Below are 288,358 nucleotides of genomic sequence, written 5' to 3' on the forward strand. Positions count from 1 at the left end.
TTATTATTATTAATTGGGTTAAAAAAGAAAATAAGTAAATAAAATAAATAAAAGGTTTGGGCCAAAATAAATAATAAAACAATAAAATAAAAAAGGTTTGGGCTTAAATTAAAAAAACTATGCTTTGACTAAACATCAAGACTGTTCCATGGACTATTCTAAAATTGAATTTAATTAAATACGATTGTTTAAGCACACTCGGGATTAAATACTGAACCCAACCAATAGTGGCGGTGAATGGTTGTTTATCATCGAGTTTAGTTTTGGGGAGATATTTTTAGGTGTCTACTTAAACACATTCAATCAAAGTTTTTTGAATCTAATGAAAGTAAAAAACATTCAAACAAAGCTTTTTTATCGAATGAAAGTCAAATGTATTCAACAAAGCTAATTAAATCAAATAAAAGTCAAACACATTCCAACAAAGATTTTTAAATCAAATGAAAGTGGCCACATTTTTTTAACGGTTTCTTACAATCAAATCAAAAGAAAGTAAAAAGTGATGTAGAGAGAGAAAGTCTCAAGATCTAGAGAGAGAAAGTTGAAAATCCGATTGAAACCCACAAATTTGAGCTTCAATTTTCAGCCCAATTTCAATGGCAAAAAGGAAGAAGGGTAAGGGAAGCAAGAGTTCAAGCTCAAAATCGAAGAAAAAGCAAAAAGCAAAGCAGAATTCTGGACCCAAAACAAGGAATTGTACGAAAAGGAAAGAACAGAGCATTGCCACTGAGGACGTTTCGGTTGAAATCGGTTGAAAGCTGGCTTGATGAAGTCATGGAGAACACCATGCAGGTGAAGAAGATGACGGAGGAGGAACATGGTGAGCATCAGCAAGAGTTTAACAATTGGCTCCAGGTAATCCAATCCTCTGAATCTGCCATTAATGATGAGCTTCGAACTGATGAATGATGTGATAGTGTATTGAATAAGGACAATCCTACTCCTATTTTGATGCTTAAACACTCTAATTGTACTATGAATGCGTTTTTCCCATTTTTTGAGAACCTTGAGGTGTGTTCCCCTATTTTTTGTTCTCCGAATTCTGTTGATATTGCTCGATTGAATTGGAGGGAAAGCCTGTATGGTGGGACTAGGGATGAGGGGGTAGACCTATCTAATGGAGGTAAGAACTTGGATACGGGTTCCTGTGATAAGGGTAATGGTGACAAGGTCCAAATTACTTTCGAGGATGTTCAACCTAAGATTGACTTTTGGAACTCGGCGATTGTTTGCCATATAATTGGTACTAAACCACCCTTGTATATTGTGAATGGTTTTGCTAGAAGGATATGGGGAAGATATGGGATTGATAAGGTCTCTCTAATGGCAAATGGGGTGTTCCTGGTTTGATTTCGGACTACTAAGGCAAGGGATAGAGTATTGGGGGCAGGACCTGTTTAGTTTGACAATAAACCAGTGATAGTGAAACAATGGGTGGCTGGAATGGACCTTGATGCTGAGCCTGTGGATTTGGTGCCTATTTGGGTTAGACTGCCTGGTCTGAAATTGAAATACTGGGGGCAAAAGACACTAATGAAAATGGCTTCTAAGATAGGGAATCCTATCAAGACTGATAAGGCAACAGCCACTAAGGAAAGATTGGAGTATGCTAGAATAATGATAGAGGTGAAGTTTAATGTTGATCTACCAGATTGCATTGAGTTTATGGATGAATATGGCAATACAGTAAAACAAGCTCTAAACTATGAGTGGATGCCTATGATCTGTAAGGTGTGTGGTGGGATTGGGCATATTGATGCTCAATGTCCTAACCATAAGGTGAAGGAGAGGAATAAGATGAAAATACAGCCTGAGAGAGTCCAGAACAAGGATAGGAAGAAGAAAATCTAGAAACCAGATCAGAAGCCTGTTTTTCAAAATTTCAATAGTGGGACTGATAATTTGAAGTGTTCTCAGCAGGAAGATGATGGTAATCAGCAACTTCAAAGTTTGAAACCTGGTGTTTTTCTAATCAGTAGTAGTGGAAATAGATTCAGTGTATTGGAGGAGGGGGAACGCTCTCATTCTCTCCATGGATAAACTTGGTTTCTGGAATGTTAAAGGTCTAAATAAGGCTAGTAAGCTCTGTGATGTCTTATGGTTCATTAGACATCATGGTGTTGGTCATTTTAGACTTCTTGAAACTAAGGTGATGGCTGAGAAGTTTGGTGTGGTGTTTAATAGATTGGGAAGTGATTGGTAAGTGTGTGCTAACTACTCTCATCATAAGGGTGGTAGAATTTGGGTTATTTGGCTGCCTCAGGTGTTTGATGTGTCTATTGTCAGATGTGAAGAACAGTTAATCCATTTACAGGTTTTTCATAAGGGAACAGGTAATAATTTTTTTTGCACAATGGTTTATGGGTTGAATGAGGCTGCTGCTAGGCATAAGCTTTGGGAGAAATTAACTGAGATTGGTGCTTGTATGAACAGTCCTTGGCTTCTTTGTGGAGATTTTAACAACATCTTGAGTCTTACTAATAGAATTGGCAGTCCTGTTTCTTTGACTGAAGTGGAACCATTTAGAGCTTGCCTAAGACAGAACAACCTCTCTGATTAGGCGGCTGGGGAATGTTTTATACTTGGTGTAATAAGCAAGCTGGCTGTGATAGAGTGTGTACTAAAATAGACAGAATCATTGTGAATTGTGTGTGGATGGATAAATTTCAAGACATGCAAGCTACTTTCTTCCATGAAGGATTAATGGATCATTGCCCTTGTGTTATTAACATGTTTGATTCTAGAACTCAAGTTAAGAAACCTTTTAGGTTTGTTAATATTTGGGTGGATTCTCTTGAGTTTCTTGTAGCTGTTAAGGAGGCCTAGGAGATTAATGTTCATGGTACATTAATGTTTCAGTGTGTTAGGAAGTTAAAAAAGATGAAAAAAGTGTTGAAAAACTTGAAAATGGTGAATTACTCTTGTATTGAAACTGAGGATGCTGTAGCTGAGAAGACTTTGAAGGAAATCCAAGTGAAACTCCAAGCTGAGCCTAATAATGAGAGTCTGATTGAATTGGAAAGGGAAGCTAGAGTGAGATATGCTAAAACTCACCTGGATAGAAACAATTTTTTGAAGAAAAAAGCTAAGGTTCATTGGATTAAAGATGGTGATATGAACTCTACTTTCTTCCATAATGTTATTAGGAAGAGAAGACTTCATAATAATATCTATTCCATTGTGAATAATGTGGGGGAGGTGACTGCTGATCCTAGGGAGGTGTGTGAGGCTTTCTTGGAGTATTACCAAGGGCTCCTTGGAACTGAAGCTTCAATGCAGGGCAACATTCATTCTGCAGTTATAGCCGAGGGTAACAATTTGTCTGATGAGCAATGTTTGAATATTTGTAGAGCTTTTTTTGAGAATGATGTTAAGTCTGCTTTATGGAGTATTGATGATGATAAGGCTCATGGTCCTGATGGTTTTTCCAGCAAGATTTTCAAAGCTGCTTGGCATATTATTGGTAATGATGTTACCAAGGCTGTCTTGGATTTTTTTCAATGCTGGTAAGTTGCTTAAACAGGTTAATTCCACTACTTTGACTTTGATCCCAAAGATTGAACATGCAAATAAGGTCACTCAATTCAGGCCTATACCTTTTTGTAATGTGGTGTGTAAGATCATTTCTAAAATGATCTGTTTTAGATTGAAGGAGGTGTTGCCTGTTTTAATTGATGATTGTCAAGGAGCATTTGTTTCTGGAAGATCTATTCTGGATAATATCCTTATTTGTCAAGATATGCTGAAGGCTTATAATAATAAAAGGAAGCCCCCTAGGTGTACCATTAAAGTGGATCTTAGGAAGGCTTATGATTATGTAAGCTGGAAGTTTATCCAGGGAATGATGTATGCTTTGAAGTTTTCCACTCAATTCATCTCTTGGGTTATGCAATGTGTTACTACTCCTACTTTCTCTTTACTGCTTAATGGTGGTTCTTATGGTTTTTTTAAAGGGAAAAAGGGAATAAAGCAAGGAGATCCTATGTCTCCCCTCTTATTTTTTATTGTGATGGAGTATCTGTCCAGATTGTTGAAGAAAGTTGGGAAGAAGAGGAGATTTAAGTATCATCAAAGGTGTAAGGAGCTTGCTTTAAATCACTTAATTTTTGCAGATGATTTGATGATGTTTTCTTATGGGAATAATGATTCTGTCAAACTCCTGATTAAGGCTCTTAAAACCTTTGAAGCTAGATCTGGTTTGCAGGCTAATCTTGAGAAAACTACAATTTACTTTGGTAATGTTTAGCAACCTGTCCAAGATAGCATTCTGTGCCATTCTGGATTTGTGAAGGGTGAAATGCCTTTTAGGTACTTGGGGATTCCTTTAAATGCTAAGTATTTGAGGATGGTGGATTATGATAGTTTGATTGACAAGATGCTGGTCAGATTACACTGCGGAGTAGTAGGAATCTTTCATATGCAGCTAGGATCACCCTTATTAATGCAGTATTAATGAGTCTGCATACTTATTGGGCTCAATGTGTTTTACTTCCCAAATCAATCATTGATAGGATTAACCAGCTTTGCAGAGCTTTCTTATGGAATGGTAATGTTGTTCTATCTACAACCCCACCAATTGCCTGGGATTGGTGTTGCAGACCTAAGAAGGTAGGTGGTCTTGGAATTAGAGATTGCAAGAAGTGGAACAAAGCTGCTCTGGGTGTTTATGTTTGGAAAATAGCCAAGAAAACTGACTCTTTATGGGTTAAATGGGTTCATTCAGTTTACATTAAAGGTGAAAATTGGTGGGATTATGTTCCAAAGAAAGATGCTGGGTGGGCATGGAAATTATTATGCAAAGTTAAAAATGATTTGAGGCATAGTTTTACTTCTAAGGGTTGGCTGAATAACAAGTACAAAATCAGAGATGGGTATAACTGGTTACAAGGTGATTTGGATAAGGTTCAATGGTATAAATGGGTTTGGAATTCTTTCAATATCCCAAAACATACCTTTATTGTATGGCTTGCTATTTTGGAAAGACTTAAAACTAGAGATAAGCTATCTCAATATGGGGTGAGTAACAGCAGCGACTGTTGCTTTGTGGTGATGCTGTGGAAACTTGCAGTCACTTGTTCTTCTCCTAAAACTTTAGCAGGAAGGTGTTGAAGGCTGTTTCTTAATGGATTGGTTTTGATAAAGATCAGGTAGACATTCTTCATAGCTGGAAATTATGGAAAGCTGAAGGTAGGAACCATGTTCAGAAGAATTTTATCCTGGCTAGTTTGATTGTTGTTGTTTACAGTATTTGGCTTGCTAGGAATCATGCTCTCTAGCACATTGCTGTGCTCAGACCTGAATTCGTTGCTAAGGTCATTAGAAGCGAGGTGGTGACTAGGTGTCAGCAGCTAATCAATCATACATGGACAATTGTTGACTGTAAATGGCTTCATCAGCTTAGAAATAGTGTCTAGTTGCTTTTTATTAGTCTTTTTTTTTCTGTATGCTGGACTGTATTGGAAGGGGTTTCATTGTGTTTTGTGTGCAGGTCTTGGTTCCCCTGTGCCCTTCCTAGAAGGTACCAGGGGTCTTTGATCCTGGTTTTTTGTTTCCTGTGTATTCTGGCGCCCTCTTAGAAGGTGAACATGATACCCTTGAATCTGCTTGGGATGGTGTGCCTTGCTTATAAGGCTTTTGTAGGTTGGTGTTTCCTAGTTTCACAGGCTGTAATTTCTTGTACATTTGTACATTTTCTATTTATAATACTTTTCTTAATTTCCAAAAAAAATAAAATCAAATGAAAGTGAAAGGCATTTAACAAAGCTAATTGAATAATATGGAGGTCCAACACATTCAAACAAAGCTTTTTGAATCAAATGAGAGTCAAACACATTCAAATAAAACTTTTTGAATCGAATGATAGTAAAATGCATTTAACAAAACTAATTGAATCAAATGAAAGTCAAACACATTCAAACAAATCATTTTGAATAAAATGAAAGTCAAACACATTATTCAAACTAATCTTTTTTAATCAAATGAAAGTCAAACACATTCAAACAAAGCTTTTTGAATAAAAAGAAAGTCGAACACTTCAAACAAAGCTTTTTGAATCAAATGAAAGTCAAACACATTTATGTTTAGGGTAATTTTACCCCACCACGTAGTCCAATCAGAGGATGACACGTGTCAGCCTCAAGATGGCCCAAAGTGGACCAATCCCTGCTTGACACGTGTCATTCTAGAAATTAGAGAGAAAATGGCGGCCTTCAGGCCCAAATCCCAAGAAAGCCGCAATGCGGCGCAGCCCACCAATGATTAGGGAACAATGACCTAATCAGGGGCACAAATCCTGAGGACCCTATAAATAGGGAGATTTCCCTCTTTAGGAGGACACATTTTTACCATTTTTTACATTGTCCCTGTGATAGAGACATCTGAGCTTGGAATCCAAGCAGATACCCACCTAAATTTCCGCACCTTTTTCTCTCCCTTCAAGTTACTAACTTGTTCGTCAGAGGCAGAGCACCAACCAACCGGTGTCTCCGTTTGTTTTGCAGGTACAACTCAAGCCGAATTAGTCTTCGTGTTGTAACTCTCCCGAGGGACAAAAACACCCAAAACATTTGGCGCCGTCTGTGGGGAGAGTACCTCGAAGATGGTTCAAGAGTCTGTACCACCCCCTAACCGCCTGGGCGATGACCCAGAAGTCTTTACAGACCATGAGGACAAAGTTATTAAAATCGGGATTCTACTTTGAATCGAAAGGGGCTATCAGAATCGAATCGTAAAATCGAATCGTAGAATCGTAAGATTCTACCGACATGAATAATCAAGTCGTCAAATATAATAAATTTTATTTAATATATTGAAATTATGAGTTTGAAACCTAATTATTGATAGATAGTAGTTATTTAACCATTATGTAATAAATACTTGACAATATATATTTATAAAAACGTATATAAATATGTTTTTTACTTGTAAGGATTTCGCTAGTTGGAAAAATATGTAAAATCGAATAGAATCGTAAATCAAATCGTATGATATACATGAATCATAAAATCGTAAGATTTTAAGATTTAAATCGGGATTTTAATAACAATGCATGAGGATGAAGATCTTCAGGTCGAAACCTTTACAGCCGATGACGGCTCTCTCAGAACCAAGCGCATCCGACCTAGAGACACTCTGGAGCGGGGTGCCTCCCAGGCGGGTACAAGCCGACCCTCTGGGCAGCCGGAAGGGGAAACCCAAGCGGCCGCTGGATCAGCCCCTGTCACCCGAGACGAACTCATGAGATTCATGAAAAGTTTCAAGGGTGAAATTTAAGAGCTGATCACCCAAAGCCGAGTTGGACTAAGTAAAGGTCAGTCGGCCAAGAAGACTCCTCTGGAGAAGGGGAAGTCAGTCAAAGACTGGCAACCCACTCCTCATCCAAAGGAGAAGGCAACCGGGACCATTGATTGGTAAAAAATTCTTCTTCCTAAGAGGAACAACAACACCCGCCGAACTCAGCAGCCGGTGGGAAGTAATAAGTCAACTCCTGATGCCCGGGAAATAATCAACCAGAAGAGGAATCAGCAGCTGTTTGAGTCGGCTTCAACGTTGAACTTTCCAGACAGCTTCAACAACACTTCTGCAGGGAATACTCTCTCTCTGCATGAGAGCCAAACAGGCGGTAATACCGTCCATTCTGGCCCTCAGATGATTGGAGCTATACCGTATGTGCCTACTCAGGCTTACGGATAGTATCCTCCTCACTTCATGCAGCCGACTCTCTTCGGAGGTCAGGCGGCATATCAAAATGTCCAGCCACTGGACTGGCAGCTCCGTCTGCTACGCCTGGGTGAGCAACCTTTTGCGTTCACCCGGGAGATAACCAAGGCGGCACAACCAGCTAAGGTTAAGAATGTGTTTGAGGGTACCTACGATGGTACTACCAACCAGGAAGACCACCTTATGGCATACACCAACCTCATGTACTTATAGGGGTTGGAAGATGCCACTTGGTGTCGTTGCTTCCCGGCTACATTGGAGGGCATTGCCCAACAATGGTTTGGAAACTTGCTAGCCGGGTTCATTGATAATTTCAGGAAGCTCGCCTTCCTATTTGCTTCCAACTTCTCAATGAACATCCCTGCTAAGAAAACAAGCCTTGGTCTGAGCACTGTTAGGCAGGGAGAGAGAGAAGGGCTGCGCTCATATGTCAGGCGGTTCAATCTGATCATAATCCAGATTCAAGGACTATCTGACGAGGTAGCTTTTACGGACTTTTTCAAGGGTCTGAGAGACGGTTCGACCTTTAAGTTCGACCTAGTCAGAAAAGGGGCTTTCACCTTACAAGCGGCCTTGAGGGAGGCGGAAAGCTACATCCAAGCTACCGACCTCTGCTCGCCTGGTAGCCAGTCGGACTCCATGAAGTCCGATAAGCAGAAAGACAGTTGGCCAGCTCAGTCGGCCAAAAATAAAGAAGAGAGCAACAAAAGAAAAGAAATCTGGGCGGTTAATGACTCTGACCAGCCGTCCCAGAAGAAAAAGAAAGAGTTTAAACCGTACGTCCCCAAGTACGAGTTTAATAAAGACTGCAACTCTATCCTCATGGAGGTAAAGGACTAGCTGTCCATCGAAAAGCTGAATCCAATGAAGAGTTCTGTTCAGTCACAGAACAAAAACAAATTCTGTCAATTCCATGAGGAGGTTGGCCATGACACCAATGACTGCTTTAGTCTTCAACGGACGTTGGATGGTCTGGCTGACAAAGGGCTGTTGAAGTCCTACATTTCTAAGTCCCAAGATGGGGCAAAAAAGAAAAACAAGGGTCAGTCCTCCAAGACTACCCCCAGCCTGCTAGTAGTTTGGATACTGACAAGGAGCCGGTCTACAATATAGCAGGCGGGTTCTCATGTGGTGACCCTACCATCCGAGGCACCAAGAGCCATCTTCGAAAGATGGACAAAGATAATGATGAGAAGGCGTCTGCAAGCTCCTCCTTCCTAGACGTCTTGATCATTGATAAGGATAGGGGCAGCGTCCGCCGTCTGCATGATGACCCGGTTGTCATTGAATGGTAAGGTGGCCAACCAATTGGTTGGACGAATCCTTATTGACACCGGCAGCTCCTTAGACATCATCAGCCTCAGGTGCCTGCAAAAGCTGATATACAATGTCAGCAGCATGCATCCGGTCACCCACCCCTTGGTTGGTTTTAGGGGTGGGATGGTCTACCAAGCCGGTAGAATTGACTTACCCATTCGGTTGGGAGAGAAAGGCCAGGGACGACATATTGTCGTCAGATTCTTGGTCGTTGAGGAGTTGACCGCCTACAACATTATCCTTGGCCGTCCAACCCTCAATGTAGCCAAGGCAGTAATCATCCCGTCTCTCATGCTCATCAAGTATGAGAGGAATGACGGCTCTGTTGGTTCCCTGAATGGGGATCAGAAGACGGCCCGAGAGTGCTATCTCTCAGCCATCAGAGATATTGTGGCCCCAGGCGGCCAAGAACCAATAGACCTTGACAATGTCAAGGATGCCGACCCAGCACCTGCCTCACCAGCAGCCGGGAAGAAAAGAAAGGCACCTTTGCTGCTGGAGGTGAAGAAAGAGAAAAAACAACAATCACTGACCGGTGAACGGTCAGATGAGCTCCGTCCCCAACCGGCTGGTGAAAACATTGATCTCGTTCTGGATGACAGCCGCCAGAACGTACTGTAAAGGTTAGAACAGTTGCTCATGCTACCTTGGGTGCAAGCTTGCACCTTCTGCTGAAGGAATTTAAAGACATTTTTGGCTTTGAAGTGGAAGAGATGCCAGGCGTTAGCCCGGATCTTGCTGTCCACAAACTCGCCGTGGACCCCAAAAAGAAGCCTATCCGGCAAAAGAAAATAAACCACGGTGTGGAAAGAAGTCAGGCGGCAACTGCCGAAGTCAAAAAGCTGCTAGACACCAGGTTCATTCGGCCTTGTAACTTCCCCAACTGGGTGGCCAATGTGGTCCTTCTTAAGAAATCGAATGGGACCTGGCGCATGTGTGTTGATTACACAGACCTCAACAAGGCTTGTCCAAAAGACAGTTACCCACTTCTAAAGATCGACAGTCTGGTCGACTCTACAGCCGGCCACGCCTTGATGAGCTTTATGGATGTCTACTCTGGCTTCCATCAGATACCCCTGTGGAAAAACGATCAAGAGAAGACGGCCATCGTCACTGATCAGGGGTTATTCTGTTATACTGTGATGCCGTTTGGCTTGAAAAATGCGCCTGCCACTTTCCAACGGATGATTAAAACGGTCTTCATTAATCAAATTGGGAGAAATGTGGAGGCGTACATTGATGACATGATAGTCAAATCCAAGCTACAGACGGATCACCTTGCTGATCTCCGAGAAACATTCACCACCCTTAGGCGGCATAAGGTTATGTTAAATCCAAAGAAATGCGTCTTTGGTGTTGAGTCTGGGAAGTTTCTCGGATTCCTGATTGATCAAAGGGGGATAGAGGCTAACCCCAAAAAGATACAGGCGGTGACTGACATGAAGTCACCCCGTTCTGTCAAGGAAGTTTAGAGACTCACCGGTTGTCTGGCCGCCCTGGGGAGGTTCCTCAGCCAGTCAGGCGACAAATGCCTTTACTTCTTCCAAGCAATCAGGAAGAAGACAGAATTTGAATGGGGGGATGATGATGAGGCAACATTCCAGAAGTTGAGAGAGCATTTGCATTCTCTACCTAGGTTGGTCAGTCCCTTGCCTAGGGAGACGTTGTACATGTATTTAGCCGTCTCAGATCATGCTCTCAGTGCCGTTCTCCTTGCAAAGCGAGACGGCGTGCAGCTCCCGGTTTACTTCATTAGCCATGTCCTCAAAAATGCTAAGCTCCGGTACCCCATGTTGGAAAAATTTGGCCTTGCTTTGTATATGGCGTTCAAAATGCTGAAGCCTTACTTTTTAGCACATTCGGTGGTAATCTACACTGACCAACCACTTAAGTGGCCAATGTCTACCTTGGAGTCATCCGGAAGAATGTTGAAATGGGCTATTAAAATGCAAAGTCTTGAAATCACTTACGAACCAAGAAAGGCAGTGAAGGGTCAGGCGTTCGCCGACTTCATTGTTGAAATGACCCGTCCGGTGGCTCCGGATAATCTTGATCAGCTTTGGAAAGTGTAAGTAGACGGGAGCTCTACAAAAAAACGGCTGTGGTGCAGGTGTAATCTACGAGTCTCCTGAAGGGGACAGATTTGAGTATGCACTACGCTTCAAGTTTCAGGCCTCAAACAATGAGGCGGAATATGAATCCCTGTTAGCTGGCATCCGTATGTGTAAGGCGGCAGGGGCCATGAAAATTGACGCCTACTCTGATTCACAATTGGTCATTAGCCAGTATGAGGGGAGCTACGAGGCAACTCATCCGGCTGTGGTCAAATATCTTCAGGCAGTCAAAGAAGAGGCTGGGGCACTTGAGGAATTCCGTCTGAATCAAGTGCCTAGGTCGGAAAACAACCAGGCGGGATGCATTGTCAAAATTAGCATCTTCCGCCTGCCACAATACGCCTCGGTCAGTATTTTGGGAAGTTCTTGAAAAAAGAAGCATCTATGAAGATCCCATTGGAATTCTGGACCGAAGCTCTACCTACATGGATGACATCCGGGCTTATCTTTCAGACGACACGCTTCCTGATTCGCCATAGGAGGCAGCTGTCCTGAAGAAGCGAGCTGCAAGCTTCGAGTTGAGAAACGGAGAACTCTTCAAGGCGGGGTTTCTTAAGCCCCTGTTGAAGTGTGTCACCCCAGAAAAGGGGAAGGAAGTTCTCAAAGACTTGCACTCGGGATTCTGTGCCTCCCACATAGGCGACAGTTCCCTAGCCGTCAGAGCTAGACGACATTACTTTTGGCCCACTCTTGAGGCAGACGCCAAGGAGTTGGTGAAGAAATGTGACAAGTGCCAAAAATTTGGCAAACTTATTCACCGTCCGGCTACTGATTTGACGACCATCCATAGCCCAATCCCGTTTGCAAAATGGGGCATGGACATTTTAGGTCCTTACACGCCTGCTCCAGGCGGAAAGCGCTACATCTTGGTGGCTATGGATTATTTCACCAAGTGGGTGGAGGCTGAGGCGGTTAAGAACATTAAGACCTCAGACGTAATTTCCTTCATTTGGAAGAACATTATCACCCGGTATAGGGTACCTATGTTTATGGTGTTTGATAATGGTCCTCAGTTTGGGACGCCTCAGCTAAAAACCTGGTTGGGAGATCAGGGGATCTCAAGCTGTTTTGCTTCCGTCGGCCGGCCCCAAGCAAACGGCCAAGTTGAAGCCTTCAACAAACTCATCTCAGACAGCATTAAGAAGAAAATAGAAAGAGCCGGTGGCTTGTGGGCTGAAGAGTTAATCCATGTCCTATGGGCCATCCGGACAACAGCAAAGGGGGCAACTGGTGAAACCCCATTTCTTATGATTTACGGTGCTGAAGCAATCTTGCCCATCGAACATTACGAGCCGACTCTCAGAGTCATGCTATATGATGAAGAGGAAAACTAGGAAGCAATGCGCTTGACATTGGATTCACTCCCAGAAAGCAAGGGCAATGCCGCCTTGCGTCATGAGATTTACCGTCTAAGAATGACTAGAGCCTACAACAAAAAAGTACATAAGCTGTTATATATTTGGAGTAACACTCGAAATACACAAGGGATAAACCAAGGGATAGATAAGGCTAAAGAACCAAAGGTTTCTTAGATAAAGTCACACCACTAAGAAACGTTTGGGTTCCTAAGATCACAAGCCAACTAGTAGCCTAAACTAGCTAACTAAGCAAAGGAAACGAAATTCCAAATCCAAGAATTTCAGGTTTTGTTTCTAATCCAAGAAACGAATGTAAGACAAGTTTTTTTTTTATGTTTGAATCATCTCCTTTTCTCATTCACATTTGCTTGCTATTTATAGTAAACAAGCATCCTTAAGTACAAGCTAAACTAAGTGAAATTTCAGCTCACTTGTTACACGCCTAAGCTAAGCATCAAAAACAGATTTTGTGTCTAGATACATCAATAAAAGAAGCTATGTTTTGTGTCTAGAGACATCAATAAAAGAAGCTATGTTTTGTGTCTAGATACATCAATAAAAGAAGCTATGTTTTTCCCAAGCTTAACGGCTGCCTTCTTGTTGTATCTTGTACTTCATGTGAATGTGACACTACATTTTCGAACTTTAACAAGCTAAAGAAAATGACACTAATTTGCAAACTTAAAATAAGACTAAAGTTTACAATTTATTCAAAGCATAAAATGAACTAGATTAAACTAGTCAATAAGAACAACAAGAAACTCAAAGGATTGAGGATCTTGCTGCACATGGATAGAACGCATAGCACCAATGCATGATGCTACGTCTTGAACTAAAGAAATGTCCATAACCAAGTTGTTAGGCTTGGCTACAACATTCCCCCCTTCTTGAAAAGAGTTTGCCCTCAAACTCGGCAACTCTTCAAACTCATCATAGTAAGGTGATAAATCAGCCACATTAAAGGTGCTAGAAACACCATAGTCTCCGGGCAACTCAACTTTGTAAGCATTATCATTCACCTTTTCAACAATAGCAAATGGACCATCACTACGAGGACTAACCTTGGACCGTCTTTTGGAAGGAAATCTTTCCTTTCGAAGATGAATCCAAACTAAGTCACCGGGCTGAAACTGGACCTCCTTTCTTTTCTTGTCATAGTATGCCTTTGTCTTTGCATTAGCTTGTTCAATTTTGGAACGAACTTGCTCATGCATAGACTTGATTTCTTTTGCACGTACCTCGGCATCATTGCTGAACTTGCTTGGTGAGGGAATGGGAGTGAGATCAATAGGAGTGCACGGATTGAATCCATACACCACTTCAAAAGGACTCAAACCTGTTGTCTTGCTAGGTACACGATTGTAAGCAAACTCCGCATGAGGAAGCATCTCTTCCCATTGCTTGGGGCGTTTAGTAGCCAAAGACCGCAACAAGGATCCCAAAGTTCTATTAGTCACTTCGGTTTGACCATCTGTTTGAGGATGACTTGAAGTGCTAAAGTTCAATTTCGTGCCCATCTTTCTCCATAATGTAAGCCAAAAATGACTTAGAAATTTTTTATCACGATCACTCACCATGGATTTAGGTACACCATGCAAACGAATAATCTCATTGAAGAACAAGTTAGCAACATGAGTAGCGTCATAAGTTGTATGACAAGAAATAAAATGAGCCATTTTAGAAAAACGGTCCACAACAACCATAATGGAATCTTTCTTTCGTTGGGTCATAGGAAGTCCCACAACGAAATCAAGACTAACGTCTTCCCATGGAGCTTGCGGAATAGGTAAGGGCAAAAGATAGCCTTGTGGAAGACTATGACTCTTGGCCTTTTGACATATCACACATCTCTTCACAATGAACTCCACATCACGAACCAATTAAGGCCAATGAAAGTACTCTTGGACAAGAAGAGTAGTCTTCTCTATGCCAAAGTGTCCCGCCATTCCTCCTTCATGAAACTCTTTGATAAGAGATTCTCTTAGACTTGATCTTGGTACGCACAACCTGTTTCCTTTGAACAAATAGCCATCTAAAATGTAATAATCTTTGTAAGCATGATTAGAACATTTTAGAAATAAATCACCAAAGTCATGATCATTTTTGTAACTTGCTTTCACATCTTCAACACTAATCACTCTTGCCTTGAAAGAATTCAAGAGTGTGTATCTCCTTTAAAGTGCATCAGCTCCTTTGTTCATGGCGCCTCTCCTATGCTTGATCACAAAATGAAAAGCTTGCAAATACTCCACCCATTTGGCATGGCGTGGTTGGAGTTTTTGTTGGCTTTGAAGATATTTGAGAGCTTCATGATCTGAATGAAGGATGAACTCCTTGGAAATGAGGTAATGTCTCCAATGGTCCAAAGCACGAACAAGAGCAAAGAACTCCTTATCATAGGTGTTATACTTCCGTTGTGCTTCATTGAGTTTTTCACTAAAGTAGGTAAGGGGACGCCCAACTTGTGACAAAACAGCACCAATACAAACTCCACTAGCATCACATTCAACTTCAAAAACTTCATCAAAGTTAGGTAAAGAAAGAATAGGTGCACTAGTAAGTTGATGTTTTACCTCATCAAAGGCCTTTTGAGCCTTATCATTCCAAACTAACTTCTGATTTTTAGTTAGCTCGGTGATAGGTGCCATGAGAGTACTAAAATTTCGCACAAATCTCCTATAGAAAGATGCAAGTCCATGAAAACTACGAACTTGTTGAATTGTTTGTGGCGTGGGCCACTCACGAATTGCAGCAACTTTCTTTTCATCAACCTCTATGCCTTGAGATGAAACTTTGAAACCAAGAAAAATAACTTGGGAAGTGAAAAAAATGACACTTCTCTAAGTTACCATATAGTTGCTCACGAGCAAGGGCTTCAAAAACCTGTCGCAAATGCATAGCATGCTCTTCTTCTTCCCTACTATACACCAAAATATCATCAAAATAGACTATAACAAATTTACCCATGAAAGGTTGCATAACCTGATTCATAAGGCGCATAAATGTAGATGGTGCATTAGACAAACCAAATGGCATCACAAGCCACTCATAGAGGCCCTCCTTTGTCTTGAAAGCGGTCTTCCATTCATCTCCTTTGAAAATTCGAATTTGATGATAGCCACTTCTCAAATCAATTTTAGAGAACACTTTAGAACCATGCAAATCATCAAGTAAATCATTCAACCTTGGAATAGGAAACCGGTACTTGATAGTGATTTTATTGATTGACCTACTATCAACACACATTCTCCATTCTCCATTTTTCTTAGGTACAATCAAAGTAGGACAAGCACATGGACTAAGAGACATACGAATAAGACCCTTTGATAACAATTCCTCCACTTGTCTTCTAATTTCTTCGTGGTTCTATAGACTGGTTTGTTTAGGAGCATGGATCCGGGTACAAGATCAATCTTGTGTTGGATGTCACGCTTTGGGGGTAATCCGTGAGGGATATCTTTGGGGAAAACATGGGAATAGGTTTTGAGAAGAGAGGTGAGGAGTGGGTGGTTTTCTTCTTTGGACGGTTGAGAGGGGGTATCAAGTTGGCTCAAAATGAAGTGTTTGTGAACCCTATATTCATGGAATTCAGATTTTATGAGAGTGGTGAGGGAAGTGGGTGGCGTGGATATGGGGTGATCATTTTTGAGGATTAAAGGGGTAAGGACAATTTTCTTTCCATCCTTAGAAAAGGAGTAGGTGTTTTTGTAACCATCATGCATCACACGTGTTTTGGGTGTTTTTGTCCATTGGGAGAGTTACAACACGAAGACTGATCCGCAGCGAGCTGTACCTGCAAAACAAACGGAGACACCGGTTGGGTGGTGCTCCGCCTCCGACGCACAAGTCAGTAACTTGAAACGGAATAGAGGGAACGGAAATTTAGGTGGGTATCTGCTCGGATTCCAAGCTCAGGTCTTTCTCTGATGTAAGAGAATAAGGGTGTAATTAATGATTCCACCAAAAAAGGGTCCCCCCAAAGTGGGGAAATATCTCCCTATTTATAGGGTCGTTGGAAAATGTGCCCCTACCTAGGTCATTTGACTTAAAGTTTAGTGGGCTGCGCCGTTTTACGGCGCTCCTAAGAGTTTGGGCCTTTGAGAAACATATCTGAGGATGCCAAGTGTCAAGAGGATGTTGGGCCACATGGACCATCCTGAGCTTGACACGTGGCGACCTCTCACTGGTCCACGTGTCTAGGGTAAAAATACCCTAAACATTTGCCCCTCACAGGTCGCACGCGCATGTCACGTGGGGCCTGTGACACGTGTCCACCTTTCATAGGTGAACAGTAACGGGTAAAATTTTGAATTTCAAATCAAAATTTCCCCCCACTTTTACTTTCTATAAATAGAAAGTTACCCCCCTCCTTTTCACTCTTAACGTTCATATTGACTTTTTAGAGAGAGAAAAAGAGAGATTTCTAGAGAGAGAATTTTCTCTGCTCCCGCCTGCATAACAGCAAGTTTCAAGTTTCCGAGTGCTTGAAGTTCATCACCCGGCTCACCGGCTGTAGCGGTTTTCAGATTTTCCAGAGTTAAAGCAAGGTAACCGCCTGTACCATTTTAGCTTTTCTCCCCTTCAATTTACATACCATTTTTTCCGCCTGTATGCCCGGCTTTCTTTAGACAATAGAAAATATAAATGAGTTCCCAATCCAACCACTCGGCACTTCCTAGGACACTCAGCCGATCCCCCGGAACGGCTGAATCTAGAACAGGGGGTGCCTCTTCTGGACTGTCGGAACCAATATGCTCATCTCCAAATTCCTCCCTCTCTGTGTCTGTGCAGGACACAATGGCCAGAACGAAACAAACGGCCAGGCGATCTAAGAGCTGGCGCACCATGAGAGTGCCTGCCGATGAGGTTTTCCCGGAAGGGGATCCGAGGAATTTGGAGGAGAGCGGATCTGACGAGGAGGCTCCCTCTACCTCCGGGAGCTCGGGAGTAAGAGAGGTGGACGGCGAAAGAGCCGCCTCTTCAAATGAAGCCGGCGACGCTGAAGCCGGCCAGGGATCAAGAGCGGAATCCTCCGGCTCTGACCAAGGAGATTTTGCGGCTGACTATCAGCAGCCGCCCAAAGTTGCTGACCATCCCAACCCCAAAAGAATCCGGATGCTGCCGAGTAACATTGCCCTTCTTAATAGCGGGTTCCGGGCTTTTAAAGAGAAACATCCATTTGGAAAGGGTTGGGAAGTTATTGTCCCTCCGGCTGATGCTGTGATGGCCTGGGAGGATGACATTGACCATGCAGACGACTACTTCATCTGCTATGAGGCGGTGATAGAAGCCGGCCTCCGGTTCCCCCTCCACCCCGGGATTAGGAAAATCCTCAAGGGGTATGATCTGGGGGTTTGGCAGCTCACCCCTAATTCGTGGGTGAACATATTAAGTTACATTGCCGCCTGCGAGTTCTAAAACTTGAACCCCAGCTTCTCTGCCTTCGCTCATATGCACTACTTGAGCAAGGCTCCAGGCGGCCATGGGGCATGGTATACGCTGACTACCCTGCCCCAATATCTAATGACTTTGGACAAAGTGTCCAAGTGGTCCGGGTGGAAGGACAAGTTCTATTTGATTTCCTCTCCAACCCTAAGACACAACCGGACTCTACGTCGGTTCAACACTGAGCCAGCTCTTCTTGGACGTAAATGCCCTCTCCCGGAACTTTCTACTAAAGCCCGGGAGCAAATCATGGAGCCGGGATTTTTTGAGACAACAACCGAGCCCATGGGGGATGGGACTCACATCATAGTTCCCAAGAACTGGATCCCCCATCCGGACTTCTTCAAAGATGAGTGCTTCTTGTCCGCCTGCGGACTGAGTACGATGTTTTCCAGGGGTAGAATACTTCTCATCCGGAATGATTGTCATTATATATATATATATTTTTTATTGCAAACTTGCCTCAATTCTTTCTAACTTGACCTTCTTGCTTTTGCAGACGAAGCCCTGAGGATGGTTGATCAGAATAAGACCCCTGCTAAGTCCGCGGCGCTACTGCGCAAGGAGGCGGCCCTTGTCAAAAAGGCAGCCGTCGATGCTACGAAGAAAGGCGGGGTAAGACCGCCTGACTTTATGTTTGCATTTTTTTTTTTTTTTTTATATATATACCGGTTGGGTATACTTATATTTTGCTTCTTTCTCAGGAGTCCGCCAAGAAAATACCTCGATCATTCTCCAAGCTTCTCAAAAGGCAGGGAGATGATCTGGAGAAGATTCCGGCTGCCAAAGCCGCAAGGAAGGATCCCCCCCAGAAACAAAGTTCTGCCCAATCTGGTCGCCCAACGACTGGGGGCAAATCCCCTGCTGTTCTGAAGAAACTGAGTGAAAGCTCAGAGCAGCAGAAAGCGCCGGAGGCCTCTACGGCTTCGAAGGGTGGCGAGACACCTAAGGTTGCAGGCGGTGCGGCAACCACTGGGGGGGAGGACAAGCAGGAGACCCATCCGAAAGTTCAAGGTAAGGAACGAACTGAATACCTTGGCCACTTGGTTTTATGAGAGTCAAGACCAAGGTTGATCCTTCAAAGGGGTCAGTCAGCAGCCGGCAACGGATGAATGCCGACTACGCTGCTTCTATCTCACAAAGCACTACTTTTGATGCAGATCTGACTTCTGACCAGCCGGATCTTGCAGGCTTCGCGAAGCGGATGGTGAGGACCCTCACCCGGTCTGAGAAGGCCTCCATACCTGATCTGCAGGTCGTGGACTTTGACCGGATAATGGGCTCTCTTGCTGAGGTACAAAATTCATTATACCTTGATGTCGTTAATCTTTATTCTGACTAACTCATAAACCGGCTGTTATTGATTCAGGCCATGGTGAGAGTGGACAGTCTCCGGGGCCCCTTCAGGCGGAAACAGGAAGAGGTAAATGACGCCAAACAGAGGGCCCTAAAAAACCTCAACTTTGCTGAACATTCTGATTATATGTGTAATTTAAAGATTAAAGCAGTAGAGTTGAAACAGGAGGAGCTGATCCGGAGTTTAACGGCTGCAAACGATGAAGCTAACAGCCGGGCTAATGACCTTGACAAACAGCTGAAGGATGCCAAGTCTGATCTCAAGGCATTAGAGGATGCTGACAAAGAGAATGCCCAACTCCGGACTGACAATGACCGCCTGAAGCTCGAACTCATGACCCTGCGCAGCAAGCAGGCGGATGAGCTGGCCAAGGATTAAACCCGGCTGACCGAGGAGAATGAGCGGGACAACTTGGCCCGGCTGAAGATCACCTGGGGCCTCCTCTACCCAGAAATAGACTTTGAGGTCTATAAGCTGAGGTATGATTATGCCACTGAGGTATATGATGCCCAGCAACTGGGTGATGCTCCTCCGCCTCGCTTCCAAGACTGGGCTGCTGAGCAGGGATATGAAGTCTCGGATAATGAGGAGCCAGCGGATGATTATCAAGAGGGCCAAGCCGGCCAAACTCAGCCGGAGAAGACTCCGCCTCAGCCTTAGGCGAGCCTCCCACCTTTCTGCGGCAGTATGCCAATCAATGTTATTTACCGGCTTGCATGCCGTGTTTTGTTGTATCTTTTTACCAACCATGGGGTTGGGTTAACATTTTTACCTTCTTTCTTCACCGGATGCGTCCGGTTAACAATTGTTCTGGCCTTTGTTCCATTTTATATGAATGAAGTATTCCGACTCAGTCGGATTTTATATACGTCTCGAGTTTTTTCAATTTGGATTTTTATTCCTCTATTTCCAAATCTATAGTATTTTGCCAAACTTAAAAAAGCATGCGGCAATTTGCAACAATTTGCAATCCGGGTGCTCTTGCCCCTGGGCGGCTGTGTGGTTGGTTTTATGTCAGGCTGATTGATTGGCTTGAAAACACTTGATACTAGGAAAAGTATGGAGTGTTTTTAGGCCAATCAATCACAATGGTGATTGCCCTAAACCAAGTGCACAGCCGGCCATAAAAGCGGGTGCTTTGAGCTTCTTACCCAGACGGTTATATTCCGTCTGAGGTTAACGCGTAGCCATTAAACAATCCTTTGCCCCTATAGGGGAAGTGAGTGCAACTTTGGAATAAGTAACCCAAGAATCTCTATCAATGACCGACTGATGCCTATGGACATTCGGTATCTGGAAACTTATTCGTTCTTCCTAGGTTATTTTGGTCAGACGGCTATGAGTTGGCCAATTTGGTCGTTCAATTTTTGTCGTCTGCATGGGTAGAACCGACGAATAGTCCGTTCTCTGCGACGATTGCACCCGGAGGGGTGTCGCCGGACGCCTTTGTCCATGTTGGGACAGGCGATTTTATAAAATGAGCAACCATCCGGCCATTTTGGCCTCTGGCCTTGTTTGAGACCGCTTGTATAGCCACTAAACGTTTTTGCGCTTAGTTTTTAGTCAGAGTATTGAATTTACACTAAGTATTGAACTTAGTTTTTTTTTTTTTTTTTTTTTTTTTTTTTTTTTTTTTTTACACAAACGAGTCTGTCTGGGTATTACCCAGACGGACTGAAAATATTTGATCATACTAAGTATCAAACTTAGTTAGATGAATAGAGAATCCGTCTGAGTATTACCCAGGCGGATAGTCTGGCAGTTGAATAAACAAGGTAATAAACTTAAATAAACAAGAGATCCGAGTATTACCCAGGCGGATAAACAAATGTAACCTTCACTAAGTGTTTAACTCAGTTAGGTGAATGGGGAATCCGCCTGGATAATCAAACGATAACTCAATTTTGCAAACAAAGTCTGAATCTTCATTAAATGACTCACTGTTTACAAAAAGTTTACATTCTCAGAAGTAGTACTTTTTTAGATTGTCTACATTCCAAGTTCTAGGCAGGCGCCTTCCATCTGGAGTTTCCAGGCGGTAGGTGCCGTCCCTTACTTCTTCATATATCCGGTAGGGGCCTTCCCAATTTGGGGTTAGCTTTCCCAACTCATTGGCCCTACCGGTTGCCTCCATTTTTTGTAACACTAAGTCGTCAACCTTCAAGGGACGCTTGTGTACTTTTTTGTTGTAGGCTCTCGTCATTCTCAGACGGTAAATCTCATGACGCAAGGCGGCATTGCCCCTGCGTTCTGGGAGTGAGTCCAATGCCAGGCGCATTGCTTCCCAGTTTGCCTCTTCATCATACAGCATGACTCTGAGAGTCGGCTCGTAATGTTCGATGGGCAAGACGGCTTCAGCACCGTAAACCATGAGAAATGGGTTTTCGCCGGTTGCCCCTTTCGCTGTTGTCCGGATGGCCCATAAGACATGGATTAATTCTTCTGCCCATAAACCTCCGGCTCTTTCTATTTTCTTTTTAATGCCATCTGAGATGAGTTTGTTGAAAGCTTCAACTTGGCCGTTTGCTTGGGGCCGGCCAACAGATGCAAAATAGCTTGAGACCCCCTGATCTCCCAACCAAGTTTTTAGCTGAGGCGTCTCAAACTGAGGACCATTATCAAAAACCATAGACATGGGTACCCCGTACCGGGTGATAATGTTCTTCCAGATGAAGGAAATTACGTCTGAGGTCTTGATATTTTTAACCGCCTCAGCCTCAACCCACTTGGTGAAATAATCCACAACCACTAAGATATAGCGCTTTCCGCGTGGAGCGGGCGTGTAAGGACCTAGAATGTCCATGCCCCATTTTGCAAACGGGATTGGGCTGTGGATGGCCGTCAGATCAGTAGCCGGACGGTGAATGAGTTTGCCAAATTTTTGGCATTTGTCACATTTCTTCACCAACTCCTTGGCGTCCGCCTCAAGAGTGGGCCAAAAGTAATGTCGTCTGGCTCTGACGGCTAGGGACCTGCCGCCTATGTGAGAGGCGCAGAATCCCGAGTGCAAGTCTTCGAGAACTTCTTTCCCCTTTTCTAGGGTGACACACTTCAATAAAGGCTTCAGAAAGCCCGCCTTGAAGAGTTCTCCATTTTTCAGCTCGAATCTTGCAGCTCGCTTTTTCAGGACGGCTGCTTCCTGTGGCGAATCAGGAAGTATGCCGTCTGAGAGATAGGCCCGGATGCCATCCATCCAGGTAGAGCTTCGGTCCAGAATTCCGACGGGATCCTCATAGATGCTTCTTTTCTCAAGAACTTCCCAGAAGACTGACCGAGGCGTATCATGGCAGGCGGAAGATGCCAGTTTTGACAATGCATCCGCCTGGTTGTTTTCCGACCTAGGCACCTGATTCAGCCGGAATTCCTCAAGCGCCTTGGTCTCTTCTTTGACTGCCTGAAGATATTTAACCATAGCCGGATGAGTAGCCTCGTAGCTTCCCTCATACTGGCTAACAACCAATTGAGAATCAGAGTAGGCGTCAATTTTCATGGCCCCTGCTGCCTTACACATGCGAATGCCGGCTAGCAGGGCTTCATATTCCGCCTCATTGTTAGAGGCCTGAAATTTGAAGCGTAGTGCATACTCAAATTTGTCTCCTTCAGGAGACTCATAAATTACACCTGCACCACAGCCGCTCTTTGTAGAGCTCCCGTCTACGTACACTTTCCAAACCTGATCAAGATTATCCGGAGCTTCCGGACGAGTCATTTCCACAATGAAGTCGGCAAACGCCTGACCTTTCACTGCCTTTCTTGGTTCGTAAGTGATTTCAAGGCTCTGCATTTCAATAGCCCATTTCAACATTCTCCCGGATGAGTCCAAGGTAGACATTGGCCGCTTGAGTGGCTGGTCCGTGTAAATCACCACCGGATGTGCCAAAAAGTAAGGCTTCAATTTTTTGAATGCCATATACAAAGCGAGGCCAAAATTTTCAACCATGGGGTACCGGAGTTCAGCATTTTTAAGAACATGGCTAATGAAGTAAACCGGGAGCTGCACGCCGTCTCGCTCAGCAAGGAGAACGGCGCTGAGGGCATGGTCTGAGACGGCTAAGTACATGTACAACATCTCCCTAGGCAAAGGACTGACCAACCTAGGCAGAGAATGTAAATGCTCTTTCAACCTCTGGAACGCCGCCTCAGCATCATCCCCCCATTCAAATCTGGTCTTCTTCCTGATTGCTTGGAAGAAGTAGAGGCATTTGTCACCTGACCGGCTGAGGAACCTCCCCAGGGCGGCCAGACAACCGGTGAGTCTCTGAACTTCCTTAACCGAGCGGGGTGACTTCATGTCAATCACCGCCTGTATCTTCTCGGGGTTAGCCTCTATCCCCCTTTGATCAATCAGGAATCCGAGAAACTTCCCAGACTCAACACCAAAGACGCATTTCTTAGGATTTAACATAACCTTATGCCGCTTGAGGGTGGTGAATGTTTCTTAGAGATCAGCAAGGTGATCCGTCTGTAGCTTGGATTTGACTATCATGTCATCAATGTACGCCTCCACATTCCTCCCAATCTGATTAATGAAGACCGTATTAATCATCCGTTGGAAAGTGGCAGGCGCATTTTTCAAGCCAAACGACATCACAGTATAACAAAATAGCCCCTGATCAGTGACGAAGGCCGTTTTCTCTTGATCTTTCTTCCACAGGGGTATCTGATGGAAGCCGGAGTAGGCATCCATAAAGCTCATCAAGGCGTGACCGGCTGTAGAGTCGACCAGACTGTCGATCTTTGGAAGTGGATAACTGTCCTTTGGACACGCCTTGTTGAGGTCTGTGTAATCAACACACATGCGCCAAGTCCCATTCGGTTTTTTAACAAGGACCACATTGGCCACCCAGTCGGGAAAATTACAAGGCCGAATGAACCTGGCGTCTAGCAGCTTTTTGACTTCGGCAGCTGCCGCCTGACTTCTTTCCTCGCCGTGATTTCTTTTCTTTTGCCGGATGGGCTTCTTTTTGGGGTCAACGGCGAGTTTGTGGACAGCAAGATCCGGGCTGACGCCTGACATCTCTTCCACTTCAAAGGCAAAAATGTCTTTGAATTCTTTCAGCAGAAGGTGCAAGCTTGCACCCAAGGTAGCATGAGCAACCGTCCCAACCTTAACAGTGCGTTCTGGATGGTTGTCGTCCAGTACGAGGTCAATACTTTCGCCAGCCGGTTGGGGACGGAGCTCATCTGACCGTTCACCGGTCAGTGATTGCTATTTTTTCTCTTTTTTCACCTCCACCAGCAGAGGAGCCTTTCTTTTCTTTCCGGCTGCTGATGGGGCAGGAGCTTGGTTGGCATCCTTGACGTTGTCAAGGTCTATTGGTTCCTGACCGCCTGGGGCCACGGTATCTCGGACGGCTGAAAGATAGCATTCTCGGGCCGTCTTCTGATCCCCATTCAAGGAACCAACAGAGCCGTGATCCCTTTCATACTTGATGAGCATGAGGGAAGGGATGATTACCGCCTTAGCTACGTTGAGGGTTGGCCTGCCAAGAATGATGTTATAGGCGGTCAACTCCTCAACGACCAAGAATCTGACGACAATATGTCGTCCCTGGCCTTTTTTCCCCCAGCCGGATGGGTAAATCAATTCTTCCGGCTGGGTAGACCATCCCACCCCCAAAACCAACCAAGGGGTGGGTGACCGGATGCATGCTGCTGATATTGTATTTCAGCTTTTGCAAGCACAGGAGGCTGATGATGTCTGATGAGCTGCCGGTGTCTATAAGGATCCGTCCAACCAGCTGATTGGCAACCTTACATTCAATGACCACCGGGTCATCATGCGGGCGGCGAACGCTGCCCCTATCCTTCTCAGTGATCAAGACGTCTGGGAAGGAGGAGCTGGCTTCCGCTTGCTCATCATCATCTTTGTCCATCTTTCGAAGATGGCTCCTGGTACCCCGGATGGTAGGGCCACCACATGAGAATCCGCCTGCTATAGTGTAGACCGGCTCCTTATCGGTATCCGAGCTACTAGCAGGCTGGGGGGTAGTCTTGGAGGACTGACCCTTGTTTTTCTTTTTTGCCCCGGCTGGGGACTTGGAAATGTAGGACTTCAACAGCCCTTTGTCACCTAGACGGTCCAACGCACGCTGGAGACTGAAGCAGTCGTTGGTGTCATGGCCGACCTCCTCATGGAACTGACAGAATTTATTCTTGTTCCGTGACTGGACAGAACTCTTCATATGATTCGGCTTCTCAATGGACAGCCGGTCCTTTACCTCCATGAAGATGGAGTTGCAGTCTTTATTAAACTCGTACTTTGGGACGTACGGTTTAAATTCTTTCTTTTTCTTCTGGGACGGCTGGTCAGAGTCAGTAACCGCCCAGATTTCTTTTCTTTTCTTGCTCTCTTCTTTATTTTTAGCCGGCTGAGCAGACCGGCTGTCTTTCTGTTTGTCAGACTTCTTGGAGTCTGACTGGCTACCAGGTGAGCAGAGGTCGGTAGCTTGAATGTAGCTTTCCGCCTCCCTCAGGGCCGCTTGTAGGGTGAAAGCCCCTTTTCTGACTAGGTCGAACTTAAAGGTCGACCCGTCTCTCAGACCTTTAAAAAAGTCTGTAAAAGCTACCTCATCAGACAGTCCCTGAATCTGAATTCTGATCAGGTTGAACCGCCTGACATATGAGCGCAGCCCTTCTCTCTCTCCCTGCTTAACAGTGCTCAAATCAAGGCTTGTTTTCTTAGCAGGGATGTTCATTGAGAAGTTTGAAGCAAACAAGAAGGCAAGCTTCCTGAAGCTATCTACAGACCCGGCTGGCAGGTTGCCAAACCATTGTTGGGCAATGCCCTTCAATGTAGCCGGGAAGCATCGACACCAAGTGGCATCATCCAACCCCTGCAGATACATGAGATTGGTGTAAGCCATGAGGTGGTCTTCCGGATTGGTGGTACCATCATAAGTACCAACCAACACATTCTTAACCTTGGCCGGCTGAGCCGCCTCGGTTATCTCCCGAGTGAACGCAGAAGGTTGTTCACCCAGGCGCAGCAAGCGAAGCTGCCAGTCCAATGGCTGGACGTTTGGATATGCCGCCTGACCCCCAAAGAAGGCCGGCTGCATGAAGTGAGGAGGATATTGCCCGTAAGCCTGAGAAGGCACATACGGTTCATTTCCAATCATATGAGGGCCAGAATGGACGACATTACCGCCTGTCTGACTCTCATGCAAGGAGGGTGCACTCCCTGCAGAAATATTGTTGAAGCTGTCTGGAAAGTTTGACGTTGAAGCCGACTCAGACAACGATTGATTTCTCTTCCGGTTGATGATTTCCCGGGCATCGAGAGTTGATTTTTTACTTCTCACCGGCTGATGGGGCCGGCGAGGGTTATTGGTGTTCCCCCTAGGAAGGAGAATTTTCGACCAATCAATGGTCCCGGCTGCCTTCTCCTTTGGGTGAGGAGTGGGCTGCCGGTTTCTGACTGACTTCCCCTTTTCTGGAGGAGTCTTCTTCGCTGACTGACCTTTACTTGGGCCAGCCTGGCTTTTGGTGATCAGCTTTGTAATTTCACCCTTGAAACTCGTCATGAACCTCATGAGTTCGTCTCGGGTGACAGGGGCCGATCCAGTTGCCGTTTGGGTTGCCCCTTCCGGCTGCCCAGTAGGTCTGCTTGGACCCGCCTGGGAGGCGCCCCGTTCCAGAGTCTCTCTGGGCCGGATGCGCTTGACTCTGAGGGAGCCGTCCTCAGCTGTAGAGGTTTCGACCTGAGGATCCTCCTCCTCCTCATGGTCTGTAAAGACTTCTGGGTCTTCGCCTAGACGGTTAGGGGGTGGTACAGACTCTTGAACCATCTTCGAGGTACTCTCCCCACAGACGGCGCCAAATGTTTTGGGTGTTTTTGTTCCTTGGGAGAGTTACAACACGAAGACTGATCCGCAGCGAGCTGTACCTGCAAAATAAACGGAGACACCGGTTGGGTGGTGCTCCGCCTCCGACGCACAAGTCAGTAACTTGAAACGGAATAGAGGGAACGGAAATTTAGGTGGGTATCTGCTCGGATTCCAAGCTCAGGTCTTTCTCTGATGTAAGAGAATAAGGGTGTAATTAATGATTCCACCAAAAAAGGGTCCCCCCAAAGTGGGGAAATATCTCCCTATTTATAGGGTCGTTGGAAAATGTGCCCCTACCTAGGTCATTTGACCTAGAGTTTAGTGGGCTGCGCCGTTTTACGGTGCTCCTAAGAGTTTGGGCCTTTGAAACCCGCCATTTCAGAAACATATCTGAGGATGCCAAGTGTCAAGAGGATGTTGGGCCACATGGACCATCCTGAGCTTGACACGTGGCGACCTCTCACTGGTCCACGTGTCTAGGGTAAAAATACCCTAAACAACACGCCTATCAAATAACCAAGGTCTACCAAGTAAAACATGACATGCATCCATAGGCACAACATCACACCATAATTCTTCCTCATAAGTTTTACCAATGCTAAATGATAACAAGACTTGTTGTGTGACATGAATCCCTTTACTATGACTTAACCATTGAATTTTATATGGTTTAGGATGAGGGATAGTTTTCATTTTCAACTTGTCTACCATAACTTGCGAAGCTACATTGGTACAACTACCTCCATCAATAATCAAAGTGCATACCTTTCCACCAATGGTGCAACGAGTGTGAAAGATTGCCTCACGTTGCAAGCTCCCTTCTTGGTCTAACATATTGCTAAGCGTACGTCGAACCACCAAGCATTCTCCTTCATCCGGACCTAGGCACGCATACTCATCATTCCCTTCAAGATTGCTGTCCTCTTCAACCTCTAATTCGTTCTCCTCTTCATACTCTACCAAAGTAACAATTTTTTTATTTGGACAATCACTAGCCATATGTCCAAGGCCTTGAGACCTAAAGCATCTTCTTGGGGCTGGTTTTGGGTTGGAATTTTAGGTGTTTTGTGAAGGTGGTTTAGAAGTAGGCTGATTGGATGTGGGTTTGAAAGGTGGGAAATTGGATGTTTGCTTTCTTTGGGGAAATGAGGTTTGAGATGCAAAACGTGATGATTCACTTTTGCCTCTTGCTTTTTGTTGCTGCTCAATCTTATGTGCTAAGATAATGAGCTCTTCAAGGGTGGTGTAAGGGTGTAGCTCGGCCACATTGGCTATTTTTGGGTCAAGTCCGCCTAGGAACCGAACCAAAGTTTGAGGTTCATCTTCCTCTACTCCACACTTCATAACAAATCCTTCAAACTCCCTAGCATATTCCTCTACTGATTTCGTACCTTGCTTAAGGTTATGGAATTTTGAAAAGTTTTCTTGCACATAGTATGTGGGAAGAAACTTTTGTTTCAACAATTTCTTCATCTTAACCCATGATCTCACTTTTTCTTTGTCTTGCCTTTCCCTCTTGGCGCACACACTAGCCCACCAAGTTGAGGCATATTTCCGTAGCTTCAAGGCCACAATTTTCACCTTTTTCTCTTCCGGTGTTTGCTTATAGTCAAACACTCTCTCCACCGTTCTTAACCATTCTACAAACTCATCAGCATCGAGTTTGCCATCATATTCAGGAATGTCTGCTTTTATGTCATTATTAGGCCGTGACTTTTCTTTTTCATGAGAAGGTCTATCATTGTGATTGAAATTAGATTCACTCAATTCTTCATCACTATGATTGGGTGAGCCCTCTTTTTGATGGCGCAACTTAATAGAAAGATCTTTTAACTGATCTTGCAAATATTGCATTCGTTGCTCCATATCTATTTTCTCTTGTGCAACCTTATTGACATATTCTTGCCAATTAGGGGGTGGGATGTCGGACATGGTTTGTGTTTGGGGTATGTGTTTGGGTATGTGTTTGGGGTATGTGTTTGGGTATTTAGTTTGCTAGATCCCCCTCCTTCTAGCGCCAAATGTTGTATATTTGGAGTAACACTCGAAATACACAAGGGATAAACCAAGGGATAGATAAGGCTAAAGAACCAAAGGTTTCTTAGATAAAGTCACACCACTAAGAAACGTTTGGGTTCCTAAGATCACAAGCCAACTAGTAGCCTAAACTAGCTAACTAAGCAAAGGAAACGAAATTCCAAATCCAAGAATTTCAGGTTTTGTTTCTAATCCAAGAAACGAATGTAAGACAAGTTTTTTTTATATGTTTGAATCATCTCCTTTTCTCATTCACATTTGCTTGCTATTTATAGTAAACAAGCATCCTTAAGTACAAGCTAAACTAAGTGAAATTTCAGCTCACTTGTTACACGCCTAAGCTAAGCATCAAAAACAGATTTTGTGTCTAGATACATCAATAAAAGAAGCTATGTTTTGTGTCTAGATACATCAATAAAAGAAGCTATGTTTTGTGTCTAGATACATCAATAAAAGAAGCTATGTTTTTCCCAAGCTTAACGGCTGCCTTCTTGTTGTATCTTGTACTTCATGTGAATGTGACACTACATTTTCGAACTTTAACAAGCTAAAGAAAATGACACTAATTTGCAAACTTAAAATAAGACTAAAGTTTACAATTTATTCAAAGCATAAAATGAACTAGATTGAACTAGTCAATAAGAACAACAAGAAACTCAAAGGATTGAGGATCTTGCTGCACATGGATAGAACGCATAGCACCAATGCATGATGCTACGTCTTGAACTAAAGAAACGTCCATAACCAAGTTGTTAGGCTTGGCTACAACATAAGCGTTCCTTGAAATTTGACGACTTAGTGTTACGAAAAATGGAGGCAACCAGTAGGGCCAATGAGCTGGGAAAGCTAACTCCAAATTGGAAGGCCCTACCGGATCTATGAAGAAGTAAGGGACGGTACCTATCGCCTGGAAACTCCAGACAGCAGGCGCCTGCCAAGAACTTGGAATGTAGACAATTAGAAAAAATACTACTTCTGAGAATGTAAGTTTTTTGTAAACAGTGAGTCAATTAATGAAAATTCAGACTTTGTTTGCAAATTTATTTTGTTTTTACGCCTGGGTAATACTCAGACGGATTCTACATTTAACTAATTAAGTTTAACACTTAGTAAATGTTATAACTACTCAACTGTTTGGGTTATACTCAGATGGATTCTTTATTTTACTAAGTTTGACTTATTAATTGTCAGTTCGCCTGGGTAATGACCCAGACAAACTTTTTGTTTAACTAACTAATTTCGATACTTAGGATGATTAAAAACTAAGCACAAAAACGCTTAGTGGCTATACAACCGGTCTTAAACAAGACCAAAGGCTAAAAAGGCCGGATGGTTGCTCATTTTATAAAATCGCCTGTCCCAACATGGACAAAGGCGTCCGACGACACCCCTCCGGGTGCAATCGTCGCAGAGAACAAACTATTTGTTGGTTCTACATACCTATACAGACGGCAAAAATTGAACGACCGAATTGGTCAACTCATAGCCATCTAACCAGAATGATCTGTGAAGAACGATCAAGTTACCGAATACCAGATGCCCTGGGGCATCAGTCGGTCACCGACTGAAGTTCTCACTTAGGATATTTATCCTAAACTTACACTTTCTATCCAAATAGGGGCAAAAGAATTGTGCAATGGCTATGAAATCTCTACCAAGACGGATAATTTCCGTCTGGTTAGTGACTGGAGCGCCTGTTGGTGTACGGTTGTGCACTTGGTTTGGGGCAATCACTACTGTGATTGATTGACTTGCAAACGTATCATGCTCTTTACAGCATCAGACATTTCCAAGTCAATCAACCAACTCCATTTGAAACCAATCACACAGCCGTCCAGGGGCAAGGACAACTAGGCTTTTGATAAGCTAGGCAAAAAATCGCCGCATGCTTTTGATAAGTTAGGCAAAAATGCAAAATCGAAATTCAAACGCAAACGCAAAATAATCAAAACCGACTCAGTCGGTGCATTCATTAAAAGTCCACTTAACCAAACGGCTGTAGTGGATCGAATGATAACCGGACCGCGTCTGGGAGAAAAGAAGTTGTTAATTAACCCGACTCCTTAGCCGGTAAATACAAATATACTCGGCACGCAGGCCGGAAAAACAAGTTTTGGCATACTGCCGTAGAATTAAAGAAAAGATAAAAAGAAGAGATTGGCATACTGCCGCTGAAAGATCACTTTTGGCCTTCAGACGGTGCCTCCTGGTCCTTCTCCTCATCATCTAAGGGTATCTCTTGTGGTACACCAGGACCAGGTAGCTTAGGCGCGGGAGGCTCATTGCTGGAGTTGACCTAGGCATCAAAAGACTCAGGCTCTAGCTCACCTCTATCTCTCAAGTACACCACGTACTCGGCGTAACTATGAGCCAGTGCCCAGATGTTGTAGTCCGTGTCTAGGTACAAGGCAGCCCAAGCGATCTTCATGCGGGCGTCATTGTCAGCATCACTCTTAGAAACTAGGCGGTTTTGCTCCGCCTCCAGGGTTGCTGCAAAGTTTATCTAAGCCTGAGCAGCCTCCTTTTCCAGCCTCTCAACCTTGGTCTTCAGGTTGGTGTTCTCTTCAGAAACACCTTGAAGTGTGCCAAGGTCTGCCTGGGCCTTCTTGAGCGCCTCGTCAGCTTTCTTGGTGCTCTCATCCTCCTTCTTCTAGGCCTCTTCTGCCTTCTTCTGGGCCGCCTCAGCATCACTAGCCCGCTGGTTGGCCGTCTTCAAATCCGCCTCCAGCTGTTGGATTCTAGACGCTTGTGTCATTATGATTGCTTTAGTTTCAAGATCATTTACGATAGTTGAGTGTAAAGCAATATTATCAGCATCTGTGGCAGACTTCTTGGCCCGTTTTACCTCTTCCCGTTTGCGGGAATAAGGACGCTTGAGCCCATCTACCCGCAGCATAGCCTGCAAAAAAGCAAGTGATATTAGTGTTGCAGGCGGGATAAGGCACTTGAAAAAATAAAATTGCCAAGTCTCTTACCTTAGCCAGAAGGGATAGAATGCGTTCCAGATTAAACGTCTCTATCCCCGGGATGTTGTCTTTATCCCTCTTGCGGACGACGTCAAGCAAAGCCTTGGCATGCTTCTGGACGTCTGGCCAGCGGGGAGATTGATCTGCATTATAATCAATATGTGATGAGTGTGAAACTAAGGCAGCACCTATCTGTTCCAGACCGTCTGAGGATGACGTCTGTTGGGAGTGGAATTTCACTCGCAAAGTCCACCCCGCCTACCCTCTCAATTTGCCCCGCTATCCGCATTTGTTGATTCCCGGCTGAGGCGCCAGGAGTTGAAGCGGAGGTGGATTTTTTTGGTTTTGTTGAGAATGGAGGGGGTCTCCTCCCTAGCCCGTTTGAGATTTTATCAAACGTCTTTCCAACCTCTCCCCCCTGCAAAAATAACCAAGTTAAAGTTAGCATCCGGGGAAAATAATCTTTAAGACCAATCTAAGAAAGGGTAAGGCGTTTTTTACCTTGGCCTTGATCGCGACCGCAGCTTTTTCCTCAAGCTCCTTGCAGATGACTGTAGAGGACCGCTAGGGAGTCTTCTTCGTCTGCAACATGTCTAAAGCTTCTTCTTCAAAAAAGAAAGAAATTGATTAGTATCATAAATCAATTCTGATACAAAAGCAATACATGCGGATATAAACTCAGGCGCATACTTTTGGTAAACATGTGCCCTAGCCCGCAGGCGGCTAGGAAACACTCATCCCTGAACCAGGCGCTTTTGGGGATCCAGTTCTTGGGAACTTTTATTGTTTCTCCGGTTGACAAGGTCGCATCTGTGAGGCCGAAAAAGTCTGCCTCAATTATCTTGTCAAAATCCTCCTTAGGGATCTGGGGAAGAGCGCACTTCCGGCCCATCAGGTCGGGCTTCTTATTTTACTGGCAAAATTCATAAGTCTCCCGCCTGCCGGGAGCTGACATCAGGTAGAACCTGTGCTTCCAGGCATCAAATTTGGAGACCTTGTCCAAGTTTATCATGTATTGGGGATGCGTGGTTAGAGTGTACCACGCCCTCCAGCCGCCTGGGCTTCGGCTAAGATAGTGCATGTTGTAGCCAAGCCTAACAACTTGGTTATGGACGTTTCTTTAGTTCAAGACATAGCATCATGCATTGGTGCTATGCGTTCTATCCAGGTGCAGCAAGATATTCAATCCTTTGAGTTTCTTGTTGTTCTTATTAACTAGTTCAATCTAGTTCATTTTATGCTTTGAATAAATTGTAAACTTTAGTCTTATTTTAAGTTTGCAAATTAGTTTTATTTTCTTTAAGTTTTCTTTAGCTTGTTAAAGTTCGAAAATGTAGTGTCACATTCACATGAAGTACAAGTACAAGATACAACAAGAAGGCAGCCATTTAACTTGGGTGTTACAATCAGCTTCAATGAGGAGTTGCAAACTATCAATCCAAGTGGGCGTCATTTCAGCATTTGAGCATCAAAAGGCGTCCAAATACACTCTTGTCTACATACATCCAAGCTTGATCCAAGGCTTGAATCAAGGAGGAGTTACACTTCTTTTTGCTGTTGAATTGGGCGTGAATTAAGGGGCTGTTTTGCTTCTTACTTGCTGCTTGGTTGAGGCTTAATTGAGGAGGTTGTGACCACCACTTTTAATGTATCTAGACACAAAATCTGTTTTTAATGTATCTAGACACAAAATCTGTTTTTAATGTATCTAGACACAAAATCTGTTTTTAATGTATCTAGACACAAAATCTGTTTTTGATGTATCTAGACACAAAACATAGCTTCTTTTATTGATGTATCTAGACACAAAACATAGCTTCTTTTATTGATGTATCTAGACACAAAACATAGCTTCTTTTATTGATGTATCTAGACACAAAATCTGTTTTTGATGCTTAGCTTAGGCGTGTAACAAGTGAGCTGAAATTTCACTTAGTTTAGCTTGTACTTAAGGATGCTTGTTTACTATAAATGGCAAGCAAATGTGAATGAGAAAGGAGATTATTCAAACATTAAAAAAACTTGTCTTACATTCGTTTCTTGGATTAGAAACAAAATCTGAAATTCTTGGATTTGGAATTTCGTTTCCTTTGCTTAGTTAGCTAGTTTAGGCTACTAGTTGGCTTGTGATCTTAGGAATCCATTTCGTTTGTTAGTGGTGTGACTGTAGCTAAGAAGCTATTTGGTTCATTAGTCTTACTTATCTTGGTTCATCCCTTGTATATTTCGGGTTGATACTCCAAATATACAACAGTGCATGCTAGCAAAAGCCTCCCAGCCGGGGTTGAGCCCCTGAAATTCGCAGGCAGCAACGTACCCCAAAATATTTGTCCAAGAGTTGGAAGTAAGTTGCCAGACTCCGAGGCCGTAGCCTCTCAATATTGCCTTCACCACCTGGTGAAGGGAAAGCGAAGGCCAGCCTTGAACGTCGCCTCATAACAGCCAAAGTAGTTGTTGGCGTTCTCTTGGTCATCCTCCCAGGTGATGGTGCCACTCTCAGGTGGCACCCTGATTCTATACCCATCTCCTAACGGGTGCATTTGTGTGAAGTTCTTTAAGTTCTCCTCCATTTGGAGCCGGTCTTTGGTGGAGACGTGGATGTTGAAGGGGTCGTCCTTCTCGTTCTACTTCTTCCTCTCCTCCTCCTCGCTATCCTCAAGCGGGGGCAAGTCATCGCTGCTCTTAGAGGTGGAGGCGGAGCTGTCTCTCTCCGTCTCCTCCTCATTCTGGGCGAAAGGAGTTGAGACGGCCTCATCGCCGCTTTGGTCGCATTCTTCCAAAAAGGAATCTGCGGGAGTTGAAGGGGCGCGCGGAGGGGATCTCTCCAGAGCCGTCTGGTCTTTCTGACCAGACGTTTCTCCCTCAGGCGTTTGGCCGCCTGAGCCCTCGCTTCTGTAGTTTGGATCGGTGCCGTCTGCATAGTCCGAGCCATTGTGTCATGCACAGACACATAAATGGTCGGAATCCAAGGCAAAGGGTGGTCCCAACACCCCGAGACGACACTCCCAGTCCTAGACTCAGCCGTCCCTGGTTACCGGCTGGACTCTAACCTAGGTTGTGCCTTGTGTGTTGGTGATGAATCCATTTGATGCAAGAAATATGTACAGGCGTTGAAACAAGAAAAAGAGCTGAGAGAGGCGGAGACGGTACCTTTGGATGTGATATCTGAAGATAGGCGGGTCCGGCTGGGTTGATGGAAAATGAGCTTTCTTTCTTGCGACTGACTCAAACGGATGACTTCTGCTCTCTCAAAGTTCTTTCTGTAGAAAATTTTTGTAAACGTACGAAATTATGAGGGTAAACGGCTATATATATAGGGTAAATACGGGGGCATTCTTGTAATTTACTCGAAAGGTGAACGGTTACTCTTTAATGGTAAAATTACCACCAATCAGAGCGTGACAAGTGTCATAGATGCCACGTGGCGTGCTACGTCACATTTGTGAGGGGCAAATGTTTAGGGTAATTTTACCCCGCCACGTGGTCCAATCAGAGGATGACACGTGTCAGCCTCAGGATGGCCCAAAGTGGACCAATCCCTGCTTCACACGTGTCATTCCAGAAATTAGGGGGAAAATGGCGGCCTTCAGGCCTAAATCCCAAGAAAGCCGCAATGCGGCGCAGCCCACCAATGATTAGGGAACAATGATCTAATCAGGGGCACAAATCCCGAGGACCCTATAAATAGGGAGATTTCCCTCTTTAGGAGGACACGTTTTTACCATTTTTTACATTGTCTCTGTGATAGAGACATCTGAGCTTGGAATCCGAGCAGATACCCACCTAAATTTCCGCACCTTTTTCTCTCCCTTCAAGTTACTAACTTGTTCGTCGGAGGCGGAGCACCAACCAACCGATGTCTCCGTTTGTTTTGCAGGTACAGCTCAAGCCGGATCAGTCTTCGTGTTGTAACTCTCCCGATGGACAAAAACACCCAAAACACATTCAAACAAATCTTTTTAAATAAAATGAAAGTAAAAAACATTCAAACAAAGCTTTTTGAATCAAATGAAAGTAAAAAATATTCAAACAAATCCTTTTGAATCGAATGAAAGTCAAATGTATTCAACGAAGTTAAGTGAATCAAATGAAAGTCAAACACATTTACACAAGCTTTTTGAATAAAATGAAAGTCAAACACATTCAACCAAAGATTTTTAAATCGATTGAAAGTCAGATGCATTCAACAAAGCTAATTAAATCAAATTAAATGAAAGTCAAACACATTCAAACAAAGCTTTTTGAATCAAATGAAAGTCAAACACATTCAAACAAAGGTTTTTGAAACGAATGAAAGTCAAATGCATTTAACGAAGCTAATAGAATCAAATGAAAGTAAAACACATTAAAACAAATCTTTGAAAGTCAAACACATTAAAACAAAATTTTGAATCAAATAAAAGTCAAACACAGTCAAACAAAGCTTTTAGAATCAAATGAAAGTCAAATATATTTAACGAAGCTAATTAAATCAAATGAACACCAAACACATTCAAACAAAGCTTTTTGAATCAAATGAAAGTCAAACACATTCAAACAAAGCTTTTTGAATCGAATGAAAGTCAAATACATTCAACGAATCTAATTGAATAAAATGAAAGTCAAACACATTCAAATAAAGCTTATTGAATTAAATGAAAGTCAAATACCTGTTTTGGGTGTTTTTGTCCCTCGGGAGAGTTACGTCACAAAGATTGGTCCGGCTGAGTTGTACCTGCAAAACAACGGAGACTCCGGGTGGTTGGAGCTCCGCTTCCGAAGATCAAGTTAGTAACTTGAAAGAGAATAAAGAGTGCGGAAATTTAAGTGGGGATATGCTTGGATTCTAAGCTCATGTGCTTCTCTGATGAGAGAGAATGTAGGTGTAATAAATGATTGTATGTGTCCCAAAAATGGGGAAATATCTCCTTATTTATAGGGTCATTAGTAGGAGTGCCCCTATCTAGGTCACTTGACCTAGATTTTAGTGGGCTGCGCCGTTTTACGGCGCTTCTAGGGATTTGAGCCCTTGAAGGCTGCCATTTCAGAATTCTTCTGAAGGAGCCACGTGTCAGATGGCTATGGGACCACTTGGGTCAGCCTAGTCTGGACACGTGGCCTTCTCCTATAGGGACACCTGTCTAGGGTAATTTTTACCCAAAACATTTGCCCCTCATAGAGGTCACGTGGATGTCACGTGGGGCCTATGACACGTGTCCACCTATCAAAGGTGAACAGTGACAAAGGATAGTAAAATTTAAATTTCAAACGGGATTGCCCTCGTTTTCACCTTCTATAAATAGAAGTTTACCTCCCCCTTTTTCTCTTACTTCATTTTCATTTGACTTTCTAGAGAGAGAAAGAGAGATATTTAGAGAGAGATTCTCTGCTTCCGTTTGCGCCAAAGTTTTTTGGATTTCCGCGTTCTAACGTTGCAGCACCCAGTTCACCGTCTGTAGCTGTTTTCAGATTTTTCAGAGCTAAAGTAAGGTAACCGCTTGTACCATCTTTAGATTTTCTTTTTTTTTTTCAACTTGTATACATTCTTTCTCCGCCTGTATACATAGTTTAGAAATAAAAATGAGTTCTCAATCCACACACTCGGCACTGCCTAGGACACTCAGCCGGTCCCTTGGAACGGCTGAGTCTAGAACAGGGGGTGCCTTTTCTGGAGTGTTAGAATCGATGTGCTCATCTCCGAATTCCTCCCTCTCTGTGTTTGTGCAAGACACAATGGCCAGAGTCAAACAGACGGTGAAAAAGTCTTGGAGCCAGCGCACTATGGCAGTGCCAGCCGATGAGATTGTCCCGGATGGGGAACATGAGGAATTGGAGAAGGGTGATTCTGATGAAGAGGCTCTCTTTACTTCCGGGAGCTCAGGAGTACGGGAGGAAGGCAGAGAGGAAGACGCTTCCTCTAATGGATCCAGCGATGATAAGGCCGGTAAAAAGTCGAGGGCCGAAACTTCTTGCTCTGACCAAGATAACTTTGCGGCTGACTATCAGCAGCTGCCGAAAGTAGCTGACAACCCCAACCCTAAAAGGATTAGAATGCTTCCGGGTGACATTGCCCTATTAAAGAGTAGTTTCAGGGCTTTCAAAGAGAAGCACCCCTTTAGAAAGGGGTGGGATATTATCATCCCGCCTGCTGACGCAGTAATGGCATGGGACGATGACATTTTTAATGCAGACCACTACTTTGTCTATTACGAGGCGGTTATAGAAGCCGGCCTCCGGTTCCCCTCCACACTGAGATTAGGAAAATCCTAAAGGGGTATGATCTGGGAGTTTGGCAGCTCACCCACAACTCGTGGGTGAACATTTTGAGTTACATCGCCGCCTGCGAGCTCCAGAACATAGCTACTAGCTTCTCCGCCTTCGCTCATATGCGTAACTTGAGCAAGGCACCAGGCGGTCATGGGGCATGGTACAATTTTTCCACCTTGCCTCAATTATACGATGTGTTTGGACAAGGTGTTTAAGTGGTCCGGGTGGAAAGATAAGTTTTATTTGATTTTTTTCTCTAACTCTGAGACACAACCAGACTCTACGCCGGTACAACAAGGAGCCGGTTCTTCTAGGCATAAAATGCCCTCTCCCGGAGCTATCTGCTAGGGCCCGGAAGCAAATAATGGAGCCAGGTTTCTTTGAAACCACTACTGAGCCCATGGGGGATGGAACTCATATTATAGTTCCAAAAAACTGGATCCCCCACCCGGTCTACTTCAATGACGAATGCTTCTTGTCCGCCTGTGGGTTAAGTCCTATGTTTCCCAAGGGTAGATCAACTTGCATCCGGAATGTTTGTGATTTTATTTTTACATTACAAACTTTCCATAATTTCTTCTAATTTTAATCTTATTCATGTAGCTGACGCCTTGAAGATGGTTGACCTGGCCAAAACCCCGGCTAAGTCAGCAGCGCTACTGCGCAAGGAGGCTACTATTGCAAGGAAAGCAGCCGTTGATGTGAAAGAGTCCAAGAAGGGCGGGGTAAGACCGCCTAACTTAGTATTAATATATATATATATATACATATATTTATACACAAAGGCATTTTGCCGGTTGGTTATACTTAACTTTTTTTCAATTTGCAGGGCTCTGCAAAACTTGTGCCACGATCCTTCTCCAAGCTTTTCAAAAGGCAAGGAGAGGATCTAGATAAGGCTCCCGCTGCGAAGGCCGCTAGAAAGGACCCTCCCCGGTCAAACTCTTCTGCCAAAATCGATCGTCCCACGACCAGTGGCAAATCCCCTGCTGCAATGAAGATTTTGAGTGAAGGCTCAGAGCGTTCGCAGCAAAAAGCGCCGGATGCCTCCACAACATTGAAGGGTGGCCCGCCACCTAATGTTGCAGCCGGTGCGGCAACAACCGGGGAGGAAGAGACACCTACGCCCCATCCTGATACGAAAGGTAAAAGAAAGATTGAAATACCTTGGCCACTTGACTTCATGAGAGTCAAGACTAAGATAGACCCCTCCCGGGGTTCAGTTAGCAGCTGACAACGGATGAATGCCAACAATGTTGCCTCCTTCTCACAAAGTAATTCTACTTTTGGTGCAGATCTTACATTCGACGAGCCGGATCTTGCTGGTTTCGCAAAATGGATTGTGAGGACCCTTACCCGGTTAGAGAAGAATTCAATACCTGATCTTCAGGTAGTGGACTTCAACCGGATAATGGGCCAGATGGCTGAGGTAAAGAATCCCCACCTTAACCCTAATATCTTTTCTTTATTTTAACTAAGTATGCCATAATCCGGCTGCTCTTTTCTCAGGTAATGCTGAGAGTGGACGGACTCCGAGGCCCCTTCAGGCGGAAACAGGAAGAGGTAAATGATGCCAAACGGAGGGCCCTTGAAAAACTCAACTCTGCTGAATATGCTTATTATATGTGTGATTTAGAGATTAAAGCAGTAGAGTTGAAACAGGAGGAGCTGGTCCGGAGCTTGACGACTGCAAATGATGAAGCCACTAGCCGGGCTAATGACCTTGAGCAAAAACTGAAGGATGCCAAATATGAGCTTAAGGCATTAGAGGATGCCGACAAGGAAAATGCCTAACTCCGGGCAGACGTCTCCCGTCTAGGGGTCGAAATCGTCAAACTACGGAACAAGCACTTGGACGAGATCGCCAAGGAGCAAAAACGATTGATGGAGGAGAACGAGCGGGACAACGAAGCCCGCCTGAAGATAGCCTGGGAGCTGCTCTATCCAGATGTAGACTTCGAGGTCTAGAAGCTTAGGTATGATTACAACACAGCGGTGTATGATGCCCAAGTGCTGGGTGAGGCTCCTTCGCCTCGCTTCCAAGACTGGGCTGCCAAGCAAGGGTATGAAGTGTCGGACAATGAGGAGCCGGCGGAGGTAGAGCGAAATGAAGGTAATCAGCCTGAGGTAGGTGATGACCAATCTGAAGCCCTCCCAACCGGCCAAGACCAGTCGGAGCAGCAGCTTCCACCTCAACCTTAGGCGAGCCTCCCCAAATTATGCGGTAGTATGCCAACTAATTTTCTTTGCTGGCTTGTATGCCGTGTAATGTTGTATTTTTACTAACTGTAGAGTTGGTTAACAATCATTTTCTTTTGCTTCTTCTCCGGATGTTATTCCAGCTAACAATTATTCTGGCCTTTTTGCCATTTTATAATATGAAGTATTCTAACTTACTCGGTTATTTATATATATATTTGTGTTTGAACTTTTCAATTTGAAATTTGCGTATATTTGCAATTCGGCAATTTGCAATCCGGATGCTCTTGCCCCTGGAGGGCTGTGTGGTTGGTTTCATTTCAAATTGATTGATTGGCTTGAAAACACTTGTTACTTGGAGAAGTATGAGGTGTTTTAAGGCCAATCAATCACAATGGTGATTGCCCTAAACCAAGTGCACAGTCGGCCATCTAAACGGGAGCTTCGAGTCTCTTGTCCAGACGATAATATTCCGTCTAAAATTATTTCATAGCCATTACACAAAATCTTTTGCCCCAATTGAGAGAGAGAGTGCAACTTTGGAATAAATAATCTAGTCAGTCGGCTTTAAGTTGACCAATTTGGTCGTTCAATTTTTGCCGTCTGCATAGGTACGTAGAACTGACGAAGAGTCTATCTCTACAACGATTGCACCCGGAGGGGTGTCGCTGGACACCAATGTCCATGTTGGGACAGGCGGTTTTATAAAATAAGCAACCTTTCGGCCATTTGGCCTTTGGTCTTGTTTGAGACCGGTTGTATAACCACTAAGCGTTTTTGTACTTAGTTTTTTCAAGCTGGCCATTGGCCACACAATATCATATTTACATTAAATGCCAATTTAGTTGGTTAAGCAATTAGTCCGTCTGGGTATTACTCAGGCGGAATGGTAATTATCACATTAAATTATACTAAGTATCAAACTTAGTTGATTAAACTAGAAATTTGTCTGAGTATTACCTAGGCGGATAAATAATTATATCATTGAATCTGCACTAAGTGTCAAATTTAGACATTAAAACAAAAGTTCCGTCTAAGAATAACCCAGGCGGATAAGTAATTATAAAGATAGCAAAACAATTTTGCAAACAAAGCCTGATTTCTCATTGATTGACTCACTGTTTTCAAAAAATTTACATTTCTCAGAAGTAGTACTTTTTTAATTTATCTACATTCCAAGTACTAGGTAGATGCCGACCGTCTGGAGTTTCCATACGGTAAGTTCCATCCCTGACTTCTTCATAAATCCGGTAGGGGCCTTCCCAATTCGGAGTTAGCTTTCCAGCTTCATTGGCCCTACCGGTTGCCTCAATTTTACGTAACACAAAGTCGTCAACTTTCAAAGAACGCTTGCGTACTTTCTTGTTGTAGGCTCTTGTCATTCTCAGACGGTATATCTCATGGCGCAGGGCAGCATTGCCCCTACGTTCTAGGAGGGAGTCCAATGCTAGCCGCACGGCCTCCCAATTTGCCTCTTCATCATAAAACATGACTTTGAGATTCGGCTCGTAATGTTCAATGGGCAAGACGGCTTCAACACCGTATACCATAAGAAATGGGGTTTCACCGGTTGCCCCTTTGGTAGTAGTCCGAATGTCCCATATGACATGAATTAGCTCTTCTGCCCATAAGCCACTGACTCTTTTAATTTTCTTTTTTATGCCGTCTGAGATGAGCTTGTTGAAGGCTTCAACTTGGCCGTTTGCTTGGGGTCGGCCGACTGATGCAAAACAATGTGAGATACCCTGATCTCCTAACCAAGTCTTAAGATGAGGTATTTCAAACTAAGGGCCATTATCAAACACCATAAACATAGGTACCCCGAACCGGGTGATGATGTTCTTCCAAATGAAAGAGATGACATCCTTTGTCTTGATGTTCTTGACTGGCTCAGCTTCTACCCATTTGGTAAAATAATCTACAGCCATCAAAATGTAGCGCTTTCCGCCTGGAGCAGGCGTGTAAGGACCCAAGATATCCATGCCCCATTTAGCAAACGGGACTGGGCTGTGGATTGCCGTCAGATCAGTAGTCAGGCGGTGAATAAGCTTGCCAAACCTCTTGCATTTGTCACATCTCTTCACCAATTCTTTAGCGTCTGCTTCAAGATTAGGTCAAAATTAATGCCGCCTGGCTCTAACGGCTAGGGACCTGCCGCCTATATGAGAGGCACAGTATCCAGCATGCAATTCTTCAAGAACTTCTTTCCCCTTCTCTGGGGTAACACACTTCAATAGAGGTTTAAGGAAATCCGCCTTGAAAAGCTCTCCATTTCTCAACTCGAAGTTTGTTGCTCGCTTCTTAGTGATGGCTGCTTCTTGTGGTGCATCAGGAAGTATGTCGTCTGCTAAATATGCCCGGATGCCATCCATCTAGGAAGAGCTTTGGTCTAGGATTTCAATGGGCTCTTCAAGAACATTCCAAAGACTGACCGAGGCGTATCACAACAGGCGGATGAAGCCTGTTTTGGGTGTTTTTGTCCCTCGGGAGACTTACGTCACAAAGATTGGTCTGGGCGAGTTGTACCTGCAAAACAACGGAGACTCGGGGTGGTTGGAGCTCCGCCTCAGAAGATCAAGTTAGTAACTTGAAAGAGAACAGAGTACGAAAATTTAGGTGGGGATCTGCTTGGATTCCAAGCTCAGGTGTTTCTCTGATGAGAGAGAATGTAGGTGTAATAAATGATTAAACGTGTCCCCAAAATGGGGAAATATCTCCCTATTTATAGGGTCATTGGTAGGAGTGCCCCTATCTAAGTCACCTGACCTAGATTTTAGAAGGTTGTGCCGTTTTACGGCGCTTCTACGGATTTGAGCCCTTGAAGGCCGCCATTTCAGAATTCTTCTGAAGGAGCCACGTGCCGGATGGTTATGGGACCACTTGGGTCAGCTTGGTCTTCACACGTGGCCTTCTCCTATAGGGACACCTGTCTAGGGTAATTTTTTTCCTAAACATTTGCCCCTCACATGGGTCACGTGGATGTCGCGTGGGTCCTGTGACACGTGTCCAACTATAAAAGGTGAACAGTTACAATGGATAGTAAAATTTAAATTTCAAACAGGAATGCCCCCGTTTTCACCTTCTATAAATAGAAGTTTTCCTCCTCTTTTTCTCTCACTTCATTTTCTTTTGACTTTATAGAGAGAGAAAGAGAGATTTTTATAGAGAGATTTTTAGAGAGAGATTCTCTGCTTCCGTCTGCGTCAAATTTTTTCGAATTTCCGCGTGCTAACATTGCAACACCTGGTTCACTTTCTGTAGCTGTTTTCAGATTTTTTTTCAGAGCTAAAGTAAGGTAACCGCCTGCACCATCTTTAGCTTTTCTCTTTTTCAACTTGTACACATTCTTTCTCCGCCTTTATACAAAGTTTAGGAATAAAAATGAGATCTCAACTCACACACTCGGCACAGCCTAGGACACTCAGTCGGTCCCCCGGAACGGCTGAGTCTAGAACAGGGGGTGCCTTTTCTGGACTGTTAGAATCGTTGTGCTCATCTCCGAATTCCTCTCTCTGTGTCTGTGCAGGACACAATGGCCAGAATGAAATAGACGGCCAGAAGGTCTAGGAGCCGGCGCACTATGGCAGTGCCAGCCGATGAGATTATTCAGGATAGGGAACATGAGGATTTGGAGGAGAGCGGTTCTTATGAAGAGGCTCCCTCTACTTTTGGGAGCTCAGGCGTACGAGAGGAAGGCGGTAAGGAAGCCGCCTCCTCAAATGGATTTGGCAATGATGAGGCCGGTGTAAGGTCAAGGGCCGAAACTTCTGGCTCTAACCAGGATAACTTTGTGGCTGACTATCAGCAGCTTCCTAAAGTTGCTGACAACCCCAGCTCTAAAAGGATTAGAATGCTGCCGGGTGACATTTCCCTTTTAAAGAGCGGTTTTAGGGCTTTCAAAGAGAAGCACCCCTTTGGAAAGGGGTGGGATACTATCGTCCTGCCTGCTAACGGAGTAATGGCATGGGACGATGACATTGATAATGCAGACCACTACTTTGTCTGCTACGAGGCAGTCATAGAAGTCGGCCTTCGATTCTCACTCCATACGGTGATTAGGAAAATCCTGAAGGGGTATGATCTGGGAGTTTAGCAGCTCACCCCCAACTCGTTGGTGAACATTTTGAGTTAAATCGCCGCCTGCAAGCTCTAGAACATAGCTCCAAGCTTCTCTGCCTTCGCTCATATGCATTACTTGAGCAAGACACCAGGCGGTCATGGGGCATGGTATACTCTTTCCACCTTGCCCCAGTATTTGATGAGTTTAGACAAGGTGTCCAAATGGTCCGGGTGGAAAGATAAGTTTTATTTGTTTTCTTCTCCAACTTTGAGACACAACCGGACACAGTGCCGGTACAACACGGAACCGACTCTTCTGGGCAGGAAATGCCCTCTCCCGGAGCTATCTACTAAGGCTCGGGAGAAAATAATGGAGCCTAGTTTTTTTGAAACCACTACTAAGTCCATGGGGGATGGGACTCATATTATAGTTCCTAAAAATTGGATCCCCTACCCGGACTACTTCAAGGACGAATACTTCTTGTCCCCCTATGCGTTAAGTCCCATGTTTCCCAAGGGTAGATCCACTTGCATCCGGAATGTTTGTGATTTTATTTTTACCTTACAAACTTTCCTTAATTTCTTCTAACATTTATTTTATTCATGCAGCCGACTCCTTGAAGATGGTTGATCCAGCAAAAACTCCGGCTAAGTTAGCGGTGCTACTGCGCAAGGAGGCTGCTATTGCCAAGAAAGCAGCCGTTGAAGCTAAAGAGTCCAAGAAAAGCGGGGTAAAACCGCTTGACTTAGATTTTTTTTTTTTTTTTTTTTTTTTTTTTTTTTTTTTTTTTTTTTAACGATATGTTGATTAGATTATTTTATTGATTCCAAATATGGATTGTCGCACATTCTTCTTGAACGACAATTTTTCCAAAATTGGATTGTCATCTCCAACTGACAATATTTCCAAATATGGATTGTCGCGCATCTTCTTTAACGACAATTTTTACAAGATTGGATTGTCATCTCTCGCAAAGTTTCGAAGCGTGGATTGTCGTGCTCCTTCTCTGTTTGGCAATTTTTTCCAAATTCATATTGTCATACATTCATGGATCTTTGCCAAGTTTTCTAAGATTGGATTTTCATACACCCAGTTCCCTATGGCAAATTTTCCCAAAGGATTGTTGTAGGTCTCTATTCATCATAAATTTTGGCAAAGGTTCCTCAACGTGGATTATCATTCATTTCAGTAAGTGGCAATTTTCCCAAAGTGGATTGTCGGCCGACACTTTTTTGCAAATGTTCCAAGACGCGAATTGTTAATTGTGGCAATATTTTCCTAAAAGGATTGTCGCATAGCGTTGGCAAATTTCCAAGGTGGATTGCTTTCAAGAGATATATTCCAAGATGTGGATTGTGAATCGTAGCAAAGTTCTTATGACAGATTGTTACGAAACATTGGCAACTTTTCCTAAAAATGGATTTTGGCGAATTTCCCGAAATATGAGTTGTCGCTTCATCGTGGCAACATTTCCAAGGATGGATTGTTACGAAGCATTGACAACTCTCCCTAAATCGGATTGTCATACATCATACAAGAGTTGTGTTGGCAACTATTCCCAAAGAAAAGAGGATTGTCATCACAGCAAAAGCACCGACATACTAGTTCACAAGCAGCAAAGCGCCGACGTACTAGCATAGCAGTATTAAGGATCAACAAACAGTGATCTTTTTGAAGACTATCACAGCAGAAATTGGAGGCAGTTACAAGCATAGTAGTCTTCAGGCGGTATTCTCTAGCTTGCAGAATATCGTCAAAACAACAAGATGGCGTTCCATTGATTGTGGAAGGTTGTCACAATAGCAATACAACAGCAAATCGGTTACTTCCGGAGAGACGTGTGCTTGACGGTGCAAGATACGCGTTTCTTAACTCTTTTACCTGTTTTAACTAACACTAGTTTGCAGGTCTCAGCTTTACAAGAATTATTTAGGATCACAGAACGTTCTAATTCATTCGCCGTCCCTATCGCTACTTCGACTTTTGTTTTCGAAACATGCGTTTCTCCAAACTCAGTCAAAGTGGGGGCTTCTGTAAACACCCAAATGTGTCTCCCCAAAACCAAACACAGTGATGAGTACTTTTCACGTCGAATCATAATCGAATGAAGTGAAAGTGTGGAAAGTTTAGTGTTGCGGATAGTTTTAATTTCTTTTCTCTTCTCTCTGTCTTTGAAAACCTATTTTAAGAAAACAGCCAATACATTTTGGTTGGTCCATGATATGGGTTCAATAAAATTTTAGTTGGATAGGGTTTGAAAAGAGCTTTCCAACGATATATTATAAGCCCAATTCCGATGAATATTGAGGAAGTTATGGCCAAATTACTGAACTGGGCCCGGTTTGAGCTTTATATGCGGCACAATGATCTAGAGGAGGGCCTAGTATGGATTTATCATTCCAAATACAATTAGGAATGGTTTTAGTCTTCTAGATTCTTCTAGAAGGTTATTTTCATTCCTAATTCAATTAGTATTGATGAATTGACTTTTGTTGACTTTTTAGAGTTTTAATCGGAACAAAAGAATGTTTTTGAGGAAAATACAATTTATCCTCCTGTACGGCAATTTCTATCTGATTTTAGAAAACGCGTCAATAATTAATTTTGCGCCAAACGCCAACATTAGCGCCTGACGCTAAGCTTGGCGCCTGGCGCTAGCGTTAGCGCCTTGCACTAATGTCAGCGTCTGGCGCTAAACTCGTTTTACACGTCAGAACTCTGTTTTGATTTTTTATCTTTTTGGCTGATTTTCTCTGTAAATGGTCTCCTAAAAACTTCGTTTTCATTCACCAAATCTCATCAAGAATTTCTTGATTCTCTCTCTCTTTCTAGCCTAGCCTTATACAAACACAATTCCTCATACATTAGCACTAGACACACTTAGCCAAGTTCGAAGTTGCCTTCGCCCTGGACGTGAAAGGTTTTAATTTCTGAGGTTTTGGTCCCAAATCTTTATTTCAATTATTTAATTTAATTATTTGTTTATTATTTTCCTTAAAGTTACTAACGTGTGTAATTTGTTATTAGAAAGAGATACGAGGCATCCAAGTAAGTGCTTTAATACGATCATGATTAGATTATTTTATTGATTCCTAGTATCATGATAGGATGTTTTTCTTAATTTGATGTTTAGAATGACAACAATAAAATCCTAGTATCATGTTTAGGGTAAAGAATATAATGTCAATTATGATTTCTATGATGCCTTTTATTGTCTTTCCTAATAGTATCATGTTAGCACTATATATATTTGATTTTTGATGTTTAGCGACATGCTAGGATTTGTTATTCATCTGGTTAGTATTATGCCTAGCATCTTGCTATTATTATGCTTTAACATGATTATGACTAATTTTATTATTTTTGATTTTGATTATTATTATGATTTTGATTATTATGATTATTATTATGTTGCTTGATTTTTATTGTTATTGCTTGATCACACCTTTTTATGCATGCTTAAAGGGAATTGGTACTTGTAATCACGCTTAATAACCTTGGACCGCCTTTTGGAAGGAAATCTTTCCTTTCGAAGATGAATCCAAACTAAGTCACCGGGCTAAAAACGGACCTCCTTTATTTTCTTGTCATAATAGCCCTTTGTCTTTGCATTAGCTTGTTCAACTTTAGAATGAACTTGCTCATGCATAGACTTGATTTCTTTTGCACGCACCTCGGCATCATTGCTGAACTTGTTTGGTGATGGGATGGGAGTGAGATCAATAGGAGTGCACGGATTGAATCCATACACCACTTTAAAAGGACTCAAACCTGCTGTCTTGCTTGGCACACGGTTGTAAGCAAACTCCGCATGAGGAAGCATCTCTTTCCATTGCTTGGGACGTTTAGTAGCCAAAGACTGCAACAAGGATCCCAAAGTTCTATTAGTCACTTCGGTTTGACCATCTGTTTGAGGATGACTTGAAGTGCTAAAGTTCAATTTTGTGCCCATCTTCCTCCATAATGTAAGCCAAAAATGACTTAGAAAGTTTGGATCACGATCGCTCACCATGGATAGAGCCGGGTTTCTTTGAAACCACAACTGAGCCCATGGGGGATGGGACTCATATTATATTTCCCAAAAACTGGATCCCCCATCCAGACTATTTCAAGGACGAATGCTTCTTGTCCGCTTGTGGGCTAAGTCCCATGTTTCCCAAGGGTAGATCCACTTACATCCGGAGTGTTTGTTATTTTATTCTTCTATTACAAACATTCCATAATTTCTTCTAACTTAAATTCTTTTCATGCAGCCGACGCCTTGAAGATGGTCGATCCGGCAAAGACTCTGGCTAAGTCGGCGGCGCTGCTGCGCAAGGAGGCTGCTATTGCCAAGAAAGCAGCCGTTGACGCAAAAGAGTCTAAGAAAGGCGAGGTAAGACCGCCTGACTTTGTATTAATATATTTTTATTTTACTAAGGCAGTTTGTCGATTGGGTATACTTAACCTTTTTCATTTTGCAGGACTCTGTAAAGCGTGTGCCACGATCCTTCTCCAATCTTTTCAAAAGGCAAGGAAAGCATCTAGAAAAAGCTCTGGCTGTGAAGGCCGCTAGAAAGGACCCTCCCCGGTCAAACACTTCTGCCAAATCCGATCGTCCCACGACCGGTGGCAAATCCCCTGCTGCGATGAAGATTCTGAGCGAAGACTCAAAGCGTTCGCAACAAAAAGCGTCGGATGCCTCCACGGCATCGAAGGGTGGCATGCCACCTAATGTTGCAGCCGGTGCAGCAACAACCGGGGAGGAAGAGACGCCTACGCCCCATACGGATACCCATGGTAAGGGAAAGATTGAAATACCTTGGCCTCTTGACTTCATGAGAGTCAAGACTAAGGTAGACCCCTCCGGGGATTCAGTCATCAGCCGACAACGGATGAATGCCAACTATGTTGCCTCTTACTCACAGAGTACTACTTTTGGTGGAGATCTGACATCCGACGAACCGGATCTTGCTGGTTTCGCAAAACGGATGGTGAGGACCCTTACCCGGTCAGAGAAGAATTCAATACCTGATCTATAGGTAGTGGACTTCGACCAGATAATGGGCCAACTGGCTGAGGTAAAGAATTCCACTACCTTGATATCTTTTCTTTATTTTAACTAAGTATATGATAATCCGACTGTTTTTTCCTCAGGTAATGCTGAGAGTGGACGGACTCTGGGCCCATTCATGCGGACTCTGGGCCCATTCATGCGGAAAAATGACACCAAACGGAGGGCCCTTGAAAACCTCAACTCTGCTGAATATGCTAATTATATGTGTTATTTAAAGATTAAAGCAGTAGAGTTGAAACAGGAGGAGCTGATCCGGAGCTTGACCGTTGCAAATGATGAAGCCACCAGCCGGGTTGATGACCTTGAGCAAAAGCTGAAGGATGCCAAATCTGAGCTCAAGGCATTAGAAGATGCCGATAAGGAAAATGCCCAACTCCGGGCAGACGTCTCCCGTCTGGGGGGTCGAGATTGTCAATCTGCGGAACAAGTAGTCGAATGAGATAGCACAGGAGCAAAAACGGCTGATGGAGGAAAATGAGCGGTATGATGCAGCCCGCCTGAAAATCACTTGGAGCCTCCTCTACCCAGATATAGACTTTGAAGTCTATAAACTCAGGTATGATTATGCCACTAAGGTGTATGATGCCCAAGTGTTGGGTGAGGCTCCTCTGCCTCGCTTCCGAGATTGGGCTGCCGAGCAGGGATATGAAGTCTCGGATACTGAGGAGCCGGCAACGGATGAAGAAAATGAAGGCCCAACTAGCCAAGATTAGCCGGAGCAGCAGCATCCACCTCAGACCTAGGCGAGCCTCTTCAAATTCTGCGGCAGTATGCCAATTACTTTCTTTGCCAGCTTGTATGCTGTGTAATATTGTATCTTTACCAACTGTGGAGTTGGGTTAACAATTTGTGTTTTTGCTTCATTACTGGATATGACTCTGGTTAACACTTATTCTGGCTTTAATGCCATTTTGAATATTAATGAAGTCGGTTGTTTATACATGTTTGTGTTTGAATTTTTCAATTTGAATTTTGTGTATATTTGAAATTCTTTAATATTTTGCCTAACTTAAAAAAGCATGCGGCAACTTGCAATCCGGGTGCTCTTGCCCTTGGACGGTTGTGTGGTTGGTTTCAATTCTAATTGATTGATTGGCTTGAAAACACTTGATACTTAGAGAAGTATGAAGTGTTTTTAGGCCAATCAATCACAATGGTGATTGCCCCAAACCAAGTGCACAGCCGGCCATCAGAACGGGTGCTTTGAGTCTCTTACCCAGACGATAATATTCCGTCTAGGATTATTACATACCCATTACACAAAATCTTTTGCCCTAATTGGGAAAGAGAGTGCAACTTTGGAGCAAATAATCTAAGTGAGAACTTTTGCCGGCAGCCGACGGATGCCTCAGGGCATCTAGTATTCGGTAACTTAACTGTTTCCCGTATATTATTCTGGTCAGACGGCTATGAGTTGACTAAGTTGGTCGTTCAATTTTTGCCGTCTGCATAGGTATGTAGAACCGACAAATAGTCTGTTCTCTGCGACGATTGCACCCGGAGGGGTGTCTCCGGAAGCCATTGTCCATGTTAGGACAGGCGGTTTTATAAAATAAGCAACCATCCGGTCATTTAGCCTTTGGTCTTGTTTAAGACCAGTTGTATAGCCACTAAGCGTTTTTGTACTTAGGTTTTTTTTTTTTTTTTTTTTTTTTTTTTTTTTTTTTTTTTTTTTTTTTTTTTTTTTTTTTTTTTTTTTTTAAGTTGGCCATTGGCCAATTGATATCATATTTATATTAAATGTCAATTTAGTTGGTTAAAAAATTGGAAAAATACATTTTAATAATCCCAACTATGGACAATTTACCTACAATAATCCCAACTAACGTTTATTCTACAATAATCCCAACTATTAGGTCAGTTTTCCTCCAGCAGTCCCAAACCGGTCAACTAAAGTCAACAACCTATTATTGTAGGTTGTTTGACACGTGTCAGCGTGTGAGTGGTTCCAAAAAAAAAAGTAAATAAAAAAAAAAGAAAAAAAAGAAAACCAAAAAAAAAAATCTGCCAGCCAACCCTAACCACCACCTCCACCTCCTGCCGCCCAACCACCACCTCCAGGCTCCAGCCCTAACCATCACCTCCACCTCCTGCCACCCAACTCTAAAACACCACCTTCCCCAGCCACCCAAGCCGAAATTGACTACCACGACCCAGCCGCACCCCCAAAACACCACCTAAATCGCACCAGCAGCAATCACGACCAGCCGCACCTCGAAACACCACCTAAATCGCCCCAAATCGCAGCCCAAAATCGCAGCCCCAAATAGCCCCAAAATCGCAGCCCCAAATCGCCTTAAAACGCAACCCCAAATCGCCTTAAATCGCAGCCCCAAATCGCTCCGTAACCCTTGCCCGTGAATTGATTGGAGCTTGAATCCGCGACACCTCGCCGGAAACCAATCCTCACGACACCGTTTCAAAGGCGGTGGTCGGATGTTGGCTACGGAGCTGGGGTTCGAGATGGTTGATCTCCCGGTGGTCGGATTTGGGAGTGAAGTGGTGGTTGTCGTGGCTGAAGGAAGGAGGGGGTGGTTGTCGTGGCTGATGGGCTGATTTTTCTTTTTTTTTTTTCCTTTTTTTTTATTTTTTAAAATTAAGCCAATCATGTGCTGACATGTGGCATTTAAAAAACCAAAAAAAAAAGTTTACCATTTCAGCAGGTAACCAGTTTTTGGGACTGTTGGAGGAAAACTGACCCAATAGTTGGGATTATTGTAGAATAAATGTTAGTTGGGATTATTTTAGGTAAATCGCCCATAGTTGGGATTATTAAAGTGTATTTTTCCTAAAAAATTTGTCCGTCTGGGTATTACCCAAGCGGAAGGGTAAATATAACATTAAATTTCACTAAGTATCTAACTTAGTTGATTAAACTGGTAATCCGTCTGAGTATTACCTAGGCGGATAGATAGTTATATAATTGAATCTACACTAAGTGTCAAACTTAGACAGTTAAACATGAGTTCCGTCTGAGGATAACCCAGGCGGATAAGTAATTATAAAAATAGCAAAACAATTTTGCAAACAAAGTCTGATTTTTTCATTAATTGACTCACTGTTACAAAAAATTTACATTTCTCAGAAGTAGTACTTTTTTAAGTTATCTACATTCCAAGTTCTAGGTAGACGTCGGCCGTCTGGAGTTTCCAGACGGTAGGTGCCATCCCTGACTTCTTCATAAATCCGGTAAGGGCCTTCCCAATTATGAGTTAGCTTTCCAGCTTCATTGGCCCAACCAGTTGCCTCCATTTTTCGTAACACAAAGTCGTCAACTTTCAAAGGAAGCTTGCGCACTTTCTTGTTGTAAGCTCTGGTAATTCTCAGATGGTATATCTCATGGCGTAGGGCAGCATTGCCCCTGCGTTCTGGGAGGGAGTCCAGTGCTAGCCGCATGGCCTCCTAGTTTGCCTCTTCATCATAAAGCATGAGTCTTAGAGTCAGCTCGTAATGTTTAATGAGAAAGACGGCTTCAGTACCGTATACCATAAGAAATAAGGTTTCACTGGTTACCCCTTTGGAAGTAATCCGGATGGCCCATAGGACATGAATTAGCTCTTCTACCCATAAGCCATCGGCTCTTTCAACTTTCTTATTTATGTCGTCTGAGATGAGTTTGTTGCAGGCTTCAACTTGGCCGTTTGCTTGAGGTTGGCCGACTGATGCAAAACAATGTGAGATACCCTGATCTCCCAACCAAGTCTTAAGATGAGGTGTTTCAAACTGAGGGCCATTATCAAACACCGTAGACATAGGTACCCTGAATCGGGTGATGATGTTCTTCCAAATGAAAGAGATGACATCATTTGTCTTGATGTTCTTGACCGGCTCAGCTTCTACCTGTTTAGTGAAATAATCCACAGCCACCAAAATGTAGCGCTTTCCGCCTAGAGCAGGCGTATAAGGACCCAAGATATCCATGCCCATTTAGCAAACGGGACTGGGCTGTGGATTGCCGTCAGATCAGTATCCAGGCGGTGAATAAGCTTGCCATACCTCTGGCATTTGTCACATCTCTTCACCTACTCTTTAGCGTCTGCTTTAAGAGTAGGCCAAAAGCAATGCCACCTGACTCTGATGACTAAGGACCTGCCGCCTATATGAGAGGCACAGTACCCAGCATGTAATTCTTCAAGAACTTCTTTCCCCTTTTCTGAGGTAACAGACTTCAATGGAGGTTTAAGGAAACCCGCCTTGAAGAGCTCTCTGTTTCTCAATTCGAAGTTTTCTGGTCGCTTTTTATGATGGCTGCTTCCAGTGGTGAATCAGGAAGTATGCCGTCTGCTAAATATGCCCGGATGCCATCCATCCAGGTAGAGCTTCGGTCCAGGATTCCAATGGGCTCTTCATATATACTTCTCTTTTTAAGAACTTCCCAAAAGACTGACCGAGGCGTATCACAGCAGGCGGATGAAGCTAATTTGGACAACGCATCCGCCTGGTTGTTATCCGACATGGGCACTTAACTCAGACTAAATTCCTCAAGTGCCCTGGCCTCTTCGTTGACTACTTGAAGGTATTTGATCATAGCCAGATGAGTTGCCTCATATTTTCCCTCATACTGGCTAACGACCAACTATGAATCAGAGTAGGCGTCAATTTTAGTTGCCTCTGCTGCCTTACACATGCGAATTCCGGCTAGCAGGGCTTCATATTTCGCCTCGTTATTTAAGGCTTCAAACTTAAACCGCAGTGCATATTCAAAGCTATCCTCCTCAGGGGACTCATATATAATTCTTTCACCGCAGCCTTTCTTTGTCGAGCTCCCGTCTACATACACTTTCCAAACCTGATCCATGTTATCCGGTTGAACCGGTCGCGTCAATTTTACAATGAAGTCGGCAAACGCCTGACCTTTCACTGCCTTTCTAGGTTCAAAAGTGATTTCAAGATTTTGCATTTCAATAGCCCATTTCAGCATTTTGCCGGATGATTCCAAGGTAGACATTGGCCGCTTAAGGGGTTGATTGGTGTAAATTACCACCGGATGGGCTAATGAAATAGACTGGGAGCTGAATGTCGTCTCTCTCAGCAAGGAGAACAGCATTGAGGGCATGATCTGAGACGGCTAGGTACATGTATAACGACTCTTTGGGCAGAGGACTAACAAGCCTTGGCAAAGAGTGCAGGTGTTCTTTCAGCTTTTGAAAGGTCGCCTCAGCATCATCCCCCCATTCAAATCTGGTGTTCTTCCTGATTTCTTGGAAGAAGTTAAGGCATTTGTCACTTGATCGGCTGAGGAACCTCTCCAAGGCCGCCAGGTAACCGGTTAGTCTTTGTGCTTCCTTGACAGTGCGGGGTGAATGCATGTCAATTACCGCCTGTATCTTCTCGGTGTTAGCCTCTATCCCCCTTTGATCAATCAGGAAACCGAGAAACTTCCCATACTCAACACCAAAGACGCTTTTCTTAGGATTTAACATAACCTTATGCCGCATGAGTGTGGTGAAGGTTTCTCGGAGATCAGCAAGGTGATCCGCATGCTGTTTGGATTTGACTATCATGTCATCAATGTACGCCTCCACATTCCTCCCAATTAGATTAATGAAGACCGTATTAATCATCCGTTGGAATGTAGCCAGCGCATTTTTCAAGCCAAACGACATCACAGTGTAACAGAATAATCCCTGATCAGTGACGAAGGCCGTCTTCTCTTGATCTTTCTTCCACAGGGGTATTTGATGGAAGCCGGAGTAGGCATCCATGAAACTCATCAAGGCATGCCCGGCTGTCGAGTCGACCAGACTGTCGATCTTTGGAAGTGGGTAACTGTCCTTAGGACATGCATTGTTGAGAAATCAACACACATACGCAAGGTACCATTCGGCTTCTTTATAAGCACAACATTCGCCACCCAGTCGGGAAAATTACATTGCCGAATGAACTTAGCGTCCAACAGGTTTTTTACTTCGGCAGCTATCGCCTGACTTCTTTCCTTGCCGTGATTTCTTTTCTTTTGCCAGATGGGCTTCTTTATAGGATACACGGCGAGTTTGTGGACAACAAGATCCAAGCTAACGCCTGGCATCTCCTCCACTTTAAAGGCAAAAATGTCTTTGAATTCTTTCAGCAGGAGGTGCAGATCTGCACCCAATTTAGCATGAGCAGCCGTCCCAACCTTAACTGTACGCTCTAGACGGTTGTCGTTCAGAGGTATATAAATATGGTCTCCAGCCGGTTGGGGATGGAGCTCCGCTGACCGCTCCCCGATCAGTGATTACTATTTTTTCTCTTTCTTCACCTCCACCAGCAGCGGTGCCTTTCTTTTCTTCCCGGCTACTGATGGGGCTGGGGATGGGTCGGCATCCTTGACATTGTCAAGGTCCATTGGTTCCTGCCATTGACTGTCTGGGCCACAGTATCCTTGACGACTGAGAGGTAGCACTCCCGGGCCGTCTTCTGATCCCCATTCTAGGAACCAACAGAGCCGTCATCCCTCTCATACTTGATAAGCATGAGGGAAGGGATGATAATAGCCTTGGCTTCGTTGAGGGTGGGCCGGCCCAGAATAATGTTATAGGCAGTCAGCTCCTCAACGACCAATAATTTGACGACCAGATGTCGTCCTTTTCCTTTCTTACCCATCCAGATTAGTAAATCAACCCTTCCAACTGGGTATACCATTCCACCCCCAAAGCCAACCAAGGGGTGGGTAACCGGATGCATGCTGCTAACGTTGTATTTTAGCTTTTGCATGCACCGGAGACTGATGATGTCCAATGAGCTACCGGTGTCAATAAGGATTCGTCCAACCAGTTGGTTGGCAACCTTACATTCAATGACGATCGGGTCGTCATGCGGACGACGAACGCTGCCCTTGTCCTTCTCAATGATCAGAACATCTAGGAAGGAAGAGCTAGCGGACGCCTGCTCATCATCATCTTTGTCCATCTTTCGAAGATGGCTCTTGGTGCCCCGAATGGTGGGGCCACCGCATTAGAACCCGCCTGCTATGGTGTAGACCGGCTCCTTATCAGTGTCCGAACTACTAGCAGGGTGGGGTGTCTTAGACGACTGCCCTAGGTTCTTCTTTTTACTCCCTTTTGACTTGGAGAAATAGGACTTTAACATCCCTTTGTCAGCCAAACGGTCCAACGCCCGTTGAAGGCTGAAATAGTCGTTGGTGTCATGGCCAACTTTCTCATGGTATTGGCAGAATTTATTTTTGTTCCTTGATTGAATGGAACTTTTCATTGGATTTGGCTTCTCTTGGGACAGTCGGTCCATGATCTCCATGAGGATGGAGTTGCAGTCCTTATTAAACTCGTACGTAGGAACGTACGGCTTAAATTCTTTCTTCTTCTTCTGAGACGACTGGTCAGAATCACTAACCGCCCATATTTCTTTTCTTTTCTTGCTCCCTTCTTTCTTCTTGGCCGGCTTAGCAGGTCGGCTGTCTTTCTGTTTGTCAGACTTCTTAGAGTCCGACTAGTTAACAGGCAAGCAGAGGTCGGTTGCTTGAATATAGCATTCCGCCTCCCTCAGGGCCGCCTATAAAGTGAAAGCCCCTTTTCTGACTAGGTCGAACTTAAAGGTCGACCCATCTCTCAGACCCTTGAAAACGTCTGTAAAAGCTACCACGTCAGACAGTCCTTAGATCTGAATTCTGATCAGATTGAACCGCCTGACATAGGAGCGCAATCCTTCTCTCCCCCCTGCTTAATGGTGCTCAAGTCAAGACTTGTTTTCTTCACAGGGATGTTCATCGAGAAGTTAGAAGCAAACAGGAAGGCAAGCTTCCTGAAACTATCAATGGACCCGGCTGGCAGGTTGCCAAACCATTTTTGGGCAATGCCCTTCAATGTAGCCAAGAAGCATCAACACCAAGTGGCATCATCCAACCCTTGTAAGTACATGAGATTGGTGTAAGCCATGAGGTGATCTTTTGGGTTGGTGTTACCGTCATATGTACCTACCAAAACGGTTTTAACCTTGGCCGGCTGTGACGCCTCGGTTATCTCCTGGGTGAACGCAGAAGGTTGTTCACCTAGGCGGAGCAGACGAAGCTGCCAGTCCAAAGGTTGGACATTGTTGTATGCAGCCTGTCCTCCAAAGAGAGCTGGCTGCATAAAATAAGGAGGATACTGACCGTAGACCTAAGAAGATACATACGGTACAGTCCCAATCATCTGAGGGCCAGAGTTAACGGTATTACCGCATGTCTTGCTCTCATGCAAGGAAAGTGCATTCCCTGCAGAGGTGTTCTTTAAGTTGTCTGGAAAGTTTGACGTGGAAGCCAACTTAGACAACTGTTGATTTCTCCTGCGGGTCATTATCTCCCTGGTCTCCAGCCGGTTGGGGATGGAGCTCCGCTGACCGCTCCCCGGTCAGTGATTACTATTTTTTCTCTTTCTTCACCTCCACCAGCAGCGGTGCCTTTCTTTTCTTCCCGGCTACTGATGAGGCTGGGGATGGGTCGGCATCCTTGACATTGTCAAGGTCCATTGGTTCCTGCCATTGACTGTCTGGGCCACAGTATCCTTGACGACTGAGAGGTAGCACTCCCGGGCCGTCTTCTGATCCCCATTCTAGGAACCAACAGAGCCGTCATCCCTCTCATACTTGATAAGCATGAGGGAAGGGATGATAATAGCCTTGGCTTCGTTGAGGGTGGGCCGGCCCAGAATAATGTTATAGGCAGTCAGCTCCTCAACGACCAATAATTTGACGACCAGATGTCGTCCTTTTCCTTTCTTACCCATCCAGATTAGTAAATCAACTCTTCCAACTGGGTATACCATTCCACCCCCAAAGCCAACCAAGGGGTGGGTAACCGGATGCATGTTGCTAACGTTGTATTTTAGCTTTTGCATGCACCGGAGACTGATGATATCCAATGAGCTACCGGTGTCAATAAGGATTCGTCCAACCAGTTGGTTGGCAACCTTACATTCAATGACGATCGGGTCGTCATGCGGACGACGAACGCTGCCCTTGTCCTTCTCAATGATCAGAACATCTAGGAAGGAAGAGCTAGCGGACGCCTGCTCATCATCATCTTTGTCCATCTTTCGAAGATGGCTCTTGGTGCCCCGAATGGTGGGGCCACCGCATTAGAACCCGCCTGCTATGGTGTAGACCGGCTCCTTATCAGTGTCCGAACTACTAGCAGGGTGGGGTGTCTTAGACGACTGCCCTAGGTTCTTCTTTTTACTCCCTTTTGACTTGGAGAAATAGGACTTTAACATCCCTTTGTCAGCCAAACGGTCCAACGCCCGTTGAAGGCTGAAATAGTCGTTGGTGTCATGGCCAACTTCCTCATGGTATTGGCAGAATTTATTTTTGTTCCTTGATTGAATGGAACTTTTCATTGGATTTGGCTTCTCTTGGGACAGTCGGTCCATGATCTCCATGAGGATGGAGTTGCAGTCCTTATTAAACTCGTACGTAGGAATGTACGGCTTAAATTCTTTCTTCTTCTTCTTCTGAGACGACTGGTCAGAATCACTAACCGCCCATATTTCTTTTCTTTTCTTGCTCCCTTCTTTCTTCTTGGCCGGCTTAGCAGGTTGGCTGTCTTTCTTTTTGTCAGACTTCTTAGAGTCCGACTAGTTAACAGGCAAGCAGAGGTCGGTTGCTTGAATATAGCATTCCGCCTCCCTCAGGGCCGCCTATAAAGTGAAAGCCCCTTTTCTGACTAGGTCGAACTTAAAGGTCGACCCATCTCTCAGACCCTTGAAAACGTCTGTAAAAGCTACCACGTCAGACAGTCCTTAGATCTGAATTCTGATCAGATTGAACCGCCTGACATAGGAGCGCAATCCTTCTCTCCCCCCTGCTTAATGGTGCTCAAGTCAAGACTTGTTTTCTTCACAGGGATTTTCATCGAGAAGTTAGAAGCAAACAGGAAGGCAAGCTTCCTGAAACTATCAATGGACCCGGCTGGCAGGTTGCCAAACCATTTTTGGGCAATGCCCTTCAATGTAGCCAAGAAGCATCAACACCAAGTGGCATCATCCAACCCTTGTAAGTACATGAGATTGGTGTAAGCCATGAGGTGATCTTTCGGGTTGGTGGTACCGTCATATGTACCTACCAACACGGTTTTAACCTTGGCCGGCTGTGACGCCTCGGTTATCTCCTGGGTGAACGCAGAAGGTTGTTCACCTAGGCGGAGCAGACGAAGCTGCCAGTCCAAAGGTTGGACATTGTTGTATGCCGCCTGTCCTCCAAAGAGAGTTGGCTGCATAAAATAAGGAGGATACTGACCGTAGACCTAAGAAGATACATACGGTACAGTCCCAATCATCTGAGGGCCAGAGTTGACGGTATTACCACATGTTTTGCTCTCATGCAAGGAAAGTGCATTCCCTGCAGAGGTGTTCTTTAAGTTGTCTGGAAAGTTTGACGTGGAAGCCAACTTAGACAACTGTTGATTTCTCCTGCGGGTCATTATCTCCCGGGCGTCAATAGTTAATTTTTTGCTTCCCATCGGCTGTTGAGTCCGGCGGGGATTGTTGGCATTCCTCTTAGGCAGAAGAATTTTAAACTAGTCAATGGTCCCGGCTGCCTTCTCCTTTGGATGAGGAGTTGGTTGCCGATCTCTGACTAACTTCCCCTTCTCCAGAGGAGTCTTTTTTGCCGCCTGATTTCTACTTGGGCCATCCCGACTCTTAGAGATCAGATCTTTAATTTTACCCTTGAAACTTGTCATGAACTTCATGAGTTCATCTCAGGTGACGGGTGTTGATCAACTTGCCGTATGGGTTTCCCCTTTCGGCAGCCCAGGGGATCGATTTGTACCCGCCTGGCTGGCACCCTGCTCCAAAGTGTCTCTGGGTCGGATGCGCTTGGTTATCAGAGAGCCATCATCAGCTATATAGGTTTCAACCTGAGGATCTTCATTCTCCTAGTCTGTAAAACCTTCCGGGTCGTCGCCTAGACGCTTAGGGGGTGCTACTGACTCTTGAACCATCTTTGAGGTATTCTCCCCACAGACAGCGCCAAATGTTTTGGGTGTTTTTGTCCTCGGGAGAGTTACGTCACAAAGATTGGTCCGGCTGAGCTGTACCTACAAAACAACGAAAACTCCAGGTGGTTGGAGCTCCGCCTCCGAAGATCAAGTTAGTAACTAGAAAAGGAATAAAGAGTTCGGAAATTTAGGTGGGGATTTGCTTGGATTCCAAGCTCAGGTGTTGCTCTGATGAGAGAGAATGTAGGTGTAATAAATGATTGAACGTGTCCCCAAAATGGGGAAATATCTCCCTATTTATAAGGTCATTGGAGAATGTGCCCCTATCTAGGTCACTTGACCTAGATTTTAATGGGCTGCGCTGTTTTACGGTGCTCCTAAGGATTTGGCCCCTTGAAGGCCGCCATTTCAGAGGCTTTATCTAAGGGGGCCACGTGTTAGGAGGATATTGAGCCACTTGGGCCATCCTGAGCTCACCACGTGGCCTCCTTTCATTAGTCCACGTGTCTAGGGTATTTTTACCCTAAACAAATTGCATTTGACTTTCATTTGATTTAAATAGATTTGTTTGAATGTTTTTTACTTCCATTTGATTCAATTAGCTTTGTTGAATGCATTTTGAGTTCATTTGATTAAAAAAGCTTTGTTTAAATGTATTTGAATTTCATTTCATTCAAAAAGTTTTGTTTGAATGTGTTTGATTTTCATTTGATTTAATTAGCTTTGTTGAATGCATTTGAATTTCACTTGATTTAAAAAGCTTTGTTTTAATGTGTTTGACTTTCATTTGATTTAAAAAGCTTTGTTTTAATGTGTTTGACTTTCATTTGATTTAATTGGCTTCGTTGAATACATTTGACTTTCATTTTATTCAAAAAGGTTTGTTTGAATATGTTTGACTTTCATTTGATTCAAAAAGCTTTTGTTTGAATAAGTTTGACTTCCATTATTCAATTAGCTTTGTTAAATGCCTTTGTCTTTCATTTAATATAAACAGCTTCGTTTAAACCTGTTTAACTTTCCTTTGATTCAAAAATCTTTATTTTAATGTGTTTAACTTTCATTTGATGCAATTAGCTTCGTTTAATGCATTTGACTTTCATTTGATTTAAATAGATTTGTTTGAATGTATTTGACTCGCATTAGATTAAATTAGCGTTGTTGAATGCATTTGACTTTCATTTGATTCAAAAGGCTTTGTTTGAATGTGTTTGTATTCCATTTGAATCAATTAACTTTGTTAAATGCATTTGATTTTCGTTTGATAAAAAAAATTTTGTTTGAATGTGTTTGACTTTCATTTGATTCAAAAAGCTTTGTTTTAATGTTTTTTACTTTCATTTGATTTAATTAGCTTGGTTGAAGGCATTTAACTATCATTTAATTTAAAAAAAATTGTTTGAATGTTTTTTACTTCCATTTCATTCAATTAGCTTTGTTTAATGCATTTAACTTTCATTTGATTTAAAAAGCATTGTTTAAATGTATTTGAATTTCATTAGATTCAAAAAGCTTTGTTTGAATGTGTTTGACTTTCATTTGATTTGATTAGATTTGTTGAACGCATTTGAAATTCACTTGATTAAAAAAGCTTTGTTTGAATGTGTTTAACTTCATTTGATTTAAAAAGCTTTGCTTTAATGTATTTGACTTTCGTTTAATTCAATTAGCTTCGTTGAATGCATTTAACTTTCATTTTATTCAAATAAACTTGTTTAAATGTGTTTGACTTCCATATGATTTAATTATCTTTGTTAAATGCATTTAAATTTTAGTTGATATAAAAAGCTTTGTTTGAAAGTGTTTGACTTTCATTTAATACAAAAAGCTTTGTTCAAATATGTTTGACTTTAATTTGATTAAATTAGTTGCGTTGAATGCATTTCCATTTCATTTGATTTTAAAGCCTTTGTTTATATGGGTTTGACTTTCAATTGATTTAAAAATCTAGGTTTAAATGTGTTTGACTTTCATTTGATTCAATTAGCTTCGTTAAATTCATTTGACTTTCATTTTATTTAAAAAGCTATGTTTAATGTGTTAAACTTTTATTTGATTCAATTAGCTTTGTTGAATGCATTTGGCTTTGATTTGATTCAAATAGATTTGTTTGAATGTGTTTGACTTCAATTTGATTCAATTATCTTTGTTGAATGCATTTGACTTTCATTTGATTCAGAAAGCTTTATTTGAATGTGTTTGACTTTCATTTGATTTAAAAAGCTTTGTTTGAATGTGTTTGATTTTAATTTAATTTAATTAGCTTCATTGAATGCATTTGACTTTTATTTAATTCAAATAGATTTGTTTGAATGTGTTTGAGTTCCATTTGAGTCAATTAGCTTTGTTGAATGCATTTGACTTTCATTTTATTTTAAAAGCTTTTTTAATTATATTTGAATTTCATTTGATTTAAATGGATTTGTTTGAATGTGTTTGACTTCCATTTGTTTCAATTAGTTTTGTTGTATGCATTTGACTTTCATTTGATTCAAAAGTTTTATTTGAATGTGTTTAACTTTAATTAGATTCAAAAAGCTTTGTTTGAATGTGTTTGATTTACATTTGATTTAATTAGCTTTGTTGAATGCATTTGACAATTAGTTGATTTAAAAAGCTTTGTTTGAATGTCTTTAACATTCATTTGATTCAAAAAGCTTTGTTTGAATGTTTTTGTGTAGACACCCAAATGTGTCTCCCCAAAACCTAAACTAGTGATGAATACTTTTCACGTCATTTGATTATCGAATGAAGTGAAAGTATGAAAAGTCTAGTGATGTGGATGTTTTATTAAAATATCTCTCTTCCTGTTTTTGAAAATATTTCTTTTGACACTCTATTTATGAAAATAGCCAGTCAATTTTGGTTTGGTTCATGATAAGGGTCCAATAATAGTGTAGTTGGAATGGGCTCGAAAAGATCTTTCCAACAATATATTATAAGCCCTATTCCCATGAATAATGAGGAAGTTATGGAGGTTGGCCCAAAATGAATTATGTGTCCTAATGATCTAGAGGAGGGCCTATTAATTATTATTCCTAAATTGTTAGGATTGATTTTAATCTTCTAGAATTTGTAGATGGTTCTTTTAAATTCTAATGGGATTAGGATTGATAATTATATTTTAAAGAGTTGTATTTTGAATAAAATATGTGATTTGTCACAAACCTGATTTTAATCTGATCAACGCGGAATTAGATGCTTATTGTATGAAGAAGAGGATTATACGTGGAAAGCGCGTTTTAATTCCGGCTTAGAGCGAGATGACAAGGATGTCGCCTGGCGCTAACAGATGTCACCTTGCGCTAAGCCTGTCATCTGGCGCTAACTCGTGTCGTTGGCGAAAGGAGGTATTTTATTCCACATAGGACTTGATTTGATTCTGGACTATTTTTTCTATAAATAGGGGTTGTATCTACCCATTTTCATTCATTCACAATCATTATTCACCACCATCATCTCTTTCTTTCTATCTCTAAAAACTAGAAACTTCTCTCTCTCTATTCTTTTTCTAAACCTTCCCTCTCATAAAATTCCACATATGTTAGTTCTACACACACCTAGCCAAGTTCGAAGTTGCCTTTGCCCTGGACGTGAAAGGTTGATAATTTCTAAGGGTTTGGTCCCAAATCTATATTTCAATTTTTTAATTTAATTGTTTATTATTTTCCTTGAAGTTACTAATGCATGTATTTTGTTATTAGAAAGAGATACGAGGCATCGAAGTATGTAATTTAATTACTTTAATAATTTTTTTGATATAGAAATCATGCTTAGATTATTTTGTTAATTCCTAGTATCATGTTAGGATGTTTTATTGCTTCCCAGTATCATGTTTAGGGTTAACTAATATTTCTGATAGTATGTTTTATCATATAAGGGATGAAGATTTAATCTTTATTGTACATTCATCCCCGAACGTCTAGTCATGGTTCCAGACCTATTAGAGTTAACAATCTCATGGATCGTTAAGGGATGTAACCTTCACCCTGTGAACGGTTTACAAGTTCCTAAAACTTGTTGGCGAATCTTTTACTCTAGCTTCCTTCCCTTTGGACGCCACCATGCTTAAGTGTATGATCACATTGGGGCTAAAGTGTGGGATGCTTGAAATATTCCCTACAGTTTTCGGCTACACCACTTGGGAGGATTTCTATTTTGGTTCCTAAAATTTATTTTGGCAATAATTTAGATTGAGTGGATGAGACTCAAAAAGTTCCAAGTATTTCATGTGCGTAATTTTGATTAACATTATTGGCATATGCATAAAAAGGTATGCGTTGGAAAGAACATCCGTAATGCGTAAAAAACATAGGATTTTTGCACGTAGGAAATTAGGGAAATATCTTTCACAACTAAAGTCGAAATAACACTGCAAAAAACTGGAAAATTAAAGAACAGAAAGCTACCGAGGCATGTAGGAATTAGGACTGAGAAAACAGCAATGGCTCTGTCGCTTGGCGATAATGATTGTCGTTTGGCGACATGCCATCGTCTGGCGACAGACACTATTTTTTCGCGCTGAATTCTTCCAATACCGAGCCAGAAATCCACCTTCTTATTTTAATTAATTTTCTAGTATTGTTTGCTCGGTTTTACTTCCTGATTGAGTTTTTTCCTTTTTTCTGAAACCCATATGTGTTCTACATATGGCCATAACCCTTTGGTAATTCACACTCCATCTACCCAATCGAACGCTCCTGACAACGAAGAGTACATCCCAGTTTGTTGAATTCACCAAACCATGGAAGCGAGTTTAACTCGCAGGGTCTCATCCACTCGCGCCAACCCTTCCAAAGGTAAGGCTTCCGCACGGTGCATCTGGACTCATAACCATGGACCCTGTTTTGAGGTTTTTTGTACGTACCCGAATGGAGGGTGTGTACGTCCCTCGGGAGACAGTTCTGCAATGCAACACTCGAACGGCCCGATCACCAGCAAAACAACGGACCCTGGGGGGGCTAGAGGTCCGCCTCCAACGATCAAGTCAGTGACCAAAATAATGTATTTAAGAGAGAGAAAGTAGAGACAAGTGAGAGTAAATGTGGGGGGCATTGCCCTTGGAGAGAGAATTGGATCCCTTGAAACTGATGTAATGATCAGTATTTATAGAGCATTGGGATATGTGCCTCTTAGGTTATTTAACCTAAATAGATTGGTTTCCCACCGTTTTACGGTTTCTAGGGTTGTGGGCTTAGAGCCCATTTTCACCCTTCTATCATTGAGTGACACGTGTCATGCTCTAATTGGCTCATTGAGCGCTAAGCTTGCGGACACGTGTCGAGGTGGCATTGGTCCACATATATAGGTGGTATTTTTACCCCCAAACATTAGCCCCTCGGAAGGGGTAATTTCTCTTTCAAGAGGAATTACACCTTTTGAAATCAAGGCTTGATTTTCCGCTTGTTCAAAAGCTCTATGGGCGGCATATGTCTAGTTTAATAAAAGAGGGATTTGATTAACGTGGAAAATCTGATACCTTAAATCGTATGTTATTTTCTAAGTTAATCAATCATAATAATGATTGCCGCCTGAACTAGACAAATGACGATTTTTAATTCTTTTAGCCCCACTATGGTGGTCATATGACCTTTGGGAGACTTAGAATATTTTTGAGACGTTTGACATCCCATAAGGCAGGAGGCAAATGGCCGCCTGACTCTTCATAGGGAAGGAGACAAATGGCCGCCTAGGGGCAGGAGGCAAATGGCCGCCTGACTCTTCATGGGGCAGGAAGCAAATGGCCGCCTGGGGGCAGGAGGCAAATGGCCGCCTGACTCTTCATGGGGCAGGAGGCAAATGGCCGCCTGGGGGCAGGAGGCAAATGGCCGCCTGACTCTTCACAGGGTAGGAGGCAACTGGCCGCCTGGGGGCAGAAGGCAAATGGCCGCCTAAATCTTCATGGGGCAGGAAGCAAATGGCCGCCTGGGGGCAGGAAGCAAATGGCCGCCTGGGGGCAGGAGGCAAATGGCCTCCTGACTCTTCACAGGGCAGGAGGCAAATGGCCGCCTGGGGGCAGGAGGAAAATGGCCGCCTGACTCTTCATGGGGCAGGAAGCAAATGGCCGTCTGGGGTGTTTGTAATCCAATTATACTCTCAATGTCCTTCTACCCCATTGGGAGGACTTGTATAATTTTTGAAGGTAATCTAGGTTAGAACTTTGGTCGATCACCAACTGATGTCTTTTGGACATCCGGTTCCCGAAGACTTGGTCGTTCTTTAGATTACCCAGGTCAGGCGACTATGAGTTGACCAATGAGGTCGTTCAATTTTTACCGCCTACATGCGTACGTAAAGCAAACGATAGAGTGCTTTCTACGACGATTGCACCCAGAGGGGTGTCGCCAAACGTCATTGTCCATGTTGGGACAGACGATTTTATGTAAAAAGCAACCATCCGGCCATTGGCCTCTGGTCTAGGTTGAGACCGGCTGTATAGCCACTAAGCGGTTTTGTGCCTAGTTTAGTTATCTGGCCATTGGTCGCATGTTACTCGGACGTTGAATTCGCTACTAAGTTTCAAACTTAGTTTATTATCCGGCCATTGGCCTCACGTCACTTGGACGTTAGTTTAACTATTAAGTTTCAAACTTAGTTTATTATCCGGCCATTGGCCTCACGTCACTTGGACGTTGAGTTCGCTACTAAGTTTTAAACTTAGTTTATTATCCGGCCATTGGCCTCACGTCACTTGGACATTGAATTTGCTACTAAGTTTCAAACTTAGTTTATTGAATTAATAAATCAATAATAATAATAATAATTATAATATCTTGAAAGAGAAATTACCCCTTCCGAGGGGCTAATGTTTGGGGGTAAAAATACCCCCTATATATGTGGACCAATGCCACCTCGACACGTGTCCGCAAGCTCAGCGCTCAATGAGCCAATTAGAGCATGACACGTGTCACTCAATGATAGAAGGGTGAAAATGGGCTCTAAGCCCACAACCCTAGAAACCGTAAAACGGTGGGAAGCCAATCTATTTAGGTTAAATAACCTAAGAGGCACATATCCCAATGCTCTATAAATACTGATCATTACATCAGTTTCAGGGGATCCAATTCTCTCTCCAAGGGCAATGCCCCCCACATTTACTCTCCCTTGTCTCTACTTTCTCTCTCTAAAATACATTATTTCGGTCACTGACTTGATCGTTGAAGGCGGACCTCCGGCCCCCCCAGGGTCCGTTGTTTTGCAGGTGATTGGGCCGTTCGAGTGTTGCATTGCAGAACTGTCTCCCGAGGGACGTACACACCCTCCATTCGGGTACGTACAAAAAACCCCAAAACATTTGGCGCCGTCTGTGGGGAGACACATCTGTAATGGCACAACGGTTGTGGATCACCGACTCAAGAGAGGAGCCTCCTTTGAAAGGCAGCAGGCGTCATGAGGCCGGATGTTAAGTCCAGCAGGCGTCATGAGGCTGAATGTCGAGAGTTAGGCGGCCAAAAAGGCCTGTCAGACTAAGTCATGCATATTTGAAGGTTAAAGGGCAATGCCGTTTAATCTTAATTTTATTAGGGGAGAGACGGATAAATTTGCCAACTCCAATATTTTAATTCGACTCATTTAATGAGCCGGCCGCATGCTCAGGCCACCCAGCTGGATCATACAGCCGGCCCTCATGCTATTTATGATTGATAGTTTGATACTATCAGCATCATGGCCGCATGCTATTCATGATTGATAGTTTGATACTATCAACATCATATATATTAACAAATATATATATGTACATGAATATTAACAATTGTTTTATTATATACATAATATTATACAATTGATTTCAATAGTAAACTATTTTAATTAGTGGGATACATGCATGCGGCAAGTATATTCATGCATTTCCACACTCCCAAGTTTTTTACAGCTAGCAAGTTTGATTTATTAGATTTCATAAGCTATACTTGAGTCATTATGCATTAAAATAGCATAGGCGGCAACGTTCTATTATACACTTTCATGAGCAGCTTGTATATTCATCACATTGAAAGTAAGCTCCATGGTCATACATCATTCAAAGCCGCCTATGAATGTCATGTGGCAAGTTGGCAACTGGGAGACAAACAGCCTCTAGGACCAGCTGTTGAGCTACCTAGACGGCCTAACTTATTTCTTGTGTTAGCATAAACAAGCGGTTCTATAGTAGACTCAAACGGTATTGACTACCGGCACCTAGACCGATCGATCAGGCGGCACCATCAAGCGGCTTGGCAAATTTTTTGCCAAACAAATCAGTTGGTTACTATCATCAATAATGTCAGCCAGTTACTACCATCAATGGTGGCAGCCGGTCAGCATAATCAATAAGGTCATCAGACAATTGCGGGGCTACTTTGCGCTCCTACCAAGCACAACCGTAAGGGCTTTGTTCTTCAATTAAGCTGGCTACATGGCTGCTATATTCTCCAATTAAGCGGCTGCCATGGTTAGCCTTTTCTTGTGTTAGCATACACAAGCTGTTCTTGTGTTAGCATGCGCAGACGGACTTTGTGTCGGCTGAGCATCATCTTTTACATTAGTGTACTCAGGCGGCATGGGGTAGCTTTGCTTCAATAGTGCCAGCCGGTAAGAGCCATGAACGGTGCCTCAATTAAACGGCTGCCATGGCTGCAATGCTACTATATTCATCATTATTATGATGTTTTTTATAAAATAAAAAAAAATATTATTCTGAGCTTAGTCAAACGGCAACTATACCAAACAAAGTCAGACTCAGTGACACGATTGTCAAACGGCTGCTTTGTTCTGCATTAAAACCGGTTATGACATTGGCTTATTAAGCCCGGATGATGATCTGCTTCTTGCCTCTACCAAGCCCAGCTGAGGGGCATCTTTGTTCCTCAATCAAAGCCGGCTGTATGGACAGCTTTCCTCGTCAATAAAGCCGGATGTAGGGGCTGTCTATGTTCATACTTTTACTCAAAAATTTGAGGGTGAGCAAAGGTAGTGAGTCGGCTCTCAATACCGGTTGTATCATCATTGAAGAACCTCAATTGCTTGAAGTTTCCTTGAGACGGCAAAGCTGCATTTGAGGGCGCAAAACGACAATAATGACGTCTATATTTTGTGCAATATAGTGAGTGAGGTGGCAACCATATGTAAGGATAAGAAGCGGCAAGCACCAGCTCTACATTCTAGCGGCTCTAACTTGGTTAAATTACCATGGAACCTCAGCCTTCTTACCTTGTGTAAGATGAGCTAGCGGCTGCTGGGCATTATCATGCCGTCTATGTACCTCGGAACCAACTTGATTATTAGAGCTTAGTTGCTTGGCCTTCCATGGCCGTCTGTCAATATGAAGTTTCAAAAATGTGGGCTTACATACACCCAAACGGTTGAATATCAAGCTCCCCTCACTCGGGAAATGATGATGTTGAAAGCAACAATGAAGACGAATCTTGTTCCGGCTACCATCATTTTGTAAAATGCACAGCCATAGTCAGCTCCACACAGTTGCAATGCAGGGGGCATGGAGCATCATTGCTCGGAATATAAGCCGGCTGCGGGGCTGCTTAGTTCATACTTAAGCCCGCCTGCAGGGGTACCTTATGCCTCAATTAAACCCGACTGTGGGGGTTGCTTTCAACAACCTCAAATCCGGCTGTGTGTGAGCAGCTTGTCCCACCAATTTACCCCGGTTGTAGTGACAGCTTTGCTCGTCACAAAAGCCTACTGTAGGTGCAGCTCTCCTCGCCAATTTATCCCACTTGCCAAGGCTCAATTGGTCGTCAAATATGCCCGGCTGTGGGATGCTTGGTTCTTTTCAAATGCTCGTCACAAAAGCCGGCTAAAAGGGCATCCTTGCTCGTCAATTAAGTGCGGCTGTATCACACCTTAGCTAGCTTTTGTGCGTGAAGCTAGTTTGACTACCATGCAAAATTGCAAATCATTATTATGATTTAAAAAAATAAAAAAATAAAAAAAAAAGCATGCAGCACTAACATTTTTTATGTACATACATTTTGGTGGAAAAAGAAAGCATGCGGCACTACTACTTAAGTATATATTACACATGTGAGTAGAATATTACTTTAGTATATATATACAAGGGTCAGAAGGTATTGAAGCCCAGCTCTATACAAGCGACTCTAATGTCGAGTCGAATAAGTTAGCATATGGCAAGCAGAAAGTACTCAATGTTGTCAAAGCTAACAAGATAGATCGATTTTGAGCTTGGTCAAGCGGCAACCAAGCCGACAGTGGGGCTGCTGCCTGCCACAATTAAGTGCGGTTCCTCAATTAAGCGGCAACCAAGCTAAACAAAGTCAGACATCATTGAAGCCGACTGTCGTTAAATGGCATTAATGTCCGGCTGCAGTGGCATTATTGCTCATCAATTAAGCTGTTCTGCTTTGTTCATTAACCAAGGCCGGATGTATTGGCTGCTAGGGGCTGTTAAAGTCTGCCCAACTGTACTGGCTGCTTGGATCAAGCGGCTGACACTACTTATTACGCGAGGTATATAAGCGGCTGTGCAATTAGATTGTAATCAACCTAGCCCGGCTATGGCATTAGCTCGTTGAGCTTGACCAATCAATTATGTCCGGCTGCGTGGCAGCTTTCTTCATCATAAAAAGTGAAAGAGCCGGCTGACATTACATATTACTCTTATTTATACGGTTGTGGTTATTAATGTGCAAGCTTGGTCAAGTGACTGTTGCTATACATATGACGACATACCGTCTAAGTAGTGAGCAAGCAATCTCTAATTGTTCTAGCAGCGAACTTCAACTCCATATCTCATTGGTTGAGCTCACTCAGTCGGTAATCATGGAGCCGCTCAATGAGCCAATTAGAGCATGAGACGTGTCACTCAATGATAGAAGGGTGAAAATAGGCTCTAAGCCCACAACCCTAGAAACCGTAAAACGGTGGGAAGCCAATCTATTTAGGTTAAATAACCTAAGAGGCACATATCCCAATGCTCTATAAATACTGATCATTACATCAGTTTCAGGGGATCCAATTCTCTCTCCAAGGGCAATGCCCCCCACATTTACTCTCCCTTGTCTATACTTTCTCTCTCTAAAATACATTATTTCGGTCACTGACTTGATCGTTGGAGGCGGACCTCCGGCCCCCCTGGGGTTTGTTGTTTTGCAGGTGATCGGGCTGTTCAAGTGTTGCATTGCAGATCTGTCTCCCGAGGGACGTACACACCCTCCATTTGGGTACGTACAAAAAACCCCAAAACAGACCCTTTTTGACAAACCCCTATCCTTAACTTTAGAGTACTAGAGCCATGGTTAGGTTACAAACTCATTGCATCATATTGTGACTATTTGACTACTTGTGCATTATTTATTTGTGCATAACCTATATGTGATTCCACTAGTTGTTTGTTTGACTTGTTAATGAGTCTAAATAAACTAATTAATGACTTAAGGACTTTGCTAAATAAATAAGTTAATTAATTAATATAAATGATTAAAGTCTAAATAAATTGATCAATCTTGATTTAGTACGACTTTAGGTTTGTCCCTTTAGAGTATAATACTGGAAACAGTCCCAAACCAATGTTCTTGCAATGGCGCAGAGGTTTGGATAGTAGCACCACGCGCTAGTGATTAGCGCCAGGCAACAATTTTGTCGTCCGGCGCTGGTCTTTAGCGTTTTGCGACAATCCTGTTGCTCGGTGACAATCCATGTTTTTGCTCGAGTCCTCCGAGTCTAATTTATTAGTTTGCTTAATCGGTCTAATCAGTTTATTAATGACAGTAATCATGCTCAATCCTTAATTGAGTCTAGGCACATAGTCCCATGGTCTCACACAAGAGTCAAAGCATGTCACTCGCACTCACTATTAAGGCACACACCCAATATGTATGTCACACTTTGACTATGTCTAGAGAGTCTTGTATGCACGTGTTTTCCATCATTTTTTTATGGAGGTAAGTCAGATATTAATCCTCTAATTAAACCGTACTTGTTTGAACCTTGTTTGAACCCATACTTTACCCTCAAAAATACAACTTTTTTTGGCTTTTTTGTTTTTTTAAAAACCAATAAAGTCAAAGTCAATTTGAGTCAATTCATTACAACAAATAAATGGTTTAATTTACAGCACTTGGTCAAGAAAGGTAAGGCAATTAATCAAAGACAACACCTTTGTTCAAGTACTAATTTTTGACAAACCAATTAGTCGGAAAAGAAAACCTAAGAAAATAATGGCGTCTCAAGAAGAAGCTAACGACCTTAGGAAGGACATGGCCAACTTAACTGAATTGATGAAGACCAACTCTTCAAATCAATGACCCTGTGAAACAACAACAAATGGAGCTCATGCAAAAAAGCTTGAGCAAACTCTCCAATGACTATAGATTCCAGGGCATTAGCTCACAAGGGGTCCTAGTGAACAAGGAGCTTCTTCCGCAGAAGTTCAATGCCAATGACATCCCTAGGTTTAAGGCAACAGTCAATCCTTATTTCCACCTAAGGGCTTTCAAGACCATAATGAATATCAAGGGGATTGATAGGAAAGTCTTTTATTCATTGTTTTCTCTATCTCTTGAAACCATTTGTCAACAATGATTCTTTTCCCTTGACAAAGAGAAAACCTCTACTTGGGATGCTATTGTAAACGCTTTATTGATAGACATATATGTAATATTCAAGTTGAAACTAATTATAAGGAACTTGAGGTGCTTAAGAAAAAAGAGAATGAAGGTTTTAAATCTTTCTTTAATAAGTGGAAGGAAACCTCTGCTAAGATGATTGAAGTGCCTACTGAAAAAGAATATGTGAGATTATTCATAAAGAATCTCCACGAAAAGTGTTCAAGTACCAAAGCATCTTGAATACTTTCAAGGCTATTTATGACATTGGAATCAATACTGAAGATGACCTTGCAAAGCAAAAAGCTGCTAAAACTAACTTCAACAGTGGCTGGAAAGGAAAGAAGAACGACAATCCTTATTCTTCCAAAACCACCCATTCAAATAATTTTAGCACCTTTTATCTGAATGAAGTCCTCGCCATGAATAATTAAGACAAAAGAAACCATTTAGGAGAAACATTATTCCCATTGGTATGAGTTATGACCCCGCATTTGACCGTCTTCATGCAAAAGGTCTTATAACTCCTATTGGACCGTTTTGGGACCCAGCAATTGAAAGGAGAACGACTAATTGGAACCCCAATGCACGCTGCAAATACCATCAAGGTAGGGGCCATCTTAGTGAGAATTGTTGGAAACTAAAGGAAGCTATCTGTTTTGGGTGATTTTGTCCCTCGGGAGAGTTACAACTCGAAGACTGGTTAAGGAGCGCTTGTACCTACAAAACAACGGAGACTTCGGGTGGTTAGAGCTCCGCCTCTGACGATCAAGTTAGAACGTGTTGGAGTAAGTAAAAAGTGCGAAAAAAGATAAAGGTGAGATCTTCTCGGATTCCGAGATCAGGATATTTCTCTGATGTAAGAGAATGTCATTGATATCGTAATAAAATCAATCTGTCCCAAAAATGGGGCATATCTCCATATTTATAGGGTCATTTTGGGTAAGTGTGCCCTTACGTAGGTTAGTTGACCTAGATTTGCTGGGCTGCCCGCACTTTTGGTGATTTTTCGGGAATTGGGCCTTTAAAAGCCGTCATTCCTTTTGATGATTGTGTATTCCACGTGTTATTTCGTAAGTGCCCCAATTTAGGCCAATATAGGGTGGACACGTGTCCTATTCTCATTAGACCACGTGGCGGGGTAATTTTACCCAAAACATTTGCCCCTCACAAATGCCACATGGCGGGCCATATGGAATCTGTGACACTTGTTACTCATCTATTGGTGGTATAGTAATTACTTTTCACTTTTTGGGGATTTTACTAGGATGCCCCTGGAATTACCCCTCTATAAATAGAAACTTTTTCCCTCTCTTTTTCGCTCATTTACGAAAAAATCGAAGATATTCTAATAGAATCTTAACTTTCTTTGAAAAAACACTTCCGCCTACCACTTGCTATTTTTCGTCTGACCCGTCGGCTTGATCAACTTCCAGCAGTACCTCTTTTAGGTAACTGCCTGCTCAATCCCTCTCTTTTTAGTTTCCTTTCATTTTGCGCGTGTTTGTTTCTTTAAAAATGGTATCACAAACACATGGCACGGCCTAGGATAGCTGTCAGCCTGTCACCTAGGACGGTTAAATCTAGAACTTGGGGTGTCGCCTGTCCTGAACTGCTCTCGCCAACGAATCCATCTGTGTTTGTGCAGAATAGTATGGCTAGAACAAAAAGGATAGCCCGGCCGCCTAGTGATGAAGAAGACGAGAGTCCTATCAGGGTACCCAGGTGCGAGGTTTCTTACTACCCATCCGACGTCCCAATGACGCTGAATGACTCGATTCTGGGTGGACAAGAAAATGATTCCAGCGAAGAGGCATTCAGCTCTGAAGAGGGCTCATCTTAGTCGGATGCTAACATAGGCGACCTCAGAAGTGAGGAGGAGCCACTTATGAATGCTGAGAAAGCATCTGAGGTAGGGGTCGCCTCTGTAGAGCGAGGCTAGGAAGAAACTTCTTCCTCCCTTCAAGAAAAATTCACACTTGGGGGATTCCGGGACACCTATATCATGGGGGCCGGTTATGAAATAAATGTTCCTGCTCTTGACGACGCAGTCGTTTAGCCGCTTGACAAGAGCTATGGAGATTCATGCTTTTGGTGTTATGTGGCCACAGTACATGCGGGCCTTAGATTTCTGTTGGATCCGTCAATTGAAAGGATCCTGGATGGGTACCGCCTGAGGGTATGGCAGCAAGCACCCAATTCTTGGGTTAATATTTAACGATTTGTAGCCTCTTGTAGGTTGCAGGACGTTGAGCCTAGCTTTGAGGCCTTCGCCCATATGCATTACCTAAGTAAAGCTCCCCAATTAGCCGACCCTAGGCGGTTCACCTTGTCATGCAACAAGGTTTACATGATGACTTTGGATAAGAAAATTAATGGAAGGATTACAAGGGTTACATCATGAAACAAGTTTTACAATTCCTGTTTGTTTGCTCTTTTTTTGCAGAAGAAGCCATGTCTCAGTTAGACCCGAGCAAGAAACCAGGAGGCGACGCCTCAGCTTACCGCTAGATGGTTGAGCATAAGAACCAGATGTTCAAGAAAGAGCAGCTTGAACATGTAAGTTTCTCTACATCTGTCTTCTTGCCATTGGCCTTTTTCAAACTTCTCCTTTTAAAGTTATGTCTTTTTCATGAAGGGTTAGTGAAGTCGCCTGTGCTGTCATCACTTGGGTTAAAGCCTCCAAAGCAGCTAGCTTTGGATGAGGGCCAGACTCCAGTCATGAGGAGGAAGACGGTTGCTCACAAGCCGTTGGCCAACTAGTCTGAATCCCACCCCTATATAGGCGGCAAATCGTCGGTTGTCATGGCTGCTTTAAAGTAGGTAGAGGAGTCCAAGTCGACCAGGGACAAACCTCCAACTGGGGCCGCTGACTCTCCAGGCGGCCATTCAAGCAGGCGGAGGGATAAAATGCTAAGGATTTGGTCGTCAGCCCAGGTACCTCCGCCTTTGATCCCTTGCCTTACCCTTGTAGGGTTAAGACTTATGGTCATTTCCCAACCAACTCTGCAACCAGCCGGTCTTTTGGCCGGATCTATGCCAGCCTCTCACCAAATATTTATTGTGTAGATGCTCCCTAGGAGCCGGATGTTAAGCGGATCTCCAAGGACATGATCGCCGCCGTCTCTGCTGATCAGCGCAACTCTATTAAAGGAGTCGGCTCCCTGAATTTTGATGCTATCCTTGCAAATTTGGCAGAGGTATTTTTTAAGTTATTTTCTAACTCTTGCCTTTGCCGACTGCATACTAACCTTCCTTTCCTTTTTGCCTAATGCAGGCCGTGCTGCGAGTTAATGGTTTTAAAAAGCTATTCAGTAACAAGCAAAAAGAGGTAAGAGCTGCCAACTTAAGGGGCGCTTCCAATCTTGGCAAAGCCTTGTTTGATGTATATAAGACTGAGTTGTTGACTCAAGATATCCTATACTCACAGGTGAATACGAACTTACAAGTGAAGAAAGATTTGGAGGCGGCCCAGAAGAAGGTGACTGAGTTGAGAGCCGAGTTGAAGGCGGCTAAAGAGAAGGTTGAAGAGCTTCAAGATGTTGGCAAAGAGACGGATAGTCTTAAGCACCAAAATGGGAAACTTCAACACAAGCTAGCCAACCAAGAAAAACAGCTCGCCTCCAAATGGACCGCTCGGTTAGAAAAGGAGAAAAGGCTGCTCGTTCAGGAAAACCAAGGCCGACTGCGTTACTTGCATGAAGATGGCGTGAAAGGCTCTCTTTTCCAACGACAATACTCCATTTTGGAGTATCGTTTTGAGCAAGCTACAGAGAAGCTGGATGCTTAGGCAAACCAGGAAGCTGATGGCGGCGAGGCGAACCAGCATGAAGGCTAGAACGAGGACAAGGCCAACGAAGGTGATGGAGATCATCCGCCCAATGAAGAAGTGGCAGATGAAAACGAAGTCGAGTCCTCTCTTGAAGCTAATTAAGTTTTAAATTTCTCTATAGCCGAATGGCCATTTCAAATACAATTTTGGCCTGTGTGCCGAGTAACTCTTGTTTCTTTACCAAATGTTGAGTTGGGTTTATCAACAATTTCTTCTTTTTTACTTTCACCGGCTGTTTAGCCGGTTAACAGTTTAACTTTTGAATTTGGCTGACCAAGGGGTCAGTTTTTAATGATGAATTATTCGGCCAATGGGTCGGTTTTTAATGCTAAAGCTTGGTATCTAACACTTGTATTTTATTTTTTGAAATTTGAATTTTGTGTTTGGATGGTATACCGGATGGCTTTTCCCCTGGGCGACTGTGCGCTTGGATTTACAAGTTGATTGATTAACTTAAAAATGGGTGATATCAGATGGGGGTATTACTGATTTTTAGGCCAATTAATCACTAAAGTGATTTCCCCAAGCCAAGCGCGCGGTCGACCACTCGTGCATCCGGCTCTTATTACAGGCGGTCATTAGACCTTTTTGCCATGGTCGAATGGTTGTTCATGCAACAATTATTACAAATTGGATGAATTGTAAGGTAAAGTTAGCATCGGTCCGCCTAAAATTCTTCTTTTACAGGCGTCCTATATTTTCTAAGTGGCCTTTTGCGCCTACCCAATTTCAAATGGGTCCGGATGAGTGATCATGCTACAGATATTAAAAGTTGCATGAACTAGGAAGTAAAGTTTGTAAGTCCACCTGCTAACTTTCTATCACAATAGCAGGCGGTTCTATAGGCCTTATGTGCTCACCCCATTTCGAGTGGGTTTCTGAGACTAAGTTATCCTACTTAGGCTAATTTTCAAACTAGTCGTCTATGTAGATGGCCATAATCCAATTATATTTGATGTCCGCTTGCCCCTGCTGGGAGGAATTGTATAATTACGCGAGGTAATCTAAGTAAGAATTTCAGTCGGCGGCCGATTGATGTGTCTAACATCCGGCCTCCGCAGTCTTAGTCATTCTTTAGATTGCCACGGTCAGGCGGCTATGAGTTGATTAATTAGGTCGTTCAATTTTTGTCGTCTGTATGCGGTTGTAGAGTAGACGATGGAGTGACCTCTACGACGATAACACCTAGAGGGGCATCGCCGGACGCCATATTTCACATTATAGCAGGTGAATTTATAAAATGGGTAACCATCCGGCCATTGGCCTCATGTGTCTTTTTGAAAGACGGTTGTATTAGCTAATACACCTTTTTGTGTTTAGCTTATTATCCGGCCATTAGCCTCATATTACTTGGATGTTAGTGGTTAACCTCCAGTTTCAATTTTCAAGTTATTTAAAGAAGGGGTACCGCCGGTAATTCAGACAGGTGGCACATGTGATAAGTCGCATGTATGTAAGAGAATAGATAAAATAATTTGGAAACAAAAATGAGCTTTTCATCGATAGGCTTTCCATTTAAAAATATTTACAACATTTAGAAGTAGTAATTTTTGAGATTGTCTACATTCCAAGTTCTTAGCAGCTGCCTACCGTCTGGAGTCTCTAGGCGGTATGTGCCATCTCTTACTTCCTCATAAATCTGGTAGGGGCCTTCCCAATTAGGAGTCAACTTTCCAAGCTCATTTTCCCTACCAATTGCCTCCATTTTGCGTAACAAAAATTCCCCAACTTTCAAAGGGTGCTTGTGTACTTTCTTGTTGTAGGCACAAGTCATTCTCAGTCGGTAAATCTCATGACGCAAGGCGGTATTGCCCCTGCGTTTTGGTAGTGAGTCCAATGCTAGTCGCATGGCCTCCCAGTTGGCCTCTTCATCGTATAGCATGACTCGTAGAGTCGGCTCATAATGGTCGATGGGAAAAACGGCTTCAGCACCGTAAACTAAGAGAATTGGGGTTTCGCCAATTGCCCCCTTTGCAATTGTTCAAATGGCCCATAGGACATGAATTAATTCCTCAGCCTATAAACCTCCAGCTATTTCAATTTTCTTTTTAATGCCGTTTGAGATGAGTTTGTTGAAGGCTTCAACTTGGTCATTTGCTCAGGGTCGGCCGGTTGCAATTCATATGTAGGTTCATATCCAAATTAACAACAATATGTGAACCAATATTTAAGAAGATAAAGAAGAATGTGCTAGTAATATCGGACGACGAGTGCCAAAAAGCCTTTGGAAAGATGATGTGAATTATTGATCCGAAAATCAACAAAACACAAGGGATATGTTTAAGTCTAATTCTATACAGGAAATCCACCAAGAATTAAACAAAAACTAAGATTAATAAATTAAGAATCCACCTAATTAATCAATCCAAACGAATGTTTTAACTAAAACAAGCAAAACAGCAATTGATCGCAATCAACCAAAACTCAAGTATGCAACTTAAGAAATAATCTGAATATTAATCTCTATGTATGTTTATTCGTGTGTTTACAGCCCTATTTATAAGACTTAGTTTACCTAGGAAGATTAGGACAAGTCCCTAATTCAATCCTAATTAAACTAGAATTCTAACTTGCTTGAAGAGCAAGCACCTTGGAGCACAAGCATACACCAAACTCCTTGGAGAACAAGCACACGCCTAAACTGATTTATTTTGCTAACTAACTGATTTTTAAAGCAACTAAATAAATAAATAAAAATTAAAGAACTAAATAAAGATTAAAGATCCTAATGCTTGAACCAAGAAAAACCCTTTCAAGTGAAAGGTAAAAACTTGTAAGCAAAATCTAAGTAAAGAAAATTCAAGAAAGTTCAAGAAAGTGAACTAGACTCCAAGAAAAACCACTAAGTAAACCGTGGCTTTGCTTTGATATCCAAGAAAGTGTCCATGCAATGCTTGGCTTGAATCAATGTTTAGGGACAAGCTATCTTGATCCATGATAAGCAAATCTTCGAAGTTCTCCATGCTTAGACTTGCATCATCCTCCTCTTCTTCGAAAGAATTTGTCCTCAAATCTTGAAGTTCCTCATCAGGAATATACTTAGCCAAATCGCCAACATTGAATGTAGCACTAACTCCATATTCTCCCGGAAGTTCTAACTTATAAGCATTGTCATTGATCTTCTCAATAATCTTGAAAGGACCTTCACTTCTAGGCATCAACTTATTCTTGCGTTTTCCTGGAAATCTTTCCTTTCTCAAATGTAACCATACCAAGTCTCCAACATTGTAACCTTGTTGCTTTCTATGCTTGTTTGCTCTAGCTTTGTACATGTCATTTACTTTCTCTATTCTTGTTCGAACTTGAGCATGTAATTTCAGCATACTCTTCAACTTAGACTCGGCATCTTTGTGAATTAACTCACCCTTAGGCAATGGAACAAGATCAATTGGAAGTTTCGGATTGACTCCATAGACTACCTCAAAAGGACTATGTTTGGTAGCATATGTAGGTGATCTATTATAAGCAAACTCCGCATGAGCTAACTTGATGTCCCAATCCTTTTGTGTCTTACTCACTAACCCACGCAAAAGCGCACCAAGAGTACGATTAGTAACCTCGGTTTGTCCATCAGTTTGTGGATGGTAAGATGTACTAAAGAGCAATTTAGTTCCCACAAGCTTCCATAAAGACTTTCAAAAGAAACTCATGAACTTTGTATCTCTATCACTCACAATAGTTTTCGGAATTCCATGCAATCTAACAATCTCTTTGAAGTATAATTCCGCCACTTTCATAGCATCATCCACTTTGTGACAAGGAACAAAATGAGCCATCTTAGAGAACCTATCCACAACAACCATAATAGAGTCTTTCCCCCGTTGTGTTCTCGGCAATCCCACAATAAAATCCATAGAAATATCTTCCCAAGGTGAATCTGGAACAGGTAAAGGAGTATACAAGCCTTGATGAAAAGTAGCCTTCGCTTTTTGACAAGTTGCACACCTAGAAATAACTAGTTGCACATCCGTGAGCATCTTAGGCCAATAGAAGTGTTCTTGTAACATACTCAAGGTCTTTGTAATGCCAAAGTGACCAGCAATTCCTCCCCCATGAGCTTCTCTAACAACTAGCTCTCTAATAGAACACTTAGGAAGACAAAGTCGATTTCCTTTGAAAAGAAAACCATCTTGCAGCAAATAAGAACCCACGGCTCCTTTAGAACACTCTTCAATCAATGTAGCAAAATCGTCATCACCTTTGTAGTATTCTTTGAGCAATTCAAAACCAAGTAGCTTGCTATTTAGAATTCCAATCAAAGTGTATCTTCTAGATAATGCATCAGCCACAACATTCGATTTCCCTTCTTTGTACCTTGAAGAAAAATTAAATGATTGTAAAAATTCAACCCACGTAGCATGTCTAGGATTGAGCTTTTGTTGTCCATGTATGTACTTCAATGCTTCATGATCAGAATGCAACACAAAGTGATTAGGTCGGAGATAATGACTCCAATGATCTAAAGCTCTAACAATGGCATAGAACTCTTTATCATAAGTAGAATAGTTCAATCGAGCTCCTCCCAATTTCTCACTGAAATATGCAATAGGCCTCTTCTTTTGGAGTAAAACTGCTCCAATTCCAACTCCACTAGCATCGGTTTCAACTTCAAAAGGACTTGAGAAATCTGGTAACGCAAGTATAGGTGCTTCACATAGCTTCTTTTTAACCAACTCAAACGCACTTTGAGCTTCTTTAGTCCATTTGAATTTACCCTTGTCCTTCTTTAAACATTCGGTCATAGGCGCCACAATACTTGAGAAATTCTTGACAAATCTTCTATAGAACGAAGCTAGACCATGAAAAGACCTTACTTCACTCGTATTAGAAGGAATAGGCCAAGTTTTAATAGCCTCTACTTTCGAATGATCAACTGAAACTCCATCTTTTGATACAACATAACCAAGAAAAGTAACACTAGGCACTAAGAAGTAACATTTTTCAAGCTTAGCATAGAGTTTCTTCTCTCTTAACACTTCAAACACACTTGTTAGATGATTTAAATGATCATGCAAATTTATAGAGTATATCAGAATATCATCTAAATAAACAACAACAAACTTGCCAAGGAAAGGTTTAAGTACCTCATGCATCAACCTCATGAAAGTGCTAGGTGCATTAGTGAGTCCAAACGGCATCACCAACCATTCATACAACCCTAACTTAGTCTTGAATGCTGTTTTCCACTCATCTCCTTCTCTCATTCGAATTTGATGATAACCACTCATAAGATCAATCTTAGAAAACAACTTTGAACCATGTAGTTCATCAAGTAGATCATCTAATCTTGGAATAGGAAATCGGTATTTGATAGTGATGTTATTCACACTCCTACTATCAATACACATGCGCCAACTCCCATCTTTCTTTGGGACAAGTAAAGTAGGCACAGCACAAGGGCTCATACTTTCCCTCACATATCCTCTAGTCATAAGCTCTTCAATTTGCCTTTGCATCTCCTTTGTTTCTTCCGGATTACTTCTATAGGCTGCCTTATTAGGTAATTGTGCTCCCGGAATCAAGTCAATTTGATGCTCTATCCCACGAATAGGAGGTAGTCCCGGAGGTAATTCCTTAGGAAAGACATCCTTGAATTCTTCTAAAACTGATTCCAATTCATACGGCCTCTTTGCTTGTTTATCTTGATCAATTCGAATCTCATTAGAAACAAGTATATATACCACATTGTTGCTGCAAATTTCTTTTTCTAATTCCCTCTCACTAATCAAATAAGAACTCTTCGAATTAGAGGTAACATTAGAAGACTTGTTGCTTATCAAAGGTTTTAAAGCAACCGGTCTCTCTTTTTCTCCTTTTCTCACAACATACACATTAGTCCTTCCATCAAACTTCACAAATCTATCATATTGCCAAGGACGGCCTAATAGTATATGACAAGCATCCATAGGACAAACATCACACAAAACTTTATCATGAAATTTACCAATTAAAAAGGAGATTAAGGCTTGTTTAGTTACCTTAACATCACTCGAATTATTAAGCCAATGAAGCTTATAAGGGCTTGGATGTTCAGTAGTTGGCCACTTCAATTTGTCTACCAAAGTAGTAGATACCACATTAGTGCAACTCCCCGTGTCTATGATCATATCACACAACCTATCTTCTACCTTGCACCTTGTAAGAAAGATTTTCTCCCTTTGATTGTTTTCCATAGGTACGGTTTTAGAGTGTAGTGCCCTTCTTAGAACCAAACTTTGACCATGAGTCTCGGGATCAATTTCGTCAATATGCCCTTCCTCTTCTTCAAAGTTTTCCTCTTCGTTCTTTTCTTCATAGTCACTACCTTGCTCACACTTAGCTTGTTCTTGTTCCCATTCTTGAGCAGTCATTACTCTTTTTGATGGACAATTAGTTGCAGTGTGACCAACACTACCACACTTGAAGCACTTCCTATCTTCAACAAGCTTTTTAGGAGCTTCAAACTTTGATTTAGTCTCCTTGTAGTTTGAACTAGAACCACTTTTCTCCAAGCTGTTCTTCTCAAAAGGCTTAGTGAAACCTTTTACAAAGGGCTTAGTGTACGTCCCTTTCTTCCCCTTTATCTGTTTTTCAACTTTCAAAGCTACCTTGCAAACATCCTCAAAGGACCAATATTGTTGCAATTCAACTTTTTCAGCAATACTATCATTCAACCCCGAAATAAACCTAGCAATCTTATGCTCAACAATCTCTTCTAAGCCACATAACATGCATAACTTTTCAAATTCACCAATATAATTCTCAACAGTCATAGAATTTTGTTTAAAAAGTTGCATCTTAAGATAAACATCTTGAATATAATCACTAGGTACGAACCTTTTTTTCATGTGCTTCTTGAGTTGTTCCCAAGTTGAGATTCTTGCACGCCCCTCCTTATGCCTTTTCTTCTTTAGATTATCATACCAAAGACTAGCATAACCGGTCAGTTTTAATTCAGCCAATTTGCATCTTTTCCTTTCATCATACTCCTTGTAATCAAAGAGTGTCTCGGCCCTTCTAATCCACTCAAAGTATTTTTCAGGTTCATTCATACTCCCATTGAATTCGGGAAGATCTAATCTAAGGTTCCTATCATCATCCTTTGGTCGGTCTCTTCTCCTAGGCCTTGGTGATTCATCACTTGAGGAATAATTATTTTGTGGCCTCCTTGGGTTCCTCCTTGGTTGTTCTTCCTCACTTGAACCAGAATTAGGGTTAGAATTCCCTTTCTTTGAAGAATCTCCAGCAAGAGTATCAAGCCTTTTTAATATCTCATCCATCCTTGCTGCCAACTCGTCAATTCGCCTATCTCTTCTAAGATTTTGAGCCTGTTCTAAGGTTAATCCCCTTGGAACCTGTGGAACCTCCTCGTCACTCATGATTCCTACACAAATCAAGTCAGTTCATGCAAAAATCTTGATTAAAAGATCGAATCTTGAAGGAAAACTAGGCAACACAAAAACCGGACTCTCATCCGCAAATCAGTGCACAAACACCAAATGTTTGAGGCTGTGTAGAACGCGTTACTTAACTAAAAGTTATGAAATTTTATATGGTGATAGCTGGACGTTTTTAAAGTTCAATGCAAAAAGAATCACGCAAAAATTCCTAGCCAATTGTTCCCAGTTTAATTTTTTCCGAAGTTGCGTAACCTGGCTCTGATACCAAAGATGATGTGAATTATTGATCCGAAAATCAACAAAACACAAGGGATATGTTTAAGTCTAATTCTATACAGGAAATCCACCAAGAATTAAACAAAAACTAAGATTAATCAATTAAGAATCCACCTAATTAATCAATCCAAACGAATGTTTTAACTAAAACAAGCAAAACAGCAATTGATCGCAATCAACCAAAACTCAAGTATGCAACTTAAGAAATAATCTGAATATTAATCTCTATGTATGTTTATTCGTGTGTTTACAGCCCTATTAATAAGACTTAGTTTACCTAGGAAGATTAGGAAAAGTCCCTAATTCAATCCTAATTAAACTAGAATTCTAACTTGCTTGAAGAGCAAGCACCTTGGAGCACAAGCATACACCAAACTCCTTGGAGAACAAGCACACGCCTAAACTGATTTATTTTGCTAACTAACTGATTTTTAAAGCAACTAAATAAATAAATAAAAATTAAAGAACTAAATAAAGATTTAAGATCCTAATGCTTGAACCAAGAAAAACCCTTTCAAGTGAAAGGTAAAAACTTGTAAGCAAAATCTAAGTAAAGAAAATTCAAGAAAGTTCAAGAAAGTGAACTAGACTCCAAGAAAAACCACTAAGCAAACCGTGGATTTGCTTTCATATCCAAGAAAGTGTCCATGCAATGCTTGACTTGAATCAATGTTTAGGGACAAGCTATCTTGATGCATGATAAGCAAATCTTCGAAGTTCTCCATGCTTAGACTTGCATCAAAAGATCAAAGCCTATCTTGCTAATCCTCCTGTATTAGCACTAGCACTCCTAAGAATCCCTCTTAGGTTGTACCTAACAGTCACAAAATAGACAATGGGGGCCACGTTCACAAGAAGTAGAAGGAAGAGAGAATGCCATCAACTATTTCTATAAAAATATGCTCGAGTATGAAATACGCTAATAAACACTTGAGAAATTGTGCCTCGCATTAGTATGGGCCACAACCAAGTTAAGGCATTACATACTCGTTCACACAGTCTTTGTAGTATCTCGGATGGATCCACTTAAGTATATTTTCGAGAAATCTACACTAAATGAGCGAATATCAAGATGGATAGTCAACTTAGCCCAATTTGATGTAAGATTCATGCCCCAAAAGGCTATTAAAGAATCCGTGGCCTCGGAGTTATCAGCAAACTTCCCAATAGAAGATTCGATGCCAATACATGAGAATGACTTTCTAAACGAAAATTTGATGGTCACATAAGATGATACTTGGACTCTATACTTGGACGGAGCCTCAAACCAAAAGGGATATGGCGTAGGGGTGTTATTGGTATCACCTAAAGAAAAACATATTCTAATCTCCATAAAGCTAGATTTCGACATTACCAACAACGCTGCAGAATATGAAGAATGTGTGGTAGGCCTCAAAACATCATTGGCATTGGGAGTAAAGAAACTTTGAATATTCGGAGATTCTTCGTTGATCATCAACCAAATTTCTAAAAGATGAAAAGTAAGGAGTGAAAGTTTGGCCCCTTACCAAACATACTTGGAAACTCTCACAAACTAACTGGAAAAGGCAGAGTACACATATCTACCTAGAGAAAAAAAAAATCAATTTGCTGATGCCTTGGCAAGAATAGCCTCAATGGTTAGAATTTTATGGAAATTGAGCAAATGCCTTTAACGATAGAAAAAAAAAAGGCATAAACCGGCTAATATTCAAGCTATAGAGGCTGATGAAGTGGTCCAAGAAGAAGAAGAAGAAAAAGAACCTTGGTATACAGACATCCTAAACCATGTCACAAAAGGAGAATATCCGGTCCATGCTAACAAATGAGCAAAATGATCCTTAAGACTTTTAGCTTCCCAATATGCGCTCATAAATAATGGGTTACACATAAGGGTACCTAAAGGTCGAGCTCTTCTATGTGTAGGCAAAAAGGAAGCCCAAAGGGCTATGAGAATAGTACATGAAGGAGTATGTGGAACACATGTAAATGGAAAAATGCAAGTCCTGGGAAGGGTATTATTGGACTACCATGAATAGGGACTGTCATCAATATCTCAAAAGATGCCCTAAATTCCAAATATATGCTAACTTACAACATGTTCCTCCATCTCTTCTCTACACCTATACATTACCATGGCCATTCTCAACATGGGGAATAAATATTATTGGAAAAATTACTCCTCCAGGAACATGAGGCCATGAATACATTTTAGTAGCAATTGATTACATTTTCTAAATGGGTTGAAGCAGCATCATACGCAAAACTCACTGTAAAACATGTAGCACTCTTTATCGAAAGAAACATCATTTGTCGATATGGAGTCCCACATGAATTGATAGGTGACAATGGAACTCACTTTCAAGCAGAATGCGAAGAATTGCTACAAAAGTATTGCATTCAACATCATCACTCTTCTCCATACAGACCTCAGGCAAATAGTGCAGTTGAAGCAGCTAATAAAAATATAAAGACTATAATTGAGAAGATGACAGAGAATTACAAGGATTAGCCTGACAAACTCCACTTTGCTCTATGGGGTTAACACATGTCAATTCGTTCGTCAACAGGAAATTGAATAATTTTTTATTTCCGTACTCGAATAATTTTCAGAAGAATAATTAAAGTGTTTTCATTGCTTTAATAAAAATTAAATGTAAATGTTGATTTAATTTTAAAAAGCTAAAAATTGCATTAATAAAATAAAGTAAATATTACATTATTAATGGAATTTAATTAAAGCTTAAAAATAAATCAACTTGAAAATTCAAATTTTCAAATAAATCGAAAGTAAAGCAATGCTCTAATCTTTCTTCTCTTTCTTAGCCCTTTTCCAATTCTTATCATCATTTTCTTCGTCATTCATCACTTTTGCTAGCAAACATCCTTTAGAGGATATGCATTTAATCTTGGTGTCGATAGTTTCTCCTTTAGCCATCACTCCATGTTTTATTTCTACCCATACTTGCTTTTCTGTAGAGTAAGTTTTTTTTTTTTCTCTTTGCCTTTAATAGTATTTTTCTTCTTAGGCATAACAAGAATCTTGAATTCAACCTTTTAACTTAGGCGTTCCTTAACAGGACCTTTAGCCATCACATTGCTCTTGTTTTGAACTCTATTCTTGTCCTTTTTAGGTCTATCAAGTAGCCAATGCCTTACATCTTTAGACAAAGAAGGAGAAAACTTTTGGGTAACAACATCAAATAAAGGCCTAGCACTCCAATAATTATCAAACCTTTCCATGTCTTATGAAATAGAAAATTCATAAGGGCGACGAAGATCACCAGAAAGAATGGTTTGAGCAAGGCCATACTGTCTTTTTACCCTATAGGTTTATAAAAGGTCAACTTTGATAAGATAGGAAGACAGAAAAAGGGTTGTTTGTTGACACCAACCATCTTTAAAGTATCAAACATTCTAAAGTCAATCAATCAAAGTATTGAAACCAACCACACAGCCGCCAGGGGCAAGAGTAGCCGGTATACTATCTTAATTGCCGCATGCCTTAAAATTTTAGGCAAAAATTCGAAAATAAAAATTGCAGAATATATATGCAAAAATAGAAACAAAATAAAAAATTCATCAAGCTGACTTAGTCGGCAAATTTCATTTAAAACCGGTTAGAATTGGATAATATTATTAACTGGATATACATCCGGGAGAAAAGAAAGTAAAATTGTTACCTGACTCCTTAGTTGGTAAAAACAAAAAAATACTCGGCACACAGGCCGGAAAAAGCTAAAGATTGGGATACTACCGCTGATAAGTAAAGACTGAGGTTGGGCCGCCTGGTCCTCCTTATGCTGGACCGCCTGGTTTCTGAGTTGCCTGGTTCTCCTCTTTGGAATTATTTCCATCAAATTGAAGCTTAATGGCTTCTCCTTCTTCAAGGAGCTCCTTGGCAGGCTCCTTAAGCTCTCTGTTTGCCCAGGCGTCAATGGACTCGTGCTTCAACTCTTCTTTCTCTCTTAAAAACACTACATGTTTAGCATATTGAAAAGCCTGAGCCCACATGCCATAGTCCTTTTTGGGGTAGAGAGCATTCCAGGCGATCTTCATCCGGGTGTCGGAGTCCTCTTCATTTTCAGCAATCTAGCGGTCTTGCTCCGCCTAAATTGTTGCCCTGAGATTCATTTCGACTTGCTTCGCATCCTTCTTTTGCTTCTCCACCTCCGCCTTGAGATTTACATTCTCTTGAAAGGCACCCTGAAGGTGTTGAGGTCTTCCTCCAGCTTCTTGAGGTTGGTTTCAGCTGTGTAAGCCTTCTCCTTGGCCTCATTCAGAGCTGTCTGTAGATCCCTGATTTGATCTGACTGTTGCATCAATTTGACTTTAGTTTCAAGTTCATTAAGATTACATTGATATTCAGCAACATCTTAAGAATCCCTAGCCAATTTAGGGCTGTTTTTACCTCTTCCTTCTTCCGGGCATATGGCCGTTTGAGTCCATCAACCCTAAGCATGGTATGTAGACACAAACGGTGTCAATCATGTGGGATATATTATACTTAGTTCCAGAAAAAGGGAATCAGGTATACCTAGACAGGATTGCATTGATCCGTTCAACATTGAACGTCTCAATGCCCGAGATGTCATCCTTCTCCTTCTTGGGGACGGCTGCCAACATGGACCAGGCATGCGCTTGGACGTCCAGCCATCGGGGGGGATTGATCTTCACCATATGTAAAGGGGGTGAGTGAGCTTGATGTCGACTTTGGGACTAGGAAGTTTGTTGAGAGTGAGATTTCACTCGCAACGGCCATCTTAGCTTAGGCGGAGATTCGAAGGGATTGTATTTACCTTCAGAAGCTTGTGGGACTAAACCACCTACAAGCGCAGAGAGGCAGGATGGGACCATGTAAAGCCCACTCTAAAGCCTCCAATGGTAACATTGTTCCCCTAAATGCGGAGGCGGTTCCTCCCAAAAGACCTTCGGAGCCCGTATTACCTAAAGCTTCTTTTGCAGACTTTTCAGGCTTGATTGGAGAAGAGACGGTCTCATCCCATCCCCATTTAAACAGGTTCTTCATAAAGGACCTAGGAGCTTCTCCACCCTTTAATTTAAGAAGTATTTAATAATGAACCTGCAATGCTTGTTGGAAATTAGATCAAGGAGCTAGATGGTTCTTTACCTCTGCCTTTAGTTTAGCGACTCAAGCCTCCGTCAAGTCTCTCCGGATTTGTGCAGAGGACCGCTTAGGAGTCTTCTCTTCAGCCACCATGTTCAAAGATTCTTCTGCAAAAATAATGAACACACGCTTAGTACAAAATCATAATTGGCTAACAATAATACAAGCAGCATTTAACGAGATGTATATCAGACGTACGCTTTGGAAATATTGTACTAAGCCCACAGGCGGATAATAACGCCTCATGTCTAAACCATGCGCACATGGGAATTTAATTATTAGGGACCTTTATTACATCCCTGGTAGAGAGTGTTTCCACACTGAACTCAAAAACTTGGTTTCCATGATAACGTCATAGTAATCCCCTGGTATCCAGTGAAAGGAAAATTTACGACACAGTTGGTAGGGCTTTTTATTATACCGATGCAGCTCTCGGTTCTCTCGATGGGTTGGGGAAGACAGTAGGTAGAAACGGGTCATCCAACTCTCACATTTGGACACCTAGTCCAATGTCATTTGATACCGAGGGAGGGTGGTCAAGGTGTACCACACCCTCCAGCCGCCTGGGTTGAGGCTTAGATAGTGCATATGAGCAAAAGCCTCCCAGCTGGGGTTCAAGGGTTGCATCTCACAGGCAGCAACGTATCCTAAAATGTTAGCCCATGAATTTGGGGTGAGCTGCCAGACGGCCAGGCCATAACCCCTAAGTATGGCCCTCATAGCATGGTGAACCGATAACCGAAGGCCTGCTAGGAATGCCGCCTCATAGCATCCAAAGTATGCAATTGCATTCTCCTGGTCATCTTTCCAAGAGATGGTGCCTAGCTCAGGTGGCACCCAGATAGTATATCCATTTTCCAAGGGTCGCTTCTTTAGCGGAGATGTGGATATTATAGGGATCGTCCTTTGCTTCCCATTTTTTCCTCTCTTCGGCTTCACTATCCTCCAGCGGGGAAAGAGGGGCTTCGCTATACTCCTCAAAGCTTAACCTTGAGGTGGAGCTTATATCGTCTCCCTCGTCGCTAGCTGACCCTAATGTATACTCTTCCCCGTCTCTGTCTACGGGGCCAACTTCATTAAGGTTCATCTTGGAGACAGCTCCCTCACCGTCCTGACCCTCACCGTATAAGATTGTGTCACTTGGGGTTCTAGGATTCCAAGATGGGGATTATTCCCCTAAGCCTTCATTGCTCTCTGACCCCTCAATCGGGGTTACCTCATTGGACGACACTTCCAAAGTACCATATCTTTAACGCCGTTTCGTGGCTGTCTATTTTGTTCTAGCCATCGTGTCCTACACAGACACATAGATGTTCTATTGAGGAGTGCAAAATTGCTCCATGCACCTAGAGCCGGTACTCCCAGTCCTGGAACTAACCGTCCCAGGTGACCAGCTGACTACTGACCTAGGCCGTGTCGTGTGTGTTGGTGATGAGTCCATTTATTGAATGAATTGAAACAAATATAAATGAGTTAAAGGGGGTAGAGGCGGTACCTTACGTTTGTCTCTGTAAGAAGACAAACGGTGTTGACTGATAGAGATGCTGCTGAAGTTGACCTTGCTTACTTGGGGAACATACAATTGTGAACCGGCTAAGGCAAGCGAAAAATTAGCAAAGATTTTGTTCACACACAGACGGAAGATATACTCTCTCTCTCTAAAACTTTGCAATTTTCTCTCTCTAGATTATTTTGGAAATGTCCAAAATTAGACGGGTAAAATACGTATTAATAGAGGGGTAAAAATTAGAGCAATTTTTTAATTTTCCCTGGAATGTGAATTTAAGTTTTCACAGAAAAAAACATTTTATTATTGTTTCCTATGGCTGAGTAACATGTGTCACATACGCCACGTGGTGAGCCACGTCACATTTGTGAGGGGAAAATGTTTTGGGTAATTTTACCCATGCCACATGGGCCAATTATGTCCTGACACGTGTCATATTCTTGTTGGTCCAAATAAGACCTATCTCCATTTGACACGTGTCCTTCCTAGAACTTGGGAGTAAAAGGTGGCCTTGAAGGGCCAGAATCCCGAGAATGCCGTAATTCGTCGCAGCCCATCAGGATTAGGTTAGGGTGACCTAATCATGGGCATATTTCCCAATGACCCTATAAATTGGGAGATTCCCTCCATTTTTTAGGACATCTATAAATTATTATAGCGCACCCTACATTCTCTTACATCAGAGAAACACCTGATCTTGGAATCCGAGAAGATCTCATCTCTTTTTCCGCACTTTCTCCAATACTCAAGTACTAACTTGATTGTCGGAGGCAAAGCTCTAACAATCGGAGTCTCCATTGTTTTGCAGACTTAGGCTGCGCGCAACCAACCTTTGAGTTGTAACTCTCCTGATGGACAAATACACCTAAAACAACTTTTGTTTTCAAAACTTGCTTTACTCCAAAATCAATCAAAGTGTGGGCTTCTGTAGACACAAAATGTGTCTCCCCAAAACCAAACCCAGTGATGAATACTTTTCACGTCATTTAATTATCGAACGAAGTGAAAGTGTGAAAAGTCTAGTAATGTGTATGTTTTTATTAAAATATCTCTCTTTCTATTTTTGAAAAATATTTCTTTTTGCAATCTATTTATAAAAATAGTCAGTCCAATTTGGTTTGGTTCATGATAAAGGTCCAATAATAGTGTAGTTGGATTGGGCTCAAAAAGAGATTTTCAACGATATATTATAAGCCAAATTTCGATGAATAATGAGGAAATTATAGATCAAATTAAAGTTGGCCTAAAATGAATTATGTGGCCCAATGATCTAGAGGAGGGCCTATAAATTACTATTCCTAAAGTTGTTAGGATTGATTTTAATCTTCTCGAATGTCTAGTGTTTCGGGTGATTTATGTCCCTTAGGAGAGTTACATCTCGAAGACTGGATTCAACAAGGACTCTTCTACCTACAAAACGAATGGAGCTCCGAATGGTCGGAGGTCCGCTTGTGAAGATTTAGTTGTTACGGAATCGGAGTAAAAAGTGCGGAAAGTAAGTTATCTGCTCGGATTTCAAGCTCAAGTTCTCTGTTTTAGAGAGCAATGAATGCCTTAATGATTAAGATGTAAGTTCCAAAAAGTGTAAAGTTCTTATTTATAGGATCCTAGCAAAATGTGCTCAACTCTAGGTTTGATGACCTATGGATTCGGGCATCGCCGGTTTTGCGGCACCCCTGGGAATTTGGGCCTTGAAGGCCGCCATTTCTAAGGGCATATCTGAGTGACACATGTCGTCCATCTAGGGAGTCCATTTGAATGCCTCTTAGAGGGACATGTGTCGCTCTCTTATTGGTCCACTTAGGGGCATTTAATTCCCCAAATCATTTGCCCCTTATAGGGGTGACATGGCATGCCACGTGACGCCATGTGAGAGGTGTCAGCCTCTAATTGGCTGAAATTTTACTTTTACAGTTGAAGGGAATCAAGGGTTTTTACCATAAACTTTCACCCCCTCTATAAATAGAAGGTTGAATTCTCCTTGGATTCAAACTTGCGTGAATCTTTGGGAGAATCTTGAATCTCTGACTTTCAAAGACTTTGACTTCTTCAGCATTCGACACTCGGCCAATCGTCCACCTATTCCAACTGATTTAAAGACCAAGCGCCTCTAGTACCTTCTTCTAAAATAACTGCCTGATCCTTTTTTTCTTAATTTTTGCATTTTTCTTTTGCAAAAATGGTTTCCCAAATGCACCCGGCACGGCCTAGGTTAATAATTAGCCTGTCACCCGGGAATGCTCGTTCGAGGACACCCCTTTGAGTACATCTCCAAATCCGAAAGGGTCTGTGCCCCTACAGGACACCATGGAAAGAACAAAGCTGACTACTCGAAGGTATAGGAAGGATGATACCTTATACCATTCAGAGAGCTCAACAGTCTACTCGGATGGCTCTATTATGGCGCCAGTCTCCGAGGATAGTCGAGACCCTCCAAGCAATATTAGCACTCCGAGCTCCTCAATTTTAAGGGAGTCGTATGATGAACAATCTCTAGGGCCGAGTTTATTAGTGCCAGATGTTGTGATGGGGAAGGACACCGCTGGCACCAGCCGGCGGGCCCCCTGCTTTGAGGAAAAATCTGATGATGACACTACGTCATCATCTTCTGACAGCGCATCCGTTGGCTCGGAGGAAGCATGGTCTAAACTTTCAGACGCCCGAGAATTCCTCTCATTACAGAAAGGAGAGGGCAGACAGAGTCGTCTGCTTCGCGGCGATAAGAACGTGCTCCCTATTTTTTGCACGTCGCCGAAAGCGGGAGGAAAATAATGATAGCCGAACTCCCCAAATTTCTTTCCACCCATGTCATGGGACATGGTTATCTATTGTCCGTGTCGGATATTGACGACACATTCACCTGGCCAGAGAGGGCCAACTATGGTGAATAATGCTTTGGATGCTACGAGGCGTCCATTCAGGCTGGACTACGCTTTCCTCTCCATCCGGCCATGCAGAGAATCTTGGACAGATACCACCTAGGTGTCTAGCAACTAGGCCCCAATTCTTGGGTAAAATATATTGGGCTACGTTGCCGCCTGTGAGATGCTGGAGGTGGAGCCAAGCTTTGAGGAGTTCGCTAATATGCATTACTTGAGCAAGACTCCACACGCAAGTGGGGCCGGCAAGTTTACTCTAACCAGCTAAAAGGGCTACATGATGACCTTGGGGAAGGAGAACAAATGGAAAGAATGGAGGTCTAAGTTTTATATTGTCTCCTCCTTAGACTTTCGAAGAAACAAGCGGTACAACCGCTGGACTAAGGAGCCACACCCCCTCCTTGCTGGGAAGAAAGCCTTGCTACTTGTCCCAAGGCGAGCGCCGAAGGTGATTTTTGATCGGGGCCTGTTTTCTGTGGCCGTCCACACCAATGAGAAGACGGGGGTTAAGGAGGTAACCCCATAAAATTACTGTAAAGGATGGTTCCCGCTAAACTATCGCCCAGCCCCCAGGGTGCGCACTCACTGCCGAGAAGGCAATTAAGGAAGGCTCATTAGCCAAGTGGAGTTAGCTCGCAGACTTACCAGGTTGAACTCTCCATGAAGGAAATGGTACGCCTATAAATAGAGGGTGAAGTACACCGAAAATTTCTCTAAGTACAATTTCTCTCTCTAAACACTCTCTAACTTAAGCTTTGGAGAGGGGTTCCTCGAGCCATCCCCGAGGGCAGTTTAAGTGTGTTGCCGTGTGTAGGTTGTTGACGGGACCCAGCTCACCCAGTAGAACCCTTGGATCCATACCTGAAACAATTGGCGCTAGAAATAGGGGAAGGGTCATCTAACTTGAGGTTCACCAACTGAGCTAGGGACTAGTTAACAAACCACCATGGCCGGAGAAGAGGCTGTACAAACACCCATACCCAAAACAAACGACGAAAATCAAACACCGCAAAAAACACCAATAGCAACTGTTGATCTCAAAGGATCCACCAGAAAACCCAAATAGACCATCTTATAGAAATCCAACCCCATCGGATCGGCATCGGCTGCAGTTAAAGCGGCGTCGATACCGACCGATCTGACAGGATCCAAATCCATTTTCAAATATGGAATAACGTTAGCAGGCGCGAACAATGAGCCCGTTGTTTCAGCACCTGTAACCTAGAAACCGCAGCCTGTAAACATGTCAGCCATCCTGCAGAACCTCTCTAAGTGCAGTAAAGAGCAGCTGGCAGCAATGACGGCAGTCCTTGCCAATATAGGTAGGGGAGCAAGCCCATCACCGACAGTGGTAGCTGCGGAGCCCGTAGTAAAGAAGCCAGCGCCCACAACCCTCACCCCCGAGCAGAAGGAGCTCGTCCACCTAAGGAAAAGGGTATTGGAGTTTGAAGCTCGCAATCTTAATCAAGAATGGAGTGTGGAAGAGGTAACCCAGGCTCAGATCAGCCCGGAGAAGCGAGTTCCCCGCAGTAGGTCGCCAGCCTCAGAGCGGGGACCCAGCTCGATAAGAGACAAGCGAGCACGAATCCAAGTTGTTCCATATGATTCCCCATTTTGCCGGGAGATTCTAGAGGAACCGATGGAGAAAGTAAAGATGTCGAGCTGTAGATACAATGGAACCACAACACCTAAGAGCCACATATCAGCTTTTTGAGAATCACATGGTACTATACACCATGACGGACTCAGTTTGGTGTAAAGCATTCCCGCCAACCCTGGAGGGGCTGGCAACGGAGTGGTATGGAGCCATTCCCAAATGTTCCGTGTATTGGTATAACCAGCTGAAGAGAATATTCATGGAGCATTTCATAACCCTTGTAGACCAAACTAAGATGACAACTGAGCTGATGTCATTAGTTCAAGGGAACGATGAACCCTTGAGAGAGTTCATCACCAAATTCAACAAAGAGGCAACAACCATCCTAAACATGAGTCAGGAGGTAGCACTGCTAGCAATGCAGAGTGGCTTGCTACCGGGCTCACATTCAGAGCGTATATGGGGCATAAAAGCCTCAAAATGCTAGCTGAAGCGCTGGGTAAAGCACACGAGTTCATCGAAGCAGACAAAAATAACAGAGCAATGCTAAGTAGGAAGACACCGGGCGACTCATTTAAGCGGGCAGAGGTCACCTAGGTAAAGAACACACCTAGGGTTGACCAGCCGAGCAGGGCCGAGCAAAGTCACAGAGAAGCGGACAGAGCGGTGGGGGTGAGAAGGTCGGATCCAAATAAAGGGCCAAGACTTGGAAGGTTCGACTAATATACCCCGCTAACCCACTCAAGATCACATATCTTCAGCGTGAACAAAGCTAATGAAAAGTGGCAGAGAAATCCAAGGATGGTCAATAGGAACCGTGATACCAGCAAATGGTGATTTGGGTATTTTACCCGGCCAGGTGGCCCAATCAGAAACTGCCATGTGTCATTAGTAAAGGTGCCATCTGGACCTATGAGATGATGACACGTGGTGGGCGAACATCCTTTTGATCTAAAAGGATTTATGATCCAGCATGGACCATTTAGAGGGCGACGCGTGTCACCCTAAAAGATGCCCAAAAGCTTGTTGAGCTCAGTGACACGTGTCACTCAGACAATGCCTCTAGAATGACGACCTTCAAGGGCCCAAACCTTGAGGCGCCGTTTTGCAGCGTGACCTAATCCCTAGGTCACCAGATCCTAGGGAGGGCACACTTTCCAAAAGCACCCTATAAATAGGGACAGTTCCTACATTTATGACAACGGATATACACGCAATACGAGACAACACGTCACTTACTCATTTATTACAGAGCTGTCGTTTTCAAGGAACAGACAACACTTTACCTGAGCTTGGAATCTGAGCAGATAACTTTATTTCCGCACGTTTTACTACCGAATACTTACTAACTTAATCTTCGGAGGCGGACCACCGACCATCCGGCGGGTCGTTTGCTTTGCAGGTACAGGCGTCCTTTGCTGAATCCAGTCTCAGTGTTGTAACTCTTCCAAGGGACAAAAACCCCCGAAACATTTGGCGCCGTCTATGGGGAGAGTACCTCCGAAATGGCTTCACAAGTCCCTATACCGAATCCTGAGGCCAATCGGCCTCTAGAAGACATAGTGGTCCAGACGGACCACTATGTCTTCCTATGTGGATCACTCAAGGGACGACGCTGACGTCGAAACCTATGTGGATCCTAACGGTTCCCTCATCTCAAAACGCATTCGCAGTAGGGAAAAGCGGGAGCATAACACTGATCAGGCGAGGCCAAGCAAAATTGCTGGTCAGCCAAAAAAGACCTCGGTGCGATCGGGTGATCCGTCCCAGGCGGCAGGATCGACTCCCGTCACTCGAGATGAACTCATGAGACTCTTGAGCAGTCTCAGGGGTGAAATCAAACAACTCGCCTCCAAGAAGTCGCCTACTCCAAGAAAGGAGCAGTCGGCCAAGAAGCCAGCCCAAGCTGGCAAACAGAAGTCGGTCAGGGACCATCAGCCGACTCCTCATCCTGCCCCTACGGAGAAGGCTCGGCCCCAATTTGTCCTTACTAGGCTCTGTTTCCTAGAAACGGGCACAAGAAAAGCCATCCGGCACATACAGCCGGATGGTAGCAAGAAAACATTCTCTGATGCTTGACAATACATTGAGCAGAAGAAGACTCAGCTATCAGAGTCGGCTTCAACGTCGACTTATCATGATAGCTTTCGGAATACCTCTGTGAGGTGTTCCCAGTCTGTACATGAGACCCCAGCAAGCAGCCCATAGGTTCATTCTGGCCCTCATATGATCCAGTCGGCCCAGTACATGGCTCAACCATTGTACCAGTCGCTGGTTTTACCTTACATGCAGCCTGCCCTCTTTGGAGAATAGGCGGCATACGGCTATCAGCCGATGGACTGGCAGCTTAAGCTAAAACACCTTGGAGATCAACCCTCTGCCTTCTCCAGGAAAATAACTGAAGCCCAATAGCCGGCTAAAGTTAAAAATGTTCTAGTTGGAACCTATGACGGGACCTCCAACCCAGAAGACCACCTGCTAGCATACACCCACCTCATGTATTTACAGGAGTTGGATGATGCCGCATGGTGTCGTTGCTTTCCAGCCACCCTAAAGGGCATAGCCCAACAGTGGTTCGGCAATCTGCCGGCTGGTTGCATCAATAGCTTCAAGACGCTTGCGTTCTTGTTCGCTTCAAACTTCTCTATGAACATCCCTGCCAAAAAGACAAGCCTTGATTTAGGCAATGTACAGTAGGGAGATAGAGAAGGCATGCGCTCCTATGTCGGGCGGTTCAATCTGGTACGAATCCAGATTTATGGGCTGTCTGATGAGGTCACCTTCACAGACTTCTTTAAGGGTCTGAAGGACGGGTCTACTTTTAAGTACGAACTCGTCCGCAAACAAATCTTTACTCTGCAAGGAGCCTTGCGAGAGGTGGAAGCCTATATACGGGCGACCGAACTCTGCTCCTCCAATAAGCACTCGGACTATAAAAAGTCCGACCGACAGAAGGAGAGTTGGCCTGCTTAATCGGCTCCTAAGCCAGAAGAGAGCAAAAAGAAAAAACAAGTTGTTGGGGTTTGGTGAGTCCGACTCACCGCGGAAACAACCCCGACCCGAGGAACCACTCGCAATAATTAAAATCATAAAGCATAAATAAATAATCACAAAGAAAAGATAACGAATCTTACCCTCGAAGCGAGCTTCGACCAAAAACCGGGGCTCTTACTTGAAAGCTACGAGAAACGTCAAGCGCCGCGCCTCCGACGGTATCCACCCACAAAAAGGCGAACACAACTTTAAGGTCCGCTACCTTGGGGTTAGCAAGGTCCGACCAAAACCCGAGTGTTATATGAGTTTAAGAGTTTTCCCAAAAATTATGGAATGCTCTTTTTAACTCCCACTCAAGCAAAGAATTCTCAAGCCATGCCATGACTATTTATAAGGAAGTATGCCTTGTGAATTTCACTCATCTTTCAATGTGGGACTTTTCACAAAAAGATCCCGCATGGAAAGATTAGTGAATTCAACCCTTAGTTAAATAGTTAAATCTAATTCCTTTTCTTCGTTCCTTCTTTCCTATATTTCTTATCATATAATATCTCATAATCTTACTTTAAGAATCATTTCTTTAAGTATTTTGACTCTTATACTTTGTTAGGCATAATCAAGCACCTAGTGCGCCGTAAAACAAAGTTCCATCTTTTCCATTAATTCTTACTCGAATTACTACATCAATGAGTCCTACTTAATTATGTATGATGCGAAAGGATACGTTGGTTGTCAATCTTGAGATTGCAACTCAATTCCTCATGTTTTATCAAAACTACCTTGTATTTTGAATACATGATGTCCAACCGTCCTTTCGGACTTAGTTATAAAAGTCATTTATGAGAATTGTATTTTAGAAATGCTTTTCCTGTCTTTGAGATCTATTCTCAAGGATTTCCTTTACCAATCATGGAAACAATATTATTTGATTTAGAATACTATAAATATAAGTGCTAAGTATAACCATTTATTAAGAACATAATAAGTTTGAAATTTAATAGCATTCATGCAAACTTTAATCTTATTAAACGTCTTATTTACGCATAATAATTGTCCCTATTTGGCGAAAATAAGGCGATTCCAAGATCCGAAGAAACAAAGAGTGGTTAAGCATGCTTTGACTTGTCTTAAACACTCAATCTTCTAGGGTAAGCATTGCCTTGCTAATGGCTCTAAGCCACTCTTGGTTAGACAATCGTCGCATCTAATGCATCTTTGACGATGTATCTCTTTTGCCACGGTATGTGAGGACTCCTCACTCATACCGATGAGTTAAACCAAACCAACGTGCACACCCGGTGTGCCTTATGCCCCTTTGAGAAGTGATGGCACCTCGCTATGGCAAGGAAAGTTTGACTCAATATTATTAGGGACCTAGGATTTCTATGTTGGTTGATTTAAGTGAACTTAACTAATCATCGCAACATCAAGAAAACCTAAACATGCATCTAACGAATAATTCACATATATATAAGCATAAAATATAAAGCGAAATTATATATGCATATTGGCAACTAGCATGACCCCTTGAAATCTTCATATCTTCAAAAGGTCTTCATTTGCAATTCAAGGCTTTGTCTTCCAAGATACGCCGTCTTCAAGACTTAACCAAACTATGCAAAAACTAGTGTCTACAACTAGGAATAATCTAAATATTAAAGTACAAAAATACTTAACAGTGCGTAGACCGTATTTAGATTTACAAAAATACATAACGGCACGTAGTCCGTATTTTCTATCCTAGTCGGGTCCCACTAGTTGCCATTTCATAAAACCTGTGAGAGAGAATATATATATTCCATTCATCCATTCACTATTTGTGAATGGCCTATGCAATTTACAAATTTAAAACAAAGTAAAAATGCATTTAAACAACGCGCGCACTAGCAACCAATCTAGGTTGTTAATCCGATTAACACGCCTAATTAAAACTAGTCAAAGTTGTTTAACCGATTATATAATTTACGTCATTAATAATTGAAGCTCCCACTAAATTCCGCATTTCCTTAATTAATCTAATTAATTAAGTTGGTAGCACCCAAACTTGTCAAAATGAAATTTTGCCAATGTCACTCAAAACCGAGGCCTAGCCTCCCAAAATTTTAATTAAAATAAACAAAATTAATTAAAATAAGTAAAACGGCAAAAAATTAACATCAAGCCTTACTACGGCTAGTCACCTCACCGCACCAAGCATACTCACTTGCCAAAAAACGAACACACGACCCACGGCACACGGCCGCGAGCTGCTGCAGCCCGCGTGCTGCTGCTGCGCGTGTGCTGCTGCCGTGCGTGTGGCCGCAAGCAAGGCGGAGCTACCACCTTGGCAGCCACATATGGGCTGCTATGCAGCCCAGCTCGCCAAGGTGGTGCATTGCCTCGTTTTGCGTGCCACGGCCTCGGGATTTGATCCCTTTTCGCGAGACAAAAATAATTAATTCTAAATTAATTTTAGAACTAATTTAGAGAGCAAAATAAAATTTTAAACAAGTCTAACATAATAAAATTTTCAAAGTGCAAATAACCAAAATAATTCCAAGAACCATTCTTAATTAAATTGGTTTAGCTTGGTGCAAAATTAAATTGAGGCAATTTCTCACTTTCAATTTAATCAATTTAAATTAAACTTGAGAATTTGACAAAGTAAGGGGAAGTTGGAAAAATATGAACTTTAATGTTCAAATGAAAATTCCAACATCTAAATTTTGTGAATCCTTGAAATTATATCTTCCAACATGAAGATAACCAAATTTCTATCACAAAAATTGAAACTTCATGTTTCCAATCAACTCAAAATGATTAAAACAACAAAGTTTAACACAAAATAACATGGAATTTAGTGGTTTTTAAAGTTTCAATCACTTATCACAAATAAAGATTGAATCTTTAACACTTAGGAAGCCTCAAAAATAAAACTTTCACACTAAAAAGCAATTAGTTTGCAATTATGTGAAAATAAATCAATCTTTAAGCATCAAATACTACCAAGTAAGTGTGCTTTAAGGGGACATAAAAATGCAGAAAATAATGCAAATAATCAACCATATAATCAACAATTTATGTCATTAATTTCAAGGTTAGAAAAGACTTAACAGTTTTCGTCAAAAACGAAAAACTCCTCGAAAAAGGCATTTCTGGTCAAAATTTGGCTAAAATCACAGGTCCCTTGGGGGTAAAAACCTTTCCAGAACACGTTTTCCACCCAAAATTCACTAGTCTTGGGCGAAAATCTGGGTTCTCGGCCAAACTCGACATTAAAAACGGGATTAAAATAAATAAAACCGAGCTACTAATCTAATTAGCAACTTAAACCAGAAAATTAAGCCAAAATAAACCTTGAAAAACATGATTATAAAAATAACAAGCGGGGCTCTGATACCGTTGTTGGGGTTTGGTGAGTCTGACTCACCGCAGAAATAACCCCAACCCGAGGAACCACTCGCAATAATTAAAATCATCAAGCATAAATAAATAATCACAAAGAAAAGATAACGAATCTTACCCTCGAAGCAAGCTTCGCCCAAAAACCGGGGCTCTTACTTGAAAGCTACGAGCACGTCAAGCGCCGCGCCTCCGACGGTATCCACCCACAAAAAGGCAAACACAACTTTAAGGTCCGCTACCTTTGGGTTAGCATAGTCCGACCAAAACCCGAGTGTTATATGAGTTTAAGAGTTTTCTCAAAAATTATGGAATGCTCTTTTTAACTCCCACTCAAGCAAAGAATTCTCAAGCCAAGCCATGACTATTTATAAGGAAGTATGCCTTGTGAATTTCACTCATTTTTCAATGTGGGACTTTTCACAAAAAGATCCCACATGGAAAGATTGGTGAATTCAACCCTTAGTTAAATAAATAAAGGAACAAGTAACAAGCGTCACATGGTTAGGTGTGGACCACTTTCTCACTTGGTCCCCAAGGCATTTCACATGCAATGTGAACTAACCATGTGTCACCCAACCTTGAGCCCCAAGTTGGGTTCGGTTGGCCCATTTTATTTTGGCCCGTATCCATGACCCATCAACCCGGGTCCACGGCCGTTGCCATATGTGTTGCCACCGTAGTACGCTGCCACCATGGCGCTGCCACGTAGCACGCTGCCAACGTGGCGGCTGCCACTTGGCGGCTACCAACGTGGCGTCCACGTGTGCTGCCACGTGTGCCGCCACATGGCGTTTTTCCATGTGTGCTGCCACGTGGCATGCTCCAATTGGGCATACAGTCCTAGCCTTTCGTGTGGCTAGGATTTTACTTATTACTTGATGCATTTTCCCGTCTCGCCAAATCCTAAATTTTGGCTCGACATTGGAGATTCTCCGACGCTCCAAGCTCGAATTTCCGACGTCTAAATGTTTAACACTCGGGCGACGAATTAATTTCTTCCGAATTAATTCGTCGAGTTGGTTCGTATATTTTGCTTGGGTGTGACCCGAAGGGTTCAGTCAAGATTAAGCTGTAATTTTAATTATATTAATATTACTGATCGGAAGCGGCCTCCACCCAGGCATTCCGATCACTTGACCTTACTGAATATATTAGCTTTCTAATAATTCTGAACCCGCTATCTGAATAATACACTTGTTCGAAGGACACCATTCCTTTCAATCTCCCACTTGTCCTTCCGGACAAGTGTGCATTTAGTGTATAGCCCTTATCCTATGTCTCTTCATGTCTCTTCATGAACTACAGAGTAAGATTACTAGTCATCTCTGTGTACGTCCAGAAATGTTTCTTGAAATCCGAGTTTGACTGTCAATAAGCAGATGATTTCTAAAATCCATCTGAGCACGACCATGCATTTTTCACAGTCTCGCTCTTCAAGAGGCCTTGTTAACACAAGACATGTTCCCTATTGTTAGTAGGGGGACATTTCCGGTCTTGTAATGTAGCTTCTCTTACTAAGAGAACTCACCCGCCTGATATCTATCTTTATAATCCCCAGTTACGGCAGATGTTTGGCGGATACCAAAGCGGACCAGTACTCAAACAAGAGATCTCCCACTACTCATGGTCAAAGGAAAAGAGTTTCGATAGTAATAATGAGAAAATACTTATGACGATTTTAAATCTCTTAAAGTATCCTCATAGGTCGATCCAGTATGGTTCTAAACCAATAGTTGTGCAAATGATTTTTATCCTCATAGCACAAGAAACGGTGCTACAAATCATACTACACACTAATCTCTGATGGTCATCAATTGTCCACAAAATATGACCTTGATTAGCGATAATTTTCGATTAAAATATTCAATGTTCACTTAATAGGTGTTTCTTTATCCAAGCCATTGACTTGATACCCTATTTTGAATATTTATTAAAATCGAATGGACTCATTATTTAATTCTAAACCACAATTAAATAGTTTTGTGGAATATTTAGAAATATTTTATTCCACTATGAAACTTCACAATGTTTCATCTTATGATAAATGGTTTTTCCCAAATGTTTTAAGAGTAATACTCTTCATAAAACATTCATAAAAATCACACTCATATTTGATATGCTTGATTTCTTTCATGCAATTATGAATGTTGTCGTTCACTTATTGCATAGGTTTAGTTATAATTACTTTGCAAACCTTAGCATCTTCATTATCCACCATTTCCATAATAAGATGATAAAATTTTGAGAGTGTTAATGGATTACATGTGATTCAAGATTTATTGTCCAAGCAATGGCTCCCACTCATTTTTATGATTCGAGATCTTCTACTTGACAACCTACAATCATCAACGTTCAACAACGAACTTTTCCATTTAACATCTTTCCTTATTATTGCCTTTAAGGAAACAATATTCTCAACATATATTTTAGTAGACTCCCTAATGATGCCTTGCTTGGGTTTCACTCCATGCGACTCACAACGATTTGGGATACCCTAATCACTTGTGAGCATGGAAATTTTCCTTAAATTCCCGCACATTATACATGGATGCACATCCAAATTACCATTCTCAAGCCACGACACTTCTTGCCTCGTGCTTATAAATGGCTTCCTTGCTAAGGATCTAATCCTTGTTAAGGTTTGTGATTGCAACATCAAAACTCAAATTATATTTGTTTCCATGCGTCAAGAACCCATCCAACTACTTATCTATGTTCTTTGGATGTTCTTGACAATAATTTAATGATCTAATACTTAGATTAATGTCGATTGGTATTATATACGTACTTCACATGCTCTAAGCATTTAAGTCATCTGACGATTCCATATCATAGCTTTACATGATGGATTTAATTCTAGAATTATTCTCAATTTTATTCCATCCATGTAACATTTAGCTCATACAGTTACACTGAGTCTTGCCAAATTGTTCGCTATATGATGTGGTTGAAAGTCTCCTACTAGAGTCTTTCTCGTTTGACTTAGTACTTAGCCTAGCTTATACATAGGTCAAACATTTACTTAGCTTCATACATATGGGTCGAAAGCCTTTCAAAGTCCTTCATGTTTAACATGGTAATTTCTTTTACTCATTTAAACATTTAATTAAGTATATACCATAGAACTTAACTCCCAACATGTACTAAGTATCGTCTTTAGCTCGGTCCATTGTCGAAAATACTTTCAAATCTAAACATTTAGCATTTGATGGTTGTTTCACAATAGAGTTTGTAAACTTCTTGTTGGACCATTACTTTTGCTCCCACTAAACTTCTTGTTCATCAGAATTTCTATGTTTCTCCATAAGTCAATCCTCTTATTAACTTTATGAGAAAACACGTTCCAATTCCTTCATGCAATGCTTCCTTTAATCCTATGACGGATTCCATGTGCTTGCTTTCAAATCTAGCATTATTTAGATTTTCTAAACCCTTAGACTATTCCATAGTCACTTCCAAAATCCTATTTTGGGTAGGCGGTTTTTGTATCTATTTTGCTATTTCAAATGTGCAATTTTGCTAGATCAATCACGAAAAGACTTGAGCATTCCAATTGGTGAATGGGATTTTATTAATCAACTCCTTGATATTAATTATATCCTTTACAACCAATCTAGCAATGTATGCATATACATTTCCACATTTGTTATGGGGATCAAAAGACTGCTCGAGAGTGTTATCTCTCGGACGTCAAGCCTGCGGCCGCAGCATCCGGCCGGGGCAAGCAAATGATCGACCTCGACGATGTCGAGGAAGAACAGTCGGCCTCACCAGCCGAAAAGAAAAGAAAGATTGATTAGCTGGTGGTGGTTAAAAAAGAAAAACAATAGCAATCACTGATCGGGGAACGGTCAGATGATCTCCGTTCCCAGCCTGCTGGCGAACACATTGATATCCCTCTGGACGACAGCCGCCCAGAGCGGACGGTTAAGGTGGGGACAATTGCATTTGCAAAGCTGGGTGAGAGCCTTCATCAGCTGTTGAGAGAATTCAAAGACATCTTTGCCTTTGAAGTAGAAGAGATGCGAGGCATCAGCCCGGATCTCGCAGTCCACAAACTCGCCGTGGATCCTAAAAAGAAGCCCATCCGGCAAAAAAAAGAAACCATGGCGAGGAAAGAAGTCAGGCGGCAGCCACCAAAGTTAAAAAGCTGCTAGACGCCAAGTTCATTCGGCCGTGCAATTTCCGGAGTGGGTAGCTAACGTTGTGTTAGTAAAAAAGCCGAATGGAACTTGGCGGATGTGCGTTGACTACACAGACCTCAACAAGGCATGTCCAAAGGATAGCTATCCACTGCCTAAGATCGACAGTCTGGTCGATTCAACAGCCGGACATGCCATGATGAGTTTTATAGACGCCTATTCAGGTTTCCACCAGATCCCTTTGTGGAAAAAAGATCAAGAAAAGACGGCATTCGTCACTGATCAGGGGTTGTTCTGTTATACATTGATGCCGTTAGGTTTAAAGAATGCGCCTGCTACTTTCCAACGAATGAGTTTCCTTTTAGGGGATAGGCGGCATTCAACAGTGTCCAACCCTTGGACTAGCAGCTTCGACTGCTCAAACTTGGTGAACAACCCTCTACGTTCACCAGGAATATAATCGAGGAGGCTCAGCTGGCAAGAATGTGTTGGTAGGTACTTACGATGGTACCTCCAACACAGAAGACCACCTAATGGTATACACCAACCTCATGTGTTTACAAGGGTGGGACGACGACACTTGGTGTAGATGCTTCCTGGCTACATTGAAGGTTATTTCCCAACAATGGTTTGGCAACTTGCCAGCCGGTTCTATTGATTGCTTCAAGAAGCTAGCCTTCTTGTTTGCCACCAACTTCTCAATGAACATCCCTGCTAAGAAAACGAGCCTTGATTTGAGCACCGTTAAGCAGGGTGAGAGAGAAGGGCTACGCTCATATGTCAGGCGGTTCAACCTGGTCAGATTCCATATCCAGGGGCTTTCTGACGAGGTAGCATTCAAAGAATTCTTCAAGGGTCTAAGAGACGGGTAAAACTTTAAGTTTGACCTCGTTAGAAAAGGGGCATTTACGCTGCAGGCGGCCTTGAGGGAGGCGGAATGCTATATTCAAGCTACTGACCTCTGCACGCCTGGCAGCCAATCAGACTCCAAAAAGTGACTCTAACCAGTCAACCAGCTGGTCTGGGCGGTTAGTGACTCTGACCAGCCTTCCCAGAAGAAGAAAAAAGAGTTTAAACCGTACGTCCCCAGGTACGAGTTTAACAAGGACTCTAATTACATCCTCATGGAGATAAAGGACCGGCTGACCATTGAGAAGCCGAATCCAATGAAGAGTTCCGTCCAGTCACGGAACAAGAACAAATTTTGTCAGTACCATGAGGAAGTTGTCAATGACACCAACGACTGCTTTAGCTTACAGCGGGCGTTGGATCGTCTGGCTGACAAAGGGATGCTAAAGTCCAAAGGGACTAATAAGAGGAACAAGGTGCAGTCGTCCAAGACTCCCGAGCCTACTAGTAGTTCGGACACCGATAAGGAGTCGGTCTACACCATAGCAAGCGGTTTCTCCTGTGGTGACCCTACCAACCGGGGCACCAAGAGCCATCTTCGAAAGATTGACAATGATGATGATGAGCAAGCGTCTGCTAGCTCCTCCTTCCCAGATGTTCTGATCATTGAGAAGGATAGGGGCAGCGTTCGCCGTCTGCATGACAACCTGGTCGTCATTAAATGTAAGGTTGCCAACCAACTGGTTGGACAAATCCTTATTGACACCGGCAGTTCATCGGACATTATCAGTCTCCGGTGCCTGCAAAAGCTGACATACAACGTCAGCAGCATGCATTCGGTTACCCACCCCTTGGTTGGTTTTTGGGGTGGAATGATTTACCTAGTCAGAAGGGTTTATTTACCAATTCGGCTAGGTGAAAAAGGAAAAGGACGACACCTGGTCCTCAAGTTCTTGGTCGTTGAGGAACTGACCGCCTATAACATTATCCTAGGCAGGCCAACCCTCAACAAAGCCAAGGCTGTAATCATCCCTTCTCTCATGCTCATCAAGTGTGAGAGGGATGACGGCTCTTTTGGTTCCTTGAATGGGAATCAAAAGACGGCCCTGGAATGTTACCTCTCAGTCGTCAAAGATACTGTGACCCCAGGCAACCAAGGCCCAGAACCAATAGACCTTGACAATGTCAAGGATGCCGCCCCAACCCCAGCCCCGCCAGCAGTCGGGAAGAAAAGAAAGGCCCTCTGCTGGTGGAGGTGAAGAAAGAGAAAAAATAGCAATCATTAATCGGGGAACGGTCAAATGAGCTCCATCCCCAACTAGCTGGAGAACATATTGATATACCTTTGGACGACAACCGTCCAGAGCGTACTGTTAAGGTTGGGACGGTTGCTTATGCTAAGTTGGGTGCAGATTTGCACCTTCCGGTGAAAGAATTCAAAGACATTTTTGCCTTTGAAGTGGAAGAGATGACAGGCGTCAGCCCGGATCTTGCTGTCCACAAGCTCGTCGTGGATCCTAAAAAGAAGCCCGTCCGGCAAAAGAAAAGAAATCACGGAGAGGAAAGAAGTCAGGCAGTAGCTGTCGAAGTTAAAAAGTTGCTGGATGCTGGGTTCATTCGGCCATGTAATTTTCCTGACTAGGTATCCAATGTTGTGCTTGTAAAGAAGCCGAATGGGACCTGGCGTATGTGTGTTAATTACACAGACCTCAACAAGGCGTGTCCCAAGGGTAGTTATCCGCTCCCAAAGATCGACATCCTGGTCAACTCTACAGCCGGCCACGCCTTGATGAGTTTTATGGATGCCTATTCCGGATTCCATCAGATTCCCCTGTGGAAGAAAGATCAAGAGAAGACTGCCTTCGTCACTCATCAGGGGTTATTCTGTTATATTGTGATGTCGTTTGGCTTGAAGAATGCACCTGCCACCTTCCAACGGATGATTAATACGGTCTTCATTAATCAAATCGGGAGTAATGTGCAGGCAAACATTGATGACATGATAGTCAAATCCAAGCTACAAACGGATCATCTCACTGATCTCCGAGAAACATTCACCACCCTCAGGCGGCACAAGGTCATGTTGAATCCTAAGAAATGCGTCTTTGGTGTTGAGTCTGGGAAGTTTCTCGGAATCCTGATTGATCAAAGGGGGATAGAGGCTAACCCCGAGAAGATACAGGCTATAATTGACATGAAGTCACCCCGCACTATCAAGGAAACACAGAGATTAACCGGTTGCCTGGCGACATTGGGGAGATTCCTCAGCCGTTCAGGCGACAAGTTCCTTTATTTCTTCTAATCAGTCAAGAAGAAGACCATATTTGAATATGGGGATGATGCTGAGGCGGCCTTTCAAAAGATGAAAGAGCACTTGCACTCCCTGCCAAGGCTTGTTAGTCCTTTGCCCAGATAGACGATGTACATGTACTTAGCCGTCTCAGATCATGCCCTCAGTGTTGTTCTCCTTGATGAAAGAGACGGCGTTCAGCTCCCGGTCTATTTCATTAGCCATGTCCTCAAAAATGCTGAACTCCGGTACCCCATGGTTGAAAAATTTGGCCTTGCTTTGTATATGGAATTAAAAAAGATGAAGCCTTATTTTCTGGCACATTCGGTGGTGATATATACTGACCAGCTACTCAAACGCCCAATGTCTACCTTAGAGTCATCCGGTAGAATGCTTAAATGGGCTATTGAAATGCAAAGTCTTGAAATCACTTTTGAAACAAGAAAGGCAGTGAAGGGTCAGGCGTTTGCCGACTTCATTGTTGAAATGACCCGTCCGGTGGCTCCGGATAATCTTGATCAGGTTTGGAAAGTGTATGTAGACGGGAGCTCAACAAAGAACGGTTGTGGTGCAGGCGTAATCTTTGAATCTCCGGAAGGGGACAAATATGAGTATGCTTTACAGTTCAAATTTCAGGCCTCAAACAATGAGGCGGAGTACGAAGCCCTGCTAGCTGGAATCCGCGTGTGTAAGGCAGCAGGGGCAACCAAAGTTGACGCCTACTCTGATTCTCAATTGGTCGTTAGCCAGTACGAAGGTACATATGAGGCTACCCATCCGACAATGATCAAATATCTTCAGGCGGTGAAAGAAGAGGCTGGGACACTCGAAGGGTTCACTCTGAGCCAAGTGCCCAGGTCCGGTAACAACAAGGCGGATGCCTTGTCCAAATTAGCATCTTCCGCCTGTTGTGATACGCCTCGGTCAGTCTTTTGGGAAGTTTTGGAAAAAAGAAGCATTTATGAAGAGCCCACTGGAATTTTGGACTGAAGCTTTACCTGGATGGATGGCATCCAAGCTTACTTGACAGACAGCACGCTCCCTGATTCGCCACAGGAGGCAGTTGACATGAAAAAGAGAGCGTCGAACTTCGAGATGAGAAGCGGAGAACTCTTCAAGGCGAGGTTTCCGAAGCCTCTTCTGAAGTGTGTTACCCTAGAAAAGGGGAAGGAAGTTCTCGAAGAATTGCATGCGGGGTACTGCGCCTCCCACATAGGCGGCAGATCACTAGCCGTTAGAGCCAGGCGACACTACTTTTAGCCTACCCTTGAGGCAGACGTCAAAGAGCTGGTGAAGAAATATGACAAGTGTTAGAAATTTGGCAAACTTATTCACCGCCCGGCTACTGATTTGACGGCCATCCACAGCCTAGTCCCGTTTACAAAATGGGGCATGGACATTTTAGGTCCTTATACGCCTGCTCCAGGAAGAAAATGTTACATTCTAGTGAATGTGGATTACTTCACCAAGTGGGTGTAGGCGGAGGCGATCAGGAACATCAAGACTAAGGATGTCATCTCTTTCATTTGGAAGAACATCATCACCCGGTTTGGGGTACCTATATCACTGGTGTTTAACAATGGCCCTCAGCTTGAGACTCCTCAACTCAAAACTTAGTTGGGGGATCAAGGGATCTCCAACTGTTTTGCATCATTCGGCCAACCCCAAGCAAACGGCCAGGTTTAAGCCTTTAACAAACTCATCTCAAACGACAGAAAAAAGAAAATTGAAAGAGCCGGTGGTTTATGGGCAGAAGAGTTGATTCATGTCCTATGGGCCATCTGGACAACAGCAAAAGGGGCAACCGGTGAAACCCCATTTCTCATGGTTTAAGGTGCTGAAGCCGTATTACCCATCAAACATTACAAGCCTACCCTCAGAGTTATGCTTTATGATGAAGAGACAAATTGAGAGGCCATGTGTCTGGCTATGGACTCTCTCCCAGAACGCAGGGGCAATGCCGCCATGCATCATGAAATATACCGTCTGAGAATGACAAGAGCCTACAACAAGAAAGTAAACAAGCGCCCTTTGAAAGTTGGCGACTTCGTGTTACGAAAAATGGAGGCAACCAGTAGGGCCAATGAACTTGGAAGGCTAACTCCAAATTGGAAAGGCCCCTATTGGATCTATGAAGAAGTTAGAAACGGCACCTAACGCCTGGAAACCCCAGACATCAGGCGCCTGCCTAGGACTTGGAATGTTGAGAATTTGAAAAAGTACTTTTTCTGAGTTGTAAGATTTTGTAAGCAAAAATTCTATTAATGAGAAATAGCCTTTTGTTTTCAATTATGTTTTCCTTTTTTCAAGCTTTAAGGCCGTTTGGGAAATTCACAAGCGGCCCAATTGTTGAACTCTCTAAGTTTGAAACTTAGTAGACAATTCATCGTTCATTTTACATGAGGCCACTGGCTAGATAACCAAACTATGCACCAAACCGCTTAGTGGCTATACAACCGGTCTCTACCAAGACAAGTGGCTAATGGCCAGATGGCTGTCTAATTTATAAAATCACGTGTCCCAACATTGACAAAGGCGTCCGGCGACACCCCTCTGGGTGCGATCGTCGTAGAGAGCAGCCTACCTGTTTGTTCTACGTATTTATGAAGACAACAAAGATTAAACGACTAAATTGGTCAACTCATAGTCGTCTGACCAAAAAAGTTGAAAGAACAATTAAGTTTTTGAAATGCTGGATGTCCTCAAACATCAGCCGGTTACCGACCAAAGTTCCCAAGCTTTCCATTCCAAAGTTGCACCAACCCCCCTACCGGGGCAGCAAGGGATGTGCAACAGCTACGCAACCGTCAAAAGGACATGAGGCCGATAGCCGGATGGTTATTCGAATTTCGCCTACTCTATAAGTATTAAGGACGCCGGTAACACCCCTCCGGGTGCAATCATCACAAGCACTACCAAAGAGTGCACTTGTACATACAGGCGACATGGTCCAACTCATAGCCGCCTAGCCTGGGTAAATTGAATCACCCTTCGAAATTACATGTTTTCCCAAGGCGGAAAAGCATAATTGGGTTGCAAACACCCCTGGCGGCTTTTTTCCGTCTTGGCCTTGTCAAGCTCCTCTTTCGCCTTTTTAAGCGCCGTCTCAGCATCCCCAGCTTTCTGCTTGAACGCCTCAAGGTCCTTCTCGAGCTGATCAATCATCGACGCCTGCGTCATCACTACGGCTTTAGTCTCAAGATCATTTATTGTACAAGAGTATAGAGAAACGTTTTTAGCTTCTCTGGCTGATTTGTTGGCTCTCTTTACCTCTTCTCGCTTGCGGGAGTATGTACGTTTGAGACCGTCTACTCGCAAAAGAGCCTGCATAGAACGAATGAGGTTAGATCTGCAGGAGGGATAATACTTGAAGTTCACTTTTGTTATTTTCTTTACACCTTACCTCAGCTAGAAGGAATAGAATGCGTTCCAGATTGAACATCTCTATCCTAGGGATGTTGTCTTTGTCCCTCTTCCGGACGGCGTCAAGCATGGCCTTGGCATGCTTCTGGATGTCTGGCCAGCGGGGAGAGACATCTGCACCACAATCAACATATGAGGAGTGCGAAATACAGGCGGCACCAATCTGTTGCCGACCGTTTGAGGAAGAAGTCTGTTGGGAGTGGGATTTCACTTGCAAAAGGCCACCCTAACTCAGGCGGGGACTCAAATGGCTTAGCCTTACCTTCAAAGATGGCCTGGCGAGAGCCACCCGCAGCCGCTGTAACCCTTCTTCCAATGGACAAGGGGTAGACGAGGTCAAGTCCAAAGTCGCCGTCTACCTCCTGCATACTTCCCCCAAGGCGCATTTGGGTTTTCCCGGCTTTAGCTCCAAGAGTCTGGGAGGAGCCAGTCTTTTTCTAGGAGGGGGTAAAGGCGGAGTCATCCCTAGCCCGTTTGAGAGTCTTCTCAAACGTTTTTGGGATTTTGCCTCCCTGCAAAGTGGACGCAAGTTAGTCATGCATCCGGAAATATAGCTTGCAAAAGTTAAAGTAAAGTGGGGTCAGGCGTCTTACCTTGGCCCTGATAGCAGCCGCCTGCTTTTCCGCCAAATCTCTGCGGATGGCGGCGGAGGACCTCTTGGGTGTTTTCTTGTCTGGGAGCATGGCTAAAGCTTCCTCTGCAAAAGAGAGCAAAAAACATCAGTAATTGCCAATTTGGCACGAAAGTACCCCAAACGATCTTAAGGTCAGGCGCATACGTTTGGTGAACATTGTGCTGAGCCCGCAGGCGGATAAAAATGCCTCGTCTCTGAACCAGGCGTTTTTTGGAATCCAATTCTTTTGAACCTTTATTTTTTTCCCGGTTGATAGGGTAGCATCTTCAAGACCAAAAAAGTTGGTCTCAATTATTTTGTCTAGACCTCATCCGGAATTCGAGAAAGACAACACTTCCGACCAAGAAGGTCGGGCTTCTTATTGTACCGGCGCAATTCAAAACTTTCTCGCCGGCTAGGCGCAGACAGCAAGTAGAAGTGGTGTTTCCAGCCGTCGAACTTGGACACCTTGTCCAAAGTCATCATGTAATGAGGGAGGGTGGTCAATGTATACCACGCCCTCCAGCCTCCTGGGTTGAGACTCAAGTAATGCATGTGGGCAAAGGCCTCCCAGCCGGGATGTAGCCCTTGGAACTCACAGACAGCAACATACCCCAAAATGTTAGCCAAAGAATTGGGGGTAAGTTACCAGACTCCCAGGTCATAGCCTCTTAGAATTGCCATCACCGCCTCGTGAAGTGGAAATCTTAGCCCAATTAGGAACGCCGCCTCATAACAGCCATAGTAGGCATTGGCGTTCCTCTCGTCATCTTTCCATGAGACGGTACCTTCTGAAGGCGGAACCCGGAAGGTATAATTTCCGGCTAGGGAGCGCATGAGTTTAAAGTTTTCCAAGTCTTTGTCCATGTTTGCCATGTCTTTGGCAGAGACGTGGATTTGGAAGGGGTTGTCCTTCTCACTCCATTTTTTCCTCTCCTCCACCTCATTATCCTCAAGCGGCAACATAGGCTCGTCACTGCACTCGAAGTTGGAGGCGGATCTTTCCCCGGATGACTCCTCATCCTGTGAGCAGGGCATAGAGACGGCCTCCTAACCGTCTCCCTGATCGCACTCTTCAAGGAACGAATCCCCAGGGGTTGAAGGGGCACCAGTGGGAGACCTCTCAGCAGCCGTCTGGTTTCCCCTTCCTGACGTCTCCCCCTCAAGCGGTTGGTCGCCAGAGCCCTCGCTCCTATAGTCGGCATCTATTGTCGTCTACATTGTCCGAGCCATTGTGTCCTGCACAGACACATAGACGGTCAGATTCCAAGCATAAGGGTGGTCCCAACACCCCGAGGCGGCACTCCCAGTCCTAGACTCAGCCATACTAGGTGATCGGCTGGACTCTAACCTAGGTCGTGCCGTGTGTGTTGGTGATGCATGCATTTATTGCAACAAATATATACAAGCGGGAAAAAAATGAAAAGAGCTGAGAGAGACAGAGGCGGTACCTTTAAGAGTTGATATCTGAAGGTTAGGAGGAATCGTCTGTGTTTTGGGTGTTTTTGTCCCTCGAGAGAGTTACGTCACAATGATTAGTCTAGCCGAGTTGTACCTGCAAAACAACATAGACTCCGGGTGGTTGGAGCTCCGCCTCCGAAGATCAAGTTAGTAACTTGAAAGAGAATAGAGTACGGAAATTTAGGTGGGGATCTGCTTGGATTCAAAGCTCAGGCGTTTCTCTGATGAGAGATAATGTAGGTGTAATAAATAATTGAACGTGTCCCCAAAATGGGGAAATATCTCCCTATTTATAGGATCATTGGTAGGAGTGCTCCTATCTAGGTCACTTGAGCTAGATTTTAGTGGGCTGCGCCGTTTTACGGTGTTTCTAGGGATTTGGCCCTTGAAGGCCGCCATTTCATAATTCTTCCGAAGGGGCCACGTGTCAGATTGTTACGGGACCACTTGGGTCAGCCTGGTCTTGACACATGGCCTTCTCCTATAGGGACACCTGTCTAGGGTAATTTTTACCCTAAACGTTTGCCCCTCACAGGGGTCACGTGGGGCCTGTGACACGTGTCCACATATCAAAGTTGAATAGTGACAAAAAATAGTAAAATTTAAATTTCAAACGGGAATGCCCCCGTTTTCACCTTCTATAAATAGAAGTTTACCTCCCCCTTTTTCTCTCGCTTCATTTTCTTTTGACTTTCTAGAGAGAGAAAGAGAGATTTTTAGAGAGAGATTCTCTGCTTCTTTCTGCGTCAAAGTTTTTTGGATTTTCGCGTGCTAACGTTGCAACACCTGGTTCACCGTCTGTAGCTATTTTTAGATTTTTCCAGAGCTAAAGTAAGGTAACCGCCTGCACCATCTTTAGCTTTTCTCTTTTTCAACATGTATACATTCTTTCTCCGCCTATATACATAGTTTAGGAATAAAAATGAGTTCTCTATCCACACACTCGACACTGCCTAGGACACTCAGCCGGTTCCCCGGAACGGCAGAGTCTAGAACAAGGGGTGCCTTTTCTGGACTGTCAGAATCGATGTGCTCATCTCCAAATTCCTCCCTCTCTGTGTCTGTGCAGGATAAAATGGCCAGAATGAAATAGACGACCAGAAGGTCTAGGAGCCGGCGCACTATGGAAGTTTCAGCCGATGAGATTGTTCAAGATAGGGAATATGAGGATTTGGAGGAGAGCGGTTCTAATGAAGAGGCTCCCTCTACTTCCAGGAGCTCAGGCGTACGGTAGCAAGGCGCTGAGGAAGCCACCTCCTCTAATGGATCCGGCGATGATGAGGCCGTTGAAAGGTCAAGGGCCGAAACTTTTGGCTCTGACCAAGATAAGTTTGCGGCTGACTATCAGCAGCCGCCTAAAGTCGCTGACAACCCCAACCTCAAAAGGATTAAAATGCTGCTGGGTGACATTGTCCTGTTAAAGAGCGGTTTTAGTGCTTTCAAAGAGAAGCACCCCTTTGGAAAGGGGTGGGATATTATCGTCCTGCTTGGTGATGCAGTAATGGCATGGGACGACGACATTGATAATGCAGACCACTACTTTGTCTGCTACGAGGCGGTCATAGAAGCCGGCCCCGGTTCCCCCTCTATACCGGGATTAGGAAAATCCTGAAGGGGTATGATTTGGGAGTTTGGCAGCTCACCCCTAACGCGTGGGTGAACATTTTGAGTTACATCGCCGCTTGCGAGCTCTTGAACATAGCTCCCAGCTTCTCCGCCTTCGCTCATATGCATTACTTGAGCAAGCCACCTGGCAGTCAAGGGGCATGGTACACTCTTTCCACCTTGCCCTAGTATTTGATAAGTTTGGACAAGGTGTCCAAATGGTTCGGGTAGAAAGATAAGTTTTATTTGGTTTCTTCTCCAACTCTGAGACACAACCGGACACTGCGCCGGTACAACACGGAATCGGCTCTTCTGGGCAGGAAATGCCCTCTCCCGGAGCTATCTACTAAGGCTCATGAGCAAATAATGGAGCCGGGTTTCTTTAAAACCACTACTGAGCCCATGGGGGATAAAACTCATATTATAGTTCCAAAAAACTAGATCCCCTACCCGGACTACTTCAAGGACGGATGCTTCTTGTCCGCCTATGGGTTAAGTCCCATGTTTCCAAAGGGTAGATCCACTTGCATCCGGAATGTTTGTGATTTTATTTTTACCTTACAAACTTTCTTTATTTTATTCAAACATTTATTTTATTCATGCATCCGACGCCTTGAAGATGGTTGATCCGGCAAAAACTCCGGCTAAGTCAGACGCTCTACCGCGCAAGGGGGCTGCTATTGCCAAGAAAGCAGCGTTGAAGCTAAAGAGTCCAAGAAAGGCGAGGTAAGACCGCCAGATTTAGTATTTTTTTTATTTTACAAAAGCAATTTGTCGGTTGGGTATACTTAGCTTTTTCAATTTGCAGGACTCTACAAAACGTGTGCCACGATCCTTCTCCATGCTTTTCAAAAGGCAAGGAGAGGATCTAGAAAAGGCTCCGGCTGCGAAGGCCGCTAGAAAGGACCCTTCCCGGTCAAACTCTTCTGTCAAAACCGATCGTCCCATGACTGGTGGCAAATCCCCCGCTGCAATGAAGATTCTGAGAGAAGGCTCAGAGCGTTCGCAGCAGAAAGCGCCGGAAGCCTCCACGACATCGAAGGGTGGCCCGCCACCTAATGTTGCAGCCAGTGCGGTAACAACCGGGAAGGAAGAGATGCCTACGCCCCATCCGGATACCCAAGGTAAGGGAAAGATTGAAATACCTTGGCAACTTGACTTCATGAGAGTTGTTTGGGGGTAAAAATACCCTCTATATGTGGACCAATGCCACCTCGACACGTATCCGCAAGCTCAGCGCTCAATGAGCCAATTAGAGCATGACACGTGTCACTCAATGATAGAAGGGTGAAAATGGGCTTTAAGCCCACAACCCTAGAAACCATAAAACGGTGGGAAGCCAATCTACTCAGGTTAAATAACCTAAGAGGCACATATCCCAATACTCTATAAATACTGATCATTACATCAGCTTTAAGGGATCCAATTCTCTATCCAAGGGCAATGCCCCCCACATTTACTCTCCCTTCTCTCTACTTTCTCTCTTTAAAATACATTATTTCGGTCACTGACTTGATCTTCGGAGGCGGACCTCCGGACCCCCCCTGGGGTCCGTTGTTTTGCAAGTGATCGGGCCGTTCGAGTGTTGCATTGCAGATTTATCTCCCGAGGGACGTACACACCCTCCATTCGGGTACGTACAAGAAGCCCCAAAACATTTGGCGCCGTCTGTGAGGAGACACATTTGTAATGGCACAACGGTAGATCACCGACTCAAGGGAGAGAGCCTCCTTTAAGAGGCAGCAGGCGTCATGAGGCCGGATGTCAAGTACAGCAGGCGTCATGAGGCTGAATATCGAGGGTCAGGCGGCCAAAAAGGCCTGTCAGACTAAGTCATGCACTTTTGAAGGTTAAAGGGAAATGTCGTTTAATCTAAGTTTTATTAGGGGAGAGACTGCTAAATTGGCCAACTCCGCTATTTTAAACCGACTCATTTAATGAGTCCACCGCGTGCTATTCATGATTGATAGTTTGATACTATCAACATCATATATATTATCAAATATATATATGTACATGAAGTAACCAATTGTATTATTATATACATTATATTATACAATTGATTTTCAAGAGTAAACTCTTGTAATTAGTGGGGTACATGCATGCAGCAAGTGTATTCATGCATTTCCACACTCTAATGTTTTGACAGCTAGCTTTTTCATTAATTTTGTTCACAAAAGTCCACTATCTCATTATCTAGTGGAACGAGTAATTCATCTTCATTTGCAATATAGAGCAGTTTGCTTACTTGTATAAGGGTGGATGATTAGATGGAAAAGCAAATCACTTGTGTACAATAGGCGGCATCTACAGAGCCACTCAAACATCTAAGCAACTAGTTCGTTGCTAGTGTTGAAGTAGGATAGTAGCCGTTATAATAATGAAGTAAGGTGGTTTTATAAGCAGACCCATCGCAAGTACAAAGATTTCTTTGTTGAATCATAATCAAGTGAGGCGGCATGGCAAAATTTTTGGCAAACAAGTCGGCCGATTATCATCATCAAATGTATCAGTCGGATACCACAATCAATGGTGGCAGCCGGTCACCATCATCAATGATGTCAGCCGGCAACTATGCCCGGATGACCATATATTTAGCAAGCTAGCTCACCTTGGGAGAGCAGCCGCACCTACCAGTCGTAGGGGTTGTTGTCTGCCTCTATTAAGCCCCGCTATAGGGGCTGTTTCCAGCCTCAATTAACCCCGGCTGAAGGGGCGGTTTTCTGCCTTAACAAAGCCTGCTGCCATGGTTGTGTTGTTCCACCTCAATACCAGTTGTAATGGCTATTGTATTCATCATTTTTATGATTGTATACGCTAATTTTTTTATTACAAAATTAGTAAAAAAAAAAAAAAAACAAAACAAGAAACTTACATAGCAGCCGTATGTACTCCACTATTATTATAGTGAGTCTCTTTTGTTACTCTCATAAGTGAGTGATATACATTCAGCAAAAATCTTGCGTGAATTCTCAAACAAGAAATTTATATAGGCAGCAACGCTCAAGAGTATGATGATGAGCTTGAGTATGCCCAGCCGACTACCATCATATTTTATATAAGAGCACTCAAGAGGCACTACTTGTTCTTGCATTAATAAGTCAATTACTCATTGCCGATTATCCGTCGAAAAGTTGGAATGTCTAACTAGTCAAGCGGCATGGTTGCTTTGTTCAACCTCAAAAACGGTTGTGATGTGAGCAAGCAAGAGAGCTCGATTATAAGCTTGATCAAGCGGCCAATTCAAGCATTTGCTTGTGTTAGCACACAAGTGGTTCTTTTGTTAGCATACACAGACGGATTTTTTGCCGGCTAAGCATCATCATTTAATCATAAGTGCATATAACCGGCTGCTAGCATCTTTTACATTAGTGTACTTAGGCGGCTTAGGGCAGCTTTGCTCTAATGGGATCAGCTAGTGATTGCTAGCAATGGTGGCAACCGGTCAGAGCTATGAACGGTGCCTTAATTAAGCGGCTGCCATGGCTCAATTGCTCATCAACTTATCCCGGCTGCAAGGGCAGCTTTGCTCATCAATTAAGCCCGCTTGCAGTGCTGCTTTGTGCCTCTATTAAGCCCGGCTGTAGGCTGTTTGGTTCATTCTCAAGCACAGCTGTACGGGCTGCTTTGTTCTTCATCAAGTCAGAAGGTATCCGTGGCTCATTGAACTTGATGAAGGGCTGCTTTGTTCATTGATACCTGTGGCTGACTCCAATTAAACCCGGCTGTAGCGGTTTCTTTGAACAACCTCAAAGCCGGCTGTGATGTGATCTTGCAATGGCAGATATAATACTCATCATTTTTATGATAAAAAAAAAAGTAAGAAATAAAAAAGGAGAAATGCTCCATTATTTATTGCCTTAACAAATCAGAATCGGCAACATTGTCAAATTGACAATGAGGGAGCAAGCGGCTTCAAGTTGGCATCTGATCAATGCGGCATCCGGCATTTGATGGAAGCCGGTTACCATTATCAACGGTTTCAGCCGGGTTGTGCTTGATAATACTTTGAACAAACGGCTGTGTTGTGAGCTACAAAGAGCTCGATTGTAAGCCCAATCAATCAAACGGCCCAAGCTAACTCCAATACAAGCGGAGAATATGCCGACTAGTATTGTAGGAGCCAGTTACCATTATCAATGGTGTCAGCTGGTCATAGCTAGCAACGGGGGCAGTCGATCAAAGCCATGAACGGTGCCTCAATTTATCCCGGCTGTAAGGGTAGCTTTGCTCACCAATTAAGTCCTGATGTGGGGCTATTTCCTGCCTCAATTAAGCGGCTTCTATGGCTGCTTTGTTCTTTAATCAAAGCCGGCTGCAATGGGTACTATATTATTGATCATTATCATGATTTCAAAAAAAAAAAAAAATAAATAAATAAAAACACTTAATTGTTTGATTAGTCAGGCGGCCCATATGATTAAGCTACTGCATATCCCCATGATAAAGAGTGAATAATGTCTAGTATCATGGGGAGCATGTGTATTTTTATTTAGTGTCTACGACACCTACTGTAATAACTTATCGTGATAAATTTTAAGGAAGCAAGCTGCAAGTTTATCTTATACTTTGAGACGGTGCAAGTGTCGAATATGATTTAGAATTTAAGCTCATCCTCAAGAGCTTTATGTAATACAGCATGATGAAAGCCCACAAGCCCAAGCTATTTGCTTGAGGATAGGAGGGGTGTCAGTCGTATGATAGAATGAGTTGGGCGGCACCCGTATAGACTAATCAAATGGGTAAGCACATCAAATACAAGCGACACTATAGCTGACTCAAGCGGTAACAGAGCTGGCTGAGAAGTGAGCTAGCAAGATAGCTCGATTGTAAGCTTGGTCAAGCGGCAACCAAGCTAAGCAAGGGTCAGACGGCCTTGAAGCCGGCTGTACGGGAAGCTTCCCTCATAAATTTACCCCAACTGTAGTGGCATCTTTGCTCGTCACATCAGCCGGTTGTATGGGCATCCATGCTCATCGATTAGTCTCGGCTGCATAAGCGGCTCTAAAGCTACATGTTGTTTTGTTCTCTAGTGATGATCAAAATCCGTGTGACACCACAACAAGGAGCTTGTGATACCTCCGGATCCAATTATTAAGCTTTAATAGCATCCCAAAAGCCAATTGTAGGTGGTAAGGCATTTAAAGAGCCAAGCACCTGAGTGTGTTATCACGTTGTGAAGATGCGGCATGATTGTCAAGCTTCATTTGAGAACTTCCTAATAATACCATGTTTCTAATTGGTTGAAAAGTCTTGCCAGACAAGTACTCTAAATGTCGAGGCTAAGCTTTAATACAACCAGCATAAAAAGCCGCCTGTGTAATCAGAGAACAAACCCATTTCTGGAGCTCAAATTTCTTGACATCTCATGGCCGCTTGTCACCATTTGAAGAGCTCATTTTCATGAATCAAGCAAGGGGTATATCAATGTCGTCTAAAATATTGGTGGAAAGACTCCATTAAAAGGTATCGCCTGACCTTACATAAGAATTACATGATTGATAATCATAATTCTATAAAATATAATAATAATAATAATAATAATAATAATAATAATAATAATAATAATAATTATTATTATTATTATTATTATTATTATTATTATTATTGATTCATTGATTTAATAAACTAAGTTAAAATTTAGTAGTTAAACTAACGTCCAAGTGACGTGAGGCCAATGGCCGGATAATAAACTAAGTTGAAAACTTAGTAGCTAAATTAACGTCCAAGTGACGTGAGGCCAATGGCCGGATAATAAACTAAGTTTGAAACTTAATAGCTAAACTAACGTCCAAGTGACGTGAAGCCAATGGCCGGATAATAAACTAAGTTTGAAACTTAGTAGCGAATTCGACGTCCGAGTGACATGCGGCCAATGACCAGATAACTAAACTAGGCACAAAACCGCTTAGTGGCTATACAACCGGTCTTAACCTAAACCAGAGGCCAATGGCCGGATGGTTGCTTTTTTCATAAAACCGTCTGTCCCAACATGGACAATGGCATCCGGCGACACCCCTCCGGGTGCGATCGTCGTAGAGAGCAGCCTACTTACTTGCTCTACGTACCTTTGCAGACGGCAAAGACTGAACGACCAAATTGGTCAACTCATAGCCATCTGACCAGAACAGTCTAAAGAACGACTAAGTTTTCGGAACACCGGATGTCCTAAGACATCAGTCGGTGATCGATCGAAGTTCTTACTTAGGCTTTTTATTCCAAAATTTCCCAGACTCTCCCATTGGGGAAAAAATAGTTGTGCAATGGCTATACAACCGTCTTGAAAAAGACATGAGGCCAATGGCCGGATGGTTATACATTTTGGAAAATTCGTCTGCTCCAATGTCAAATATGGCGTCCGGCGACACCCCTCCGGGTCCAATCGTCGCAGAAAGCACTCTATTGTTTGCTTTACGAACGCATGCAGGCGGCAAAAATTGAACGACCTCATTGGTCAACTCATAGCCGCCTGACCTGGGTAATCTAAAGAACGACCAAGTCTTCGGGAATTGGATGTCCAAAAGACATCAGCCGGTGATCGACCAAAGTTCTAACCTAGATTACCTACCGAAATTATACAAGTCCTCCCAATGGGGTAGAAAGACATTGAAAGTATAATTGGATTACAAACACCCGAGGCGGCCATTTGCCTCCTGCCCTATAAAGAGTCAGGTGGCCATTCGCCTCCTGCCCTATGAATAGCCAGGTGGCCATTTGCCTCCTGCCCCCAGGCGGCTATTTGCCTCCTGCCCTGTGAAGAGTCAGGCGGCCATTTTCCTCCTGCCCTATGAAGAGTAAGGCAACCATTTGCCTCCTACCTTGTGAATAGTCAAGCGGCCATTTGCCTCCTGCCCCTAGGCGGCCATTTGTCTCCTGCCATATGAAGAGTCAGGCGGCCATTTGCCTCCTGCCCTATAAAGAGACAGGCGACCATTTGCCTCCTGCCCCCAGGCGGCATTTGCCTCCTGCCCTATGAAGAGTCAAGCGACCACTTGCCTCCTACCACTAGGCAGCCACTTGCCTCGTGCCCTATCAGGCGGCCATTCGCCTCCTGCCTTATGGGATGTCAAATGTCTTAAAAATATTCTAAGTCACCCAAAGGTCGTATGACCGTCATAGTGGGGCTAAAAGAAATAAAAGTCGTCATCTGTCTAGTTTAGGCGGCAATCATTATTATGATTGATTAACTTAGAAAATATCATACCATTTAAGGTATCAAGTTTTCCAAGTTCATCAAATCTCTCTTTTATTGAACTAGACATATGCCGCCCATAGAGCTTTTGAACAAGCGGAAAATAAAGCCTTGATTTCGAAAGGAGTAATTCCTCTTGAAAAAGAAATTACCCCTTCCGAGGGGCTAATGTTTGGGGGTAAAAATACCCCTATATGTGGACTAATGCCACCTTGACACGTATCCGTAAGCTCAGCGCTCAATGAGCCAATTAGAGCATGACACGTGTCACTCAATGATAGAAGGGTGAAAATGGGCTTTAAGCCCACAACCCTAGAAACCGTAAAACGGTGGGAAGCCAATCTACTTAGGTTAAATAACCTAAGAGGCACATATCCCAATACTATGTAAATAATTATCATTACATCAGCTTTAAGGGATCCAATTCTCTCTCCAAGGGCAATGCCCCCCACATTTACTCTCCCTTCTCTCTACTTTCTCTCTCTAAAATACATTATTTCTGTCTTTGACTTAATCGTCGGAGGCGGACCTCCGGCCCCCCCAGGGTCCTTTGTTTTGCAAGTGATCGGGCCGTTCGAGTGTTGCATTGCAGATCTGTCTCCTGAGGGACGTATACACCCTCCAATCGGGTACGTACAAAAAACCCCAAAACAAGAGTCAAGATTAAGGTAGACCCCTCCGAGGGTTCAGTCAGCAGCCGGCAACAGATGAATGCCAACTATGCTGCCTCTTTCTCACAGAGTACTTCTACTTTTGGTGCAGCTCATACATCTGACGAGCCGGATCTTGCTGGTTTCGCAAAACGGATGGTGAGGACCCTCACCCGGTCAGAGAAGAATTCAATACCTGATCTTCAGTTAGTGGACTTCGACCGAATAATGGGCCAGCTGGCTGAGGTAAAGAATCCCCACCATAATCCTGATATCTTTTCTTTATTTTAACTAAGTATGTCATAATCCGACTGTTCTTTTCTCAGGTGATGGTGAGAGTGGACGGACTCCGGGGCCCTTTTAGGCGGAAACAAGAAGAGGTAAATGACGCCAAACGGAGGGCTTTTGAAAACATCAACTCTACTGAATATGCTAATTATGTGTGTGATTTAGAGATTAAAGTGGTAGAGTTGAAACAGGAGGAGCTGATTACGAGCTTGACGGCTGCAAATGATGAAGACACCAGCCGGGCTAATGACCTTGAGCAAAAGCTGAAGGATGCCAAATCTGAGCTCAAGGCATTAGAAGATGCCGATAAGCAAAATGCCAAACTTCGGGCAAACATCTCCTGTTTAGGGGTCGAGATCGTCAAACTGCAGAACAAGCAGTCGGATGAGATCGCCCAGCAAAAACGGCTGATAGAGGAAAATGAGCGGGACAATGCAGCCCGCTTGAAGATCACATGGAGCCTCCTCTACCCACATATAGACTTTGAAGTCTATAAACTTAGGTATGATTACGCCACTGAGTTGTATGATGCCCAACTGCTGGGTGAGGCTCCTCTGCCTTTCTTTTGAGATTGGGATGCCGAGCATGGATATGAAGTCTCGGACACTGAGGAGCCGGTGGAAGAAGAACAAAATGAAGGCCTAACTGGCCAAGATCAGCCGGAGCAGCAGCCTCCCCCTCAGCCTTGGCTCCGCCTCCGCAATTTCGGCGGCAGTATGCCAAGTTTCCTTTTTTCCCGGCTTGTCCTTAATCTCCATGAGGATGGAGTTGCAGTCCTTATCAAACTCGTACTTAGGAACGTACGGTTTAAATTCTTTCTTCTTCTTAAGAGACGGCTGGTTAGAATCACTAACTGCCCAGACTTCTTTTCTTTTCTTGCTCTCTTCTTCCTTCTTGGCCGGCTGAGCAGATCGACTGTCTTTCTGTTTGTCAGACTTCTTAGAGTCCGACTGGTTACCAGGCGAGCAGAGGTTGATTGCTTGAATATAGCTTTCCGCCTCCCTCAGGGCCGCCTGTAAAGTGAAAGCCCCTTTTCTGACTAGGTTGAATTTAACAGTCGATCCGTCTCTCAGTCCCTTGAAAATCTGTAAAAGCTACCTCGTCAGACAGTCCTTGAATTTGAATTCTGATCAAATTGAACTACCTAACATAGGAGCGCAATCCTTCTCTCTCCCCCTTCTTAATGGTGCTTAAGTGAAGACTTGTTTTCTTCGCAGGGATGTTCATTGAGAAGTTGGAAGCAAACAAGAAGGCAAGCTTCCTGAAACTATCAATGGACCCGGCTAGCAGGTTGCTAAACCATTGTTGGGCAATACCCTTCAATGTAGCCGGGAAGCATTGACACCAAGTGGCATGAGGTTGGTGTAAGCCATGATGTTGTATATTTGGAGTAACACTCGAAATACACAAGGGATAAACCAAGGGATAGATAAGGCTAAAGAACCAAAGGTTTCTTAGATAAAGTCACACCACTAAGAAACGTTTGGGTTCCTAAGATCACAAGCCAACTAGTAGCCTAAACTAGCTAACTAAGCAAAGGAAACGAAATTCCAAATCCAAGAATTTCAGGTTTTGTTTCTAATCCAAGAAACGAATGTAAGACAAGTTTTTTTTTATCTTTGAATCATCCCCTTTTCTCATTCACATTTGCTTGCTATTTATAGTAAACAAGCATCCTTAAGTATAAGCTAAACTAAGTAAAATTTCAGCTCACTTGTTACACGCCTAAGCTAAGCATCAAAAACAGATTTTGTGTCTAGATACATCAATAAAAGAAGCTATGTTTTGTGTCTAGATACATCAATAAAAGAAGCTATGTTTTGTGTCTAGATACATCAATAAAAGAAGCTATGTTTTGTGTCTAGATACATCAGCTTAAAAAGTGGGCATAACCTTCCCTAGAATCACGCCTTAATTCACGCCCAATTCAAACAGCAAAAAGAAGTGTAACTCCTTCTTGATTCAATGTATGTAGACAAGAGTGTATTTGGACGCCTTTTGATGCTCAAATGTTGACTGAAATGACGCCCACTTGGAGGCTCAATTGATAGCTTCCAACTCCTCATTGAAGCTGATTGTAACACCCAAGTTAAAGCCTTTGAAACTCCTCCAAAAGGAATTTTTCGGATTCTATTCCAAAAGGAATTTTCGGATTCTATGTTTTTCCCAAGCTTAACGGCTGCCTTCTTGTTGTATCTTGTACTTCATGTGAATGTGACACTACATTTTCGAACTTTAACAAGCTAAAGAAAATGACACTAATTTGCAAACTTAAAATAAGACTAAAGTTTACAATTTATTCAAAGCATAAAATGAACTAGATTGAACTAGTCAATAAGAACAACAAGAAACTCAAAGGATTGAGGATCTTGCTGCACATGGATAGAACGCATAGCACCAATGCATGATGCTACGTCTTGAACTAAAGAAACGTCCATAACCAAGTTGTTAGGCTTGGCTACAACATTCCCCCCTTCTTGAAAAGAGTTTGCCCTCAAACTCGGCAACTCTTCAAACTCATCATAGTAAGGTGATAAATCAGCCACATTAAAGGTGCTAGAAACACCATAGTCTCCGGGCAACTCAACTTTGTAAGCATTATCATTCACCTTTTCAACAATAGCAAATGGACCATCACTACGAGGACTAACCTTGGACCGTCTTTTGGAAGGAAATCTTTCCTTTCGAAGATGAATCCAAACTAAGTCACCGGGCTGAAACTGGACCTCCTTTCTTTTCTTGTCATAGTATGCCTTTGTCTTTGCATTAGCTTGTTCAATTTTGGAACGAACTTGCTCATGCATAGACTTGATTTCTTTTGCACTTACCTCGGCATCATTGCTGAACTTGCTTGGTGAGGGAATGGGAGTGAGATCAATAGGAGTGCACGGATTGAATCCATACACCACTTCAAAAGGACTCAAACCTGTTGTCTTGCTAGGTACACGATTGTAAGCAAACTCCGCATGAGGAAGCATCTCTTCCCATTGCTTGGGACGTTTAGTAGCCAAAGACCGCAACAAGGATCCCAAAGTTCTATTAGTCACTTCGGTTTGACCATGACACTTGCGGAATAGGTAAGGGCAAAAGATAGCCTTGTGGAAGACTATGACTCTTGGCCTTTTGACATATCACACATCTCTTCACAATGAACTCCACATCACGAACCAATCTAGGCCAATGAAAGTACTCTTGGACAAGAAGAGTAGTCTTCTCTATGCCAAAGTGTCCCGCCATTCCTCCTTCATGAAACTCTTTGATAAGAGATTCTCTTAGACTTGATCTTGGAACGCACAACCTGTTTCCTTTGAACAAATAGCCATCTAAAATGTAATAATCATTGTAAGCATGATTAGAACATTTTAGAAATAAATCACCAAAGTCATGATCATTTTTGTAACTTGCTTTCACATCTTCAACACTAATCACTCTTGCCTTGAAAGAATTCAAGAGTGTGTATCTCCTTGAAAGTGCATCAGCTCCTTTGTTCATGGAGCCTCTCCTATGCTTGATCACAAAATGAAAAGCTTGCAAATGCTCCACCCATTTGGCATGGCGTGGTTGGAGTTTTTGTTGGCTTTGAAGATATTTGAGAGCTTCATGATCTGAATGAAGGATGAACTCCTTGGAAATGAGGTAATGTCTCCAATGGTCCAAAGCACGAACAAGAGCAAAGAACTCCTTATCATAGGTGCTATACTTCCGTTGTGCTTCATTGAGTTTTTCACTAAAGTAGGCAAGGGGACGCCCAACTTGTGACAAAACAGCACCAATACCAACTCCACTAGCATCACATTCAACTTCAAAAACTTCATCAAAGTTAGGTAAAGAAAGAATAGGTGCACTAGTAAGTTGATGTTTTACCTCATCAAAGGCCTTTTGAGCCTTATCATTCCAAACTAACTTCTGATTTTTAGTTAGCTCGGTGATAGGTGCCATGAGAGTACTAAAATTTCGCACAAATCTCCTATAGAAAGAAGCAAGTCCATGAAAACTACGAACTTGTTGAATTGTTTGTGGCGTGGGCCACTCACGAATTGCAGCAACTTTCTTTTCATCAACCTCTATGCCTTGAGATGAAACTTTGAAACCAAGAAAAATAACTTGGGAAGTGAAAAAATGACACTTCTCTAAGTTACCATATAGTTGCTCACGAGCAAGGGCTTCAAAAACCTGTTGCAAATGCATAGCATGCTCTTCTTCTTCCCTACTATACACCAAAATATCATCAAAATAGACTACAACAAATTTACCCATGAAAGGTTGCATAACCTGATTCATAAGGCGCATAAATGTAGATGGTGCATTAGACAAACCAAATGGCATCACAAGCCACTCATAGAGGCCCTCCTTTGTCTTGAAAGCGGTCTTCCATTCATCTCCTTCGAAAATTCGAATTTGATGATAGCCACTTCTCAAATCAATTTTAGAGAACACTTTAGAACCATGCAAATCATCAAGTAAATAATTCAACCTTGGAATAGGAAACCGGTACTTGATAGTGATTTTATTGATTGACCTACTATCAACACACATTCTCCATTCTCCATTTTTCTTAGGTACAATCAAAGTAGGACAAGCACATGGACTAAGAGACTTACGAATAAGACCCTTTGATAACAATTCCTCCACTTGTCTTCTAATTTCTTCGGTTTCTTTGGGATTGGTTCTATAGGCTGGTTTGTTTGGGAGCATGGATCCGGGTACAAGATCAATCTTGTGTTGGATGTCACGCTTTGGGGGTAATCCGTGAGGGATATCTTTGGGGAAAACATGGGAATAGGTTTTGAGAAGAGAGGTGAGGAGTGGGTGGTTTTCTTCTTTGGAAGGTTGAGAGGGGGTATCAAGTTGGCTCAAAATGAAGTGTTTGTGAACTCTATATTCATGGAATTCAGATTTTATGAGAGTGGTGAGGGAAGTGGGAGGCGTGGATATGGGGTGATCATTTTTGAGGATTAAAGGGGTAAGGACAATTTTCTTTCCATCCTTAGAAAAGGAGTAGGTGTTTTTGTAACCATCATGCATCACACGCCTATCAAATAACCAAGGTCTACCAAGTAAAACATGACATGCATCCATAGGCACAACATCACACCATAATTCTTCCTCATAAGTTTTACCAATGCTAAATGATAACAAGACATGTTGTGTGACATGAATCCCTTTACTATGACTTAACCATTGAATTTTATATGGTTTAGGATGAGGGATAGTTTTCATTTTCAACTTGTCTACCATAACTTGCGAAGCTACATTGGTACAACTACCTCCATCAATAATCAAAGTGCATACCTTTCCACCAATGGTGCAACGAGTGTGAAAGATTGCCTCACGTTGCAAGCTCCCTTCTTGGTCCAACATATTGCTAAGCGTACGTCGAACCACCAAGCATTCTCCTTCATCCGGACCTAGGCACGCATACTCATCATTTTCTTCAAGATTGCTGTCCTCTTCAACCTCTAATTCGTTCTCCTCTTCATACTCTACCAAAGTAACAATTTTTTTATTTGGACAATCACTAGCCATATGTCCAAGGCCTTGACACCTAAAGCATCTTCTTGGGGCTGGTTTTGGGTTGGAATTTTGGGTGTTTTGTGAAGGTGGTTTAGAAGTAGGCTGATTGGATGTGGGTTTGAAAGGTGGGAAATTGGATGTTTGCTTTCTTTGGGGAAATGAGGTTTGAGATGCAAAACGTGATGATTCACTTTTGCCTCTTGCTTTTTGTTGCTGCTCAATCTTATGTGCTAAGATAATGAGCTCTTCAAGGGTGGTGTAAGGGTGTAGCTCGGCCACATTGGCTATTTTTGGGTCAAGTCCGCCTAGGAACCGAACCAAAGTTTGAGGTTCATCTTCCTCTACTCCACACTTCATAACAAATCCTTCAAACTCCCTAACATATTCCTCTACTGATTTCGTACCTTGCTTAAGGTTATGGAATTTTGAAAAGTTTTCTTGCACATAGTATGTGGGAAGAAACTTTTGTTTCAACAATTTCTTCATCTTAACCCATGATCTCACTTTTTCTTTGTCTTGTCTTTCCCTCTTGGCGCACACACTAGCCCACCAAGTTGAGGCATATTTTCGTAGCTTCAAGGCCACAATTTTCACCTTTTTCTCTTCCGGTGTTTGCTTATAGTCAAACACTCTCTTCACCGTTCTTAACCATTCTACAAACTCATCAGCATCGAGTTTGCCATCATATTCAGGAATGTCTGCTTTTATGTCATTATTAGGCCGTGACCTTTCTTTTTCATGAGAAGGTCTTTAATTGTGACTGAAATTAGATTCACTCAATTCTTCATCACTATGATTGGGTGAGCCCTCTTTTTGATGGCGCAACTTAATAGAAAGATCTTTTAACTGATCTTGCAAATATTGCATTCGTTGCTCCATATCTATTTTCTCTTGTGCAACCTTATTGACATATTCTTGCCAATTAGGGGGTGGGATGTCGGACATGGTTTGTGTTTGGGGTATGTGTTTGGGTATGTGTTTGGGGTATGTGTTTGGGTATTTATTTTGCTAGATCCCCCTCCTTCTAGCGCCAAATGTTGTATATTTGGAGTAACACTCGAAATACACAAGGGATAAACCAAGGGATAGATAAGGCTAAGGAACCAAAGGTTTCTTAGATAAAGTCACACCACTAAGAAACGTTTGGGTTCCTAAGATCACAAGCCAACTAGTAGCCTAAACTAGCTAACTAAGCAAAGGAAACGAAATTCCAAATCCAAGAATTTCAGGTTTTGTTTCTAATCCAAGAAACGAATGTAAGACACGTTTTTTTTTATGTTTGAATCATCCCCTTTTCTCATTCACATTTGCTTGCTATTTATAGTAAACAAGCATCCTTAAGTACAAGCTAAACTAAGTGAAATTTCAGCTCACTTGTTACACGCCTAAGCTAAGCATCAAAAACAGATTTTGTGTCTAGATACATCAATAAAAGAAGCTATGTTTTGTGTCTAGATACATCAATAAAAGAAGCTATGGTTTGTGTCTAGATACATCAGCTTAAAAAGTGGGCATAACCATCCCTAGAATCAAGCCTTAATTCACGCCCAATTCAAACAGCAAAAAGAAGTGTAACTCCTTCTTGATTCAATGTATGTAGACAAGAGTGTATTTGGACGCCTTTTGATGCTCAAATGTTGACTGAAATGACGCCCACTTGGAGGCTCAATTGATAGCTTGCAACTCCTCATTGAAGCTGATTGTAACACCCAAGTTAAAGCCTTTGAAACTCCTCCAAAAGGAATTTTTCGGATTCTATTCCAAAAGGAATTTTCGGATTCTATGTTTTTCCCAAGCTTAACGGCTGCCTTCTTGTTGTATCTTGTACTTCATGTGAATGTGACACTACATTTTCAAACTTTAACAAGCTAAAGAAAATGACACTAATTTGCAAACTTAAACTAAGACTAAAGTTTTCAATTTATTTAAAGCATAAAATGAACTAGATTGAACTAGTCAATAAGAACAACAAGAAACTCAAAGGATTGAGGATCTTGCTGCACATGGATAGAACGCATAGCACCAATGCATGATGCTACGTCTTGAACTAAAGAAACGTCCATAACCAAGTGGTTAGGCTTGGCTACAACACATGAGGTGATCTTCCGGGTTGGAGGTACAGTCATAGGTGCCTACCAACACATTTTTAACCTTGGTCGGCTGTGCCGCCTCGGTTATCTCTCGGGTGAACGCAGAAGGTTGTTCACCTAAGCGGATCAGACGAAGCAGCCAGTCTAGTGGCTGGACGTTGTTGTATGCCGCTTGACCTCCAAAGAGGGACGGCTGCATGAAATAGGGAGAATATTGACCGTAGACTTGAGAAGGTACATACGGTGCATTCCCAATCATCTGAGGACCAGAATGGACAGTATTACTGCCTGTTTCGCTCTCATGCAAGGAAGGTATATTCCCTGCAAAAGTGTTAATGAAGCTGTCTGGAAAGTTCGACGTAGAAGCCGACTCAAATAGCAGCTTATTTCCCTTGCGGGTGATGATCTCCCGGGTGTCAAGAGTTGATTTTTTGCTGCCCACCGGCTGTTGAGTCTGGCGGGGATTTATGGCATTCCTCTTGGGCAGAAGAATTTTGGACCAATTAATGGTCCCGGCTGCCTTCTCCTTTGGATGAGGAGTAGGCTGCCGATCTCTTACTGACTTCCCTTTCTTAAGAGGAATCTTTTTTGCCGACTGACCCTGCTTGGGCCAGCCTGGCTCTTGGTGATCAGATCCCTATTTTCACCCTTGAAACTTGTCATGAATTTCATGAGTTCGTCTCGAGTGACGGGAGCTGATCCACTGGCCGTATGGGTTTCCCCTTCCAGCTTCTCAGGGGGTCGATTTGTACCGCCTAGCTGGCATCCCGCTCCAGAGTGTCTCTGGGCCGGATGTGCTTGGTTATCAGGGAGCCATCATCGGCTATATAAGTTTCAACCTGAGGATCTTCATCCTCTTGGTCAGTGAAAACTTTCGGGTCGTCGACCGGACGCTTAGGAGGTGGTACAAATTCTTAAATCATCCTTGGGGTACTCTCCCCACACACGGCGCCTAATGTTTTGGGTGTTTTTGTCCCTCGGGAGAGTTACGTCACAAAGATTGGTCTGACCGAGTTGTACCTGTAAAACAACGGAGACTCCGGGTGGTTGGAGCTCCGCCTCCGAAGATCAAGTTAGTAACTTGAAAGAGAATAGAGTACGGAAATTTAGGTGGGGATCTGCTTGGATTCCAAGCTCAGGTGTTTCTTTGATGAGAGAGAATGTAGGTGTAATAAATGATTGAACATGTCCCCAAAATGGGGAAATGTCTCCCTATTTATAGGGTCATTGGTAGGAGTGCCCCTATCTAGGTCATTGACCTAGATTTTAGTGGGCTGCGCCGTTTTACGGCGCTTCTAGGGATTTGGCCCCTTGAAGGCCGCCATTTAAGAATTCTGCCGAAGGGGCCACGTGTCGGATGTTTATGGGACCACTTGGGTGAACCTGGTCTTGACACGTGGCCTTCTTCTATAGGGACGCATGTCTAGGGTTATTTTAACCTAAACAGTCTAGGGCAGGCAGAAATGAGCTTGATTACTTGCGCTTAACTCAAACGTGAAAGCATACTCTCTCTCTAAAGTTTATCTCTCTTAAAATTTTTTGTAAACGTACAAAAATCAGGGTAAACAGCTACATATAGGGTGTAAATTCAGGGGTACCTCCGTAATTTCCGCAGAAAGTCAAAAATTGGCAGTAAAATCACCCCCAATGGAAGAGTGACATCTGTCACATATGCCACGTCACATCTGTGAGGGGCAAATTTTTGGGGTAATTTTACTCTAACACGTGGTCTAGTCAGGATGTGACACGTGTAACCTTAGGGTTAGTCCAAATGAGACCAATCCCTGTTTGACATGTGTCATCCCAAAGAAATGGGAAAAAAGACGGCTTTCATGGCCCAAATCCCGAGAAAGCCGCAATGCGGCGCATCCCACCAATGATTAGGGCTTGACGACCTAATTAGGGGCACAATTCCCTAGGACCCTTTAAATAGGGAGATTTCCTCCATTTGGGGGGCACGTCATTCCATATATTACACAATTTACTCTTTGATAGAGACATCCTGAGCTTGTAATCCGTGCAGAGCCCCACCTAAATTTCCGCACCTTTTTACTCCCATTCAAGTTACGAACTTGATCGTCGGAGGTGGAGCTCCAACTACCTGGGGTCTCCGTTATTTTGCAGGTATAGCTCACGCGTGGACTAGACTTTGTGACGTAACTCTCCCGAGGGACAAAAACACCCAAAACACTTAGTTATATTTTATAAGATGAATTTATTGTATATTAACTAATAGGCATGTATTTTACATTGTTTAGTAGTATTTTAAGCAAATTCCTCATGCATATTCTCGACAAATGATCGACGTGCTTAGGGAAAGGTGGATTTCATATGCTACCGAATACCATCAACCAAATGACGACGACAATGATTTATGTGAATTGTAGATCAATATGGTATCGGTATACCTAAGCATATTTTTTTTAATTACCATTAATTAAAAAGGTGTTTTGATACTTAACTCACGTATTTGTTGTATAGCACAAATTTTGGGTGAATGATTCAATTTCATTGTGGTTGGATATTTTAAATTATATATATGAAGTATATTTTGATGGTTTTGTCGTATCAAGAAATATTTTAGTTAATTTTATTATATTGAAATTTATATTATACATACAGGATCATAATTTATTTTATACTGGAACTGTGGAACTTTTCTTACAGGACATATGTAAGAGATAAAATATAGGAATAATCTTTGTCAAAAAAAAAAAAAAAACAGGAATACAAAAAATAATACAGGTATACAGGAAATAAAGGAATAATACAGTAGCAATAAAATGTAATATATGGCTGGATTTTTTTTTTTTAAAAAAAAAAACATTTGAGAACTGTTATCTAACTTGACCGTTCTCTATTGTAATGCATTATAGAACGGTTAAGTAGCCTTAACCGTTGTTTATTCCTTCCTTAATTTACCTTTTTAAGAAGGGAAAAGAGAACGGTTGTGACTAACAACCGTTCTCTATGTAGTAGTATATAAACCGCCTCACTGACCCGTTCTCTATACTTTATACATTGCTTAGCAGAAGAACGCCTCTAAGGCGATCTATAAAGCCTATTATAACAGTTCTCTAAGACCTTTTTTGTAGTAGTGGGGGTTTTTTGTACGTACCCGAGTGGAGGAAATTTACGTCCCGCGGGAGACAAATCCGCAATGCAACACTTGAACGGCTTGGTCACCTGCAAAACCACGGACACCCAGGGAACAGGTGGTCCGCCTCCGACAATCAAGTTAGTGACCGAAATAATGTATTTTAGAGAGAGAAAGTAGAGAGAAGGGAGATTAATTTTGGGGGAGCATTGCCCTTGGAGGATGAATTAGATCCCTTGAAACTGATGTAAAGTTCAGTATTTATAGTACATTTGGACATGTTCCATTTAGGTTATTTAACCTAAATAGATTGGCTTCCCACCATTTTACGGTTTCTAGGGTTTTAGGCTTGGAGCCCATTTTTACCCTTCTATCACCGCGTGACACGTGTCATGCTCTAGTTGGCTCATTGAGCGCTGATCTTGCGGACACGTGTTGATGTGGCGTTGGTCCACATATCGAAGGTATTTTTACCCCAAACATTAGCCGCTCGGAAGGGGAATTTTCTCTTTCAAGAGGAATTGCTCCTTTCGAAATTTAGGATTTGCCGCTTACTTAAAAGCTCTTTGGTCGGCATATGTCTAGTTCAATAAAAGAGAGATTTGATTAAATTGGAAAATTTGATACCTTAAATAGTATGAAATTTTTAAAGTTAATCAATCAAAATAATGATTGCCGCTTGAACTAGACAGATGACGACTTTCATTTCTTTTAGCCTAACTATGGTGGTCATATGACCTTTGATATCCAATAAAGCAGGAGGTGAATGGCCGCCTAGGGGCTAGAGGCAAATGGCCGCCCAAGGGCAGGAAGCAAATAGCCGCCTGATAGGCAGGGGGCAAATGGTTGCCTGACAGGACAAGAGGCAAATGGCCGCTGCCTGAAAGGACAGGAGGCAAATGGCCTTGTGGGGATAGGAGGCAAATGGCCACCTGAAAAGACATGAGGCAAATGGCCGCCTGACGGGACAGGAGGCAAATGGCCGCCTGACTTTTCATAGGACATGAGGCAAATGGCCGCCTGACATTTCATAAGACATTAGGCAAATGGCCAACCAGGGGCAGGAGGCAAATTGTCGCCTGACTAGATAGGAGGCAAATGGCTGCTTGGGGGTAGGAGGCAAATGGCTGCCTGATAGGACAGGAGGCAAGTGGCCACCTGACTAGACAGGAGGCAAATGGTCGCCTAGGGGCAGGAAGTAATATGGCCGCCTGGGTTGTTTGTAATTCAATTATAATTTCAATGTCCTTTTACCCCATTAGGAGGACTTGTATAATTTTGGAAGGTAATCTAAGTTAGAAATTCGGTCGGTCACTGGCTGATGTTAGACATCCGGTTTCTGATGACTTAGTCGTTCTTTAGCTTACCCAGGTCAGACGACTATGAGATGACCAATTAGATCGTTCAATCTTTGTCGCCTGCATGCGTTTGTAGAGCAAACTATAGAATGCCCTCTGCGATGATAACACCCGGAGGGGCGTCGCCGGACACCATATTTCACATTGGAGCAGGCGAATTTATAAATATATATTACCATCCGGCTATTAGTCTCATATCTTTTTCAAGACGGTTGTATAGCCACTAAGCCTTTTTGTGCTTAGTTTGTTATCTGGCCATTAGCCTCACGTCACTTGGATGTTAGTTTAGCTACTAAGTTTTTAACTTAGTTTATTATCCTGCCATTGGCCTCACGTCAATTGGACGTTAGTTTAGCTAATAAGTTTTTAACTTAGTTTATTACTCGGCCATTGACCTCACGTCACTTGGACGTTAGTTTAGCTACTTAGTTTATTGAATTAATGAATCAATAATAATAATAATAATGAAAACTCATTATTATCATTATTATAAGAGAATAAATCAGTAATTATTATAACATTCAATGCTCAACCCTGTAATTGGTAGCTTAGCCGCTTCAATGGCATACGACTTTTAGAGGTATTGAGCAGCCTCTTTTTCGAGTGACCTTACACACGGCACCACTCAACTTAATTGGACTTGCAGCTTACAATAATGCTGCTAGCCACCTGAACTCCATAATTTGAGTCGGCATACATGCCGTCTGTCATTCCCAAGTGCTTGGCTAATGATCGGAGCTGGAGATATCACAAGCTACTTGTTGTGGTGTCATGCGGCTTTTGTTATTTCATGGCGCTTGCTTTCATTTTAGTTTTGCCGCCTATGCTAACTCATACAAGCTCGAACACAAGTTCTCAAAGGTTGGTCGGCTTTTGTTTGAATAGACTAAGCTTAGAATATAACTCTCTTGTTTGTAGCTGCTTTGGGTAAGCTGTACAACGAGGTGAGCCTTCTTGCTAGTTGCTACTTTAGAGGTCGAGCGTCTCCATGATTACCGAGTGAGTGAACTCAACCATTGACATATGGAAGTTTTCTGCTTGGTAGCCGAGCTCACGAACTCAAGTAAATAATTAGAGATTGCTCGCTCACTACTTAGACGGCATATATATAGCCACAGCCGCTTGACCAAGTTTGCATATTAATAGCCACAACCGTATAAATACTTGAGTAATATGTAATGTCAGCCGGTTCTTTCTCTTTTTATGATGAAACAAAGCAGCCACGCAGCCTGACATAATTGATTAGTCAAGCTCAATGAGCCAATGCCATAGTCGGGATAGGTTGGTTACAATCCAATGCCACAACCGCTTATATACTTCGAGTAATGGGTAGTGTCAGGTGCTTGATCCAAGCAGCCCCTACAGTCGGGCAAACTTTAGCAGCCCCTAGCAGCACATACAGCCGGCCTTGGTTAATGAACAAATTAAAGCAGCCATGGCAGCCGACTTTGAGGTTGAACAAAACACCCATGGCAGCCGGATTTTATTGGTGAACAAAGCAGAACAGCAGCCCCCACAACCAGCTTACTTGATGAGCAACAATGCCACTGCAGGCAGGCTTGAGGATGCACAAGGCAGCCCGACATTAATGTTGTCTGTCCGTCTCAAGAAAACTCCAAGCAAGCTTTTTTAAGTGAGTTGTATATTATTCTCGTGCATGAGAATAACAAATGAGAAGTATTAGCAGATTGCCACCTAATAACAAGCTTTGTCATATGACAGCAAGTTTGTTGTCAAGGTGCTGTATGTGGCTAGCAATATTTTAATATGCTACATGCATGGTTTTCTTTTTCCACCAATATGATCATGTAATTAGGCGGCTATTTCAACCAAAATGATCATGCTTTTTTTTTTTATTATTTTTTTTCAATCATAATAATGATAATTGTTGTCTTGGACAACTCCCAAGCGGCCTACCAGGTAGACGAGCGTCGAGCGTAGCCTTTCTTGAGAGCTTCACACCCTCGTTATCTCTTGCCGCATGTATCTCACTGATAACATGAGTAATTGTTTGAAAGATAATTGCATTATTAGTGTTTATTATATAGTATCAATCATAATGCCACCATTCTCATAATGCTCTCGGGTTGAACCAAGCTCCGAGTGAATTGGTGATCAAAGCAGCCACGCAGCCGGACTTGGGGATGAACAAGGAAGCCCCTGCAACCGGGCTTAAGAATGCACAAAGCAGCCCTACAGCCGGCTTTGGGTGCTTAGCAGCCTGACATTAATGCCGTTTGAGCCTTACTTAGCTCGATTGCCGCTTGACACCATATGCTCGAGTAATGCTACTCACATGTGTAATATATACTTTAGTGCCAAGCTCCGAGTGCAGCCATATGCTCATTATGATGATGAAGAATATAGCAGCCGGATGTGTCGATGAACAAAGCATCCAACAGCCGGGCATAATTGAGGCACAACGCAGCCCTGCAGTCGGACTTAATTGATGAGCAAATCTGCCCTTGCAGCCGGATAAATTGATGAGCAAGGATGCCCCTATAACCGGCTTAATTAACAAGAAAAGCTACCCATACAGCTGGGATAAATTGAGGAGCAATTGAGCTATGGCAGCCGCTTAATTAAGGCACCGTTCATAGCTCTGACCGGCTGCCACCGTTGCTAGCAATCACCGACTGACACCATTAGAGCAAAGCTGCCCCACGCCGCCTGAGTACACTAATGTAAAAGATGATGCTCAGCCGAGTATGCTAACACAAGAACCGCTTGTGTACGCTAACACAAGAAAAAACTTAGCCGCTCGTAGTGTATGCTAACACAAGAAAATGCTTGGCCGCTTGTGTATGCTAACACAAGAAAAAACTTGGCCGCTTGTAGTGTATGCTAACACAAGAAAATGCTTGGTCGCTTGTGTATGCTAACACAAGAAAATGATTGGCCGCTTGTGTATGCTAACAAAAGAAAATACTTGGCCGCTTGACAAGCATGTCACTGGGCTTGCTTGTATCTTGTTAGGCTTGGTTGCCGTTTGACAGTAACAATTTGGTGTGGCATGAATATGCTTGTAAAAGGAACTCTTTTGTTTGATTTATCGGTGCAAAGGCCGGTAATGAATACCGCCTGAGCTAGCTATAGAGCCGGGAGCCACCTTTGCTCATTCCAAATAATGAGCTTTCAAGGTGCCAAACGGCTATAGAGCTGCCTATGCTCATAGCAAGAAGTTTAGCCATGCAGCTCATGGATAGCCGCAAACTTTGTTGCAAGAAATTTAGCCATGCCGCTTGTAGAGAATAACAGCCGTATGCACTCGTCATTCATAACAGCCGTATGTAAAATACCAGCCGGATGATAATGGAGGGAAGCTTCCTAGCCAGCTGGACAATCAAGCCGGGAAGATGCCGCATGATAATGTTTTTAACGAGCTACTAAGATTGCCATGGAGGATGTCAGTATATTTTCCTACTCACCTAGTGAGTTTTAGCTATTATTGAATACACTTAATCGCCTCATACTTCATATACACATAGTATTGATGAGTAAGAAACTCACTACATTATATAAATGTAGTTGAATTGGACAGCACTTTTGTGTGCCACAGTAGTAATAAGTAGCTGATAATATATATAGGAATATATATTAATGATGTTCAAATTTTAAAGACAATCATTTTAAGTAGTATGCTGATATTATCAACTATGCAAATCATTTTATTGATAATCATGATGACATTGTATAAATATTTGTAGCTAGGGTCACGTCATTTCATCTTCAATTACCATTTTAATTGACTCTAATATGTCGCTTGCCGCCTCTCCTATCCTTAAGCAAATAACTTAGGCTTGAATTAAATTTGCTAGATGTCATGCTCTCATGGATGAATATGAATGTGGCATCTAGCCGACTGTGATGAGGTGGCCTGAGCATGCGGACGACTCATTTGTAGTACATTGGATCATGTGCCTTTTAGGTTATTTAACCTAAATAGATTGGCTTCCCACCGTTTTACGGTTTCTAGGGTTATGGGCTTGGAGCCCAATTTTTCCCTTCTATCACTGAATGACACGTGTCATGCTCTATTTGGCTCATTGAGCGCTGAGTTTGCGAACATGTGTTGCTGTGACGTTGGTCCATCTATCGAAAGTATTTTTACCCCAAACAATTATTATATTGTTGCTTGATAATATATTTGTTTTGGGTGTTTTTGTCCCTTAGGAGAGTTATGTCACAAACACTGGTCCGGCTTGGGCTGCACCTGCAAAAACACAGAGACTCGAGTTGTAGGAGCTCCGCCTCCAACGGTCAAGTTAGTAACTTGAAAAGGAATAAGGAGTGCGGAAATTTAGGTAGGTATCTGCTTGAATTCCAAGCTCAGGTGTTTATCTGATGTGAGAGAATGTAGGTGTAATAAATGATGGATTGTGTCACCAAAATGTGGGAATATCTCCCTATTTATAGTGTCGTTGGGGGGGTGTGCCTCTATCTAGGTCACTTGACCTAGATTTTAGTGGGCTGCGCCGTTTTACGACGTTCTTGGAAATTGGGCCCTTGAAGACAAGATTTTCAGGAGATATCTGAAGGGGACACGTGTTTGATGGCTATTAGTCCACTTGGACCAGCCTAGGCTTGACACGTGGTCTTCTCTCATTGGTCCACATGTCTAGGGTATTTTCCCCCCACAGGGGTCACGTGGCAGACGCATGTGACACGCGTCCATCTGTGAGAGATGAATAGTGAAAACGGCTAGTAAAATCTGGGGTATGACGGGGATGCCCTGTTTCACCCTTCTATAAATAGGGGTTTACCCTCCCCCCCCCCCTTCTCTCACTATTTTCATTCTTTTGACTTTCTAGAGAGAAAAAGAGAGAGATACTCTGATCCCGTCTGCGTCAGATTCTCAAGATTTTCGTGTGCTCACTTTGACAACACCCGGTCACCCGTCTATAGCAGTTTTCAGAGTTTTTCAGAGCTAAAGTAAGGTAACCGCCTGTACCCTCTTTTAGCTTTTCCTTCATTTCAATTTGTATACGTTCTTTTTTCCGATTGTATACGTAGTCTTTAAAAATAAAAATGAGCTCTAAATTTACACACTCAGCACTGCCTAGGACATTCAGCCGGTCTCCCGGTACGGCTGAATCTAGAACAGGGGGTGCCTTTTTTGGACTGTCAGTACTGTTGTGCTCATCCCTGAATTCCTCCCTCTCTGTGTCTATGCAAGATACATTGGCTAGAGTTAAACAAACGACTCTTAAGCCTAGAAGTCGGCGCATTATGGAAGTGCCCGCGGATGAGGTTGTTCTGGTTGGGGAACAAGAGGAATCGGAGGAGAGAAGTGGTTCCGATGATGAGGCTCCTTCATCCTCCAGTAGCTCAAGCGTGAGGGAGGTAGGCTGTGAAGAGGTTGCCTCCTCTCATGGATTAGGGGATGAGGCAGCAGGCAACGATGCCGCCAAAAGATTGGGGGCCGAAGCATCTGGCTCCGATCAAGACAATTTTGCGGCTTATTACCAGCAGCCGGCTAAGAGTTCAGCTAACATTGACCTGAAGAAGATAAGGATGCTTCCGGGTGATATAGCTTTGCTAAAGAGCAGCTTCAAGACCTTCAAAGAAAAACACCCCATTGGAAAGGGGTGGGATATTATAGTTTTTCCTGGGGATGCGGTCATGGCCTGGGAGGACAACATTGAAAATGCAGACAACTACTTTATTTGCTACGAGGCGGTAAAAGAAGTCGACCTTCGGTTCCCCCTCTATACTGGGATAAGGAAAATCCTCAAGGGGTATGATCTGGGTGTCTGGCAGCTCAGCCTAAACTCTTGGGTGAATATATGAGTTATAATGCCGCCATCGAGCTCTAGAATATACCTCCCAGCTTTTCTGCCTTCGCTCATATTCATTATCTGAGCAAGGCCCCATGCAGTCATGGGATGTGGTATACTCTCACCATCTTGCCTCAATATCAAATGACCTTGGACATGGTGTCCAAATGGTCAGGGTGGAAGGAGAATTTTTATTTGATCTCCTCCCCCACACTGCAACACAATCGGAAAATGCGCTAGTATAATAAAGAACTGGCTCTCCTGGGCAGAAAATGTGCTCTTTCTGCCCTCTCTTCTAGAGCCCGGGAGCAAATAATGGACCCCGACAAATTCTGTTGCGCAACTGCGCAAAGAGAGCCTGCTCTCCTAAAGAGCAGCCGTTGAGGTCAAGAAAGGCGGGGTATGACCACCTGACATGTCTTGTTTTCTTTCAATTTCTTCTAAGTGCTTTAGCTGGCTAGTAACTTTTTGATCCTCTATTTGCAGGGTGCCAACAAAAGCATTCCACGCTCCATCTCCAAGATTATCAAAAGGCAAGGGGATGAGTTGGAAAAAACTCCAGCTACCAAGGCCGCAAAGAAGAACCCTTCCCAGTCAACTTCCTCTACTAATCCGGATCATCCTACGACCGGCGTCAAGCTACCATCCGTTATGAATGTTTTGAGTCAAAGCTCACAATGTTCGGGGAAGAAAGCGCCAGATGCCTCTACGACATTGAAGGGTGGCCAGCCACCAAAGGTTGCAGCCGGTGCGGCAACAACTGGGGAGGAGGATGCCTCAAAGCCCCATCCTCAAACCCAAGGTAAGAATAATTGAATTTCCTTGGCCACTTGACTTTATGCGAATCGAGACTAAGGTCGACCCTTTATGGGTTCAGGCCGGCTAGTAACTTTTTGATCCTCTATTTGTAGGGTGCCAACAAAAGCGTTCCACACTCAATCTCAAAGCTTATCAAAAGGCAAGGGGATGAGTTGGAAAAAACTCCGGCTACCAAGGCCGCAAAGAAGAACCCTTCTCAGTTAACTTCCTCTACTAATCCGGATCATCCTACGACCGGCGTCAAGTCACCATCCATTATGAAGGTTCTTAGTGAAAGCTCCGAACGTTTAGGGAAGAAAGCGTCGAATGCCTCTACGACATCAAAGGGTGGCCAGCCACCCTAGGTTGGAGTCGGTGCGGCAACACTTGGGGAGGAGGATGCCTCAAAGCCCCATCCTCAAACCCAAGGTAAGAATAAGATTGAACTTCCTTGGCCACTTGACTTTATTCGAGTCAAGACTAAGGTCGACCCTTTAGGGGTTCAGTCAATAGCCGGCAACGAATGAATGCCAACTACGCTGCATCCCTCTCACCAAGTACTTCTTATGTTGCAGATCTTACATCCGACGAGCCGGGTCTTCCTGGGTTTGCAAAACGGATGGTTAGGACCCTCACCCGGTCTGAGAAGAGCTCTGTACCTAATCTGCAGGTAGTGGATTTTGACCAGATAATGGGCCAACTGGCTGAGGTAAACAGTTCTCCAACTCAACGCTGATAGCTTTTCTTCTGTTTTTATTAAGTATTTCATATTCTGGTTGTCTCTTTCTAGGTTATGCTAAGGGTGGATAGGCTCCGGGCCCCTTCAGGCGGAAACAAGAAGAGGTAAATGATGCCAAACGGAGGGCCACTCAAAACCTTAACTCTGCTAAATATGTTAATTGTATGTCTGAATTAAAGATTAAAGCAGGAGAGTTACAACGGGAGGAGCTGATCCAGAACCTGACGGCTGCTAACGATGCTGCCAACAATCGGGCTAATGACCTTGAGCTAAAACTGAAGAATGCTCAATCTGATCTCAAGGCATTAGAATACGCTGATAGGGAGAACACAAAGCTCTGGGCAGACGTTGCCCAGTTGGGGGTGGAGCTTGTCAACCTAAGGAACCAAATTGTAAAGGAGCAGACCCGGCTTGTGAAGGAGAATGAACGGGACAATGAGGCCCGCCTGAAGATAACACGGGGGCTCCTCTATCCAGACAATGACTTTGAAGTCTACAAGCTTCGGTATGATTACGCTACTGCGGTGTATGATACCCAAGTTCTAGGAGAAGCAGCTTGATGAGTGGCATTTATGCCACTCTTTTATCCTTTTTCTCTAAGGATTCTCCCCTCGTTTGCACTTGTTTGGCCCTCTTTCTAAGCATTTTTACTTAGTTTTGCTTTCTCTTTTCTTTCTCCTTTATCCTCCCTTTTCTTAGTCTTCCCGCTTTGTTCTTACTGTGCTTTTCATGCTTATGCTTTGTAGGAACCATCGAGATTTTCAAGAGGAGGAAGCTAAGCTCAAAGGAGGCTAGAGGAAGCATGATTCAGAAGAGGTTCGGCCGAACCTCCTGATGGTGTGGCCGAACCAAGGTGTGGCCGAACCTGCTCAGTGGTTCGGCCGAACTTCGAGGCAGGGGCAAGATGAAAATCGGCAGTTTTGCAGGAGTGGGCGAACCGCAGGAGTTCGACCAGACCAGGATCAGGGAGGTTCGACCGAACCTACCCATGGTGCGGCCGAACCTACCCTGTAGTCCGGCCGAACCTTCCCATTTGTTCGGTCGGACCTCTCCTTTTGTCAGCTGACTCTGTACGGACTATATAAGTCCCTTTTTTAGAACGTTTTGGGGGATTAACTTAGTTTTAATTTTCTACATTTTTAGCTTAATCTAGAGAGAGAAACTTCATTAGTAGAGAGAGAAAGTGTGGATTTCTATTGATGAACTTGGATATTGAAGAAGGAGCTTGATTGAACCTTTGTAAATCTTCATCTTGAATGAATGAGCAATCTCTTACTCTCTCTCTTTACTTTTGTATCTAGTTTTGTTTGCTTATTTTGATTTTCCTTCTTTGCTTATTGATCATGTTGATGCTTATTGATTTGATGATTGAAATTGTCTTCAATGTGATTTGTGAGTAGTCACCTAGCCAAGGGTGTGGGGATGGTGTAGTTGTTAATTGATTCATGCTTATGATGTTGGGGGTTATGTTAATGGTGATTAAAGTCTTTGTATGCTTGATATTCTTTGGTCTTTCTTGCAAGTGCACATTGTTAGTTGATCAAAGATGAGTCTTTACTAACAAGTAACGGAAGTTGACTTAGTTGAGATTCATTACTATCGATAATTCTTTATTTGCACCTTCTAATATATGGTTCTAATGTGGAAGCATAGAGACCATGTTAGGAGAAATCGATTAACCCCGGAAGGCGGTCAGATCGAGCTTTATTTCGATATTCTTGCATGCTTAGTTTACCATTGCTTTGCTTCTGTGTCATTGCATGATCAAGTGACATCTACATCTACCCACTTCCCTTGGTGTTTAGTTATATTGGTCTTTAATCATTCTTAATCCTTAGTTTAATCTCTTAGTTATTCATACTTCTTGTCCCAAGATAGCTTAAAGTCTTAAGTAGTGAATGCGGTGTTTATGCATGTCTCCCTGTGGTTCGACCCCTCTATTTACCCTATACACGTATTAGGTTGGTAGAGCGTTATAAATTAATTTGACTTAGGTGTAGTCGCTCAACGACACGATTATTCCCTTGTCAAATTGGCGATGTTGCCGGGGATCCAATTATGAACAAAGGAGAGCATGAAGTGGAGTGTATTATAGAGGAAGCCGCAAAGCACTATGATGATTGGTACGAAGGAGAAAGGGATGCTACTTCTAGCAAGGGCGTTTATGCATTGGAGCAAGCCAACGCAATCAACAACCTTTCTACCCAAATCTCCAAAATGACCAAGCAAATGGATGAATTGATGAAAGAAAGGCCCAACCCTCATGGTAATATCTCCCCTTCAACCAAGGGAGGCAATGGTATGGATACTTCCTCCCCCTCTTCTTACAATACAATGCCCCAAGGGTGCATGTTTTGTTCTAATTGTGAAACCTATGATCATGATACCTCTCAATGTGTCTATGCTTGTGAAGTTCAACCCCCTTCCCATGAACATGATAGTAATATGGAAAATGTCAATGCTATGAATTTTGCTCCTAGAATGGGAAATGTAGGAAACTTAAGGCCAAACTCCAATCAAATGGGGAATTGGAATCAAGGTGGAAACCGTGGTTGGAACCAAAATGGTGGTGGTTATGATAACCAATACCATGGTGGGGGAGGCCCATCCAATTTCAATGGAAGGAGCTACTCTAACCAAAGAGGATATGGTAATCAAAACCAACAACCTAATTCCCGATACCATGACCATCCAAATCAAAATTTTGGTGACCACGGTAACATGGGAAATAATCAACAAGGTAATGTTCCTAACCAAGGCACGGGAGGCAATAGGGGCCAATTTGTTCCTAACTATGCCCAAACTAATAGGCCCCCGGGTTTCCATCAACCCCAACTTCCTCCACCTCAACAACCTCTTCAAATTGAAGCTCCTCCAATAGATCCCGTGATGGCTAAATTAGATGCTCTTTTAAAAATGCGTGAGGAGGATCAAAAGAAACATGAAGAGGCTCAAAAACGAACCAATGCTCACATGAAAATGCTTGAGACTCAAATTGCTCAACTTGCATCTAATTCATCCCCTTCTTCTTCTTCTCCTTCTTCTTCTCACATCCCAAGTCAAGGAGTCAACCCAAAACCTTTGTATGCCATGACAACAAGGAGTGGGAAAGTAGTAGGGAGTGACCCTTTAATTGAGGAAGAACCCCAAGAAGAGGCGGAGTTAGAGAATGAGGGTGAAAAACCCAATGAGCCATTGAGTGTTGAAAAAGAAAAACATGTTGAGGTGCTCAAGGAAAAAGAAGCCACCCCCTTGCCCCTAAATCGCCAACCTAGAGAGGAGAAGCTACCCTTTCCACAACGATTTGTGAGAGCTAAACTTGATGCCCAATTTGGGAAGTTTTTGGAAGTCATTAAGAATTTGCATATCTCCGTCCCTTTTGTTGATGCTATGAAGCAAATGCCCCACTATTCCAAATTTTTGAAAGATCTTTTGAGTGGAAGAAGGGAGTGTGAGACGGTGAGTTTAACCGCCAATTGTAGTGCAATTCTTTCTAACAAACTACCTACCAAATTGAAAGATCCGGGTAACTTTTCCATCCCTTGCTCTATCAATGGCATTGAATTTGATAAAGCCTTGTGTGATTTAGGAGCAAGTGTGAGTCTCATGCCTTATTCCGTCTACCAAAAGCTTAGTGTAGGAACCCTCTCTCCCACTAACATTACTCTCCAACTAGCGTACCGTTCCGTTAAGTTCCCCATGGGCAAAGTTGAGGACATTCCCCTTAGGGTAGGAAAGTTCACATTCCCCGTGGATTTCTATGTGCTAGAAATGGATGAGGATGAGAGGATTCCTATAATTTTGGGTAGGCCATTTCTAGCCACTTCTAGAGCTATCATCGATGTGAAGGAGGGGAAGATATCCTTGAAAATTGACAATGATTCTATTGAGTTTGATTTGAACAATGTCATGCAACAACCCTCCTCAAGTGGTGAATGCTTTAGGGTAGATATTCTTGATACGGTTCTTGATGAATTTTCTCGCTCCCACTTGCATGCCTCTAATGATCCCCTTGAAAGTGTGTTGTTGAATGAATCAAAGATAGGTACTCACAAAGAAGACATACAATTCTATGAGGACTTGCTTGAGGAAAGCAAGGAGTGCAAAGGCGCGAGCATGGAAGAAGAGGCTCCTTACATTCACGACCTCTTTCAAGTTGAAGAAAGAGAAGAGAGTCCCAATGGTAAGGGAGCACCAAAGGTAGACTTGAAACCTCTACCTTTGGGCTTGAGGTATGCATTTCTTGGTCCCAACGAGTCTTTCCCCGTGATTGTAAATTCTAATCTAACGGAGGAGCAAACCTCTCTCTTGATCAATGTTTTGAGAAATCACAAAAAAGCTTTGGGTTATACTATTGATGATATCAAGGGTATAAGTCCATCTTTATGTATGCACAAAATTGATCTAGAGGGAGATGCCAAACCCGTCAGGCAAAGGAAAAGGAAGCTTAACCCTTCCATGCAAGAGGTTGTACGGAAAGAAGTGGCTAAGCTTCTTGATGCGGGAATTATTTACCCAATTGCTCATAGTGATTGGGTATCTCCCGTGCAAGTTGTGCCTAAGAAAGGGGGCATGACGGTAGTGAAAAATGATCATGATCAACTAGTACCCACTAGACTTGTTACCGGTTGGCGCATGTGTATTGACTATCGCCAACTTAACACAAGTACATGCAAAGATCATTTTCCACTACCGTTCATTGATCAAATGTTGGAAAGGCTTACAAAGCATTCCTTCTATTGTTTCCTTGATGGTTACTCGGGATTTTTCCAAATCCCAATTGACCCTAAGGATCAAGAGAAGACAACTTTCACATGCCCCTACGGTACTTATGCGTATCGTAGGATGCCTTTCGGGCTTTGTAATGCCCCCGCAACATTCCAACGTTGCATGATGTCCATTTTCAGTGATATGATTAAGGATGAGATAGAAGTCTTCATGGATGACTTCTCCGTTGGAGGAGCCACCTATGAAGATTGTCTATCTAATTTATCTCGTTGCTTAGAAAGGTGTGAGAGGGCTAACCTCGTGTTGAATTGGGAAAAGTGCCACTTTATGGTCGAAAGTGGGATTGTTCTTGGGCACAAAATTTCCCATGCCGGCATTGAGGTCGATAGAGCCAAGGTTGAGGTCATCGAAAAACTTCCTCCCCCCACCAACGTGAGGGAAGTGAGGTCTTTTCTTGGCCATGCCGGGTTCTATCGGCGCTTTATTAAAGATTTTTCAATGATCGCTAAGCCTCTCACATCCCTATTGCAACAGGATAAGGAGTTTGTGTTTGATGATGCTTGTCATGAGTCCTTTTGTAGATTGAAAGATGCCCTTTGCACCGCTCCTATTGTCCAAGGTCCGGATTGGTCTCTTTCATTTGAGCTCATGTGCGATGCAAGCGACGAGGCCATTGGATCGGTTCTTGGACAACGAAAGAATGGAAAACTTCATGTCATACATTATTTGTCTAAAACTCTCAATGATGCCCAACGAAACTACACAACTACCGAGAAGGAGTTCCTAGCGGTTATCCATTCATTCGAGAAGTTTAGAACCTACCTCATTGTTTCTAAGACAATTGTGTATACCGACCACTCGGCTCTCAAATATTTGATAGGGAAGAAGGAAGCTAAACCAAGGTTGTTGAGATGGGTTTTAGTCCTCCAAGACTTCGATTATGAGATGAGAGACAAGAAGGGAGCCGAGAATGTGGTGGCGGATCACCTCTCAAGGTTGGGCGGTGCAAGGTTTGAAGATGATGGCTTGCCAATAGAGGACGCTCTAAGAGATGATGTGCTTTATGTCCTTGAAGTGAAATCGGAGCCTTGGTATGCGGATATTGTGAATTACTTAGCTTGTAGTGCCATACCACCAGATTTCGCTTCACAACAACGTCGAAAACTCAAGCACGAGGCCAAGAGATACATTTGGGATGATCCCATTTTATTGAAAAGAGGGGTCGATGGTTTGTTGAGGAGATGCGTCCCCAACGACGAGGTTCAAAGTGTTCTCCATATGTGCCACTCTTCTCCTTGTGGTGGGCATATGAGTGCTCAAAAGACCGCCTCAAAGGTCCTTCAATCTATGCTCTTTTGGCCTTCTCTATTCAAGGATGCGTGGATATTTGTCAAAACTTGTGATAGATGTCAACGGATGGGGAATATTTCTAGAAGGGATGAAATGCCGCAAAATCCCATCCTTGAGCTTGAAGTTTTTGATGTGTGGGCTATAGACTTCATGGGCCCTTTCATTTCTTCACATGGGAACAAGTATATTTTGGTCGCCGTTGACTATGTATCTAAGTGGGCGGAGGCCGTGGCTTCTCCAACGAATGACTCTAAGGTGGTGGTCGACCTTTTCAAAAGGGTGATCTTCCAGAGATTTGGTGTTCCAAGAGCAATAATTAGTGATGGGGGATCGCATTTCAAGCACCACACCTTCGTTCGACTACTTGATAAATATGGGGTTTCTCACAAGCGAGGGCTTGCATACCACCCTCAAACGAGTGGCCAAGCGGAGGTCACCAATAGAGAGCTCAAGGTGATTTTGGAGAAGACGGTTGCTAGGACAAGGAAGGATTGGTCCTCCAAACTTATTGATTCACTATGGGCTTATAGGACCGCCTTCAAAACCCCAATAGGGACCACTCCCTACAAGCTTGTCTATGGGAAAAATTGTCATTTGCCCGTGGAGATGGAGCATCCAACGCATTGGGCAATCAAGCAAATCAACTTTGATCTCCATAGTGCGGGTGAGCAAAGGCTTCTAGAGCTACATGAGTAAGAGGAGTTGAGGATGAATGCCTACGATAACGCAAGCATGTATAAGGCGCGGACTAAGGCTTGGCACGATGCTCAAATTGTCAAGAAGGCATTCGTCAAAGGCCAAAAGGTCCTCCTATTCAACTCCCGCTTGAAGCTTTTCCCGGGCAAACTTAGGTCAAGATGGAGTGGGCCGTACATTGTCACGGAAGTGTTTCCCTATGGAGCCTACGAAATTTCCCAAGACGGCCACTCCCCTTTCAAAGTCAACGGTCACCGTCTCAAGCCCTATCATGAAGGATTCCCAAGTGATGAACCAGTTTCTGTGACACTTCTTGATGTGCATCGTCAATTCGACCCTCCTTGATCAACTCAAGGAACGTCGAGCTAACGACGTTAACCAAAAGCGCTTCCGGGAGGCAACCCGAGTTTCTAACCCTATTATACTTTTTCTTTTCATGTTGCTTCTATTTTTCCATCTACGACTTTGGATTGTTTGGATTTTTGAGTTTTGATTGTGCTTGGGCTTTAGATATAGTTTGCATCTAGCATGATTGTAATGTGTTTAGATGTGTGTTAAAGGACTATTTTTACTTGCGTGATTCTTTATGGAAGTTTGGCCGAACCACTTCATGTTCGGCCACTGTAGCAATTTCAAGGATTTATGGCAACATTCTGCCAAAAACAAAAATATTGACTTCTGGCAGAAGGTTCGACCGAACCCATGGGAGGTTCGACCGAACTTATACTGTAGTGCGGCCGAACTTCCCTGGTTCGGTCACTCCTTATTTTTTTGAAATTTCCAGCAACTTTCTGCCAGAATCTGAAAATTTGCAGTTCCAGCATAGGTTCGACCGAACCCAAGTATGGTTCGACCGAACTTAATTCGTAGTGCGGCCGAACTTCTCTGGGTTCGGTCACTCCTCTCTTTTTGCGATTTTGCTGGAACTTTCTGCCCGGATTTTAAAATGTAGAGTTTTGGCAATGGTTCGACCGAACCAAAGGGGAGTTCGGCCGAACTTTTACTGTGGTTCGACCGAACATACCCTCGGTTCGGCCGAACCTATCTTCAGAATCGAAAAAAAAAATGCTGCCATGTTTTCTATTTTGCTGCATTTTCGTGAATATCACTTCCATATTCGTCACCTACCCCATTCTTCTCCTTCTCACTCTAAACCTCCATTGCACCTCCCCTTACAACCTCAATTTTCCATCAAAATCACTCCAATCTTCATTCTTTCTCACTTATTTTCCATCCTTCACTCAACTTTTGCAATCTCTACCAAAAATTCCTATCAAACAAACCCATCTTTCCATTTTCCCCAATTTCAAGGGTTTAAGTGCTTCGGTGTTTTTGGGTTTTTACTTCCTTCCAATCAATTGTGGTATGTTTGTTCTAGCTTTTGCAAGTTTATTTCTTTAATTTCTTATAGTTTTACCATGTTCTACATATTTAAGTGTGAATTATGGTATTCTTGAAATTATTAGTAATGACTTGTTTATTTCATGTGGTTCTTTGGATTGACTTGTTGCAATTGATTGGTTGTTCATAGTAGAACATGTTCTTATGATGATTATGCATGTTTATCTTGGTTTAACTTTGATCTCAATGTAATTGAGTGTTGATTTCATACTAGGGTATTCATGTTACCATTTTATGATTGAGAAATGCATGAGTTGGATGTTATTGGAGATTGTTATTCATGGTTTTGGCTTGATTTTGATGGTTTGATGATTGGATATCATGAAAATAAGGGGACATCATGCCAAACTTCCCTTAGACCTTGTTAGGACTAATTTAGGAATGACATAGGAATCCTTATTCAAACCTTGGTCCAAATGTATTCAAGCGTGCCTTGAATTGTATACTCTCAAGCATACACTTTTACCTTGGTTAAGTACTTGGCTTCTTATGTCATTTCCTATCAATTTGTTCTAATGATATGCTCTTGGTGAATTTGTAGAACCACGATGTTCGGCAAGGGAAAAGGAAAGTCAAAGAGGAAGAGGGTGGGAGAATCCTCAGCAACGCAATTCCCACCTCCACCCGGCATCAACGATCATGGAATTATTGCTCCGGACGAGCAATTTTGGCCTATATATGCATCACTCATCAAGCGTCCGATTAGGTCCACAAGGTTCTTTTGCCCTCAAACTTTGAGGAAGCTGGGAATATTGGATGAGGTGACCAGGTTGGCTCAAAACTTTGGTTGGGGCGACTTCATCCACCTCCACGCTCACACTTACGAGCGTGTGACCTTGGAATTCCTTGCCTCCCTCCGCAAGGAAGTTTTTGAGCCGGAAGATGTCGATGAGGATCCTCAACTCATTATACACTTCAGGATGTTCAACGAGGATCACTCTCTAACGGAGAGTGATCTAAATGAGATCTTCTTTTGGCACGCCACTGGCCTTGATCACCCGTCTGAAATGACCTCCTCCCATCGCTTTCCTTACAACGAGCAAGAGTGGTGGAGGAGCATCACAAACAAAGATAGTTCCAAACTAATACCTCAAAGGTCAACAACATCATCCATTTAGCCTTGAGGTATTTTGTACGGCTTCTACAATACGCCGTGTTCTTCAAAGCCAACCTCGGCTCCATGGTAAAAGACGAGGTTGCTTGCCTATTCTTGGCCGACAATCCTCAACGGCTAAAATTTCAATGCTCCTCCACCTTTATCCAACGGCTCTTGGATACTAGGGACAACCGTCTAGGTGATGAGATATTTATGGGTGGCATGATTACTATCATTGCTCTCTCTTTGAAGGGTGGAGCATACAAGGACCAAATTGAATTGCTCCCACCCGTGCACCAAAACCGAGAAGAGCTCACCGACGAGTTCCCTCCCTATGCTCTATCCATCAGCGCCCTCCGTCACAGCCGCTTCCTCAATTTCACTACTAGCAAACGCCGTTTTATCCTCCTGGTCGATAGGGAGATCGAATGGTGTGTCCTCCCGGACCCCGACCTCACTACGGTGGACCACTCCGCTCCTCTCAAATGGAAGATCCCTCAGCAAATCATCCCCAATGAGCTGAGGCGAACTAGAGCCCGGGGTGGAGCTCCTCAACCTCCACCGGTCCTCCATCAAGAGCAAATCAATCCCCCCCTTAGCGGGGGAGGTGAGGCATCTTCTTCTTCTTCCTTTCCTCCTTTTGATCTCAATGCCCTTCGTAGTACCCTCGACGATATTCGTCGAGACAATCAAGCTTCCATTGAGCAATGGGGGTACTACGCGAGGGCAAATTATGACAATCTTGTGCAAGCGGGCATTCAAGCGCCCTATGTGAACTACCCCTACCACCCTCCTCAAGAGGGTCCGGTCAATCATTGGGGACCCTATGACCCTCAACACCCCACCCCCCCTTGCTACGCCTATTGGGAAGGTCCCATTGACCCTACCCAACGCGTTGGCACCCCCCCATACGACCCCTATCGTCCGGGTGGGTGTGATCCGTCTTATGACCCGGCATCCGCATCCATCCCCGCTCCTTTTGATGGTGGTTGGGGTGCCCAAGGGTGGCCCTATGAGCACTTTAACCAACCCTTCCACCCTTTCATGGACACTCCCGGGTTTGATCCTAACAACCCCCCTCAACCTAGGGGGCGAGGAGATGATAACCAGTGATGCTGTGGGAACTTTTCCCTTCCCCCCGATCTTCTCACTTGTCACTTTTGCTCGGGACGAGCAAAAGAATAGTGTGGGGGAGGATGTCCTTTTGGTTGGTTGAAGTGTACATAGGAAGGTAGGATGGTAGGGTAGTTGCTTGCACATAGGGAGGATAGTGAGGATAGTGGCTTTGTGGTATTGATGTGGCGTTGTGGCGGTGGTGATGATGTTGGTGATGTTGTGATGGTGATGTGATGAGATGGTGATGTTTTATGATTATTGATGTGATGATGATGATGATGTTTTATGGTTATTTTTGCTGATTTCTGATGATTTTCTTTGATGATCCCCGAGTCTTTGTAGGTGGAGATGCTCCCGAAAAAAAAAAAATCCAAATTTTTCGAAACTCCAAATCCCCTTAATCCAAACTTTGTAGATAGCTTTTTATTAATTTTTCTTCTTTTTGTTTGATTCTTTAGTCTTTTTCTCTGTTTTCTAACCTTTTCTTGTTTTGTTGTAGTCTCTTTTGTTTGGCTCACCTTTATTGAAGCTTGAAGCGGAGATGTAGGACGTTAAGGAGCAGCACTAGCTCCCTTGGTGAGATTGGATATATTACCTTATCCTATATTTCAAGCGGCATTCGGTGAGACCTTTCCTCTCTTTCTTTTTCTTTTTCTTTGAGTGCTTAGTTTAGGTCTAGTTTAGGAAGAGTTGAATGGTTCGAGGTTGATTGATTTTGGTTCCAAGGAACCTGGGATCGTTGATGTTGATATCAACGATCGCTTGTACGTCGATTGGGATTTATTTGATTTACATGCCTCGATTATGAACCTTTTTAATTTCTTCCTCCCTTTTGTGTGTTTTTCTTGTTCTCTTTTGTGTAACGAGCATGACTAAGACAAGTTGAAACATTTTTGATGTGGATTTGCTCATTCATTTGGATTCAAGAATTTATGTGCCTTTTTGATGACATGGCTTTGAATGCTTACCTTCCTAGTTGATGAGGGTTTACACGGTTTAAGAATGCTTAAGGTTGAATTAGACACATTGTAAGCTAAGGTAGCCCGGTTTAGAACTCTTGATGACGTTTGAACCCCTTAGTTCACGGGAAAGTGGTAAGATGGTGTTGCTCTCCGTAGTGAATATGATTCCCTTGGTTGGTATTTGCTTATTTTTATCCCGTGTGAGCGTCATTTGTTCTAGCCTTCATCACTCTTGTGAGCGGCGTTTTGGATCCTTAACTATGCATGTCTTAATCTTTGTGTTGGTAGTTAGCTCCCGAGATCGTGACCAAAAAACTTTAAAGGAGGAAGAGGGCATTTCTTCTCATTTTTCTTTGTTTTCTTTGTGTTTTGTTACAAATTTGGTTTTCATTTTTACATCCACCCACTTGCTAACCAACTTGGGCCTCATTCCCCTTTCTTGATCTAGCCATATTACAAACCTATCGGCCTATGTTCTACCAACCCTTGTAGTTAGTGAAGCATTGGTTTTTGAGGTACGAATTCGAGAGTGTTGGTTTTAGAGCAAGAAAGTTGTGAATATTGGTTCAAGTGAGATTTTGGAAGTTATTCATGAAAGGAAATATTTGCAAAAAGTTTGTGAGGAAGGATGCAACGTATGAAGTTCAAAAAAAAAAAAAAAAAAAAAAAAAGAGAAAAAAAAAGGGGGAAGGAAGAGGAAGAGGAAATGATGAGAGAAATGAAGTAATGTTATGAAATTTTGTATTGAAGGTTGTAATTTGAATTTAGGTTCAATTCTTAGGTGGTTCTTGAGAGATGGCCACTCTTTTGCTTCACTTAGGATTTGCCACAAATTTTTTTTTTTTTTTTTTTTTTCAAATTAATTCCCAACCTTAACCCTTAGCCATGACATTACAACCCAAGTTAAGACCCTTGGACTTGGAGAAGTGCGGTCAAAGAACGGTGGAGGGAGATAAATTTCAACCCTATGGAAAGAGTGTGCATAGTTGAGATGTCGGGATAACCTCATGACTCCACAATAAATTTCTTTTTCCGGTTCCCTCGAGGAACCATGAGGAGCTAACTTGGGGATGATTTGAAGCTAGTGGAGAGAACGAGGACCGTCTTGGTTGGAGCTAGGGCAGAGGATGAAATCATTAGTTCTCTACGCTTAGCTTAGGTTTGTCTCCCTCAACCATGAGCATCTTAGAACGTGTTCCCCCTCTTTGAGTTGAGAAAAGTAAGCATTATTTGATTCATGTCCCTATGTTAGAGTCCATTTGGAGCATTTCCCATCGTGAAACTTGATTGATTTTCTTAACCCTTGTCATATTATGCTTGTTGTGTGTGTTGCCTTTTTGTTTTAGTATTCCTTGCTTGAGGACAAGAAAAAGGCAAGTGTGGGGGATTTTGATGAGTGGCATTTATGCCACTCTTTTATCCTTTTTCTCTAAGGATTCTCCCCTCGTTTGCACTTGTTTGGCCCTCTTTCTAAGCATTTTTACTTAGTTTTGCTTTCTCTTTTCTTTCTCCTTTATCCTCCCTTTTCTTAGTCTTCCCGCTTTGTTCTTACTGTGCTTTTCATGCTTATGCTTTGTAGGAACCATCGAGATTTTCAAGAGGAGGAAGCTAAGCTCAAAGGAGGCTAGAGGAAGCATGATTCAGAAGAGGTTCGGCCGAACCTCCTGATGGTGTGGCCGAACCAAGGTGTGGCCGAACCTGCTCAGTGGTTCGGCCGAACTTCGAGGCAGGGGCAAGATGAAAATCGGCAGTTTTGCAGGAGTGGGCGAACCGCAGGAGTTCGACCAGACCAGGATCAGGGAGGTTCGACCGAACCTACCCTGTAGTCCGGCCGAACCTTCCCATTTGTTCGGTCGGACCTCTCTTTTTGTCAGCTGACTCTGTACGGACTATATAAGTCCCTATTTTAGAACGTTTTGGGGGATTAACTTAGTTTTAATTTTCTACATTTTTAGCTTAATCTAGAGAGAGAAACTTCATTAGTAGAGAGAGAAAGTGTGGATTTCTATTGATGAACTTGGATATTGAAGAAGGAGCTTGATTGAACCTTTGTAAATCTTCATCTTGAATGAATGAGCAATCTCTTACTCTCTCTCTTTACTTTTGTATCTAGTTTTGTTTGCTTATTTTGATTTTCCTTCTTTGCTTATTGATCATGTTGATGCTTATTGATTTGATGATTGAAATTGTCTTCAATATGATTTGTGAGTAGTCACCTAGCCAAGGGTGTGGGGATGGTGTAGTTGTTAATTGATTCATGCTTATGATGTTGGGGGTTATGTTAATGGTGATTAAAGTCTTTGTATGCTTGATATTCTTTGGTCTTTCTTGCAAGTGCACATTGTTAGTTGATCAAAGATGAGTCTTTACTAACAAGTAACAGAAGTTGACTTAGTTGAGATTCATTACTATCGATAATTCTTTGTTTGCACCTTCTAATATATGGTTCTAATGTGGAAGCATAGAGACCATGTTAGGAGAAATCGATTAACCCCGGAAGGCGGTCAGATCGAGCTTTATTTCGATATTCTTGCATGCTTAGTTTACCATTGCTTTGCTTCTGTGTCATTGCATGATCAAGTGACATCTACATCTACCCACTTCCCTTGGTGTTTAGTTATATTGGTCTTTAATCATTCTTAATCCTTAGTTTAATCTCTTAGTTATTCATACTTCTTGTCCCGAGATAGCTTAAAGTCTTAAGTAGTGAATGCGGTGTTTATGCATGTCTCCCTGTGGTTCGACCCCTCTATTTACCCTATACACGTATTAGGTTGGTAGAGCGTTATAAATTAATTTGACTTAGGTGTAGTCGCTCAACGACACGATTATTCCCTTGTCACAGCTCCGCCTCGCTTGAAAGACTGGGCTGTTGAGTTGGGATATGAGGTCTTAGATAATGAAGAGGAGCCAGCGGAGGGCAAACAAAACCATGACAGCCAGCCTCAAGCGATTGAAGATCAATCAGGAGCCCTCCCTACCGGTCAGGATTAGCCGGAGCAGCAGCTACCTCCTCAACCTTGAATCAGCAACCCTAAATTCTGCGGCATTATGCCATTTGCTTTCTTTTTGGGCTTGTAAGCCGAGTATGTTGTAATTTTTCCAACTATGGAGTTGGGTAACGATCTTTCCGGCCTTTGTGCTAGTTTTAATTTTATGAAGTATTCCGACTCAGTCGGTTTTTTATATTTACGTTTAAATTTTAATTTTTGAATTGAATTTTGCGTATATAGTGCAAGTCTTTGATATTTTGCCTAACTTATAAAAAGCATGTTGCAGTTTGTAATCCAGCTGTTCTTGCCCCTGGACGGCTGTGTGGTTGGTTTTGTTTCAAATTGATTGATTGGCTTGGAAACATTTGATACTTTGAGAAGTATGGGATGTTTTTAAGCCAATTAATCACAGTGGTGATTGCCCCAAACCAAGTGTACAGCCGGCCATTTAAATAGGTGCTTCCAGCCTCTTACCCTGGCGGTAAACTACCGTCTGGGGTGGTTGCATAGCCGTACACAAAACACTTTTGCTCCAATGGGAGAATCTGTGCAATTCTGGAATGAAAAGCCTAAGTAAGAACTTCGGTCGAAAACCGGCTGATGTCTTAGGATATCCGGTATTTTGAAAACTTAATCGTACTGTAGACTATTCTGGTCAGACGGCTATGAGTTGACCAATTTGGTCGTTCAATCTTTGCCGTCTGCATAAGTACGTAGAGCAAGCAGATAGGCTGCTCTCTACGGCGATAGCACCCGGAGGGGTGTCGCCGGACGCCATTGTCCTTATTAGGACAAGCGATTTTGTGAAATAAGCAACCATCCGGCCATTGGCCTTTGATCTTGTTTGAGACTGGTTGTATAGCTACTAAGCGTTTTTGTGCCTGGATTATTGTTCTGGCCATTGGCCGCATGTCACTTGGACGTTGAATTCGCTACTAAGTTTTGAACTTAATTGGTTTAGCAAATAATTCGTCTGTGCATTCGCTACTAAGTTTTTAAGTTATCTACATTCCAAGTTCTAGGCATGCGTCTACCGTCTGGAGTTTCCAGGCGGTAGGTGCCATCCCTAACTTCTTCATGGATCCGGTAGGGGCCTCCCCAATTGGGAGTTAGCTTTCCAAGCTCATTGGCTCTACCAGTTGCCTCCATTTTTCGTAACACGAAGTCGCCAACTTTCAAAGGGCGCTTGTGTACTTTCTTGTTGTAGGCTCTCGTCATTCTCAGATGGTATATCTCATGACGTAGGGAAGCATTCCCCTTGCATTCCGGGAGGGAATCTAAAGCTAGCCGCATAGCCTCCCAATTTGCCTCTTCATCGTAAAGCATGACTCTAAGAGTCAGCTCGTAATGTTTGATGGGCAAGACGGTTTAAACACCGTATCCCATGAGAAATGGGGTTTCACCGTTTTCCCCTTTAGTAGTTGTCCGGATGGCCAATAGGACATGAATCAATTCTTCTAGCCATAAGCCACCAGCTCTTTCAATTTTCTTTTAGATGTCGTCTGACATGAGTTTGTTGAAGACTTCAACTTGGTCGTTTGCTTGGATCTCCCAACCAAGTCTTGAGGTTAGGCGTCTCAAACTAAGGGTCATTATCAAACACCATAGACATAGGTACCCCAAACCGGGTGATGATGTTCTTCCATATCAGTCCGGGTTGAAGCCTAGCATCTCTTCCACTTCAAAGGCAAAAATGTTTTTGAATTCTTTCAGCAATAGGTTAAAATTGCACCCAACTTAACATAAGCAGTCGTCCCAACCTTAACAATACGCTCTGGACGGCTGTCATCCAGAGGTATATCAATATGTTTACCAGCCGGCTGGGGACGAAGCTCATTTGACCGTTCACTGGTCAGTGATTGCTATTTTTTCTCTTTCTTTATCTCCACCAGCTGATGAGCCTTTCTTTTCTTCTCGGCTGCTAGTGGGGTTGGGTTGACGCCCTTGACATTGTCAAGGTTTATTAGTTCTTGTCCTTGACCGTCTAAGGCCACTGTGGACTTGACGGCTGTGAGATAACACTCACGGGGCCGTTTTTTTTATCCCCATTCAAGGATCCAACAGAACCGTCATCCTTCTCATACTTGATCAGCATGAGGGAAGGAATGATTACAGCCTTGGCCTCGTTGAGAGTTTGCCGGCCTAAAATAATGTTATAGTCGGCCTAAAATAGGGACATTCCCCTCATTTATGGGGACACGTTACATTTCTAATCATTTCTGAGTTGTCGTTCTCAAGAAACAGACGACACCTGAGTTTGGAATCCGAATAAATAACTTAATTTCTGCACGTTTTATTCTGAATCCTTACTTAACTTCATCTTCGGAGATGGACCACTGACCTTGCTGAATCTAGTCTTGAGCTGTAACTCTCCCAAGGGTTACAAAAAACCCCGAAACATTTGGCGCCCTCTGTGGGGAGAGTACCTCTAAGATGGCTTCACAAGAGCAACATGTGCCGCCTCCAGTGACCAACCGTCCTCTGGAAGAAATAAAAGTCCAAACGAACAAGTTGACGATTGCTCCTAGAAAGGAACAGTCGGCCACTAAGCCTGCTAATTTTGGAAAGCAAAAGTCGGTCCGGGACCAACATATGACTCCTCATCCTGCTCCGAAGGAGAAGGCTCGGCCCAAGTTTGACCTTTTAAGACTTCGTTTCCCAAAAACGATGACAAGAAAAGCCATCCAGCATGTACAATCGGATGGTAGCAAAAAATCCTTTCCTGATGCTTGTCAGCACATTGACCATTTAAGGAATCAACATCTATCAGAGTCAGCTTCTACGTCGACTTATCACAATATCTTTCAGAATAACTATGCGAGAGATTCTCCTTCAGTACTGGGGACCCCATCAAGCGCCCCCCTTGTACAGTCTGCGTCCCATACAACCAACTCGGCACGGTATATGGCACAGCCATTATACCGACTGCCTGCTTTGCCCTACATCCAGCTTGCCCTCTTCGGAGGATAGGCGGTATACAACTATCAGCCTTTGGCTTGGTAGCTTCGGCTACAAAACCTTGGAGAGTAACCCTCTGCATTCTCCGGGAAAATAGTCGAGGCCGAATAGCCGACCAAGGTGAAAAATATAATGGTTGGGACCTATGATGGTACCTCCAACCCAGAAGACCACCTCTTGGCATACACCCACCTCATGTACTTACGGGGGTTGGATGATGCCGCCTAGTGTCGACGCTTTCCAGCCACCCTAAAGAGCATAGCCCAGCAGTGGTTTGGCAATTTGTCGACTGGTTGCATTAACAGCTTCAACACGCTTGCATTCTTATTTGCTTTTAACTTCTTTATGAACATCCCTGCAAAGAAAACAAGCCTTGATCTAGGCCAGGTGCAGCAGGAAGATAGAGAGGGGCTGCGATTTATTTGGGTGTTTTTGTCCCTCGGGAGAGTTACAACACGAAGTCTGATCCGGCTGAGCTGTACCTGCAAAATAACGGAGACTTCGGGTGGTTGGAGCTCCGCCTCCGACGGTCAAATTAGTGACTTGAGAAGGAATAAAGAGAACGGAAATTTAGGTGGGTATCTGCTCGGATTCCAAGCTTAGGTGTTTCTCTGATGTGAGAGAATGCAAGTGTAATAAATTGTAAAACGTGCCCTCAAAAGGAGGGACATCTCCCTATTTATAGGGTCTTTGGGATTTGTGCCCCTGATTAGGTCACTGAACCCTAATCATTGGTGGGCCAAGCCATTTTGCGGCTTTCTCGGGATTTGGGCCTGAAGGTCGCCTTTTTCCCTTAATTTCTGGAGTAACATGTGTCAAGCAGGGATTGGTCCACTTTGGGCCATCTTGAGGCTGACATGTGTCATCCTCTGGTTGGACCACGTGGCGGGGTAAAATTACCCTAAACATTTGCCTCTCACAGATGTGACTTCGGCCACCCAGTCGGGAAAATTACAAGGCCAGATGAACCTGGCGTCTAGCAGCTTTTTGACTTCGGCAGCTGCCGCCTGACTTCTTTCCTTGCCGTGGTTTCTTTTCTTTTGCCAGATGGGCTTCTTTTTGGGGTCCACGGCGAGTTTATGGACAACGAGATCCGGGCTGACGCCTGGCATCTTTTCCACTTCAAAGGCAAAAATGTCTTTGAATTCCTTCAGCAGAAGGTGCAAACTTGCACCCAAAGTAGCATGAGCAACCGTCTCAACCTTTATAGTACGTTCTTGACGGCTGTCATCCAGAACGAGATCGATGCTTTCACCAGCCGGTTGGGGACAGAGCTCATCTGACCGTTCACCGGTCAGTGATTGCTATTTTTTCTCTTTCTTCACCTCCACCAGAAGAGGTGCCTTTCCTTTCTTTCCGCCTGATGGTGGGGCAGGTGCTAGATCAGCATCCTTGACATTGTCAAGGTCAATTGGCTCTTGACCGCCTAGGGCCACGGTATCTCGGACGACTGAGAGATAGCAGTCTCGGGCGTATTCTGATCCCCATTCAGGGAACCAACAGAGCTGTCATCCCTCCCATATTTGATGAGCATCAGAGACGGGATGATTACTGCCTTGGCTACGTTGAGGGTTGGCCGGCCAAGGATAATGTTGTAGGCGGTCAACTCCTCAACGACAAAGAATCTGACCCAACCAAGGGGTAAGTCAATTCTTCCGGCTGGGTAGACCATCCCACCCCCAAAACCAACCAAGGGGTGGGTGACCGGATGCATGCTGCTGACATTATATTTCATTTTTTGCAGGCACCAGAGGCTGATGATGTCTGATGAGCTGCCGGTGTCAATAAGGATTCTTCCAACCAGCTGGTTGGCAACCATACATTCAATGACGACCGGGTCATCATGCGGACGGCGGACGCTGCCCCTATCCTTCTCAGTAATCAAGACGTCTGGGAAGAAGGTGCTTGCAGACGCCTGCTCATCCTCATCCTTGTCCATCTTTCGAAGATGGCTCTTGGTGCCCCGGATGGTAGGGCCACCACATGAGAACCCACCTGCTATTGTGTAGACCGGCTCCTTGTCGATATCCGAGCTACTAGCAGGCTGGGAAGTAGTCTTGGAGGACTGACCCTTGTTTTTCTTTTTTGCCCCGGCTGGGGACTTAGAAATGTAGGACTTCAACAGCCCTTTGTCAGCCAGACGGTCCAACGCCCGCTGAAGACTAAAGCAGTCGTTGGTATCATGGCCGACCTCCTCATGGAACTGACAGAATTTATTTTTGTTCCGTGATTGGACAGAACTCTTTATAGGATTCGGCTTCTCAATGGACATCCGGTCCTTTACCTCCATGAGGATGGAGTTGCAGTCTTTATTAAACTCGTACTTGGGGACGTACGGTTTAAACTCTTTCTTTTTCTTCTGGGACGGCTGATCAGAGTCATTAACCGCCCAGATTTCTTTTCTTTTCTTGCTCTCTTCTTTATTTTTGGCCGGCTTAGCAGACCAACTGTCTTTCTATTTGTCGGACTTTTTGGAGTCCGACTAGTTACCAGGCGAGCAGAGGTCGGTAGCTTGAATGTAGCTTTCCGCCTCCCTCGGGCCCGCCTCGCCTGCCTGTAGGGTGAAAGCTCCTTTTCTGACTAGGTCGAACTTAAAGGTCGACCCGTCTCTCAGACCCTTGAAAAAGTCTGTAAAAGCTACCTCATCAGACAATCCCTAAATCTGAATTCTGATCAAATTGAACCACCTGACATATGAGCGCAACCCTTCTCTCTCTCCCTGCTTAACAGTGCTCAAATCAAGGCTTGTTTTCTTAGCAGGGATGTTCATTGAGAAGTTGGAAGCAAACAGGAAGGCGAGCTTCCTGAAACTATCGATGGACCCGGGTGGCAAATTACCAAACCATTGTTGGGCAATGCCCTTCAATGTAGCCGGGAAGCACTGACACCAAGTGGCATCATCCAACCCCTTCAGATACATGAGGTTGGGGTATGCCATGAGGTAGTCTTCCGGATTGGTGGTACCATCATAGGTACCAACCAATACATTCTTAACCTTGGCCGGCTGGGCCGCCTCGGTTATCTCCCGGGTGAACGCAGAAGGTTGTTCACCCAGGCGCAGCAGACGAAGTTGCCAGTCCAATGGCTGGACATTTGGATATGTCGCCTGACCTCGAAAGAAGGTCGGCTGCATGAAGTGAGGGGGATACTGTCCGTAAGCCTGAGTAGTCACATACAGTACAACTCCAATCATGTGAGGGCCAGAATGGACGGTATTTTCGCCTGTCTGGCTCTCATGCAAGGAGGGTGCACTCCCTGTAGAAATGTTGTTGAAGCTGTCTGGAAAGTTAAACGTTGAAGCCGACTCAGACAGCGATTGGTTTCTCTTCCGGTTGATGATCTCCCGAGCATCAAGAGTTGATTTTTTGTTTCCCACCGGCTGTTGAGTTCGGCGGGTGTTGTTGTTGTTCCTCTTAGGAAAGAGAATCTTTGACCAATCAATGGTCCCAGATGCCTTCTCCTTTGGATGAGGAGTTGGCTGCCGGTCTCTGACTGACTTCCCTTCTCAAGAGGAGTCTTCTTCGCCGAATGACCTTTACTCGAGCCAGCCCGACTTTGGGTGATCAACTCTTTAATTTCACCCTTGAAACTTGTCATGAACCTCATGAGTTCGTCCCGAGTAACAAGGGCTGATCTTGCGGCCGTTTGGGTTTCCCCTTCCGGCTGCTAGAGGGTCAGTTTGTACCCGCCTAGGAGGCACCCCGCTCTAGAGTGTCTCTAGGCCGGATGCGCTTGGTTATGAGAGCCATCATTGGTTGTAAAGGTTTCGACCTGAAGATCCTCATCTTCATGGTCTGTAAAGACTTCTGGGTCATCGCCCGGACGGTTAGGGGGTGGTACAGACTCTAGAACCATCTTCGAGGTACTCTCCCCACAGACAGCGCCAAATGTTTTGGGTGTTTTTGTCCCTCGGGAGAGTTACAACACGAAGTCTGATCCGGCTGAGTTGTACCTGCAAAATAACGAAGACTCCGGGTGGTTGGAGCTCCGCCTCCGACGGTCAAGTTAGTGACTTGAGAAGGAATAAAGAGAACGGAAATTGAGGTGGGTATCTGCTCGGATTCCAAGCTCAGGTGTTTCTCTGATGTGAGGGAATGCAAGTGTAATAAATGGTAATACGTGTCCTCAAAAGGAGGGACATCTCCCTATTTATAGGGTCTTTGGGATTTTTGCCCCCGAATTAGGTCACTGAACCCTAATCATTTGTGGGCCGCGCCGTTTTGTGGCTTTCTTGGGATTTGGGCCTGAAGGCCGCCTTTTTCCCTTAATTTCTGGAGTGACACGTGTCAAGCAGGGATAGGTCCACTTTAGGCCATCCTGAGGCTGACACGTGTCATCCTCTGATTGGACCACGTGGCGGGGTAAAATTACCCTAAACAGCGATCATACGTCAGGCGGTTTAATCAGGTGAGAATCCAGATTCAGGGACAGTCTAACGAAGTGTCTTATACAGACTTTTTCAAAGGTCTGAAGGACGGGTCGACTTTCAAGTTCGAACTCGTCCGCAAGAAAATCTTCACCTTCCAAGGAGCCTTGAAGGAGGCGGACGCCTACATATAGGCGACCAAGCTCTACTCCTCTAATAAACAGTCAGACTCCAAGAAGTTTGACCGATAGAAGGAGAGTCGACCTGCTTAGCTGTCTTTTAAACCAAAAGAGAGCAAAAAGAAAAAACATATCTGGGCGGTTGATAACTCTGATCAACTAGCCCAGAAGAAAAAAGAAAGAGTGAAAGTCGTACGTTCCAAGGTACGAGTTCCACAAGGATAGCTACTTCGTCCTCATGGAGATTAAGGATCGGCTAAATCTTGAGAAGCCGACTCCTATGAAAGGTTCCGTTGAAAATCGGAACAAGAACAAGCACTTTCACTATCATGAGGATGTCGGCCATGACACAAACGACTACTTCAGCCTTAAACAGACGCTTGATCGTCTGGCCGACAAAGGAGCGCTGAAATCCTATGTGAAGTCCAAAGTAACTTCAAAATCAAATCTAGGGTAGTCTAGCAAAAAGACTCCCCAGCCTGCTATTGGCTCTGAAACGGATGAGGATTCGGTCTATACGATAGAAGGCGGATTTGCCGAAGGTGGCTCAACCATTCACGGAAACAAGGACCATCTAAGAAAGACGGTCCATTCTGTTGATGAGGGACAAGTGACCAGCACATCCGCCTTCCTTAAAGTCATCATCACCGAAAAGGACAGAGGAAAAGTCCTTCGGTCGCATAATGATCCTGTTGTCATAGAATGTAAAGTGGCCAACCAATTACTTCGTTGCATCTTGATTGATACAGGAAGCTCCTTAGACATCATCAGCCACAAATGTCTATCCAACCTCAAGTACAGGTCGGATAGCATGATGAATGTCTCCCATCTCCTTGTCGGTTTTGGGGGAGGAGTTGTGCATCTATTCGGACGCATTGATTTGCCCATCCGACTAGGGGAAAAAGGTAGAGGTCGGCACATGACCATCCGATTCCTGGTGGTCGAAGAGCTGACCGCCTACATTCTTATCCTTGGCCGACCAACTCTTAACGAGTGCAAGGATGTCATCATTCCTGCTCTCATGTTTGTTAAGTATGAGAAGGATGATGGAACTATTGCCTCCCTTAGCGGGGATCACAAGACGGCTCGAGAATGCTATCTCTCGGAGGTCAAGCCTGCGGCTGCTGCAGCCGGTCAGGGCAAAGAGTCAATAGACCTTGATGATTTTAAGGATGATCATCCGACCCCACCAGCCGTCAAGAAAAGAAAACATGATCCGCTGGTGGTTATAAAAAAAAGAAAAGAAATAGCAATCACTGACCGGGGAGCGGTCAGACGACCTCCGTCCCTAGCTGGCTAGTGAAAACATTAAAATTCCTCGGGATGACAGTCGGCTAGAGCGAACTGTTAAGGTGGGGACGACTGCTTTTTCTAAGTTAGTTGCAAGCTTGCACCAACTGCTTAAAGAACTCAAAGACATCTTTGCCTTTGAAGTGGAAGAGATGTCCGGCATCAACCTGGATCCTTCTGTCTACAAACTCGCTGTGGCTCCTAAAAAGAAGCCCGTTAGGCAAAAGAAAAGAACCATGGCGAGGAGAGAAGTCAGGCGGCAGCCGCCGAAGTAAAATAGTTGTTAGATGATGGGTTCATTCAGCCATGTAACTTCCCTAATTAAGTTGCAAATATTGTGCTTGTAAAGAAGCCGAATGGTACTTGGCACATGTGTGTGGTTTACACAGACTTAAATAGAGCATGTTCGAAGGATAGCTATCCACTTCCAAAGATTGATAGTGTGGTCGACTCTACAGCCATACATGGACTGATGAGCTTCATGGATACCTATTCAAGCTTCCATCAGATTCCCTTATGGAAAAAAGATCAAGAAAAGACGGCATTCGTCACTGATCAGGGGCTATTCTGTTATAATGTGATGTCATTTGGTTTGAAGAATGCGACTGCTACTTTCCAACGCATGATTAATACAATCTTCATTAATCAAATTGGGAGGAATGTAGTGGCGTACATTGATGAAATAATAGTCTGATCCAAACAGCAGGCGGATCACCTTGCTAACCTCCGAGAAACATTCGCCACACTTAGGCGGCATAAGGTCATGCTTAATCCAAAAAAGTGTATCTTTGGTGTTGAGTCTGGGGAAGTTTCTCGGATTCTTAATTGACCAAAGGGGGATAGAGGGCAACCCTGAAAAAGATATAGGCGGTAATCGACTTGTAGTCGCCCCGTACTGTGAAGGAAGTCCAAAAATTAACCAGTTGTCTAGCAGCTCTGGGAAGATTTCTCAATAGGTCAGGCAAATAGTGCTCCTACTTCTTCCAAGCGATCAGGAAGAAGACTAGATTTGAATGATGGGATGATGCTAAGGTGGCTTTCCAAAAGCTGAAAACGCATCTGCACTCTTTGCCCCTTTCCAAAAGAGGCGCTCTATATGTATCTGGTTGTTTCGGATCATGCCCTTAGTGTTGTTCTCTTAGGTAAAAGAGACGACATCCAGCTCCCGATCTACTTCATTAGCCACGTTCTTAGAAACGCGGAACTTCGATACCTCATGGTCGAAAAATTTGGCCTCGCCCTTTACATGGCTGTCAAGAAATTGAAGCCTTACTTCTTGGCACATCCGGTCACGGTCTACACTAACCAACCGATCAAGCGGCCAATGACGACCCTAGAATCTTCTGGCCGAATGCTCAAATGGGCTATTGAGTTGCAGGGACTTAAAATCACTTTCGAACCAAGGAAGGCAATAAAGGGAAAAGCATTCGGCGACTTTATTGTTGAAATGACAAGGCCGGCTGAGTTGGACAATATCAATCAGGTTTGGAAAGTGTATGTGGATGGGAGTTCCAGGATGAACGGCTGTGGTGCATGCATTATTAGTCAATCTCCTGAGGGGGACAAATATGAATATGCACTGCGGTTTAAGTTCCAGGCCTCAAACAGTGAGGCCAAGTATAAAGCCCTGCTAGCCGGCATCCGGATGAGCAAGGCGGCATGGGCCACAAAAATTGATGCCTACTTTGACTCCCAATTGGTCATTAACCAGTACAATGGTGTCTATGAGGCTACCCGTCCGGTTATGATCAAATACTTACAGGCGGTCAAAGATGAAGCTGGGACACTTAAAGACTTCAATCTAAGTCAAGTGCCCATATCAGCAAACAATCAGGCAGATGCTCTGTCAAAACTGGCATCATCCGCCTCCTGTGAAATGCCTTATTCAGTCTTCTAGGAAGTCGTGGAAAAAAGAAGAATATCTAATGAAGACCCCATCGGAGAACTTGACCGAAGCTCTACCTAGATGGATAGCATTCGGGCATATCTTACAGATGTCACCCTCCCAGATTCACCTCAGAAGGCGGCCGTGCTGAAAAAACGGGCTGCAAGCTTTGAGATGAGAAAAGGAGAGCTTTTCAAAGCAGGTTTTCTGCAGCCTCTTTTGAAGTGTGTGACCCTAGATAAGGGGAAACAAGTTATGGAAGAATTGCATGCCGGATATTGTGCCTCTCATATAGGCGGCAGATCCTTAACTGTTTGGGCCAAGCGGCATTACTTTTGGCCTACCTTTGAGGCGGATGCTATGGAGATGGTTAAAAAATGCGACAAGTGTCAAAAATTCGGCAAGCTAATCCATCGTTCGGCAACCGACCTGATTGATGCAAGTCTAAGCATGGAGAACTTCGAAGATTTGCTTATCATGCATCAAGATAGCTTGTCCCTAAACATTGATTCAAGCCAAGCATTGCATGGACACTTTCTTGGATATCAAAGCAAAGCCACGGTTTGCTTAGTGGTTTTTCTTGGAGTCTAGTTCACTTTCTTGAACTTTCTTGAATTTTCTTACTTAGATTTTGCTTACAAGTTTTTACCTTTCACTTGAAAGGGTTTTTCTTGGTTCAAGCATTAGGATCTTTAATCTTTATTTAGTTCTTTAATTTTTATTTATTTATTTAGTTTTTTTTAAAATCAGTTAGTTAGCAAAATAAATCAGTTTAGGCGTGTGCTTGTTCTCCAAGGAGTTTGATGTATGCTTGTGCGCCAAGGTGCTTGCTCTTCAAGCAAGTTAGAATTCTAGTTTAATTAGGATTGAATTAGGGACTTGTCCTAATCTTCCTAGGTAAACTAAGTCTTATAAATAGGGCTGTAAACACACGAATAAACATACATAGATTAATATTCAGATTATTTCTTAAGTTGCATACTTGAGTTTTGGTTGATTGCGATCAATTGCTGTTTTGCTTGTTTTAGTTAAAACATTCGTTTGGATTGATTAATTAGGTGGATTCTTAATTGATTAATCTTAGTTTTTGTTTAATTCTTGGTGGATTTCCTGTATAGAATTAGACTTAAACATATCCCTTGTGTTTTGTTGATTTTCGGATCAATAATTCACATCATCTTTGGTATCAGAGCCAGGTTTGCGCAACTTCGGTAAAAATTAAACTGGGAATAATTGGCTAGGAATTTTTGCGTGATTCTTTTTGCATTGGACTCTAAAAACGTCCAGCTATCACCATATAAATTTCATAATTTTTAGTTGAGTAACGCGTTCTACACAGCCTCAAACATTTGGTGTTTGTGCACTGATTTGCGGATGAGAGTCCGGTTTTTGTGTTGCCTAGTTTTCCTTCAAGATTCGATCTTTTAATCAAGATTTTTGCATAAACTGACTTGGTTTGTGTAGGAATCATGAGTGACGAGGAGGTTCCACAAGTTCCAAGGGGATTAACCTTAGAACAGGCTCAAAATCTTAGAAGAGATAGGCGAATTGACAATTTGGCAGCAAGGATGGATGAGATATTAAAAAGGCTTGATACTCTTGCTGGAGATTCTTCAAAGAAAGGGAATTCTAACCCTAATTCTGGTTCAAGTGAGGAAGAACAACCAAGGAGGAACCCAAGGAGGCCACGAAATAATTATTCCTCAAGTGATGAATCACCAAGGCCTAGGAGAAGAGATAGACCAAAGGATGATGATAGGAACCTTAGATTAGATCTTCCCGAATTCAATGGAAGTATGAATGAACCTGAAAAATACTTTGAGTGGATTAGAAGGGCCGAGACACTCTTTGATTACAAGGAGTATGATGAAAGGAAAAGATGCAAATTGGCTGAATTAAAACTGACCGGTTATCCTAGTCTTTGGTATGATAATCTAAAGAAGAAAAGGCATAAGGAGGGGCGTGCAAGAATCTCAACTTGGGAACAACTCAAGAAGCACATGAAAAAAAGGTTCGTACCTAGTGATTATATTCAAGATGTTTATCTTAAGATGCAACTTTTTAAACAAAATTCTATGACTGTTGAGAATTATATTGGGGAATTTGAAAAGTTATGCATGCTATGTGGCTTAGAAGAGATTGTAGAGCATAAGATTGCTAGATTTATTTCGGGGTTGAATGATAATATTGCTGAAAAAGTTGAATTGCAACAATATTGGTCATTTGAGGATGTTTGCAAGGTAGCTTTGAAAGTTGATAAACAGATAAAGGGGAAGAAAGGGACGTACACTAAGCCCTTTGTAAAAGGTTTCACTAAACCTTTTGAGAAGAACAGCTTGGAGAAAAGTGGTTCTAGTTCGAACTACAAGGAGACTAAATCAAAATTTGAAGCTCCTAAAAAGCTTGTTGAGGATAGGAAGTGCTTCAAGTGTGGTAGTGTTGGTCACATTGCAACTAATTGTCCATCAAAAAGAGTAATGACTGCTCAAGAGTGGGAACAAGAACAAGCTAAGTGTGAGCAAGGTAGTGACTATGAAGAAAAGAACGAAGAGGAAAACTTTGAAGAAGAGGAGGGGCATATTGACGAAATTGATCCCGAGACTCATGGTCAAAGTTTGGTTCTAAGAAGGGCGCTACACTCTAAAACCGTACCTATGGAAAACAATCAAAGGGAGAAAATCTTTCTTACAAGGTGCAAGGTAGAAGATAGGTTGTGTGATATGATCATAGACACGGGGAGTTGCACTAATGTGGTATCTACTACTTTGGTAGACAAATTGAAGTGGCCAAATACTGAACATCCAAGCCCTTATAAGCTTCATTGGCTTAATAATTCGAGTGATGTTAAGGTAACTAAACAAGCCTTAATCTCCTTTTCAATTGGTAAATTTCATGATAAAGTTTTGTGTGATGTTTGTCCTATGGATGCTTGTCATATACTATTAGGCCGTCCTTGGCAATATGATAGATTTGTGAAGTTTGATGGAAGGACTAATGTGTATGTTGTGAGAAACGGAGAAAAAGAGAGACCGGTTGCTTTAAAACCTTTGATAAGCAACAAGTCTTCTAATGTTACCTCTAATTCGAAGAGTTCTTATTTGATTAGTGAGAGGGAATTAGAAAAAGAAATTTGCAGCAACAATGTGGTATATATACTTGTTTCTAATGAGATTCAAATTGATCAAGATAAACAAGCAAAGAGGCCGTATGAATTGGAATCTGTTTTAGAAGAATTCAAGGATGTCTTTCCTAAGGAATTACCTCCGGGACTACCTCCTATTCGTGGGATAGAGCATCAAATTGACTTGATTCCGGGAGCACCATTACCTAATAAGGCAGCCTATAGAAGTAATCCGGAAGAAACAAAAGAGATGCAAAGGCAAATTGAAGAGCTTATGACTAGAGGATACGTGAGAGAAAGTATGAGCCCTTGTGCTGTGCCTACTTTACTTATCCCAAAGAAAGATGGGAGTTGGCGCATGTGTATTGATAGTAGGAGTGTGAATAACATCACTATCAAATACCGATTTCCTATTCCAAGATTAGATGATCTACTTGATGAACTACATGGTTCACAGTTGTTTTCTAAGATTGATCTTATGAGTGGTTATCATCAAATTCGAATGAGAGAAGGAGATGAGTGGAAAACAGCATTCAAGACTAAGTTAGGGTTGTATGAATGGTTGGTGATGCCGTTTGGACTCACTAATGCACCTAGCACTTTCATGAGGTTGATGCATAAGGTACTTAAACCTTTCCTTGGCAAGTTTGTTGTTGTTTATTTAGATGATATTCTGATATACTCTAAAAATTTGCATGATCATCTAAATCATCTAACAAGTGTGTTTAAAGTGTTAAGAGAGAAGAAACTCTATGCTAAGCTTGAAAAATGCTACTTCTTAGTGCCTAGTGTTACTTTTCTTGGTTATTTTGTATCAAAGGATGGAGTTTCAGTTGATCATTCGAAAGTAGAGGCTATTAAAACTTGGCCTATTCCTACTAATGTGAGTGATCGAGATACAAAGTTCATGAGTTTCTTTTGGAAGTCTCTATGGAAGCTTGTGGGAACTAAATTGCTCTTTAGTACATCGTACCATCCACAAACTGATGGACAAACCGAGGTTACTAATCGTACTCTTGGTGCGCTTTTGCGTGGGTTAGTGAGTAAGACACAAAAGGATTGGGACATCAAGTTAGCTTATGCGGAGTTTGCTTATAATAGATCACCTACATATGCTACCAAACATAGTCCTTTTGAGGTAGTCTATGGAGTCAATCCGAAACTTCCAATTGATCTTGTTCCATTGCCTAAGGGTGAGTTAATTCACAAAGATGCCGAGTCTAAGTTGAAGAGTATGCTGAAATTACATGCTCAAGTTCGAACAAGAATAGAGAAAGTAAATGACATGTACAAAGCTAGAGCAAACAAGCATAGAAGGCAACAAAGTTACACTGTTGGAGACTTGGTATGGTTACATTTGAGAAAGGAAAGATTTCCAGGAAAACGCATGAATAAGTTGATGCCTAGAAGTGAAGGTCCTTTCAAGATTATTGAGAAGATCAATGACAATGCTTATAAGTTAGAACTTCCGGGAGAATATGGAGTTAGTGCTACATTCAATGTTGGCGATTTGGCTAAGTATATTCCTGATAAAGAACTTCGAGATTTGAGGACAAATTCTTTCGAAGAAGAGGAGGATGATGCAACTCTAAGCATGGAGAACTTCGAAGATTTGCTTATCATGCATCAAGATAGCTTGTCCCTAAACATTGATTCAAGCCAAGCATTGCATGGACACTTTCTTGGATATCAAAGCAAAGCCACGGTTTGCTTAGTGGTTTTTCTTGGAGTCTAGTTCACTTTCTTGAACTTTCTTGAATTTTCTTACTTAGATTTTGCTTACAAGTTTTTACCTTTCACTTGAAAGGGTTTTTCTTGGTTCAATCATTAGGATCTTTAATCTTTATTTAGTTCTTTAATTTTTATTTATTTATTTAGTTGTTTTTAAAATCAGTTAGTTAGCAAAATAAATCAGTTTAGGCGTGTGCTTGTTCTCCAAGGAGTTTGATGTATGCTTGTGCGCCAAGGTGCTTGCTCTTCAAGCAAGTTAGAATTCTAGTTTAATTAGGATTGAATTAGGGACTTGTCCTAATCTTCCTAGGTAAACTAAGTCTTATAAATAGGGTTGTAAACACACGAATAAACATACATAGATTAATATTCAGATTATTTCTTAAGTTGCATACTTAAGTTTTGGTTGATTGCGATCAATTGCTGTTTTGCTTGTTTTAGTTAAAACATTCGTTTGGATTGATTAATTAGGTGGATTCTTAATTGATTAATCTTAGTTTTTGTTTAATTCTTGGTGGATTTCCTGTATAGAATTAGACTTAAACATATCCCTTGTGTTTTGTTGATTTTCGGATCAATAATTCACATCACTGATGGCAATCCACAGTCCAATACCGTTTGCTAAATGGGATATGGACATCCTGGGCCCATATACGGCTGCTCTAGGCGGCAAGCTCTACATCTTAGTGGTTGTGGACAACTTTACCAAATGGGTAGAGGCAGTGGCAGTAAAAAACATCAAGACAAAGGACATCATTTCCTTCATCTAGAAGAATATCATCACCCGTTTTGAGGTGCCTATGCATATGGTTTTTGACAATGGTCCTTAGTTTGAGACCCCTCAACTAAAGACTTGGGTGGGAGATCAGGGGATCTCCAATTATTTTGCATTAGTCGGCCGACCCCAAGCAAACAGCCAAGTCGAAGCCTTCAATAAGTAAATCTCAGACGGCATAAAAAAAATTGAATGAGCTGGCGGCCTGTGGGCGGATGAATTACCACACGTCCTATGGGCCATCAGAACAACAGCGAAAGGGGCAACTGGAGAAACCCCATTTCTCATGGTGTATGGGGCAGAAGCTGTGTTGCCCATTAAACACTATGAGCTGACTCTTCGAATTATGCTATATGATGAAGATGCAAACTGAGAGGCCATGAGCCTGGCATTGGACTCACTCCTAGAGCGCAGGGGCAATGCCGCCTTGTGCCATGAGATGTACCGCCTGAGAATGACTCGGGCCTACAACAAAAGAGTACACAAGCGCCCTTTAAAAGTTAGGGACTTTGTGTTACGGAAAATGGAGGCAGTCGGTAGGGCGAATGAGAAAAGGGAGCTAACCCCAAATTGGGAAGGCTCCTACTGAATCTATGAAGAAGTAAGAGGCGGCGCCTAGAGCCTGGAATGTAGATAACTTAAAACCTGGAATGAAGAAGTACGAGGAAGCTACCTAAAACCTGGAATGTAGATAACTTAAAGAAGTATTACTTCTGAAAGTTTGTAAAGTTTTTGACCTATGTATGAAATTTTGCCTTCATTTCATACTTGTCTTTATTTACTTTTTTTTTAGTACCGACTGCACCAAGTGCAGAAGGATCATGCTCACAACAATGAAGGATGCCGCATGCACGATGTGCCGACGGATTCACGGGTCCTACTTACCCTATATAGTTCTGGCTGCACAACGTGCAGACGAACCAATTTAAAACTAATGACGATGCTTGAACATCGCCTGCACAATGTGTAGACGGACAACGTCGAGATTTTATGAGCTACCGCCTGCACAATGAGCAGACGGCCTAGTACGCTTTAAAACTTAAAATTGTTAAGGGATAGTCTGCCCCAATAGCAGACATCCAAGATCTTTAAGAAAGCACCTGACTGCACCAAAGCAGTGGCCCAAAAACTTATTAAATCCTTAAGCTAAGTTAATAACTTAGCAGCTATTTATTCTTTATCTAATTTTTAAGCTAAGTCAATGACTTAGTGGCTGTTTATTCATTAAAAGAGGCCAATGGCCAGATGAACATTATTTAAACTACCATCTGCTCCAACATGAGTAAGACTGTCTTCTTCAACATATGTCAGACAACCGGCGATGTCCATTCGGGTGAATGCGTCGACGAGAAGCATCTCCCATTTGGGTGGCACATTGCTCTACAAATACACCAGAATATAGTGTTTTCAGCCTGGTGCAGGCATATAAGGACCTAGAATGTCCATGCCCCATTTAGCAAACGGGACTAGGCTGTGGATTGTCGTAAGATCAGTAGCCGAGCGATGGATAAGTTTGCCAAACCTCTGACATTTGTCGCATTTCTTTACCAGCTCTTTGGCGTCTTAAGGGTAGGCAAGAATTAATGTAGCCTGGCTCTAACGGCTAGAGATCTGCCACCTATATGGGAGGCGCAGTATCCCACATGCAGCTCTTCGAGAACTTCCTTCCCCTTTTTTGGGGTAACTTACTTCAATAAAGGTTTAAGGAATCCAGCCATGAAGAGCTCTCCGTTTCTCATCTCGAAGTTTGCTGGTCGTTTCTTCGTGACGGCTGCATTCTGTGGTGAATAAGAGAGCGTGCCATCTGTTAAATATGCCTGGATGCCTTTCATCCAGTTAGATTTTCGGTCCATGATTCCAATGGGTTCTTCATATATACTTCTTTTTTCCAGAACTTCCCTAAAGACTGACAGAGGCATATCATAACAGGCGGAAGATGCCAGTTTGGACAATGCATCCGCCTGATTGTTGTCTGACCTAGGCACCTGACTCAGACAGAATTCTTTAAGTGCCCCAGCCTCTTCTTTGACTGCCTGAAGATATTTGATCATAGCCGGATGAATTGCTTCATATTTTCCTTTATACTGACTTACGACCAACTGTGAATCAGATTAGGCGTCAATTTTTGTTCCCTTGTCGCCTTACACATGCGGATTTCGGCTAGCAAGGCTTCATATTCCGCTTCGTTATTCGAGGCTTGAAACTTAAACCGTAATGCATATTAAAATTTTCCCCCCTTAGGAGACTCATATATAATTCCTACACCACGACCGTTTTTTGTCGAGCTCCCGTCTACATACACTTTCCAAACCTGATCAATGTTATCTGGAGGAACCGATCGTGTTATTTCGACAATGAAGTCGGCAAACGCTTGACCTTTCACTGCCTTTCTTGGTTCGTAAGTGACTTCAAGACTTTGCATTTCAATATCCCATTTCAACATTCTGTTAGATGACTCCAAGGTGGACGGACATTGGCTACTTGAGGGGCTGATCGGTAAATATTACAACCGGATGTGCTAAAAAATAAAGCTTCAGCTTCTTGAATGCCATATATAGAGCAAGGCCAAAATTTTCAACCATGGGGTACCGGGGTTCAGCTTTTTTTGGCACATGGCTAATGAAATAGGCTAGGAGCTGGATGCCGTCTCTCTCAGCAAGAAGAATAGCACTGAGAGCAAGGTCTGAGACGGCTAGGTACATGTTTAACGTCTCTTTGGGCAGAGGGTTAGCCTCTATCCCCCTTTGTTCAATTAGGAATCCGAGAAACTTCCCAGACTCATTTCTTGGGATTTAACATAACCTTACGCCGCCTTAGTGTGGTGAAGGTTTCTCGAAGATCAACAAGGTGATCCGTCTGCTGCTTGGATTTTACTATCATGTCATTAATGTATGCCTTTACATTCTGCCCAATTTCATTAATAAATATTGTATTAATTATCCGTTAGAATGTACCCGTCGCATTCAGCAAGCCAAACGGCATCACAGTATAGCAGAATAACCCCTTATTCGTGATGAAGGCCGTTTTCTCTTGGTCTTTTTACAACAGAGGTATCTGATGGAAGCCGAAATAGGCATCCATAAAACTCATCAAGGCTTGACCGGCTGTTGAGTCGACCAGACTATCAATCTTTGGAAGCGGATAATTATCCTTTGGACATGCCCTGTTGAGGTTTGTGTAAACAACACACATACTCCAAGTACCATTCGGCTTGTTTTCAAGCACAACATTTGCCACCTAGTCGGGGAAATTACATGGCCGAATGAACCCAGCATCCAACAGCTTTTTTACTTCGACAGCTGCCGCCTAACTTCTGTCCTCGCCGCGATTTCTTTTCTTTTGTCGGATGGGCTTCTTTTTTAGATCCTCGGTGAGTTTGTGGACAGCGAGATCCGGGTTGACGCCTGACATCTCTTCCACTTCAAAGGCAAAAATTTCTTTGAATTCTTTCAGCAATAGGTGCAAATCAGCACCCAACTTAGCATAAGCAGCCGTCCCAAAATTAACAGTACGCTCTGTAGATATATATCAATATGCTCACTAATCGGCTGGGGACGGAGCTCAATTGACCGTTCACCGGTCAATGATTTCTATTTTTTCTCTTTCTTCACCTCCACCAGTTGATAAGCCTTTCTTTTCTTTCTTGCTGCTGGTGGGGGTGGGCTGACATCTTTGACATTGTCAAGGTCTATTGGATACTGTCCTTGGTCGTATGAGGCCACAGTGAACTTGACGGCTGTGAGATAACACTTCCGAACCGCCTTTTGATCCCCATTCAAGGAACCAACAGAACCGTCATCCTTCTCCTACTTGATCAGCATGAAGGAAGGAATGATTACCGCCTTGGCCTCACTGAGTGTCGGCCGACCTAAAATAATGTTATAGCCGATCAGCTCCTCAACTACCAAGAACTTGACAACCAGGTGTCATCCTTCTTCTTTCTCTCCCAGCCGGATGGGTAGATCAATTCTACCGACTGGGTAAACCATCCTCCCTCCAAAGCCAACCAGGGGGTGGTTTCCAGGGTGCATGCTGCTGGGCTTATTCTTCAGCTTCTGCAAGCACCTCTAACTGATGATGTCTGACGAGCTGCCGGTAGAGGTGAACATGGTCTGGTTTGGTGCGGTTTAAGTCTAAACCAAAACAAACCGCAAAATACGATTTGGTCAATTTTCCAAACCAAACCAAACCATGTTAGTATTGAAACCAAACCAAACCAAACCGTAATAATGCGGTTTTGTTTGCGATTGGTGATGAGACGACATTTTTTCCTAAAAATTGTCAAATATTAATAAATTTATGATAAAGTTCAAATAATTAGCCCAAAGGGATTTAATTATACTACAAAGTTTTAACAAAAATAACATCCAACTAATCAGGTGCTAAGTGCTAACACAATAACACATAATAAAAATAATACATAATATATAATAATTATTTGAGAATGAGTATAGAGTATAGTAGTATACTGACTGTATAGTCTTCTAATGATTTTTTTTTTTAAAATAATACATAATAACTTTTTAAATTTATTTAGAAATCATATAAATATTAAAATGCGGTTTACTTGTTTACGGTTTGGTTTGGTTTATAATTTTTGAAAAACCAAACCAAACCGCAAACTGTACTTCCCAAAAAAATCAAAACCAAACCGTATTTTTCTAATCCGTAACAGCGGTTTGGTTTGGTTACGGTCCAGACCAAACTGTGTACAGCCCTAGCTGCCGGTGTCAATAAGAATTTGCCCAACCAGCTGATTGGCGACCTTACATTCAATGATAACCGGGTCATCATGTGGGCGACGGACGCTGCCCCTGTCCTTCTCAGTGATCAAAATGTCTAGGAAGGTGGAGCTAGCTGACGCTTGCTCATCATCATCATTATCCATCTTTCAAAGATGGCTCTAAGTGCCCCGGATAGTTGGGCCACCACATGAGAACTCGCCTGCTATAGTGTATACCGGCTCCTTGTCAGTTTCCGAGCTACTTACAGGCTGGGGGGTCTTAGATGACTGCCCTGGGTTCTTCTTATTAGTCCCTTTGGACTTAGAAATGTAGGACTTTAACATCCCTTTGTCAATCAGACAGTCCAACGCCCGTTGAAGGCTAAAGTAGTCGTTGGTGCCATGCCCAACTTTTTCATGGTATTGGCAGAATTTATTTTTGTTCCTTAATTGAATGGAACTTTTCATTAGATTCGGCTTCTCAAGAGACAGCCGGTCCTTGATCTCCATGAGGATGGAGTTGCAGTCCTTGTTAAACTCGTACTTGGGGACGTACGGTTTAAACTCTTTCTTTTTCTTCTTGGACGGCTGGTCAGAATCACCCACTGCCCATACTTCTTTTCTCTTTTGCTCTCTTCTTTTTTCTTTGCTGAATGAGCAGGTCGACTGTCTTTTAGTTTGTCAGACTTCTTGGAGTCCGACTGGCTGCCAGGCGAGCAGAGGTCGGTTGCTTGAATGTAGCTTTTCGCCTTCCTCAGGGTCGCCTGTAGTGTAAATGCCCCTTTTTAGACAAGGTCGAACTTAAAAGTAAACCCGTCTCTCAGACCCTTAAAGAAGTCTGTGAAAGCTACCTTGTCAGACCATCCTTGAATCTGAATTCTTGTCAGATTGAACCGCCTGACGTAGGAGCGTAATCCTTCTCTCTCCCTGCTTAATGGTGCTCAAGTCAAGACTTGTTTTCTTCGCAGGGATGTTCATTGAGAAGTTGGAAGCAAACAAGAAGGCAAGCTCCTTGAAGCTATCAATAGAACCGGCTGGCAAGTTGCCAAACCATTGCTAGGCAATGCCCTTCAATTAAGCAGGGAAGCATCGACACCAAGTGTCATCGTCCAACCCCTGTAAATAAATGAGGTGGGTGTATGCCATGAGATATTCTTCCGGGTCGGAGGTACCATCCTAAGTACCTACCAACACGTTTTTAACCTTGGCCGGCTGTGCCGCCTCGGTTATTTCCTTGGTGAACGCAGAAGGTTGTTCACCCATGCAGAGTAGACGAAGTTGCCAGTCTAGTGGCTGGACATTGTTGTATGCCGCCTGACCTCCGAGGAGAGTCGGCTGCATAAAATGAAGAGAATACCGGCCATAGATAATAGGCAGTACGTACGGTTCATTGCCAATCATCTGAGGCCTAGAGTGGACGGTATTACCGCCTATATGGCTCTTATGCAAGGATTCTGCATTCCCTGCAAATGTATTCTTAAAGCTGTCTGGAAAGCTTGAAGTCGAAGCTGACTTAAATAATAGTTGGTTCCTCTTGCGTATGATAATCTCCAGGGCATCAAGAGTTGATTTTCTGTTTCCCACCGGCAGTTCACTCCGGCGGGTACTTTTGGTATTCCTCTTGGGCAGAAGAATCTTGGACCGGTCAAGGGTCCCGGCTTCCTTGTCCTTTGGATGCGGAGTTGGCTTTTGTCTCTGACTGGCTTCCTCTTTTCTTGAGGAGTCTTTCTTGCCGAATGACCCTTACTTGGGCCAGCCCGGCTCTTGGTAATCAGATCCTTGATTTCTCCCTTGAAACTAGTCATGAACTTCATGAGTTCGTCTTAGGTGACTGGGGCGGATCCACCTGTCGTATGGGTTTCCCCTTCCTGCTGACCAGGGGGTCGGCTTGTACCCACCTGACTTGCACCACGTTCCAGAGTGTCCCTGGGACGGATGGACTTGGTTCTCAGAGAGCCATTTTTGGCTATATAGGTTTCGACCTGAGGATCATCGCCCTCTTGGTCAGTAAAGACCTCCGGCTAATCAACCGGCTGGTTTGGATGTGGTACAGACTCTTAAACCATCCTTGAGTTCTCTCCCCACAAACGGCGCCAAATGTTTTGGGTGTTTTTGTCTCTCGGGAGAGTTACGACACAAAGATTGGTCCGGCTGAGTTGTATCTACAAAATCAACAGAGACTCCAGGTGGTTAGAGCTTCGCCACCGAAGATCAAGTTAGTAATTTGAAAAGAGATAAATGGACGGAAAATTAAATGGGATCTTCTCGGATTCCGAGATTAGGTTTTCTCTGATGAGAGAGAAAGTAAGTGTAAGAAATGATTGAATGTGTCCCCAAAATGCGGGAATATCTCCCAATTTATAGGGTCGTTGAGAAATGTGCCCCTCCCTAGGTCACCCTGAGCTAGATTTCATGGGTTGTGCCGCAAAGTGCGGATTCCTCGAGAATTGGGCCCTTGAAGGACGCAATTTTGATTATTCTCTGAAGTTGCCACGTGTCAGCTGGTGAGTGGGCTATGGTGGTCTGCTAGAGCTTGACACGCGGTCCTCTCTCATTGGTCCACGTGTCAAATCAAATATTTTTTTATTAAATGAAAGTCAAATGCATTGAACAAAGCTTATTGAATCAAATAAACACTACCACAAAAAGGGAATACACATCGCCTGAAACAAGCTATATAGATTGCCTCTAAGGCGCTCTTCAGGTGGGGTGCCTTATAAAGTCTACAGAACGCCTCCAACAGGCGATCTATATCTAATAAATACAGATTGCCTATCTAAGAAAGGCGCTTCTTATTCTAGGTTTAAAGTAAATAAAAAACAAGCCAAAGAGAGCTGTCATCTTAGGATAGGCGCTCTATAACTTTATTAAAAGAGAACGCCTATAACAGATAAGCGCTCTCTTTTCCTTTTTTTTAATAAATAAAGAATTATAATTATTATTATTAAAAATAACAATAATAGTAATAATAATAATAATAATAATAATAATAACAATAATAATAATAATAATAATAATAATAATAATAATAATAATTCATACGTATAAATGTATAATCAATAAAACACCATAACAATAATCTTTTATTTATAAAAAAAATTAAAATTCAAGTATTTCAATTACAATAACTAAATTCCTTTAGAAAATCATTTACATTACAAGTTCTCTAATACAACTTATTTAGCAAATTTATTGAAGAAAATCAATGTCGATTGTGTCAAGCTTGCGATTGTCAAGCAAAATTCCACTCTAATATCTGTAAAAACATGCAACAACAAAGGATTAAACCAACTTGTGAGCCCTTAAATCGCCTCAATCATCAAAATACCCAACAAAAACACTAAATAAACTTTCATATAATCAAAATACAACACTTTCATACAAGACCTAGTACTAATGTTTAACTCATCAGCTCATAAAAATCACTCATATATACTCAACAACTTAAACAATCCAATCAAACAAATTAATAAAATAAAAGTAACAAAAACTCCACCATAACAACAACGCTTCTACCTTCCACCATCAGCGCACAAAATCAGAATGCACAAAACACCCATAATCAGACCATCAGCGCAAAAAATCAGAACTTATCGCACTAAACAGAAACTTAAGATCTAAAGTAATCTAATTTTGAAATGAAAATTAAAAAATTTTAGATCTAAAATAATTGGATATTAACAAAAAAATCCAAAATCAGAAATTACTCAAATTACAGAACAAATATAATTGAAAATTAACGAAAATCTATAATGTATTTAAAAAATTTGAATTAGCTTAAATTAAAATCTTTAGATCGAAAAAAAATCATAAAAAACCAGTATCCAAAACTTAAATCAACTCAAAACAACATATAATGTAAAACATAGAGCTAAATCAACTTAAGCAATCATCATTTACAACAGTTAAAATTAAATAACTTGCAAGTCGGTATTCGATGACTACAAAGACAAACTTACTCTAGTGGCTCAACGGTGGGCGTGAGAAGCTTGTAAGGTGATGGACTGGTGGACGTGAAGAGCAGCACCACGGTGCGCTAGGATTTAAGGATGATGATGATTTTGATCTAAAAGAAAGAGAAAAGGAGTGAGAAAGAAAGGAGGATGATGATGATTTTGATCTAAAAAGAAAGAGAAAAGGAGTAAGAAAGAGAAGAGGATAGAAGGGGGCGGCTATAAGTTGTTCCTTGTGTTAATTAGGGTTAAGGTGGGTTGGAAATATTGACGTTCATTATTTTATTTTTTTTTAATACTTATAGATCTGTTAAGTAAAAGAGGCGATCTATATTGTTAAGTGTAAAAGTTGGATATATTATATTGAGAGGTTACCACTGATAGGCGCTCTATAAGCTATAATATACAAAACACTTATCTTACATAGGCGATTTGTATCATTCTAGAGATCGCCTGTGTAACTTAACAGTTATGTATTGTGTGTTACTTGTTCCCTATTTTGTGGTAGTGAAAATTCAAATACATTCAAACAAAGCTCTTTGAATCCAATGAAAGTCAAATGCATTCAACGAAGTTAATTAAATCAAATGAAAGTAAAACACATTCAAAAAAAGGTTTTTGAATCAAATGAAAGTCAAACACATTCAAACAAAGTTTTTTGAATCAAATAAATATAAAATGAATTAAACGAAGCTAATTGAATCAAATGAGAGTAAAAACATTCAAGCAAAGATTTTTTAATCAAATGAAAGTCAAACACATTCTTACAAAGCTAATTGAATCAAATGAAAGTCAAACATGTTCAAACAACGCTTTTCAAATCAAATGAAAGTCAATTGCATTCAACAAAGCTAATTGTTACAAATGGAACTCAAACATATTCAAACAAATCTATTTGAACAAATAAAAGTCAAATGCATTCAACGAAGCTAATTTAATCAAATGAAAGTAAAACACATTCAAAAAAAGCTTTTTAAGTTAAATTAAAGTCAAATGCATTTAACAAAGCTAATTATATCAAATAAAAGTAAACCATATTAAAGCGAAGCTTTTTGTATCAACTGAGATTCTAACACATTCAAACAAAACTTTTTGAATCAAATGAAAGTCAAACACATTCAAATAAAGCTTCTTGATTCAAATGAAAGTCAAATGCATTCAACAAAGCTAATTAAATCAAACAGAAGTCAAAAAAATTCAAACAAAGCATTAAGAATCAAATGAAAGTCAAACACATTTGAACAAATATTTAAGAATCAACTAAAATTCAAATGCGTTCATGAAGCTAATTGAATCAAATGAAAGTCATTTACATTCAAACAAAGATTTTTGAATTAAATGAAATTTAAATGCATACAACGAAGCTAATTGAATCAAATGAAAGTAAAACACATTCAAAAAAACTTTTTGAATCAAATGAATGTCAAATGCATGCATCAAAGCTAATTGAATCAAAAGAAGTCAAACAAATCTATTTGAATCAAATGAAAGTCAAATGCATTCAACGGAACTAATTGAATTAAATGAAAGTAAAACATATTAAAACAAAGCTTTTTGAATCAAATAAAAGTTCAACACATTCAAATAAAGATTCATGAATCAAATGAAAGTCAAATGCATTCAACAAAGCTAAAAGAATCAAATGGAAGTCAAACACATTCAAACAACGGTTTTTGAATCAAATGAAAGTAAAACACATTCAAACAAAGATTTTTGATTCAAATGAAAGTTAAATGCATTTAACGAAGATTATTGAATGAAATGAAATTCAAACACATTCAAACAAAACTTTTTAAATCAAATGATAGTCAATTGGATTTAAAAAAGCTAATTGAATCAAATGAAAGTCAAACACATTAAAAAAAACTATTTAAATCAAATAAAAGTCAAATGCATTCAACGAAGCTAATTGAATCAAACAAAAGTAAAATAAATTCAAACAAAGCTTTTTGTATCAAATTAATGTCAAACAAATTCAAATAAAGCTTTTTAAATCAAAGAAAGTTAAATGCATTTAACAAGGCTTATTGAATCAAATGAAAGTAAAACAAATTAAAGCAAAGATTTTAGTATCAAATGAAAGTCAAACACAGTCAAACAAAGCTTTTTAAATAAGTGAAAGTCAAACACATTCAAACAAATCTTTTTGAATTAAATGAAAGTCAAATGCATTCAACGAAGATACTTGAATCAAATGAAAGTTAAACACATTCAAACCAAGCTTTTTGGATCAAATGAAACTCATAGACATTTAAACAAGCTTTTTTAATCTAATGAAAGTCAAACACATTCAAACCAAGCTTTTTAAATCAATTGAAAGTGAAACTTATTCAAATAAAGCTTTTTGAATCAAATGAAAATCCAATGCATTCAAATAAGCTAATTGAATCAAATGAAAGTCAAACACATTCAAATAAAGATTTTTTAATCAAATGAAAGTCAATTGCATACAAAGCTAATTTAATCAAATGGAAGTCAAACACATTCAAACCAAGCTTTTTAAATAAAATGAAAGTCAATCACATTCAAACAAAAATTTTAAAATTAAATGAAATTCAAATGCATTCTACGAAGCTAATTGAATCAAATGAACGTCAAACACATTCAAACAAAGCTTTTTAAATAAAATGAAATTCAAATACATTTAAACAAAGCTTTTTTAATCAAATAAAAGTTAAATGCAATCAATATTGTAAATTGGATCAAATGGAAGTCAAAGACATTCAAACAACTTTATTTAAATCAAATGAAAGTCAAATGCATTCAACGAAGCTAATTGAATTAAATGAAAGTCAAACACATTTAAACAAATCTTAAATCAAATGAAAGTCAAATGCGTTCAATGAAGCTAATTGAATCAAATGAAAGTCATACACCTTCAAACAAAACTTTTTGAATCAAATAAAATTCATACACATTAAAACGAATCTTTTTGAATCAAATGAAAGTTAATGCATTCAACAAAGCTACTTGAATCAAATGAAAGTCAAACACATTTAAACCAAGCTTTTTGGATCAAATGAAAGTTAAACACATTCAAACCAAGCTTTTTTATTCTAATGAAAGTAAAAAATAATAAAACAAAGCTTTTTAAATCAATGAAAAGTCAAACCCATTCAAATAAAGCCTTTTAATTTAAATGAAAGTCAAATGTATTCAAAAAAGCTAATTGAATCAAGATTTTTGAATCAAATGAAAGTCATAGACATTTAAACAAGTTTTTAAAATCAAATGAAAGTCAAACACATTGAAACAAAGCTTAATAAAATGAAAGTCAAACGCATTCAACCAAATCTTTTTGAATCAATTGAAAGTCAAATGTGTTTTGGGGAAAATTACCCTGACACGTGGGCCACTTAAAACAGGACACGTGTCCACCTAGAATTGGCTCTAAAGAGGCACACATTTCCCAATGACCCTATAAATTGGGAGGTTTCCCCCATTTATGGGGTAGATTGATTTTATTACAATATTCCTTACATTCTCTTACATCAGCAGAGAAATCTCCTAATCTCGAAATCCGAGAAGATCTCACTTTTACCTTTTTCGCACTTTTTACTTTCTCTAGCTCGTTTAAACTTGATTGTCGGAGGCAGAGCTCCACCCACCTAGAGTTTCTGTTGTTTTGCAGATACTGGCGTTCCCAACCAGTCTTTGAGTCGTAACACTCCCGAGGGACAAAAACACCCAAAACATTTGGCGCCGTCAGTGGGGAGAGTAGCTCAAGAATGGTTCAAGAGTCTGTACCCCCTCTTGACACTAAGGCTAACCAGCCGGAGGTCTTTACAAACTATGAGGATGATTATCCTCAGGTTGAAACATACAGCCAAAGATAGCTCACTCATCACTAATCGCATCTGTCTAAAGACACTCTAAAATGGGGTGAAAGCCAGGCGGGTACAAGTAGGTCCCCTGGTCAGCTAGAAGGGGAACCCAAATGGCAAGCGGATCTGCCCCAGTCACCAGGGATGAACTCATTATATTCATGACTAGTTTCAAGAGTGAAATCAAGGATATGAGCACCAAAAGCAAGGCTGGCCCAAGCAAGGGTCAGTTGGCAAGGAAGACTCCTCAAGAGAAGAGGAAGTAAGTCAGGGGAAGCTGACTCCGCATCAAAAGGACAAGGCAGCCGCAACCCTTGATTGGTCTAAGATCCTTTGACCTCAGAAGGGTCCAAGAAAGCCCCGCTTGGAGGATTTATCTGTGGGTAACAAAAAATTTACCCTTGATGGTAGGGAAATAATCGTGCGTAGGAGAAGTCAGCAGCTGTTTGAGTCAGCCTTTACTTCGAGCTTTCTATACAACTTCAAAAACACATCTTTTAGAATATTTAATCCTTTCATGAGAGCCATACAAGTGGCAATACCGTCCACTCTAGCCCTCAAATGATTGGGAATGCACCGTACGTACCCCCTATGGTCTATGGTCAATATACTCCTCATTTCATGCAGTCAGCCCTCTTTGGGGGTCAGGCAGCATACAATGTCCAACCTTTGGACTGGCAGCTATGTCTTCTCAAACTTGGTTAGCAAACTTCTACGTTCATCAAGGAGATAACCGAGGCCGTACAGCCGGCCAAGGTTTAGATTGTGTTGGTGGGTGCCTATGATGGTACTACCAACCCAGAAGACTACCTCATGGCCTACTCCAACCTCATTCACATGCAGGGGTTGGAGGATGCTATGTGGTGTCGGTGCTTCCCGGCTACATTGAAGGGCATTGCCCAACAATGGTTTGGAAACCTGCCAGCCGGATGCATTGACAGCTTCAGGAAGCTTGCCTTTCTGTTTGCCTCAAACTTCTCGATTAACATCCCTGCTAAGAAAACAAGTCTTGACTTGAGTACCATCCGATAGGGAGATAGAGAAGGACTTTGCTCCTATGTTAGGCGGTTCAACCTGGTGAGAATTCAAATCTAGGGGTTGTTTGACGAGGTAGCCTATACAGACTTCTTCAAGGGTCTGAAGGACAGGTCGACCTTTAAGTTTGACCTTGTCCAAAAGAGGGTATTCACCCTTCAAGAGGCGTTGATAGAGGCGGAGAATTTTATTCAGGCCACCGACCTCTACTGATCCAGCCATCAGTCAGACTCCAAGAATTCCGACAAACAAAAAGAGAGTCAGTCTACTCACCTGGCTCAGAATGCTTAAGAGAGCAAAAAGAGAAAAAATTTTGGGCGGTTGAGAAACCTGACCAACCGCCCAAAAAGAAAAAAAAAAGAATTCAAGTCGTATGTCTCACGGTATGAATTCAATAAAGACTGTTACACCATCTTCGTAGAGGTGAAGGACCGGCTGACTATTGAGAAGCCGAATCCTATGAAGAGTTCCGTTCAGTCGCAGAACAAGAATAAATTCTGCCACTTCCATCAGGAAGTGTGCCATGACACAAACGATTGCTATAGTCTAAAGCGGACGTTGGACCGTCTGGCTGACAAGGGCTTGCTAAAGTCCTATGTCTTGAAGTCCAAAGTGACTTCTAAGAAGAATCCAAGGCAGTCCTCAAAAATTGTCCAGCCTACTAGTAGCTCGGATACCGACAAGGATCTGAACTACACTATAGTAGGCAGATTCGTATGCGATAGCCCAATCATTCAGGCACCAAGGATCATCTGAAGAGGATGATCTATTCAGTTGATGATGGATATGCGTCCTCCAGCGGAACATTCCTAGACGTCCTCATCAATGAAAAGGATCGGGGCAAAGTCCGCCGACCGCATGTCGACCCCGTCGTATGCATGGTCGCCAACCACTGGTTGGCCGAATCGTCATAGACACGGGTAGCTCCTTTGATCTCATCAACTACAAGTGTCTGTCCAAGCTTAATTATAAGCTAGACAATATGTGTGACGTCTCCTATCCATTAGTAAGCTTTGGGGGATTGGTCAATCACCCAATCGGACAAATTGACTTACCCATCCGATTGGGGTAGAAGGGAAAAGGGCGGCACATGGTCGTCCGATTCTAGGTGGTTAAAGAGGTTACCGCCTACAACATCATTCTAAGCCGACCCACTCTGAGCGAGTGCAAGGCCATCATCATCCCAGCTCTCATGCTTCTAAAGTATGAAAAGGATGATGGCTATGTTAGCTTCCTCAACGGGGATCAGAAGACGGTTAGGGAATGTTCATTTGATTCAAAAAGCTTTGTTTGAATGTTGTTTACTTTCATTTGATTCAATTTAGCTTCATTGAATGCATTTTACAATCTTTTGATTCAAATAGATTTGTTTGAATGTTTTTGACTTGCATTTGATTAAATTAGCTTTTTTAAATGCATTTGCCTTTTATTTAATTCAAAAAGCTTTGTTTTAATGTGTTTAAATTTCATTTTATTAAAAAAGGTTTGTTTGAATGTGTTTGACTTTCATTTGATTCAATTAGCTTTGTTGAATGCATTTAACTTTCATTTGATTTAATTAGATTTGTTGAATGCATTTGACTTTAATGTGATTCAATTAGCTTTTTTGAATGCATTTGACTTATATTTGATACAAAAATCTTTGTTTGAATGTGTTTGAATTTTATTTGATTCATAAAGATTTGTTTGAATGTGTTTGGCTTCCTTTTGATTCAATTAGCTATGTTGAATGCATTTGACTTTCATTTGAATCAATAAGCTTTGTTAAAATGTATTTGACTTTCATTTGATTCAAAAAGCTTTGTTGTAATATGTTTGACTTTCTTTTGATTCAATTGGATTTGTTGAATGCATTTGACTTTCATTTGATTCAATTAGCTTTTTTTTGGTACATAGAGAATTTTATTACCAAAAGGAAAACAGTTACAACTTACAATAGCTAAGTAATAACTGACAACAAAACACCACAAGACCAGAATCAGGCCAAACCACTAACAACAACCCAAGCATTAAACCTAGCCACCTTCTAGGAAGGGTTCTTGGAACCAGACAAGGAACCAAAAGCAGACAAGCAGAACAGTACTGCAAAACAAACAGGCCAAAACAGCCAAAACAACACAAAGAAAACAATAACAAAACTACAGGATCAACAGATGTCTGTCATGCTTAGAACATCTGCAAGCTACAGATTACAGAATATCTCTAATAACAGTATCAGCAGTCTTGCAGCTTCTTGTAAAATTCACAACATTCCTCTATAACCAAATATGATAAACAGCTTCAGCAAAGCACATCGCCAATAGCTTGTTCTTAGGTCTATACTTCCTGCAGACCTTAGAAACCCAAGTCATCTCATCTTCAAATTGACTGAAAGATCTCTTATAATCCAACACTTGAAGAACCTACAACCACACAGTTTTACTAAAAGAGCATTCAAAGAACAAGTGCTGCACAATTTCAAAACTCCGATTACAAAGAAAACAAACAGGGTCACAGTTGATGTTCCAACTAAGAAACCTGTCCTTAGTCAATGATTTGTTCCAGACAGCAAGCCAAGTGACAAATAAGCTCTTTGGAGAAGCTGCATTATTGCATAAAATTCTTCTCCAAACAAACATATTCAAATAGCTTCGTTGAATGCATTTGACTTTCATTTGATTCAATTTGCTTTGATGAATGCATTTGACTTCTAATTAATTCAAAAAGCTTTGTTTGAATGTGTTTTACTTTCATTTATTTTAAAAAAAGCTATGTTTTAATGCAATTGGCTTTTATTTGTTTCAAAAAGCTTATTTAAATGTATATGACTTTCATTTGATTAAAAAATCTTGGTTTGAATGTGTTTGAATTTCAATTGATTTAAAAAGCTTGGTTTGAATGTGTTTGACTTTCATTAGATCAAAATAGCTTTATTAAATGTCTACGAGTTTTATTTAATCCAAAAAGCTTGGTTTGAATGTGTTTGACTTTCATTTGATTCAAGTAGCTACGTTGAATGCATTTTACTTTCATTTAATTCAAAATGATTTGTTTGAATGTGTTTGACTTTCTTTTCATTCAAAAAGCTTTGTTAGAATGTGTCTGACTTTCATTTAATTCAAAAAGCTTTGATTTAATTTGTTTTACTTACATTTGATTCAATTATCTTTGTTAAATGCATTTGACTTTCAATTTATTCAATTAGCTTTGTTTTAATGTGTTCGACTTTAATTTGATTCAAAAAGCTTTGTTTGAATGTGTTTTACTATAATTTGATTCAATTAGATTCGTTGAATGCATTTAACTTTTATTTGATTCAAATTGATTTTTTTGAATGTGTATGAATTTAATTTAGTCAAAAAGCTTTGTTTGAATGTGTTTAACTTTCATTTGATTCAAGTAGTTTCGTTGAATGCAATTGACTTTCATTTGATTTAAAAAGATTTGTTTGAATGTGTTTGACTTTAATATGATTCAATTAGCTTTGTTAAATGCAATTGAATTTCATTTTATTAAAAAAAACTTTGTTAGAATGTGTTTGAATTTCATTTTATTTGAAAAGCTTTGTTTGAATGTTTTTTACTTTTATTTGATTCAATTAGCTTCATAGAATGCATTTGGCATTCATTTGATTAAAAAATCATTATTTGATTGTGTTTTAACTTTAATTTGATTCAAAAAGCTTTGTTTGAATGTGTTTGATTTCTAATTGTTTCAATTTGCTTTGTTGAATGCATTTGACTTTCATTTAACTCTAGAAACTTTGGTTGAAAGTGTTTGACTTTCATTTGATTCAAAAGACTTTGTTTCAATACGTTTGACTTTTATATGATTCAATTAGCTTTCTTGAATGACTTTGCCTTTCATTTGATTCAAATAAATTTGTTTAAATTTGTTTGTCTTTTATTTGATTCAATTAGCTTTGATGAATGCATTTGACTTTTAAGTGATTCAAAAAGCTTTGTTTGAATGTATTTGAATTTCATTTCTTTAAAAATGATTCGTTTGAATGTGTTTGACTTTCATTTGATTCAATTAGATTCATTAAATGCATTTAACTTTCATTTGCTTCAAAAAACTTTATTTGAATAGGTTTCACATTCTATAGATTTTAAAAACTTGATTTGAATATTTTTTACTTTCATTAGATTAAAAAAGCTTGATTAAATGTCTCTGAGTTTCATTTGATCCAAAAGGCTTGGTTTGAATGTTTTTTACTTTCATCTGATTTACGTAGCTTCATTTAATGCATTTCACTTTCATTTAATTCAAAGAGATTTGTTTCAATGTGTTTGACTTTCATTTGATTTAAAAAGGTTTGTTTAAATGTGTTTGACTTTTATTTGATATAAAAAGCTTTGCTTTAATGTGTTTTACTTTCATTTGATTTAGATAGCTACGTTAAATGCATTTGACTTTTATATGAATTAAAAAGCTTTGTTTGAATGTGTTTAACTTTAATTTGATTCAAAAAGCTATGTTTAAATGTATTTTACTTTCATTTTATTTAATTACCTTAGTTGAATGCATTTGACATTTTTTTTTTATTCAAATAGATTTGTTTAAATGTGTTTGACTTCCATTTGATTCTTTTTTTTGGAAGGTAAGAAAAGTATATTGATAAAAAAAGCTGTACAAAATAATAGTACAATCCTGACAAGCAGGAACCCAAAGCTACAAAAGCCTAAGAAAAACATAGGCAAACAACCACCCTGGTTTTAACTTCAGCCTTACTGTTGTAGCCAAGCCAACAACTTGGTTATGGACGTTTCTTTAGTTCAAGACGTAGCATCATGCATTGGTGCTATGCGTTCTATCCATGTGCAGCAAGATCCTCAATCCTTTGAGTTTCTTGTTGTTCTTATTGACTAGTTCAATCTAGTTCATTTTATGCTTTGAATAAATTGTAAACTTTAGTCTTATTTTAAGTTTGCAAATTAGTGTCATTTTCTTTAGCTTGTTAAAGTTCAAAAATTTAGTGTCACATTCACATGAAGTACAAGATACAACAAGAAGGCAGCCGTTAAGCTTGGGAAAAACATAGAATCCGAAAATTCCTTTTGGAATAGAATCCGAAAAATTCCTTTTGGAGAAGTTTCAAAGGCTTTAACTTGGGTGTTACAATCAGCTTCAATGAGGAGTTGCAAGCTATCAATTGAGCCTCCAAGTGGGCGTCATTTACGTCAACATTTGAGCATCAAAAGGCGTCCAAATACACTCTTGTCTACATACATTGAATCAAGAAGGAGTTACACTTCTTTTTGCTGTTTGAATTGGGCGTGAATTAAGGCGTGATTCTAGGGAAGGTTATGCCCACTTTTTAAGCTGATGTATCTAGACACAAAACATAGCTTCTTTTATTGATGTATCTAGACACAAAACATAGCTTCTTTTATTGATGTATCTAGACACAAAACATAGCTTCTTTTATTGATGTATCTAGACACAAAATCTGTTTTTGATGCTTAGCTTAGGCGTGTAACAAGTGAGCTGAAATTTCACTTAGTTTAGCTTGTACTTAAGGATTCTTGTTTACTATAAATAGCAAGCAAATGTGAATGAGAAAAGGAGATGATTCAAACATAAAAAAAAACTTGTCTTACATTCGTTTCTTGGATTAGAAACAAAACCTGAAATTCTTGGATTTGGAATTTCGTTTCCTTTGCTTAGTTAGCTAGTTTAGGCTACTAGTTGGCTTCTGATCTTAGGAACCCAAACGTTTCTTAGTGGTGTGACTTTATCTAAGAAACCTTTGGTTCTTTAGCCTTATCTATCCCTTGGTTTATCCCTTGTGTATTTCGAGTGTTACTCCATCCCTTGGTTTATCCCTTGGTTTAGCCTTATCTATCCCTTGGTTTACCTTCTAAGAAGGGTGTAAGACAGGAACAAAAAACCAAAACCAGGTCAAAGAGTTCCCTGGTACCTTCTAGGAAGGGCTCAGGGAAAACCAGACCTGCAGAAATAAGAAAACATACACCCAACACCCCATACAACCATACTAAACATCAAAAACAGCAATAGTTAAATGCAAGACTTGAGGTGCTGCAACCATTTACAGTCTTCAATCTTCCAGGTGTGATTAATCATTTGCTGACTTCTAGTCACCACTTCTCTCTTTACACCTTTAGAAATCAAATCTCGCCTGAGAACAGCCTTATACCAGAGAGCATGATTCCTAGCCATCCAGATATTGTAGACAACTGCAAATAAGCAGGCCAAACTCACTTTCTGCTGAATACAGTTTTTACCTCTTTGCTTCCAATTCTTCCAATTATTAAGAGAATACAGAAGGGAACTAGGAAGTCCAATCCAGTGAGCAACATCATCAATAACCTTTTCACTATAGCTGCAAGAAAAGAACAGATGATTACTGGTCTCAGCATCCTCACCACACAGAAGACATTCACTAGAATCACAGACCCCAAATTGAACCAGTTTGTCTCTAGTTCTGAGCCTATCCAAAGCTGAGAGCCAGTTAATAAAAGTATGCTTGGGAATATTGAAGTGATTCCAGACCCAGTCATACCAACTAACTTTTTCCATGGTACCCTGAAGCCACTTGTAACCATCTTTGATTATGTACTTTTTACTTAACCAATTCTCAGTCTCAAACCCCTCTCTAAGCTCATCTTTAGTCTTGCATAACAATTTCCAGGCCCAACCAACATCTTTCTTTGGTTTATAATCCCACCAGTCCTCATCTTTGATATAGACGGCATGAAACCATCTGACCCATAAAGAGTCAGATTTCTTTGCAATTTTCCAGACATAGCTTCCCAGAGCAGCTTTGTTCCAGTTTCTACAATGCATAATACCTAAACCACCAAACTTCTTGGGTCTACACACCCAATCCCAGGCAATTGGGGGAGACTTAAATAGTACAACATTACCACTCCTAAGAAAAGCTCTACATAGCTGAGTGATTCTATCCACCATTTTCTTCGGTAATAGAACACACTGATCCCAATATGTATACAAACTCATGAGAACAGAGTTAATAAGGGTAACTCTAGCAGTATAGGACAAGTTTCTGCTACTCCAGCATTGCAATCTCATCAACATTTTATCAATCAAGCTATCATAATCACTCACTTTCAGGTATTTGGCATTTAGAGGGATACCAAGATACCTTAAAGGCATGTCACTAAGGACAAACCCAGAATTCATCAATATACTATCATGAACCTGTTGTTGAACATTCCCAAAATAAATTGCAGTTTTATCAAGGTTTGCTTGAAGCCCTGATCTTGCCTCAAAGGTTTTGAAAGCTCTAATAAGGAGTTTAACAGACTCAGTATTACCATAAGAGAAGAGCATTAGATCATCAGCAAAAATCAAATGATTAAGAGCCAAATGAGCACACCTCAGGTGAAATTTGAATTCTTTATTCTTACAGATTTTCCTGAGAAGCCTGGTTAGATACTCCATGACAATGACAAACAAGAGAGGGGACATAGGATCACCCTGCCTCACATCCTTTCTCCCTTTAAAAAAACCATAAGAACCACCATTGAGCAACAAAGAGAAAGAAGAAGTTGTAACACACTGCATGATCCAAGAGATGAACTTGGTGGGAAAGTTAAGAGCACTCAGCATCTCATGAATGAATTTCCAATTAACAGAATCATAAGCTTTCCTCATATCAACTTTTATAGTACATCTGGGAGGCTTCCTCTTATTATTATAAGCTTTAAGCATATCCTGACAAATCAAAATATTATTCAAGATAGATCTCCCAGACACAAAGGCACCTTGACAGCCATCAATCAGCTCAGGTAACACTTCCTTCAATCTATCACAAATCATTTTAAAAATTAACTTGTAAACCACATTACAGCAAGCAATTGGTCTAAATTGGGTGACCCTATTAGCATGGTCAACTTTAGGGATCAAAGTAATGGTAGTAGCATTAATTTGCTTAAGGAGCTTACCTAAACTAAAGAAGTCCAGGACAGCTTTAGTGATATCAGGACCTACAATGCTCCAGGTAGCCTTGAAAAATTTGCTGGAAAACCCATCAGGTCAAGGAGCTTTGTCATCCTCAATGCTCCATAAAGCTCTCTTAACATCTTGCTCACAAAACTCCCTGCAAATATTGCTGCCCTGGTCTTCAGAAAGCACTTTACCTTCAGAAATCACTCCATGATGGATGTTACCAATCATTTGAGTCTCAGTACCCAAAAGACCTTGATAATACTGAAGAAAAGCATCACACATCTGCCCTGGATCTGAAATAACCACCCCCTCATCAGTTACAATAGAGTAAATGTTATTCTGAAGTCTTCTCTTCCTGATAATAGCATGAAAGAAAGCTGTGTTCATATCACCATCCTTGAGCCAATGAACTTTAGCCTTTTGTTTTAAGAAGTTAAATCTATTAGAGTGAGTTTTAGCAAACTGTATCCTAGCCAATGTTTCTTGACTGATTAATTCTTTATTACCAGGATCACTTTGCAGCTTAATCTGGATGTCTTCAAGGTGTTTCTCAGCAATTGCATCATCAACCTCCACAAAAGAGAATCTTCCCATCTTAGATTCTTTCAAAAACCGCTTCACCTCTTTCAGCTTCCTCACACATTGGAACATAGGAGTACTAGAGACCATTTTACACCAAACATCCTTAACCCCACGTAGAAAGTCTGGAGAGTCCACCCATATATTCACAAACCTAAAAGGTTTCTTAGTATGATTACCAGAATCAACTAGATTAATCACACAAGGGCTATGATCCATTAACCCCTCAGGAAAAAAAGTACCTTGCATATCAGCAAGTTTCAGCATCCACTCATTATTAACAATAACCTGTCAATCTTTGAGCAAACTCTATCCTTGCCTTCCTGCTTATTATTCCAAGTGTAAAACATTCCTCCTGAAGCCCAATCAGTGAGACCAGCATTCCATAGACAAAATCTGAAAGGCTCAACCTCAGCTAAGGACACAGTGTTCCATATTCTGTCATTCAGATTCAGTACACTGTTAAAGTCACATTGCAAAATCCAAGGGCCTGTAATCTTATTACTAAGCTCAACAATCTGCTCCCAAAGCTGCACCCTGGCTCCAACAGTATTCAAACCATATACCATAGTACAATCAAAGCTCAATCTAGTAGCTTTGTGAGCTATATAAACATGAATTAACTGAACTTCACATCTTACCACAGTCACATCAACAAACTGAGATAACCAAACCACCCAAATTCTACCCCCTTTATAGTAGGGATAGTTAGCACATACAGACCAGTCACGTCCAAGTCTACTTAACACATCTCCAAACTTCCCAACCTTCACCTTTGTTTCAAAAAGTCCAAATAAACCCACTCCATTGTGTCTAATAAACCATAGGACATCACAGAGCTTGCTAGCTTTATTTAGACCTCTTATATTCCAAAATCTAAGCTTATCCATGGTAAGAACGAGAACATTCTCCCTCTTCCAGGACATTGAATCTGTTACCACTACTACTGATTAAAATCACACCTGGCTGCACTAATTGAGGTTTTTGACAAGCCTCATCAGTTTGCAAATCTTCATTCCTGGTATTTGTCCTGCTCCCAGCATTCTGATTCTGAGTATCAGGTTTTTTAATTGGCTTCCATACTCTTTGTGGTTTTTTCTTTTGTTTATTAAGCTTTTGATTTCTCTCAGCTTGCATCCCCTCCATTTTCCTAGCTTGCACTTTATGATTAGGACACTAAGCATCATCATGTCCAATCCCACCACACACCCTGCACACCCCTTGGCTTCCATTCATATTTCACCTCCTACTTAACTATGTTACCAAGCTCATCCAGAAACTCAATGAGTTTTGGTAACTTAGCATTGAACTTAACCTCCACCATAATCCGGGCATACTCTAGTCTTTCCTTAATAGCAGTTGCCTTATCAGTCTTAATAGGCTTCCCAATTAGTGATGCCAGCTTCATTAGAGCCTTTTATCCCCAGTATTTCAGGTTCAAACCAGGCATCCTCACCCAAATAGGGACTAAATCCACTGGTTCATTAGTCAGGTCCATTCTTGCCACCCATTTTTCATTATTACAGGCTTATTATCAAACCATATAGGTCCCGAACCCAATACTCTATCCCTTGCATCAATAGTCTTGAATCGAACAAGGAAAATCCCATTTGCCATTAAAGAAACCTTGTCTACACCAAATTTACTCCATATTCTTCTAACAAACCCATTAAAAATAGGCAATGGTGGCTTAATTCTAATCACATTGCAAACGATTGCAGAATTCCAGAAATCAATCTCTAGTTGCACATCCTCAAAATTGATTCGACCTTATCACAACTATCCCTTACAGAATCATTCCTCCCATCAAAATGGTCTACACCCTCATCCCTAGTCCCCTGAAACAAGCTCTCCTTCCAATTCAATTGAGCAACAAAATTAGAGATTGAGGATTGAAAAACAGAGGATTGTAAATTGGGGTTCTCATAAATTGGGGAAAATGCATTCATATTACACCTATAGTTCTCAAGCATCAAAATAAGAGTTGGGTTATCAAAATTTAATACACTATCACAACAAGCAGCAGTACGAAGCTCATCATCAATAGCGGATGAAGAAGAACGAATTAACTGAAGCCAATTGTTAAACTCCTGCTTATACTCACCATAGTCCTCTACATTTACCTCCTTCATAGAGCTAGAATTCTCCATTACTTCATCAAGCCATCTCTCAACTGAAACGTCCTCAGAAGCAATGCTCTGTTCATTCCTCTTCGTATAGTCCCTTGTTTTGGGTCCAGAATTCTTCCTTGCTTTCTGCTTTTTCTTCGATTTAGATCCTGAACTCTTGCTTCCCTTACCCTTCTTCCTCTTTGCCATTGAAATCGGGCTGAAAATCGAAGTTTTAATTTTTGGGATTCAATCGGATTTTCAACTTTCTCTCTCTAGTTCTTGAGACTTTCTCTCTCTAAGCACTTTCATTTTATGTGCTATATCTTTTGAAGTCAACTTCCGTTTGATTCAATTAGCTTTGCTGAATGCAATTGACTTTATTTGATTCAAAAAGCTTTGTTTGAATGTGTCTTAATTTCATTTGATTTAAAAAGTTTTGTTTGAATGTGTTTGACTTTCATTTGATTCACTTAGCTTCATTGAATGCATTTGACTTTTATTTGATTCAAAAATCTTTGTTTGAATGTGTTAAACTTCCATTTCATTTAATAACCTTGGTTAAATGCATTTGACATTCGTTTGATTCAAAAAGCTTTGTTTGACGGTGTTTGACTTTCATTTGATTCGAAAAGCTTTTTTTTTTAATATGTTTGACTTTTATTTGATTCAATTAGCTTCGTTGAATGCATTTTGACTTTCATATGATTTAATTAACCTTGATCAATGCATTTAACTTTCTTTTTATTTAAAAAGCTTTGTTTGAATGTGTTTGACTTTTCATTTGATTTAATTTGCTTCACATTTCACATTCATTTGATTCAAATAGATTTGTTTGAATGTGTTTGACTTGCATTTGATTAAATTAGCATTGTTGAATGCATTTGACTTTCATTTGGTTCAAAAAGCTTTGTTTAAATGTGATTGACTTTCATTTTATTCAAAAAGCTTTGTTTGAATGTGTTGACCTTCTTTTGATTCAAAAAGTTTTGTTGGAATGTGTTTGACGGCATTTGGTTCAATTAGCTTTGTTGAATCCATTTGAATTTCATTTGTTTTAAAAAGCTTTGTTTGAATGTGTTTGAGTTTCATTTGATTAAAAAAACTATTCCTATATATTTAAATCCTAAGGGAAATATTTAAATACCTTGGCCACTTGGCTTTATGAGAGTCAAAACTAAGGTAGACCCCTCCGAGGGTTTAGTCAGCAGCCGACAACGGATGAATGCCAACTATGTTGCCTCTTTCTCACAAAGTACTTCTACTTTTGGTGCAGATCTTACATCCGACGAGCCGGATCTTGTTGGTTTCACAAAACGGATGGTGAGGACCCTCACCCGGTCAGAGAAGAATTCAATACCTGATCTTCAGGTAGTGGACTTCGACCGGATAATGGGCCAGCTGGGTGAGGTAAAGAATCCCCACCTTAATCCTGATATCTTTTCTTTATTTTAACTTAGTATGTCATAATTCGACTGTTCTTTTTTCAGGTAATGCTGAGAGTGGACGGACTCCGGGGCCCCTTCAAGCGGAAACAGGAAGAGGTAAATGATGCCAAACGGAGGGCCCTTGAAAACCTCAACTCTGCTTAATATGCTAATTATATGTGTGATTTAGAGATTAAAGCAGTAGAGTTGAAACAGGAGGACCTGATCCGGAGCTTGATGGCTGCAAATGATGAAGCCACCACCCGGGCTAATGACCTTAAGCAAAAGCTGAAGGATGCCAAATCTGAGCTCAAGGCATTAGAAGATGCCGACAAGGAAAACGCCCAACTTTGGGCAAACCTCTCCCGTCTGGGGGTCGACATCGTCAAACTATGGAACAAGAAGTCGGATGAGATCACCTAGGAGCAAAAACGGATGATGGAGGAAAATGAGCGGGACAATGCAACCCTCCTGAAGATCACTTGGAGCCTCCTCTACCCAGATATAGACTTTGAAGTCTATAAACTTAGGTATAATTACGCCATTGAGGTTTATGATGCCCAAGTGTTGGGTAAGGCTCCTCCGCCTCGCTTCCGAGATTGGGCTACCGAGCAGGGATATGAAGCCTCAAATACTGAGGAGCCAGTGGAGGAAGAACAAAATTAAGGCCCAACTGGCCAAGATCAGCCGGAGCAGCAGCCTCCCCCTCCCCCTCAGCCTTGAGTCCGCCTCCCAAATTTCTGTGGCAGTATGCCAAGTTTCCTTCTTTCCCGGAATGTAAGCCGAGTATTTTGTATTTTTACCAACTGTAGAGTTGGTTAACAATCATTTTCTTTTGCTTCTTCTCCGGGTTTTATTCCGGCTAATAATTATTCTGGCCTTTGTGCCATTTTTAATATGAAGTATTCCGACTCAATCGGTTATTTATATATTTTTGTGTTTGAATTTTTTAATTTGAATTTTTCGTATATACATCAGTTTTTAATATTTTGCCTAACTTAAAAAAGCATGTAGCAATTTGCAATCCGGGTGGTCTTGCCCCTGGACGGCTGTATGGTTGGTTTCATTTCAAATTGATTGATTGGCTTGAAAACACTTGATACTTGGAGAAGTATGAGTTGTTTTAAGGCCAATAAATCACAATGGTGATTGCCCCAAACCAAGTGCACAGCCGGCCATTAGAACGGGTGCTTCGAGTCTCTTACCCAGACGGTAATATTCCGTCTAGGATTATTACATAGCCATTACACAAAATCTTTTGCCCCAGTTGGGAGAAAGAGTGCAACTTTAGAATAAGTAATCTAAGTGGAAACTTCTGCCGGCAACCGACTGATGCCTTAGTGCATCCAGTGTTCGGAAACTTAATCATTCTCGTATATTACTCTGGTCAGACGGCTATGAGTTGACCAATTTGGTCGTTCAATCTTTGCCGTCTGCATAGGTACGTAGAACTAACGAAGAGTCTGTTCTCTGCAACGATTGCACCTGGAGGGGTGTCGCCGGACGCCATTGTCCATGTTGGGACAGGCGATTTTTTTAAAAAATAAGCAACCATCCGGCCATTTTGGCCTTTGGTCTTGTTTGAGACCGGTTGTATAGCCACTAAGCGTTTTTGTACTTAGTTTTTTCAAGCTGGCCATTGGCCACGCGATATTTTATTTACACTAAATGTCAATTTTGGTTGGTTAAGCAATTAGGACGTCTGGGTATTACCTAGGCGGAATGGTAATTAAAACATTAAATTACACCAAGTATCAAACTTAGTTGGTTAAACAAGTAGTCCGTCTATAGATTACCAAGGCGGATTAGTAATTATAAAGATAACAAAACAATTTTTGCAAACAAAGCCTGATTTCTCATTGATGGACTCACTGTTTACAAAAAATTTACATTTCTCAGAAGTAATACTTTTTTAAGTTATCTACATTCCAAGTTCTAGGTAGACGTCGGCCGTCTGGAGTTCCCAAACGGTAAGTGCCATCCCTGACTTCCTCATAAATCCGGTAGGGGCCTTCTTAATTAGGGGTTAGCTTTCCAGAATCATTGGCCCTACCGGTTGCCTCCATTTTACGTAACACAAAGTCGTCAACTTTCAAAGGACGCTTGCATACTTTCTTGTTGTAGGCTCGGGTCATTCTCAGACGGTATATCTCATGGCACAAGGCAGCATTGCCCCTGCATTCCGGGAGGGAGTCTAATGCTAGCCGCATAGCCTCCCAATTTGCCTCTTCATCATAAGCTTTATTTGAATATTTTTTACTTTCATTAGATTAAATAAGCTTGATTAAATGTTTCTGATTTTCATTTGATCCAAAAGGCTTGGTTTGAATGTTTTTTACTTTCATCTGATTCAGGTAGCTTCATTTAATGCATTTGACTTTCATATAATTAAAAAAGATTTGTTTCAATGTGTTTGACTTTCACTTGATTTAAAAAGGTTTGTTTAAATGTGTTTGACTTTTATTTGATATAAAAATCTTTGCTTTAGTGTGTTTTACTTTCATTTGATTCAGATAGCTTCGTTAAATGCATTTGACTTTTATATGACTTAAAAAGCTTTGTTTGAATGTGTTTTACTTTAATTTGATTCAAAAAGCTATGTTTAAATGTATTTTAGTTTCATTTTATTTAATTACCTTAGTTGAATGCATTTGACTTTTTTTTATTCAAATAGATATCTTTAAATGTGTTTGACTTCCATTTGATTCAATTAGATTTGTTGAATATAATTGACTTTATTTGATTCAAAAAGCTTTGTTTGAATGTGTGAATTTCATTTGATTTAAAAAGTTTTGTTTGAATGTGTTTGACTTTCATTTGATTCACTTAGCTTCATTGAATGCATTTGACTTTTATTTGATTCAAAAATCTTTGTTTGAATGTTTTTAACTTTCAATTTATTCAAAAAGGTTTGTTTGAATGTCTTTGACTTCCATTTCATTTAATAACCTTGGTTGAATGCATTTGACATTCGTTTGATTCAAAAAGCTTTGTTTGAATGTGTTTGACTTTCATTTGATTCGAAAAGCTTTTTTCTAATATGTTTGACTTTCATTTGATTCAATTAGCTTCGTTGAATGCATTTTGACTTTCATATGATTTAATTAGCCTTGATCAATGCATTTAACTTTCTTTTTATTCAAAAAGCTTTGTTTGAATGTGTTTGACTTTTCATTTGATTTAATTTTATTCAAATTTCATATTCATTTGATTCAAATAGATTTGTTTGAATGTGTTTGACTTGCATTTGATTAAATTAGCATTGTTGAATGCATTTGACTCTCATTTGATTCAAAAAGCTTTGTTTGAATTTGATTGACTTTCATTTGATTCAAAAAGCTTTGTTTGAATGTGTTGACCTTCTTTTGATTCAAAAAGTTTTGTTGGAATGTGTTTGACGGCATTTGGTTCAATTAGATTTGTTGAATCCATTTGAATTTCATTTGTTTTAAAAAGCTTTGTCTTAATGTGTTTAACTTTCATTTGATTAAAAAAGCTATGTTTTAATTTGTTTGACTTTCATTTGATTTAATTAGGTCCGTTAAATGCATTTGACTTTCATTTGGTTCAAATAGATTTGTTTGAATGTGTTTAACTTCCATTTGATTCAATTATCTTGGTTGAGTCATTTGACTTTCAATTGATTTAAAAAACTTAGTTTGAATGTGTTTGACTTTTATTTGATTCAAATAGCTTCGTTTAATGCATTTTTACTTTCATTTGATTCATAAAGATTTGTTTAAATGTGTATGAATTTTATTTGATTCAAAAAGCTTTGTTTGAATGTGTTTGACTTTCATTTGATTAAAGTAGCTTCGTTGAATGCATTTTACTTTGACTTGATTTAAAAAGATTTGGTTGAATGTGTTTGACTTTCTCTTGATTCAAAAAGCTTTGTTTGACTGTGTTTGACTTTCATTTGATGTAAAAAGCTTTGTTTTAATGTGTTTAACTTTCATTTGATTCAAAAAGCTCTGTTTTGTTTGACTTCCATTTGGTTCAATTAGCTTTGTTGAATGCATTTGAATTTCATTTGATTTAAAAAGCTTTGTTTGAATGTATTTGACTTTCATTTGATTCAAAAAGCTTAGTTTTATTGTGTTTGGCTTTCATTAGATTCAATTAGGTTCGTTTAATGCATTTGACTTTCATTTGGCAATCAGCCGGCTGGTTGCATAAATAGCTTCAAGACGCTTGTGTTCTTGTTTGCTTCTAACTTCTCTATGAACATTCCTGAAAAGAAAACGATCCTTGATTAAGGCCATGTGCACTAGGGAGATAGAGAAGGGCTGCGATCATACGTCTGGCGGTTCAATCTGGTGAGAATCCAGATACAAGGACTGTCTGACGAAGTGGCTTTCACAGACTTTTTCAAAGGTTTGATGGACGGGTCGACTTTCAAGTTCGAACTCATCTGAAAAAAAAATCTTCACCCACCAAGAAGCCTTGATGGAGGCGGACGCTTACATACAGGCGACCGAGCTCTGCTCCTCTAATAAGCAGTCGGACTCTAAGAAGTCAGACCGACAGAAGGAGAGTCGGCCTGCTCAGCCGTCTTTAAAACCAGAAGAGAGAAAAAAGAAAAAACAAATCTTGGTGGTTGATAACTTCGATCAGCCAACCCAGAAGAAAAAAAAGAGTGGAAACCGTACGTTCTGAGGTACGAGTTCCACAAGGACAACTACTCCATCTTCATGGAGATTAAGGATCGGCTGAATCTTGAGAAGCCGACTCCTATGAAAGGTTCCGCTGAAAATCGAAACAAAAACAAACACTGTCACTACCATGAGGATGTTGACCATGGCACCAACGACTGCTTCAGCCTCAAGCGGGAGCTTGACCGTTTGGCCGACAAAGGAGCGCTGAAATCCTATGTGAAGTCCAAAGTGGCTACCAAATCATATTCTGGGAAGTCAAGCAAAAAGACTCTCCAGCCTGCTATCAGCTCTGAAACGGATGAGGAACCGATCTATACAATAGTAGGCGGATTCGCCGGTGGTGGTCCAATCATCCGGGGAAACAAGGACCATTTGAGAAAAATGGTCCATTTTGTTGATGAGGGGCACGCAACTAGCACATCTGCCTTCCCCAAAGTCATCATCACCGAAAAGGACAGAGGCAAAGTCCGTAGGCCGCATGATGACCCTGTGGTCATAGAATGCAAAGTGGCCAACCAATTGGTTGGTCGTATCTTAATTGACACAGGAAGCTCCTCAGACATCATTAGCTACAAATGTCTATCCAACCTGAAATACAGGTCGGATAGTATGACTGATGTCTCCCATCCCCTAGTGGGTTTTGGGGGAGGAGTTGTGCATCCAGTCGGACGCATTGATTTTCCCATCAGACTCGGAGAAAAAGGTAGCGGTCGGCATATGACCATCCGGTTCCTGGTGGTCAAGGAGCTTACCGCCTGGTACCTCATCCTTGGCCCACCAACTTTTAACGATTGCAAGGTTGTCATCATTCTAGCTCTTATGCTTGTCAAGTATGAGAGGGATGATGGGACTGTTGGCTCCCTGAACGGGGACCAAAAGACGGCTTGAGAATGCTATCTCTCGGACGTCAAGCCAGAGACAGCTACAGTCGTACAAGGTAAAGAGCCAATTAACCTTGATGAGGTCAAGGATGACCATCCGGCCCCACCAGCCGTTAAAAACGAAAGCCTAATCCGCTGGTGGTGGTAAAAAAAGAAAAGCAATAGCAATCACTGACCGGGGAACGGTTAGATGACCTCCATCCCAAGCCAGCTGGTGAGCACACTGATATTCCTCTAGACGACAGCCGTCCAGATCGAACTATTAAGGTGGGGACGACTGCTTTTGCTAACTTTGGCACAAGTTTGCACCAACTCTTAAAAGAATTCAAAGACATTTTTGGCTTTGAAGTGGAAGAGATGCCAAGCATCAGCCCGGATCTTGCTGTCCACAAACTCGCTGTGGATCCCAAAAATAAGCCCATTCAACAAAAGAAAAGAAAGCATGAAAAGGAAAGAAGTCAGGCGGCAGTCGCCAAAGTTAAAAATTTGTTAGACGTTGGGTTCACTCGGCCATGTAGATTCTCTAACTGGGTTGTGAATGTTGTGCTCGTAAAGAAGCCGAATGGTACTTGGCGCATGTGTGTAGATTACACTGACTTGAACAGAGCATGTCTGAAGGATAGTTATCCACTTCTAAAGGTCGACAGTCTGGTCGACTCTACAGTCGGACATGCCCTGATGAGTTTTATGGACGCCTATTCAGGCTTTCATCAGATTATCCTGTGGAAGAAGGATCAAGAAAAGATGGCATTTGTCACTGATCAGGGGTTATTCTGTTACAATGTGATGTCGTTTTGTTTTAAGAATGCGCCTGCTACTTTCCAACAAATGATTAATACGGTCTTCATTAATCAAATTGGGAGGAATGTAGAGGCATACATTGATGATATGATAGTCATCCAAACAGCAGGCGGATCACCTGTATAACCTCCGAGAAACATTCGCCACACTCAGGTGGCACAAGGTCATGCTTAATCCAAAAAAGTGTGTCTTTGGTGTTGAGTCTACGAAGTTTTTCGGATTCCTAATTGACTAAAGAGGGATTGAGGCCAACCATGAGAAAATATAGGCGGTAATCGACATGCAGACGCCCCGTTCTATAAAGGAAGTTAAAAAATTAACCGATTGTCTTGCAGCTCTGGGAAGATTTCTCATTTGGTCAGGTAACAAGTGCCTCTATTTCTTCCAGGCGATTAAGAAGAAGACTAGATTTGAATAGGGGAGGATGCTTAAGCCGCCTTCCAAAAGTTGAAAACGCATCTGCATTCTTTGCAAAGGTTGGTCAGTCCCTTGCCCAAAGAAGTGCTCTATATGTATTTGGCAGTTTCAGATCATGCCCTCAGTGTTGTACTCTTATTTAAAAGAGACGGCATCCAACTCCCGATCTACTTCATTAGCCACGCTCTTAGAAACGCAGAACTTCGGTAACCCATGATTAAAAAATTTGGTCTCGCCCTTTTCATGGCTGTCAAGAAGTTGAAACCATACTTCTTGACACATCCGGTCACGGTCTACACTGACCAACCGATCAAGCGGCCAATGACAACCGTAGAGTCTTCTGGTCAAATGCTCAAATGGGCTATTGAACTACAAGGACTGAAAATCACTTTCGAACCAAGGAAGGCAATAAAGGGGAAGGCATTTGCCGACTTTATTTTAGAAATGACAAGGCCGGCTGAGCCGGATCATATCAATCAGGTTTGGAAAGTGTATGTGGACGGAAGCTCCACAATGAACGGCCGTGGTGCAGGCGTAATTCGTCAGTCTCCTGAGGGGGACAAATATGAATATGTGCTACGGTTTAAGTTCAAGGCCTCAAATAATGAGGCCGAGTATGAAACCCTGTTAGCCGGCATTCGGATGTGCAAGGCGGCAGGGGCAACAAGAATTGACGCCTGCTCTGACTCTCAATTGGTCGTAAGCCAATACAATGGTTTCTATGAAGCCACCCATTCGGTTTTGATCAAATATTTACAGGCGGTCAAGGCTGAAGCTGGGATACTTGAAGACTTCAAGTTAACCAAGTGCCCAGATCAAAGAATAATCAGGCGGATGCTCTGTCCAAGCAGGCCTCATCTGCCTCATGTGAAACTTCTCGGTCAGTCATCTGGGAAGTCATGAAAAAGAGAAGTATATCTAATGAAGACCCTATTGGAGTACTTGACCGAAGTTCCACCTGGATGGATAACATCTGGGAATATCTAACAGACGACACCCTCCCAGATTCACCTCAGGAGGCGGCCGTGCTGAAAAAATGGGCAACAAACTTTGAGATAAGGCAAGGAGAGCTCTTCAAAGCAGGTTTTATGAAGCCTCTTTTGAAGTGCGTGACCCTAGAAAACGGGCAAGAAATCCTCGAAAAATTGTATGCGGGATACTGCGCCTCACACGCAGATGGTAGAATTGCATTACTTCTAGCCAACCCTAGAGTCAGGTTCTATGGAGATGGTTAAAACATGTGACAAGTGCCAAAAGTTTGGCAAGCTGATCCATCGTCCGGCCACTGACCTGACGGTCATCCACAGCCCTGTGTCGTTTGCTAAATGGGGCATGGACATCCTAGGTCCATATGTGACTTCTCCAGGCGGCAGGCGCTACATCTTAGTGGCTGTGGACTACTTTGCCAAATGGGTAGAGGCAGAGGCGGTAAAAAACATCAAGACAAAGGAAGTGATTTCCTTCATCTGGAAGAATATCATCACTCATTTCAGGGTGTCAATGTCTATGTTTTTTACAATGGTCCTTAGTTTGAGACTCCTCACTTGAAGACTTTGTTAGGAAATCAGGGGATCTCCAATTATTTTACATCAGTTGGTCGACCCCAAGTAAACGACCAAGTTGAAGCCTTCAACAAATTAATCTCAGACGGCATTAAAAAGAAAATTGAGAGAGCTGGTGGCCTATGGGCGGATCAAGTACCACACGTCCTGTGGGCCATCAAAATAACCGCAAAAGGGGCGACTGGAGAGACCCAATTCCTCATGGTGTACGGGGCACAAGTGTCTTGCCTATTGAACACTATGAGCCGACTCTTCGGATTATGCTATAAGATGAAGAGGCGAACTGGGAGGCCATGCGCCTAGCATTGGATTCACTTCCAGAGCGCAGAGGCAATGCTACCTTGCGCCATGAAATCTACCGTCTGAGAATGACTCAAGCGTACAACAAAAAAGTACACAAGTGCCCTTTAAAAGTTTGGGACTTTGTGTTACGGAAAATGGAGGCAATCGGTAGGGTGAATGAATATGGGAAGTGTTTTTTGTGTTTTTTATCCCTCGGGAGAGTTACGTCACAAAGATTGGTCCAGCTGAGTTGTACCTGCAAAAACAACGGAGAATCCGGGTGGTTGGAGCTCCGCTTCCGAAGATCAAGTTAGTAACTAGAAGGAGAATAAAGAGTACGAAAATTTAGGTGAGGATCTGCTTGGATTCCAAGCTTAGGTGTTTCTCTGATGAGAGAGAATGTAAGTGTAATAAATGATTCAAATGTGTTCCTAAAATGGGGAAATATCTCCCTATTTATAGGGTCGTTGGAGAATGTGCCCCTATCTAGGTCACTTGACCTAGATTTTAGTGGGCTAAGCCGTTTTACGGCGCTCCTAGGGATTTGGCTCCTTGAAGGCCGCCATTTCAGAGGCTTATCTAAGGGGGCCACGTGTCAAGAGGATATTCGGCCACTTGGGCCATCTTGAGCTCACCACGTAGCCTCCTCTCATTGGTCCACGTGACCTCCGGGGGTTTAGTCAGCAGCCGGCAACGGATGAATGCCAACTATACTGCTTCCTTCTTACAGAGTAGTTCTACTTTTGGTGCTGATCTTACATTCGACGAGCCGGATCTTGCTGGTTTCGCAAAACGGATGGTGAGGACCCTCACCTAGTCAGAGAAGAATTTAATACCTGATCTGCAGATAGTGGACTTCGACCGGATAACGGGCCAGCTGGCTGAGGTAAAGAATCCCACAACCCTGATATATTTTCTTTTATTTTAACTAAGTATATCATAATCCGGCTGTTCTTTTCCTAGGTAATGCTGAGAGTGGACGGACTCCGGGGCCCCTTCAGGAAAAAACAGGAAGAGGTAAATGACGCCAAACGGAGGGCCCTTGAAAACCTCAACTCTGCTGAATATGCTAATTATATGTGTGATTTAGAGATTAAAGCAGTAGAGTTGAAACAGGAGGAGTTGATCCGGAGCTTGACGACTACAAACGATGAGGCCACCAGCCGGGCTAATAACCTTGAGCAAAAACTGAAGATGCTCAATTTGAACTCAAAGCATTAGAAGATGATGACAAAGAAAAAACAAAACTCCGGGCAAATGTCTCCCGACAGGGGGTCGAGATCGTAACTCTACGGAACAAGCAGTCGGATGAGATTGCTCAGGAGCAAAAGCGGCTGATGGAGGAAAATGAGCGGGACAATGCAGCCCGCCTGAAGATCACTTGGAGCCTCCTCTACCAAGATATAGACTTTGAAGTCTATAACTTAGGTATGATTATGCCACTAAGGTGTATGATGCCCAAGTGCTGGGTGAGGCTCCTCCGCCTTGCTTCCGAGACTGGGCTGCCGAGCAAGGGTATGAAGTGTCGGAAACTGAGGAGCCGGCGAAGGTAGAGCAAAACGAAGGTAATAAGCCTCAAGTAGCTGATGACCAATCTGAAGCCCTCCTAACCGTCCACGACTAGTCGGAGCAGCAACTTCCACCTCAGCCTTAGGCGAGCCTCCCCAAATTCCGCGGCAGTATGCTAACTACTTTTTTTTTTCGGCTTGTATGCCGTGTAATGTTGTATTTTTACCAAATGTGGCGTTGGGTAATAATCATTTTCTTTTGCTTCTTCTCCGGATGTTAATCCGGGTAACAATTATTCTGGCCTTTGTGCCATTTTTAAGAAGTATTCCGACTCAGTCGGTTAATTATATATATTTGTGTTTGTTTCAATTTTTCAATATGACTTTTGCGTATATTTGCAATTCTTTAATATTTTTCCTAACTTAAAAAAGCATGCAGCAATTTGCAATCCGGGTGCTCTTGCCCCTGGACGGCTATGTGGTTGGTTTCATGTCAAATTGATTGATTGGCTTGAAAACACTTGATACTTGGAGAAGTATGAGGTGTTTTTAGGCCAATCAATCACAATGGTGACTGCCCCAAACCAAGTGCACAGCCGGCCATTAAAACGGTTGCTTCTAGTCTCTTACCTATACGGTAATATTTCGTCTGAGATTATTACATAGCCATTACACAAAATCTTTTGCCCCAATTGGGAGAGAGAGTGCAACTTTGGAATAAATAATCTAAGTGGGAACTTCTGCCGGCAACCGACTGATGCCTCGGGGCATCCGGTATTCGGTACTTAACCGTTTCTCGTAGATTATTCTAGTCAGATGGCTATGAGTTGACCAATTTGGTCGTTCAATTTTTATTGTCTGCATAGGTACGTAGAACTGGCGAAGAGTCTGTTCTCTGCGACGATTGCACCCGGAGGGGTGTCGCCGGACGCCATTGTCCATGTTTGGACAAGAAGTTTTATAAAATAAGCAACCATCCGGCCATTTGGCCGTTGGACTTGTTTGAGACCGGTTGTATAGCCACTAAGCCATCCAGCATGCAATTCTTCAAGAACTTCTTTCCCCTTTTTTGGGGTAACACACTTCAATAGAGGTTTAAGTAAACCCGCCTTGAAGAGCTCTCCGTTTCTTAACTCGAATTTTGCTGCTCGCTTTTTCATGACGGCTGCTTCCTGTGGTGAATTTGGAAGTATGACGTTTGCTAAATATGCCCGGATGCCATCCATCAAGGTAGAGCTTCGGTCCAGGATTCCAATGGGCTCTTCATATATACTTCTCTTTTCAAGAACTTCCCAAAAGACTGATTGAGGCGTATCACAGCAGGTGAACGAAGCTAATTTGGACAACGCATCCGCCTGGTTGTTATCTGACCTGGGCACTTGATTCAGACGGAATTCCTCAAGTGCCCCGACCTCTTCTTTGACTGCCTGAAGGTATTTGATCATATCCGGATGAGTTGCCTCATATTTTCCTTCATACTGGCTAACGACCAAATGTGAATCAGAGTAGGCATCAATTTTAGTTGCCCCTGCTGCCTTACACATGCGAATTCCGGCTAGCAGGGCTTCATATTCCGCCTTGTTATTTAAGGCTTGAAACTTTAACCGTAGTGCATATTCAAATTTGTCCTCCTCAGGGGACTCATATATGATTCCTGCATCGCAGCCGTTCTTTGTTGAGCTCCCGTCTACATACACTTTCCAAACCTGATCCACGTTATCCAGTTGAACCGGTCGTGTCATTTCAATAATGAAGTCGGCAAACGCCTAACCTTTCACTGCCTTTCTAGGTTCAAAAGTGATTTTAAGACATTGCATTTCAATAGCCCATTTCAGCATTCTGCTGGATGATTCCAAGGTAGACATTGGCCGCTTGAGGGGATGATGGGTGTAAATTACCACCGGATGGGCTAGAAAATACGGCTTCAATTTCTTGAAGGCCATATACAGGGCAAGGCCAAATTTTTCAACCATGGGATACCGGAGCTCAGCGTTTTTTAGAATATGGCTAATGAAATAGACCGGGAGCTGAATGTTGTCTCTCTCAGCAAGGAGAAAAACACTAAGAGCATGATCCGAGACAGCTAGGTACATATATAACGACTCTTTGGGCAGAGGGCTAACAAGCCTTGGCAAAGAGTGCAAGTGTTCTTTTAGCTTTTGGAAGGCTACCTCGGCATCATTCCCCCATTCAAATCTGGTCTTCTTCCTGATCGCTTGGAAGAAGTAAAGGAATTATTCACTTGACCGGCTGAGGAACCTCCCCAAAGCTGCCAGGTAACCAGTTAGTCTCTGTGCTTCCTTGACAGTGCGGGGTGACTTCATGCCAATTATCGCCTGTATCTTCTCAAGGTTTGCCTCTATCCCCCTTTGATCAATTAGGAATCCGAGAAACTTCCCAGACTCAACACCAAAGACGCATTTCTTAGGATTTAACATAACCTTATGCCGCCTAAGTGTGGTGAAGGTTTCTCGGAGATCAGCAAGGTGATCCGCCTGCTGCTTGGATTCCTCCCAATTTGATTAATGAAGACCGTATTAATCATCCGTTGGAATGTAGCCAACACATTTTTCAAGCCAAACGACATAACAGTGTAATAGAATTACCCCTAATTAGTGACGAAGGCCGTCTACTCTTAATATTTTTTTGCACAGGGGTATCTGATGGAAGCCGGAGTAGGCATCCATGAAACTCGTCAAGGCATGCCCGGCTGTCAAATCAACCAGACTATCGATCTTTGGAAGTGGGTAACTATCCTTAGGACATGCCTTTTTGAGGTCTGTGTAATCAACACACATACGCCAGGTACCATTCGGCTTCTTTACAAGCACGACATTTGCCACCAAGTCAGGAAAATTACATGGTCGAATGAACCCAGCGTCCAAAACCTTTTTTTTACTTCGATAGCTGCCGCCTGACTTCTTTTCTCACCGTGATTTCTTTTCTTTTGCCAGATGGGCTTCTTTTTAGGATCCACGGCGAGTTTGTGGACAGCAAGATCCGAGCTAACGCCTGGCATCTCCTCCACTTCAAAGGCAAAAATGTCTTTGAATTCATTCAGTAGGAGGTGCATATTTGCACCCTATTTAGCATGAGCAGTCGTCCTAACCTTAACAGTGCGCACTGGACGGCTGTCGTCCAGAGGTAAATCAATATGGTCTCCAGCCGACTGGGGACGGAGCTTAGCTAACCGCTCCCCGGTCAATGATTGCTATTTTTTCTCTTTCTTCACCTCCACCAGCAGCGGGGCCTTTCTTTTCTTCCCGGCTACTGGTGGGGCTGGGGTGGCATCCTTGACATTGTCAAGGTCTAATGGTCCTGCACTTGGCTTTTGGGGCCACAGTATCCTTGACGGCTGAGAGGTATCCCCATTCAAGGAACCAACAGAGCCGTCATCCCTCTTATACTTGATGAGCATGAGAGAAGAGATGATTAAAGCCTTGCCTTCATTGAGGGTGGGCCGGCCCAAAAAAATGTTATAGGCGGTTAGCTCCTCAACAACCAAGAACTTGACGACCAGGTGTCGTCCTTTTCCTTTCTCACGCAGATGGATTGGTAAATTAACCCTTCCGACTGGGTATACCATTCCACCCCCAAAGCCAACCAAGGGGTGGGTAACCGGATGCATGCTGCTGACGTTGTATTTCAGCTTTTGCAGGCACCGAAAACTAATGATGTCTGATGAGCTGTCGGTGTCAATGAGGATTCGTCCAACCAGCTTATTGGCAACCATACATTGAATGACAACCGGGTCGTCATGCGGACGGCAGACGCTGTTCCTATCCTTCTCAATGATCAGAACGTCTGGCAAGGAGGAGCTAGCAGACGCCTACTCATCATCATCGTTGTCAATATTTCGAAGATGGCTCTTAGTGCCCCGGATGGTAGGGCCACCACGTGAGAAGCTGCCTGCTATGGTGTAGACTGGCTCCTTATCAGTGTCCGTACTACTAACAGGATGGGGTGTCTTAGACGAATGCCCCGGATTCTTCTTATTAGTCCCTTTGGACTTGGAGATATAGGAATTTAACATCCCTTTGTCAACTAGACGGTCCAACGCCCGTTGAAGGCTGAAGCAGTCGTTGGTGTCATGGCCAACTTCCTCATAGTATTGGCAGAATTTATTTTTGTTCCTTGATTGAATGGAAAGTTTCATTGGATTTGGCTTCTTTAGGGATAGCCGGTCCTTGATCTACATGAGGATGGAGTTGCAGTCCTTTTTAAACTCGTACTTAGGAACGTACAATTTAAATTATTTATTCTTCTTCTGAGACGGTTGGTCAGAATAACTAACCGCCTAGACTTCTTTTCTTTTCTTGCTCTCTTCTTTCTTCTTGGACGGCTGAGCAGGTCGACTGTCTTTCTGTTTGTCAGACTTCTTAGAGTTCGACTGGTTACCAGGCGAGCAGAGGTCGGTCGCTTGAATATAACTTTACGCCTCCCTCAGCGTCGCCTGTAAAGTGAAAGCCCCTTTTCTAACTAGGTCAAACTTAAAAGTCGACCTGTCTCTCAAACCCTTGAAAAAGTCTGTAAAAGCTACCTCATCAGACAGTCCTTGAATCTGAATTCTAATCAGATTGAACCGCCTGACAAAGGAGCGTAATCCATCTTTCATTGCAGGGATGTTCATTGAGAAGTTAGAAGCAAACAGGAAGGCAAGCTTCCTAAAACTATCAATGGACCCGGCTGGCAAGTTGCCAAACCATTATTGGGCAATTGTTGTAGCCAAGCCTAACAACTTGGTTATGGACGTTTCTTTAGTTCAAGACGTAGCATCATGCATTGGTGCTATGCGTTCTACCCATGTGCAGCAAGATATTCAATCTTTTGAGTTTCTTGTTGTTCTTATTAACTAGTTCATTTTAGTTCATTTTATGCTTTGAATAAATTGTAAACTTTAGTCTTATTTTAAGTTTGCAAATAAGTTGCATTATTAGTTGCATTTTTTCAGTTATCTTTAGTTTGTTAAAAATGTAATGTTACATTCACATAAAGTTCAAGTACAAGCTACATGAAGAAGGCAGCCATTTAAGCATGGAAAACAACATAGAATCCGAAATTCTTTTGGAGGAATCTCAAGGCTTCAAATGGGTGTTACAAGTAGCATTAATGCAGCCATCAAGTGGGCATTCATATGGGCGTTTCTTGCTGCCAGCATTGAGCATTAAAAGGCGTCCAAATACACTCTTGTCTACATACATTCAAGCTTGATCCAAGGCTTGAATCAAGGAGGAGTTACACTTCTTTTTGCTGTTTGAATTGGGCGTGAATTAAGGGGCTGTTTTGCTTCTTACTTGCTGCTTTGTTGGGCGTGAATCAAGGGAGGGTTATGCTCTTTATTTCTGATTTGATGAAGCCTTAATGTGGAGGTTACAAACCGCCACTTTTTCCTTTGATGTATCTAGTTAAGCTTAGCTTCTTTTATTGATGTATCTAGACACAAAATCTGTTTTTGATGCTTAGCTTAGGCGTGTAACAAGTGAGCTGAAAAGTCACTTAAGTTAGCTTGTACTTAAGGATGCTTGTTTACTATAAATAGCAAGCAAATGTGAATGAAAAAAAAGCAGATTATTCAAACATAAAAAAAACTTGTCTTACATTCGTTTCTTGGATTAGAAACAAAACCTGAAATTCTTGGATTTGGAATTTCGTTTCCTTTGCTTAGTTAGCTAGTTTAGGCTACTAGTTGGCTTGTGATCTTAGGAACCCAAAACGTTTCTTAGTGGTGTGACTATATCTAAGAAACCTTTGGTTCTTAGCCTTATCTATCCCTTGGTTTATCCCTTGTGTATTTCGAGTGTTACTCCAAATATACAACATTTGGCGCTAGAAGGAGGGGGATCTAGCAAAACACATACCCAAAAACATACCCCAAACACAAACCATGTCCGACATCCCACCCCCTAATTGGCAAGAATATGTCAATAAGGTTGCCCAAGAGAAAGTAGATATGGAGCAACGAATGCAATATTTGCAAGATCAGTTAAAAGATCTTTCTATTAAGTTGCGCCATCAAAAAGAGGGCTCACCCAATCATAGTGATGAAGAATTGAGTGAATCTAATTTCAATCACAATGATAGACCTTCTCATGAAAGAGAAAGGTCACGGCCTAATAATGACATAAAAGCAGACATTCCTGAATATGATAGCAAACTCGATGCTGATGAGTTTGTAGAATGGTTAAGAACGGTGGAGAGAGTGTTTGACTATAAGCAAACACCGGAAGAGAAAAAGGTGAAAATTGTGGCCTTGAAGCTACGAAAATATGCCTCAACTTGGTGGGCTAGTGTGTGCGCCAAGAGGGAAAGACAAGACAAAGAAAAAGTGAGATCATGGGTTAAGATGAAGAAATTGTTGAAACAAAAGTTTCTTCCCACATGCTATGTGCAAGAAAACTTTTCAAAATTCCATAACCTTAAGCAAGGTACGAAATCAGTAGAGGAATATGCTAGGGAGTTTGAAGGATTTGTTATGAAGTGTGGAGTAGAGGAAGATGAGCCTCAAACTTTGGTTCGGTTGCTAGGCGGACTTGACCCAAAAATAGCCAATGTGGCCGAGCTACACCCTTACACCACCCTTGAAGAGCTCATTATCTTAGCACATAAGATTGAGCAGCAACAAAAAGCAAGAGGCAAAAGTGAATCATCACGTTTTGCATCTCAAACCTCATTTCCCCAAAGAAAGCAAACATCCAATTTCCCACCTTTCAAACCCACATCCAATCAGCCTACTTCTAAACCACCTTCACAAAACACCCAAAATTCCAACCCAAAACCAGCCCCAAGAAGATGCTTTAGGTGTCAAGGCCTTGGACATATGGCTAGTGATTGTCCAAATAAAAAAATTGTTACATTGGTAGAGTATGAAGAGGAGAACGAATTAGAGGTTGAAGAGGACAACAATCTTGAAGAGAATGATGAGTATGCGTGCCTAGGTCCGGATGAAGGAGAATGCTTGGTGGTTCGACGTACGCTTAGCAATATGTTGGACCAAGAAGGGAGCTTGCAACGTGAGGCAATCTTTCACACTCGTTGCACCATTGGTGGAAAGGTATGCACTTTGATTATTGATGGAGGTAGTTGTACCAATGTAGCTTCGCAAGTTATGGTAGACAAGTTGAAAATGAAAACTATCCCTCATCCTAAACCATATAAAATTCAATGGTTAAGTCATAGTAAAGGGATTCATGTCACACAACAAGTCTTGTTATCATTTAGCATTGGTAAAACTTATGAGGAAAAATTATGGTGTGATGTTGTACATATGGATGCATGTCATGTTTTACTTGGTAGACCTTGGTTATTTGATAGGCGTGTGATGCATGATGGTTACAAAAACACCTACTCCTTTTCTAAGGATGGAAAGAAAATTGTCCTTACCCCTTTAATCCTCAAAAATGATCACCCCATACCCACGCCTCCCACTTCCCTCACCACTCTCATAAAATCTGAATTCCATGAATATAGAGTTCACAAACACTTCATTTTGAGCCAACTTGATACCCCCTCTCAACCGTCCAAAGAAGAAAACCACCCACTCCTCACCTCTCTTCTCAAAACCTATTCCCATGTTTTCCCCAAAGATATCCCTCACGGATTACCCCCAAAGCGTGACATCCAACACAAGATTGATCTTGTACCCGGATCCATGCTCCCAAACAAACCAGCCTATAGAACCAATCCGAAAGAAACCGAGGAAATTAGAAGACAAGTGGAGGAATTGTTATCAAAGGGTCTTATTCGTAAGTCTCTTAGTCCATGTGCTTGTCCTACTTTGATTGTACCTAATGTTTTGGGTGTTTTTGTCCCTCGGGAGAGTTACAACACGAAGACTGATCCGGGAAGAGTTGAACCTGCAAAACAAATGGAGACACCTGTTGGGTGGTGCTCCGCCTCCGACGCACAAGTTAATAACTTGAAACGGGATAAAGTGAACGGAAATTTAGGTGAGTATTGTTTAGGGTATTTTTACCCTGCCACGTGGTCCAATCAGAGGGTGACACGTGTCAGCCTCAGTTTGGTCCAAAATGGACCAACCCCTGTTTGACACGTGTCATTCCAGAGATAGAAGGGAAAAGGCGGCCTTCAGGCCCAAATCCCGAGAAAGTCGGAATACGGCGCAGCCCACCAATGATTAGGGTACAGTGACCTAATCAGGGGCAATTCCCAATGACCCTATAAATAGGGGGATGTCCCTCATTTTGAGGACACGTTTTTACCATTTATTACCACTGTATTCTCTGACACCAGAGAAACCTCTGAGCTTGGAATCCGAGCAGATACCCACCTAAATTTCCGTTCTCTTTATCCCGTTTCAAGTTACTAACTTGTGCGTCGGAGGCGGAGCACCACCCTATAGGTGTCTCCGTTGGTTTTGCAGGTACAGCTCACTGCGGATCAGTCTTCGTGTTGTAACTCTCCCGAGGGACAAAAAAACACCCAAAACATTTGGCGCCGTCTGTGGGGAGAGTACCTCGAAGATGGTTCAAGAGTCTGTACCACCTCCTAACCGCCTGGGCGAAGACCCAGAAGTCTTTACAGACCATGAGGAGGATGAGGATCCTCAGGTCGAAACCTCTACAGCTGAGGACGGCTCCCTCAGAGTCAAGCGCATCCGGCCCAGAGAGACTCTGGAACGGGGCGCCTCCCAGGCGGGTCCGAGCAGACCTACTGGGCAGCCAGAAGAGGCAACCCAAGCGGCAGCTGGATCGGCCCCTGTCACTCGAGACGAACTCATGAGGTTCATGACGAGTTTCAAGGGTGAAATCACAAAGCTGATCACCAAAAGCCAGGCTGGCCCAAGTAAAGGTCAGCCAGCGAAGAACACTCCTCCAGAGAAGGGGAAGTCAGTCAGAAACCGACAGCCTACTCCCCATTTAAAGGAGAAGGCAGCCGGGACCATTGATTGGTCAAAAATTCTCCTTCCTGGGGAAAACACTAATAACCCTCGCCGGCCTCATCAGCCGGTGAGAAGTAAAAAATCAACTCTCGATGCCCGGGAAATCATCAACCGGAAGAGAAATCAATCGCTGTCTGAGTCGGCTTCAACGTCGAACTTTCTAGACAGCTTCAACAACATTTCTGCAGGGAGTACACGCTCCTTGCATGAGAGTCAAACAGGCGGTAATACCGTCCATTCTGGCCCTCATATGATTGGAAATGTACCGTATGTGCCTACTCAGGCTTACGGACATTATTCTCCTCACTTCATGCAGCCAGCCTTCTTTGGAGGTCAGGCGGCATATCCAAATGTCCAGCCACTGGACTGGCAGCTTCGACTGTTGCGCCTGGGTGAACAGCCTTTTGCGTTCACTCGGGAGATAACCGAGGCGGCTCAGCCGGCCAAGGTTAAGAATGTGTTGGTTGGTACCTATGATGGTACCACCAATCCAGAGGATCACCCCATGGCTTACACCAACCTCATGTATTTGCAGGGGTTGGATGATGCCACTTGGTGTCGATGCTTTCCGGCTACATTGAAGGGCATCGCCCAATAATGGTTTGGCAACCTGCCAGCCGGGTCTATAGACAGCTTCAGGAAGCTTGCCTTCCTGTTTGCTTCCAACTTCTCAATGAACATCCCTGCTAAAAAGACAAGCCTTGATTTGAGCACTGTTAAGCAGGGAGAGAGAGAAGGGTTGCGCTCATATGTCAGGCGGTTCAACCTGATCAGAATTCAGATTCAGGGACTGTCTGATGAGGTAACTTTTACAGACTTTTTTAAAGGTCTGAGAGACGGGTCGACCTTTAAGTTCGACCTAGTCCGAAAAGGGGCTTTCACCCTGCAGGCGGCCCTGAGGGAGGCGGAAAGCTACATTCAAGCTACCGACCTCTGCTCGCCTGGTAGCCAGTCAGACTCCAAGAAGTCTGACAAACAGAAAGACAGTCGGTCAGCTCATCCGGCTAAAAACAAAGAAGAGAGCAAGAAAAACAAAGAAGTCTGGGCGGTTACTGACTCTGACCAGCCGTCCCAGAAGAAAAAGAAAGAATTTAAACCGTACGTTCCCAAGTACGAGTTTAATAAGGACTGCAACTCCATCTTCATGGAGGTAAAGGACCGGTTGTCCATTGAGAAGCCGAATCCTATGAAGAGTTCTGTCCAATCACGGAACAAGAATAAATTCTGTCAGTTCCATGAGGAGGTCGGCCATGACACCAACGACTGCTTCAGTCTTCAGCGCGCGTTGGACCGTCTGGCTGACAAAGGGCTGTTGAAGTCCTACATTTCTAAGTCCCCAGCCGGGGCAAAAAAGAAAAACAAGGGTCAGTCCTCCAAGACTACCCCCCAGCCTGCTAGTAGCTCGGATACCGATAAGGAGCCGGTCTACACTATAGCAGGCGGATTCTCATGTGGTGGCCCTACCATCCGGGGCACCAAGAGCCATCTTCGAAAGATGGACAAAGATGATGATGAGCAGGCGGAAGCTAGCTCCTCCTTCCCAGACGTCTTGATCACGGAGAAGGATAGGGGCAGCGTTCGCCGCCCGCATGATGACCCGGTGGTCATTGAATGTAAGGTTGCCAATCAGCTGGTTGGACGGATCCTAATTGACACCGGCAGCTCATCAGACATCATCAGCCTCCGGTGCTTGCAAAAGCTGAAATACAATATCAGCAGCATGCACCCGGTCACCCACCCCTTGGTTGGTTTTGGGGGTGGGATTGTCTACCCAGCCGGAAGAATTGATTTACCCATCCGGCTGGGGGAGAAAGGCCAGGGACGACATATTGTCGTCAGATTCTTGGTCGTTGAGGAGTTGACCGCCTATAACATCATTCTTGGCAGGCCAACCCTCAATGTAGCCAAGGCAGTAATCATCCCTTCCCTCATGCTCATTAAGTATGAAAGGGATGACGGCTCTGTTGGTTCCTTGAATGGGGATCAGAAGACGGCCCGAGAATGTTATCTCTCAGCCGTCCGAGATACTGTGGCCCCAGGTGGACAGGAACCAATAGACCTTGACAATGTCAAGGATGCCGACCCAGCTCCTACCCCATCAGCAGCCGGAAAGAAAAGAAAGGCTCCACTGCTGGTGGAGGTGAAAAAAGAGAAAAAATAGCAATCACTGACCGGTGAACGGTCAGATGAGCTACGTCCCCAACCGGCTGGCGAAAGTATTGACCTCGTACTGGACGACAGCCGTCCAGAACGCACTGTTAAGGTGGGAACGGTTGCTCATGCTACCTTGGGTGCAAGCTTGCACCTTCTGCTGAAAGAATTCAAAGACATTTTTGCCTTTGAAGTGGAAGAGATGCCAGGCGTCAGCCCGGATCTTGCTGTCCAGAAACTCGCCGTTGACCCCAAAAAGAAGCCCATCCGGCAAAAGAAAAGAAATCACGGCGAGGAAAAAAGTCAGGCGGCAGATGCCGAAGTCAAAAAGCTGGTAGACGCCAGGTTCATTCGGCCTTATAATTTCCCCGACTGGGTGGCCAATGTGGTCCTTGTTAAAAAACCGAATGGGACCTGGCGCATGTGTGTTGATTACACAGACCTCAACAAGGCGTGTCCAAAGGACAGTTATCCACTTCCAAAGATCGACAGTCTGGTCGATTCTACAGCCGGTCACGCCTTGATGAGCTTTATGGATGCCTACTCCGGCTTCCATCAGATACCCCTGTGGAAGAAAGATCAAGAGAAGACGGCCTTCGTCATTGATCAGGGGCTATTCTGTTATACTGTGATGCCGTTTGGTTTGAAAAATCCGCCTGCCACTTTCCAACGGATGATTAATACGGTCTTCATTAATCAGATTGGGAGGAATGTGGAGGCGTACATTGATGACATGATAGTCAAATCCAAGCTACAGGCGGATCACCTTTCTGATCTCCGAGAAACATTCACCACCCTCAGGCGGCATAGGGTTATGTTAAATCCTAAGAAATGCGTCTTTGGTGTTGAGTCTGGGAAGTTTCTCGGATTCCTGATTGATCAAAGGGGGATAGAGGCTAACCCCGAAAAGATACAGCCGGTGATTGACATGAAGTCACCCCGCTCTGTTAAGGAAGTTCAGAGGCTCACCGGTTGTCTGGCCGCCCTGGGGAGGTTCCTCAGCCGGTCAGGTGACAAATGCCTCTACTTCTTCCAAGCAATCAGGAAGAAGACTAGATTTGAATGGGGGGATGATGCTGAGGCGGCGTTCCAGAGGTTGAAAGAGCATTTACATTCTCTGCCTAGGTTGGTCAGTCCTTTGCCTAGGGAGACGTTGTACATGTACTTAGCTGTCTCAGACCATGCCCTCAGCGCCGTTCTTCTTGCTGAGCGAGACGGCGTTCAGTTCCCGGTTTACTTCGTTAGCCATGTTCTTAAAAATGCTGAACTCCGGTACCCCATGGTTAAAAAATTTGGCCTCGCTTTGTATATGGCATTCAAAAAATTGAAGCCTTACTTTTTGGCGCATCCGGTGGTGATTTACACGGACCAGCCACTCAAGCGGCCAATGTCTACCTTGGACTCATCCGGGAGAATGTTGAAATGGGCTATTGAAATGCAGAGCCTTGAAATCACTTACGAACCAAGAAAGGCAGTGAAGGGTCAGGCGTTTGCCGACTTCATTGTGGAAATGACTCGTCCGGTGGCTCCGGATAATCTTGATCAGGTTTGGAAAGTGTACGTAGACGGGAGCTCTACAAAGAACGGCTGTCGTGCAGGTGTAATTTATGAGTCTCCTGAAGGAGACAGATTTGAGTATGCACTACGCTTCAAATTTCAGGCCTCTAACAATGAGGCGGAATATGAAGCCCTGCTAGCCGGCATTCGCATGTGTAAGGCGGCAGGGGCCATGAAAATTGACGCCTGCTCTGATTCTCAATTGGTTGTTAGCCAGTATGAGGGAAGCTACGAGGCTACCCATCCGGCTATGGTTAAATATCTTCAGGCAGTCAAAGAAGAGACCAAGGCGCTTGAGGAATTCCGGCTGAATCAGGTGCCTAGGTCGGAGAACAACCAGGCGGATGCATTGTCAAAACTGGCATCTTCCGCCTGCCATGATACGCCTCGGTCTGTCTTCTGGGAAGTTCTTAAGAAAAGAAGCATCTATGAGGATCCCGTTGGAATTCTGGACCGAAGCTCTACCTAGATGGACGACATCCGGGCCTATCTCTCAGACGGTACACTTCCTGATTCGCCACAGGAAGCAGCCGTCCTGAAAAAGCGAGCTGCAAGATTCGAGTTGAAAAATGGAGAACTCTTCAAGGCGGGCTTTCTGAAGCCTTTATTGAAGTGCGTCACCCCAGAAAAGGGGAAAGAAGTTCTCGAAGACTTGCACTCGGGGTTCTGTGCCTCTCACATAGGCGGCAGGTCCCTAGCCGTCAGAGCCAGGCGACATTACTTTTGGCCCACTCTTGAGGCGGACGCCAAGGAGTTGGTGAAGAAATGTGACAAGTGTAAAAAATTTGGCAAACTCATTCACCGTCCGGCTACTGATCTGACGGCCATCCACAGCCCAATCCCGTTTGCAAAATGGGGCATGGACATTCTAGGTCCTTACACGCCTGCTCCAGGCGGAAAGCGCTATATCTTAGTGGCTGTGGATTACTTCACCAAGTGGGTTGAGGCTGAGGCGGTTAAAAACATCAAGACCTCAAACGTAATTTCCTTCATCTGGAAGAACATCATCGTCCTTCTCGCTCCACTTTTTCCTTTCTTCCTCCTCGCTATTTGGAAGAGGGGGCAAGTCATCGCTGCTCTCGGAGGTAGAGGCGGAGCTGTCACTCTCCGTCTCCCCCTCACTTTGGTCCATAGGGGCAGAGGCGGCATCGTCGCCGCCTTGGTCACACTCCTCTAGGAAAGAGTCAGCGGGGGTCGAAGGGGCGCGCGGAGGGGATCTCTCCAGAGTCGTCTGATCTCCCTGATCAGACGTGTCTCCCTCAGGCGTTTGGCCGCCTGAGCCTTCGCCTCTGTAATTCGGATCATTGGCCGTCTGCATTGTCCGAGCCATAGTGTCCTGCACAGACGCATAACTAGTCGGAATCCATGGCAAAGGGTGGTCCCAACACCCCGAGCCGGCACACCCAGTCCTAGACTCAGTCGTCCCCGGTGACCGGCTGGACTCTAACCTAGGCTGTGCCGTGTGTGTTGGTGATGCATCCATTTATTGCAAGAAATATGTACAGGCGGTGAGAAAAGAAAAGAGCTGAGAGAGACAGAGACGGTACCTTTGTAAGTGGTATCTGAAGGAGGGCGGGTCCGGCTGGGTTGCGGAAGAACAAAAAGTTTCTTGCTTGCGCCTGACTCGAACGGATGACTTCTGCACTCTCAAAGTTTTTCTCTCTAGAAAATTTTTGTAAAACGTACAAAATTATGAGGGTAAAACGGCTATATATATGGGGTAAATACGGGGGCATTTCTGTAATTTACCTGGAAGGTGAACGGTTACTCTGTAACTGTAAAATTACCGCCAACCGAAGAGTGACATGTGTCACAGATGCCACGTGGCATGCCACGTCACATCTGTGAGGGGCAAATGTTTAGGGTATTTTTACCCTGCCACGTGGTCCAATCAGAGGGTGACACGTGTCAGCCTCAGATTGGTCCAAAATGGACCAACCCCTGTTTGACACGTGTCATTCCAGAGATAGAAGGGAAAAGGCGGCCTTCAGGCCCAAATCCCAAGAAAGTCGGAATACGGCGCAGCCTCCCAATGATTAGGGTACAGTGACCTAATCAGGGGCAATTCCCAATGACATTATAAATAGGGGGATGTCCCTCATTTTGAGGACACGTTTTTACCATTTATTACAACTGTATTCTCTAACAACAGAGAAACCTCTGAGCTTGGAATCCGAGGAGATACCCACCTAAATTTCCGTTCTCTTTATCCCGTTTCAAGTTACTAACTTGTGCGTCGGAGGCGGAGCACCACCTAACAGGTGTCTCCGTTGGTTTTGCAGGTACAGCTCACTGCGGATCAGTCTTCGTGTTGTAACTCTCCCGAGGGACAAAAAAACACCCAAAACAAGTATCTGCTCGGATTCCAAGCTTAGGTGTTTCTCTGATGTAAGAGAATGCAGTTGTAATCAATCGTAAAAACGTGTCCTCAAAATGAGGGACATCTCCCTATTTATAGGGTCATTGGGAATTGCCCTTGATTAGGTCACTGAACCCTAATCATTGGTGGGTTGCGCCGTATTCCGGCTTTCTCGGGCTTTGGGCCTAAAGGCCGCCTTTTCCCTTTTATCTCTGGAATGACACGTGTCAAACAGGGATTGGTCCATTTTGGACCAATCTGAGGCTGACACGTGTCACCCTCTGATTGGGCCACGTGGCAGGGTAAAAATACCCTAAACATTTGCCCCTCACAGATGTGACGTGGCATGCCACGTGGCATCTGTGACACATGCCACTCTCCGGTTGGCGGTAATTTTACAGTTACATAGTAACTGTTCACCTTCCAGGTAAATTACGGAAATGCCCCCGTATTTACCCCATATATATAGCCGTTTTACCCTCATAATTTTGTACGTTTTACAAAAATTTTCTAGAGAGGAAAACTTTGAGAGAGCAGAATTCATCCGTTTGAGTCAGGCGCAAGCAAGAAACTTTTGTTCTTCCGCAACCCAGCCGGACCCGCCCTCCTTCAGATACCACATACAAAGGTACCGTCTCTGTCTCTCTCAGCTCTTTTCTTTTTTCACCGCCTGTACATATTTCTTGCAATAAATGAATGCATCACCAACACACACGGCACAGCCTAGGTTAGAGTCCAGCCGGTCACCGGGGACGGCTGAGTCTAGGACTGGGAGTGCCGGCTCGGGGTGTTGGGACCACCCTTTGCCATGGATTCCGACTAGTTATGCGTCTGTGCAGGACACTATGGCTCGGACAATGTAGACGGCCAATGATCCGAATTACAGAGGCGAAGGCTCAGGCGGCCAAACGCCTGAGGGAGACACGTCTGATCAGGGAGATCAGACGACTCTGGAGAGATCCCCTCCGCGCGCCCCTTCGACCCCCGCTGACTCTTTCCTAGAGGAGTGTGACCAAGGCGGCGACGATGCCGCCTCTGCCCCCATGGACCAAAGTGAGGGGGAGACGGAGAGTGACAGCTCCGCCTCTACCTCCGAGAGCAGCGATGACTTGCCCCCTCTTCCGGATAGCGAGTAGGAAGAAAGGAAAAAGTGGAGTGAGAAGGACGATCCCTTCAGCATCCACGTCTCCTCCAAGGACCGGATCCAGATGGGGGAGAACTTAGAGAATTTTAAGAAAATGCACCCGCTAGGAGACGGGTATAAGATCCGGGTGCCGCCTGAACTTGGCACCATCGTCTGGGGGGATGATCAACAGAACGCCAACAGTTATTTTGGCTGTTACGAGGCGGCGTTCAAAGCCGTCCTTCGCTTCCCCCTTCACCAGGCGGTGAAGGCTATTTTGAGGGGCTACGGCCTGGGGCTCTGGCAACTTACCCCCAACTCCTGGACCAACATTCTGGGGTATGTTGCCGCCTGTGAGTTCCAAGGGCTTAACCCCGGCTGGGAGGCTTTTGCAAGCATGCATTACCTCAGCAGGAGCCCAGGCGGCTGGAGAGCATGGTATACTCTAACCACACAGCCGCAATATTTGATGACCTTGGACAAGGTCTCCAAGTTCGATGGCTGGAAGCACAGGTTCTATCTGATGTCAGCCCCAACCAGACGGGAGAATTATGAATTCCGTCTGTACAATAAGAAGCCTGACTTGTTAGGCAGGAAGTGCGCTCTTCCCCGGATCCCAGAGGAGGACTTTGACAAGATTATTGAGGCAGACTTTTTTGGCCTCACAGACGCAACCTTGTCAACCGGGGAAACAATAAAAGTCCCCAAGAACAGGATCCCCAAGAGCGCCTGGTTCAGGGACGAGTGCTTCCTAGCCGCCTGCGGGCTAGGGCACATGTTTTCCAAACGTATGCGCCTGAGTTTATATCCGTCTGTAGTATTTTTCTATTGAAATTGTTTTATGATATTGACCAACTTCCTTCTTTTTGCAGAGGAAGCATTAAACATGTTGCAGACAGAGAAAACCCCAAAGCGATCCTCTTCTGTCATCCGCAAGGCGCTTGCGGAGAAGGCAGCGGCTGAGGTCAAAGCCAAGGTATTGAGCGCCTGACCCTTTCTTAAGCTCATTTTATAAACTGTCTTGCCCGGATACTAACCTTAACTTATTTATTTTCACAGGGGGGAGAAGTTGGGAAATCGTTTGAGAAGAATCTCAAACGGGCTAGGGAGGAGGCCCCAGCCGTTCTCAATAAAATAAAAAAGTCCGCCTCTGCATCAACTCCTGGCGCCTCAGCCGGGACAAAGACGATGCGAATAGCGGGGCGGCTCGAGAAAGTAGGTGGCAGCCTATGCCTTGACCTTGCCAACCCCTCAGCAGCCGCGGGGTTCACCACGCCTGCAAGCGTTCCCCACTTGGCCGGCTCTGAAGGTAAGAACCCTTTTGAATCCCCGCGTGAGCTGGGGTGGCCTTTATGGGTGAAATCCCACTCCCAACAGACGTCATCCTCAGACAGCCGGATACAAATAGGTGCCACCTTAGTTTCGCACTCATCACCTATTGATTGTGGTGCAGATCAAACACAATTTCCCCGCTGGCCAGACGTCCAGAAGCACGCCAAAGCCATGCTGGACGCCGTCCGGAAGAAGGATAAGGACAATATCCCTGGGATAAAGACGTTCAACCTTGAACGCATTCTATCCCTTCTGGCTGAGGTAAGAAACCTGTCAATTCAATGTTATTTTTTCCAAGTAATTTCTCCGCCCGTAATTCTTATACCGCCTGCTTTTTTGCAGGCCATGCTGCGGGTGGACGGGCTCAAACGTCCTTATTCCCGCAAACGGGAAGAGGTAAAAAGAGCCAAGAAGTCTGCCATAGACGCTGATAATATTGCTTTACACTCAACTATCGTAAATGAACTTGAAACTAAAGCAATAATTATGACACAGGCGTCTAAAATCCAACAGCTGGAGCTAGATCTGAAGGCGGCCGACAAGCGGGTGACGGATGCTGAGACGGCCAAGAAGGGGGCGGAGGAGGCCCAAAAGAAGGCAGACGAGAGCGCCAAGCAGGCTGATGAGGTGCTCAAGAAGGCCCAAGCGGACCTTGGTAAACTGAAAACTAAGGTTGAGAGGCTGGAGAAGGATGCTGCTCAAGCTCAGAAAAACTTTGCAGCAACCCTGAAGGCGGAGCAAAACCGCCTCGTTGCTGAAAGCGATGCTGACAACGACGCCCGTATGAAGATTGCTTGGGCTGCCTTGTACCCAGAAGCTGATTATAGCATCTGGGCAATGGCACACAACTATGCTGAGTACGTGGTGTACTTGAGAGAGCAAGGCGAGCCAGAGCCTGCCTCCTTTGAAGCCTAGCTCAGCAATAATGAGCCGTCCGCGCCTGAGCTTCCTGGTCCTGATGAAGCGCAGGAAATTCCCTCAGACGATGAGGAGAAGGGAGAGGACCAGGAGGCTCCGTCTGCAGGCCAGAAGTGACCCTTCAGCGGCAGTATGCCAATCTTTGCTTTCTTTTAATTCTTTTTTATTCAGCGGCTATATGCCAAAACTTGATTTTTCCGGCCTAAGTGCCGAGTATCCTTGTATTTACCGGCTGTGGAGCCGTGTTAATTAACAATTTCTCTCTCCCGGACGAGGTCCGGTTAACATTTGATCCATTACAACCGTTTGGTTGGATGGACTTTTATGAATTGCACCGACTAAGTCGGTTTTGATTATTTTGCATTTGAATTTTTAATTTTTGCCTATCTTATTAAAAGCCTGCGGCGATTCTTTGCCCAACTAGTCAATAGTCTGGCTGTCCTTGCCCCTGGACGGCTGTGTGATTGGTTTCAGTTGGAGCTGGTTGATTGACTTGTAAACGTCTGATGCTGCAAAGAGCATGATATGCTTGTAAGTCAATCAATCACAGTAGTGATTGCCCCAAACCAAGTGCACAGCCGTACACCCACAGGCATTTCGGTTACTACCCAGACGGGTTACGCCCGTCCTGGTAGAAATTTCATAACCATTGAACTCTTGCCCCAATTGGGGTGAGGTGCAATTTTGGAATGGATAACCTAAGTGAGAACTTCAGCTGGTGACCGTCTGCTGCCTATGGGCATCCGGTATTTAGGGACTTGTTCGTTCCTCGTAGATTATTTCGGTCAGGCGGCTATGAGTTGACCAATTCGGTCGTTCAATTTTTGCCGTCTGTATGGATATGTAGAACCGACAGGTAGTCTGTTCTCTGCGACGATTGCACCCGGAGGGGTGTCGCCGGACGCCTTTGTCCATGTTGGGACATGCGATTTTATAAAAAGAGCAACCATCCGTCCATTTTAGCCTCTGGTCTTGTTTGAGACCGGTTGTGTAGCCACTAAACGTTTTTGTGCTTAGTTTCTTAATTAGTGTTGAATTTACACCAAGTATCGAACTTAACTTTTTAATCAAACGAGTCTGTCTGGGTATTACCCAGGCGATTATGCTAAGTATCAAACTTAGTTGAGAAAAATGGAGAATCCGTCTGTGTATTACACAGGCGGACCATGCTAAGTATCAAACTTAGTTAGAAAAATGGAGAATCCGTCTGTGTATTACACAGGCGGACCATGCTAGGTATCAAACTTAGTTAGAAAAATGGTTAAGCAGTTGAATAAACAAAGTATCCAACTTAAGTAAATAAGGGATCCGAGCATTACCCAGGCGGATAAACAAAATAAAAATGTACCCTTTACCAAGTATCGAACTTAGTTAGGTAGATGGGGAATCCGCCTGGATGTTACCCGGATGAATAATCAAACGATAACTCAAATTTTGCAAACAAATACTTAATCTTCAATAATTGACTCATTGTTTACAAAAAACTACAAACTCAGAAGTAGTACTTTTTTAGATTGTCTACATTCCAAGTTCTAGGCAGGCGCCTGCCGTCCGGAGTTTCCAGGCGGTAGGTGCCGTCCCTTACTTCTTCATAGATCCGGTAGGGGCCTTCCCAATTTGGAGTTAGCTTTCCCAGCTCATTGGCCCTACCGGTTGCCTCCATTTTTCGTAACACTAAGTCGTCAACTTTCAAAGGACGCTTGTGTGCTTTTTTGTTGTAGGCTCTCGTCATTCTCAGACGGTAAATCTCATGACGCAAGGCGGCATTGCCCCGGCGTTCTGGGAGTGAATCCAATGCCAGTCGCATTGCTTCCCAGTTTGCCTCTTCATCATACAGCATGACTCTGAGAGTCGGCTCGTAATGTTCGATGGGCAAGACGGCTTCAGCGCCGTAAACCATGAGAAATGGGGTTTCACCGGTTGCCCCTTTTGCTGTTGTCCGGATGGCCCACAGGACATGGATTAATTCTTCTGCCCATAAGCCACCAGCTCTTTCTATTTTCTTTTTAATGCCGTCTGAGATGAGTTTGTTGAAAGCTTCAACTTGGCCGTTTGCTTGGGGCCGGCCAACATATGCGAAATAGCTTGAGATCCCCTGATCTCCCAACCAAGTTTTTAGCTGAGGCGTTTCAAACTGAGGACCATTATCAAAAACCATAGACATGGGTACCCCGTACCGGGTGATAATGTTCTTCCAGATGAAGGAAATTACGTCTGAGGTCTTGATGTTTTTAACCGCCTCGGCCTCAACCCACTTGGTGAAGTAATCCACAGCCACTAAGATATATCGCTTTCCGCCTGGAGCAGGCGTGTAAGGACCTAGAATGTCCATGCCTCATTTTGCAAACGGGATTGGGCTGTGGATGGCCGTCAGATCAGTAGCTGGACGATGAATAAGCTTTCCAAACCTTTGGCACTTGTCACATTTTTTCACCAATTCCTTGGCGTCTGCCTCAAGAGTGGGCCAAAAGTAATGTCGTCTGGCTCTGACAGCTAGGGACCTGCCGCCTATGTGGGAGGCGCAGAACCCTGAGTGCAAGTCTTCGAGAACTTCTTTTCCTTTTTCTGGGGTGACACACTTCAACAGAGGCTTAAGAAACCCCGCCTTGAAGAGCTCTCCATTTCTCAACTCAAAGCTTGCAGCTCGCTTCTTCAGGACGGCTGCCTCCTGTGGCGAATCAGGAAGTGTGCCCTCCGAGAGATAAGTCCGGATGCCATCCATCCAGGTAGAGCTTCGGTCCAAAACTCCAATGGGATCTTTATTGATGCTTCTCTTTTCCAGAACTTCCTAAAAGACAGACCGAGGCGTATCATGGCAGGCGGAAGATGCCAGTTTTGACAACGCATCCGCCTGGTTATTTTCAGACCTAGGCACTTGGTTCAGCCGGAATTCCTCAACTGCCCCAGCCTCCTCTTTGACTGCCTGAAGATATTTGATCATAGCCGGATGGGTAGCTTCATAACTTCCCTCATATTGGCTAACAACCAATTGAGAATCAGAATAAGCGTCAATTTTTATGGCCCCTGCCGCCTTACACATGCGAATTCCGGCTAGCAGGGCTTCATATTCCGCCTCATTGTTAGAGGCCTGAAACTTGAAGCGTAGTGCATACTCAAATTTGTCTCCTTCAGGAGATTCATAAATTACACCTGCACCACAGCCGTTCTTTGTAGAGCTCCCGTCTACGTACACTTTCCAAACCTGATCAAGATTATCCGGAGCCACCGGACGTGTTGTATAGCTTCTTAGCTACAGTCACACCACTAAGAAACGAAATGGATTCCTAAGATCACAAGCCAACTAGTAGCCTAAACTAGCTAACTAAGCAAAGGAAACGAAATTCCAAATCCAAGAATTTCAGGTTTTGTTTCTAATCCAAGAAACGAATGTAAGACAAGTTTTTTTAATGTTTTAATAATCTCCTTTCTCATTCACATTTGCTTGCTATTTATAGTAAACAAGCATCCTTAAGTACAAGCTAAACTAAGTGAGATGTCAGCCCACTTGTTACACGCCTAAGCTAAGCATCAAAACAGATTTTGTGTCTAGATACATCAAAAACAGATTTTGTGTCTAGATACATTAAAATAGATTTTGTGTCTAGATACATTAAAAACAGATTTTGTGTCTAGATACATTAAAAGTGGTGGTCACAACCTCCTCAATTAAGCCTCAACCAAGCAGCAAGTAAGAAGCAAAACAGCCCCTTAATTCACGCCCAATTCAACAGCAAAAAGAAGTGTAACTCCTCCTTGATTCAAGCCTTGGATCAAGCTTGGATGTATGTAGACAAGAGTGTATTTGGACGCCTTTTGATGCTCAAATGCTGAAATGACGCCCACTTGGATTGATAGTTTGCAACTCCTCATTGAAGCTGATTGTAACACCCAAGTTAAATGGCTGCCTTCTTGTTGTATCTTGTACTTGTACTTCATGTGAATGTGACACTACATTTTCGAACTTTAACAAGCTAAAGAAAACTTAAAGAAAATAAAACTAATTTACAAACTTAAAATAAGACTAAAGTTTACAATTTATTCAAAGCATAAAATGAACTAGATTGAACTAGTTAATAAGAACAACAAGAAACTCAAAGGATTGAATATCTTGCTGCACCTGGATAGAACGCATAGCACCAATGCATGATGCTATGTCTTAAACTAAAGAAACGTCCATAACCAAGTTGTTAGGCTTGGCTACAACATTCCCCCCTTCTTGAAAAGAGTTTGCCCTCAAACTCGGCAACTCTTCAAACTCATCATAGTAAGGTGATAAATCAGCCACATTAAAGGTGCTAGAAACACCATAGTCTCCGGGCAACTCAACTTTGTAAGCATTATCATTCACCTTTTCAACAATAGCAAATGGACCATCACTACGAGGACTAACCTTAGACCGTCTTTTGGAAGGAAATCATTCCTTTCGAAGATGAATCCAAACTAAATCACCGGGCTGAAACTGGACCTCCTTTCTTTTCTTGTCATAGTATGCCTTTGTCTTTGCATTAGCTTGTTCAATTTTGGAACGAACTTGCTCATGCATAGATTTAATTTCTTTTGCACGCACCTCGGCATCATTGCTGAACTTGCTTGGTGAGGGAATGGGAGTGAGATCGATAGGAGTGCACGGATTGAATCCATACACCACTTCAAAAGGACTCAAACCTGTCGTCTTGCTAGGTACACGATTGTAAGCAAACTCCGCATGAGGAAGCATCTCTTCCCATTGCTTGGGACGTTTAGTAGCCAAAGACCGCAACAAGGATCCCAAAGTTCTATTAGTCACTTCGGTTTGACCATCTGTTTGAGGATGACTTGAAGTGCTAAAGTTCAATTTCGTGCCCATCTTCCTCCACAATGTAAGCCAAAAATGACTTAGAAATTTTGGATCACGATCACTCACCATGGATTTAGGTACACCATGCAAACGAACAATCTCATTGAAGAACAAGTTAGCAACATGAGTAGCATCATAAGTTGTATGACAAGAAATAAAATGAGCCATTTTAGAAAAACGGTCCACAACAACAATAATGGAATCTTTCTTTCGTTGGGTCATAGGAAGTCCCACAACGAAATCAAGACTAACATCTTCCCATGGAGCTTGTGGAATAGGTAAGGGCAAAAGATAGCCTTGTGGAAGACTATGACTCTTGGCCTTTTGACATATCACACATCTCTTCACAATGAACTCCACATCACGAACCAATCTAGGCCAATGAAAGTACTCTTGGACAAGAAGAGTAGTCTTCTCTATGCCAAAGTGTCCCGCCATTCCTCCTTCATGAAACTCTTTGATAAGAGATTCTCTTAGGCTTGACCTTAGAATGCACAACCTGTTTCCTTTGAACAAATAGGCATCTAAAATGTAATAATCTTTGTAAGCATGATTAGAACATTTTAGAAATAAATCACCAAAGTCATGATCATTTTTGTAACTTGCTTTCACATCTTCAACACTAATCACTCTTGCCTTGAAAGAATTCAAGAGTGTGTATCTCCTTGAAAGTGCATCAGCTCCTTTATTCATGGCGCCTCTCCTATGCTGGATCACAAAATGAAAAGCTTGCAAATACTCCACCCATTTGGCATGGCGTGGTTGGAGTTTTTGTTGGCTTTGAAGATATTTGAGAGCTTCATGATCTGAATGAAGGATGAACTCCTTGGAAATGAGGTAATGTCTCCAATGGTCCAAAGCACGAACAAGAGCAAAGAACTCCTTATCATAGGTGATGTACTTCCGTTGTGCTTCATTGAGTTTTTCACTAAAGTAGGCAAGGGGACGCCCAACTTGTGACAAAACAGCACCAATACCAACTCCACTAGCATCACATTCAACTTCAAAAACTTCATCAAAGTTAGGTAAAGAAAGAATGGGTGCACTAGTAAGTTGACGTTTTACCTCATCAAAGGCCTTTTGAGCCTTATCATTCCAAACTAACTTCTGATTTTTAGTTAGCTCGGTGATAGGTGCCATGAGAGTACTAAAATTTCGCACAAATCTCCTATAGAAAGAAGCAAGTCCATGAAAACTATGAACTTGTTGAATTGTTTGTGGCGTGGGCCACTCACGAATTGCAGCAACTTTCTTTTCATCAACCTCTATGCCTTGAGATGAAACTTTGAAACCAAGAAAAATAACTTGGGAAGTGAAAAAATGACACTTCTCTAAGTTACCATATAGTTGCTCACGAGCAAGGGCTTCAAAAACCTATTGCAAATGCCTAGCATGCTCTTCTTCTTCCCTACTATACACCAAAATATCATCAAAATAGACTACAACAAATTTACCCATGAAAGGTTGCATAACCTGATTCATAAGGCGCATAAATGTAGATGGTGCATTAGACAAACCAAATGGCATCACAAGCCACTCATAGAGGCCCTCCTTTGTCTTGAAAGCGGTCTTCCATTCATCTCCTTCGAAAATTCGAATTTGATGATAGCCACTTCTCAAATCAATTTTAGAGAACACTTTAGAACCATGCAAATCATCAAGTAAATCATTCAACCTTGGAATAGGAAACCGGTACTTGATAGTGATTTTATTGATTGACCTACTATCAACACACATTCTCCATTCTCCATTTTTCTTAGGTACAATCAAAGTAGGACAAGCACATGGACTAAGAGACTTACGAATAAGACCCTTTGATAACAATTCCTCCACTTGTCTTCTAATTTCCTCGGTTTCTTTGGGATTGGTTCTATAGGCTGGTTTGTTTGGGAGCATGGATCCGGCTACAAGATCAATCTTGTGTTGGATGTCACGCTTTGGGGGTAATCCGTGAGGGATATCTTTGGGGAAAACATGGGAATAGGTTTTGAGAAGAGAGGTGAGGAGTGGGTGGTTTTCTTCTTTGGACGGTTGAGAGGGGGTATCAAGTTGGCTCAAAATGAAGTGTTTGTGAACTCTATATTCATGGAATTCAGATTTTATGAGAGTGGTGAGAGAAGTGGGAGGCGTGGGTATGGGGTGATCATTTTTGAGGATTAAAGGGGTAAGGACAATTTTCTTTCCGTCCTTAGAAAAGGAGTAGGTGTTTTTGTAACCATCATGCATCACACGCCTATCAAATAACCAAGGTCTACCAAGTAAAACATGACATGCATCCATAGGTACAACATCACACCATAATTTTTCCTCATAAGTTTTACCAATGCTAAATGATAACAAGACTTGTTGTGTGACATGAATCCCTTTACTATAACTTAACCATTGAATTTTATATGGTTTAGGATGAGGGATAGTTTTCATTTTCAACTTGTCTATCACAACTTGCGAAGCTACATTGGTACAACTACCTCCATCAATAATCAAAGTGCATACCTTTCCACCAATGGTGCAACGAGTGTGAAAGATTGCCTCACGTTGCAAGCTCCCTTCTTGGTCCAACATACTGCTAAGCGTACGTCGAACCACCAAGCATTCTCCTTCATCCGGACCTAGGCACGCATACTCATCATTCTCTTCAAGATTGCTGTCCTCTTCAACCTCTAATTCGTCCTTCTCTTCATACTCTACCAAAGTAACAATTTTTTTATTTGGACAATCACTAGCCATATGTCCAAGGCCTTGACACCTAAAGCATCTTCTTGGGGCTGGATTTGGGTTGGAATTTTGGGTGTTTTGTGAAGGTGGTTTAGAAGTAGGCTGATTGGATGTGGGTTTGAAAGGTGGGAAATTGGATGTTTGCTTTCTTTGGGGAAATGAGGTTTGAGATGCAAAACGTGATGATTCACTTTTGCCTCTTGCTTTTTGTTGCTGCTCAATCTTATGTGCTAAGATAATGAGCTCTTCAAGGGTGGTGTAAGGGTGTAGTTCGGCCACATTGGCTATTTTTGGGTCAAGTCCACCTAAGAACCGAACCAAAGTTTGAGGCTCATCTTCCTCTACTCCACACTTCATAACAAATCCTTCAAACTCCCTAGCATATTCCTCTACTGATTTCGTACCTTGCTTAAGGTTATGGAATTTTGAAAAGTTTTCTTACACATAGTATGTGGGAAGAAACTTTTGTTTCAACAATTTCTTCATCTTAACCCATGATCTCACTTTTTCTTTGTCTTGCCTTTCCCTCTTGGCGCACACACTAGCCCACCAAGTTGAGGCATATTTCCGTAGCTTCAAGGCCACAATTTTCACCTTTTTCTCTTCCGGTGTTTGCTTATAGTCAAACACTCTCTCTACCGTTCTTAACCATTCTACAAACTCATCAGCATCGAGTTTGCCATCATATTCAGGAATGTCTGCTTTTATGTCATTATTAGGCCGTGACCTTTCTCTTTCATGAGAAGGTCTATCATTGTGATTGAAATTAGATTCACTCAATTCTTCATCACTATGATTGGGTGAGCCCTCTTTTTGATGGCGCAACTTAATAGAAAGATCTTTTAACTGATCTTGCAAGTATTGCATTCGTTGCTCCATATCTACTTTCTCTTGTGCAACCTTATTGACATATTCTTGCCAATTACGGGGTGGGATGTCGGACATGGTTTGTGTTTGGGGTATGTGTTTGGGTATGTGTTTGGGTATTTGTTTTGCTAGATCCCTCTCCTTCTAGCGCCAAATGTTGTATATTTGGAGTATCAACCCGAAATATACAAGGGATGAACCAAGATAAGTAAGACTAATGAACCAAATAGCTTCTTAGCTACAGTCACACCACTAAGAAACGAAATGGATTCCTAAGATCACAAGCCAACTAGTAGCCTAAACTAGCTAACTAAGCAAAGGAAACGAAATTCCAAATCCAAGAATTTCAGGTTTTGTTTCTAATCCAAGAAACGAATGTAAGATAAGTTTTTTTAATGTTTTAATAATCTCCTTTCTCATTCACATTTGCTTGCTACTTATAGTAAACAAGCATCCTTAAGTACAAGCTAAACTAAGTGAGATGTCAGCCCACTTGTTACACGCCTAAGCTAAGCATCAAAACAGATTTTGTGTCTAGATACATCAAAAACAGATTTTGTGTCTAGATACATTAAAAACAGATTTTGTGTCTAGATACATTAAAAACAGATTTTGTGTCTAGATACATTAAAAGTGGTGGTCACAACCTCCTCAATTAAGCCTCAACCAAGCAGCAAGTAAGAAGCAAAACAGCCCCTTAATTCACGCCCAATTCAACAGCAAAAAGAAGTGTAACTCCTCCTTGATTCAAGCCTTGGATCAAGCTTGGATGTATGTAGACAAGAGTGTATTTGGACGCCTTTTGATGCTCAAATGCTGAAATGACGCCCACTTGGATTGATAGTTTGCAACTCCTCATTGAAGCTGATTGTAACACCCAAGTTAAATGGCTGCCTTCTTGTTGTATCTTGTACTTGTACTTCATGTGAATGTGACACTACATTTTCAAACTTTAACAATGTTGAGCAATTAGGTTTTGATGATTATAAACTAATGATGATTATCTATCTAACGTGTATGTTAAGTTGTGCATAGAAAGAGCAAGTTATGTTTGGAACAGGATACAAGGAACCTGAGCAATGACAAGTATATATACAAGGAACTTGAGCAATATAGGATAAGCAATAGAGGAACAAGAACAATGATAAGTGTTACGGTTGTTAAGCATGATGATGGCTAAGGAACCATGAAGGTAACTATGTAAATAGGTGTTTACATATGTTAGCTTCACGAGGTAAGTATCCTATACATATATATGTCATGTATGTGTAGAAGTCTTTTAATTTAGTTTAGTTTTCTTTACTGTTTTTATAAATGAAAAAACTAACCTTCTGAGTTGCTTTGTTATCCTCAGAAGTTTGCTCAGTTTGTCATCATTAAAAGGGGAAACTTGTTGACCCTTATGAGGTTTTGATGATGATGTTAAGAATTGAGCAAACTTCCATTTAATAAGGATTTTCTAGTGTTGTGATGTTTGCAGGTTCAGTAAGCGTTGAGGGCTGAAGTAGGAACTGAAACAGAGGAACTTTAGAAGATCCATGAGGATACAAGTAAAGTTAGAAGAAGAGTTCCAGAAATGGAACTTCCCGAAGTTTCTCAACAGGAACTTCAAACGGGTGTAACGACCTGGTTCTGGTGTAATGCTGGGGCAAACCCTAAGATCCAGAATATATCAAGACTACAGGATTCCAGAACAAGAGTTTCAGAGAAGCAACATGAAGACAGAGAAATAGAAGTATATTGCTCTAGGATTCATGTAAGTATGTTCGACATAAAAGTCGGTCTGGAACAAGTCTATATAGAACCTAGGTGAACTCCAAACAGTCAATGAAATTAGAGTAACTGACTTGTCAGGAACTCGGAGACTGTCAGAGTTCAGGAACCTAATAGGAACTTAAGTGTGCACGTTGTTAAAAGTCGGTTTTAATGATATATATATTTACTTTATATATGCATATCTTTTAGGGATTTGGTTTTACTGAATAAAGATATTTATCTTCTAATAAATCCCTTTTGGAAAAAGATAAATTTTGTTTAAAAAGTATTTTTAAACTAAAAGATAAGATTGGAATTAAATCTGATTTTATGTTAAGTTTATCTTATTATTATTGACAGATTTTATTCTTAACAAAAAGATATATTTTCGGAAAACTTGTTTTTAAAAAATATCTTTTAAACTTATCTTTTCAGAAAATCTATCTTTTTCAAGATGAAATGAATAATTCGAGTGTACTATAAATATGCTCATATGTATTCATTCAAAGTTGAGGCTGACGAAGTGTAGTGGTCGTGCTTAATGGTTTTAGCCTTCACCACGAAGCTAAGTCAGTTCTCCTGGTCAAAGTTCCTATCAGGTTTTGGTTACAGTATGTCCAGTGAGTTCCAGACAGGTCTCGAGTGTTCAACATATTAGTTTTATCTCTTTATTCATAGATATGTATTTAGGGATATTCAATGAGATCTTGTAATGGGAAAAAGGGTTTTTGAGTGTTTTGTATTTTGGGGTGAGATTGTGAATTCTCTTAAATTCACACAAGTGATGAGTTTGAAATCTCGTAAAATTCGAGTGGTAGTTAGTCACCCCGAGTGTGTCTTGGGTTGCAAGTGGGAAAAAGGAACCTGAGTGTGTCTTAGGTCGAGAAAGGAACCTGAGTGTGTCTTGGGTCGAAAAAGGTGCCTGAGTTTGTCTTAGGTCTGATAGGATAGGTTCCTGTCAATCAGCAAGTGTCTTAAGAGGAACTTGCGAAGCAAAGGTCTGTGTAATAGGTTGTACTAGGAGAGTTGCCTATTATAGTGGAATTTGTTTATAAGTCCCAATAGGGCCGAGGTTTTACTTCCAGTTAGGCACTGGATGGTTTCCTCGTAAAACTTGCTGGGTGCTTTAAGTTCCTTTACGCATTAATTGTTTATTTCCGCTTAAGTTCCGCGATTGGAACCTACTACCATTCACCCCCCCTCTTGTAGTAGTTCATCTAAACTAATAAACAAGATAAAGAAAACTTAAAGAAAATAAAACTAATTTGCAAACTTAAAATAAGACTAAAGTTTACAATTTATTCAAAGCATAAAATGAACTAGATTGAACTAGTTAATAAGAACAACAAGAAACTCAAAGGATTGAATATCTTCCTGCACCTGGTTAGAACGCATAGCACCAATGCATGATGCTATGTCTTGAACTAAAGAAACGTCCATAACCAAGTTGTTAGGCTTGGCTACAACAGGACGAGTCATTTCCACAATGAAGTCGACAAACGCCTGACCTTTCACTGCCTTTCTTGGTTCGTAAGTGATTTCAAGGCTCTGCATTTCAATAGCCCATTTCAACATTCTCCCGGATGAGTCCAAGGTAGACATTGGCCACTTAAGTGGCTGGTCCGTGTAAATCACCACCGGATGTGCCAAAAAGTAAGGCTTCAATTTTTTGAATGCCATGTACAAAGCAAGACCAAATTTTTCAACCATGGGGTACCGGAGCTCAGCATTTTTAAGAACATGGCTAATGAAGTAAACCGGGAGCTGCACGCCGTCTCGCTCAGCAAGGAGAACGGCACTCAGGGCATGGTCTGAGACGGCTAAGTACAGGTACAACGTCTCCCTAGGCAAAGGACTGACCAACCTAGGCAGAGAATGTAAATGCTCTTTCAACCTCTGGAACGCCGCCTCAGCGTCATTCCCCCATTCAAATCTGGTCTTCTTCCTGATTGCTTGGAAGAAGTAAAGGCATTTGTCACCTGACCGACTGAGGAACCTTCCCAGGGCGGCCAGACAACCGGTGAGTCTCTGAACTTCCCTGACAGAGCGGGGTGACTTCATGTCAATCACCGCCTGTATCTTTTCGGGGTTAGCCTCTATCCCCCTTTGATCAATCAGGAACCCGAGAAACTTCCCAGACTCAACACCAAAGACACATTTCTTAGGATTTAACATAACCTTATGCCGCTTGAGGGTGGTGAATGTTTCTCGGAGATCAACAAGGTGATCCGTCTGTAGCTTGGATTTGACTATCATGTCATCAATGTATGCCTCCACATTCCTCCCAATCTGATTAATGAAGACCGTATTAATCATCCGTTGGAAAGTGGCAGGCGCATTTTTCAAGCCAAACGGCATCATAGTATAACAGAATAGCCCCTGATCAGTGACGAAGGCCGTCTTTTCTTGGTCTTTCTTCCACAGGGGTATCTGATGGAAGCCGGAGTAGGCATCCATAAAGCTCATCAAGGCGTGACCGGCTGTAGAATCGACCATACTGTCGATCTTTGGAAGCGGATAACTGTCCTTTGGACACGCCTTGTTGAGGTCTGTGTAATCAACACACATGCGCCAAGTCCCATTAGGTTTCTTCACAAGGACTACATTGGCCACCCAGTCGGGGAAATTACAAGGCCGAATGAACCCAGCATCCAACAGCTTTTTGACTTCGCCAGCTGCCGCCTGACTTCTTTCCTCGCCATGGTTTCTTTTCTTTTGCCGGATGGGCTCCTTTTTGGGGTCCACGGCGAGTTTGTGGACATCAAGGTCCGGGCTGACGCCTGGCATCTCTTCCACTTCAAAGACAAAAATGTCTTTGAAATCTTTCAACAGAAGGTGCAAGCTTGCACCCAAGGTAGCATGAGCAACCGTCCCAACCTTAACAGTACGTTTTGGACGGCTGTCATCCAGAACGAGATCAATGCTTTCGCCAGCCCGTTGGGGACGGAGCTCATCTGACCGTTCACCGGCCAGTGATTGCTATTTTTTCTCTTTTTTCACCTCCACCAGCAGAGGATCCTTTCTTTTCTTTCCGGCTGCTGATGGGGCAGGAGCTGGGTCAGCATCCTTGACGTTGTCAAGGTCTATAGGTTCCTGACCGCTTGGGGCCACGGTATCTCGGACGGCTGAGAGATAACATTCTCAGGCCGTCTTCTGATCCCCATTCAAGGAACCAACAGAGCCGTCATCCCTCTCATACTTGATGAGCATCAGGGAAGGGATGATTACTGCCTTGGCTATGTTGAGGGTTGGCCTGCCAAGAATGATGTTATAGGCGGTCAACTCCTCAACGACCAAGAATCTGACGACAATATGTCGACCCTGGCCTTTCTCTCCCAGCCGTATGGGTAAATCAATTCTCCCGACTGGGTAGACCATCCCACCCCCAAAACCAACCAAGGGGTGGGTGACCGGATGCATGCTGCTGACGTTGTATTTCAGCTTTTGGAGGCAGCGCAAGCTGATGATGTCTGATGAGCTGCCGGTGTCAATAAGGATCCGTCCAACCAGTTGGTTGGCAACCTTACATTCAATGACCACCGGGTCATCATGCGGGCGGCGGACGCTGCCCCTATCCTTCTCAGTGATCAAGACGTCTGGGAAGGAGGAGCTGGCTTCCGCCTGCTCATCATCATCTTTGTCCAACTTTCGAAGATGGCTCTTGGTGCCCCGGATGGTAGGGCCACCACATGAGAACCTGCCTGCTATAGTGTAGACCGGCTCCTTATCGGTATCCGAGCTACTAGCAGGCTGGGGGGTAGTCTTGGAGGACTGACCCTTGTTTTTCTTTTTTGCCCCGGCTGGGGACTTAGAAATGTAGGACTTCAACAGCCCTTTGTCAGCCAGACGGTCCAACGCACGCTGAAGACTGAAGCAGTCGTTGGTGTCATGGCCGACCTCCTCATGGAACTGACAGAATTTATTCTTGTTCCGTGACTGGATAGAACTCTTCATAGGATTCGGCTTCTCAATGGACAACCGGTCCTTTACCTCCATGAAGATGGAGTTGCAGTCTTTATTAAACTCGTACTTGGGGACGTACGGTTTAAATTCTTTCTTTTTCTTCTGGGACGGCTGGTCAGAGTCAGTAACCGCCCAGACTTCTTTTCTTTTCTTGCTCTCTTCTTTGTTTTTAGCCGGCTGAGCTGACCGACTATCTTTCTGTTTGTCAGACTTCTTGGAGTCTGACTGGCAACCAAGCGAGCAGAGGTCTGTAGCTTGAATGTAGCTTTCCGCCTCCCTCAGGGCCGCCTGTAGGGTAAAAGCCCCTTTTCTGACTAGGTCGAACTTAAAGGTCGACCCGTCTCTTAGACCTTTAAAAAGTTCTGTAAAAGCTACCTCATCAGACAGTCCCTGAATCTGAATTCTGATCTGGTTGAACCGCCTGACATATGAGCGCAACCCTTCTCTCTCTCCCTGCTTAACAGTGCTCAAATCAAGGCTTGTCTTTTTAGCAGGGATGTTCATTGAGAAGTTGGAAGCAAACAGGAAGGCAAGCTTCCTGAAGCTGTCTATAGACCCGGCTGGCAGGTTGCCAAACCATTGTTGGGCGATGCCCTTCAATGTAGCCGGAAAGCACCGACACCAAGTGGCATCATCCAACCCCTGCAGATACATGAGGTTGGTGTAAGCCATGAGGTGGTCTTCTGGATTGGTGGTACCATCATAGGTACCAACCAACACATTCTTAACCTTGGCCGGCTGAGCCGCCTCGGTTATCTCCCGAGTGAACGCAGAAGGTTGTTCACCCAGGCGCAGCAGTCGAAGCTGCCAGTCCAATGGCTGGACATTTGGATATGCCGCCTGACCTCCAAAGAAGGCTGGCTGCATGAAGTGAGGAGAATACTGTCCGTAAGCCTGAGTAGGCACATACGGTACATTTCCAATCACATGAGGGCCAGAATGGACGGTATTACCGCCTGTTTGACTCTCATGCAAGGAGGGTGTACTCCCTGCAGAAATATTGTTGAAGCTGTCCGGAAAGTTCGACGTTGAAGCCGACTCAGACAGCGATTGATTTCTCTTCCGGTTAATGATTTCCCGAGCATCGAGAGTTGATTTTTTACTTCTCACCGGCTGAGGGTTATTAGTGTTTCCCCTAGGAAGGAGAATCTTTGACCAATCAATGGTCCCGACTGCCTTCTCCTATGGATGGGGAGTAGGCTGTCGGTTTCTGACTGACTTCCCCTTCTCTGGAGGAGTCTTCTTCACCGACTGACCTTTACTTGGGCCAGCCCTGCTTTTGGTGATCAGCTCTTTAATTTCACCCTTGAAACTCGTCATGAACCTTATGACTTCGTCTCGGGTGACTGGGGCTGATCCAGCTGCCGTTTGGGTTGCCCCTTCCGGCTGCCCAGTAGGTCTGCTCGGACCCGCCTAGGTGGCACCCCGCTCCAGAGTCTCTCTGGGCCGGATGCGCTTAACTCTTAGAGAGCCGTCCTCGGCTATAGAGGTTTCGACCTGAGGATCCTCATCCTCCTCATGGTCTGTAAAGACTTCTGGGTCTTCGCCCAGACGGTTTGGGGGTGCAGACTCTTGAACCATCTTCGAGGTACTCTCCCCACAGACGGCGCCAAATGTTTTGGGTGTTTTTGTCCCTCGGGAGAGTTACAACACGAAGACTGATCCGGGAAGAGTTGAACCTGCAAAACAAACGGAGACACCTGTTGGGTGGTGCTCCGCCTCCGACGCACAAGTTAATAACTTGAAACGGGATAAAGTGAACGGAAATTTAGGTGAGTATCTGCTCGGATTCCAAGCCCAGGTGTTTCTCTGATGTAAGAGAATGCAGTTGTAATCAATCGTAAAAACGTGTCCTCAAAATGAGGGACATCTCCCTATTTATAGGGTCATTGGGAATTGCCCCTGATTAGGTCACTGAACCCTAATCATTGGTGGGCTGCGCCGTATTTCGGCTTTCTCGGGCTTTGGGCCTGAAGGCCGCCTTTTCCCTTTTATCTCTGGAATGACACTTGTCAAACAGGGATTGGTCCATTTTGGACCAATCTGAGGCTGACACGTGTCACCCTCTGATTGGGCCACGTGGCAGGGTAAAAATACCCTAAACACCTAAGAAAAATGGAGAATGGAGAATGTGTGTTGATAGTAGGTCAATCAATAAAATCACTATCAAGTACCGGTTTCCTATTCCAAGGTTGAATGATTTACTTGATGATTTGCATGGTTCTAAAGTGTTCTCTAAAATTGATTTGAGAAGTGGCTATCATCAAATTCGAATTTTCGAAGGAGATGAATGGAAGACCGCTTTCAAGACAAAGGAGGGCCTCTATGAGTGGAGTGATGCCATTTGGTTTGTCTAATGCACCATCTACATTTATGCGCCTTATGAATCAGGTTATGCAACCTTTCATGGGTAAATTTGTTGTAGTCTATTTTGATGATATTTTGGTGTATAGTAGGGAAGAAGAAGAGCATGCTATGCATTTGCAACAGGTTTTTGAAGCCCTTGCCCGTGAGCAACTATATGGTAACTTAGAGAAGTGTCATTTTTTCACTTCCCAAGTTATTTTTCTTGGTTTCAAAGTTTCATCTCAAGGCATAGAGGTTGATGAAAAGAAAGTTGCTGCAATTCGTGATTGGCCCACGCCACAAACAATTCAACAAGTTCGTAGTTTTCATGGACTTGCTTCTTTCTATAGGAGATTTGTGCGAAATTTTAGTACTCTCATGGCACCTATCACCGAGCTAACTAAAAATCAGAAGTTAGTTTGGAATGATAAGGCTCAAAAGGCCTTTGATGAGGTAAAACATCAACTTACTAGTGCACCTATTCTTTCTTTACCTAACTTTGATGAAGTTTTTGAAGTTGAATGTGATGCTAGTGGAGTTGGTATTGGTGCTGTTTTGTCACAAGTTGGGCGTCCCCTTGCCTACTTTAGTGAAAAACTCAATGAAGCACAACGGAAGTATAGCACCTATGATAAGGAGTTCTTTGCTCTTGTTCGTGCTTTGGACCATTGGAGCCATTACCTCATTTCCAAGGAGTTCATCCTTCATTCAGATCATGAAGCTCTCAAATATCTTCAAAGCCAACAAAAACTCCAACCACGCCATGCCAAATGGGTGGAGTATTTGCAAGCTTTTCATTTTGTGATCAAGCATAGGAGAGGCGCCATGAACAAAGGAGCTGATGCACTTTCAAGGAGATACACACTCTTGAATTCTTTCAAGGCAAGAGTGATTAGTGTTGAAGATGTGAAAGCAAGTTACAAAAATGATCATGACTTTGGTGATTTATTTCTAAAATGTTCTAATCATGCTTACAAAGATTATTACATTTTAGATGGCTATTTGTTCAAAGGAAACAGGTTGTGCGTACCAAGATCAAGTCTAAGAGAATCTCTTATCAAAGAGTTTCATGAAGGAGGAATGGCGGGACACTTTGGCATAGAGAAGACTACTCTTCTTGTCCAAGAGTACTTTCATTGGCCTAGATTGGTTCGTGATGTAGAGTTCATTGTGATATGTCAAAAGGCCAAGAGTCATAGTCTTCCACAAGGCTATCTTTTGCCCTTACCTATTCCGCAAGCTTCATGGGAAGATGTTAGTCTTGATTTCGTTGTGGGACTTCCTATGACCCAACGAAAGAAAGATTCCATTATGGTTGTTGTGGACCGTTTTTCTAAAATGGCTCATTTTATTTCTTGTCATACAACTTATGATGCTACTCATGTTGCTAACTTGTTCTTCAAAGAGATTGTTCGTTTGCATGGTGTACCTAAATCCATGGTGAGTGATCGTGATCCAAAATTTCTAAGTCATTTTTGGCTTACATTATGGAGAAAGATGGGCACGAAATTGAACTTTAGCACTTCAAGTCATCCTCAAACAGATGGTCAAACCGAAGTGACTAATAGAACTTTGGGATCCTTGTTGCGGTCTTTGGCTACTAAACGTCCCAAGCAATGGGAAGAGATGCTTCCTCATGCGTAGTTTGCTTACAATTGTGTACCTAGCAAGACAACAGGTCTGAGTCCTTTTGAAGTGGTGTATGGATTCAATCCGTGCACTCCTATTGATCTCACTCCCATTCCCTCACCAAGCAAGTTCAGCAATGATGCCAAGGTGCGTGCAAAAGCAATCAAGTCTATGCATGAGCAAGTTCGTTCCAAAATTGAACAAGCTAATGCAAAGACAAAGGCTTACTATGACAAGAAAAGAAAGGAGGTCCAGTTTCAGCCCGGTGACTTAGTTTGGATTCATCTTCGAAAGGAAAGATTTCCTTCCAAAAGACGGTCCAAGGTTAGTCCTCATAGTGATGGTCCATTTGCTATTGTTAAAAAGGTGAATGATAATGCTTACAAAGTTGATTTGCCCGGAGACTATGGTGTTTCTAGCACCTTTAATGTGGCTGATTTATCTCCTTACTATGATGAGTTTGAAGAGTTGCCGAGTTTGAGGGCAAACCCTTTTCAAGAAGGGGGGAATGTTGTAGCCAAGCCTAACAACTTGGTTATGGACGTTTCTTTAGTTCAAGACGTAGCATCATGCATTGGTGCTATGCGTTCTATCCATGTGCAGCAAGATATTCAATCTTTTGAGTTTCTTGTTGTTCTTATTAACTAGTTCATTCTACTTCATTTTATGCTCTGAATAAATTGTAAATTTTAGACTTATTTTAAGTTTGCAAATTAGTTGCATTATTAGTTGCATTTTTCTTTAGTTTTCTTTAGTTTGCTAAAAATGTAATGTTACATTCACATAAAGTTAAAGTACAAGCTACATGAAGAAGGCAGCCATTTAAGCATGGAAAACAACATAGAATCCGAAATTCTTTTGGAGGAATCTCAAGGCTTCAAATGGGTGTTACAAGTAGCATCAATGCAGCCATCAAGTGGGCATTCATATGGGCGTTTCTTGCTGCCAGCATTGAGCATCAAAAGGCGTCCAAATACACTCTTGTCTACATACATTCAAGCTTGATCCAAGGCTTGAATCAAGGAGGAGTTACACTTCTTTTTGCTGTTTGAATTGGGCGTGAATTAAGGGGCTGTTTTGCTTCTTACTTGCTGCTTTGTTGGGCGTGAATCAAGGGAGGGTTATGCTCTTTATTTCTGATTTGATGAAGCCTTAATGTGGAGGTTACAAATTGCCACTTTTTCCTTTGATGTATCTAGTTAAGCTTAGCTTCTTTTATTGATGTATCTAGACACAAAATCTGTTTTTGATGCTTAGCTTAGGCGTGTAACAAGTGAGCTGAAAAGTCACTTAAGTTAGCTTGTACTTAAGGATGCTTGTTTACTATAAATAGCAAGCAAATGTGAATGAAAAAAAAGCAGATTATTCAAACATAAAAAAAACTTGTCTTACATTCGTTTCTTGGATTAGAAACAAAACCTGAAATTCTTGGATTTGGAATTTCGTTTCCTTTGTTTAGTTAGCTAGTTTAGGCTACTAGTTGGCTGGTGATCTTAGGAACCCAAAACGTTTCTTAGTGGTGTGACTATATCTAAGAAACCTTTGGTTCTTAGCCTTATCTATCCCTTGGTTTATCCCTGGTGTATTTCGAGTGTTACTCCAAATATACAACAACAATGCCTTTCAATGTAGCCGGGAAGCATCGACACTAAGTAGCATCATCGAACCCTTGTAAGTACACGAGGTTGGTGTAAGCCTTGAGGTGATCTTCAGGGTTGGTCGTACCGTCATAGGTACATACCAACACAATTTTAACCTTGGCAGGCTGTGCGGCCTCGGTTATCTCCCGGGTAAACGTAGAAGGTTGTTCACCCAGGCGGAGCAGACAAAGTTGTTAGTCCCGAGGTTGGACGTTGCTGTATGCCGCTTGGGAGGGCCGGTTGCATGAAATAGGGAGAATACTAATTTGCAAACTAACAAGCTAAAGAAAATGACACTAATTTGCAAACTTAAAATAAGACTAAAGTTTACAATTTATTCAAAGCATAAAATGAACTAGATTGAACTAGTCAATAAGAACAACAAGAAACTCAAAGGATTGAGGATCTTGCTGCACATGGATAGAACGCATAGCACCAATGCATGATGCTACGTCTTGAACTAAAGAAACGTCCATAACCAAGTTGTTAGGCTTGGCTACAACATTCCTCCCTTCTTGAAAAGAGTTTGCCCTCAAACTCGGCAACTCTTCAAACTCATCATAGTAAGGTGATAAATCAGCCACATTAAAGGTGCTAGAAACACCATAGTCTCCGGGCAACTCAACTTTGTAAGCATTATCATTCACCTTTTCAACAATAGCAAATGGACCATCACTACGAGGACTAACCTTGGACCGTCTTTTGGAAGGAAATCTTTCCTTTCGAAGATGAATCCAAACTAAATCACCGGGCTGAAACTGGACCTCCTTTCTTTTCTTGTCATAGTAAGCCTTTGTCTTTGCATTAGCTTGTTCAATTTTGGAACGAACTTGCTCATGCATAGACTTGATTTCTTTTGCGGGCACCTCGGCATCATTGCTGAACTTGTTTGGTGAGGGAATGGGAGTGAGATCAATAGGAGTGCACGGATTGAATCCATACACCACTTCAAAAGGACTCAAACCTGTCGTCTTGCTAGGTACACGATTATAAGCAAACTCCGCATGAGGAAGCATCTCTTCCCATTGCTTGGGACGTTTAGTAGCCAAAGACCGCAACAAGGATCCCAAAGTTCTTTTAGTCACTTCGGTTTGACCATCTAATTGAGGATGACTTGAAGTGCTAAAGTTCAATTTCGTGCCCATCTTTCTCCATAATGTAAGCTAAAAATGACTTAGAAATTTTGGATCACGATCACTCACCATGGATTTAGGTACACCATGCAAACGAACAATCTCATTGAAGAACAAGTTAGCAACATGAGTAGCATCATAAGTTGTATGACAAGAAATAAAATGAGCCATTTTAGGAGAACGGTCCACAACAACCATAATGGAATCTTTCTTTCGTTGGGTCATAGGAAGTCCCACAACGAAATCAAGACTAACGTCTTCCCATGGAGCTTGCGGAATAGGTAAGGGCAAAAGATAGCCTTGTGGAAGACTATGACTCTTGGCCTTTTGACATATCACACATCTCTTCACAATGAACTCCACATCACGAACCAATCTAGGCCAATGAAAGTACTCTTGGACAAGAAGAGTAGTCTTCTCTATGCCAAAGTATCCCGCCATTCCTCCTTCATGAAACTCTTTGATAAGAGATTCTCTTAGACTTGATCTTGGAACGCACAACCTGTTTCCTTTGAACAAATAGCCATCTAAAATGTAATAATCTTTGTAAGCATGATTAGAACATTTTAGAAATAAATTACCAAAGTCATGATCATTTTTGTAACTTGCTTTCACATCTTCAACACTAATCACTCTTGCCTTGAAAGAATTCAAGAGTGTGTATCTCCTTGAAAGTGCATCAGCTCCTTTGTTCATGGCGCCTCTCCTATGCTTGATCACAAAATGAAAAGCTTGCAAATGCTCCACCCATTTGGCACGGCGTGGTTGGAGTTTTTGTTGGCTTTGAAGATATTTGAGAGCTTCATGATCTGAATGAAGGATGAACTCCTTGGAAATGAGGTAATGTCTCCAATGGTCCAAAGCACGAACAAGAGCAAAGAACTCCTTATCATAGGTGCTATACTTCAGTTGTGCTTCATTGAGTTTTTCACTAAAGTAGGCAAGGGGACGCCCAACTTGTGACAAAACAGCACCAATACCAACTCCACTAGCATCACATTCAACTTCAAAAACTTCATCAAAGTTAGGTAAAGAAAGAATAGGTGCACTAGTAAGTTGATGTTTTACCTCATAAAAGGCCTTTTGATCCTTATCATTCCAAACTAACTTCTGATTTTTAGTTAGCTCGGTGATAGGTGCCATGAGAGTACTAAAATTTTGCACAAATCTCCTATAGAAAGAAGCAAGTCCTTAAAAACTACGATCTTGTTGAATTGTTTGTGGCGTGGGCCACTCACGAATTGCAGCAACTTTCTTTTCATCAACCTCTATGCCTTGAGATGAAACTTTGAAACCAAGAAAAATAACTTGGGAAGTGAAAATATGACACTTCTCTAAGTTACCATATAGTTGCTCACGAGCAAGGGCTTCAAAAACCTGTTGCAAATGCATAGCATGCTCTTCTTCTTCCCTACTATACACCAAAATATCATCAAAATAGACTACAACAAATTTACCCATGAAAGGTTGCATAACCTGATTCATAAGGCGCATAAATGTAGATGGTGCATTAGACAAACCAAATGGCATCACAAGCCACTCATAGAGGCCCTCCTTTGTCTTGAAAGCGGTCTTCCATTCATCTCCTTCGAAAATTCGAATTTGATGATAGCCACTTCTCAATCAATTTTAGAGAACACTTTAGAACCATGCAAATCATCAAGTAAATCATTCAACCTTGGAATAGGAAACCGGTACTTGATAGTGATTTTATTGATTGACCTACTATCAACACACATTCTCCATTCTCCATTTTTCTTAGGTACAATCAAAGTAGGACAAGCACATGGACTAAGAGACTTACGAATAAGACCCTTTGATAACAATTCCTCCACTTGTCTTCTAATTTCTTCGGTTTCTTTGGGATTGGTTCTATAGGCTGGTTTGTTTGGGAGCATGGATCCGGGTACAAGATCAATCTTGTGTTGGATGTCACGCTTTGGGGGTAATCCGTGAGGGATATCTTTGGGGAAAACATGGGAATAGGTTTTGAGAAGAGAGGTGAGGAGTGGGTGGTTTTCTTCTTTGGACGGTTGAGAGGGGGTATCAAGTTGGCTCAAAATGAAGTGTTTGTGAGCTCTATATTCATGGAATTCAGATTTTATGAGAGTGGTGAGGGAAGTGGGAGGCGTGGATATGGGGTGATCATTTTTTAGGATTAAAGGGGTAAGGACAATTTTCTTTCCATCCTTAGAAAAGGAGTAGGTGTTTTTGTAACCATCATGCATCACATGCCTATCTAATAACCAAGGTCTACCAAGTAAAACATGACATGCATCCATAGGCACAACATCACACCATAATTCTTCATCATAAGTTTTACCAATGCTAAATGATAACAAGACTTGTTGTGTGACATGAATCCCTTTACTATGACTTAACCATTGAATTTTATATGGTTTAGGATGAGGGATAGTTTTCATTTTCAACTTGTCTATCATAATTTGCGAAGCTACATTGGTACAACTACCTCCATCAATAATCAAAGTGCATACCTTTCCACCAATGGTGCAACGAGTGTGAAAGATTGCCTCACGTTGCAAGCTCCCTTCTTGGTCCAACATATTGCTAAGCGTACGTCGAACCACCAAGCATTCTCCTTCATCCGGACCTAGGCACGCATACTCATCATTCTCTTCAAGATTGCTGTCCTCTTCAACTTCTAATTCGTTCTCCTCTTCATACTCTACCAAAGTAACAATTTTTTTATTTGGACAATCACTAGCCATATGTCCAAGGCCTTGACACCTAAAGCATCTTCTTGGGGCTGGATTTGGGTTGGAATTTTGGGTGTTTTGTGAAGGTGGTTTAGAAGTAGCCTGATTGGATGTGGGTGTGAAAGGTGGAAAATTGGATGTTTGCTTTCTTTGGGGAAATGAGGTTTGAGATGCAAAACGTGATGATTCACTTTTGCCTCTTGCTTTTTGTTGCTGCTCAATCTTATGTGCTAAGATAATGAGCTCTTCAAGGGTGGTGTAAGGGTGTAGTTCGGCCACATTGGCTATTTTTGGGTCAAGTCCACCTAAGAACCGAACCAAAGTTTGAGGCTCATCTTCCTCTACTCCACACTTCATAACAAATCCTTCAAACTCCCTAGCATATTCCTCTACTGATTTCGTACCTTGCTTAAGGTTATGGAATTTTGAAAAGTTTTCTTGCACATAGTATGTGGAAAGAAACTTTTGTTTCAACAATTTCTTCATCTTAACCCATGATCTTACTTTTTCTTTGTCTTGCCTTTCCCTCTTGGCGCTCACACTAGCCCACCAATTGAGGCATATTTTCGTAGCTTCAAGGCCACAATTTTCACCTTTTTCTCTTCCGGTGTTTGCTTATAGTCAAACACTCTCTCCACCGTTCTTAACCATTCTACAAACTCATCAGCATCGAGTTTGCCATCATATTCAGGAATGTCTGCTTTTATGTCATTATTAGGCCGTGACCTTTCTCTTTCATGAGAAGGTCTATCATTGTGATTGAAATTAGATTCACTCAATTCTTCATCACTATGATTGGGTGAGCCCTCTTTTTGATGGCACAACTTAATAGAAAGATCTTTTAACTGATCTTGCAAGTATTGCATTCGTTGCTCCATATCTACTTTCTCTTGTGCAACCTTGTTGACATATTCTTGCCAATTAGGGGGTGGGATGTCGGACATGGTTTGTGTTTGGGGTATGTGTTTGGGTATGTGTTTGGGGTATGTGTTTGGGTATTTGTTTAGCTAGATCCCCCCTCCTTCTAGCGCCAAATGTTGTATATTTGGAGTATCAACCCGAAATATACAAGGGATGAACCAAGATAAGTAAGACTAATGAACCAAATAGCTTCTTAGCTACAGTCACACCACTAAGAAACGAAATGGGTCTAAGATCACAAGCCAACTAGTAGTCTAGGCTAGTTAACTAAGCAAAGGAATTGAAATTCCAAATCCAAGAATTTCTGGTTTTGTTTCTAATCCAAGAAACGAATGTAAGACAAGTTTTTTTATGTTTGAATGATCTCCTTTTCTCATTCACATTTGCTTGCTATTTATAGTAAACAAGCATCCTTAAGTACAAGATAAACTAAGTGAAATTTCAGCTCACTTGTTACACGCCTAAGCTAAGCATCAAAAACAGATTTTGTGTCTAGATACATCAATAAAAGAAGCTATGTTTTGTGTCTAGATACATCAATAAAAAAAGCTATGTTTTGTGTCTAGATACATCAATAAAAGAAGCTATGTTTTGTGTCTAGATACATCAGCTTAAAAAGTGGGCATAACCTTCCCTAGAATCACGCCTTAATTCACGCCCAATTCAAACAGCAAAAAGAAGTGTAACTCCTTCTTGATTCAATGTATGTAGACAAGAGTGTATTTGGACGCCTTTTTATGCTCAAATGTTGACTGAAATGACGCCCACTTGGAGGCTCAATTGATAGCTTGCAACTCCTCATTGAAGCTGATTGTAACACCCAAGTTAAAGCCTTTGAAACTCCTCCAAAAGGAATTTTTCGGATTCTATTCCAAAAGGAATTTTCGGATTCTATGTTTTTCCCAAGCTTAACGGCTGCCTTCTTGCTGTATCTTGTACTTCATATGAATGTGACACTACATTTTCGAACTTTAACAAGCTAAAGAAAATGACACTAATTTGCAAACTTAAAATAAGACTAAAGTTTACAATTTATTCAAAGCATAAAATGAACTAGATTGAACTAGTCAATAAGAACAACAAGAAACTCAAAGGATTGAGGATCTTGCTGCACATGGATAGAACGCATAGCACCAATGCATGATGCTACGTCTTGAACTAAAGAAACGTCCATAACCAAGTTGTTAGGCTTGGCTACAACACCAATGGCCGGATGAAAAACTAAGTTAATAATTTAGTTATCTTTTATTTTAAGGGAAGTCAATGACTTAGTGGCTTTTTAATTCTTTAATCGAGGCCAATGGTCGGATGAATATTATTTAAACTACCGTCTACTCCAACATGACTACGATTTTCTGCTCCACAATGAGTCAGGCAACCGGCGACGTCCATTTGGTCAAATTCGTCAAGGAGAAGCATCTCCCATTTGGGTGGCACATTTCTCTACAAAAACAACAAAAGGCCCTACCGAATGCGCTAAGGCAGCGCTCGTAGTCGTTTGATAAAATCTAACTTGAAATCTAAAAAGCACCAAGTTGTCCGCCTGTTCTTGTACATATGGATGACGACAATTGTTTCAGGATTAGAGGCTATCTGACCGCCTGTCCTTGCTATGGTGCAAGGCAGGCGGACCAATATGCTCTTAATTAAAATGTTAAGTTAAAATACTTAGCAACTTTACCATATTACGCGAGGCCTTTGGCTGAATGAATATATAGAACCTTTTGCTCTACATAGCTGTATGCCGCTTGGTTTGGGGCAATCACCATAGTGATTGATTGACTCATAAACCATTTATACTCTTCAAAGTATAAAAATTTCTAAGTCAATCAATCCACTCAAACGAAACCAAGCGGCATTCGGCTAGGGTCAAGAACATTCGCATAAACATTGAAAGCTTTGAAAAACCAATATAAATAAAACTGATCAAACAACCGGATGCTTCATAAAAATACAACCGTCAAAATTGACGACTGAAAATGTTAACTAGCAAAGACAGGAATTGTCAAATCACTCGACCCCTTAGTCGGTAAAAGAGACAATAATTACTCGGCACACGGGCCAGAAAAGCAGAGTAACTGGCCATTCGGCCGCAAAAGAAACAACATAAAGCTTAATGATCAGGGGAGCTCCTCATCATTGGCATCCGCGTTGTCCTCTGACGCATGCTCCTTTGACTCCTCATCTCCCACCTAATCATCCTCCTTGTCCCTAGAAGACGAGCCGCTAGACGAGATTGACCCCTCAGAGGCATTAGGGTTGCCGCTTCCTTCTCGGCCGCCTCTTGAGCTTCCATGAGGAGTCGGGCATTGAACTCGTCATTTGCCTTATCAAACTCGACCATCAAAGTTTTATAATCGGCAGACACCTCAATAGCTGCACAGGCCGCACACATGATGACTTCATTATTGTCCATCATTTGTTTTACCAAGGCCTGTTTCTCCTCCTCCATCAAGGACCTATACTTGGTTCGGAGTTGGGTCTCTTAGTAGCACAGCCGCCCTGGAATCTCTTGACCATTTCCCCTAGGTTAGACGCCTTGGATTCCGCCTCCTTGAGAGTCTCCAACTTCTCTTCAAGGCCCTTTTACTTGGTCCTGGAGTTCCTTCACCCGCTGCTTGGCCGTGTCCAAGTTCTGTTGAACTTGCAGATTCGCTGACGCTTGCAAATACAACATATCAACTGTTAGAATCTCATTTTGATCAATCTCAAACTGAGCTTTATCCATAACAGAGGCGGCCCGAGCATTCGCTGCCTTTACCTCCCTGGTCTTCTCATTCGGTGGCCCTTTGTGACCGCTCACGCGCAGCATAGCCTGCAGACGTCCAAAACAAGCAAATTCATCAGCAACCACTCGATAAAAAGTATTAACCAAGTTATAAGAAAAAGTTTTACTTCGCAAAGAAGCGCCAGAATACCATCAAGGTCCAGGGTGTCGACCCCTCTGACGACAGCCTTGTCCTTAGAATCAAGCGTCTTGAGCATCCGCTTGGCCACCTGGAGGACAGTTGACCTCACTAGGGCATCTATCAATACAAATGCAACAAAGTTAAGATTTTAGACAACGATGTACTTTATAAAGCGCATGGTTGGATGGTCGGATGACTTACCTCCTTCTCCCCGTACGGCTTCGCTGCCGCCTACTGTGCCGCTAGCAGTGGTGAGTGGCAGTTTGCCACTCTTCGACACTCGTTGTTGAGTGTCCAACTTTGTTGGAGTCTGAGCAGGGGAGGAGGTGCCCGTTCCCTTCTTCGGAGGCTTGGTGGCAACGTGTTACTTTTGATTCTGGGAAACGTCACCAGCCGACTGCTTGCACAGTTTTGGATCCGATTTAAAAGAGGGGCAGGCTTTGATGAGCCACTCTGAAAAGAATTCTAAGTATGAGTCTTAGAAAGAAAATATGCTAACTATTTCATTGAAAGAAACTTTGTAAGGGCTGAACATTTCATTACCTTAGGAGTGCCGCCTAGCGGCTGCTCATCCGCCTCCTTGAGGTTCGAGCGGTAGAAGGCGGCTGAGATGGTTGGCTTTTTGTGAGAAGGGAGCTTGGTCATTGCCTTATCTGCAACAAACAACAAAGAGTTAACAAGGAAATAAATAAATAAAGAGGAAAGCAAAGCTTGTTTTGGGTGTTTTTGTCCCTTGGGAGAGTTACTACACGAAGACATATCCGGTGCGGCTTGTACCTGAAAAACAAACGGAGACACCGGTTGGGTGGTGCTCCGCCTCCGACGAACAAGTTAGTAACTTGAAGGGAGAGAAAAATGTGCGGAAATTTAGGTAGGTATATGCTCGGATTCCAAGCTCAGATGTCTCTATCACAGGGACAGTGTGTAATAAATGGTAAAACGTGCCCTCCAAAAGAGGGGAATCTCCCTATTTATAGGGTCATCGGGATTTGTGCCCTTGATTAGGTCACTGAACCCTAATCATTGGTGGGATGCGCCGCATTGCGGCTTTCTCGGGATTTGGGCCTGAAGGCCGCCATTTCCCCCAAGTTTCTGGAGTGACACGTGTCAAGCAGGGATTGGTCCAGTTAGGGGCATCCTGGGGCTGACACATGTCATCCTCTAATTGGACCATGTGGCGGGGTAAAATTACCCTAAACAAAGCTAATAAAATCATGCGACTAGCTACCTCTCGGCATCTCAATACTAAGGCCGCAGGCGGCCAAGTACGTCCCGTCTGAGAGCCACTCAAATCGGGGAATATATCTTTGGGGGGTGACTTCCTTGACCCCCGTCTCGTTATTCGTCAAGACGGCCACAGTAAAAAGGCCCCGGTCAAAAATCTCCTCTTGTGACCGCTTGGAAACAGGCGGAAGGGCTTTCTTCCCAGCCAAGAGGCGCGGATACTTGGTCCAGCGGTTGCGCCGCTTGTTTCATTGGAAGTCTGGGGAAGAGACTATGTAAAATTTAGTTCTCCGGTCCTTCCATTTGAACTCTTTCCCCAGCGTCATCATTAAACGGGTGTAGCTGGTCAGAGTAAACCAGCCGATCCCTCCTGGATTGGGAGTCCTGCTCAAATAATGCATGTGAGAAAACGCCTCAAAGATGGGCTCCACCTCCAGCATCTCACAGGCGGCAACGTAGCTTAAAATGTTGACCCAAGAGTTGGGGGCTAGTTTCAAGATACCCAGCTGGTACCCGTCCAAAATCTTTTCCACATCCGGATGGAGAGGGAAGCGAAGTCCTGCCTGGATGGCTGCCTCGTAGCAGCTGAAGCACTGGTCACCATAGCAGGCCATCTCAGGCTAGGTGACCGTGTCTATAGCATCCAACACAGACAGAAGAAACCCATGTTCCATGACATGGGTAGAAAGAAATTCGGAAAGATCATCCTTCATGATCTTCCGCCTGCCTTTTAGGACGTGTAGGTAGTAAGGCGCACGTTAATGCCGCCTGGAAGTAGACGACTCCTCCCAGCCCTCTCCCTTCACAATGGAGAGGGACTCTCTGGCAGCTTGAAGATTTGACTGCGCCTCCTCCGAGTCAAGGGGGACACACTTGGAAGATGAAGACGCAGAGTCATTATCAGAGCTCTCTTTAGAGCTGGGGGCCCGCTAGCTTAAACCAGTAGTGTCCTCCCCTGCTCATCATCTGACACCGATCCACTCGGCCCGGGGTTCTCATATTCCTCGTCACACTCCTCAAAAAATGAGTCATGGGAGTAACCAGCCGCTTATACTCTTGGGCAATCTTGTCCTTGTGTTTATTTCTTAGTTGGACGAGTTCGACCCCTAGGCGGTTAACGTATTCACTCAGATGAGTGTTTTCTATATCGGCTCCTTCCAAGGCCTTGAGGTTTAACTAGGCAGTCTTCAGCTCCTCTTTAAGCTTGGCCACCTGTTTGTTTACAACGTCATTAGCAGCCATCAAATTCTTTATTAGCTCCTCCTTTTTCAACTCTACTTCTTTAATTTCAACAACACATTGTATTTTAATGTAGTAAGCAGAGTTGAGAGCTTGAACGACCCTCTCTTTAGTGTTATTTACCTCTTTTCCCTTCCGTCTGAAGGGGACCTTAAGCCTGTCTACCCTCAGCATCGCCTGAAAAGGTTGGGTCAGATGGATAATAAGGAGAGTCAAAAACTTTAAAAAGATGAGTTTCGATGTAAGAAATTACCTCGGCCAACAGGCTCTAGATTTGGTCAAAGTCTACGACTTACACATCCAGCACAGAGTGTTTCTCTATCCGGGTAAGAGTCCTCACCATCCTCCAAGCAAACACCTGCATGTTCGACGGAACTGAGGGAGTATCTACACCAAAAGTACTCAGTGAGAAAGTAGCACATGCGGCACCCAACTCATGCCGGCTGCTCATCGAACCTTCAGGCGGATTGACCCGAGTCTTGACTCGTATATAGTCAACTGGCCAAGGGAGTTCGACTCGTGTCTTACCTTGGATGCAGAGCTAAGGAGACTCCCCTTCAGCCGCTATAGTGCCGTATGTAGCAGTGAGTGGCTCGACAACCTTCGATGCCGTTGAGTCATCCAGCTGTTTTCCAGTAGATCGCCCCAAGCTTTCTCTCAAAGCTTTCATCACAACCTGGGTTTTGCCCCTGGTTGTAGGACGATCTGGGTTGGCTAAAGAGGAGGTAGAAGGGTTCTTTCTTCCCGTCTTAGACAGAGTTTTGGTCAGCTTATCCCCCGGCCGCTTAAATAGCTTGGAAATTGAGCAGGGATTGACTTGCTTCCCCCGTGCAAACAACAAAATAGAAGATACAAACAAAAATTCATAAGTTAATTGAAAGGGGTACAGCCGCAGCCGATTAAGCCGACGTCATCACTGGAGGAACCATGTTCTTCCCTTCTACAAAGACAAAGAAAACATTTGGTCAAAAGATGAACAAAAAACAAATAAGGTATTAATACAGACGGCAAATTACCGGGTGTATTATAAGTCTACCCTTCTTGAACATGGGGCTAATCCCACAGGCGAAGAGGAAAGCCTCGTTCTTAAAGAAATCCAAATGAGGTATCCAGTTCCTAGGAATAATTATTTGAGTCCTATCCTCTAAGGGCATAGTTGTTGTTTTAAAAAAGCTCGGCTCCATAATCTGCTCGTAAGCCGTAGAAGACATCCGAGGCAGGGCACACTTCTTTCTGAGCAGCTCTGGATCTTGATTATATCGGCATAGAAACTGGCTGTGCCCCAGAGTTAGAGAATAAATCAAATAAAATTTGTCCTTCTAGCCAAACCATTTAGACGGCTTGTCCAAGGTAATTAAGTATTCTAGGTGTGTGATTTGAGTGTAACACGCACCATACCCCGCTTGGGGCCTGGCTGATATAATGCATATGAGCAAACAAAGCCAAACTAGGCTCGATGTTTTGATACTCGCAGGCAATCCACGAGTTTGGGGTAAGCTATACCCTTTAAAAATTCTTTTAATCCCTTTGTGAAGGGGGAAGCGGAGGTCGGCTTTAATCACGACCTCATAACAGCCGAAATAGTTGTCGGCGTTCTCAATATCGTCCTCCCAGGTAATTGTTGCCTCAGGCGGAGGAACTTCTATTCTCAATCCCTCTTATACCGGATGCGCATCTGCAAAAGCCCTAATGCTGCTTTGCAAAACAGCTAAGACCTTAGGAAGCATTTTATTTGTTAAGGGATTTGAATGATCTGGCCATTTAGCCAGCTGCTAATACTCAGTCGCAATATCTTCTTGGTCAGAGACAGATGCCTCTGAGCCTAATCTCTCGGCGGCTTCCTAGCCGCCTGACCCTTCTTCATCAGACCCTACGAACCAGGCATTATCCTCTCCGTCTATCCCATCAAATATTGTGTCACTGGGGGTTAAGGGGTGCCACCCGGAGAAGAGCCCGCCAACTCTTGCTCTTCCTCCGAATCCTCGTATTCCTCATCAGGAATAACTTCAGCGGACACTCTTCTAGTGCGCTGCTTCCTCTGCTTGATAGCCATTTGTTTAACTTTGGCCATGTTGTCCTGCATAGACACAAAGACGGAGGTGTTCGAGGAAAGCAGGTCCGAATTTTAGAAAAGCCACCCCCGGTTCTAGATTAAGTCGTACCAAGAGACCGGCGGAATGACCTAGGCTGTGCCGTGTGGGTCGATGGAGAGTCCATTTTATTTTTGAAGCCTAACTGCACAAGCAGAAAAGTATAAAAAGCTTGAAAGGATTGTAGGCGGTTACCTTTAACTTAGCTCTGGAAATCTGAAAATTGCTACACGCGATGACCGGATGTGTTCCTCGAAATGCAACCAAAAAAACGCAAAATCCCAAGCAGGCGGATGTAGAGTTTCTCTCTCTGAAAGCTCTCTCTTTCTCTCCCTAAAAAGTCAAAACTCAAGTGTGAAATAAGGAGAAAGAAGGGGTAAAACCTTATATTTATAAAAGAGTAAAAGCAGGGGCACTCCTATAAAACCGTAGAAGGTTAATAGTTTTTCTATTCACCATTTACTGAATGTCGCGTGTCAAAGGTGCCACGTGGTCGGCCACCTGTGAGGGGAAAATGTTTCGGGTAAAATTACTATGTCCACATGGACCAATCAGAGAGGGCCATGTGTCAATCCTTGGCAAGTCCATTTGGGCCAGTTGCCAGCTGACACGTTCAGCCTCAAATGTTTTCCAGAAATTGTGGCCTTCAAGGCCTAATTCCCAAGAATGCCACAAAATGGCACAGCCCACCAAATCTAGGTCAAATAACCTAGAAGAGGCACGTTCTCTAGAGACCCTATAAATAGGGAGATATTCCCCTAATTTTGGGAGGCATATAATCATTTATTACACCTACCCTACATTCTCTCAAATTAGAGAAACACCTGATCTCGGAATCCGAGAAGATCTCATTTCATTTTCCGCACCTTCTACTCTCATTCAAGTACTAACTTGATCGTTGAAGGCAGAGCTCCAAACCCCCGAAGTCTACGTTATTTTGCCGGTATAAGCGCAGTCGGATTAGTCCTCGAGATGTAACTATCCCGAGGGACGAAAACACCCAAATCATGTTTGAATGTGTTTAACTTTCAATTGATTCAAAAAGATTTGTTTGAATGTATTTTATTTTCATTTGATTTAATTAGCTTTGTTAAATGCATTTGACCTTTATTTGTTCAAAAAGATTTGTTTGAATGTGTTTGGCTTCCATTTGATTCAATTAGCTTTGTTGAATGCAATTGACTTTCATTTGATTCAAAAAGCTTTGTTTGAATGTATTCAAAAAATTTCATTTGATGCAAAAAGCTTTATTTGAATGTGTTTAATTTTCATTTTATTTAATACGCTTTGTTGAATGCAATTAACTTTGGTTTGATTCAAAAATCTTTATTTGAATGTGTTTAACTTTCATTTGATTCAAAAAGCTTTGTTTGAATGTGTTTTACTTCCGTTTCATTTAATTACCTTTGTTGAATGCATTTGACCTTCATTTAATTCAAATTCGCTTTATTTGAATGTGTTTGACTTTCATTTGATTCAAAAAGCTTTGTTTTAATATGTTTGATATTCATTTGATTCTTTTTTTTTTTTGGTAAGTAAGCAATTTTATTAATCAAAACTTTACAAAATGTACAATATACATCAGCTTAAGCCAGTCCACCCAAACTTCACAAGAGCATAAGCCCAAACAGACACCTAGGGACCTGAAATTTACCAACCACCTTCTAAGAAGGGTGCTGGAAAACACAGGAAACCCCTACTAGGAAACAGTTAACCCTGGTACCTTCTAGGAAGGGTTCAGGGAAACTGAACCTAGGCAACCAATACAAAACAACCCCAAAAAGAAATAAAACAACATAACAAGCAAAATTAAAGAGCTCTAAGCTGAAATAGCTATTTGCAGTCTTCAATCTTCCATCTTGAGTCAATAAGTTGCTGAGCCCTTCCCCACACCTCTCTTCTAACATCTTTGACAATCAAATTTGGGTACAGCACAACATTTTGCCAGAAAGAGTGATTTCTAACAAGCCAAATGTGATAAACTACAACTGCAAAACAGTTTAAAAGAACTTGCTTTGAATCCTGTTTTTTTCCAGTTTTTCATAGCTTGCTCAATGTTATCATAGTGCATACCAACTCCCATCCAACTACAAATACAACCCAAACATCTTTTTCTGTAATTACACTAAAAAAATATATGTGTTTTGGGGGTTTTTGTCCCTCGAGAGAGTTACGTCCCAAATATTGGTCCGGCTGAGCTGTACCTGCAAAAACAACGGAGACTCTGAATGGTGGAGCTCCGCCTCCAACGATCAAGTTACTAACTTGAAAAAGAATAAAGAGTATAGAAATTTTGGTGGGGATCTACTTGGATTCTAAACTCAGGTGATTCTCTGATGAGAGAGAAAATAGGTGTAATAAATGATTGAATGTGTCCCCAAAATGGGGAAATATCTCCCTATTTATAGGGTCGTTTGAGAATGTGCCTCTATCTAGGTCACTTGACCTAGATTTTAGTGGGCTGCGCCGTTTTACGGCGCTTCTGGGGATTTGGGCCCTTGAAGGCCGCCATTTCAGAGGCTTATCTGAGGGGGCAACGTGTCAAGAGGATATTGGGCCACTTGGGCCATCCTGAACTCGCCACGTGGCCTCCTCTCATTAGTCCACCTGTCTAGGGTATTTTTATTCTAGCCAAAACTCCGGCTAAGTCAGCGACACTACTGCGCAAGGAGGTTGCTATTGCAAAGAAAGCAGTCGTTGAAGCCAAAGAGTCCAAGAAAGGCGGGGTAAGACTGCCTGACTTAGTATATTTTTCTTTTTCTTTTTTTTTTTTTTTTTGCATAGGCAGTTTGCCGGTTGGGTTTATTTAACCTCTTAATTTGCAGGACTTTGTAAAACGCATGCCTCGATCCTTCTCCAAGCTTTTCAAGAGGCAATGGGAGGATCTGAAAAAGACCCCGGCTGCAAAGGCCGCTAGGAGGGACCCTCCCCGATCAACCTCTACTGCCAAGACCGATCGTCCCACGACCGGTGGCAAGTCCCCTGCTGCAATGAAGATTCTGAGCGAAAGCTCAGAGCGCTTGCAGAAAAATGCCTCGGATGTCTTTACGACATCGAAGGGTGGCCAGCCAGCTAATTTTGCTGCCGGTATGGCAACAACTGGGGAGGACGAGACTCCTAAGCCCCATTCGAAAACCCAAGGTAAGGGCAAGATTGAAATACCTTGGCCACTTGATTTCTTGAGAGTCAAGACTAAGGTAGACCACTCTGGGTGTTCAGTCAACAGCCGGCAACGGATGAATGTCAAAGCCTGATTTCTCATTAATGGACTCACTGTTTACAACAAATTTACATTTCACAAAAATAGTACTTGTTTAAGTTATCTGCATTCCAAGTTCGAGGTAGGTGTCGGCTGTCTGGAGTTTCTAAACGATAAGTGTCATCCCTGACTTCTTCATAGATCATGTAGGGGCCTTCCCAATTAGGAGTTAGCTTTCCAGCTTCGTTGGCCCCACCGGTTGCCTCTATTTTTTGTAACACAAAGTCGCCAACTTTCAAAGGGCAATTTCATACTTTCTTGTTATAGGCTATCGTCATTCTTAGATGGTATATCTCATGGCGTAGGACAGCATTGCCCCTTCGTTCCGGGAGAGAGTCCAATGCTAGCCGCATGGCCTCCCAATTCGCCTCTTCATCATAAAGCATGACTCTGAGAGTCGGCTCGTAATGTTCAATGGGCAAGACGGCTTCAGCATCGTATACAATAAGAAATGGGGTTTCACCGGTTGCCCCTTTGGCGGTCGTCTGGATGGCCCATAGGACATGAATAATGCTCTTCTGCCCATAAGCCACCGGCTCTTTCAATTTTCTTTTTTATGCCGTCTGAGATGAGCTTGTTGAAGGCTTCAACTTGGTCGTTTGCTTGGGGTCGGCCGACTGATGCAAAACAATGTGAGATGCCTTGATCTCCCAACCAAGTCTTAAGGTGAGGCGTTTCAAACTGAGGGCCATTATCAAACACCATAGACATAGGTACCCCAAACCGAGTGATGATGTTTTTCCAAATGAAAGAGATGACATCCTTTGTCTTGATGTTCTTGACCGGCTCAACCTCTACCCATTTGGCAAAATAATCCACAGCCACCAAAATATAACGTTTTTTGCCTGGAGCAGACGTATAAGGACCCAAGATATCCATGCCCCACTTAGCAAACGGGACTAGGCTGTGGATTGCCGTCAGATCAGTAGCCGGGCGGTGAATGAGCTTGCCAAACCTCTCGCATTTGTCACACCTCTTCACCAACTCTTTAGCGTTTTCTTCAAGAGTAGGCCAAAAGTAATGCAGCCTGGCTCTGACAGCTAGGGACCTATCGCCTGTATGAGAGGCGTAGTGTCCAGCATGCAATTCTTCAAGAACTTCTTTCCCCTTTTCTGGGGTAACGCACTTCAACAGAGGTTTAAGGAAACCCGCCTTGAAGAGCTCTTCGTTTCTTAACTCAAAGTTTGCTGCTCGCTCTTCATTACGACAGCTTCTTGTGGTGAATAAGGAAGTATGTCGTCTATTAAATATGCTCGGATGCCATCCATCAAGGTAGAGCTTCGGTCCAAAGCCGCCAGGCAACCGGTTAGTCTTTGTGCTTCCTTGACAATGTGGGGTGACTTCATGTCAATTACCTTGAGCAAAAACTAAAGGATGCTAAATCCGAACTTAAGGCATTAGAAGATGCATACAAGGAAAACACCAAAATCCGGGCAGACGTCTCCCAACTGGGGGTCGAGATCGTCAATCTGCGGAACAAGTAGTCGGATGAGATCGCCTAGGATCAAAAACTGCTGATGGAAGAGAATGAGCGGGACAACGCAACCCGCCTGAAGATAGCCTGGGGGCTGCTCTACCCAGATGTAGACTTCGAGGTCTACAAACTTATGTATGATTACGCCACAGCGGTGAATGATGCCCAAGTGCTGGGTGAGGCTCCTCTGCCTCGCTTCCAAGATTGGGCTGCCGAGTTGGGATATGAAGTCTCAGACAATGAGGAGCCGACGAAGGAAGAGCACAATGAAGGTGACCAGCCTTAAGTGGCTGATGGCCAATCTGAAGCCCTCCCAACTAGTCAGAACCAGCCGGAGAAGCAACCTTCCCCTCAGCCTTGAGTTAGCCTCCCCAATTCAGCGACAATATGCCAAAACTTTTCTTTACCGGCTTGTAAGTCGAGTATGTTGTAATTTTACCAACTATGGACGTGACTCCGATTAACAATTATTCTGGCCTTTGTGCCATTTTCAATATTTATATGAAGTAATCTGGCTCAGTCGGTTGTTTATATATATTGTGTTAAAATTTTTTCGATTTGAATTTTTTGCGTGTATACTGCAATTGTTTAGTATTTTGCTTAACTTAAAAAAGCATGCGGCAATTTGCAATCCGGCTACTCTTGCCCCTAGACGGCTGTGTGGTTGGTTTTATTTCGGATTGATTGATTGGCTTGAAAACACTTGATACTTGGAGAAGTATGAGGTGCTTTTAGGCCAATCAATCACAATGGTGATTGCCCAAAACCTAGTGCACATCCGGCCATTAGAACGGGTGCTTTGTGCCTCTTACCTAGGCAGTTATATTCCGTCTGGGATTATTGCATAGCTATTACACAAACTGTTTTGTCCCAATTGGGAGAGAGAGTGCAACTTTAGAATAAATAATCCAAGTGAAAACTTCAGCCGGTATTGAAGGACTTAATCATTCTCACATATTATTCTGGTCAGATGGCTATGAGTTGACCAATTTGGTCGTTCAATCTTTGCCATCTGCATAGGTACGTAGAACTGACAAAGAGTCTTCTCTCTGCGATGATTGCACCCGTAGGAGTGTCGCCAGACGCCATTGTCCATATTGGGACATGCGGTTTTATAAAATAAGCAACCATCCGGCCATTGGACTAAGCGTTTTTGTGCCTAGTTTTTATAACACTGAAGTTACACCAAATGTCGAATTTAGTTAGTTAAGCAATTAGTCCGTTTGGGTATTACCCAGGCGAACATGTAATTATAACATTAAATTACACTAAGTATGAAACTTAGTTGGTTAAACAAATAGTCCGTCTGAGTATTACCCAGGCGGACAAATAATTATATCATTGAATCTATACTAAGTGTCAAGCTTAGATAGTTAAGCAAAAGTGTCGTCTGAGCGTAACCTAGGCGGAGTAATTATAAAGATAACAAAACAATTTTGCAAACAAAGCCTGATTTCTCATTAATGGACTCACTGTTTACAACAAATTTACATTTCACAAAAATAGTACTTGTTTAAGTTATCTGCATTCCAAGTTCGAGGTAGGTGTCGGCTGTCTGGAGTTTCTAAACGATAAGTGTCATCCCTGACTTCTTCATAGATCATGTAGGGGCCTTCCCAATTAGGAGTTAGCTTTCCAGCTTCGTTGGCCCCACCGGTTGCCTCTATTTTTTGTAACACAAAGTCGCCAACTTTCAAAGGGCAATTTCATACTTTCTTGTTATAGGCTATCGTCATTCTTAGATGGTATATCTCATGGCGTAGGACAGCATTGCCCCTTCGTTCCGGGAGAGAGTCCAATGCTAGCCGCATGGCCTCCCAATTCGCCTCTTCATCATAAAGCATGACTCTGAGAGTCGGCTCGTAATGTTCAATGGGCAAGACGGCTTCAGCATCGTATACAATAAGAAATGGGGTTTCACCGGTTGCCCCTTTGGCGGTCGTCTGGATGGCCCATAGGACATGAATAATGCTCTTCTGCCCATAAGCCACCGGCTCTTTCAATTTTCTTTTTTATGCCGTCTGAGATGAGCTTGTTGAAGGCTTCAACTTGGTCGTTTGCTTGGGGTCGGCCGACTGATGCAAAACAATGTGAGATGCCTTGATCTCCCAACCAAGTCTTAAGGTGAGGCGTTTCAAACTGAGGGCCATTATCAAACACCATAGACATAGGTACCCCAAACCGAGTGATGATGTTTTTCCAAATGAAAGAGATGACATCCTTTGTCTTGATGTTCTTGACCGGCTCAACCTCTACCCATTTGGCAAAATAATCCACAGCCACCAAAATATAACGTTTTTTGCCTGGAGCAGACGTATAAGGACCCAAGATATCCATGCCCCACTTAGCAAACGGGACTAGGCTGTGGATTGCCGTCAGATCAGTAGCCGGGCGGTGAATGAGCTTGCCAAACCTCTCGCATTTGTCACACCTCTTCACCAACTCTTTAGCGTTTTCTTCAAGAGTAGGCCAAAAGTAATGCAGCCTGGCTCTGACAGCTAGGGACCTATCGCCTGTATGAGAGGCGTAGTGTCCAGCATGCAATTCTTCAAGAACTTCTTTCCCCTTTTCTGGGGTAACGCACTTCAACAGAGGTTTAAGGAAACCCGCCTTGAAGAGCTCTTCGTTTCTTAACTCAAAGTTTGCTGCTCGCTCTTCATTACGACAGCTTCTTGTGGTGAATAAGGAAGTATGTCGTCTATTAAATATGCTCGGATGCCATCCATCAAGGTAGAGCTTCGGTCCAAAGCCGCCAGGCAACCGGTTAGTCTTTGTGCTTCCTTGACAATGTGGGGTGACTTCATGTCAATTACCTTGAGCAAAAACTAAAGGATGCTAAATCCGAACTTAAGGCATTAGAAGATGCATACAAGGAAAACACCAAAATCCGGGCAGACGTCTCCCAACTGGGGGTCGAGATCGTCAATCTGCGGAACAAGTAGTCGGATGAGATCGCCTAGGATCAAAAACTGCTGATGGAAGAGAATGAGCGGGACAACGCAACCCGCCTGAAGATAGCCTGGGGGCTGCTCTACCCAGATGTAGACTTCGAGGTCTACAAACTTATGTATGATTACGCCACAGCGGTGAATGATGCCCAAGTGCTGGGTGAGGCTCCTCTGCCTCGCTTCCAAGATTGGGCTGCCGAGTTGGGATATGAAGTCTCAGACAATGAGGAGCCGACGAAGGAAGAGCACAATGAAGGTGACCAGCCTTAAGTGGCTGATGGCCAATCTGAAGCCCTCCCAACCAGTCAGAACCAGCCGGAGAAGCAACCTTCCCCTCAGCCTTGAGTTAGCCTCCCCAATTCAGCGACAATATGCCAAAACTTTTCTTTACCGGCTTGTAAGTCGAGTATGTTGTAATTTTACCAACTATGGACGTGACTCCGATTAACAATTATTCTGGCCTTTGTGCCATTTTCAATATTTATATGAAGTAATCTGGCTCAGTCGGTTGTTTATATATATTGTGTTAAAATTTTTTCGATTTGAATTTTTTGCGTGTATACTGCAATTGTTTAGTATTTTGCTTAACTTAAAAAAGCATGCGGCAATTTGCAATCCGGCTACTCTTGCCCCTAGATGGCTGTGTGGTTGGTTTTATTTCGGATTGATTGATTGGCTTGAAAACACTTGATACTTGGAGAAGTATGAGGTGCTTTTAGGCCAATCAATCACAATGGTGATTGCCCAAAACCTAGTGCACATCCGGCCATTAGAACGGGTGCTTTGTGCCTCTTACCTAGGCAGTTATATTCCGTCTGGGATTATTGCATAGCTATTACACAAACTGTTTTGTCCCAATTGGGAGAGAGAGTGCAACTTTAGAATAAATAATCCAAGTGAAAACTTCAGCCGGTATTGAAGGACTTAATCATTCTCACATATTATTCTGGTCAGATGGCTATGAGTTGACCAATTTGGTCGTTCAATCTTTGCCATCTGCATAGGTACGTAGAACTGACAAAGAGTCTTCTCCCTGCGATGATTGCACCCGTAGGAGTGTCGCCAGACGCCATTGTCCATATTGGGACATGCGGTTTTATAAAATAAGCAACCATCCGGCCATTGGACTAAGCGTTTTTGTGCCTAGTTTTTATAACACTGAAGTTACACCAAATGTCGAATTTAGTTAGTTAAGCAATTAGTCCGTTTGGGTATTACCCAGGCGAACATGTAATTATAACATTAAATTACACTAAGTATGAAACTTAGTTGGTTAAACAAATAGTCCGTCTGAGTATTACCCAGGCGGACAAATAATTATATCATTGAATCTATACTAAGTGTCAAGCTTAGATAGTTAAGCAAAAGTGTCGTCTGAGCGTAACCTAGGCGGAGTAATTATAAAGATAACAAAACAATTTTGCAAACAAAGCCTGATTTCTCATTAATGGACTCACTGTTTACAACAAATTTACATTTCACAAAAATAGTACTTGTTTAAGTTATCTGCATTCCAAGTTCGAGGTAGGTGTCGGCTGTCTGGAGTTTCTAAACGATAAGTGTCATCCCTGACTTCTTCATAGATCATGTAGGGGCCTTCCCAATTAGGAGTTAGCTTTCCAGCTTCGTTGGCCCCACCGGTTGCCTCTATTTTTTGTAACACAAAGTCGCCAACTTTCAAAGGGCAATTTCATACTTTCTTGTTATAGGCTATCGTCATTCTTAGATGGTATATCTCATGGCGTAGGACAGCATTGCCCCTTCGTTCCGGGAGAGAGTCCAATGCTAGCCGCATGGCCTCCCAATTCGCCTCTTCATCATAAAGCATGACTCTGAGAGTCGGCTCGTAATGTTCAATGGGCAAGACGGCTTCAGCATCGTATACAATAAGAAATGGGGTTTCACCGGTTGCCCCTTTGGCGGTCGTCTGGATGGCCCATAGGACATGAATAATGCTCTTCTGCCCATAAGCCACCGGCTCTTTCAATTTTCTTTTTTATGCCGTCTGAGATGAGCTTGTTGAAGGCTTCAACTTGGTCGTTTGCTTGGGGTCGGCCGACTGATGCAAAACAATGTGAGATGCCTTGATCTCCCAACCAAGTCTTAAGGTGAGGCGTTTCAAACTGAGGGCCATTATCAAACACCATAGACATAGGTACCCCAAACCGAGTGATGATGTTTTTCCAAATGAAAGAGATGACATCCTTTGTCTTGATGTTCTTGACCGGCTCAACCTCTACCCATTTGGCAAAATAATCCACAGCCACCAAAATATAACGTTTTTTGCCTGGAGCAGACGTATAAGGACCCAAGATATCCATGCCCCACTTAGCAAACGGGACTAGGCTGTGGATTGCCGTCAGATCAGTAGCCGGGCGGTGAATGAGCTTGCCAAACCTCTCGCATTTGTCACACCTCTTCACCAACTCTTTAGCGTTTTCTTCAAGAGTAGGCCAAAAGTAATGCAGCCTGGCTCTGACAGCTAGGGACCTATCGCCTGTATGAGAGGCGTAGTGTCCAGCATGCAATTCTTCAAGAACTTCTTTCCCCTTTTCTGGGGTAACGCACTTCAACAGAGGTTTAAGGAAACCCGCCTTGAAGAGCTCTTCGTTTCTTAACTCAAAGTTTGCTGCTCGCTCTTCATTACGACAGCTTCTTGTGGTGAATCAGGAAGTATGTCGTCTATTAAATATGCTCGGATGCCATCCATCAAGGTAGAGCTTCGGTCCAAAGCCGCCAGGCAACCGGTTAGTCTTTGTGCTTCCTTGACAATGTGGGGTGACTTCATGTCAATTACCGCTTGTATCTTCTCGGGGTTAGCCTCTATCCCCTTTTGATCAATCAGGAACCCGAGAAACTTCCCAGACTCAACACCAGACGCATTTCTTAGGGTTTAACATAACCTTATGCCACCGGAGTTTGGTGAAGGTTTCTTGGAGATCAGCAAGGTGATCCGCCTGCTGCTTGGATTTGACTATCATGTCATCAATATACGCCTCCACATTCCTCCCAATTTGATTAATGAAGATCGTATTAATCATCCATTAAAATGTAGCCGGTGCATTTTTCATGCCAAACGACATCATATGTTATAGAATAACCCCTGATCAGTGACGAAGGCCGTCTTCTCTTGATCTTTTTTCCACAGGGGTATCTGATGGAAGCCAGAGTAGGCATTCATGAAACTCATCAAGGCATGCCCGGCTATCAAATCGACTAGACTATCGATCTTTAGAACAGGGTAACTGTCCTTGGGGCTTGCCTTGTTGAGGTTTGTATAATCAACACACATACGCTAGGTACCATTCGGCTTCTTTACAAGCACAACATTCGCCACCCAGTCGAGAAAATTACATAGCCGAATTAACCTAGTGTCCAACAACTTTTTTACTTCAGCAGCTGCCACCTGACTTCACTCCTCGCCATGATTTCTTTTCTTTTTCCGGATGGGCTTCTTTTTAGGATCCACGACGAGTTTGTGGACAGCAAGATCCGGGCTAACGCCTGGCATCTCCTCCACTTCAAAGGCAAAAATGTCTTTGAATTCTTTTAGCAGGAGGTGCAGATCTGCACCCAATTTAGCATGAGCAGCCGTCCCAACCTTAACAGTACGCTCTGGACAGATGTCGTCCAGAGGTATATCATTATGGTCTCAAGCTGGCTGGGGACAGAGCTCAGTTGACCGCTCCCCGGTCAGTGATTGCTGTTTTTTCTCTTTCTTCACCTCCACCAGCAGCGAGGCATTTCTTTTCTTCCCGACTGCTGGTGGGGCTAGGGCTGGGGCGGCATCCTTGACATTGTCAAGGTTTAAAGGTTCTGGTCCTTGGTTGTCTGGGGTCACAGTATCTTTGACGACTGAGAGGTAGCACTCCCGGGCCGTCTTTTGATCCCCATTCAAGGATCCAACAGAGCCGTCATCCATCTCATACTTGAGGAGCATGAAAGAAGGGATGATTACAGCCTTGGCTTCGTTGAGAGTTGGCCAGCCTAGAATAACGTTATAGGCGGTCAATTCCTCAATGACCAAGAACTTGAAGACCAGGTGTCATCCTTTTCCTTTTTCACCCATCCGGATTGGTAAATCAACCCTTCCGAATAGGTAAACCATTCCACCCCCAAAACCAACCAGGGGGTGTGTAACTGGATGCATGCTGTTGACGTTGTATTTTAGCTTTTGCAGGCACCGGGGACTGATGATGTCCGATGAGATGCCAGTGTTAATAAGGATTTGTCCAACCAGCTGGTTGGCAACCTTGCATTCAATGATGACCGGGTCGTCATGCGGACGACAAACGCTGCCCCTGTCCTTCTCAGTGATCAGAACGTCTAGGAAGGAGGAGCTAGCAGACGCTTGCTCATCATCATCATCATTGTCAATCTTTTGAAGATGGCTCTTGGTGCCCCAGATGGTAGGGCCACCGCATGACAACCCACCTGCTATGGTGTAGACCAGTTCCTTATCAGTGTCCGAACTACTAGTAGGATGGGGTGTCTTAGATGACTGCCCTAGGTTCTTATTATTAGTTCCTTTGGACTTAGAGATATAAGACATTAGCATCCCTTTGTCAGCCAAACGGTCCAACGCCCGTTGAAGGCTGAAGCAGTCGTTGGTGTCATGGCCAACTTCCTCATGGTATTGGTAGAATTTATTTTTGTTCCTTGATTGAATGGAACTTTTCATTGGATTCGCCTTCTCTAGAGACAACCGGTCCTTTATCTCCATGAGGATGGAGTTGAAGTCCTTGTTAAACTTGTACCTAGGATTTTACGGTTTAAATTCTTTCTTCTTCTTCTGAGACGGCTGGTCAGAATCACTAACCGCCTAGACTTCTTTTCTATTAGCCGGCTGAGCAGGCCGGCTGTCGTTCTGCTTTTCAGACTTCTTAGAGTCCGACTGGTTACCAGGCGAGCAGAGGTCGGTTGCTTGAATATAGCTTTCCGCTTCCCTCAGGGTCGCTTGTAAAGTGAAAACCCCTTTTTTGACTAGGTTGAACTTAAAAGTCGACCCGTCTCTCAGACCCTTGAAAAAGTCTGTAAAAGCTACCTCATCAGACAGTCCTTGAATCTGAATTTTGATAAATTTGAACCGCCTGACATAGGAGCGCAATCCTTCTCTCTCTCCCTACTTAATGGTGCTCAAGTCAAGACTTGTTTTCTTTACAGGGATGTTCATCGAGAAGTTGGAAGGAAACAGGAAGGAAAGCTTCCTGAAACTATCAATGGACACGGTTGGCAAGTTGCCAAACCATTGTTGGGCAACTTAAATATAGCCGGGAAGCATTGACACCAAGTGGCATCATCCAACCCTTGTAAGTACATGAGATTGGTGTAAGCCATGAGGTGATCTTCCGGGTTGGAGGTACCATCATAGGTGCCTACCAACACATTTTTAACCTTGGCTGGATGTGCCGCCTCGGTTATCTCCCAGGTGAACGCAGGAGGTTGTTCACCCAGGCGGAGCAGACAAAGCTTCCAGTCCGGTGGTTGGACATTATTGTATGCCGCCTGACCTCTAAAGAGGGCCGGCTGCATGAAATAGGGAGAATACGGACCGTAGACCTGAGAAGGTACATACGGTGCAGTCCCAATCATCTGAGGACCAGAATGTACAGTATTACCGCTTGTTTGGCTCTCATGCAAGGAAGGTACATTCCCTGCAGATGTGTTCTTGAAGCTGTCTGGAAAGCTCGACGTAGAAGCCGACTCAGACAACTGCTTATTTCTCTTGTGGGTGATGATCTCCCGGGCGTCAAGAGTTGATTTTTTGCTTCCCACTGGCTGTTGAGTCCGGCGGGGGATTGTTGACATTCCTCTAAGGCAGAAAAATCATGGACCAATCAATGGTCCCAGCTACCTTCTCCTTTAGATAAGGAGTTGGCTACCGATCTCTGACTGACTTCCCCTTCTCTAGAGGAGTCTTTTTTGCCGACTGACCCCTGCTTGGGCCAACCTTGCTCTTCGTTAGCAGATCTTTAATTTCACCCTTGAAACTTGTCATGAACTTTATGAGTTCGTCTCGAATGATAGGAGCTGATCCGTTGGCCGTATGGGTTTCCCCTTCCGGCTACCTAGGGGGTCGTTTTGTATGCGCCTGGCTGGCACCCCTCTCTAGAGTGTCTCTGGGCCGAATGCGCTAGGTTATCAAAGAGCCATCATCGGCTATATAAGTTTGAACCTGAGGATCTTCATCTTCTTGGTCAGTGAAGACTTTCAGTTTGTTGACCAGACACTATAGAGGTGGTACAGACTCTTGAACCATTCTTGAGGTACTCTTCCCAAAGACGGCGCCGGGGGTTTTTGTCCCTCGGGAGAGTAACGTCACAAAGATTTGTCCGGCTGAGCTGTACCTGCAAAAATAACGGACACTCTAGATGGTGGAGCTCCGCCTCCAACGATCAAGTTAGTAACTTGCAAGAGAATAAATTAAAGAGTATGGAAATTTAGGTGGGGATCTCCTTGGATTCCAAGCTCAGGTGATTCTCTGTTGAGAGAGAATGTAGGTGTAATAAATGATTGAATGTGTCCCCAAAATGGGGAAATATCTCCCTATTTATAGGGTTGTTGGAGAATGTGCCCCTATCTAGGTCACTTGACCTAGATTTTAGTGGGTTGCGCTGTTTTACGGCGCTTCTGGGGATCTGGGCCCTTGAAGACCGCCATTTCTGAGGCTTATCTGAGTGGACCACGTGCCAAGAGGATATTGGGCCACTTGGGCCATCCTGAACTCGCCACGTGGCCTTCTCTCATTGGTCCACCTGTCTAGGGTATTTTTACACTAAACAAAATGGGTTATAGATTCAGACATATCACCACATAAAAAACATAAGTCTTCAGTACAAACTCCAATTTTCATCAGTTTATTCCTTGTCCTGAGCCTACCAAGCATAGCCAACAGACCACAAAGGAGTGCTTGGGCACATTATAGTTGTTCCAAACCCATTTACTCCAAGGACCTTTTTCCATATTGCCCTGCAGCCATTTATAACAATCAGCAATCTTGTATTTCTTATTTAACCAAATCTGGCTCACAAAACCATCCTTGAGATCCTCCTTTACTTTGCACATCACTTTCCAGCATCTTTCTTTGGAACATAGCTCCACCAATCTTGTTCTCTGATATAAACATAATGAACCCATTTCACCTAAAGAGAGTCTGTCTTTTTTGCTATTTTCCAAACATAACTTCCCAAGGCAGCTTTATTTCAGCTAATGCAGTTCCTAACACCCAAAGCACCATCATATTTAGGTTTGGAAACCCAGTCCAAAGCCAAAGGAAGGGACCTCCCTAAAACAGCATTGCCATTCCAAAGAAAAACCTTGCAAAGCTGAACAATTCTAAGCATAGCAGACTTAGAAATAAGTAAGCATTGAGCCCAATAAGTGTGCAAACTCATAAACACGGCATTGACTAGAACAACTCTGGCCATATAAGATAAATTCCTACTACTCCAGCATTAAATCTTACCAAGCATCTTATCAATCAAAGCATCATAGTCAGCCACTCTTAAATACTTATCATTCAAGGGAATTACTAAGTATTTAAAAGGCATAAACCCTAGGAAAAAACCAGAAGACTGCAGAATATCATCCCTGATCTGATCTTGAACATTTCCAAAGTAGATTGCAGTTTTATGTGTATTAACCTCCAACCCTGATCTTTTTTCAAAGGTCTTTAAAGACCTAATAAGCAGCTGAACAGAACTTTTATTCCCAGAAGAGAACATCATCAAGTCATCAGCAAAAATCAGATGATTCAAAGCCAAAGCCTTACACCTCTGATGATATTTGAAATCCTTTCTCTTCCCCACTTTCCTTAACAATCTTGTTAAGTATTCCATAACAATCACTAAAAAAGAAGAGGTGACATAGGATCACCTTGCCTAGTTCCTTTTTTACCAGCAAAAAAACCATGTAAACCCCCCATTAATCATCAAAGAGAAGGATGGGGTGCAGACACATTCCATGATCCAGTTGACAAATTTAGCAGAAAACCCTATGGCAATATGCATACTCTTTATAAAACACCAAGTAACTAAATCATAAGCTTTCCTTAGATCCACCTTTACAGTACATCTAGGAGCCTTTCTCTTATTACTGTAATTTTTGAGCATGTCTTGGAAGACCAGAATGTTATCAAGAATAGATCTCCCTTCCACAAAAGCACCTTGATAAGGATCAATAATATATGGCAGCACTTCCTTAAGTCTTTCACAGATTAGCTTGGAAATGGCTTTATGAATTACATTATAGCAAGCTATTGGCCTGAATTGAGTAACCTTTTGGGCATTATCAACCTTAGGGATCAAAGTAAGAGTTGTAGCATTTAGTTGCTTCAGTAACTTACCATGCTCAAAGAAATCCAGCACTGTTTTAGTCACTGCAGGACCTGTGATATTCCAAGTACTCTTAAAAAACTTGCTAGAGAACCCATCTGGCCCTGGTGCTTCATCATCATCAATGCTCCAAATAGCATTCTTCACATCCTTATCACTAAAGTATCTTTACACATTCTCAATCTGAGTACTATCCAAACACTTGCCTTCCTGTATTATTGCACTATGAAACTCACTAGCCATAGCACTAGAACCAAGAAGTGATTTGTATTAATCCAGAATAGCATCACACACCATCATAGGATCATTGGCAACAACCCCATCATCCCCAACAATAGAATAAATGTTGTTCTGAATCCTTCTCTTCCTAAAGATGGCATGAAAAAAAGCTGAATCTATGTCACCATCTTTCAACCAGTGCACTTTAGCTTTCTGTTTCAAGAACTTATATCTAGCAGAATGAGCCTTAGAATATTCCTATCTTGTTATCTTCTCCTGCAAAATGAAATCCTCATTACTAGGACTTTCCTGAATCTTTGACTAAATATCCAAAAGCTTCTTTTCTACAATAGCATCAGCAGTCTCAACATAAGTAAACTTAGTCAAAGATATACTTTTAAGGTGCTTCTTGGTTTTAGATAATTTTTTGACAACCTGGAACAGAGCAGTCCCCTGGAACACAGTATTCTAGGCTTCTTTTACAGTCTGCAAAAAACCTGGAGCATTAATCCAAATATTGAAGAACCTAAAAGGTTTCTTCATAGTCATACCACTCCCAAATAGTTGGATCACACAAAGACAATGATCCATCAAGCTCTCAGGGAAGAAATTAGCCCGCAAATCAGCAAATTCATCCAAACAAGCATTATTGACAAAAACTCTATCAATTCTAGTACTCACCCTATTATTTCCATCCTGTTTATTGTTCTAGGTATAGAATATACCCCCAGTTTGCCAATCAACAAGCTGAGCATCTCACACACATTGCTTAAAAGGTTCAATCTCAGAAAGTGAGACAATAAATCCCACTCTATCTTCTAAAGTCAGCACATTATTAAAATCACCACCAATCAGCCAGGGCTTTTGGACAGTCCCAGCTAAATTTTTATTGTGTTCCCATAACTCTCTTCTTTGACTAGCTTCATTCAAACCATAAACAAAGGTAATTTCAAACTAAGTGTAAGTAGCTCTATGCATCACTTGACAATGAACAAGCTGAACCTCCACCTTGATTACAGTCACATCAAATATCTAGGGTAACCAAATAACCCAAATTCTACCCCCTTTATGTTTACTATAATTAGCACAAACTGACCAGTCACCCCCTACTCTATAAAAAACAGTCCCAAATTTCCTATCCTTCACTTTTATTTCCAGGAGCCTAAACATGCCTATACAGTGTTTTCTTAAATTCCATAGGACATCACACATTCTACTAGGCATATTCAAACCCCTAACATTCCAGAATCCTACTTTATCCATTAAAGAGAACATAACATTCCCCCTCATCCAATACACTAAATCTACTTCCACTTCTACTCACCATGAACACACCAGTCTGGGTCCTAGGCATCATCACAGGCACCTTATCCATATCATCATTCACTGCATTAGCTTCTGATATGTTCCTTTCATCTGGAGCAACGACTGTCTTAGCTGTTTTCTGCACTAGTCTCCATTCTTTCCTTGGAGCACCATGCTTCTGCCTCCTAGGTTGCTGCTTCTCCTACACCCCTTTAGCTTTCCTATTTCGAGCTTTAATCTTGTGATTTGGACATTGAGGCTCTTCATGTCCTATGCCTTTGCACATTATAAACACCACTGGCTTCCACTCATACACAATTTCCTAAGTTATATTGTTTCCCAACTCATCTAGAAACTCAATCTGGTTTGGAAATTCATCATTAAACTTCATTTCCACCATAACTCTAGCAAAATCTAGCCTCTCTTTAATCATAGTAGCCCTATTAGTTTTGACAGGTTTACCAAGTTGAGAAATCAATTTCATCAAAGTGTTCTGACCCTAGTACTTCAAGTCCAAACCAGGCAGCCTTATCCAAAGAGGAATCTCATTAACTACTTCTTTGGAGAGGTCTAAATCAGGTGCCCATGGCTTAATAACCATTGGCTTTTTATCAAACATTATTGGTGCAGTCTTCATAGCCTTCTCTTTACCTTCATGTGAACGAAATCTCACAAAAAAAAAAAACACCATTAGAATGCAAAGAGACTTTATCCACTCCAAACTTACCCTTAATTCGTCTCACAAACCCATTTATCACTGCAAAAGGAGGTGTAACCCCAACTGTATAGCAAACCAGAGCATTAGCCCAAAAATCAATTTCAGGTTGAATATCCTCCATAGTAATCTGAACCTTATCTCTATTGTTACCAACATTAGCCCCAAACTCAAAAAAATTACACCTCTCATCTTTATTACCCTCAAACAATCGTTCCCTCCAATTTAATCGATGCACAGGGTAATCGGGCAAAATAGGGGATTGAATTGGGGGAACAACATTAGGGGTCTCAGCAATTGGGGAAAATTTATTACTAGTGCAATTAGCATCCTCAAGCATCATCAAAGGAGTTGGATTATCAAAATCAATAACACTAGCACAATAATCTGTCGGAATTTGCCTTTCTTTCTCTTTGCCATGGAAATCAAGCTTAAAATCTGTGATCAAAATTGATATGAATCAAGAGGGAAAATCTTTTGAACATCCAATTACATTGATTTTGAGTCCAATAGGGTTCGAACTTGGAGGGAAAAGTCAAGCATGGGTCACTTGTTTGATTATCAAGGAAGAAGGAAATTTTATACTTTATTTTTTCTACAGTTTTGCTTCTAAGTTTTTACCTTTCAGTTGAGAGGGTTTTTCTTAGTTTAAGCACCTTAAGTTTTCTTTATTTTCTTGTATTTTAGTTGAGTCACAATTCCTAAGTTGTTAGGAAGTATCTTAATTAGTTTCTTACTTGGAGACTAAGATAAGGGAAGTTTCCTACTTCTAATAGGTTTATGCTTGGAGCCCAAGGTTTATGCTTGGAGCCCAAGGTCTATGCTTGGAGCCCAAGGTTTATGCTTTATTGTAGCTTATAAATAGAGGTTGGTCGTGGCCTTTCTCCACACACAACCAGAAAAATTCAATACAAGTTTTATAGATTTGTTTTGCTTAATTGCTTAAAAATCTTTTGCTAGTTTTCAATTCAAGGAGTTGTTTTAATAATTAGAACGTTCAATACTTAGTTCTAGGAGTAGTCTAAGTCTTGTTCATCAAAATACTTAGTTCTAGGAGTAGTCTAAGTAATTTGAGTAGTCTTGAATTTGTTCCAGGAGTGGTCGAATTACAAGTCATATCCGGTTCGTTGTTATTCAAATTGTTCGAATTTCCTATCAAGTTCGGATAATTGGTTCTAATTGTGATATTTAGATTCTTTATAAGTTTAAAGGATTTAAATCCACATCAAATTCAGCAATATATTCATTAACACTCTTAGTACCTTGTGACAACAAAGTGAGTCGAATGTATAGGGTTTGTTCGAAATCATGTGGAAGGTATTTAGAGCTCATCTTCTTCTTCAACAACGTCCATGTCTTGATTTCTCCTTCTCTGCTCTAGCACGTCGAGCCTTTATGTTATCGAACCAAATTCCCGCATTCTTAGTGAGTCAAATATAAGCAATTTTGAAACGTTTAACATCATCAAAACCCTTATAATCTGAAATTTTCTCCAATTGTCTCGCCCACTCAAGAAAATCTTCGGGGCTTCCTAGACCCGTGATACCATCAAGTTTGATTCCTCTATCATCGATCTTGTGTTTGCTATGATGATTATCATCATCACTATCAGAAGCATTTCTATCACTATCATGTTTTTTCTTCTTTTTATTACCTTGGAGTAACTTAGCAAAAGCCTCAAACCTTGCATCATTGCGGTCAGTCATCTTTTCTTCCATAATCTCAAGTTTCTCTTGAAACATATCAGATTATGACACTATAGAAGAGAAATTGTGTCATACTCCGGTTTTATCTTTGCCAAACTTTGATAAATTGTTTGAAGTTGAATGTGATGCAAGTGGAGCAGGTGTAGGTGCGGTTTTACTTCAAGAAAAACGGCCTATTTCATATTTTAGTGAGAAGCTAAGTGGCGCAAAGTTGAATTATTCTAATTATGATCGTGAGTTTTATGCTATTGTTCGTGCTTTGGATCATTGGTCTCACTACTTAAGACCAAAACCTTTTGTGCTACATTCGGATCATGAAGAATTGAAGTTTATACATGGGCAACCAAAGTTGAATTATAGACATGCTAAATGGGTTGAGTTTCTACAATCTTTCACTTTTTCTTCGAAGTATAAGGAGGGTAAAGCAAACATTGTTGCCGATGCTTTGTCAAGAAGAGCTTATTTGCAAGCCATGGTAGATCCTAGAATCATTGGCTTTGATCACATACTTGGTTTATATACAACCTGCCCGGATTTGGCGCAAGAATACAAGAATCCCTCACGCAACTTTGTTCTTCAAGACGGATTTTTGTTTCAAGGAAATAGACTTTGTATTCCACAATGTGGTGTACGAGAATTACTCATTAGGGAGGTGCATAGTGGTGCAATTGCAGGTCACTTTTGTGTTCACAAAACGGTCAACATGCTTAGTGAGTATTTTTATTGGCCGAAGATGATTAAAGATGTTCAAAGTGTGATCTCGAGGTGTGCTACTTGTCAAAAGACAAAAAGTTCTTTTTCTAAAGGTTTATACACACCTCTCCCATTGGTTGATTGTCCTTGGGTTAGTGTTAGCATGGATTTTATTGTTGGACTACCACGAACCCAAAGAAGAAACGATGCAATTATGATTGTGGTTGATAGATTTTCAAAGATGGCGCATTTTATTCCAATGCACAAAACAGATGATGCTCAACATGTAGAAGACTTGTTCTTCAAAGAGATTGTTCGTCTTCATGGAGTTCCTAGAAGCATAGTTTCATATCGAGATTCAAATTTCCTTAGTGACTTTTGGAAGTGTTTATAGAGACTTCTTGGAACGAAATTAATGTTTAGCACTTCTCATCATGCTCAAACCGATGGCCAAACTGAGGTCACAAATCAAACCTTGGGTACTTTGTTAAGAGGATTGGTTGGTAAGACCCAAAAAGATTGGGATATGAGACTTTGTCATGCGAAGTTTGCTTATAATCGTTTACCTTCATCTACTACTCATCAATCACCTTTTGAGATAGTTTATGAAGTTAACCTTTTCTTAGCGATTAATTTGTTACCTTTGAGCAAAGAGGATATTCATGTTGATGCTAAGAAGAGGCTTGAGGTTTTCAAGAAGACATGTGAACAAGTCAAGGCAAGGATTAAGAAGATGAATAACTTATACAAGGCTCGGTCTAATAAGAAGCGCAAGCAACCTACATTTAAATCGGGAGATCTAGTTTGGTTACACTTGAGGAAAGAAAGATTTCCAAGCAAAAGAAAGAACAAACTCATGCCAAGAGCTGAAGGTCCTTTTGAGGTGTTAGAAGCATATGGTGAGAGTTCCTATAAGCTTGACTTACTAGGTGAATATGGGAATGTAAGTGCTACTTTCAATGTTGGTGATTTGTCTCCTTACTTGGATGATGTGAATTTAAGGGAAAATTCTTTTAAAGAAGGGGAGAATGATATGAATCAAGAGAATAATTCTTTTGAAGATCCAATTACATTGATTTTGAGTCCAATAGTGTTCGAACTTGGAGGGAAAAGTCAAGGATGGGTCACTTGTTTGATTATCAAGGAAGAAGGAAATTTTATAATTTAGTTTTTCTACAGTTTTGCTTCTAAGTTTTTACCTTTCACTTGAGAGGGTTTTTCTTAGTTTAAGCACCTTAAGTTTTCTTTATTTTCCTGTATTTTAGTTGAGTCACAATTCCTAAGTTGGTAAGAAGTATCTTAATTAGTTTCTTACTTGGAGACCAAGCTAAGGGAAGTTTCCTACTTCTAATAGGTTTATACTTGGAGCCCAATGTTTATGCTTAGAGCCCAAGGTCTATACATGGAGCCCAAGGTTTATGCTTTATTGTAGCTTATAAATAGAGGTTGGTCGTGGCCTTTCTTCCACACACAACAAGAAAAATTCAGTACAAGTTTTATAGCTTTGTTTTGCTTAATTGCTTACAAATCTTTTGCTAGTTTTCAATTCAAGGAGTTGTTTTGAGAATTAGAACGTTCAATACTTAGTACTAGGAGTAGTCTAAGTCTTATTCATCAAAATACTTAGTTCTAGGAGTAGTCTAAGTAATTTGAGTAGTCTTGAATTCGTTCTAGAAGTGGTCGAATTATAAGCCATATCAGGTTCGTTATTCTTCAAATCGTTCGAATTTCCTATCAAGTTCGAATAATTGGTTTTATTTGTGATATTTAGATTCTTTATAAGTTTAAAGGATTTAAATCCACATTAAAAATCGTGGGTTTCAATCGGATTTTGCACTTTCTCTCTCTAGTTCTTGAGAATTTCTCTCTCTACTTTCACTGGGCGCAATCCTCGCGAAGATGGCAAGGACCACTATATTCATTTGATTCAATTAGGTTTGCTGAATGCATTTTGACTTTCATTTGATTTAAATAGATTTGTTTAAATTTTTTTAACTTCTATATCATTCAATTAGCTTTGATGAATGCTGTTTAGGGTAAAAATTACCCTAGACAGGTGTCCCTATAGGGGAAGGCCATGTTTCAAGACCAGGCTGACCCAAGTGGTCCCATAACCATCCGACACGTGGCTCCTTTAGAAGAATTCTGAAATTGCGGCCTTTAAGGGCCCACATCCTTAGAAGCGCCGTAAAACGACGCAGCCCACTAAAATCTAGGTCAAGTGAACTAGATAGTGGCACTCCTACCAACGACCCTATAAATAGGGAGATATTTCCCCATTTTGGGGACACGTTCAAACATTTATTACACCTACATTCTCTCTCATCAGAGAAACACCTGAGCTTGGAATCCAAGCAGGTCCCCACCTAAATTTCCGCACTCTATTCTCTTTCAAGTTACTAACTTGATCTTCGGAGGCGGAGCTCCAACCACCCGGAGTCTCCGTTGTTTTGCAGGTACAACTCGGCCGGACCAATCTTTGTGACGTAACTCTCCCAAGGGACAAAAACACCCAAAACATTTGGTGCCGTCTGTGGGGGGAGTACCTCAAGGATGGTTTAAGAGTCTGTACCACCTCCTAAGCGTCCGGTCGACGACCCAAACGTTTTCACTGACCAAGAGGATGAAGATCCTCAGGTTGAAACTTATATAGCTGACGATGGCTCCCTGATAACTAAGCGCATCCGGCCCAGAGACACTCTGGAGCGGGGGGCCAGCCAGGCGGGTACAAATCGATCCCCTGGGCAGCCAGAAGGGGAAACCCATATGGCCAAAGGATCAACTCCTGTCACTCGAGACGAACTCAAGAAATTCATGACAAGTTTAAAGGGTGAAATTAAGGATCTGATCACCAAGAGCCAAACTGGCCCAAGCAGGGGTCAGTCGGCAAAAAAGACTCCTCTTGAGAAGGGGAAGTCAGTTAGAGATTGGCAGCCAACTCCTCATCCAAAGGAGAAGGCAGCCGGGACCATTGATTGGTTCAAAATTCTTTTGTCCAAGAGGAATGCCAACAATCCCCGCTGGACTTAATTGCCGGTGGGCAGCAAAAAATCAACTCTTGACGCCTAGGAGATCATCACCGCAAGAGAAATAAGCGGTTGTCTGAGTCGGATTCTACGTCGAACTTTCCAGGCAGCTTCAACAACACTTCTGCAGGGAATGTACCTTCCTTGCATGAGAGCCAAACAGGCGGTAATACCGTCCATTCTGGTCCTCAGATGATTGGGAATGCACCGTATAAACCTTCTCAAGTCTACGGTCAGTATTCTCCCTATTTCATGTAGCCGGCCCTCTTTGGAGGTCAGGCGGTATACAACAACGTCCAGCCACTGGACTGGCAGCTTTGTCTGCTCCGCCTGGGTGAACAACAATCTAAGTTCACCCGAGAGATAACCAAGGCGGCACAGCCGGCCAAGGTTAAAAATGTGTTGGTAGGCACCTATGACGGTACCTCCAACCCGGAAGATCACCTCATGGCTTACACCAACCTCATGTACTTACAAGAGTTGGATGATGCCACTTGGTGTCGATGCTTCCCAGCTACATTGAAGGGCATTTCCCAACAATGGTTTGGCAACCTGCTAGCCGGGTCCATTGAAAGTTTTAGGAAGCTTGTCTTCCTATTTTCTTCCAACTTCTCAATGAACATCCATGCGAAGAAAACAAGTCTTGACTTAAGCACCATTAAGTAGGGGGAGAGAGAAGGATTGGGCTCCTATGTCAGGCGGTTCAATCTGATCAGAATTTAGATTCAAGGACTGTCTGACAAGGTAGCTTTTACAGACTTTTTCAAGGGTCTGAGAGACGGGTCGACTTTTAAGTTCATCCTACTCAGAAAAGGGGCTTTCACTTAAAGGCGACCCTGAGGGAGGCGAAAAGCTATATTGAAGCAACCGACCTCTGCTCGCCTGGTAACCAGTCGGACTCTAAGAAGTCTAACAAATAGAAAGACAACCAGTCTGCTAAGCCGACCAAGAAGAAAGAAGAGAGCAAGAAAAGAAAAGAAGTCAGGGCCGTTAGTGATTTTGACTAGCCGTCTCAGAAGAAGAAGAAAGAACTCAAATCGTACGTTCCTAAGTACGAGTTTAATAAGGAATGCAACTCCATCCTCATGGAGATCAAGGAACGGCTGTCTCTAGAGAAGCCAAATCCAACGAAGAGTTCCATTCAATCAAGGATCAAAAATAAATTCTGCCAATACCATGAGGAAGTTTGCCATGACACCAACGACTACTTCAGCCTTCAACGGGCGTTGGACCGTCTGGCTGACAAGGGGATGTTAAAGTCCTATATCTCCAAGTCCAAAGGGACTAATAAGAAGAACCCGAGGTTGTTGTATATTTGGAGTATCAACCCGAAATATACAAGGGATGAACCAAGATAAGTAAGACTAATGAACCAAATAGCTTCTTAGCTACAGTCACACCACTGAGAAACGAAATGGATTCCTAAGATCACAAGCCAACTAGTAGCCTAAACTAGCTAACTAAGCAAAGGAAACGAAATTCCAAATCCAAGAATTTCAGGTTTTGTTTCTAATCCAAGAAACGAATGTAAGACAAGTTTTTTTAATGTTTTAATAATCTCCTTTCTCATTCACATTTGCTTGCTATTTATAGTAAACAAGCATCCTTAAGTACAAGCTAAACTAAGTGAGATGTCAGCCCACTTGTTATACGCCTAAGCTAAGCATCAAAACAGATTTTGTGTCTAGATACATCAAAAACAGATTTTGTGTCTAGATACATTAAAAACAGATTTTGTGTCTAGATACATTAAAAACAGATTTTGTGTCTAGATACATTAAAAGTGGTGGTCACAACCTCCTCAATTAAGCCTCAACCAAGCAGCAAGTAAGAAGCAAAACAGCCCCTTAATTCACGCCCAATTCAACAGCAAAAAGAAGTGTAACTCCTCCTTGATTCAAGCCTTGGATCAAGCTTGGATGTATGTAGACAAGAGTGTATTTGGACGCCTTTTGATGCTCAAATGCTGAAATGACGCCCACTTGGATTGATAGTTTGCAACTCCTCATTGAAGCTGATTGTAACACCCAAGTTAAATGGCTGCCTTCTTGTTGTATCTTGTACTTGTACTTCATGTGAATGTGACACTACATTTTCGAACTTTAACAAGCTAAAGAAAACTTAAAGAAAATAAAACTAATTTGCAAACTTAAAATAAGACTAAAGTTTACAATTTATTCAAAGCATAAAATGAACTAGATTGAACTAGTTAATAAGAACAACAAGAAACTCAAAGGATTGAATATCTTGCTGCACCTGGATAGAACGCATAGCACCAATGCATGATGCTATGTCTTGAACTAAAGAAACGTCCATAACCAAGTTGTTAGGCTTGGCTACAACAGCTAACCCCTAATTGGGAAGGCCCCTACCGGATTTATGAAGAAGTCAGGGATGGCACTTACCGTTTGGAAACTCCAGATGGCGGGTGTCTACCGAGAACTTGGAATGTAGATAACTTAAAAAAGTACTACTTCTGAGAAATGTAAATTTTTTGTAAACAGTGAGTCCATCAATGAGAAATCAGGCTTTGTTTGCAAAAATTGTTTTGTTATCTTTATAATTACTTATCCGCCTGGGTTGTTATCGGACGGAACTTTTGCTTAATTATTTAAGTTTGACACTTGGTGTAGATTAAATGATGTAATTGCTTATTCGCCTGGGTAATCCTCAGACGGACTACTTGTTTAACCAACAAAATTTGATACTTGGTGTAATTTAATGTTTAATTACCATTCCGCCTGGGTAATACCCAGACGTCCTAATTGCTTAGTGGCTATATAACCGGTCTCAAACAAGACCAAAGGCCAAAATGGTCGGATGGTTGCTTATTTTTCTTTTTTTTAAAAAAAAACAACCGCTTGTCCGGACATGGACAATGGCGTCCGGCGACACCCCTCCGGGTGCAATCGTTGCAGAGAATAGACTCTTTGTTAGTTCTACGTACCTATGCAGACGACAAAGTTTGAACGACCAAATTGTTCAACTCATAGTTGTCTGACCAGAGTAAACTACGAGAACGATTAAGTTTTTGAACACCGGATGCACTAAGGCATCAGTCGGTTGCCGGCAGAAGTTTCCACTTAGATTACTTATTCCAAAGTTGCACTCTTTCTCCCAACTGGGGCAAAAGATTTTGTGTAATGGCTATGTAATAATCCTGGACGGAATGTTACCGTCTGGGTAAGAGACTCGAAGCACCCGTTCTAATGGCCGGCTGTGCACTTGGTTTGGGGCAATCACCATTGTGATTGATTGGCCTTAAAACACCTCATACTTCTCCAAGTATCAAGTTTTTTCAAGCCAATCAATCAATTTGAAATGAAACCAACCACATAGCCGTCCAGGGGCAAGAGCACCCAGATTGCAAATTGCCGCATGCTTTTTTAAGTTAGGCAAAATATTAAAGAACTGCAGTATATACGCAAAATTCAAATTGAAAAATTCAAACACAAATATATATAAATAACCGACTAAGTCGGAATACTCTATATTAAAAATGGCATAAAGGCCAAAATAATTGTTAGCTGGAATAAAACCCGGAGAAGAAGCAATAGAAAATGATTGTTAACCAACTCTACAGTTGGTAAAAATACAAAATACTAAGCTTACACGCCGGGAAAGAAGGAAACTTGGCATACTGCCGCTGAAATTGGGGAAGCGGACTCAAGGTTGAGGGGGAGGCTACTGCTCCGGCTGATCTTGGCCAGTTGGGCCTTCATTTTGTTCTTCCTCCACCGACTCCTCAATGTCCGAGACTTTATATCCCTGCTCGGCAGCCCAATCTCAAAATCAAGGCGGAGGAGCCTCACCCAGCACTTGGGCATCATACACCTTAGTGGCGTAATCATACTTAAGTTTATAGACTTTAAAGTCTATATCTGGGTAGAAGAGACTCCAAGTGATCTTCAGGCGGGCTGCATTGTCCCGCACATTTTCCTCCATCAGCCGTTTTTGCTCCTAGGGGATCTCATCCGACTGCTTGTTCCGCAGTTTGACGATCTCGACCCCCAGACGGGAG

At 42.6% G+C, this 288,358-nt stretch overlaps 1 protein-coding gene across 1 annotated transcript; it reads right to left on the reverse strand.

Moving 5' to 3' along the window:
* Positions 1 to 190,213: 190,213 nt before the first annotated feature.
* LOC145640175 (uncharacterized) lies at positions 190,214 to 197,617 on the reverse strand. Its single transcript, XM_081691478.1, has 8 exons — positions 196,980 to 197,617; positions 196,256 to 196,845; positions 194,234 to 196,150; positions 194,038 to 194,130; positions 190,685 to 190,779; positions 190,532 to 190,600; positions 190,392 to 190,453; positions 190,214 to 190,280 (listed from the first exon to the last, which is right to left on the reverse strand). The coding sequence occupies exons 1-8, from the start codon at positions 197,615 to 197,617 to the stop codon at positions 190,214 to 190,216; spliced, it is 3,531 nt and encodes a 1,176-aa protein (XP_081547604.1).
* Between the last annotated feature and the right edge of the window lie 90,741 nt (positions 197,618 to 288,358).

This window comes from Chenopodium album, chromosome 7, assembly GCF_948465745.1.
Source record: "Chenopodium album chromosome 7, dcCheAlbu1.1, whole genome shotgun sequence".
NCBI classification, from domain to species: Eukaryota; Viridiplantae; Streptophyta; class Magnoliopsida; order Caryophyllales; family Amaranthaceae; genus Chenopodium; species Chenopodium album.

Coding starts and splice junctions, on each gene's coding strand:
- LOC145640175 (XM_081691478.1), bottom strand. CDS start 197,617: ATGTCCTGGAAGAGGGAGAATGTTCTCGTTCTTACCATGGATAAGCTT. Junction 196,846..196,979: donor GTTTGCTCAAAGATTGACAG/GTTATTGTTAAT, acceptor GAAACCTTTTAG/GTTTGTGAATATATGGGTGG. Junction 190,780..194,037: donor TCTTACACCCTTCTTAGAAG/GTAAACCAAGGG, acceptor GCAATAATGCAG/CTTCTCCAAAGAGCTTATTT.